Source organism: Bombina bombina, chromosome 12, assembly GCF_027579735.1.
Source record: "Bombina bombina isolate aBomBom1 chromosome 12, aBomBom1.pri, whole genome shotgun sequence".
Taxonomy (NCBI): domain Eukaryota; kingdom Metazoa; phylum Chordata; class Amphibia; order Anura; family Bombinatoridae; genus Bombina; species Bombina bombina.
The window spans coordinates 60,129,791-60,418,148 of record NC_069510.1 but is presented as its reverse complement, the minus strand read 5'-3'; the positions used below and the strand labels follow the sequence as shown (position 1 = coordinate 60,418,148).

The 288,358-nt window shown below is 39.9% G+C and overlaps 2 protein-coding genes across 5 annotated transcripts; one reads left to right on the top strand and one right to left on the bottom strand.

The window, feature by feature from the left end:
• The first annotated feature begins 51,769 nt into the window (after nucleotides 1-51,769).
• On the top strand, nucleotides 51,770-179,581 carry LOC128642632 (catechol O-methyltransferase A). 2 transcript variants are annotated; one of them, XM_053695415.1, is made up of 6 exons: nucleotides 51,770-51,904; nucleotides 76,303-76,594; nucleotides 77,626-77,819; nucleotides 94,498-94,755; nucleotides 129,692-129,823; nucleotides 179,110-179,581. In XM_053695415.1, exons 1-6 carry the CDS (start codon nucleotides 51,833-51,835, stop codon nucleotides 179,287-179,289), a joined length of 1,128 nt encoding a protein of 375 aa, XP_053551390.1. In that variant the 5' UTR covers nucleotides 51,770-51,832; the 3' UTR covers nucleotides 179,290-179,581. The 2 variants fall into 2 exon arrangements, with proteins under 2 accessions (XP_053551390.1, XP_053551391.1); XM_053695416.1 differs by lacking the exon at nucleotides 94,498-94,755.
• Nucleotides 179,582-208,400: 28,819 nt separating this feature from the next.
• ABT1 (activator of basal transcription 1) lies at nucleotides 208,401-232,763 on the bottom strand. 3 transcript variants are annotated; one of them, XM_053695324.1, is made up of 4 exons: nucleotides 232,697-232,763; nucleotides 224,470-224,787; nucleotides 211,128-211,303; nucleotides 208,401-209,348 (listed from the first exon to the last, which is right to left on the bottom strand). In XM_053695324.1, exons 2-4 carry the CDS (start codon nucleotides 224,777-224,779, stop codon nucleotides 208,956-208,958), a joined length of 879 nt encoding a protein of 292 aa, XP_053551299.1. In that variant the 5' UTR covers nucleotides 224,780-224,787; nucleotides 232,697-232,763; the 3' UTR covers nucleotides 208,401-208,955. The 3 variants fall into 3 exon arrangements, with proteins under 3 accessions (XP_053551299.1, XP_053551300.1, XP_053551298.1); XM_053695325.1 differs by having other exon boundaries at nucleotides 232,708-232,763; XM_053695323.1 differs by lacking the exon at nucleotides 232,697-232,763 and adding an exon at nucleotides 226,921-227,090.
• Between the last annotated feature and the right edge of the window lie 55,595 nt (nucleotides 232,764-288,358).

Genomic DNA, 288,358 nt, shown 5'->3' with positions numbered 1-288,358 from the left:
TGGGTTTAAATGAATTTGAAAAACTCCCACAAGAACGGATGTGATGCACTTCGCGAGAATTCTCATTGATTGGAAGAAAATTCACAAGTTGCTGAAAATTTACTCTGTAGAACCAGAGAGTCTCAATATTATTTTTATTTAAGCTGTTTCTCACTCAGTAGTGGTAAGCAATAAGAAAAAAAACAATTTAACTAGACAAATGGAATTTCCCGTGTGAACAACAAAAACAAACTGTGAGTATTGCAGCACTCAATGATTCCCAGTCCATAGTTTATAATTTATTTTTATTGCCAAATTGAAATTCAATACACAAAACGTGGTACATACAAATGACCATGGGGTGGCAGTAGATGATTTTAACAAAAGCAATACGATCACTATTTTTTTTTTCTTCCATGAACCAACAAAGCAAAATAAATGACGTTTTCTATAATTCATTATTCAATTAGTTTTCGACTGCTTCTTTTTCAGTGGATGCAGTTGCCAATGCTCCTCAAATGTCCGGATCCCTTTATATATTACCTAGTGCATACTTAAATGATAAAAATGCCTTTAATATATAGTTTAAACATTAGGAAGATGAGCACATTTCGGGTAATGTAAAAATAAAGCTGCTTACAAAACGTTTTCATACAATGTTATGTTATCCTAAATCTGTCAGCAATACCATACTTAGGACACAATGCTGCTATGTTTGACTATTTGGAGGTGTTATGGAGAATGAAAGGGCCCCAGTCTCTGAGCCAGGCAGGGCCAGATGAAATAAGAAGGTTACAGCCATTGAGAATGGGAAAGGACAAGGGAAAATGGCACAGCTTGTTGCTGGAGCTTAGTTTGGTTGTGAGGACCAGAATGAGATTTTGCCAGTTTGAAGCTGATTTATCAAGCTCCGTATGGCTCGCCGGAAATGGAAGTTATGAAGCAGCGGTCTAAAGACCGCTGGTACATAACTTGTCCGCCTGCTCTGAGGCCGTGGACAGAAATCAACCCGATCTAATACGATCGGGTTGATTGACACCTCCTGCTAGCGGCCGATTGCCTGCGAATCTACAGGGGGCGGCATTGCACCAGCAGTTCACACGAACTGCTGGTGCAATGATAAATGCCGACAGCGAACACGATACGCTACATCGTATAATGTCCGCACTATGATAAATATACCCCCTAGAGTGAGACCTGGCAAGGAGCAGAAAGTGGCAAATGCTGTACTAATGGAAGAGAAGTGAAAGCCCAAACCAAAATACTGTGTCAGTGTTATGCTCTACTAGCTGAGTGCAGTGAAAACTGTGGTAAGATATTATATATATATATATACTGTATATATACACTATATGGCCAAAAGAATATTTTAGAGCATATCTGTGGACATTTGCAGGGCCGGATTTATAATAAGGCAGAGTAGGCATGTGCCTACAGCAGCGCAGGGGAAGACATGCAGTCCTATCAGCCTGAACTATAACGGCTGCCGGCAGTAAAATAACAGCACTGCGCATGCACAGCATCCAACTTTGTTAAGGTTGCCACAAGTATTACGCATGTGCTGCATCCAGCCCATCTGGCACATGAACAATGCTTGTGGCAGCCCTCTTTTTTTAGGCCACTGCAAGCATTGCAGATGCGCAGGGGAAGCCATGCAGTGCTGTTTTTTCACTGCCAGCGGTCATCTTAGTTAAGGTCGCCAGTACATCGGTGATTGCACTTCAGATTTTGGTGCCTACATACACCTGGGCTGTAAATCTGGCCCTAGGAATTTGAGCCCAATTAACCAAACAAGCATTTGAGAAGTAAGGCACTGATGTTGGACAAGAAGGTCTAGCTCGTAACTGGACTTGCAATTCAGTACTCGGCCGGCCCCGTTTTGTAAGTTTGCATAGTCTACCTCTTAATTAATGGGGGGCTGATGTTCCTTCTAGACATTTCTACATTACAATAATAGCACTTTTAATAATAGTTACCTTTTTACAGTTACTCTCTACAGTTACACAGGTCACAGTTCATATTCCCAGCATACTGCCTGCCATGTTTCCTTTTGTCTACTAGTGGCACCACATCTACACAGCCCACTAGCAGTGAAAGACACTAAAAACTTGTGGTGTTATATTTTTTTGAAGGAGCTGCAAAATTCTGTACGGTTCAGCTCATTCCTTATCAAGTGACTCAGCTATACATTGTGCCTCAGTTCTATTGCTGAGCTATCATTACCCTTAGAGGTTAATTCTAATAGTGCCCATTTAGGTCTTGATTATGAGTGGGGAGCTTTATTGCATTTCTTCTCGCACATTAACATCGCTAAAAGTAAACTTTATGCATGTGTAGGGTTGTGCTCATATTACAAGTTAAAAGTAAAACGTATAATAGTACTTTACTAGTAGTAATAGCGCTAACCTGAAACTCGCAAAAAACAACTTTGAAAATCGCAAATGTGATTCCCCTGTAGACGATAGTAAACACAAAAAAAGTTATTGTTTAAAAAGATAGATAATCCCTTTATTTTTATTATTATTATTATCGGTTATTTGTAGAGCGCCAACAGATTCCGCAGCGCTATAAACAAAGGGGAGTATAAAACAATTAAGGGATAAAGTGGGTAGAGGGCCCTGCCAAGAGTTGCACTGTTGTAATCCACTCTTAAGAAGGTGATCTACAAACAGCTGGGCTTTTAGGCTTACATGCTAAGGGGGTTCAGGGGATAGCAATGGAGGAGTGGAACTGGTATAAAGTAAGGTTAGCATAGGTTGTATGCATCCTTGAACAGCAGAGTCTTTAGGGAGCGCTTGAAGCTTTCAAAACTAGGGGAGAGTCTTGTGGGGCGAGGCAGAGAGTTCCACAAGATGGGAGTCAGTCTGGAGAAGTCCTGTAAACGGGAGTGCGATGAGGTAACCAGAGAGGAGGAGAGTAGGAGGTCATGAGCAGAGCAAAGGGGAAGGGAGGGAGAGTATCTGGAGACAAGGTCTGAGATATAGAGGGGAGCAGTGCAGTTGAGGGCTTTGTATGTCAGAGTCAGAATTTTGTGTTTAATCCTAGAGGCAAGAGGAAGCCAGTGAAGGGATTGGCAGAGAGGAGCAGCAGATGAAGAGCGACGTGTAAGGAAGATGAGTCTGGCAGAGGCATTCAGTATGGATTGTAAGGGAGCTAGGCGGCAGGTGGGGAGACCAGAGAGGACAGAGTTGCAGTAATCAAGGCGGGAAAGAATGAGAGAGTGGATTAAAATCTTAGTTGTGTCTTGTGTAAGGAAGTGTCTAATTTTGGAGATGTTTTTAAGGTGGAAGCGGCAGGCTTTAGCCAAGGACTGAATTTACCATTCCCCAGTTTTGCATAACTAACTGTTCTAGCAATATACGTTTTACCTCTGTAATTACCTTGTATCTAAGCTTCTGCTAACTGCCTTCTTATCTCAGATCTTTTGACAGACTTGCATTTCAGGCAATTATTGATGACTCTTAAATAACTTAAAGTGCATTAGCAAAGTGTTATATATATGAAACACATAAACTAACGCCCTCTAGCTGTGAAAAACTGTCAAATGCATTCAAATTAGAGGTGGCCTTCAAGGGTTTAGAAACTAGCATATGAGCCTACCTAGTATTAACCTTCAACTAAAAATAACAAGAGAACAAAGCAAATTTGATGAGGTAAGTAAATTTACTTTTAAAAGTAAGTTTAAAATAACATGCCTTATCTGAAACATGAAAGTTTAATTTGGACTTTACTATCCCTTTAAATGGAGCGCGAAAAGTGGGGAAAAGAAACTAATACCCATACTCGTGTGCTAACCCGACCACGTTTACTCAAGTGCGCTAACCCAACATGAAATATGAATAGTTCACATTCCAATGTACTTCACATAGCAGAATATGTTCTATTTATTCATAAATAAATATTTCTATATATATTTATATATCTGATGATTTTTTTTTGGTAAAATATATATCTATATCTATATATATGTATATAACAAAGTGCAAAAAGGCACTCACAAATGGTGTGCTAATAGCAATATAAATATATATGCAAATTAATTTAAAAGTTCATAAAACTCGAGATCAAAGCCGTATTGGAGTCTTCAAAACATATTCAAAGTCATAAAAGCTGTATGAGTACCCTTGAGGGTTTCTACTAACTACTAAACTAATACCTCAATCCAATGAGGTAAGTCCTTCCCTTCCACCACCTTGTAATAATGCTCCAGTCCTTCCCTGGGAGACTTCCCTCCTCCAAATATGATACTGAGGGGAATAAAAATAAAACCCAAATAGTGCAATATTGTATGAACACTGTTTTAATCTTAAAAATACGCACAAAATAAAAGCTGCTCACATACTACAACCTCAATCACTCATGAGGTATCAAGTGCACATCGTGAATACAGTTAAGATATATATGTGGTGTCGATTCCATCAATATAGCCACAATACACATATTTTTCCTTCAGAAAATTAAATACAAATGTCCCCCAGTTGGAAGTACTGAATGTCAGCATCTCAAACTCATCCTTACGCGTTTCGAGGGTTAAACATATCAAAGTTCCTTCTTCATCAGAGGATTAACAAGAGCACGCTCTACTCTACTTAAAATGAGGCTGCAGCCTGCCTTCATGAAGACTCCTAGACCATTGGTCGTTAATCGATCATGTGATTCTACTAAGTATTGCAAGTAATTCCCATGGTGTATTACAAGTGCTACTGTCGGTACACAAATCATTTAAAGAGACAGGTACCACAATCAACTTATAAAGTTTGGCTACAATACGTTGAAATGATCCTGACTTTCATATACAAAAAGTGAGATTGCTATATTTCATTGAAATAGCAATTATACGTAACGCTAACTATGTTTTGTGGAACTACTCGCAGAGCCTATCAAATGAAATTACTGCTTTTGTTCTGAGTCACTAATTCATAAACGGCTATCCACATATTATATCATAGATCCTATGTTACTATTATCTCTATGTGACCAGGGATCTGCATATTTATGGTCCTAGAGATAAAATCTCCCAAATATTATACTATTATTAATATAATACTTATGTCCCTTTATAGGGAAGTTATATGGGCATGGGAATCTTCACTGAGGACTACTTGTTCTATTTCCAATTGTTCCCAATCTCTATGTAAACGTTTTCATTCCTATATTTCAAGCTAAATCTCATATCCAGTCAATCCCCTAGTATTAACATCGGGTCTGCTCCCCAAGGATTTATATGTACGGGTATATATAAAAAAAAAACACCCCCGTATATTAATAGATAGATTTACACATTTTTACACTTATATATATATATATATATATATACATACACCTATATACCCACATCTAAATATGTGTGCATGTATTATAGTCAAATAATTAAAGTCTGAACCCCAAAGAGACAAAAACAGAAGCTTAACCGAATCTGGCCCCCAGGGTCCCTTTTAATCTCTGGGTATGCACTCAAAAACAACTAATACTAATATAGAAGAGTAAAAATAACATGCACCTGTACCCAAACTCATGTACACATATGTATCTCAGTATGTCAATTGTCTAACAGAAAAGCCATCAGATCAATGTCCTTATTCAATCACATGGCATCATTGTATGCAGGGTATGGATCCAGAATGTTTTCCTCCTTCTCAGTCTCAACTCCCTTTAATTCCCATTGACAACTTCCTGGCAGAGGGCAGCAGATTTTCCACAAGAATTTAACTGTATTTTTCTCCATACATTATTCCTTCTATCCTGACAAGTGCTCCAGTGCCTGCTGCAGAGAAACACCCCCATAACAGGATATTACCACCTTCATGCTTTACTGTAGGTATGGTGTTATTTGGATGGTGAGCTGTATTGAATTTCCTTCAGACATATAATTTGGTGTTGAGGCAAAATAATTCAATTTTAGTCTCATCTGACCATAACACTTTTTTCCATGTGGCCTCAGAATCTCCTAGTTGTGTTATGGCAAAGCTCAGTCATGACTGCATGTGGCCTTTCTTGAGGAGTGGCTTTTTTCTTGCAACCCTCCCATACAAGCCACATTTGTGGAGAATTCATGATATCGTTGTCACATGCACACAATGACCACTCTTTGTCATAAATTCCTGCAACTACTTCAGAGTTGCTGTGGGCCTCTCTGGCCAGTCATGACTGCTTGTGGCCTTTCTTGAGTAGTGGCTTTTTTCTTGCAACCCTCCCATACAAGCCACATTTGTGGAGAATTCATGATATCGTTGTCACATGCACACAATGACCACTCTTTGTCATAAATTCCGGCAACTGCTTCAGAGCTGTGGGCCTCTTGGTAGCCTCTCTGGCCAGTTTCCTCCTGGCTCTTTCATCCAGTTTGGAGCAACGTCCTGATCCAGAGAGGGTCTGTGTTGTGTGTTGTACCATATTCCTTCCACTTATTAATAATATACTTTACTGTGCTTCTATGCATTGATAAAGCCTTTGATATTTTCTTGTATCCATTTCCTGACTTGTGCCTGTCCACATTATCCTGGAGATCTTTTGACAGTGCCTTGCCACCCATAGTTGATTGTTTGCTTCAGTTGCACTACCAGGGACTGAGATGCTCGAGGAAAGCTCTTTTCATGCTGAGTTAATCAATATGCCCACAGCTGATCACAGTTGAAGGTCAAATGGCTTTGTGTGTGCCGTTGAGGTGATTAGCTACACCTGATTAAATTTTTAGGAGGGGTGATCCTTTTTCCAACTCACTGATTCTGTTTTTTAATTGTCTTTATTTTTGCCAGATATTTTGGTGTTATATCTTTCATTTGGATGTTATATGTTGCACTGAGTAATTACAACTGGATAAACAAAAAATGTGTCTGTCTATTTAAGGCTGCAAAGCAACAAAATTTTATTATTTTCAATACTCGCTGTAGATAATCCCTTTATTACCCATTCCCCAGTTTTGCATATCCAACATGGTTATATTAATATACTTTTTACTTATGTGATTACCTTTTATCTAAGCCTCTGCAGACTGCCCCTTTAGTTCTTTTGACAGACTTGCATTTTAGCCAATCAGTGCTGACTCCTAGATAATAGAATAATAAATATTATTATACTTCCTAAATATTAATTATTAACATGGTACTAGAAATTAAAATCCTTTTAAGTCCCCTCATAGAAATATAACTTTAGAGTACATCTCTTGAAACATTATCAGTAGGCAAAATTTATATTTAATATGTGTATATATATTTATATGTATATAGTATAGGATTTAATATTGTGCCCAGGTCTAATATTTAATGTATAGAATACATACTAAATCTATATATTTATGCTTAGTCTTAAAACATACAAGCTCAGTTAAGCCAAATAGTCATATATATTGACCAAATAGTTCATTAAGGCTAGGAAATTATGAGTGTATTAAATAGACATTTTACAAAAAATATATATATCCCTGTAATTGAGAAACAGAATATTTTAAAAATAAAATGTCTCATTCCTATACATGTTGCCCCGGTGTTCAGTGCGAGAATTACAGCCAGAGATAATTAACCATGGGGGTTGAATTACAAAGTGGCATTTCCCAGTAGCCAATGAGAAGCTAAGGGCGTACCCAGAGAATTTCCATTGGGTGATTTAGAAATGAAGGTGGAATTTGTCACAGACAAAAAGACTATGCAAAGAAGGGAAGAGACACAAAAACACACTTTGGTTTGGGGCCTGACTTGGAATAACTCTCTGTTGGAAAGAGATAAATACCTCTGTGTTTGTGATACCCTGTTTGCAAAAATACCTTCACGTATGACTTTGGAAAATCTCTGGTTGGAAAAGCTGAAACTCTCAAATATTGGTTGCTGGTAAAGTATAGCTATTGTTAAAGGACCAGTCAACACAGTAGATTTGCATAATCAACAAATGCAAGATAAAAAGACAATGCAATAACACTTAGTCTGAACTTCAAATGAGTAGTAGATTTTTTTTCTGACAATTTTAAAAGTTGTCTTTTTCCACTCCCCCTGTACCATGTGACAGCCATCAGCCAATCACAAATACATGCACGTACCATGTGACAGCAATCAGCCATTCACAAATGCATACACGCTTATTCTTGCACATGCTCAGTAGGAGCTGGTGACTCAAAAAGTTTAAACATAAAAAGACTGTGCACATTTTGTTAATGGAAGTAAATTGGAAAGTTGTTTAAAATTGCATGCTCTATCCGAATAATGAAAGGGTAATTTTGATTGAGTGTCCCTTTAAATATATATATTTTTTTAAATAAGTTTTTATTGAGATTATTAGAAAACATTTCCAAAGAAACATGTTACAGGAATATTCAAGAAAGAAAAACATAAACTGAAACCTCATTTTGTAGGTTTTTAAATCCCTCTCATGTTGCCATAGGCATTACAGTCAGTCTCTATAGCAGTAGTTTAATTGAAGCTGTATTTAAAGGTGTAATTTATAGATATAATTTACATTTTAGAGACCTGTATAGTCCATAAATAAGTATATTAGTGCTAAGTAAATGTATTATTTAGAGGAAAGGATTTTGTATTTTAACGTTCATAGGTTAAACCGAAGGTACTGTGGTATATTATAACAATTGCATTTATTATTGTGGTTGAATCTCTGGTTGTTGTTAATTAAGCATTGTAAATTAGTAATCCATAGTTTGACATTGGACTAGTGTTGTTGGCTAATTACAAATTGTTCTTGTCAAATTCATGTGGGATATTTGTTAAGTAATTTATTTTGTGTTAAGGTTAATTTATAGAAACATTGTGTCCATATATGGGATAATAGACAATATCTATTGAATAGTAATTAATCTAGATATCTATATAGCCTGCTTTATATTTTAATATTGTGTTGACAAATTAATATATATATATATATATATTTCTCCAACATTGGTGTGTCCGGTCCACGGCGTCATCCTTACTTGTGGGATATCTCTTCCCCAACAGGAAATGGCAAAGAGTCCCAGCAAAGCTGGCCATATAGTCCCTCCTAGGCTCCGCCCACCCCAGTCATTCTCTTTGCCGTTGCACAGGCAACATCTCCACGGAGATGGTTAAGAGTTTTTTGGTGTTTAAATGTAGTTTTTATTCTTCTATCAAGTGTTTGTTATTTTAAAATAGTGCTGGTATGTACTATTTACTCTGAAACAGAAAAGGATGAAGATTTCTGTTTGTGAGAGGAAGATGATTTTAGCAGACAGTAACTAAAATCGATTGCTGTTTCCACATAGGACTGTTGAGATGAAGTAACTTCAGTTGGGGGAAACAGTTAGCAGACTTTTCTGCTTAAGGTATGACTAGCCATATTTCTAACAAGACCATGTAATGCTGGAAGGCTGTCATTTCCCCTCATGGGGACCAGTAAGCCATTTTCTTAGTCAAACAAACAGAATAAAGGGCTTAATATGGGCTAAAAAACTGGTAGACATTTTTATGGGCTAAATCGATTGCTTTATTTGGGCATTTTATTCATATTTATGCTGACAATTCGCATTTATAAACTTGGGGAACGTTTATTAAACGGCAGGCACTATGTTAGACACCTTTTCCAGTCAGGGGGCCTTCCTAGTTGTAGACTGAGCCTCATTTTCGCGCCATTACTGCGCAGTTGTTTTTTGAGAGCAGGGCATGCAGATGCATGTGTGAGGATCTGAAATTTGCTGGAAAAGCTTCTAGAAGGCGTCAATTGGTATTGTATTCCCCTCTGGGCTTGGTTGGGTCTCAGCAAAGGCTATAGCTGGGACTGTATAGGGGTTAAATTTGTAAACGGCTCCGGTTCCGTTATTTTAAGGGTTAAAGCTCTGAAATTTGGTGTGCAATACTCTTAATGCTTTAACACACTGTGGTGAAATTTTGGTAATTTTTGAACAATGCCTTCATACTTTTTCACATATTCAGTAATAAAGTGTGCACTGTTTAAAATTTAAAGAGACAGTAACGGTTTTGTTTTAAAACGTTTTTTGTGCTTTGTTGACAAGTTTAAGCCTGTTTAACATGTCTGTGCCTTCGGATAAGCTATGTTCTATATGTATGAAAGCCAATGTGTCTCCCCATTTAAATTTATGTGATAATTGTGCCATAGCGTCCAAACAAAGTAAGGACAGTACTGCCACAGATAATGAAATTGCCCAAGATGATTCCTCAGATGAGGGGAGTAAACATGATACTACATCATCTCCTACTGTGTCTACACCAGTTTTGCCCACACAGGAGGCCCCTAGTACATCTAGTGCGCCAATGCTTATTACCATGCAACAATTAACGGCTGTAATGGATAACTCCATAGCAAATATTTTATCCAAAATGCCTACTTATCAGAGAAAGCGCGATTGCTCTGTTTTAAACACTGAAGAGCAGGAGGGCGCTGATGATAATTGTTCTGTCATACCCTCACACCAATCTGAAGGGGCCATGAGGGAGGTTTTGTCAGATGGGGAAATTTCAGATTCAGGAAAAATTTCTCAACAAGCTGAACCTGATGTTGTGACATTTAAATTTAAATTAGAACATCTCCGCGCACTGCTTAAGGAGGTGTTATCTACTCTGGATGATTGTGACAACTTGGTCATTCCAGAGAAATTATGCAAGATGGACAAGTTCCTAGAGGTTCCGGTGCACCCCGACGCTTTTCCTATACCCAAGCGGGTGGCGGACATAGTAAATAAGGAGTGGGAAAAGCCCGGCATACCTTTTGTTCCCCCCCCCTATATTTAAGAAATTATTTCCTATGGTCGACCCCAGAAAGGACTTATGGCAGACAGTCCCTAAGGTCGAGGGGGCAGTTTCTACTCTAAACAAACGCACTACTATTCCTATCGAAGATAGTTGTGCTTTCAAAGATCCTATGGATACAAAATTGGAGGGTTTGCTTAAAAAGATTTTTGTACAGCAAGGTTACCTTCTACAACCCATTTCGTGCATTGTTCCTGTCACTACAGCAGCGTGGTTCTGGTTCGAGGAACTAGAAAACTCGCTTAGTAGAGAGACTCCATATGAGGAGGTTATGGACAGAGTTCACGCACTTAAGTTGGCTAACTCTTTTATTTTAGATGCCGCTTTGCAATTAGCTAGATTAGCGTCGAAAAATTCAGGGTTTGCTATCGTGGCACGCAGAGCGCTTTGGCTAAAGTCTTGGTCAGCGGATGTGTCATCCAAGACAAAATTGCTTAACATCCCTTTCAAAGGTAAAACTCTATTTGGGGGGGGCGGAGCCAACTACCGAACCGAGCAGACGCAGACCTTGTAAGCTCCTGCTCTAATAATATCCTAAACTCAACTAAATAGCCTTAAAATACTAATACAGCTAAGGGAGATATAAAGCTCTCTAACAGACATAATAGCCTATACTCTGAAGTAATTTCTGGTGCAATCAGCGTTGATCTGCGCTCCTATCAAACTGAGAAGATGGATTCCCTGATAATGGATGCTCTTACCACGCTAGGACACCGCATGGATTCTCAGTTTCAATCTCTCTCCCGGTGCCTATCGCTAAAATCAGAGCCAGTTCTTCATGTAACAGAGGGAACATCTACTACCTTACCTTCTCCGGTTGATAGCACATGTCGGCATGACAAGATGGCGGAGGTGACTAGACCTGACTCTCTTACTCCCCGGCAGTCTACTGTTTCCTGCGACCTTCTCACTGTTTGCCCTGCTTCTGCCTCGGAGCGGCCGGCCGAGGTGGGGGCGGTAGTAGACATAGCTAACTCTAGCTGTGCAGGGACTGCTCCCTCGGATAATCGGCTCCTAACACTTACTCACCCGTTGCCCACTAAAGAGGATCCACCTAGTGAGGAGACAGACCGGACCCTAGATGGGAGATCAGGCTCTTGCCTTTGGCCCCTGACGCAGCCTTACCGTATTTGCAACGACTCTGTATGCGCCCTGCCCCTTAGGCAGCCTCAACGCCAGAGCAAATTGGAGCATGTGGACCGACTTCCTCTCAGCGTATATGACACCTGCTGTTTGAGCTCTCTGTGCCGTGCCTGGGACCTCGCTCCTGGGGCACCTGTCAAAGTTGTAGTCACCTGCTACTCTCACCAGTCAGTAAAAAGGCACTTCGTCTCATATGACTCCCCTGGTCTGGATCAGCTATGGTGGAGAGGTATTGGCTAGTGGCACTCATAACTTGGAGCTTCTATCACTATAGATTATCTAGCTCCCAGAAAGCCTGTAGTTACCATGCATTATCTTGAATCACACTACCCTCTGGATGAAGCCCCAAAGTCTAAAGATAAAGTCTGCAGTTTATTTCATAACTTATGGTATATATGACTATCACCCACCCATAAAAATTAGAACTTATACACCTACATACTACTCAGCTCTCAGACAGTTATGTTGCTGCAATGCCCTATTTTAAATTGCACTGCTCTCTGGATGGAGTCCTGGATGTCTGAGGTCGCAGACTGCAGCTTATTTAATAAACTATGATGCTTGTTCAACATTATAATCACATACTACTGTTTTCTTATTATCTTTTTTAGGCACAAGAGTGATTATGTTTCCTTGGTTTCATATATATCTTCATGCTTAGCTGACCCACTGTTGATATTATGCATAGCCATTTTCAGCCTAAAGCTTGGTATTGCCTTTTCTTTGGGACATAAAGGTTTTCTCTTAATATTTAACACTCCCCCTCATATAACTAGCATTTTCCTTATATGGTTACTAGTAGGGTATACTTTAGAGACTAGTTAATATCATACTAGTCAGGGTCTTATAGAGACAGTCTCTACTACTTTTTCATAGTGATACTGTTCCTATATCTGCCTTCCATCCTCTGTATATTAAGGATACATATGAGGGCTACATTGCAAGCTCTAATACCTTTAGGCTCCTGGAAAATGCTATCCCCTATGTTGAATTTATTATTAATGCAAATTTTCTGTTACTGCTGGGCTCCTCTCCTCCCTTTCCCGCCGGTGCTTGCTGCCTGCGGGTCATACCCCTACCCCTTTTTCCCACATAGCCTATAGCTGGCATTTTCCCAGGAGAGGAGCTCCTTCAGCAGCCCCCTATATTCAGTAACAGATATACATGTCTTTATCCTAAACTTGTACTGTTATGGAGTTCTGAGTCCTTTAGAAGATAGCAGCCACTTATATATTTAGTTAAGTTTCTAGATACCCTAGCTGTCTCTTATCTAAGCATTTTGGTTTAAATGTTCACTTAATATTGTCACTTGTCTGTTTCATTTGTACTATCGCCTAATTATACATTTAGGTGCCCTATGTTTGGTAATATTGTTTATATATCTATACCTTATGCCCTCTACTTACCTATCTGTTCTATATGTGAAAGTTTGCTATTATGACTTAAACTACCTTATGACTTAAAGTTTGCTATTATGACTTAAAATTCTCAAGTGTGCTCCCACTCTATTTATAGTTCCCATCTTTTACTAACTAGAGATATATATGGGAGCCACATTGCAAGCCTTACTATAAGGGCAAAAGTATTCCACAATCTATCCTAAGTGTTGCTATACATCTTATGCCTATACTAATCCCTTTTAAGCTTGTACATGAGAGACCTATAGCTTTCTCAGGATATAACTTTCTCAGACACCTCCCATCTCCAATTGACCCCTCTCCTCCCTTTCCCGCCGGCGATTAGTACCTGCGGGTCATATCCATACTCCTTTTACCGGCATCGCCTATAGTTGGCACCTCCCCAGGAGAGGGGCTCATGTAGTAGTCCTTTACCTTTCGTATCTATAGAAACGTCCTCCCTGTTTTTATCTTCCCTGGCACTCCACCCTCACTTCCACATGCCCTATTTTTTTTTTAATTTACGAGAGGCGTTGTTTAGGAGTGCACTCACAAGCCCTAAGATCCAATTCCATTCCATTTTAAATAGCCCTGTAGTCTGTATTTTTATAACAACTTACCTAGCTCCGCCCCCCTTCCTCCCCTCTCCCCTCCATTATGAGCGGCTCTTGTCCGCTGTATTTCCCCCCCCCCCCCCCCATATACTCAGGCCTACGGGAGGCCTGATAAAAGCCAGTTCCCAATCTCTCACTATTTACAGCTTATAGAACACCTCTTATCTGGGAGTAGGGACCACTTGGTACTTGTATTAAAAAATCGAGGCTTCATTCCTATATGTTCCAGTCACACGTGTTTTGTTTACACTGTTTACATCTCATATTTAAGGTCATAAAGGTGGTGCCATAACTTATGTCAACTGTTATTCCTCTGTTTTCGTCCTAGATATTCTCCATGTCACTGACTCCTACTTTTATATAAATATTGAAATTTTATTGACTAGATACTACTATAACAAATACTATATTAGCACACCAATGTTTTAATTCTTGTATACTTTCCATGTGTGAAATGTATCAGTTATTTTTTTTTGTATTTGTTTCGTGCTGGGACATACTCTCATTTCTGTTATTTTCATTCAATGTCTCAATAAAAATTTTTATTTAAAAAAAAAAAAAAAACTCTATTTGGACCAGAATTGAAAGAGATTATTTCAGACATCACTGGGGGAAAGGGCCACGCCCTTCCACAAGATAGGCCTTTCAAGGCCAAGAATAAGTCTAATTTTCGTTCCTTTCGCAATTTCAGGAACGGACCGGCCTCTAATTCTGCATCCTCTAAGCAAGAGGGTAATGCCTCACAACCCAAACCAGCCTGGAAACCGATGCAAGGCTGGAACAAGGGTAAGCAGGCCAAGAAGCCTGCCGCTGCTAACAAAACAGCATGAAGGAGTAGCCCCCGATCCGGGACCGGATCTAGTGGGGGGCAGACTCTCTCTCTTTGCTCAGGCTTGGGCAAGATATGTTCAGGATCCCTGGGCACTAGAAATAGTTTCTCAGGGTTATCTCCTGGAATTCAGGGAACTACCCCCAAGGGGAAGGTTCCACATGTCTCACTTATCCTCAAACCAAATAAAGAGACAGGCGTTCTTACATTGTGTAGAAGACCTGTTAAAGATGGGAGTGATACACCCAGTTCCAATAAAGGAACAAGGAATGGGATTTTATTCCAATCTGTTCGTAGTTCCCAAAAAAGAGGGAACTTTCAGACCAATTTTGGATTTGAAGATCCTAAACAAATTTCTCAGGGTACCATCGTTCAAGATGGAAACCATTCGGACGATTCTACCCACTATCCAGGAAAGTCAATTTATGACTACCGTGGATCTAAAGGATGCGTACCTACATATTCCTATCCACAAAGAACATCATCAGTTCCTAAGGTTCGCTTTTCTGGACAAGCATTACCAGTTTGTGGCCCTCCCATTCGGGTTAGCCACTGCTCCAAGGATTTTCACAAAGGTACTAGGGTCCCTTCTAGCGGTTCTAAGACCGAGGGGCATTGCAGTAGTACCTTACTTGGACGACATTCTAATACAAGCGTCGTCCCTGTCAAAAGCAAAGGCTCATACAGACATCGTTCTGGCCTTTCTCAGATCACACGGATGGAAGGTGAACATAGAAAAAAGTTCTCTGTCTCCGTCAACAAGAGTTCCCTTCTTGGGAACAATAATAGATTCCTTAGAAATGAGGATTTTTCTGACAGAGGTCAGAAAGTCAAAACTTCTAAGCACTTGTCAAGTTCTTCATTCTGTTCCTCGTCCTTCCATAGCGCAGTGCATGGAAGTAGTAGGGTTGATGGTTGCAGCAATGGACATAGTTCCTTTTGCACGAATTCATCTAAGACCATTACAACTGTGCATGCTCAAACAGTGGAATGGGGACTATACAGACTTGTCTCCAATGATTCAAGTAGATCAGAAGACCAGAGATTCACTCCGTTGGTGGCTGACCCTGGACCATCTGTCCCAGGGAATGAGCTTCCGCAGACCAGAGTGGGTCATTGTCACGACCGACTCCAGTCTAGTGGGCTGGGGCGCGGTCTGGGAATCCCTGAAAGCTCAGGGTCTATGGTCTCGGGAAGAGTCTCTTCTCCCGATAAACATTCTGGAACTGAGAGCGATATTCAATGCTCTCAGGGCTTGGCCTCAACTAGCAAAGGCCAGATTCATAAGGTTCCAATCAGACAACATGACGACCGTTGCGTATATCAATCATCAGGGGGGAACAAGGAGTTCCCTGGCGATGAAAGAAGTGACCAAAATAATTCAATGGGCGGAGGATCACTCCTGCCACCTGTCTGCGATCCACATCCCAGGTGTGGAAAACTGGGAGGCGGATTTTCTGAGTCGTCAGACATTCCATCCGGGGGAGTGGGAACTCCATCCGGAGATCTTTGCCCAAATAACTCAATTATGGGGCATTCCAGACATGGATCTGATGGCGTCTCGTCAGAACTTCAAGGTTCCTTGCTACGGGTCCAGATCCAGGGATCCCAAGGCGACTCTAGTAGATGCACTAGTAGCACCTTGGACCTTCAACCTAGCTTATGTATTTCCACCGTTTCCTCTCATTCCCAGGCTGGTAGCCAGGATCAATCAGGAGAGGGCCTCTGTGATCTTGATAGCTCCTGCGTGGCCACGCAGGACTTGGTATGCAGACCTAGTGAATATGTCATCGGTTCCACCATGGAAGCTACCTTTGAGACAGGACCTTCTTGTTCAGGGTCCATTCGAACATCCAAATCTGGTCTCCCTCCAGCTGACGGCTTGGAGATTGAACGCTTGATTCTATCGAAGCGTGGGTTTTCAGATTCTGTGATAGATACTCTGGTTCAGGCCAGAAAACCGGTAACTAGAAAGATTTATCATAAAATATGGAAAAGATATATCTGTTGGTGTGAATCCAAAGGATTCCCATGGAATAAGATAAAAATTCCTAAGATTATCTCCTTTCTACAAGAAGGTTTGGAGAAAGGATTATCTGCAAGTTCTCTAAAGGGACAGATCTCTGCTTTATCTGTCTTACTACACAAAAGACTGGCAGCTGTGCCAGATGTTCAAGCATTTGTTCAGGCTCTGGTTAGGATCAAGCCTGTTTACAGACCTTTGACTCCTCCCTGGAGTCTAAATCTAGTTATTTCAGTTCTTCAAGGGGTTCCGTTTGAACCTTTACATTCCATAGATATTAAGTTACTATCTTGGAAAGTTTTGTTTTTGGTGGCAATTTCTTCTGCTAGAAGAGTTTCAGAGTTATCTGCTCTGCAGTGTTCTCCGCCCTATCTGGTGTTCCATGCAGATAAGGTGGTTTTGCGTACTAAGCCTGGTTTTCTTCCTAAGGTTGTTTCTAACAAAAATATTAACCAGGAGATAGTTGTACCTTCTTTATGTCCGAATCCAGTTTCAAAGAAGGAACGTTTGTTACACAATTTGGACGTAGTCCGTGCTCTAAAATTCTATTTAGAGGCTACAAAAGATTTCAGACAAACATCTTCCTTGTTTGTTGTTTATTCTGGTAAAAGGAGAGGTCAAAAAAGCGACTTCTACCTCTCTTTCCTTTTGGCTTAAAAGCATCATCCGATTGGCTTATGAGACTGCCGGACGGCAGCCTCCTGAAAGAATCACAGCTCACTCCACTAGGGCTGTGGCTTCCACATGGGCCTTCAAGAACGAGGCTTCTGTTGACCAGATATGTAAGGCAGCAACTTGGTCTTCACTGCACACTTTTGCCAAATTTTACAAATTTGATACTTTTGCTTCTTCGGAGGCTATTTTTGGGAGAAAGGTTTTGCAAGCTGTGGTGCCTTCCGTTTAGGTAACCTGATTTGCTCCCTCCCTTCATCCGTGTCCTAAAGCTTTGGTATTGGTTCCCACAAGTAAGGATGACGCCGTGGACCGGACACACCAATGTTGGAGAAAACAGAATTTATGCTTACCTGATAAATTACTTTCTCCAACGGTGTGTCCGGTCCACGGCCCGCCCTGGTTTTTTAATCAGGTCTGATTAATTATTTTCTCTAACTACAGTCACCACGGTACCATATGGTTTCTCCTATATATATTTCCTCCTGTCCGTCGGTCGAATGACTGGGGTGGGCGGAGCCTAGGAGGGACTATATGGCCAGCTTTGCTGGGACTCTTTGCCATTTCCTGTTGGGGAAGAGATATCCCACAAGTAAGGATGACGCCGTGGACCGGACACACCGTTGGAGAAAGTAATTTATCAGGTAAGCATAAATTCTGTTATATATATATATATATATATGTATATATATATGGTCATAGATGATATTCAGTTACTACATAAATATAGTCAATGTGTACAGTATATAAAGATTAACTGCTCAGAACCTAGAAAATAATTTAATTTGAGATTGGGCTGAGCGAAGCCCTAGTTAAGGGATTCTGCTTGACTCTTCCGCCATCAGATGAGCTTGGGACCCCCAGGTCTTTGTCCACTAAACAACTGGGTTTGAGAAGGAACTCAGAGGTGGGCCGGAGGATGCTCATGTGTAAAGGGAACAGGGACTTATAAGTCAACCGGAATGAAGGTAACCTCACTTTAACCTTTCCACACACACAAGAAACAAGTCTGTTATTACTGAGCAAGACATTATGGTTAATGGGTCTTGCAATATTGCCCAAACCTTCACTTCTTTAAAGGAAAAGGGAACGCTGACTACCCAAGGAGTTATTAAAGAAAGGGGGCTATAAGTCCAGACTGTGTTTAAAGCCTGTAGCGTTATCAGCTTATTAAGTTTGTATCCTCCTTAAAAATATTTGTTTGTAGAAAGTGTGGAACAGTAAAGAGAGCCAAAATAAGGGGCTCTAATCAGAGATGTCTGGATGGACAAATAATTAAAACCAAATAAAATGTCGCCCAAAATTAAACCAGGTGAAAGAAAGAATGTTCAAAGTATCAATTCCTCTGGGGACTCAATAATTGAGGAAAAGACGGAGGAGAATAATGAGGCTAACTTGATTGCTACTCAGGTTTCAGCTCTCATATTCCCCAAAATGGAGGAGATAAATATAAAACTTTCAAATATAATGGAGAAATTTAAGAATCAGAACAGCAGGATCTCCGAACTGGAACAAAGATTATCTGATTGTGAGGACAAACAAAACACTATGGAACCAAAACTTGATCTAATTCTGAAACAGAATTCTATTCTCTCGGCCAAACTAGAGGAATTGGAAGACAGGAGCAGGCAAAATAATCTGAGAATTACAGCCCTCTCTGAAGAAGTTAAATCAGAGGATCTGGTCCAATTTGCTGAAGTGACTTTACCAACATTACTAAAGCTGGAAGGAGAAAGATCCAAATATACTGTAGAGAGGGCCCACAGAACAGGAAGAGTTCAGTATGCCCTGGATCAGAGATCAAACAGAACAAGACCTACAATAGTAAAATACTTAAATTTCCAAGCCAAAACAGAGATTATAAGAGCCTATAGGAAATTACAACAGCTACCCTATAAGGATGGAAGACTGCTTCTGTTTCAAGATTTTTCTTATGAGACTGTAACTAAAAGGAGGCTTTTTTTTTCCAATGTATGCTCGCAATTGGCGAAAGAAAGAAGTTTCTTTTCACTCATATCCAGCCAAATTTAGGACCTTCACGCGGTGGTGAAGGCCCTAGTTAAGACTAAAGGGGGATGATGACGATGGAAGACATTTCACATCTAGGGCCCCATCCGATATGCAGCGTCGCCCACAAAAGCCGGCAACGCCTGGCTTTTGCGCGGGTTTGGTATCCACTATACAGCGCCGCATATAAATGCGGCACGTATATTTCACCCGTCGCTTGCAATTTTTACTCCCATAGGCTAACATGGGACCGCGTCGTAAATCGGTATCCAATATCCAGCGCAAGACCTTACGTGGTGAAAATGGAGAAATCTTACTCCATTTTCACCTCGCCATAAAATGCAGCCGTAGCAGGCCTTGCGCTGAGTATGGGAGCACCGTAACTCCCTAAAATGCCTGCAAAAAAAAAACTAACGCATGCGCAATGTCTATCTACCTGTCAACCGCAATCCCCCACCGCAATACTTAATAAAGTGTATTAACCCCTAAACCGCCATAGCCCACACCGCAATAAACCTATTCTATTATTAACCCCTAAACCGCCATAGCCCACACCGCAATAAACCTATTCTATTATTAACCCCTAAACCGCCATAGGCCACAAAGCCTATTAAATCTATTAACCCCTAATCTGCCAACGTCGCTGCCACTATAATAAAGTGATTAACCCCTAAATCTAAGTCTAACCCTAACACCCCCCTAACTTAATTATTACTATTATTAACTAAAGTATTCCTATTTAAAACTAAATACTATATTAATAATTACATTGTAGCTAATATTAATAATTACATTGTAGCTATTTTAGGATTTATTTTTATTTTACATGCAACTTTGTATTTATTTTAACTAGGTACAATAGCTATTAAATAGTTAATAACTATTTAATAGCTACCTAGGTAAAATAATTACAAAATTACCTGTAAAATAAATCCTAACCTAAGTTACAAATACACCTAACACTACAATATCATTAAATAAATTAAATTTATTAACTACAATTAGCTAAAATTAAATACAATTAACTAAAATAAACTAAATTACAGAAAATAATCCAATATAGAAAATAGTCCGGATGTCCTCTTCTGCCCGGATAGGATGAAGACTTCTGCCGGTCTGGATGTCCTCTTCTGCCCCATCGGATGAAGACTTATGGCCGGATCTGATGACCACTTGTGCCGGCTGGGTGAAGACGGCTCAAGGTAGGGTGATCTTCAATGGGGTAGTGTTAGTTTTTTTTAAGGGGGGATTGGGTGGGTTTTAGAGTAGGGGTGTGTGGGTGGTGGGTTGTAATGTTGGGGGGGTATTGTAATTTTTTTTTTTCAGGTAAAAGAGCTGATTACTTTGGGACAATGCCCCGCAAAAGGCCCTTTTAAGGGCTATTTGTAATTTAGTATAGGGTAGGGCATTTTATTATTTTGGGGGGCTTTTTTATTTTATTAGGGAGCTTAGATTAGTTGTAATTAGTTTAAACTTCTTGTAATTTTTTTTTAATTTTCTGTAATTTAGTGGGGGGGTTTTTTGTACTTTAGTTTATTTTAGTTAATTGTATTTAATTTTAGCTAATTGTAGTTAATTAATTTAATTTATTTAATGATAGTGTAGTGTTAGGTGTATTTGTAACTTAGGTTAGGATTTATTTTACAGGTAATTTTGTAATTATTTTAACTAGGTAGCTATTAAGTAGTTATTAACTATTTAATAGCTATTGTACCTAGTTAAAATAAATACAAAGTTGCCTGTAAAATAAAAATAATATTGTAGCTATCTTAGGGTTTATTTTATAGGTAAGTATTTAGTTTTAAATAGGAATACTTTAGTTAATAATAGTAATATTATTTAGATTTATTTAAATAATAATTAAGTTAGGGGGGTGTTAGGGTTAGACTTAGGTTTAGGGGTTAATCACTTTATTATAGTGGCAGCGACGTTGGCTGCGGCAGATTAGGGGTTAATAGATTTAATAGGCTATGTGGGCTATGGCGGTTTAGGGGTTTATAATAGAATAGGTTTATTGCGGTGTGGGCTATGGCGGTTTAGGGGTTAATACTAGAATAGGTTTATTGCGGTGTGGGCTATGGCGATTTAGGGGTTAATAATTTAGTTATTACTTGCTGTGTGGGCTATGGCGTTTTAGGGGTTAATACATTTATTATTAGGAGTGAGGGGGGGATTGCGGATATAGGGGTATACATGTCGGGCTTATTTTTGGAAGGCGTGGCAGTTTCTAAAGTGCCGTAAGTCACCAGCAACTCCAGAAATTTGTACTTACGCTTATTTCTGGACATTAGGGCTGCAACTAACGATTATTTTCATAATCGATTAATCGGCCGATTATTTTTTCGATTAATCGACTAATCGGCTAAAAAGAGAATTAATAATAGTTTTCTATGTTTTAAATAAAATCCACATAATGAGTGTTACAAATATAAACTTCAGACTAAAACTTTACATTAACACAACTGTTTCTTCAATTTTTAAGCAACAGAGCACAGTTTTATAATTAAACAAACAAAACCACAAACTGTTTGAAAAGAGGTAGAACTAGAAAGAGTTAGACTATCACTGTTAATAACATTCTGTTATTCACTCTTTCAGAAACTTTGCATTGAAATGCAAAAATCTCAACATGTCCACATGCTTCTGGCTAAGGCTGGTTCTCTGTTTGCAGCTATATTTCCTGCAGCAGAGAAAAGGCTGTTGAGGTGTATAAGTAGGGTTTTGCTAATGTCACCAAAGTGGGATATTTATCTTTGTTAGCTCTTCACCAATGCTAAGTGTTTTCTACCTTGGCAAGGGGCCTCTCAATAAAGTAACCCTTGACTTCATTCTAACATAAAAATATCTTGAATATCTATATGCAATTGTAAATAACCAGCTATAAGGTTAGGGGAAATATATAGTCTGCTCTAAAAATAACGAAGATATACTTATAAAGGTTGAATATGTTGTTAGACCCCAATCTATCTTTCTTTCATGTAATTAGCAAGAGTCCATGAGCTAGTGACGTATGGGATATACATTCCTACCAGGAGGGGCAAAGTTTCCCAAACCTCAAAATGCCTATAAATACACCCCTCACCACACCCACAAATCAGTTTTTACAAACTTTGCCTCCTATGGAGGTGGTGAAGTAAGTTTGTGCTAGATTCTACGTTGATATGTGCTCCGCAGCAAGTTGGAGCCCGGTTTTCCTCTCAGCGTGCAGTGAATGTCAGAGGGATGTGAGGAGAGTATTGCCTATTGAATGCAGTGATCTCCTTCTACGGGGTCTATTTCATAGGTTCTCTGTTATCGGTCGTAGAGATTCATCTCTTACCTCCCTTTTCAGATCGACGATATACTCTTATATATACCATTACCTCTGCTGATTTTCGTTTCAGTACTGGTTTGGCTTTCTACAACATGTAGATGAGTGTCCTGGGGTAAGTAAGTCTTATTTTCTGTGACACTCTAAGCTATGGTTGGGCACTTTTTTATAAAGTTCTAAATATATGTATTCAAACATTTATTTGCCTTGACTCAGGATGTTCAACATTCCTTATTTCAGACAGTCAGTTTCATATTTAGGATAATGCATATGAATAAATAAATTTTTTCTTACCTTAAAATTTGACTTTTTCCCTGTGGGCTGTTAGGCTCGCGGGGGCTGAAAATGCTTCATTTTATTGCGTCATTCTTGGCGCGGACTTTTTTGGCGCAAAATTTTTTTCTGTTTCCGGCGTCATACGTGTCGCCGGAAGTTGCGTCATTTTTGACGTTTCTTTTGCGCCAAAAGTGTCGGCGTTCCGGATGTGGTGTCATTTTTGGCGCCAAAAGCATTTAGGCGCCAAATAATGTGGGCGTCTTTTTTGGCGCTAAAAAAATATGGGCGTCATTATTGTCTCCACATTATTTAAGTCTCATTATTTATTGCTTCTGGTTGCTAGAAGCTTGTTCACTGGCATTTTTTCCCATTCCTGAAACTGTCATTTAAGGAATTTGATCAATTTTGCTTTATATGTTGTTTTTTCTATTACATATTGCAAGATGTCCCACGTTGAAACTGAGTCAGAAGATACTTCTGGAAAATCGCTGCCTGGTGCTGGAGCTACCAAAGCTAAGTGTATCTGCTGTAAACTTATGGTATCTGTTCCTCCAGCTGTTGTTTGTACTGATTGTCATGACAAACTTGTTAATGCAGATAATATTTCCTTTAGTACTGTTACATTACCTGTTGCTGTTCCGTCAACATCTAATACTCAGAGTGTTCCTGATAACATAAGAGATTTTGTTTCTTAATCCATTAAGAAGGCTATGTCTGTTATTCCTCCTTCTAGTAAACGTAAAAAGTCTTTTAAAACTTCTCATTTTTCAGATGAATTTTTAAATGAACATCATCATTCTGATTCTGATAATGGTTCTTCTGGTTCAGAGGATTCTGTCTCAGAGGTTGATGCTGATAAATCTTCATATTTATTTAAAATGGAATTTATTCGTTCTTTGCTTAAAGAAGTCCTAATTGCATTAGAAATTGAGGATTCTGGTCCTCTTGATACTAAATCTAAACGTTTAGATAAGGTTTTTAAATCTCCTGTAGTTATTCCAGAAGTTTTTCCTGTCCCTGGTGCTATTTCTGAAGTAATTTCCAGGGAATGGAATAATTTGGGTAATTCATTTACTCCTTCTAAACGTTTTAAGCAATTATATCCTGTGCCATCTGACAGATTGATGTGGGCTGTCTCTACTCTTGCTAAGCGTACTACTATTCCTACGGCAGATGGTACTTCCTTTAAGGATCCTTTAGATAGGAAAATTGAATCCTTTCTAAGAAAAGCTTACTTGTGTTCAGGTAATCTTCTTAGACCTGATATATCTTTAGCGGATGTTGCTGCAGCTTCAACTTTTTGGTTAGAAGCTTTAGCGCAACAAGTAACAGATCATAATTCTCATAGCATTATTATTCTTCTTCAACATGCTAATAATTTTATTTGTAATGCCATCTTTGATATCATTAGAGTTGATGTCAGGTATATGTCTCTAGCTATTTTAGCTAGAAGAGCTTTATGGCTTAAAACTTGGAATGCTGATATGTCTTCTAAGTCTACTCTGCTTTCCCTTTCTTTCCAGGGTAATAAATTATTTGGTTCTCAGTTGGATTCTATTATCTCAACTGTTACTGGAGGGAAAGGAACTTTTTTACCACAGGATAAAAAATCTAAAGGTAAATTTAGGTCTAATAATCGTTTTCGTTCCTTTCATCACAAGGAACAAAAGCCTGATCTTTCATCCTCAGGAGCGGTATCAGTTTGGAAACCATCTCCAGTCTGGAATAAATCCAAGCCTTTTAGAAAATCAAAGCCAGCTCCTAAGTCCACATGAAGGTGCGGCCCTCATTCCAGCTCAGCTGGTAGGGGGCAGATTACGTTTTTTCAAAGAAATTTGGATCAATTCCGTTCACAATCTTTGGATTCAGAACATTGTTTCAGAAGGGTACAGGATTGGCTTCAAGATAAGGCCTCCTGCAAAGAGATTTTTTCTTTCCCGTGTCCCAGTAAATCCAGCGAAGGCTCAAGCATTTCTGAAATGTGTTTCAGATCTAGAGTTGGCTGGAGTAATTATGCCAGTTCCAGTTCTGGAACAGGGGCTGGGGTTTTATTCAAATCTCTTCATTGTACCAAAGAAGGAGAATTCCTTCAGACCAGTTCTGGATCTAAAAATATTGAATCGTTATGTAAGGATACCAACATTCAAAATCGTAACTGTAAGGACTATCCTGCCTTTTGTTCAGCAAGGGCATTATATGTCTACAATAGATTTACAGGATGCATATCTGCATATTCCGATTCATCCAGATCACTATCAGTTTCTGAGATTCTCTTTCCTAGACAAGCATTACCAGTTTGTGGCTCTGCCGTTTGGCCTAGCAACAGCTCCAAGAATTTTTACAAAGGTTCTCGGTGCCCTTCTGTCTGTAATCAGAGAACAGGGTATTGTGGTATTTCCTTATTTGGACGATATCTTGGTACTTGCTCAGTCTTCACATTTAGCAGAATCTCATACGAATCGACTTGTGTTGTTTCTTCAAGATCATGGTTGGAGGATCAATTTACCAAATAGTTCATTGATTCCTCAGACAAGGTTAACCTTTTTTGGTTTCCAGATAGATTCAGTGTCCATGACTCTATCTTTGACAGACAAGAGACGTCTAAAATTGATATCAGCTTGTCGAAACCTTCAGTCACAATCATTCCCTTCGGTAGCCTTATGCATGGAAATTCTAGGTCTTATGACTACTGCATCGGACGCGATCCCCTTTGCTCGTTTTCACATGCGACCTCTTCAGCTCTGTATGCTGAACCAGTGGTGCAGGGATTACACAAAGATATCTCAATTAATATCTTTAAAACCGATTGTACGACACTCTCTGACGTGGTGGACAGATCACCATCGTTTAGTTCAGGGGGCTTCTTTTGTTCTTCCGACCTGGACTGTAATTTCAACAGATGCAAGTCTTACAGGTTGGGGAGCTGTGTGGGGGTCTCTGACAGCACAAGGGGTTTGGGAATCTCAGGAGGTGAGATTACCGATCAATATTTTGGAACTCCGTGCAATTTTCAGAGCTCTTCAGTCTTGGCCTCTTCTAAAGAGAGAATCCTTCATTTGTTTTCAGACAGACAATGTCACAACTGTGGCATACATCAATCATCAAGGAGGGACTCACAGTCCTCTGGCTATGAAAGAAGTATCTCGAATTCTGGTATGGGCAGAATCCAGCTCCTGTCTAGTTTCTGCAGTTCATATCCCAGGTATAGACAATTGGGAAGCGGATTATCTCAGTCGCCAAACGTTACATCCGGGCGAATGGTCTCTTCACCCAGAGGTATTTCTTCAGATTGTTCAAATGTGGGGACTTCCAGAAATAGATCTGATGGCCTCTCATCTAAACAAGAAACTTCCCAGGTATCTGTCCAGATCCAGGGATCCTCAAGCGGAAGCAGTGGAGGCATTGTCACTTCCTTGGAAGTATCATCCTGCCTATATCTTTCCGCCTCTAGTTCTTCTTCCAAGAGTAATCTCCAAGATTCTGAAGGAATGCTAGTTTGTTCTGCTGGTAGCTCCAGCATGGCCTCACAGGTTTTGGTATGCGGATCTTGTCTGGATGGCCTCTTGCGTTAAGACCAGACCTTCTGTCGCAAGGTCCTTTTTTCCATCAGGATCTCAAATCCTTAAATTTAAAGGTATGGAGATTGAACGCTTGATTCTTAGTCAAAGAGGTTTCTCTGACTCTGTGATTAATACTATGTTACAGGCTCATAAATCTGTATCTAGGGAGATATATTATAGAGTCTGGAAGACTTATATTTCTTGGTGTCTCTCATCATTTTTCCTGGCATTCTTTTAGAATTCCGAGAATTTTACAGTTTCTTCAGGATGGTTTGGATAAAGGTTTGTCTGCAAGTTCCTTGAAAGGACAAATCTCTGCTCTTTCTGTTCTTTTTCACAGAAAGATTGCTAATCTTCCTGATATTCATTGTTTTGTACAAGCTTTGGTTCGTATAAAACCTGTCATTAAGTCAATTTCTCCTCCTTGGAGTTTGAATTTGGTTCTGGGGGCTCTTCAAGCTCCTCCGTTTGAACCTATGCATTCATTGGACATTAAATTACTTTCTTGGAAAGTTGTGTTCCTTTTGGCCATCTCTTCTGCCAGAAGAGTTTCTGAATTATCTGCTCTTTCTTGTGAGTCTCCTTTTCTGATTTTTCACCAGGATAAGGCGGTGTTGCGAACTTCTTTTAAATTTTTACCTAAGGTTGTGAATTCCAACAACATTAGTAGAGAAATTGTGGTTCCTTCATTATGTCCTAATCCTAAGAATTCTAAGGAGAAATCATTGCATTCTTTGGATGTAGTTAGAGCTTTGAAATATTATGTTGAAGCTACTAAGAATTTCCGAAAGACTTCTAGTCTATTTGTTATCTTTTCCGGTTCTAGGAAAGGTCAGAAGGCCTCTGCCATTTCTTTGGCATCTTGGTTGAAATCTTTAATTCATCATGCTTATGTCGAGTCGGGTAAAACTCCGCCTCAAAGGATTACAGCTCATTCTACTAGGTCAGTTTCTACTTCCTGGGCGTTTAGGAATGAAGCTTCGGTTGATCAGATTTGCAAAGCAGCAACTTGGTCTTCTTTGCATACTTTTACTAAATTCTACCATTTTGATGTGTTTTCTTCTTCTGAAGCTGTCTTTGGTAAAAAAGTACTTCAGGCAGCTGTTTCAGTTTGAATCTTCTGCTTATATTTTCAGTTTTTTTCTTTATAAGATTTAAACTTTATTTTTGGGTGTGGATTTTTTTCAGCGGAATTGGCTGTCTTTATTTTATCCCTCCCTCTCTAGTGACTCTTGCGTGGAAGATCCACATCTTGGGTAGTCATTATCCCATACGTCACTAGCTCATGGACTCTTGCTAATTACATGAAAGAAAACATAATTTATGTAAGAACTTACCTGATAAATTCATTTCTTTCATATTAGCAAGAGTCCATGAGGCCCACCCTTTTTTGTGGTGGTTATGATTTTTTTGTATAAAGCACAATTATTCCAATTCCTTATATTTATGCTTCGCACTTTTTTCTTATCACCCCACTTCTTGGCTATTCGTTAAACTGATTTGTGGGTGTGGTGAGGGGTGTATTTATAGGCATTTTGAGGTTTGGGAAACTTTGCCCCTCCTGGTAGGAATGTATATCCCATACGTCACTAGCTCATGGACTCTTGCTAATATGAAAGAAATGAATTTATCAGGTAAGTTCTTACATAAATTATGTTTTTGGACTCCACATAGAAAAACTTGCCTCTAAACTTTATCCAAAACTAGGTGCCCTGTACAGAAACAAATCTTGCCTCAGGCCTACAGTAAAGGAAAAGATTGTACAGCAAATGCTGATACCTATCTTGGATTATGGGGACATAGTATATGCACCTGCTCCGCAAACTCACCTTAATAAACTAAATACATTATATAACTCGTTCTGCCGCTTTGTGCTGCAATGTAACTACAGGACCCACCATTGTGACATGCTAAAAGAACTAAACTGGCTGTCGCTGGAATCCAGACGCACCCTCCATCTTTCCTGCCTTGTCTTTAAGAGCCTTTCTGGGAAGCTCCCACCCTACCTTAGCAGAATGCTCTCCCCTGCTATTCCCACCTCCTATAACCTCCGATCCAGTACCAGCACATTATTTAGCTTGCCTCAATACAAAAAGAAAGCAGCTCGATCCTCCTTTTCCTACAGAGCGCCACAATTATGGAATGACCTCCCTCACACTTTAAAAACTTCCCCAAGCCTAAAATCCTTTAAGAGATCCCTCTATACATATCTCAAAACAGAATGCTCCTGTCATGGTTGATTAAATATTTCGTACCTGCTCTATGTTAAATGTTTGCATATATTGTGTATTATTATTGTTTTTGTATTTTATTGTACCCTATTGTATCAATGCAATGTTTTGTGGTCCCAGGACATACTTGAAAACGAGAGAAATCTCAATGTATCCTTCCTGGTAAAATATTTTATAAATAAATAAAATAAATAAATATTATCACAATTTATTAAAAATATAAAAAAAACAATAAAAAACAAAATCAAAAGCGCTAAGGACTGTATATCAATAACAGGACAAAGACTTACACATTTATTTATACAGTACATATAATCAGCAATAGCAAGCAATACGCTAATAATTGTGCAAACAGATAATAGTGCACATCAATTTAAATAACTCCCTTCAATCTAGGGGCAAGGTGTAAACAACAAGCTTGGCACTATATCATGAAAAGCATAGTTCCAAATCACCAGATTTAATATAAACAATCCAATGATGACTATTATATCTGGGTTGCACATAAGCCAGGGGTAGTTGTAAACGTATACTGTCCTGAAAAAGTGAAAAGTAGACGTCCTTTAGGCTAAGGACATAACCATAAAACACAATACCATATGACGGAGTTCATTGGAGTGAAGCAGCTGGTGTTGTGCACAGACCAACTAATTGCAAACCGATTAATTTATTATGAGATTCGTTGACAACTGTTTTCATAATCGATTATTATCGATTATGACGATTAGTTGTTGCAGCTCTACTGGACATCGCTAGTTTATCAGACTTACGGCACTTTAGGAAATGCCGGTGGGGTATATGTAATACCCTGATGTGCGAGGTGAAATTACGGGTGGCGCGGGTTCCCTCGTTTGCACCAAAAACCACGCCGTATATCGGATCGCGCCCCTAATGTTACAACCGGGTCTCTGAAATACACTGTCAATTTGGCGGACTTCCCTATTCTAAATGAAGAGCCGGTCTGCTGCTTTAACTTAAAAGTACATGATCTACTAGGAGACGCTAAACGTATCAGACCTGCACCTTTAAATTGTTCCTTTGCTCTGGCGCTTCCCTTGTTTGCATTTGGATCAGTTTTGCCTTCTGATCATGCTGACGGGGCTACATGTGATTTCCCGAGCTGGCAGGAATGTACAGGACTGGCTGCAGACTTGTGGGGACTTTCTTGCCTAACTGAAAGAATTGGAGTCGGATGAGTTTTCCAAGGAACGCAGAAACCGGTAGTGTGAATGATGCCCACACGGCTCACTAACAGTTACCTGTTTTAAAACTCTTTTGTTGTTGGGATGGTCACTACGTTCCCTGAGGGCAATGAGCCGGTTCTTTAATTCCCCTTTACACAGCCTAATATGCTCTAATGAAGGCGATTGAGCCTGAAGTATAGTTGTCCTTTACATGTTTTTACCTATACAATTTCATTTTAGATGTACAGCTACTAGTTACTGTGATACTTAAAGTTGTTCCTTCTATCACCTATAATAATAATAATACAATTCCACATGGAGTTCCCAGATATAGTATACATAAATGTTTGGTTATATATTTATATAGCTTATAAACTAGAGCGTCCTTACAATGAAGAGACGGTGTGGGTTTGAGATATATGGTTAATGGGGGACTTGGACCTTATAACCAATTAAGGATTTACTGGATTCTCTCTACAAACTGCTTTTAGGTTTGGAAAGAGTTAAGGTTACTGTACAGGGTAAATATGGCTTATACCTCTTAGATCCATGTCACAGTGCAGTATGAGTATTATGTTGTTCCTATATCACCTCTCATACGTACTGCTTCTAATCTGTACTTTATAATATGCCTACTGCTAGATATAATTTTAATGATGGCTCATTGGCCTGATGCATCAATATGTTTGGAATGGGTAATACCTAATGCTGATATTATTAGCTTAATAATTAATATACTGTAAATGTAATCTTGTTACCCTATGCCATTTTTCCCTCTACATAACCATCTGTTGACCCTATCCTCCCGCTGAGTCAAATATTAGCTGACCCTTCATACCCTTTAACTGCTGTTTACATACCCGGCTTATAGTATGTCTGGTAGCTGTGACCCATAGTGTTGTTGACATGTAACAGATTGTAAATGTCCCATAGGTTGAAGTCCAGATATCTGAGAACCTTATAGAACACTTAATTTAAGACCCTTCCACTATCATATAGTGTATAGCTCCATTTTGCTAAGCGACACATTTTTGTTCCCACACTATACGTTTTACTGATCTCACTGATATGATTGTACATATGCTGAATTGTTAGCAACTTATAGGAAACTGAGGTTTATTATTTGAGACCCATGAGTCTCAGGATACCTTCTGGTGTGATCAATAGTCTCTTTAACATTTTAGAAGGTTTATAATTTGGCATACTGTTTAATCGTTGTATTTTTGTATAGACAATTGTTTCCTAAGCATTTGACACTACCATGTAATCTTATTTAATGGTAATGTATCATTTGTATGCCTTTATTTCAACCTCAATAAAAAATAATTTAAAAAAAACACACAAAAAACACGATGTCAAAAAGTTCTTAAAAGAAATTAGATACTTTTTATGGCAAAATAAAAAAAATCTATGATTAGACTAGATAAACTGTACCTTCCCTTCTCGAAGGGAGAACTGGCCCTACCCAATATTAAGCTATATAACCGTGCAACGTTGTTGAGATTTCCCTTGGATTAATTAGCCCAAACAAACAACTTTACCAACTGTAGTATAGATTAAACAATCTGTGCACCTTTTGTTCTCCATGCATCAAGAAAGGAATTAGGATTGAGGATTAATTTACATCCTTTATTAAAAGATATTCTGGGAGCATGGAGAGCGAAGATAAACATGGGGGCAGTCATAGGGTTTCAAAACAGCTTCCAATAGTAGACAATCCTCGATTTCCCTCTGGCTCCCAGAGTAAGACATTTCAAATTTGGCAAAGGAAAAAAAATCAAGCATTGGTGGATCTCTTAACTGATAAGCCTTATACCTTTGAGGATCTTCAAAGAATTTATGAGCTTCCCCAAAAAGATTGGTTCTATTATAGGCAAGCAAAGCATTATTTAATGCAAATGATGAACATCACTCCAAATCTTATGCATAAATACCCCCTCTTCGACTGCCCTAAGATTAAAAAGGGTTTATTGACATTTCTATATACATTATTACAAGCTCCTTTGGAGGAGGAAATAATCAAAGAATATAACAACAGGTGGGAAAGAGTTATTTTTAACTCTAGAGAAGGATTGAAAGTTCAATAAAGTTTATTTTTTGATACACTTGCTCTATACATGTTCGAAATTATTCCAATTTTGGAGTAAAATTGAATTTTACGAGTTTTGAGCGTTATAGGGATTTAAACGACCGCCACAAAAGCGGCGTTATTTTACCTCCCTAAAGCGTTGGTATTACGATTTTTAAAAAGAAGGCTTGTGCGGGTGAAATGGTTGCATTGAGCTCCATACCGCACCGAAAACATGCGCTGCTTTGACATGCTCGTGCACGATTTCCTCATAGACATCAATGGGGAGAGCAGGGGGGAAAAAAAGCCTAACACCTGCGATTGTGGAATGAAAAGCTCTGTAACGCAGCCCCATTGATGTCTATGGGGAAATAAAAAGTTATGTAACATAAACCCCGAGTCTAAACACTCCTTATCTGCCACCCCCAACATCGCCGCCACCTACATAAAACTATTAACCCCTAATCTGCCGCTCCCGATGTCGCCGCCACTATACTAAAGTTATTAACCCCTAAACCTCTGGCCTCCCACATCACTACCACTAAATAAATCCATTAAGCCCTAAACCTAACCCTAACGTAACTCTAAGCCTAACACCCCTAACTTTAACATAATTAAAATACAGCTAAACTAAAGTTACAATTATTGACTAAATAATAACTATTTTAAACTAAATACAAACTTACCTGTGAAATAAAACCTAAGCTAGCTACAATATAACTATTAGTTATATTGTAGCTAGCTAAGGTTTTATTTTTATTTCACAGGTAAGTTTGTATTTATTTTAAATAGGTAGACTAGTTAGTATATAGTTATTAACTATTTACTAACTAACTAGTTAAAATAAATACAAACTTACCTGTGAAATAAAACCTAACCTGCCTTACACTAAAACCTAACAATACAAAAAAAAACTAAATTACATAAAAAAACAAACACTAAATTACAAAAAATAACAAATTATTAAAAATAAAAAAGAATTACACCTAATCTAATAGCCCTATTAAAATAAAAAAAGCCCCCCAAAATAAAAAAAAACCTAGCCTACAATAAACTACCAATGGCCCTTAAAAGGGCCTTTTGTGGGGCATTGCCCCAAAGATAACAGCTCTTTCACCTGTAAAAAAAATACAAACACCCCCCCAAGAGTAAAACCCACCACTCCCACAACCAACCCCCCCAAATAAAATAACTATCTAAAAAAACCTAAGCTAACCATTGCCCTGAAAAGGGCATTTCACTCTTTTACATGCCCAGACCCTAAACTAAAAATAAAACCCACCCAAAATAACCTTAAAAAAACCTAACACTAACCCCCGACGATCAACTTACAGTTCTTGAAGTCCCGCTTGAAGGATCCATCCAGCCAGCGAAGTCATCATCCATGCGGCAAGAAGTCTTCATCCAGGCGGCCTCTTCTATCTTCATCCAGCCGGTGAAGTCCTCATTCAGGCAGCAAAAAGTCTTCATCCAGACGGCATCTTCTATCTTCATCAATCCGGTGCGGAGCGGGTCCATCCTGAAGATATCCGGCACGGAGCATCCTCTTCATACGATCTCCGCCATACACTGGAACTTCAATGCAAGTGATGTCATCCAAGATGGCGCCCCTTGCATTCCTATTGGCTGAAAGATTTCAATCAGCCAATAGGATTAGAGCTGCAATAATCATATTGGTTGTTCCAATCAGCCAATAGGATTGAGCTCTCATCCTATTGGCTGTTCCAATCAGTTATAAAAAAAAATCATATTGGCTGTTCCAATCAGCCAATAGGATTTTTTTTTATAATAAATATCAACATGTACTAAATAAGTGATAACTCACTATAAACTTGTGTAAATATGTGTTGGTTTTTTTTCCATGTTCTAGAAAGAATGGTATTATTAATTATACTAATGCCATAAAGTTTGTAATAATGACAAACAAAATGAGTAAATAAATAACTGGTTTGTTGCTATGTTGTCGCCTTTTCAAAGTAATAGTTCCAGAATAAATATATGTTAGGGTTGTATGTAATATAGCTTTAAGTAAGTAGAAGATGGATCCTTATGGACGTTATAAAAGAGCCGTCTAGGCTCATTGACAGATATCTGATGAAGCCCTGGCCAACCCCTGAGTGGGAGGGGCGAAACGCGTCATTTGGCATTACACACATGGTGTTTGTTTGGTGAAGACCACACACTTTGAATCTCATCTATGCAATATCGCATCTCCAAATAGTTCAAGCTGCTGTACTGGAGGGTGACTTATATGTAACACACTCTGCACAGGATTGCAACTTTGTTTGGCGTGCCTTATACATTAACCGACTGTTAATTGGGATGCCTCGACAATTCCAAGAGATGCAACTAATGTGCTACACAGTGGTGAGATAAGATCACTCCAATACCGGTTGACCGGATCAAAGGAAAAAAGGTACTTTTGCAAGTGGCTTTAAAATTATCACGATATGATCCTCTGCATAAAAGTGTAATTCCTGGGGACTGATCCGTATGTGACTCATCTATACCTTGGTATTTGGAAGTGGATAGTTACTCCTCGTTCTAATTAAATCAGCCCCATCTATTTTGGAGCGTGCTTTGGCACTCAGTGTTCCTAAATTTGCTGAAACAACTTTTCAGTTCAATTTGCTGGGGAGCGTGAAACTAGCATTAAGAGCTTCCATTTTCGCATTTTTTGTAACTGAATCTGCTCATGTTTATTAATGTATATGATGTGATACTTTGCAAATGTATGGTCTTAAAAAATTGGTGGTTCTTGTTATTTTTGTTCTCACAATAAATACAAATATGTTTAAAATGTTGCATTGGTGCGGCCTTGCCATTCTTGGACATATGAACATATATCATTTGTCCTTTCTTTTTCTTGTGCATAATATAGAGGATAGATTTCCCTTATGCACACCGTTAACTGTAACCGAATAAAACTAACTGCCCCAAACTGAGAGTTAGCATGAGAGCGGGAGCATTAAATACCGCTCCACTTGTAATCTGGCCCTTTATAGGGTATCCGCTTTAGTATTCTTTGGTTCAGGATTATATGGACAGTTAAAGGGACATGAAACCCAAAAATGTTCTTTCATGATTCAGATAGAGAATGTAATTTTTAAACAACTTTCCAATTTACTTCTATTATTTAATTTGCTTCCTTCTCTTGTTATCCTTTGCTGAAAGGTTTAGTTAGGCAAGCTCAGGAGCAGCAGAGAACCTAGGCTCTAGCTGTTGATTGGTGACTGTATATATATATATATCGATTGTGATTGGCTCACATGTGTTCAGTTAGAAACCATTAGTGCATTGCTGCTCCTTCAACAAATAATAACAAGGGAATGAAACAAATTAGATAATAGAAGTAAATTAGAAAGTTGTTTAAAACCATTAGTGCATTGCTTCTCCTTCAACAAATAATAACAAGGGAATGAAACAAATTAGATAATAGAAGTAAATTAGAAAGTTGTTTAAAATTGTATTCTCTATCTGATTCATGAAAGAAAAATTTTGGGTTTCATGTCCCTTTAAGTTAAAATAAAATTGAAATGGATTGGATAGAGCATGATATTTTTAACAACTTTCCAATTTACTTCTATTAACAATTTTGCTTCGTTCTCTTGGTATCCTTTGTTACAGAGTAATCCTAGCTGAGTTCAGGAGCGTGCACGTGCCTTTAGCCATCTGGCAACAATGTTTACAACATAATAAATAGCAATGTTATACATAGTTACAAACACTTTTGCCATGGAGTGTAAAAGACACGTGCACACTCCTGAGCTTTTATCAGCCTACTTAGGTTAAAGGGATACTGAACCCAAATTATTTCTTTCATGATTCAGATAGAGCATGCAATTTTAAGCAACTTTCTAATTTACTCCTATTATTAATTTTTCTTGGCTCTCTTGCTATCTTTATTTGAAAAAGAAGGCATCTAAGCTAAGGAGCCAGACAATTTTTGGTTCAGATCCTGGACAGTACTTGTTTATTGGTGGGTGAATTTATCTATAAACAACCCAGGTTGTTCACCAAAAATGGGCTGGCATCTAAACTTGCATTCTTGCTTTTCAAATAAAGATACCAAGAGAATGAAGAAAATTTGATAATAGGATTAAATTAGAAAGTTGTGTAAAATTGCATGCTCTATCGGAATCATGAAATAAAATTTTTTGGTTTCATGTCCCTTTAAAATTGATTCCGGAAAGTTGAATTTTGCCTTTGCTATCCCTTTAAAATAAAATGAGAAAAGAAGACAGGACTGTGAACCTTGATTATTTTTGAGATTAACCCCTTAACGACTGAGGACGTGCAGGGTACGTCCTCAGAAAAAAGGCAGTTAATGCCTGAGAACGTACCCTGCACGTCCTCAGTGTGGAAAGCAGCTGGAAGCGATCCTGCTCGCTTCCAGCTGCTTTCCGGTTATTGCAGTGATGCCTCGATATGGAGGCATCCTGCAATAACGTTTGTAAGCCATCCGGTGCAGAGAGAGCCACTCTGTGGCCCTCTCTGCACCGGAGATCGGTGGCTACCGGCGTTGGTGGGTGGGAGCCGGACCGGGAGGCGGGTGGCGGCCATCGATGGCCATGTGGATCTGAAGGGGGGCGGGATCGTGGGCGGGGGTGGCTGGGGGCGCGCACGGGCGCGCGCGCGTGCACGGGAGGGTGGGGGCGGGCGCGTGCACGGGGAGGGAGCGGGTGGGAACCGCTACACTGCAGAAAATGGGGAAATAAAAAATATAATCAAAATAAAATATATACAATGAGCAAGGTGGTGGGGGTTTGTTTGTGGGGGGTGGGGGGTTGGGGGAAGCTACACTACAGAAAAAAACAAAAAACCCCAAAAAAAAGCACTTTTTATTGTAAACTGGGTACTGGCAGACAGCTGCCAGTACCCAAGATGGCCCCCAATAAGGCAGAGGGGAGGGTTAGAGAGCGGTTTTGGGGGGGATCAGGGAGGTTGGGGGCTAAGGGGGGGATCCTACACAGTAGCATATGTAAATATGCTAAAAAAAAAATTCATTTTTTTTTAAAAACTCTTTTATTTTAGTACTGGCAGACTTTCTGCCAGTACTTAAGATGGCGGGGACAATTGTGGGGTGGGGGAGGGAAGGGAGCTGTTTGGGAGGGATCAGGGGGTGGGATGTGTCAGATGGGAGGCTGATCTCTACACTAAAGCTAAAATTAACCCTGCAAGCTCACTACAAACTCCCTAATTAACCCTTTCACTGCTAGCCATAATACACGTGTGAGGCGCAACAGGATTTAGTGGCCTTCTAATTACCAGAAAGCAACGCCAAAGTCATATATGTCTGCTATTTCTGAACAAAGGGGATCCCAGACAAGCATTTACAACCATTTGTGCCATAATTGCACAAGCTGTTTGTAAATGATTTCAGTGAGAAACCTAAAATTGTGAAAAATTTTACGTTTTTTTTAATTTGATCGCATTTGGCGGTGAAATGGTGGCATGAAATATACCAAAATGTGCCTAGATCAATACTTGGGGTTGTCTACTACACTACACTAAAGCTAAAATTAACCCTACAAGCTCCCTAAAAGCTCCCTAATTAACCCCTTAACTGCTGGGCATGATACACTTGTGGTGCGCAGTGGCATTTAGCGGCCTTCTAATTACCAAAAAACAACGCCAAAGCCATATATGTGTGCTATTTCTGAACAAAGGGGATCCCAGAGAAGAATTTACAACCATTTATGCCATAATTGCACAAGCTGTTTGTAAATGATTTCAGTGAGAAACCTAAAGTTTGTGAAAAAATTCGTGAAAAAGTGAACAATTTTTTGTATTTGATCGCATTTGGCGGTGAAATGGTGGTATGAAATATACCAAAATTGGCCTAGATCAATACTTTGGGATGTCTACTAAAAAAAAATATATACATGTCAAGGGATATTCAGGGATTCCTGAAAGATATCAGTGTTCTAATGTAACTAGCGCTAATTTTGGAAAAAAATGGTTTGGAAATAGCAAAGTGCTACTTGTATTTATGGCCCTATAACTTGCAAAAAAAGCAAAGAACATGTAAACATTGGGTATTTCTAAACTCAGGACAAAATTTAGAAACTATTTAGCATGGGTGTTTTTTGGTGGTTTTAGATATGTAACAGATTTTGGGGGTCAAAGTTAGAAAAAGTGTGTTTTTTTCCATTTTTTCCTCATATTTTATAATTTTTTTTATAGTAAATTATAAGATATGATGAAAATAATGGTATCTTTAGAAAGTCCATTTAATGGCGAGAAAAACGGTATATAATATGTGTGGGTACAGTAAATGAGTAAGAAGAAAATTACAGCTAAACACAAACACTGCAAAAATGTAAAAATAGCCTTGGTCCCAAACGGACAGAAAATGGAAAAGTGCTCTGGTCACTAAGGGGTTAAAGGGACATGAAACCCAATTTTTTTTTCTTTCATGATTTAGACAGAGCATGCAATTTTAAACAACTTTCTAATTTACTTCTATTATCAAATTTGCTTCATTCTCTTGATATCCTTCGCTGGAAAGCATATCTAGATAGGCTCAGTAGTTGCTGATTGGTGGCTGCACATAGATGCCTCGTGTGATTGGCTCACCCATGTGCATTGCTATTTCTTCAACAAGGGATATCTAAGAATGAAGCAAATTAGATAATAGAAGTAAATTGAAACGTTGTTAAAAATTGTATTCTCTATCTGAACCATGAAAGAATTTTTTGGGGTTTAATGTCCCTTTAAATTCTTACAATCTGTAAATAACAGGATTGGAAAAACTGTTCCTTCCAAAAGTAAATCAGGTCTAGTTTCATGGATAGTAACGCTTTGTTTCCAATGTCATAGCTATGCTCCTCAGAGAAAAATGCTTGTCAAATAAAGTAACTGAAGATATTTAATGACAGGGTCACAATGAGAGACAATGACGGCAACTCCAACATCAAAGACATCTTTCTCTAATGTGAATTGTAAGGATGGTTTGGATAATGTAGAACAAGAATAGTACAGAAGAATCCTTTTAATTACATTAAAGAGACAGTAAAGTGATAATTAGACATTCATGATTTAGACAGAACATACAATTTTAAACTTCTTTTATTTAATTTGATTCCTTCTCTTGTTATCCTTTGCTGAAAGGTTTATCTAGGTAAGCTCAGGAGCAGCAAAGAACCTAGGTTCTAGCTGCTGATTGGTGGCTGCATATATATACCGATTGTCATTGGCTCTCCCATATGTTCAGTTAGAAACCAGTAGTGCATGGCTGCTCCTTCCACAAATGATACCAAGAGAATGATGCAAATTTGATAATAGATGTAAACTGGAAAGTTATTTAAAATTGTATGTTCTACCTAACTCATGAAAGAAAAATGTTGGGTTTCATGTCCCTTTAGTGCTGACATCTAGGCTGGGGCTGTTTTTTTTTTTTGTAAGCAAAATAGTTTTTTAGTACAATACCTGTTTATTTATTCCTATACGTATAGATGTCTATTTACATTAACATTATCAGATATATTTGAATAAAAATTAAAAAAAATTCTATGTAAAGAATATAGGAATATAAAATATGCGTAACACGGTTGAGGTGTTGTGCTTTAGGTTTAAAGGGACAGTCTAGGCCAAAATAAACTTTCATGATTCAGATAGAGCATGTAATTTTAAACAATTTTCCAATTTACTTTTATCACCAATGTTGCTTTGTTCTCTTGGTATTCTTAGTTGAAAGCTTAACCTAGGAGGTTCATATGCTAATTTCTTAGACCTTGAAGCCCACCTCTTTCAGAATGCATTTTAACAGTTTTTCATCACTAGAGGGTGTTAGTTCACATATTTCATATAGATAACACTGTGCTCGTGCACGTGAAGATATCTGGGAGCAGGCACTGATTGGCTAGACTGCAAATCTGTCAAAAGAACTGAAAAAAGGGGCAGTTTGCAGAGGCTTAGATACAAGATAATCCCAGAGGTTAAAAATATATTAATATAACTGTATTGGTTATGCAAAACTGGGGAATGGATAATAAAGGGATTATCTATCTTTTAAAACAATAACAATTCTGGTGTAGACTGTCCCTTTAATGTGGTGTTGGGTTAGTGTACATGAAGAATTTCTAATGCAAAGCACGTTTTTTAAATAGAACTTATAAAAGATAAAAAAATATTAATTATTAAAAATGATGATACACACTGTATACAATTCTAAATAATCCATATAATATATATATATACAGTATGTATAATACTTTTATTAAAGACAGGAGATTCTTATTTTGCTTTATTTCCTTTACTGAAAATCTCCATCAATAAAAAACTAGTAGAGAAAAGAAACAATGTAACAACCCCTAGCCAATAGGGACTCAGTGTCCAATATATAGTCAGTCTCTCCCACTTGTACTTCCTCACTCTTTACTGCTCACCAACAAGAAAGGCGATGTACTGTAACCCCTTAACGACCGTGACGTATTATGTATGTTGCCGGTTGTTAAAGGGACAGTCTAATCCAATATAAACTTTCATGATTCAGATAGAGCGTGTAATTTTAAACAATTTTCCAATTTACTTTTATCACCAATTTTGCTTTGTTCTCTTGTATTCTTAGTTGAAAGCTAAACCTAAGAGGTTCATATGCAAATTTCTTAGACCTTGAAGGCCGCCTCTATTCTAAAAGCATGTTGACAGTTTTTCACCACTAGAGGATGTTAGTTCATGTGTGTTATATAGATAACACTGTGCTCATGCAGTGGAGTTACCTAGGAGTCAGCACTGATTAGCTAAAATGCAAGTCTGTCAAAAGAAATGAAATAAGGGGGCAGTTTGCAGAGGCTTAGATACAATTTAATCAGAGAGGTAAAACGGGTATTAATATAACTGTGTTGGTTATGCAAAACTAGGGAATGGGTAATAAAGGGATTATCTATCTTTTTAAAATAATAAAAATTCTGGTGTAGACTGTCCCTTTAAGGGTTTCCTTTTTTATAATAGCACGGGTCTCGCCACAGGACCACGTTATTATACCCTCCCACCTCCCTTCTTGAGGGAGCGGTGAGACCGTGCTTTTAGTAACACAAACCCTATAGAAACACCAGCGACATAGGTCCTTAAGGGTTTAAACTTGTTTGTCTAATCAAAAATAGCGAATACCACTCATTCACAGTTAGTGGTTATTCTCTCCCACCTAATCTACTAATATTGTGCTTTAACCTATTACTTTTCTATTTATTTTCTTTCAAACTTATAATATTCCTATCTTGGGATTCTATCACTCCTTTTATTTATCGATTACATTTATAACACTACCTTTATCTTTTCTTTACCGCTTAGTCCTAAGTACCGGTTATCTGCTCAAACGAGTGACTCGTTTGTCCAGGGTGTGGCGCATTGTCTTTTCCCTGTGACTTGCTTACTAAGCCTGTTCTAACCCCCCTCCCTGGGGGTAATAATTAGGGAGAGAGAAAATCCTGCTCTGCCATCCCCTAATCCACCAATGACCCAATGTACCTGCAGATGCCACTACCTATTATCCTGATGACTACCTCTGATATACTAACTCTAATTATGACCCCCAGGCAGAACATTCAGAAAATTATGTGACAGAGGTATTTGTTGATACACCTGCCCAGGTAATTTTAGACCCCATGAGTCAACCAATGTTTGACCCTGACCACATTAGACATCCTCGGTCCTCTGAGTGGTCCCCCTCACCTCATATTGTCCTGTTCTTTCAGGGCTGGCTTAGAAAACCCCTGCCCAATGCCGCCCGTAATACGTTACGAGTAGAATCCCCTGGGCCTGTTCTACTTGATAAGGAGTCCACAACTCTAGAGTTTTACCCCACTATGGTCACATTTATGACCTGGAGCGGTTGTGATCCCAGGACGGGTATTGATTGCTCCCTCAAATCCGTTCAGGACAAACTCCTGGATCTTGATGGATCCCTTACGCAGACATTACAGCTGGCGGATCAGGCAGTTCTCTTGTCTCAGCCACTGGATCCTAAGCGGGTCAGTGAATGGGCCCAACAAGCCATATGCTTGTTGGGGAATACTAATGTGGTGCTATCCATAGAGTGGTGCAGAGCGTCCCTGTCTAGACTCGACCCCAAACTTGCTAAATTGGCCCATTTGGAAGGGGTTCATCAGCCTAGGGGCTTCTCTTTGGGGAATTTTTCATAAGGAAGTTCAGCCATTACGTATCCACTTTTACATCACTGGACAGAGCTCAGGCTAACGTCCATAGAGTTTTATACAAAAACTTTTTTTTTTTTGCCAGGGCTGGACGGTTCAGGGATCATACTTCCAGCTGTGCAACATATAGAGGCTCATCCTGCCAAACCACTCCTCATATCAGATAATTGTTCCCTCTCTGCAGCAGGGCATATCGAGCCAGAGGTGCACAGCGTCAACCAGCGTTCCCACGTCCTGAAAAAGGTGACCTCTTCGCATCCATAACCAATGCTCTCCTCCCTACTACTTCAGTTGGTTTCCAGACCCAGGAGCTCAGGCCACAGATGCGTTTATCTAAACCTGGCCCATGTCGGGAGCTTATGCTTTTCCACTGTTCTCCATGATTCACAGGGCCCTTCTTCATCTGTGCAGACTTCAGGTTCACCTAGTTCTAGTTACTCTGTTCTGGCCAGCCCAAACATAGTTTCCAGCCCTGTTAGAGTTGTCTCTTCAACCCCCACTTCTGATACTGACATTACCAACACTTCTTCAGGACACCAACAGCATTCCCTATCCCCTAGTGTTGAACAGCAGCCTTTAACTATTAGCAAGGATGATTTCAGGGGTACCTGGGATGTTTTAGGATTTTCGTCTACAGCTCGTGGACTCCTTTGGGACTCTTGGGCCCGCTTTGCTGGTATTTGGATGAATGTGTTAATCTATACTCAATCTCTCCTGTAGTGGTAGCTTATTTTCTTGCTCATTTATATGAGCACTGCAAAGCTTACCCAACTATAAAACTCTTTTGCTCTGCTCTTTCGGCTGTTTACTCACAGGTGTATGGTATTCAGATCAGTAAAGATCCACTCATATGCCAGCTACTTCAGGGTATCAGACTTCAAGTTCCTCCTTCGTCTAAATACCAGTCTCTCTGGGACGTCTCCCTTGTTTTGGCCCTCTTTAAATCTTAGCCTTCTATTGCCAGTTATCTGCTAAACTGGCTAATCTTCTCTATCTTCTCTCCTTTCAAAGGGTTTCTGATGTTCAAGGTCTTGATTTTGACGGCTTTGTTTTTTCCTCTTTAGGAATTCATTTTACAGTAGATTTTATTTTAGACCTATATCTCATGCAGCTTTGACTTTGTTAGACGTTTAGCTTTAAAACAGCAAAATAAGAGCCTCCTGTCTTCCAATAAAATATGGATTATGATAGCCTTGGTAACTCTATAGTCACAATTTTATTAGAGTATTTTGCCCTCCAATTTGAGCCCTCCCAACAAAAAGAAAAGTGTCCATTACGATTATGTACATACATTTATTGTTCTTTGTTTCAGCAGGAATTTTGTCTATGCTTTTCCTTCTATTATGCAGTTTCTTGTTTCTTTTTTCCAGTGTAAAACCTGTTACTGGGACCCAAGCCTTGCAGTATCCAGCTGTTGTTTCTGTCAGTATATCGAAGTTACTTGCTGAGGTTCGCTAAATTTGTTTTCCTTTGTTTCAAGATTCTTCGAACACGGTTAAAGTCCAGTCCTCTGTGTTCCTGCTTAAAGTGATTGTAAATTTTCAATTAATTACTGCCCAGTATCTAAAAATAATCTTAAAAACATGGTAATTTTAATTCATTAACACTTTGAAAGACACTTTATTTTTAAAATACTTACCTTTGCGTTATGGTAAACATACCGCCGTTCCTCCACCTGCATCTTCTACTTTCTTTAGCAGATCGATGACAAATCTGGCTTCCTCCTATCATTGCATGCCCCATCTGGCATCCAGCTTGTGGGGTACGCAACAATTGGAGGAAGCTGGATTGGTCATCGATCTGTTTAATACAGTTTGAGATCCGGACGGAGGAACGGTGGTATGTTTACCATCATTCAATGCTAAATATTTTAAAAATGAAGCGTCTTTCAAAATGTTTATGTATTAGTGTCAATGTTTTTAAGATTATTTTTAGATACTGAGCAGTAATTCATTAAAATTTACAATCACTCTAAGGATCGAGTAATGAAAGAGGAAGCACAAGTGGGAGAGACTATATATTGGACACTGAGTCCCTATTGGCTAGGGGTTGTTACATTGTTTCTTTCTGTACTAGTGTTTTACTGCTGGAGATTTTCAGTAAAGAGAAATACTTGCCTCATGTCTTTAAAAAAATTGTATAAGAAAGAAGGGGTGCGCCCGTTACAGTCAGCTATGTACCAAAATAAAAATATAAAAATAATTATACTATAAGTCCAAAAATATTTAAAATGCTTTAAATTAAATGTGATTTATTTAGTCAATACCATATAAAATCATTTATGAATATAATAACACTCTAGTAGATTATTGCAATATTAAAATCCACCGGTGATTTATTAAAACTCGATATAAAAACTACTAACATGAAAAAACTACTATGCTACATTACAAATAACAAATAATTGTATAGTTAAAAATTCGCTCCTAGTGTTAGTCTGTAGGAAACATTGTTGCTATCATGATGCAAAGTTGCAAAAAATGAGATATATCTCTTGTTTCCATGAATGCAAATAATTGATAATGCTCCTTTATTTCACAACTTGTGAGAAATAACGACATGGATTCAGTACATAAAATCCCGCTGGGTTTGTAATATATAAGCAGTCAGCTCTATTTAACATGGTTTGTGCTTATGATTGTGCCGTGTTGGGGAAGAAAACTGGTATGGTTAGAATGCTAATCGTACCAAGACTCACTGGAATCCGAAGAGATTTTCAAAATCTTCACTGCTCTTACCCTTACTTTGGATTCTCGCCAAACACACAGCGTCTTCCTCGATCAGCTAGAACGCTGGCTCTGTGAGCTCTGATCATGTGACTGTCGGCTGGCCAATAATGAAGGCGGTTTACCGGTGAAATTGGTGTTCCAATTAGTTCCGTGTCTTTGACTGTTAGATTTCAAATACTCGTCAGAGTGCTCTGATTGTATGGAAATCTTTAGTATACAATAATGTTCCGTATGAAGCATAGACTCCTCATCATCACATCAACGCGTTTCAGCTAATACTAGCCTTTTTCAAGATGAGTTTGTTGAGCCACTTCCTTTCTATTTATACCAGTTTCTCCACCTCTTAATCCGAATTCTTAAAGGGACATCCTTTATTTTATTAGCATGATACCATATTACCAGTTAGTTTCCTTTATAAATTTTTTTTTTTTTAATTTCCTTTTGCATTTTCTCTCATAGGTGACTTTCAAGCTTGGCATTTTAGAAATATTACAATACCAGTTGCTATTAATCAAATTGATAGCAATTTAATTACATTTTCCTATCTATAATGCAAACCAATAATAAACATAATCATACAATTAAAAACATAAATTAAAAATACAGAATGAAAATATTAAATTAGAACAGAGTAAAAATATTCTTCTTCTTCTTCTTATTATTATTATTATTATTATTATTATTATTATTATTATTATATATCATCCTCTATTAAATTGAACTGTGAACAACCTTGTACAACTTTATATGATACCAATAGATCCTTGCATTCTAGCTCAGTATTAGTTTTAGTTTTTATTCCTACTAAGGCCTCTATTTATGAAAGGTCTTGGGGACCTGATCCGACAGTGAGGATCAGGTCCGCAAGACCTCGCTGAATGCGGAGAGCAATACGCTCTCCGTATTCAGCATTGCACCAGCATCTCACAAGAGCTGCTGGTGCAACGCCGCCCCCTGCTGACTGGCGGCCAATCGGCCGCCAGCAGGGAAGTGTCAATCAACCCGATCGTATTCGAACGGGTGGAATTGCGGCGATGTCTGTCTGCCTGCTCAGAGCAGGCGGACAGGGTTATGGAGCAGCAGTCTTTAGACCGCTGCTTCATAACTGCTGTTTCTGGCGAGCCTGCAGGCTCGCCAGAAACACGGGCCATCAAGCTCCATTCGGAGCTTGATAGATAGGCCACTATGTGTTTTACTAAAGAAAAAACATATACATGAATATGTATATACAAGATAGGTTATAGTGAAATATATATATATATTCTCTGTGCTATTTAATAAATATTACAAGTAAATAGTGATATGTACTCTGCAAAATAAAGATATATCATGGAATATAATGATTCATAAATAAATAAGTTATAAATAAGTTATAAAGTTCCCTTTCTAAGGTGAATAGTGATATTCTGTGTTGGTGCTTATGTTAGTATAGAAATCAAAAGAACGGATGTGTTTTTTTAAAAGGGAATTTAAATCTAGATCTACGTTAAGGCCTAAGAGTTCCAATGTTCTAAAATTATAAATCAGTTCTGCCTCTGCTCTTAACAATTCTTTATTTACATCTCCTCCTCTCCAGTCCCTGTGAACCTTCTTGATCCCTCAGTATTTTAGACCTTTTGTGTTTTGATTGTGGTTCTCCTTAAAGTGTCTAGAGCAGAGCTTTCCAAACTTTTCATGTTGGTGACACACTTTTTAGACCTACATAATTTTGCGACACAGTAATTCAGTTGTACTAGCAAACAGGAGGTTAAACGAACTTGTTTTAAGAGATACGGACACATAAATTATAACAAAATATATTTAAAAGTAACAGTATGTATGTGCAAGAATTAAAAAAAAGTTTAATAACACCAATAGCTACTTACTATTTTAATGGGATGTATGAGGTTGATGGGATGAACACAGTTTCTGAATATTTTGTGGGATATTAGATAAAGACACTTGCATTTCATCGTCAAGCATTTTTAAGCTTCCACTTCCTATCTATATATCAATAGCAGGAGCAGCAATGGGAGCTAGCTGCAAAAATACCCCAACAATTTGAATTCTTGCTTCAGCTCAGCTGCCCTCAGAGATCTGCAAGTCCGAATGACTACTGCCCACGCTGCAAACACACTGCTATCCCACTCACTGACTACACATGCAGTCATGAGCCGATTGAGGAGACTGCATGTGCAGTCAGGAGCCAATGTGCCGCCAATGGGAATCGTTTCAGTCACTGAGCTGTGCCAATAGGTTAAGATGATCTTTGACTCACTAGGTATCAATCACATGTCAACCATGTGATATGCGTAGCAGGCCGACGGCAAGTCGGAAACCTAAAAAAAAAATTTTTTTTAAAATTTGTGCTGAAGCAGGGACACACCTACACACTGCCGCCCACACACTAATGTGTCACGACACACAGTTTGGAAAGCACTGGTCTAGAGAGTAAGTGCCCCTCGAAGCCATGTTTAATGTTTAATAGGTGTTGCCATATTCTATCTCTGCGGGGGCGTGAAGTTTCCCCCAAATACTGCCTGTTACATGGACATTGAATAAGATAGACAATATTTTTTTCAGTACACCTGATGATGTCTTTGATTTCATACATTTTTTTGTGTAGTGTTTGATTTAACTGATTTACTTTTTACATCAAACTTACAAGCTTTGCAATTGATGCACAGGAAAAAAACCTTGTACCTTTTTTTGTTTGAGGTCTTAATATCTTTTTTCATAATACCATAATACTGGGTGCTAAAATATTTTTTAGAATTCTGGCCTTTTTAAAAACAATCTTTGTTTACCCTCTAGTTGTTCACCAATAATTGGGTCTCTCTAATAAATGCCAGTGTCTGTTTACTATGGATCTAACTTTATCATGATGTATATTATAATCTGTTTTAAATGATACATCTAAACCCTTGACATCTAAACCCTTAATAAATTTGTGACTATAGAGTCACCAAGGCTATCATAATCCATATTTCGAATAATAATAATTATTCTTTAATATTTTATATGTAAGATTTAAAAAATGCACTTTGACATGAGCAATTATGCATTAGACCTAAAGAGCAAAAGTTGAATCGTATTAAGAATATTTTACATTTCTATGTTCTTCACATAAGAAAAAAAGTAATTTTTATGATGAAATATATATATTTCTCTATATATCTGATAATATTAATGTAAAATAGATATCTATACCCATATATCTATAGTAATAGATATATAGGTATACACATATATAATTATATATATATACAATATAACCTATTCCTGTAAGTGAAGAACATTGGCGTGTGAAATATGTACAGTATATATACAGTAAAACAGATAACTACACGTGTACACACATATATACATATGCATACATACACATATTTAGACATGTATATGTATGTATATATACATTATAGCCCTTTGCAGTTAAACGCATTGTCATAAACCATATATCTTTTTAACTCTGATAACTTTTTTTTTATATTCATGTAAATATTTAGCTTTCAGTCGCTCTAACTTGACAAGCGTAAAAGGTGATTGCTCTCTTGATCGCTTTTACGTTCAAATTGTAATATGCACGCAAAAAAGCCAAAAAAAGACAATATCGCTTGCGAGCTGTTGTTAGCACACCACTTTTAATCTAGCCAAAAGTGTATTGTGCAACCTTATAAGTAAATTTAGCCCTATGCCACTGGTCAGTGTTAGGAAATATATTATTGGTGTGTTTAATAGCTTTACATTTCATTGAGCTACATGTGTTAGGAATTTGCCCATAATTAATCCCTTAATGGCCAGCGTCATACCCTGTACAACGCTGCTGTCCTGGGCCTCTCTCTGCCGCGATCTCGCTAAAAATCGGTGGTGCTGATCTTTGGTGGTGTGGGAGGCTTAGGAGGGAGGCGGTGTGCGGATCATTGCTGGAGGGGGGCGGGTGGGACCGCTACGCTACAGAAAAATAATGTGTAAAGCAGCAGTGAGTGGGAATGAGGGAGGAGGTTAAAGCAGGCAGAAGAGACTCCTATAGTGGAAAAGGGAGTAGAGGGTGGGGAAGCGATCTGGGAGGGGGTAGGGTAATGAGGGGGGGGCAACTACACTACAGAATTTTTTTTTGTTTTTTTAAATAAAAAAATAAATAAAAATTATAGCAAACTGGGTACTGGCAGACAGCTACCAGTACCTAAGATGGCGGCTAATAGGTAGAGGGGGGAGGGTTATAGGGCTGTTTGTGCGGATCAGGGAGGTTGGGGGGTAAGGGGGGTCCTACACTGCAGAAAATGTACTTAAAGGGACATTAAACCCATTTTTTTATTTAATGATTGAGATAGAGCATGCAATTTTAAGCAACTTTCTAGTTTACTCCTATTATCAATTTTTTTATTCTCTTGCTATCTTTATTTAAAAAGCAGGAATGTAAATCTAATCTAAGAGCCGGCCCATTTTTGGTTGAGAACTTGGGTTACACTTGCTTATTGGTTTGCTAAATGTAGCCACCAATTAGTAAGCGCTTTCCATGGTGCTGAACCTAAAATGGGCTGGCTCCTAAGCTTTAAATTCCTGCTGGTTAAATAAAGATAGCAAGAGAACGAAGAACAATTGATAGTAGGAGTAAATTAGAAAGTTGCTTAAAATTGTATGCTCTATCTGAATTATAAAATAAACTATTTGGGCTTAGTAGCCCTTTAAGATCGGGGTGACCATGGTGGGGGGGAGGGAAGAGAGCTGTTTGAGAGGGTAACCAAATAAATATCTGCAGGAGCACCATTCTTAAGGGTAAAATGTAAATGCTTTATTGGTAAATGTACAGGGTGTCCTCACCCAGAGGGTAAAATACAGAAATATATCAAATGAATTAATAGGCTGACCGGTTTCGGCTACTGCCTTACTCCTAGCCTGCTACCCTCTGGGTGAGGACACCCTGTACATTTACCAATAAAGCATTTAAATTTTACCCTTAAGAATGGTGCTCCTACAGATATTTATTTGGTTATTTGATTTACTATTGGCCAGCAGTGAACACATGAAATAAGGGTTTAGCTGTGGAGGAAGGGCTCTTCATTTCGGATGACTGATCCTCAACAAATGGGATTATGAGAACTCTGCAAAGTATCAAAACATGTGAAGCGGGTTTTTCTTTAAAGACAAGAACCAGCATTCCAGGCACTCGTGCAAAGGTTGCACACCGGTAAGGGGTCTACTCTGCACTAGAGAGTGAATAAAGGAGGCGGAAGGAACGTCTGCAAGAATCCCAGCACTTAACCTTAAAGGGTCACTGAACCCAAAAAAAATTATTTCGTGATTCAGATAGAGCATGCAATTTTAAGCAACTTTCTAATTTACTCCTACTATCATTTTTTCTTCATTCTCTTGCTATCTTTATTGAAAAAGAAGGCATCTAAGCTAAGGAGCCAGCAAATTTTTTGTTCAGACCTATGGACAGCACTTGTTTATTGGTGCTGTCCAATCATCAAGGACAACCCAGGTTGTTCACCAAAAATGGGCCGGCATCTAAACTTACATTCTTACTTTTCAAATAAACATAACAATAGAATGAAGAAAATTTTATAATAGGAGTAAATTAGAAATTTGCTTAAAATTGCATGCTCTATCTGAATCAAGAAAGAAAAATTTTGGGTTCAGTGTCACTTTAAGTGGTGAATTATTTTGCAACTTTTCCTAATAGTACTACAGTATCCCTTTGTATATAGAAGTAAGGGAGGGTAGGGGACGCTCTCTGAACATATACTGGACATATTATCTGATATCAAGCTTCACAGGGGACCATTTGAACATAATATTGTGCATACACCCTACACATTCCCTGACTGTTTCCTGTTTGAGAGGGATCATGGGGTAGGAAGTGTCAGGTGGGAGGGTAATCTCTACACTAAAGCTAAAATTAATTTTACAAACGAACTGATTAACCCCTTCACTGCTGGGAATAATACAAGTGTGGTGTGCAGCTGCAATAAGTGGCCTTCTAATTACCAAAAAGCAATGGCAAAGCCATATATGTCTGCTATTTCTAAACAAAGGGGATCCCAGAGAAGCTTTTACAACCAGAATTGCACAAGCTGTCTGTAAATTTTTTTTAAGTATAATAGTATAAAAATATAAGTATAAAAATATAAAAAAGGCACTATTTCTGTTTAAATTTAGTGATGGCAAAAATGCTCTGGTCTTTTGGGAAAATGTTAGTCTGAAATGTCTGGTTAAAGTGACAGTAAAGTCAAAATTAAACTTTGATGGTTCAGATAGAGTATGTAATTTTAAACAACTTTACAATTTACTTCTGTTTTAAAATTTGCTTTGTTCTTTTGGTATCTTTTATTGAAAAGTAAAACTAGATAGGCTAATAAGAGCTCAGGAGTGCGCACATGTCTTTAGTACTCTACTGCAGCAGTGTTTTGCAAAACTATTTGTAGCTTTGTTACACGTTGCCATAGAATACTAGACACATGCACACTCCTGAGCCTACCTAGTTTTACTCTTCAATAAAAGATACCAAAAGAACAAAGCAAATTGGATAGAAAGTAAATTGGAAATGTGTTTAAAATGGCATGTTCTGTCTGAATCATGAAAGTTTAATTTTGACTTCACTGTCCCTTTAAAGGAATTGAAAACAATTGAAGTTTAGTGTCCATTTATGGAGAGGATTAAAACTAGTTTCTGTTCTTGAATTGCAACAAGAAAACAGCAGTGTCTGTAATTACTGCATGTTGTGTAACATATTATAATATCCCATATGGCCCTAATCTGTATGAGGCACACGTAAGAGAGCATCAGTAGCATATTACTGAGGGAGATGAATTCTGCTAAACGAGTTGCCTGATGCCTTCCTTGTGTTTGTTTGGAGCGGGGGTTTAGAGTATGAGTCAGTGAATGGCAGACAGATTTCTTCTTTCACGGCGCTGGCATAACATTCCCGCCCTATTTAATGGGGGAGGTGTATGGGGATTAGCTTCTTCCCTTCCTACTTACAAGGTCAGAGACATAGAAGTGGATTTCAGCAATTGAAAGAGGTTAGTGCTTGAGTGTTCATGAGTGCATACTGAAGTATTCATGTGAGTTTGCTGGAGTGTTCATGTGAGTGCGCCACAAAATGTGTAGTTGCGATGCGCACTTGTATTTTCCTGTGTGTTAGAAGAATGAGTGATCCATATGTGCAGCATTTAAATGTTACTGAAACATATCCCAAGACTGTTAGTTCCGTAATCTTCATTTTAAGTGAAGCAAAGAGCAGAGCACAGACTTCCCTAAATATAGAGATTTTAGTATGAAAATATTAAGTATATAGTGAGAGTTCACCCAGGTATTAAGGAATGCAGCACAGCTTATATAGAGAGAAACCGACCTCAGAGAATTAACGGGAACGGTCCATCTATATTATTGACTACGCAGGTAAATTCTTTAGGTTCAGCTGACTGGATATAGGAAAACTCTTCCAGTAGTGATAAAGTGTAGTTCCTCTCTCATCATATGTACAAAGGAAAGGAAGATTAGGGACCATTTAGTTACAGTATGTATAGAAGAATGTACAATAGATCAATATGAATGTGTGTAAATTGTGATGCTTCTGAAACATAATAACTCATGTAATTAAACGGACATACAAGGAAAAGAATAAAATAGAAAAAGTGACTACATCTAAAAATGTATTTCCAAATTACCATAGTCCAAGGGAGATGAGATGAATTTACTAATGAGGATTTTCTATTTCTAAAGGTGAATCACTTGAATGGTCAGGAAATGTACACCCCACCCTATAACACTATGAATATATATATATATATATATATATATATATATATGTATATATATATATATATATATATATATAATATTACAAAACATTAAGGAAAAGATTAAAATACAAAAAATATATTTCCAAATGACCATACTCCAAGTGTGGAGTTTAAATACCTAAATTGGCACAGTAAACTTTGTTTATATAAATTAGAGATATAAAAAACATTTACTATAAAGTTTCTATAATGTCCATTACATTTTTTTTAAAAGGTACCATATGGGCATGGAAAATTAAAAAAAAAAAACATAACTGCCAAAATGGGCACACACTCAAAATGGTTTTCAACCCCTGTGATACTCTGTTAACAATAATGCTGAACATAAATTAATCAATGCCTAAGCAATCTCAGTATGGGTAAAATTATTACACATTTATTAAAAAAAATATTTAAGAGCATAGACAGAAACTACATGGATAGCTTATACTTGTATCCAAAAGTACTGCTGGTGACAGGACAGCATAAATAGCTTGAGACCTGATGAACCATAAATATAATATGACATCTCTCTGCTGAACAATAACTACCACCCTCACTTCATAGTGATTGTGAAAGTTATTGAGAAATACAAGATAATACAGAGGGGTCAATTTATCAAGCTCCGTACGGAGCTTGATGCCCCGTGTTTCGGTTCGCCGGAAACAGAAGTTCCATAACCTGCGTGTCCATAACCTGTCCGCCTGCACTGAGGCAGCGGACAGAAATCAACCCGATCGAATACAATCGGGTTGATTGACAACACCCCCTGCTAGCGGCCAATCTGCAGGGGGCGGCATTACACCAGCAGTTCACAAGAACTGCTGGTGCAATGATAAATGCCGACAGCGTATGCTGTTGGCATTTATCAATGTGCAGCGGACATGATCCGCTATATCGGATAATGTCCACTCGCACTTACATAAATTGACCCCACAGACTGAAGAGAGGTAACATTAATAAATAAGATGAGACAGTCATGTATACAAAGTCCGTAGCATGTAAACTGTCGGTCAGTCAGCCTCTAACACCAATGCAGCTTAAAGGGTCACTAAATCCCAATTTTTTCTTTCATGATTCAGATAGAGAATGACATTTTAAGCAACTTTCTAATTTACTCCTATTATCAATTATTCTTTGTTCTCTTGCTATCTTTATTTTAAAAGCAGGAATGTAAATCTTAGCAGCCAGCCTATTTTAGGTTCAGCACCATGGATAGCGCTTGCTTATTGGAGGCTGACATAACTCAGGTTTTCAACCAAAAATGGCCCGGCTCCTATGCATCACATTCCTGCTTTTTAAATAAAGATAGCAAGAGAACGAAGAAAAATTCATAATAGGAGAAAATTAAAAAGTTGCTTAAAATTGCATGCTCTATCATGAAAGAAAAAAATTGGGTTTAGTGTCCCTTTAATATATTTGTATTGGTTCCTGAGGAAAGTAATATATATCACAAAAAATGTTTTATACACAGTTGACAATTGTAATTTTGTTATCAAAATTTTGCAATCCAAGGACACACCTCTTGAAAATTCTTTTAAATATGTTTATGTAATCTATTATGCTGTGGCCAGCTAGGGCTCTTGTACTTATAAAGCAAGAACTGTGGCATGTTCCAGTAATGTCAGCATGATATTTAGTGTTAAAGAGACAATAAACACCTCTTGTGCCCATCTCCATAAACTGCAAATTGCCTAAACCAGCGATCTGATTTACATGTTACAAAAGTTTGCTATTTGGCATTTAGGGGTGTGTGACCAGCACAATTTTTAGGCGAAGTTAGAATATCGAGACTGTGTTAACATAATCCCCCATAGTAGTCAATGGAGTGCGAAAAATGGGGGTGGAAACCTAACACCCATACTCTTGCACAAACCGAATCACATTTTCTCAAGTGTGCTTACCCAACATCAAATATTAATATTTCATATTCCATTTTTCTTTACACAGAAGAATATGTTCTATTTATTCATAATTACATATTTCTATTTACAGTTGTGCTCATAAGTTTACATACCCTGGCAGAATTTATGATTTCTTGGCCATTTTTCAGAGAATATGAATGATAACACAAAAACTTTTCTTTCACTCATGGTTAGTGTTTGGCTGAAGCCATTTATTATCAATCAACTGTGTTTACTCTTTTTAAATCATAATGACAACAGAAACTACCCAAATGACCCTGATCAAAAGTTTACATACCCTGGTGATTTTGGCCTGATAACATGCACACAAGTTGCAGAAAGGGGTTTAAATGGCTATTAAAGGTACCATCCTCACCTGTGATCTATTTGCTTGTAATTAGTGTGTGTGTGTGTGTGTGTGTATAAAAGGTCAATAAGTTTCTGGACTCCTGACAGACCCTTGCATCTTTCATCCAGTGCTGCACTGAGGTTTCTGGATTCTGAGTCATGGGGAAAGAAAAAGAATTGTCAAAGAATCTGTGGGAAAAAGGTAGTTGAACTGTATAAAACAGGAAAGGGAGATAAAAAGATAGCCAAGGAATTGAGAATGCAAATCAGCAGTGTTCAAACTCTAATCAAGAAGTGGAAAATGAGGGGTTCTGTTTGATAACATACTGCATTCATCTTGCCATCAATTCTGACCAAATGTCTTGTGCCTTTGTAGCTCACACATCCCCAAAACATCAGCGATCCACCTCCGTGTTTCACAGTAGGAATGGTGTACCTTTCATCATGGGCCTTGTTGACTCCTCTCCAAATGTAGCATTTATGGTTGTGGCCAAAAAGCTCAATTTTGGTCTCATCACTCCAAATGATTTTGTGCCAGAAGGTTTGAGGCTTGTCTCTGTGCTGTTTGGTGTATTGTAAGCGGGATACTTTGTGGCATTTGCGTAGTAATGGCTTTCTTCTTGCGACTCGACCATGCAGCCCATCTTTCTTCAAGTGCCTCCTTATTGTGCATCTTGAAACAGCCACACTACATGTCCTGTATTTCACCTGAAGTTATTTGTGGGTTTGTTCTTGCATCCCGAACAATTTTCCTGGCAGTTGTGGCTGAAATTTTAGTTGGTCTACCTGACTGTGGTTTGGTTTCAACAGAACCCCTCATTTTCCACTTCTTTATTAGAGTTTGAACACTGCTGATTTGCATTCTCAATTCCTTGGATATCTTTTTATATCCCTTTCCTGTTTTACACAGTTCAACTACCTTTTCCCGCAGATCCTTTGACAATTCTTTTTCTTTCCCCATGACTCAGAATCCAGAAACGTCAGTGCAGCACTGGATGAAAGATGCAAGGGTCTCTCAGGAGTCCAGAAACTCATTGACCTTTTATACACACACACTAATTACAAGAAAACAGATCACAGGTGAGGATGGTTACCTTTAATAGCCATTCAACCCCCTTTTGTGTCAACTTGTGTGCATGTTATCAGGCCAAAATCACCAGGGTATGTAAACTTTTGATCAGGGTCATTTGAGTAGTTTCTGTGGTCATTATGATTTAAAAAGAGTAAACACAGTTGATTGATAATAAATGGCTTCAGCCAAACACTAACCACGAGTGAAAGAAAAGTTTTTGTGTTATCATTCATATTCTCTGAAAAATGGCCAAGAAATCATAAATCCTGCCAGGGTATGAAAACTTATGAGCACAACTGCATATATGTTTGTTTGTTTTCGGTAACAAATATATATATATATATATATATATATATATAAAATATCTGTTTATAAATACTTAGAACATATTCCCCTATGTGAAGAACATTGGAATGTGAAATATTTACAGTACAAAGTTAATCACTTTATTAAATATGAATATTGCATAAATATGACTTTACATGTTTTCAGCTATTTGACTTCAAAGGGCTCCAATGTGCTTTTATATATGTCTATATATGTATATACATTTGTATTTATGTGTTTATACTGTATGTGTATATATGTCTGCAAATACATATATACACATATAAATACACATGTACTATCTATCCTTTTTTTTTTTAATCTTTCTATCTACATATTTAGACATGTATATGTATGTATCTCTATGTTAAAGCCCTTTGCAGTGCTTTTTTTTATGACACCTGAGACCTCATATCTTTGAGCCCTTATAACTTTTTAATGCAATATATTTTTTAAAAATCATTTTTATTATTATGAGTGTAACTGTAATTTGGATGTGTTTTGTGCAACTTTTTAGTCGCGCGTAACAGTTAACCAGAGCTCTGAAGTTGCGCTTTCCCATCGTATGTTAAATTCAATTGCGCTCGAGCAAACGTGTTTACATGTAGTACAAAAGGATAATCCAGCAATCCTCAGGAGGTGCGCTGCTGTATATTTGGTCAGTTCCGGTGGGCTTGAATCAGAGGCTGCGCTCTCCAAATGAACTCCCGATGGAATCCTGGATGTATAACAAGATAGAAAAAGAGAGGCGCCAGACCCATAAAACAGTATCGTTTTGGTAAGGGGGAAAAATGCAGATAGAAGACCCCCCTAAGAGTAAATACTCACAGATGAAGCGGCACTATCAGCGTGCCTTACACCGCAAGTCGGGACCGTTGAGAGTCGCCCGACAGACACCCCCAGGCAAATGACGTCACTGTAGAAACTCCAATAGGCTGCAGGCAGTATCGGTCTGTAGGATCTCATCAGCTGTAACTAGCGTGTACCAAGCGAACCTTGTTAGTGGTCAGTGTATAGATGAACATGCACTCAGACGACAGGAGCACGTAAGGTGAAAATAAAATCTTGGTTTATTACAAGTAAAAACAAAGCAACGCGTTTCTCGGCCACAGTGCCGTTTCATCAGGCTGTATCATATCAAACCATTGCTCTCTTTAAATACCTTACATGCACCTGTCTGTGGGCGGTCCTACAGCTATTACCTGTCTTCCTCTCCACATATTAACTCTTACCTGTCTAACTAATTCCTGACCTGTTGGTTTGCCAAACACAAACCTAGCTTGGTACTAGACAAATTTCCTTCACAAAAATATAAACTAAATAATATATAAGTATGAGTACAGTAAATTTTAAAATTAACAATATAATTGATTATTCAATATCACAATATAAAACTAAACATTCTCTAGATGCAAATGTTTCATAATAACAACTTGCTCCCACACGTATTGATTTGGTCAACAAGCATTTTTTACAGATAAACATATATGTTTATTATATACATATATACAAGCTCTATGAACTCTCACACTAATTTATGCAAAACGCATTTAATGCCAATGGGTATATACGTATATACACATATATAAAAACATGCTTAATCATCCCTCATAAATATATGTGTGAACAAATAATAATAAAATAACTTAAATTAATTAAAATAAATTATTGATAAAAAAATATATATAGAAATTAATAAAATCACCTGTGTTCTACACTGATAGACATATACATATATATATAAATACACATACTTAATAGGCCTTCACAGATGAATATATTCAAATAGAAAAATATTGTATTGGTTGAATACAATGAATAATAAAAATATATATATATATTAAGCGCGCAAGCACCTGTGATAAACCCCTTTATTGCTCTGGCGCAACAGTTAGCACGCCACTCGTAATCTTGCTTTCAGTTGTTGAAAAATAATAAGTACATACCTTACACTACTGGGAACTACTTGGTGATTGGTGGCTACACACATTGTTCTCACGTCATTGTCTCACCACATGTGTTCAGCTAGCTCCCAGTAGTGCATTGCTTTTGTGGAGTTGACTTTAACTATGCATTTAATTTCTTTTCAAGGGTTAAACACATGGTTATATGCAAACAAAAGTGCAATAATAAAATGCTATATCATATTAGAGCATTTTCATTTTGCGGTTTTATATCTGTTTAAGGGGGACCACCTGGTTTTGCTAGAAAACAGAAAACGTTAAAGGGATAGGAAAGTCAAAAATTAAACTTGCATGATTCAGAAAGAGCAGGTCATTTTAAGACACTTTTAAATTCACTTCTATTTTCAAATGTGCTGCGTTCTTTTGGTATCCTTTGTTGAAAAATAATATGCACATATCCTACACTAGTGTGAGCTAGCTGCTGATTGGTGCCACACATTTGTCTCTTGTGATTGGCTAACTAGATGTATTCAGCCAGCTGCTAGTAGTGAAATGCTGTTCCTTCAGCAAAGGATAACAAGAGAATGAAGCAAATTTGATAATAGAAGTAAATTGAAAAGTTGTTAAAAATAATATGCTCTATCCAAATCATGAAAGAAAATTCCCTTTAATGGGATGACAGAGTATGTAACGCAGCCACTTGTCTGTCTGTGGAAATATCAAACAGAAATAGGATTAGCGAAAAGATTTCAGAGAAGCTTAAAAAAAAAGCTTATTAAAGTTTAACAGATTGAAGTTTGATTTCTTGGAAGAACAAAGGAATTACACAGTAGTAATAGATTAAATGAAAAAAATCTTCAACCAGCAGCTTCTTGCATCCATTAAACAATCACAAAACACCGTAGATTTGCATAATCAGTAAATGCATAATAAATAGTCCATGCAAAAGCACTTAGGCCCTACAAGATATTCAAAAGGGATACATCCCCATGTGTAGAAAGCCGTCAAAATATTTCAAACGTCTGACATCATTGTTTAACCCCTTTAGCGACCAGACCATTTGACATTTTCTGACCGTTAAGGACCAGGGCTATTTTTTAATTTCTGTGGTGTTTGTGTTAAGCTGTAATTTTCCTCTTACTCATTTACTGTACCCACACATATTATATACAGTTTTTCTCGCCATTAAATGGACTTTCTAAACATACCATTATTTTCATCATATCTTATAATTTACTATAATTTTTTTTATAAAATATGATGAAAAAAACACACTTTTTCTAACTTTAACCCCCAAAATCTCTTACACATCTACAACCACCAAAAAACACCCATGCTAAATAGTTTTTAAATTTTGTCCTGAATTTAGAAATACTCAATGTTTACATGTTCTTTGCTTTTTTTGCAAGTTTTAGGGCAATAAATACAAGTACCACTTTGCTATTTCCAAACTATTTTTTTTTTCAAAATTAGCGATAGTTACATTGTAATACTGATATCTGTCAGGAATCCCTGAATAACCCTTCACATTTATATATATATATATATATATATATATATATATATATATATTTTTTTTTTTTTTTTTTGTAGACAACCCAAAGTATTGATCTAGGCCCATTTTGGTATATTTCATGTCACCATTTCACCACCAAATGTGATCAAATAAAAAAAATCATTAATTTTTTTTCACAAACTGAAATTATTTACAAACAACTTGTGCAATCATGGCACAAATGGTTGTAAATGCTTCTCTAGGATCACCCTTTGTTCAGAAATAGCAGACATATATGGCTTTGGAATTGCTTTTGGTAATTAGAAGGCTGCTAAATGCAGCTGCACACCACACTTGTATTTTGCCCAGCAGTGAAGGGGTTAATTAGGTAGCTTGTATGGGTAATTTTAGCTTTAGTGTAGAGATCAGCCTCCCACCTGACACATCCACCCACTTTCCTGACCCCTCTCAAACTGCTCTCTTCCCTCCCCCCTCTACCTATTAGCCGCCATCTTGGGCACTGGCAGCTGCCTGCAAGTAATTATACAACAAAAATAATCCACAGAAAACGACCTCTTCAAAAATAAAAACGAGGCTTTAATTTATCATATTAAAAGGTACAGGGGCACCAAGGAATATTTGGGAAAGGTGTAGAAACGGTCTTTTGCGTTTCGGCAAAATGTAGCTGTAATTATAGACCATACATTATTACAGGTGTCACATTTACTTATACTATACAGAAGTTACCCATTGGAGGATAAAAACACCCCCCGTCCACCCCCCTTACCTAATTAAAAGGAACAACATTAAACTATTCAATACTCAGTAGTGCAGAAAATATGAATTATGTTACCACTACGGAATATTTGAATACATATATACAACTATACAAAATTTGGCATATGCACATAAAGTGATGGCAAAGAAACCAGCGTAAAATAAATGAATATGAGATAGCCCTATACATATATATGATTACACATGAAACGTGAAAACAGCAATACTCAATCGCAATGTGTGTATATATATATATATATATGTGTATACACTGGACCTGGATAAGGAATGATGATAAAGACAATAAGGATATTAAATCCCTGGTATACATAGGTCTGAATCCAGTATATATACTAATATATATTATATATATTATTAAGGTTTAGGTATACAATTTAATTCTTTTAAAGTGCATAGGCATACAGAGGCATAGCAAAATATGAATACCCTAGAACATATTAATGCAGTGTAGAATACTAACTTGGCTCAATTCAACCTATTTAACTTATTTAAATATATACATAGAACATCAAACCAATAATAAAGCTAAAGTATAGAGATCAATAAATCATTCAAAATACATAAACAGTAAGAAGTTATACTTATTATTATCACTGTAATCATTCCCAGAAATTGATAATGTGATTTTCTTCATTGAAGCGATATGGTACAAGTATGCTCATTTTATTGATCCAATAGACCTCCTGCCTGGCTAAAATAGACCATTTATCTCCACCTATAAAAGGGCACCTTATGGTCTCTATTGCATTCCATTCAAAATTGCATACATTCCCATTATGTACTTCAATGAAGTGTCTTGCTAGTTCTGAGCAAAGAATCCCATTCCTGATATACCCTAGGTGTTCCCGTATCCTAGTACGAACATCATGGGTAGTCATACCCACGTACTGTAATTTATGATACAAACAACCTATAAGGTAAATCACGAACGTTGTTGAACAGTTTATACACCCTTGAGTGTTAAAGGACTGATTGGTCACATAAGAGGTGAATTACGTGCCCACCTTGATAACCTCACATGCCTTACAGTTTTTACCACATTTGTATGTCCCATCATGTCTAAGCCAAGAACTCTGGCTCACCGGTTTACGTAATTGGCTGGGTGAAACCATATTTCCCAAAGTTAAATTTTTTCTATATGTGAATCTGCAACCACTCTTAACTGTGTCTTTTTAGAAATCATCCCCATATAATATAGGTAGATATTTCTTGATGATGTTACAAATTTGGTAATATTGGTTTGAATATTTTGTGATAAAGGTGGGTCTATTCTCTTCACGCCTCCCATTTTTAACATATTTTTTACTACTCGATTTCAAAAGGCTACTCTATCTTTAGTTTGCGTCTTCAAGGGCTTGATGAATAGTTTTCTCATTATAGCCACATTTACGCAGCCTGTCTTGTAAAGACGCACACTCAGAGAGAAAAATGTCATCCCTTGAGCTAATCGTCTTGGTGTCAGGGTTTTTTCCCTGTTGTATTTGCCATGTGCTGCTGGCAGCCATTTTACTCACCTCTCTTCCTGACTATGGTGCATTGTGGGGGATGCTGCTCATTTCCTGCACTTCCTTTTATGGCCAGACTGGTGTGCATCATCCATGTGAAACAGGATGCAGTCTCAGAATTGTGATGTCATCACTTATTATTTAAAGGGCCTCTGTTCAGTATGCTTTGCCTTTGCGTTGTCTCAGACCTGTTTGTGAGAGTTCCTGTGTATTACCTGGCTGCCTGACGTCCTTCCTGGTTCCTGATCCCTGGCTTGTTCCTAACTCTGCTGTTTTCCTTGTTCCTGATTCCGGCTCGTCTGACTATTCGCTTTGTCTCCTGACTCGGCTTGTCTGACTACCAGCTCTGGATGGCTTGTTATTTGACTTGTGGACTTTTTATTATTTTTTGCTATTAATAAAGGTGTGATTATTTTTGCACTTCTCGTCTCAGTCTGATTCCTGGCACCCTGACATTTGGTCCTAAGGAATTGTCCCTTTGCTATACCTCGAAATACATGTTTCGGATGTTAGCTCGATGAGTGTAATAATGAATTACCTGCTATGGGTTTACGATATACTTGCATTTCAATTCTCCCAGACTTAAAGTCCATGGTCAGCTCCACATCCAAAAAATGTATTTTCTCCCTTTGCCATTCAAAGGTAAACTGAATTTCAGGAATACATGAGTTGAGGAATTCTACAAAGGAGATTTGAATGAAGTAATAAAAATGAGATCATCAATGAATCTCTTGTAACACAAAATTCTGTCCAAGAAGCAATTATCATGTCCAAAGAGGTATCTATATTCAAACCAGCCCATAAACAAATTAGCATATGAGGGGGCAAATTTTGCCCCCATAGCTGTACCCCTCTTTTGGACATAATAAGTTCCTTCAAACAGAAAATAGTTGTGCTCCAAAAGAAATGTAATTGCCTTAATGGTAAATTCCTTCGTCTGATCTGAATAATTGGTCATCATATCTAAAAAGAATTTGATGGCTTCAAGTCCCAATGAATGTGGAATAGAGGTATACAGAGTGACAACATCTATTGTAAACCAACTCATACCCTCCACCACCCGCAAAGGTTCCACTATATTCAGCATATGTGTAGTGTCCCTCAAAAAACTGGGGAGAGACATGACCAAAGGTTGCAAGATGCTTTCAATGCATTCTGACAGATGTTCAAATAAAGAACCAATTCCTGCAACTATTGGTCGTCCCTTGATATTATCTAAACCTTTGTGTACCTTTGGCAAGTGGTGGAAGATCGGAGTTACTGGATTGGCAATTTACAAAAAGTCAAACATATTCTTATCAATGACACCATACAAAAGCATCATCTAGCAGGGATCTAAGTTTATTCTGGAACAGTCTAGTTGGATTCCTACTAACTGTCTTATATGAAACTGGATCATTTAGTTGGCGTAGGGCCTCTGAAATATACATATGTCTATCCATAACTACAATGTTGCCACCCTTGTCTGATTGTTTAATCACTATGGACATATTATTCTGTAATGAGATGATAGCCTCTCTTTCATATTTAGGCAGGTTAGAGTGATTAGCTGTTGCAGAATCATTTAGACATTTCAGATCTTCCAAAACTTGTTTTATGGAAGCTTTCCAGAGCCTTTCCCCTTTATTGCACAGTATAAAATCTAGATTTAGTCTTAAGGCCCAGAGGGCAGGGGAAGACCGAGGGTAGCTATGTGATCTGTTCAGCCTCCAAAGATTGGAGAGTGGCCAAATCACACATATCACTAAATACAGATAGGGGCCCAGTATTAGTGGCACACTCCTCCACTCCCCCTGAAAAATTACAATCTGTGTTCTCATCACTGAAATATCTGCATAAGGTAAGATTCCGAACAAACTTGTTCAGATCTAGAATAGTTTGAAATATGTTAAACTTTCTGGTGGGACAAAACCCTAGTCCTAAGTTTAAAACTACATTCAGTGTCCAGGGCCTATGTATATCCAAAAACTCCCCTCGCCCACCGGTCGAGTAAATGACAAAACTTACCAGCCCGCAAGAAACTTTAGTCGCCCGTGCGTATCTGCATGTAGTGTGTATATATCTAATGTAAAAAGGCAATATAAATAGTGTTATTGTATAAATCCCACAAAGCATTGCCGACAGAGTTTCCAATTTGAATGCCCTGCAAGCTTTAGAAAATATTTTTCTATCACTAGGTAGAAAAAAACAGGGATATTATCTTTGTAATACTGTATGTACGTCTTGACTTTTTTCCCCCTAAGGAAAAAAAAGATATAATTGAGCTTTTTTTTTTTTTACTTCAGCATATGTGGGGGTTATGATTGACTAAGTATATTTAATGCTGCCACCCTTCACCCTATAGCGCTGTGAGCGGTACTGCATTTATCTGGACAATGAACAGTGACATAACAAGCATTTTAAAAATACTTTTTTTTCCCCCCAGCTGCCTTTCAACTACTAGCGCGACTGTCAGTGCCGCGCTAGCAGATTTGACTAGGTGCATGGAGATCGTATGTTCTCTACTAATTGGATTGGTTTTTGGAGCATTAATAGCATCCAGAAAAATTGTGCACTGCTCTATATTGTTATGGTAGGCAGCTTGATCGTGTACATTGTGCTGAAGTACTGCAGAGGACCCTGGAGTACGTCAGCATAATGTACGTGAGCAAGCTGCCTACCATAACTATATAGTCACTTTAACCCATACTTCATTCAAACACAGAGAAGAAACACTCACCGCTCTTCCCGCGCAGACAACTTTAGGGGTGGGAAGTAGCAACTGACAAGGAAAAGACCAAGAGCCATGGAGATAAGGGGAGGTCTTTGAATGCATTTAACAGAAATAACCTCCCCTTTCTACCCTCCTTTCCCGCGTGTGCGCATATGTGAAAGGCAATTTGACATTTTTTATTATTGCTTCTTATATCCCACTTAAAATGTCAGGTCGTCGCTCGGGCTGGTATGCCCGCAAGAAATTTAGGTTGCCATTGGCGACCGGACCGGTCTATTCATATGCCCTGAGTGTCAGTAAGTGAGTGTGATGAGATATTAATAACAATATTTTCCTTTACCTTCACTTCTTTGCTAATTCTCTGAGGGAGTATCTGTTGATTCCTATTGAGCTCCCTACATCCTCTGTCCCCTCCCCTCCTCCCTTTGTTTTCAGCACTGACCGAAAAACCTGAGCCGGGGAAGGACCCATATTGGGTATCCCTTGTACATTAACTATTCCTGAACTCATTCCTACATTCGGCCCTTCTTTGGAATGATTTTTATTTTTATTTGTGCTGACATTTTTAGGTATAGCTCCTAATTGTAAAGCCTGATTACCAACTTTAAACCCAGATTGTGATTTATTGGGTTGGTTGGGATTCATAGCCACTAGGGCAAGGTCATTTGCTACATGCAATGTATTAATAGCTAAGGTCTCATTTTCTGAGTTTGAACCTTCATCATTGGAAGTAGAGAAATTAGACAGGGAATCTTCATCAGTACTTACATTATCGTTCTCCTTAAAGGTAACCTTCTTCCTACCCCTATGTCTACTCCTCCTTCTCGTACGATTATTTCCATTAACCCCTATAGTGTTATCCTTATCATCTTCATCCCCCTGGTTTTGCCATATACGTCTGTGTCTTATGCCATAAAAATACATACCCAGTAATGTAATCCTTTTGATCACGTAAGAATTATAGATGTTTAACTTTAATAATATCTTTTCTCTTGCAAGGTGTATCCAGTCCACGGATTCATCCTTACTTGTGGGATATTCTCATTCCCTACAGGAAGTGGCAAAGATAGCACACAGCAAAGCTGTCCATATAGCTCCCCCTCTGGCACCGCCCCCCAGTCATTCTCTTTGCCGCTCTAACAAGTAGCATCTCCACGGGAGGGTAAAGTGAATGTGGTGTTAGATTTGTAGTTTTTATATCTTCAATCAAAAGTTTGTTATTTTTAAATAGTACCGGTTTGTGCTATTTACTCTCTGGCAGAAATATGATGAAGAATTCTGCTGAGAGGAAAATGATTTTAGCATGTTGTAACTAAAATCCATTGCTGTTCCCACACAGGACTGAGGAGTACCAGAAAACTTCAGTTGGGGGGAACAGTTTGCAGGCTTAACTGCTTTGAGGTATGTTTCAGTCATCTTTTTTCTAGTCAAGACAAGATAATGCTAGAAGACTGACAAGATTCCCCATGTGGGAAGGGTAAGCCATGTTCTGAAACTTAGTATAGAACTAGAGGGTTATTTAAGTGGGCTCAATAGACTGGTTATCACTTTAACAGGGCAATCAATTATTTTAAAAATACTCTTTATTGGCACTTTTAAACACTTTTGATGTGTTTATTGGGGTTTTATTCCACATGGCATTATTTTTAGTCACCTAAATTGGGTTCTGAAGGCCCCACAGCTGTGGAGTGGGAGGGGCCTAATTTCGTGCCTCAGTTGCGCAGTTTATTCTGACAAGATTTCCCTGCATGCTGCTTCACATGGGTCCAGAGACTGCTTGAGGACTTCAGGGGGTTTGATTTTCTCAAATTCAATCCTTAAGGGAAGGTAGGGCCACAGCAGGCTGCTGTGGCAAGGTGCTGTAGTTTATTAACTGGTTGTTTGCTTTAGCCGGCTCCGGTTTGGGCATTAAAGGGTTAATCAGGCTGAAACTTGCTGTGCAATCATATCGAAGCATTAGGCACATACTGTAAAAATTTCAAGAGATTTGGTTCATTTTTCACCATGGACACTGCCAATGCTAATACAGGGTCCATTCAAGCATCCAAATCTAGTTTCTCTGCAGCTGACTGCTTGGAGATTGAATGCTTAATTCTATCCAAGCGTGGGTTCTCTTAATCAGTCATAGATATTCTGATCCAAGCTAGAAAACCTGTCACCAGGAAAATTTACCATAAGATATGGCGAAAATATCTTTGTTGGTGTGAATCCAAGGGTTATTCGTGGAGTAAGATTAGGATTCCAAGGATATTGTCTTTTCTCCAAGAAGGATTGGAGAAAGGTTTATCAGCTAGTTCCTTAAAGGGGCAGATATCCGCTCTGTCTATCCTTTTACATAAGCGTCTGGCAGAAGTACCAGATGTTCAAGCGTTTACACAGGCGTTAGTCAGAATCAAGCCTGTCTATAAACCTGTGGCTCCTCCATGGAGTCTAAATTTAGTTCTTTCAGTTCTTCAAGGGGTTCCGTTTGAACCTTTACATTCCATAGATATTAAGTTATTATCTTGGAAAGTTTTGGTAGCTATATCTTCTGCTCGAAGAGTTTCAGAATTGTCTGCTTTGCAGTGTAATTCACCCTATCTGGTGTTCCATGCAGATAAGGTAGTTTTGCGTACCAAACCTGGTTTTCTTCCTAAAGTTCTTTCTAATAAGAACATTAACCAGGAAATCATTGTTCCTTCTCTGTGTCCTAATCCAGCTTCTAAGAAGGAACGGCTTTTACACAATCTTGATGTGGTTCGTGCTTTGAAATTCTATTTACAAGCAACTAAGGATTTCAGACAAACATCATCTTTGTTTGTTGTCTATTCTGGTAAGAGGAGAGGTCAAAAAGCGACGGCTACCTCTCTTTCCTTCTGGTTGAAAAGCATCATCCGATTGGCTTATGAGACTGCTGGGCAGCAGCCTCCTGAACGAATTTACAGCTCATTCCACCAGAGCTGTGGCTTCCACTTGGGCCTTCAAGAATGAGGCTTCTGTTGAACAGATTTGTAAGGCAGCGACTTGGTCTTCACTGCATACTTTTGCCAAATTTTACAAATTCGATACTTTTGCTTCTTCGGAGGCTATTTTTAGGAGAAAGGTTTTGCAAGCAGTGGTGCCTTCCGTTTAGGTTACCTGTCTTGTTCCCTCCCTTCATCCGTGTCCTAAAGCTTTGGTATTGGTATCCCACAAGTAAGGATGAATCCGTGGACTGAATACACCTTGCAAGAGAAAACAGAATTTATGCTTACTGATAAATTACTATATAAATATATACACACTGGACCAGGATAAAGAATGATGATAAAGACAATAAGGATATTAAATCCCTGGTATACATAGGTCTGAATCCAGTATATATATATATATATATATATATATATATATATATATATATATATATATATATATACAATTGATCTCTTTTAAAGTGCATAGGCATACAGAGGCATAGCAAAATATGAATACCCTAGAACATATTAATGCAGTGTAGAATACTAACTCAGCTCAATTCAACCTGTTTAACTTATTTAAATATATACATAGAACATCAAACCAATAATAAACCTAAAGTATAGAGATCAATAAATCATTCAAAATACATAAACAGTAAGAAGTTATACTTATTATTATTACTGTAATCATTCCCAGAAATTGATAATGTCATTTTCTGTTTTGAAGTGATATGGTACAAGTGTGCTCATTTTATTGATCCAATAGACCTCCTGCCTGGCTAAAATAGACCATTTATCTCCGCCTCTGAGAGGGCACCTTATGGTCTCTATCGCATTCCATTCAAAATTGCACACTTTCCCATTATGTACTTCAATGAAGTGTCTTGCTAGTTCTGAGCAAAGAATCCCGTTCCTGATATACCCTAGGTGTCCCTGTATCCTAGTACGAACATCATGGGTAGTCATACTCACGTACTGTAATTTTTGATACGCACAACCTATAAGGTAAATCACAAACGTTGTTGAACAGTTTATACACCCTCGAGTGTTAAAGGACTGATTGGTCACATAAGAGGTGAATTGCGTGCCCACCTTGATAACCTCACATGCCTTACAGTTTTTACCACATTTGTATGTCCCATCATGTCTAAGCCAAGAACTCTGGCTCACCGGTTTACGTAATTGGCTGGGTGAAACCATATTTCTCAAAGTTATATTTTTTCTATATGTAAATCTGCAACCACTCTTAGCTGTGTCTTTTTAGAAATCAAATATGGTCTATCGTATTCCATTCAAAATTGCACACATTCTCATTATGTACTTCAATGAAGTGTCTTGCTAGTTCTGAGCAAAGACCGTTTCTACACCTTTCCCGACTATGCCTTGGTGCCCATGTACCTTTTAATATAATAAATTAAATCCTTCCTTTTTATTTTTGAAGATGTGGTTTCCTGTGGATTATTTTTGTTGTATAATTACTGGAGGGAGAGGAGTCCTCAAATCTGTTATACCATCCATTTGCCAGCCGTGGGTACCTGTCCCCCCATAGCGTGAATATGTATGGAGTAGGCATGTTTATCATGGTATGCCGACCAGTACTTGGTTATTGACGTCACCCGAAAGCGATGACTACACGTGTTGAGGAGCACACCTCTGTGGAGGATCACATTGATCGTAGCAGGACCGGAAGATACCCGGAGCGCAAGGGATAGGGTTGGCTACTTGCCACGGTCCCCCGCCAGTTTAAGTCCTGTAGCCTTTCTTGGGGTGGTGAGTCAGACTCAGTGAAAACTGCATGCCAAGTATCTCTATACACGCTACCATCCAGTTGGGACAGTGTTTATTTACCCGGCACCTACGATTTACATTTGGAGAACTGTTCCCTTTTCTTGAGCTGCCTGCCAGTACCCAGTTTCCTATAGTTGTTGCTTATTTTTTTGTTTTTTATTAAAAAACTTTTTTTTTCCCGTAGTGTAGCTGCCCCCCTCCCAGATCACTTTTCTAACTTTTATCCCCCTCCTTCCCATGCATTAGATTACTTTCCGTAGCATAGCGGTCCCAACCGCTCTCCCCCTCTCACGCCCCCTCCTGCCCCTCTCACGCCTCCTCAAGCAATGGGCCCCCAACCCACTTCCCTCCTATCCCTCCCACACCACCAACGATCGGCACCATCGCTGGCCGATACAGAGAGGGCCATAAAATGTCCCTCTCTGCATGGGTTGCTTAGCAGAGGGTATTGCACGATGCTTTAATATCGAGGCATATCGAGCACTTGAAACCCCTGAGGATGTGCCAGGCACTTCCTTGGTCGTTAAAGACCGTTTTTTTTGTAGGACGCGCCTGGCACGTCCTCGGTCGTTAAGGGGGCAAAGGCAGCATCGCTGAGAGGAGTTTTACTATACATCAAAATGGTGGGGATGCTGGCAATATATTCCAAGCAGCATCACCACCTACATTGACAATGTAAAGTAAAGGATCCATTTTAAATGTATCACACAACAAAGTAGACGTACCTCAGCCTACAAGAATAAACCCTAATCCACCATAACCCCCCATAACAATTAACCACTAAACCACCACATCTGCACCACAATAACCTCCCTACTCTACTTAACCCTTAAACTGCCAATACCCTCACTGCATGCTACTCCCTAACTGCCACAAATCGCAAACTACTCCTACACTACTTAATCCCCTAACAGCTAACCCCTAAGACCCACTAAGTTACAAAAAAAAATAACAACAAAAACACTACCATTACAAAAAAAATTACCAAAAATAAATAACTACCAGTAAAAGCCATATCCTAAAATTAAAGTTGCCTTACAAAAAAGCCCTTCCCTAAAAAACCCTATACTAAAACTAAAACCTACTCTAAAAATTGCCCTGAAAAGTGAATTTGTTGGGCATTAAATTTAAGTAATCAAAGCTCTTTTGCACTAAAATAAAAAAACACATTAGTGATTTAGTTAGCTCTTTTGCAAAGCAGAAAAAAACTTATCCTAAAAAAATGCCCTGAAAACTTATAAGTGATTACGCTCTTTTGCAAAGTAAAAATAAAACAACCGGTACTAAAATAAACCTAAGTTAAAAAAAAAAACGATCCTAAAAGAAATGACCGGAAAAGGGCATAAGTGATTTAGCTTTTTCCATACTTACCAGATCCTAGTGCCAGTACTGTTCTCTTTTTTCTCATATGTAACTGTACTTTGTAATGTATTATTGATGTGTTATTTGATACTTTTTTTTGTTTCTTTAAACAGTTAACCAGAGCTCTAACCCGACGAGCGTTATTTTGATTTGCGTTCAAGCAATTGCGTTTGCTTTAACTTGTAATATGAGGGATTATCCCGACGTATGCAAACACCAACGATAAACCCCTTAACGCTCGCACACAAACGTTAGTGCTACACTTGTAATCTAGTCCTTAGTTAGACATCCTTTCTAAGTCAGTCTATGGTATTTTTCCCTAAGACTGACCCCAATATATGTCTGGAATTCTGTTAGTCATTTAAAGGAATATATATATTATGATGGGACTGTACATCACCACAATACTATTGCAATGTATTTTGCATCAAAAGGTGTAATTAGAAAAAGGTTATTTTTATCTTTTTAACTTTGAGATCAGCACCACATACACACTGTTATCAGAGCTTTCACAGGTATTGATAGGTGGGTATGCTCTATGCACAAGCTTCTTATATTAGAGACATAGCATTACATATATTGAAAATTTGAATACCTAATTATTGACCTGGTGTCTCTGTGTCTCTCTCTCTCTTTTTTTCTCTTTTTCTCTCTCTTTCTTTCTTTCTTTCTTTCTTTCTTTCTTTCTTTCTTTCTTTCTTTCTTTCTTTCTTTCTTTCTCTCTTTCTCTCTTTCTCTCTTTCTCTCTTTTTCTCTCTTTTTCTCTCTTTTTCTCTCTTTTTCTCTCTTTTTCTCTCTTTCTCTCTCTTTCTCTCTCTTTCTCTCTCTTTCTCTCTCTCTCCTTTAGTTGTGGAAGAGCATCATACTATGGTGGGCAGTTCTTGAGACATGGTAGAGGGGCATACTATAGTTAACAGTCCTTCAGTCATGGAAGAGGGGCATACAAGTCAGGGCCTGAGGCAGATGTTGGTGGTAGGAGACTCTATTATTAGGAAGGTTGATAGGGTAATTTGTAATCCAGACCCTTTAAATAGAACAGTTTGCTGTCTTCCAGGGGCTCGTGTTAGGCATATTGTGGAGCGTATTGATAGATTGTTAGAGGGATGTGGGTCTGATCCTGCAGTCATGGTACATATTGGTACTAATGAAGGAATCAGCGGGAGATGGAGAGTCCTAAAAAATGACTTCAGGGAGTTAGGTAGCAAGCTTAAAGCAAGGACCTCCAACGTAAAATATTTTCTGAGATATTACCTGCCGTGTGCTAATTCAGTAAGGCAGAAGGAGCTAAGGTCTGTCAATTCATGGTTAAAAACATGGTGTAAAAATGAGGGGTTTGACTTAGAGCACTGGACTGACTTTTCACTTGGGTACAATTTGTACAGTAAGGATGGATGGCATCTGAATGACATGGGTGCAGGTGTGTTGGGGGGAATGGATGGTAGCAGGCTTAGAGAATCTTTTAAACTAGGCAAAGGGGGGAGGGTCAGTTAGAACACAATAGAATAGAGAGATCAGTCTGTGAATCTGTAAGTCCTTTGATATCTCAAGGAAGAGATGACTTAAGAAATGTCACATTAGAAAGTATGGAGGAAAGCACACCAAGTATCAGTAGAAAGCACATGAAAATTAAATGTATGACAACAAATGCAAGAAGCATGACAGGTAAAATGGGGGAGCTGACGCTCTTAGTTGCAGAAGAGGACTATGATATTATCAGTATAACTGAAACTTGGTGGGATGATTCACATGACTGGGCAGTTAACTTAGAGGGGTATATTTTATTTAGGAGGGACAGAAATAATAAAAGGGATGGAGGAATCTGCATGTATATTAAACCTAACCTTAAACCTACAATAAGGGAAGATATTTCTGATACAGGCGACCCTGTGGGTGGAAATAAAGAGCGGGGGGGGGGGAATCCTAAAAAAATATTACTAGGAACATGCTACAAGCCCCCCAACATTAGTGACCTGGATGAAACTCAACTACTTATGCAAATAGGTAAGGCTGCTAATAACAGTGCTGTAATTATGGGAGATTTTAACTACCCTGATATAAACTGGGCCAATGAAACTAGTAATTCAGCTAAGGGGGATAGATTTATAAATGTTCTCAGGGATAACTTGTCACAATTAATAGAGGAGCCAACTAGGAGTAAAGCTATTTTGGATTTAGTGCTATCAAATAATACAGATATAATATCAAACATAGAAGTCAAAGAACATTTGGGTAACAGTGATCATAACATGGTCACATTTGAAATTTCTTTTCATAAGCAGTGTCTTAAAGGTTTAACCAAGACTTTTAATTTTAAGAAAGCAAAATTCAACGATTTAAGGAAATCATTAAATAACATAAATTGGGACAAAGTATTCTCTAATAAAAATACAGAGGATAAATGGATAACATTTAAAACTTTGTTAAATAAATATACATATCAACAAATACCATATGGTTATAAAAATAAAAAAATCCAAGCCAATGTGGCTGAATATAAATGTGTTAAGAGAAATTAGGAAAAAACGTAGGGCATTTAAATTATTCAAAGAAAATAGTACAGACTCAAAATTCCATATTTATAAGGAATGTAACAAAGCATGCAAAAAAAGCAATCAAATTAGCCAAAAATGAAAAATTAATTGCAAAGGATTCTAAATCTAACCCTAAAAGGTTCTTTAAGTACATAAATAGCAAAAAATCTAAGAAAGACAATATAGGTACATTAACCCCTTAATGACCACAATATACCCTGTATGTCACTGGTCGTTAAGGGTTTTTTCAGGACATAGCACAAGTCTAGCAAGAACACGCTATTAATGCACTCCCTCCAGAAGGCTTTGTGGAATAGAGCAGTCTCAACGCTGGTGGCAAGACCACGGTATAAAACAATCAAGTCCCAAAAAAAGGCCAGCGACATACAGGGTACGTCGCTGGTCCTTAAGGGGTTAAAATGCGGGGAGGGTAGCATGATTAACAGTGACAGGGAGAAGGCTGAGATACTAAGCCAGTTTTTTTTCTTCAGTATACACAAGAGAGGAACCATTGGATGATACTTTGGAACAAAATAGAACATGCCAGCCCATACCATTAATTGGGTTATGTATAGAGGATAGCAGGAACAAATTGGATAGTATTAAGGTAAATAAAACTCCAGGCCCAAATGGAATACACCCAAGGGTGTTAAGGGAATTTAGCACTGTTATAGACAAACCTCTACTCTTAATTTTTCAAGATTCATTATCCTCAGGCATGGTACCCAAAGATTGGCGTAAAGCTGATGTGGTGCCACTCTTCAAAAAGGGAAGTAGGGATGATCCAGGAAGCTATAGACCAGTTAGTCTGACATCAATAGTGGGGAAGATATTTGAAGGGATTATAAGGGATTATATTGATGAGCATATTCGTGTAAACAAGATTATGACTTCTAATCAGCATGGTTTTATGAGATTAGATATGATAATTAGATTCTATGAGGAAGTAAGTAAAATATAGATAAAGGGGAATCAGTTGATTTGATATACTTTGATTTTGCAAAGGCGTTTGATACAGTGCTACATGAGAGATTAATGCACAAAATTAAGGGACTGGGAATAGCTGAAAATGTTAGTTTATGGATAAATAACTGGATAAAAGATAGGGAGGAACGAGTAGTAGTAAATGGGTCATACTGAGTTTGGACAAAGGTAATCAGTGGAGTACCCCAGGGATCAGTGCTGGGCCCTATTCTTTTTAATATTTTTTATAAATGACTTGGAGCTAGGATTAAATAGCGACATCTCTATTTTTGCAGATGATACTAAGTTAAGTAAGGTCATTAGATCAGCGCAGGATGAACTTTCGTTACAAAGGGACCTGGAAAAATTAGAAGTATGGGCATGTAAATGGAAAATGAGATTTAATACGGGAAAATGCAAGGTTCTACATTTTGGAAGAAAAATAAGCAGGCAACGTATTATTTAAATGGGACAAGACTTAGCCAAACACAGGAGGAAAGGGATTTGGGGGTAGTAATAGATAACAAGTTAAAGATGGGTGCACAATGCAGGGCAGCGGCTACAAAGCCTAATAAGATACTAGCATGTATTAAAAGAGGCATTGACTCAAGGGAGGAAAGCATAATTCTGTCATTATATAAAGCCCTGGTAAGACCTCACCTTGAGTATGGAGTGCAGTTCTGGGGACCAATCACAAAAAAAGATATTGCAGAACTAGAAAAAGTTCAGAAAAGGGCCACAAAGCTAATAAGGGATTGGAGAATTTAACCTATGAGGAGAGCCTAGCCAAATCTGGTCTCTTTTCTTTAGAAAAAAGGCGCTTAAGAGGTGACATGATTACTTTATATAAATATATTCAAGGCCCATATACAGAGATGACAGAAGCTCTGTTTATTCCAAGAAAATTGTTTGTGACCAGAGGTCACAATTTAAGGTTGGAGGAAAGGAGATTTAATCTCCTGCAACGGAAACGTTTTTTCACTGTAAGAGCAATAAAATTGTGGAACTCATTACCAAAGGAGGTAGTGAATGCCAATACCCTAGATACATTTAAAAATTATTTGGATACATTTCTGTCTATAAACAAAATTCATGGATATGATTGCTAGTATTAAATGGGTCTTTTTTTTATTTTTTATTTTTTTAAACTTTATTTATACAGTGAGAATGGTATACACACATCCCATGACAATGATAAATCAGAAAGAAAAAGTAGTACTTTACAACCGACACAGGTCCTCAGCGGAGTTATTCCATCTAGTGGGTAGTTTACAATAGTCCTGCATTAGTATGGCAAGGAAGTCATGAGTCCCCACCTCCCACATTTTCCAATTTTCCTTTATAACATTAATAACAACAAAAAATAAAATACAATAAAATAACACTCAGTGAGAGTGGCATACACATAAACCCAGGACAGTAGCTAATCATTTTAGACACTCAGAAAAGGTGTTACTTTGTGTCCAATAGAAGACTTGAAAGGTGCTTACTGTCCAGTGAAAAGTTCATAATAGTCCCGCATTAGTATGACAAAGAAGTCATGAGCTGTGCCCTGCCTCTCACATTAAATAACAAGTTAAACACAATACAATAAAATAATATGCACCATAACGTATGGTACTACTCTTACCCAGAGTGCCTCCTAGACCGCCAGCCACCGACCAATTTATCTCGATAATGCAAGTGTGAAAGGGTAGTGGTAAGGAGTTGGACTTGTTAAGTATCTATGTTGGAGAAACACCATTTGCCCTTAAGGTTCTCTTTTAAATGGGTCACCTTTTAGTGGGATTATTTAAGCTTAACTGGAACTTTTTGTATATATTTTAGATTTGTATAGGTTGAACTCGATGGACTTCGGTCTTTTTTCAACCTCATCTACTATGTTACTATGTATGTTACTATCAACCCTGTTCCCTTAAATTACTTGTCTGTTGGAAATTCTCCAGCTTCTGTTTGTCATTCTCCTCCCTTAAACTCTCCCTGTTTGTAGGCTCTGTCGCTGGTTGCAATGATATCCTTGGTTCTTACATTCTGTGCGGTGCTGGGGTCTTTGCTGTTCCTGGTTATCAGGCGTATACGCACGGAGGGTGCTTGGGCTCTTTGGTGGCACGACAACTACCTTGAGCGGCTGCGAGACTTCTTGAGTGGCACAAGCCGTCCCAGGAGGATCCTGCAGTATGTACAGAAAGTAGCCAAGAGGGGGGATGCCGACAGTGTGCTGTGTGCGGTGGATACTTACTGCTCTCAGGTGGAGTGGGCCATGAACGTAGGGGACAAGAAAGGTATTGACTTTGTATTGGGTATCTACTTTCATTAATTTTTTTGCCTCCAAAGAAACTATAGTGCATGCAACAGGACCCCAAAAAGTAACCCTGTAACATGCTACACAGTGATTGCTCTTTTAGGAGGTAAGATAAACATACTCAAGAGTATGCCTAAATTGCCCAAGAGTGCAAAAAAACAGTAAGTCAAGATTGAAATGTTTATAAAACATTCTTTTTTTGCATGTAGTACCTAATTGCTAATAATATGCATGTATAAAATTTACTTTAATATCCCTTTAATGCCATATTGTCCGTGGCTGCCAATTCTGTGTCTCCTTTCTATCTCTTCCATGATTCCCAGCCTTTTTAAAGGGACAGTTTACTCAAAAATGTTCTACCCTTTAATTTGTTCCAATGACCCACTTTACCTACTGGAATGTATTCAATTGTTTACAAGTATTTCCTTTACCCTTATATTGGCATTTGAAATAGCTGATTTAACCTGTGGTATCCCCACCTATTCTGAAAGTTTCTGGCCTTAGGTCCAAGCTATAGATTAACTGTGTAAACACAACCAGCAGAAGAAGTTACACTCCCAGTGGGGTATAGAAGAGGTTAGGTAATAAAATGTTAATTTTCCATTGTTCTTTCCAAGTATTGGTCTTTGGTTTACGGACAGATATAAGATAAAGAAGCAGGTATATGTACACAATGTGATAATGTAATGAGATCTGATTATACCTACAGATATAAGATAAAGACACAGGTATATGTACACAATGTGATAAAGTAATAAGATCTGGTTATACCTACAAGCTCAACCCACTTTATTAGGTTGTGGCTTCAAAACACAAACTCAGCTATTTCATATACACAAATAAAACTAAAAGAAAATTATCATACTTTTGTATACTCTGCAGTTGGTAAAAAAAAGTAATTGGAAACACATTAAGGGAAAACAATTTTACAGTAAACTGTCCCTTTAAAGTGTTGCTTTTGTCTGCCATGTCTCATGTGTGCTTCTACCCATCTTGGTGCTGTTCAAATAGGTCAGATCTTGGATGCTACAGTGTTAGAAACTCGTCCTCACTGGGTCCTGGAACTGGGCACATACTGTGGTTATTCAGCTATGAGAATTGCTCGATTGTTACCCCCTGGAGCACGACTCGTTACCATAGAGATGAATCCAGACTATGCCACTGTTGCCAAAGAAATCATTCAGCATGCAGGGTTGGATGTAAAGGTGAGAAGAGTTGGGCACTAATATAGGAAAGTGCAATTACAATCTATGTTTTGAAACCAGTGCCTAGGTAGAATGCAAGCTACACTAACAAAGACTCCCTAATAAAGTTTAAATAAAGTTAGAAATTTGAGACGATAGGAGCGCCTAATAGGCTGAAGTATTACACAGGTTAAATAGTATTGGGTTCCAACAGAGTCACTAGATGTGAGTTAATAATGAACACGTGATCCAAGGAGACCCTATTGGTCTATATATATACAAATAGTATGAATATTTGATTGAATCACAAAATTCAACAATAAGATAATGATAAACAAGATATGTGTTAAAGAAGGCTATAAGACAAAATTATAGATTGACTGGAATAGATCTAGTTAAAAGACATCTATGGAAAGTACAAATGTGATGAATTACAAATAATATAAATAATATGACCCCACCTAGTAGGAGAGGTTAACTCTAAAAATAGGCTATTTATAGCCTCCTAAAAAATCTTAGGAGCAATCTAAAAACAGTAGTGTCTAAGGATTAAAAACGTTCATTGGGTAGGGCAAATTAGAGATAAATTAAATATTCTGATTGAATAAATGTATATGAAGAATAATTAGGAACAATAAGTGAGAAAAGGTATGAAAAATAAATAATAAATGAGAGAAGTATAATTAATATGTGCAAATAGTTACTATGTGCAATAAGTGAATAATGGCGAATCTACGATATAGTCAAAAAAATGTGTGATCGATTCTGGTGTAGTGAAAATTTATATTGGGATGATATGATGTGCCAACAAAATCTTGCAAATAACTCTTAAATAAGCTAATTGATAAGTTAATTGTTAAGGTAGTTATAAAATAACAGAGTATGTAGTAAAATAGTGAACAATTTATTACATTAAATTAAAACTAATGGAAATTAAATGCAATTAGATACAAATACAAAGTGCAAATTAATTATCTGTGCTGGCACAATACAAGTTATTAAAAATGAGAGATCTCTAGAGAGATTACTGAGCTTACCTCCTCTTGGAGTCTTAAGGAGATCTCATGGTTAGGTCGCATCGCATCTTTCAAAATGACGATCTTGCCTAAAATTCTGTACTATTTCCGCTGTATCCCTCTTAATGTCCCCAACACTTTAATAGATAAGCTCCAATCCATTGGACAACATTACATTTGGCATAAGTCTAGGCCCCGGATTGCAGCAAAAATACTCCAAAAAAGATATGAATATGGAGGAGTTGCAATGCCTAGCATACGGGGGTACTATGAGGCAGCTAGGCTCTCTCATATTACAGCATGGGCAGACAAAGGGGAAGTACAGGGCTGGAAAAACATAGAAACATTAGCCCTTCCTGGGGGCTTAAAGTAAGCAGACCTACCCTGGATCCCTAGCCACAGTGTCGACACCTTGAAATTAAAATATGCCATCATCAGAGATAATCTGAAGGTTTGGTATAGCCTCAGAAATCTACGAGACATTGCCCCACACCCGTCTCCCATTCATTCCATACCAGCCTTACTGGCGGCTCTCCCTGATACACACATACAACAGTGGAGTGCGTAGGACCTGAAAGTGGTCTCACGTCTATACCCCTCGGGTACCCTACTCACTCCTCATAACATGAGAACAATTATCCCAGAACCCCCCCCCCCTGTGGGCCTCGTTTGAATACTCGAGACTTTATGCCTTTATGACATCATGGGGATTCACCAAGGCTCTGAATAGACCCTTGACTAACTGGGAAAAGCTATGGCAGCTTCCTATTAAGACTCCTAAGCTCATATCATTCCATTATGATCTCCTACAGTTGTCCACAAATAGAGACAGATCTTGGCAGTTGAGAGCATGGGAAGGTGATCTATCTAGACCTATTTCAGATAAAGACCTAAGTACAGCTATGACACTAACTAAAAAGACGGTACATTGTGCAAACACGTTAGAGGCCTACATGAAATTATTCCTAAAATGGTACTATACTCCCTTGAGGTTGTCGCAGATGTTCCCCACAACGTCTCCTCTATGCTGGAGAGATTGTATGCAAAGAGGTTCAGATATACATATCTGGTGGGATTGCCCGAAACTTATTCCCCTCTGGAATCAGGTAAAAACCCTTTGCGCTAACCTTGGGCTTTCTATACCACTTGCTCCTACCATTGCCCTCCTACATATCTTCCCGAAGAATGTCCCAACTCACGTATCTAAACTGGTCATCTTTGTCCTAGCGGCCACGAAACTGGCGATTGCAAGGGCCTGGAAACAAACCCAACCCCCAGATATTACAGCAGTTACATCTATAATGCAGATATACGCCAAAATGGAACAAAGTTTCTATTCTAACATGGATAAGGAGGAGCTCTATTGGCGGATTTGGGAGCCTTGGTTTACCTATCAAGGAGATCACAGTTAAATTTTTAGCTGCATTAAAGTTTCTGATCCCTTCCATTATTATAATTAAACTCTCACACCAAATTAGGGATATGCTAATTGGCTGATGACACTTGCTTTCCTATATTCCCTACTAATAAACTGATTGTCCACCCTTCCCCTCTCTTATCATACTTCCTAATCTTTATTTCCCCTCTCTTCCCTCCCCTCTTCCCATAGAGGGCCGCCCCCGCCTGGAGATGCGCACTGAGAATACTAGTTGAAGTGTACAGACAGATATTCCTAAACTGACTTTATGAAGTTCCTAGAAAACTGAGTTAATTGATATTACTGAAGTATTAGTTTGCCCCTGTGTTTACAGTCTGTTCACACTATTTAAAATTGAGGTTTATAATCTTATTCATGATAATTAAAAATGAGGTTCATGCGGTTGATATTGTATGTCATGCTTGATTTATGTGATTTGCATTTCCATCAATAGCTATATTTACTGTATCATCACAACAATATAATGTTTGCATATATGTGCAACTTTTAGTCACCTGCGTTGTGACACCGGTTGTATTGCTTAATCCTCAATAAAAACATATTTTCAAAAAAAAAAAAAAAAATGAGAGATCTCTGACACTGCTAATAACAGTGTTTGAATCGATGTCCAATAAAATTCAATGTCCAAATTAAAAATTTATGTCCATTAAAAAAGGAAAAAAAGTTCTCAGGTAATTGCAGTAATATCCTGTTTTTTCTAGAGTGATCCTATATCCATATGCTTTGACACATTAAACTTGATATTTGGATGCTGAGTGTACCTAAAAATAAAAAGAACAAGCGATATACAAATTGTATATGTGGGGTGGGTTCTATCAGTATAAAACTCACCCTGCAGATGATCCTGGAATGATAAATAGCCTCACAAATCCTATTTGTTGTAACGTCTACGCATTTCAGCCCTTTACAGGGCCTTTCTCAAGAACCCACCCCACATATACAATTTGTATATCGCTTGTTCTTTTTATTTCTCCAACATTGGTGTGTCCTGTCCACGGCGTCATCCTTACTTGTGGGAATATCTCTTCCCCAACAGGAAATGGCAAAGAGTCCCAGCAAAGCTGGCCATATAGTCCCTCCTAGGCTCCGCCCACCCCAGTCATTCTCTTTGCCGTTGCACAGGCAACATCTCCACGGAGATGGTTAAGAGTTTTTTGGTGTTTAAATGTAGTTTTTTATTCTTCTATCAAGTGTTTGTTATTTTAAAATAGTGCTGGTATGTACTTTTTACTCTGAAACAGAAAAGGATGAAGATTTCTGTTTGTGAGAGGAAGATGATTTTAGCAGACAGTAACTAAAATCGATTGCTGTTTCCACATAGGACTGTTGAGATGAAGTAACTTCAGTTGGGGGAAACAGTTAGCAGACTTTTCTGCTTAAGGTATGACTAGCCATATTTCTAACAAGACCATGTAATGCTGGAAGGCTGTCATTTCCCCTAATGGGGACCGGTAAGCCATTTTCTTAGTCAAGCAAACAGAATAAAAGGCTTAATGTGGGCTATAAAACTGGTAGACACTTTTATGGGCTAAATCGTTTGCTTTATTTGGGCATTTTATACATGTTTATGCTGATAATTCACATTTATAAACTTGGGGAACGTTTTTTAACGGCAGGCACAATGTTAGACACCTTTTCCAGTCAGGGAGGGCCTTCCCAGTTGTAGGCTGAGCCTCATTTTCGCGCCATTACTGCGTAGTTGTTTTTGAGAGCAAGACATGCAGATGCATGTGTGAGGATCTGAAAGTAGCTGGAAAAGTTTCTAGAAGGCGTCACTTGGTATCGTATTCCCCTCTGGGCTTGGTTAGGTCACAGCAAAGGCTATAGCTGGGACTGTATAGGGGTTAAATTTGTAAACGGCTCCGGTTCCGTTATTTTAAGGGTTAAAGCTCTGAAAATTGGTGTGCAATACTCTTAATGCTTTAAGACACTGTGGTGAAATTTTGGTAATTTTTGAACAATTCCTTCATACTTTTTCACATATTCAGTAATAAAGTGTTTTCTGTTTAAAATTTAAAGAGACAGTAACGGTTTTGTTTTAAAAGTTTTTTGTGCTTTATTGACAAGTTTAAGCCTGTTTAACATGTCTGTGCCTTCGGGGAAACCATTCGAACGATTCTACCCACTATCCAGGAAGGTCAATTTATGACTACCGTGGATCTAAAGCATGCATACCTACATATTCCTATCCACAAAGAACATCATCAGTTCCTAAGGTTCGCCTTTCTGGACAAACATTACCAGTTTGTGGCCCTCCCATTCGGGTTAGCCACTGCTCCAAGGATTTTCACAAAGGTACTAGGGTCCCTTCTAGCGGTTCTAAGACCGAGGGGCATTGCAGTAGTACCTTACTTGGACGACATTCTAATACAAGCGTCGTCCCTGTCAAAAGCAAAGGCTCATACAGACATCGTTCTGGCCTTTCTCAGATCACACGGATGGAAGGTGAACATAGAAAAAAGTTCTCTGTCTCCGTCAACAAGAGTTCCCTTCTTGGGAACAATAATAGATTCCTTAGAAATTAGGATTTTTCTGACAGAGGTCAGAAAGTCAAAACTTCTAAGCATTTGTCAAGTTCTTCATTCTGTTCCACGTCCTTCCATAGCGCAGTGCATGGAAGTAGTAGGGTTGATGGTTGCAGCAATGGACATAGTTCCTTTTGCACGAATTCATCTAAGACCATTACAACTGTGCATGCTCAAACAGTGGAATGGGGACTATACAGACTTGTCTCCAGTGATTCAGGTAGATCAAAAGACCAGAGATTCACTCCGTTGGTGGCTGACCCTGGACCATCTATCCCAGGGAATGAGCTTCCGCAGACCAGAGTGGGTCATTGTCACGGCCGACGCCAGTCTAGTGGGCTGGGGCGCGTTCTGGGAATCTCTGAAAGCTCAGGGACTATGGTCTCGGGAAGAGTCTCTTCTCCCGATAAACATTCTGGAACTAAGAGCGATCTTCAATGCTCTCAGGGCTTGGCCTCAGCTAGCAAAGGCCAGATTCATAAGATTCCAATCAGACATGACGACCGTTGCGTATATCAATCATCAGGGGGGAACAAGGAGTTCCCTGGCGATGAAAGAAGTGACCAAAATAATTCAATGGGCGGCGGATCACTCCTGCCACCTATCTGCGATCCACATCCCAGGTGTGGAAAACTGGGAAGCGGATTATCTGAGTCGTCAGACATTCCATCCGGGGGAGTGGGAACTCCACCCGGAGGTCTTTGCCCAACTAACTCAATTATGGGGCATTCCGGACATGGATCTGATGGCGTCTCGTCAGAACTTCAAGGTTCCTTGCTACGGGTCCAGATCCAGGGATCCCAAGGCGACTCTAGTAGATGCACTAGTAGCACCTTGGACCTTCAACCTAGCTTATGTATTTCCACCGTTTCCTCTCATTCCCAGGCTGGTAGCCAGGATCAAACAGGAGAAGGCCTCAGTGATCTTGATAGCTCCTGCGTGGCCACGCAGGACTTGGTATGCAGACCTGGTGAATATGTCATCGGTTCCACCATGGAAGCTACCTTTGAGACAGGACCTTCTTGTTCAGGGTCCATTCGAACATCCAAATCTGGTCTCCCTCCAGCTGACGGCTTGGAGATTGAACGCTTGATTCTATCAAAGCGTGGGTTTTCAGATTCTGTGATAGATACTCTGGTTCAGGCCAGAAAACCGGTAACTAGAAAGATTTACCATAAAATATGGAAAAGATATATCTGTTGGTGTGAATCCAAAGGATTCCCATGGAATAAGATAAAAATTCCTAAGATTCTCTCCTTTCTACAAGAAGGTTTGGAGAAAGGATTATCTGCAAGTTCTCTAAAGGGACAGATCTCTGCTTTATCTGTCTTACTACACAAAAGACTGGCAGCTGTGCCAGATGTTCAAGCATTTGTTCAGGCTCTGGTTAGGATCAAGCCTGTTTACAGACCTTTGACTCCTCCCTGGAGTCTAAATCTAGTTCTTTCAGTTCAAGGGGTTCCGTTTGAACCTTTACATTCCATAGATATTAAGTTACTATCTTGGAAAGTTTTGTTTTTGGTTGCTATTTCTTCTGCTAGAAGAGTTTCAGAGTTATCTGCTCTGCAGTGTTCTCCGCCCTATCTGGTGTTCCATGCAGATAAGGTGGTTTTTGCGTACTAAGCCTGATTTTCTTCCAAAGGTTGTTTCTAACAAGAATATTAACCAGGAGATAGTTGTACCTTCTTTATGTCCGAATCCAGTTTCAAAGAAGGAACGTTTGTTACACAATTTGGACGTAGTCCGTGCTCTAAAATTCTATTTAGAGGCTACAAAAGATTTCAGACAAACATCTTCTTTGTTTGTTGTCTATTCTGGTAAAAGGAGAGGTCAAAAAGCGACTTCTACCTCTCTTTCCTTTTGGCTTAAAAGCATCATCCGATTGGCTTATGAGACTGCCGGACGGCAGCCTCCTGAAAGAATCACAGCTCACTCCACTAGGGCTGTGGCTTCCACATGGGCCTTCAAGAACGAGGCTTCTGTTGACCAGATATGTAAGGCAGCGACTTGGTCTTCACTGCACACTTTTGCCAAATTTTACAAATTTGATACTTTTGCTTCTTCGGAGGCTATTTTTGGGAGAAAGGTTTTGCAAGCCGTGGTGCCTTCCGTTTAGGTAACCTGATTTGCTCCCTCCCTTCATCCGTGTCCTAAAGCTTTGGTATTGGTTCCCACAAGTAAGGATGACGCCGTGGACCGGACACACCAATGTTGGAGAAAACAGAATTTATGCTTACCTGATAAATTACTTTCTCCAACGGTGTGTCCGGTCCACGGCCCGCCCTGGTTTTTAATCAGGTCTGATGAATTATTTTCTCTAACTACAGTCACCACGGTACCATATGGTTTCTCCTATATTTTTCCTCCTGTCCGTCGGTCGAATGACTGGGGTGGGCGGAGCCTAGGAGGGACTATATGGCTAGCTTTGCTGGGACTCTTTGCCATTTCCTGTTGGGGAAGAGATATTCCCACAAGTAAGGATGACGCCGTGGACCGGACACACCGTTGGAGAAAGTAATTTATCAGGTAAGCATAAATCCTGTTTTTTAGGTACACTCCGCATCCAAATATCAAGTTTAATGTGTCAAAGCATATGGATATAGGATCACTCTAGAAAAACGAGGATATTACTGCAATTACCTGAGAACTTTTTTAATGGAAATACATTTTTAATTTGGACATTGAATTTTATTGGACATCGATTCACACACTGTTATTAGCAATGTCAGAGATCTCTCATTTTTAGTAACTTGTATTGTGCCAGCACAGATAATTAATTTGCACTTTGTATTTGTATCTAATTGCATTTAATTTCCATTAGTTTTAATTTAATGTAATAAATTGTTCACTATTTTACTACATACTCTGTTATTTTATAACTACCTTAACAATTAACTTATCAATTAGCTTATTTAAGAGTTATTTGCAAGATTTTGTTGGCACATCATATCATCCCAATATAAATTTTCACTACACCAGAATCGATCACACATTTTTTTGACTATATCGTAGATTCGCCATTATTCACTTATTGCACATAGTAACTATTTGCACATATTAATTATACTTCTCTCATTTATTATTTATTTTTCATACCTTTTCTCACTTATTGTTTCTAATTATTCTTCATATACATTTATTCAATCAGAATATTTAATTTATCTCTAATTTGCCCTACCCAATGAACGTTTTTAATCCTTAGACACTACTGTTTTTAGATTGCTCCTAAGATTTTTTAGGAGGCTATAAATAGCCTATTTTTAGAGTTAACCTCTCCTACTAGGTGGGGTCATATTATTTATATTATTTGTAATTCATCACATTTGTATTTTCCATAGATGTCTTTTAACTAGATCTATTCCAGTCAATCTATAATTTTGTCTTATAGCCTTCTTTAACACATATGTTGTTTATCATTATCTTATTGTTGAATTTTGTGATTCAATCAAATATTCATACTATTTGTATATATATAGACCAATAGGGTCTCCTTGGATCACGTGTTCATTATTAACTCACATCTAGTGACTCTGTTGGAACCTAATACTATTTAACCTGTGTAATACTTCAGCCTATTTGGCGCTCCTATCGTCTCAAATTTGCACTAATATAGGAAAACCAGGGGAACCAGTGGGCAGGAAGAGCACTAACGTAATATAGATAAGTTATGTACGTCTTATATAACTCATAAACCAGAGAAAAACTCCCTTTGTGATATCTCAGTATCCCCCTGAAATAAATTGCTTTCAAAAGTTGGTCAGTTAAAGGAATACTGAACCCAATTTTTTTCTTTCACGATTCATATAGAGCAGGCAATTTTAAGCAACTTTCTAATTTACTCCTATTATCAATTTTTCTTCATTTTCTTGGTATCTTTATTTGAAAAAGCAGGAATGTTAGCTTACAAGCCGGCCCATCTTTGGTTCAGCACCTGGGTACCGCTTGCTGATTTGTTGCTAAATACAAGCGCTATCCAGGGTGCTGAACCAAAGATGGGCCGGCTCTTAAGTTTGCATTTCTGCTTTTTAAAATAAAGATACCAAGAAAATGAAGAAAAATTGACAATAGGAGTACATTAGAAAGTTGCTTAAAATTGCATGCTGTATCTGAATAATGAATAATAAAATAAATTGGGTTTAGTATCCCTTTAAGCCTATGCTGCTCAGTTAAAGGGACAGTCTACACCAAAATTGTTATTGTTTAACTACCCATTCACCAGCTTTGCACAACCAACATGGTTATATTAATATACTTTATAACATTTAAACCGCTACATTTCTGCCTGTTTATAAGTCACTACAGACAACCTCTTATCATATGTTTTTGTATTTGCTTTTTCACAACAGGAGACTGCTAGTTCAGGTGGACCATATATATAACATTGTGCTCACGCCCATTGAGTTATGCCTGATACTGCACTAATTGGCTAAAATGCAAGTCAATAGATAATAAATAAATAGCCATGTGATAAAGGGGGCTGTGAACAGAGGCTTAGATACAAGGTAATCACAGAGGTAAAAATTGTATTAATATATCTGTGTTGGTTATGCAAGACTGGGGAATGGTAATAAAGGGATTATCTATCATTTTAAAAAAATAAACCTTTAGGAGTAGACTATCCCTTTTAGTATAGGCGTTTGTATAGCAAATACTAATACAGCATATATAAAATGCCTCATTAAAATAGCTAAGTTAGGGTCATGCAACAGACGTATTTCAAACAAATTTAAAGGGACATCCAGATGAGGATATAGCTGATGAGCAAATGAAAACCAGGTGTATTTTCCACCAATCACTGGTCGTATCCTCTTCTGGAGAACAAAGGGGCTGTTCCAGGAGTGCAACTTTACCTGTTTACATAGGGAAAAAAATCTAAATGTCTAATAATGAAATGAAATAAATATGAACATGAAATTATAAAACACTAGTGAATTAGAGCATTGTACTATTACACTAGAATGTCCTTTTAAATAACGTCCATATAATGATCTACATTTTTAGTGTAAAGCTTCAATAATACATAAAACTTCTCTCTATACAACACCTATCTCATTATATATCACCAATCAGGATCAAAAAGTTACAAGCCAAATTAGTTACTCGTCCTTTGAAATTCCTTACTACTGGGAATCTTGTCATATATGGAAAAATAACATTATAGTAAACAAGTTACTAGTCCAGTCAGTACACTATATATCTATTTATCTATCTATCTTTGTGTGTGTGTGTGTGTGTGTATATATATATATATATATTTCTCCAACATTGGTGTGTCCGGTCCACGGCGTCATCCTTACTTGTCGGAATATCTCTTCCCCAACAGGAAATGGCAAAGAGTCCCAGCAAATATGGCCATATAGTCCCTCCTAGGCTCCGCCCACCCCAGTCATTCTCTCTGCCGTTGCACAGGCAACATCTCCACGGAGATGGTTAAGAGTTTTTTGGTTTGTTATTTTAAAATAGTGCTGGTATGTACTATTTACTCTGAAACAGAAAAGGATGAAGATTTCTGTTTGTGAGAGGAAGATGATTTTAGCAGACAGTAACTAAAATCGATTGCTGTTTCCACATAGGACTGTTGAGATGAAGTAACTTCAGTTGGGGGAAACAGTTAGCAGACTTTTCTGCTTAAGGTATGACTAGCCATATTTCTAACAAGACCATGTAATGCTGGAAGGCTGTCATTTCCCCTCATGGGGACCGGTAAGCCATTTTCTTAGTCAAACAAACAGAATAAAGGGCTTAATATGGGCTATAAAACTGGTAGACACTTTTATGGGCTAAATCGATTGCTTTATTTGGGCATTTTATTCATGTTTATGCTGATAATTCACATTTATAATCTTGGGGAACGTTTATTAACGGCAGGCACTATGTTAGACACCTTTTCCAGTCAGGGGGCCTTCCCAGTTGTAGGCTGAGCCTCATTTTCGCGCCATTACTGCGCAGTTGTTTTTTGAGAGCAGGACATGCAGATGCATGTGTGAGGATCTGAAAGTAGCTGGAAAAGTTTCTAGAAGACAGTAACGGTTTTGTTTTAAAACGTTTTTTGTGCTTTATTGACAAGTTTAAGCCTGTTTAACATGTCTGTGCCTTCGGATAAGCTATGTTCTATATGTATGAAAGCCAATGTGTCTCCCCATTTAAATTTGTGTGATAATTGTGCCATAGCGTCCAAACAAAGTAAGGACAGTACTGCCACAGATAATGAAATTGCCCAAGATGATTCCTCAGATGAGGGGAGTAAACATGATACTACATCATCCCCTACTGTGTCTACACCAGTTTTGCCCACGCAGGAGGCCCCTAGTACATCTAGCGCGCCAATGCTTATTACCATGCAACAATTGACGGCTGTAATGGATAACTCCATAGCACTGAAGAGCAGGAGGGCGCTGATGATAATTGTTCTGTCATACCCTCACACCAATCTGAAGTGGCCATGAGGGAGGTTTTGTCAGATGGGAAAATTTCAGATTCAGGAAAAATTTCTCAACAAGCTGAACCTGATGTTGTGACATTTAAATTTAAATTAGAACATCTCCGCGCACTGCTTAAGGAGGTGTTATCTACTCTGGATGATTGTGACAACTTGGTCATTCCAGAGAAATTATGCAAGATGGACAAGTTCCTAGAGGTTCCGGTGCACCCCGACGCTTTTCCTATACCCAAGCGGGTGGCGGACATAGTGAATAAGGAGTGGGAAAAGCCCGGCATACCTTTTGTTCCCCCCCCTATATTTAAGAAATTATTTCCTATGGTCGACCCCAGAAAGGACTTATGGCAGACAGTCCCTAAGGTCGAGGGGGCAGTTTCTACTCTAAACAAACGCACTACTATTCCTATCGAGGATAGTTGTGCTTTCAAAGATCCTATGGATAAAAAATTGGAGGGTTTGCTTAAGAAGATTTTTGTACAGCAAGGTTACCTTCTACAACCCATTTCGTGCATTGTCCCTGTCACTACAGCAGCGTGGTTCTGGTTCGAAGGAACTAGAAAAGTCGCTCAGTAGAGAGACTCCATATGAGGAGGTTATGGACAGAGTTCACGCACTTAAGTTGGCTAACTCTTTTATTTTAGATGCCGCTTTGCAATTAGCTAGATTAGCGGCGAAAAATTCAGGGTTTGCAATCGTGGCGCGCAGAGCGCTTTGGCTAAAGTCTTGGTCAGCGGATGTGTCATCCAAGACAAAATTGCTTAATATCCCTTTCAAAGGTAAAACTCTATTTGGACCAGAATTGAAAGAGATTATCTCAGACATCACTGGGGGAAAGGGCCACGCCCTTCCACAAGATAGGCCTTTCAAGGCCAAGAATAAGTCTAATTTTCGTTCCTTTCGCAATTTCAGGAACGGACCAGCCTCTAATTCTGCATCCTCTAAGCAAGAGGGTAATGCCTCACAACCCAAACCAGCCTGGAAACCGATGCAAGGCTGGAACAAGGGTAAGCAGGCCAAGAAGCCTGCTGCTGCTAACAAAACAGCATGAAGGAGTAGCCCCCGATCCGGGACCGGATCTAGTAGGGGGCAGACTCTCTCTCTTTGCTCATGCTTGGGCAAGAGATGTTCAGGATCCCTGGGCGCTAGAAATAGTTTCTCAGGGTTATCTTCTGGAATTCAGGGAACTACCCCCAAGGGGAAGGTTCCACATGTCTCACTTATCCTTAAACCAAATAAAGAGACAGGCGTTCTTACATTGTGTAGAAGACCTGTTAAAGATGGGAGTGATACACCCAGTTCCAATAAAGGAACAAGGAATGGGATTTTATTCCAATCTGTTCGTAGTTCCCAAAAAAGTGGGAACTTTCAGACCAATTTTGGATTTGAAGATCCTAAACAAATTTCTCAGGGTACCATCGTTCAAGATGGAAACCATTCGAACGATTCTACCCACTATCCAGGAAGGTCAATTTATGACTACCGTGGATCTAAAGGATGCGTACCTACATATTCCTATCCACAAAGAACATCATCAGTTCCTAAGGTTCGCCTTTCTGGACAAACATTACCAGTTTGTGGCCCTCCCATACGGGTTAGCCACTGCTCCAAGGATTTTCACAAAGGTACTAGGGTCCCTTCTAGCGGTTCTAAGACCGAGGGGCATTGCGGTAGTACCTTACTTGGACGACATTCTAATACAAGCGTCGTCCCTGTCAAAAGCAAAGGCTCATACAGACATCGTTCTGGCCTTTCTCAGATCACACGGATGGAAGGTGAACATAGAAAAAAGTTCTCTGTCTCCGTCAACAAGAGTTCCCTTCTTGGGAACAATAATAGATTCCTTAGAAATGAGGATTTTTCTGACAGAGGTCAGAAAGTCAAAACGTCTAAGCACTTGTCAAGTTCTTCATTCTGTTCCACGTCCTTCCATAGCGCAGTGCATGGAAGTAGTAGGGTTGATGGTTGCAGCAATGGACATAGTTCCTTTTGCACAAATTCATCTAAGACCATTACAACTGTGCATGCTTAAACAGTGGAATGGGGATTATACAGACTTGTCTCCAATGATTCAAGTAGATCAGAAGACCAGATATTCACTCCGTTGGTGGCTGACCCTGGACCATCTATCCCAGGGAATGAGCTTCCACAGACCAGAGTGGGTCATTGTCACGACCGACGCCAGTCTAGTGGGCTGGGGAGCGGTCTGGGAGTCCCTGAAAGCTCAGGGACTATGGTCTCGGGAAGAGTCTCTTCTCCCGATAAACATTCTGGAACTAAGAGCGATCTTCAATGCTCTCAGGGCTTGGCCTCAGCTAGCAAAGGCCAGATTCATAAGATTCCAATCAGACAACATGACGACCGTTGCGTATATCAATCATCAGGGGGGAACAAGGAGTTCCCTGGCGATGAAAGAAGTGACCAAAATAATTCAATGGGCGGAGGATCACTCCTGCCACCTATCTGCGATCCACATCCCAGGTGTGGAAAACTGGGAAGCGGATTATCTGAGTCGTCAGACATTCCATCCGGGGGAGTGGGAACTTGGTATGCAGACCTGGTGAATATGTCATCGGTTCCACCATGGAAGCTGCCTTTGAGACAGGACCTTCTTGTTCAGGGTCCATTCGAACATCCAAATCTGGTCTCCCTCCAGCTGACAGCTTGGAGATTGAACGCTTGATTCTATCGAAGCTTGGGTTTTCAGATTCTGTGATAGATACTCTGGTTCAGGCCAGAAAACCGGTAACTAGAAAGATTTACCATAAAATATGGAAAAGATATATCTGTTGGTGTGAATCCAAAGGATTCCCATGGAATAAGATAAAAATTCCTAAGATTCTCTCCTTTCTACAAGAAGGTTTGGAGAAAGGATTATCTGCAAGTTCTCTAAAGGGACAGATCTCTGCTTTATCTGTCTTACTGCACAAAAGACTGGCAGCTGTGCCAGATGTTCAAGCATTTGTTCAGGCTCTGGTTAGGATCAAGCCTGTTTACAGACCTTTGACTCCTCCCTGGAGTCTAAATCTAGTTCTTTCAGTTCTTCAAGGGGTTCCGTTTGAACCTTTACATTCCATAGATATTAAGTTACTATCTTGGAAAGTTTTGTTTTTGGTTGCTATTTCTTCTGCTAGAAGAGTTTCAGAGTTATCTGCTCTGCAATGTTCTCCGCCCTATCTGGTGTTCCATGCAGATAAGGTGGTTTTGCGTACTAAGCCTGGTTTTCTTCCAAAGGTTGTTTCTAACAAGAATATTAACCAGGAGATAGTTGTACCTTCTTTATGTCCGAATCCAGTTTCAAAGAAGGAACGTTTGTTACACAATTTGGACGTAGTCCGTGCTCTAAAATTCTATTTAGAGGCTACAAAAGATTTCAGACAAACATCTTCTTTGTTTGTTGTCTATTCTGGTAAAAGGAGAGGTCAAAAAGCGACTTCTACCTCTCTTTCCTTTTGGCTTAAAAGCATCATCCGATTGGCTTATGAGACTGCCGGACGGCAGCCTCCTGAAAGAATCACAGCTCATTCCACTAGGGCTGTGGCTTCCACATGGGCCTTCAAGAACGAGGCTTCTGTTGACCAGATATGTAAGGCAGCGACTTGGTCTTCACTGCACACTTTTGCCAAATTTTACAAATTTGATACTTTTGCTTCTTCTGAGGCTATTTTTGGGAGAAAGGTTTTGCAAGCCGTGGTGCCTTCCCTTTAGGTAACCTGATTTGCTCCCTCCCTTCATCCGTGTCCTAAAGCTTTGGTATTGGTTCCCACAAGTAAGGATGACGCCGTGGACCGGACACACCAATGTTGGAGAAAACAGAATTTATGCTTACCTGATAAATTACTTTCTCCAACGGTGTGTCCGGTCCACGGCCCGCCCTGGTTTTTTTAATCGGGTCTGATGAATTATTTTCTCTAACTACAGTCACCACGGTACCATATGGTTTCTCCTATATTTTTCCTCCTGTCCGTCGGTCGAATGACTGGGGTGGGCGGAGCCTAGGAGGGACTATATGGCCAGCTTTGCTGGGACTCTTTGCCATTTCCTGTTGGGGAAGAGATATTCCCACAAGTAAGGATGACGCCGTGGACCGGACACACCGTTGGAGAAAGTAATTTATCAGGTAAGCATAAATTCTGTTTTATATATATATAGATAGATAGATAGATAGATATACCAAAGATATTCTATACCACGTTAAAATTATCATAACAATACCACTCCATTGAATAGTATTGATAGTAATGTATGCAATTATCTATATGTTCTCATTAGTCAACTATAAACCTTTGATAACCCAAGCCAAATTGAAGAATTAAAGGGACATAAACCAATTGTTTTCTTTCATGATTCAGATAGAGCATGCAATTTTAAGCAACTTTCTAATTTACTCCTATTATCAAATTTTCTCAGTTTTCTTGGTATCTTTTTTTGAAAAAGCATGAATGTAAGCTTACGAGCCGGCCCATCTTTAGTTCAGCACCTGGGTAGTGCTTGCTGATTGGTGGCTAAATGCAGCCACCAATCAGCAAGCGCTATCCAGCTTGCTTTTTCAAATAAAGAAACCAAGAGAAGGAAGAAAAATTGATAATAGGAGTAAATTAGAAAGTTACTTTAAATTGCATGATCTATCTGAATCATGATATATAACATGTGGGTTCTGTATCCCTTAAAATAAAAAAATATTAGGTTTCATGTCCCTTTAATTATATATATATATATATATATCTTGTGGAATTTACATGTATATAAAGATGAAACGTGAACAGCAATTTCAGTAGACTATCTGATACACTTACCTTTCATATTTCATTATGTTTTGACTGCTTGTAATGGAACAATTCTAAATGTTTTTAGCTAATTTTTATGTGATAATTTTGATGGTATTTAAATTATTAGAATATAATTCTGTATTTATGACTCTTAGTATTCACCCAAGACAGAACTTACTGTGCAAATAAAAAACTGCAGCACAGTACATGGAAGAAAATAAGGAACAAGTGTGCCAGAAACAGGATTGGTTTATTCAGAAGGAAGGGAACATGGTAAATATTTATTCTAGAGTGAGGCTAGACACAGAGAGAAGTAGGTCAGGAAAGAATGGCGGCAACAGATAAATTGTACTGGAGGGAAGGAGAACAGGTGGCCTGACATAGCTGATAGCAACAATAAGGACCAAGCCAGGAACCAATAGAAAGTGCAGGTGTAATGTGTTGTTTTATTATTATGCAATGTCAATATTTTGTTTCTACAACTCCTCTGTCCCACTTAACCTTCCCAACCATAGCTAATTCCTTTCTCCAGTGACTACCCCATTCCCACCTCCCCCACTCATTCTAGCACTCAAAGGGATCAGTCCTCAGGGGAGGGAACCATTCAGCGGAAATGGCGCCTGCAGGAAGCTCTTATCTACACCACTTTGCACTGCCTTCAGCTGCCTCTGCAACTCTTCTCTCGCACATCTCAAACCCCCCTTTCTCCTTTAACTCAAGCTCAGGAGACAACAGCACAAGGGCAAAAGACAAATGGGGACCAGACCTGTAAGGTGAGCAACTTTCACTCCCACTGCTCCAACCTAATATCACTAGAGATCCCTCACAATTTGCCCTCAACTTCCCATCATTCTCTGGGAAACCTCTGATTGACTTCCTGCCTCACTAATATCACAGCTCAGGAAAACCCAAATTATTCTACCCCAATTGGCCAGGGGCCATAGGGTTTGCATAAGAGATTGGAGGTTTTAGGATTTGGATAAGTGGTTACTGATGGGTTAAGATAAGTGGTTTGTGAATGGAGGATTTGGATAGGCTGCCAGACACAGTAGGGTTTGGATTACTGATAAGTAGCAGAACCTATTAGTGTTTTGATAAATGTTGGAGTTTCTTGAAGTATGAATAAGTGGGGTTTGAAGAAATGGCAGGATGCATTTGGCTTTGGTAATGTGCTCAGACACTGTAAGTTTTGTATAAGTGGTTAGAGGGTGTAAGGTTTGGATTAGTGACTATTCATTTGAAGTTTTAGATAAGCTACAAGGCAATTTGGATTAGTGATAAGAAAAATTCAGGTTTTGATCAGATACTGTAGAGTTTTGATAAGTGGCTGAAGCGCCATAGGGTTTGGATAAGTGATGGCGTTGTAGTGATTGCTTGCTATAGGGTTTGAAAAAGTGATTGAGCACCATATGGTTTGAATAAGTGACTGGGCGCCATTGGATAATTGATCAGGTGTTGTAGGGTTTGGCTGAAGTGCCATAGGGTTTGGATAAGTGATGGTGTTGTAGCGTATGGAGAAATGATTGATTGCTATAGGGTTTGCATAAATGATTGAGCACCATATGGTTCGGATAAGTGACTGGCGCCATTGGATAAGTGATCAGGTGTTGTAGGATTTGAATGAAAGGTTAGAGGGCATAGGCTTTGGGTAAGTAGTCAGATACTGTAGTTTGGATAAGTTAAAGGGACGGTCTAATTAGATTTGAGATAGACTGAATGATTGTTGATTTACGTGTTATAGGGTGTAAGGTTTAGTGCTAGAAACTGAAAAGTAAAGGTAAAAATCTGTAGTCAAAATCTTGCTAAACTTGCATTGTGTTTTTGTGATTAAAATGATGGTTTATATGTATCTTAGCCTTTCAGTTCTTATTTGCCTGGCTATGTTTATCCCCTTTAATGTGTTCCCAATTATTCATTTTACCTTCTGGAGTGTATTAAATTGTTCATAATTTACTCTGTTACAATTATCATGTAAAATAGTTGCTTTTGCATGTAGAAGTCTCCACCTATACAAAAAATACAAATACCGTAGTAATGGCTATAGGAAAGGCATATAAGCATGAGGCAGAAGGAATAAAAAACCCAGTAAGGGGGGGCAGACCATTTAAAAAGGTGTTCCTGTAGCTGCTTTGAATACAATGAACTCTTAGATACTTGCTTAATAGATTGTCCCTTTAATAAAGATACGTTACAGGCAAGGAAAAAGCTTTTAAACAAATCTGCTTAATTCATTAAGCCTATTTTCCAGGGTTATAAGGCACATGATTTAAAAAAGTAATGTTGAACATAATTACATAGCAGTGTTATGCTATTCTCTATACCTTAAAACAGTTAGCTTAAAGGACCAGTCAAGACAGTAGATTTACATAATCAACAAATGCAAGATAACAAGACAATGCAATAGTACTTAGTCTGAACTTCAAATGAGTAGTAGATGTTTTTTTCTGACAATTTTAAAAGTTATGTCTTTTTCCACTCCCCCTATACCATGTGACTGCCACCAGCCATTCACAAATGCATACACGTACCATGTGACATCCATCAGCCATTCACAAATGCATACACACTTATTCTTGCACATGCTCAGTAGGAGCTGGTGACTCAAAAAGTTTAAATATAAAAAGACTGTGCACATTTTGTTATTGGAAGTAAATTGGAAAGTTGTTTAAAATGGCATGCTCTATCTGAATAATGAAAGTTTAATTTGGATTGAGTGTCCCTTTAATATCTACAAGTCATGTTAAGCCTAATTAAATACAGATTAAATTAAATTTAACTGAATAAGCTGAGAAGTCTGTGATGGACACAGGCTGCTTTCTTCTGTACTTAATCCCTACATAGATAAAATTGTTGTCACATATCTGTTACCATTGAGGGCTGCAGATGGTTCCTAATTTTTGTTTCTCTGTAAGTCACCATAGAAGTAGATATATTGCTGACTAACAAATATATGTACTCTGGAGTCTGAAGTGACAGATTACATGCTTGCCAGCTGTCATGATTTTCCCGGGACAGTAAAGTTTTTTTTTTTGTTTTTTTTTTGTCCTTCTGTCATATGGTATAATCATCATGGGAGCTTGTCCCTCATAGTGGAAATCTGTCCTTAGATGAATGCTGAGGGGCCGATTTATCAAGCTCAGTATGGAGCTTGATGCCCCTTGTTTCCAGGCTCGCCGGATACAGAAGTTATGAACAGGTCCGCCTGCTCTGAGGCTGCGGACAGAAATCAACCCAATCAAATACGATTGGGTTGATTGACACCCCCTGCTAGCAGCCGATTGGCCGCGGCATTGCACCAATATCGATGTGCAGTTGACATGATATGCTACATCGTATCATGTCCGCTCGCACTATGATAAATATTCCCCTTGGTATGTATGTCCAACTGTAAAAAAACATAAATCAGATTTTTTTTTGCTTTAATCCATACGTTTGTTTTTTAGGGTTGTTACCTGTCAGGGATTGACTCATACAGCCTAGGTTTGTACCCAGTTTTAAAGCATCGTCAGGACCAGACATGCAATTGTCGGGATTTTTATGAATATGATGTAAGCATTCATCATATTTTAAATCAAAGTGAGTTTATTCACCATTGTATTATGTAGTGGAGTACTTTATAGGCTACCCAGGTTCTAGCACAAACTATCACCTAGATTATGAGTTTTGCGTTAGGCTTAAAAAGCAGCATTGGCCGGTCCTAACGCTGCTTTTTAACGCCCGCTGGTATTACGAGTCTTGAAGTTACAGGCTCACCGCTTACTTTTTTGGCCAGACTTGGAAATACCGCAAGTCCACTTACGTAAATTGTGTATCCTCTTTTTTTCAATGGGACTTGCATAGCGCCGGTATTACGAGTCTGCCAAAAAGTGAGCGGTAAACCCTCTCCTGTCAAGACTGGTACCGCATTTTAAAGTCAGTAGTTAATAGTTTTACACTACAACGCCGTAGCATAAAACTCTTAACTAAAGTGCTAAAAAGTAATCTAACACCCATAAACTACCTATTAACCCCTAAACCGAGGCCCTCCCGCATCGCAAAAACTAAAATAAAATTATTAACCCCTAATCTGCCGAACCGGACATCTCTGCCACTATAATAAATATATTAACCCCTAAAACGCTGCACTCCCGCCTCGCAAACATTAGTTAAATATTATTAACCCCTAATCTGCCGTCCCTAACATCGCCGACACCTACCTACATTTATTAACCCCTAATCTGCCGCCCCCAACGTCGCCGCCACTATACTAAAGTTATTAACCCCTAAATCTAAGTCTAACCCTAACACCCTTTAACTTAAATATAATTAAAAGAAATCTAAATAAAAATTACTATCATTAACTACATTATTCCTATTTAAAACTAAATACTTACCTATAAAATAAACCCTAAGCTAGCTACAATATAACTAATAGTTACATTGTAGCTAGCTTAGGGTTTAATTTTATTTTACAGGCAAGTTTGTATTTATTTTAACTAGGTACAATAGTTATTAAATAGTTATTAACTATTTAATAACTACCTAGCTAAAATAAAGACACATTTACCTGTAAAATAAAACCTAACCTAAGTTACACTAACACCTAACACTACACTATAATTAAATTCATTCCTTAAATTAAATACAGTACAATTAAAGAAAATTAGCTAAAGTACAAAAAAACACAAACGCTAAATTACAGAAAATAATAAACAAATTACAATATTTTTAAACTAATTACACCTAATCTAATCCCCCTAACAAAATAAAAAGCCCCCCCAAAATAAAAAAAAGCCCTACCCTACACTAAATTACAAATAGCCCTTTAAAGGGCCTATTGCGGGGCATTGCCCCGCACTAACATTAAAACCCACCACCCACCCAATACTCCCTTAAAAAAAACTAACACTAACCCCTTGAAGATCACCTTACCGGGAGAAGTCTTCATCCAACCGGGCCGAAGTCCTCAACGAAGCCGGGAGAAGTCTTCATCCAAGTCACCTTACCGGGAGAAGTCTTCATCCTTTAAGGTATATCCCCACCCACCTATGGTTCCTCCTTATTTAAGGCAGCTCTCGCAATTTTACCTTGCCTGAAAATTGAAGTATTCTCCTATTGTGAAGGAGCTTGTTGCTGAAATTCCTTACAGGTCTATCTGCAATGTTCCAGCTATTCTGTTGCCATTCCAGCAATCACTTTCGGCATCTTACTCGTTGTTATGAGTATCAACTAACTCAGCTTAAGCTTCTCTGGAGATCGTGCATTACCGGAACTACTTTCTCTGCGTCCCGGAACCACGCCGCACTTACACACGCCAGCCTCAGCCACCGCACGGAACAGGACGCCTCTCTCCACTCTGCTGTCTGGTATCGTATACATAAACTTTACCGAAATCATAGCCATAACGTTCTTTGACTAAGTAACTGTGATTCAATGTTATTCCGGGACTGAACACTTTATTTACAAGCGGACATTTAAATCTGGTGTTGTGCAATATTACTTATCAAACTTGGGAAATACTGCAAATCTGGTTTGTCTTGCATTTCCTATTGGTTCCCTACTGAATACCTCCTTGCAATAAGGGAGAGACCTGGATGCCTGAACTTGTAAATATTTTAGTGTGAGTGCATGAAGATCAGAAGTTATATATATCATAGAAGCTTTGTTATTATATGAGACCGAGGAGCATCTCGGATATTAACCTATCTGAGACTAAATCTCATACACACTTTCACTTATAACCTTATTCTGAACTTAACATTCATTTAGTTCTACATAAGTGTTATTATCATTATCTATAAACAAGTCTCACCTTGTCTAATCAGGTAACACCTTCCTTGCTGCCTGGCTGGTACAAAAAGGAGAAACAAAATCTATATACATACTTAAAAAACCTAGTAAAATATTCCTAATTTACAACTAAGACATCATTTTCAGGCCCAAAATAAAGGTTTATTTTATATTAAAAAATGGACCCTAACGAAATAAAAAACAAATTTACTAATGTTTATCAAAAATTGGAATACTTGGCCAGGGCATTGGCCGAAGTACAAGCAGAAAATACTGCCATAAAAGCCTTAATTAAAGACTGCATGTCTCCAAAAAGTGCAGAGTGTCCAGAACCACATATACAATATTCTCAACCTTTTTCTGGCAAACGCAATGAGTTCAGGGATTTCAAAAATGCATGTAACCTTCTTTTCTTTTGCATGATGTACCGAGTCCACGGATTCATCCTTACTTGTGGGATATTATCCTTCCTAACAGGAAGTGGCAAAGAGAGCACCACAGCAGAGCTGTCTATATAGCTCCCCCCTAACTCTTTGCCGGCTCTAAGCAGGAAGGTTAAAGTGAAAGAGGTGATAAGCTGTTAGTTTTATTTTGTCTTCAATCAAGAGTTTGTTGTTTTTAAATGGTACCGGTGTTGTACTATTTACTCTCAGGCAGGACATAGATGAAGATTTCTGCCTGGAGGATGATGATCTTAGCATTTGTAACTAATGTCCACTACTGTTCCCACAGAAGCTGAGGAGTACAGGAAAACTTCAGTGTGAGGAACGATTTCTTGCTATACAGCAATGAGGTATGTTCAGTCATTTTTTTTCTGCAGAAACTGTGTTAACTCAGAAAGGCTGACAGTATCCCCATTAGGGGAAGGGTAAGCAGTAATCCTAGTAGTATCAAGAGAGGCATTACTAGCTTGCATAAAGGGTTACTTTTTTGGGGCACTTAGTTTGTATATGAGAGATTGGGCAAACGTTTGTGTGTTCTGGGGGTAACGTTTTTATTTGGACATTGTTTGAGGGTCATTTGGCTGGCTTTTTTTGGGTTTTTATAACCCACATGGCTTGCAAACAAGGTTTGTTGGATTTTGTGTAGGCCCCAGCAACATCGAGTGCGGTGGGCGGGACCTATTTTCGCGCCTCAGTTGCGCATTTAGTTATACAGTCAAGCAGCTTCTCCAGAGGTCCTGATACTCTTCTGGGGCCATAATCCTCATATTATTATTCCCTAAGGGTTTTTTTTACCGGTTTTAGACATTTATCAATCCGTTTTTTTCATTTGGAGGTTTATTGCTTATTTACTTGTGGTGCAATCCTCCTAAAGCTTACTGGGTACACAGTTAAAATTTCGAAAAATTTGAAGCAATTTTAACCTGTTTTGCAGTTTGTGTATGCCTTTTTTTTCTCTTAAAGGCACAGTACTGTTTTTGCAAATTGTGTTTTTTTCATTAAATAAAGTGTTTTCCAAGCTTGCTTGACCTCATTACTAGCCTGTTAAACATGTCTGACATTGAGGAAACTCATTGCTCAATTTGTTTAGAAGCCATTGTGGAACCCCCTCTTAGAATGTGTCCCACCTGTACTGATATGTCTATAAATTGCAAACAGCATATTTTGACTTATAAATGTTTGGCATTAGATGATTCTCAGACAGAAGGAAATCAGGTTTTGCCATCTAGTTCTCCCCAAGTGTCACAACCAGTAACGCCCGCACAAGTGACGCCAAGTACTTCTAGTGCGTCTAATTCTTTCACCTTGCAAGATATGGCTTCAGTTATGAATACTACCCTCACAGAGGTTTTATCTAAGCTGCCAGGGTTGCAAGGGATGCGCAGTAGCTCTGGGTCAAGATCAACTGCTGAGCCTTCTGACGCTTTAGTAGCCGTATCCGATATTCCCTCACAATGTTCTGAGGTAGGGATGAAGGATTTGCTATCTGAGGGAGAGATTTCTGATACAGGAAAGATGTTCCTTCAGACAGATTCAGATATGACGGCATTTAAATTTAAGCTAGAACACCTCCGCTTATTGCTCAGGGAGGTTTTAGCGACTCTGGATGATTGTGACCCTATTGTAGTTCCAGAGAAATTGTGTAAAATGGACAAATAGTTAGAGGTTCCTGTTTACACTGATGTTTTTCCGGTCCCTAAGAGGATTTCGGCATTGTTACTAAGGAGTGGGATAGACCAGGTATTCCGTTCGCTCCGCCTCCTGTTTTTAAGAAAATGTTCCCTATATCCGACACCATAAAGGACTCATGGCAAAGGTGGAGGGAGCTATTTCTACTCTGGCTAAGCGTACAACTATACCTATTGAAGACAGTTGTGCTTTCATTGATCCTATGGATAAAACATTAGAGGGTCTCCTAAAGAAAATTTTTGTTCATCAAGGTTTTCTTCTTCAACCTATAGCGTGCATTGTTCCGGTAACCACTGCAGCTGCCTTTTGGTTTCAGGCTCTAGAAGAGACTCTTCAGATGGAGACCCCACTAGATGATATTCTGGACAGAATTAAGGCTCTTAAGTTGGCTAATTCTTTTATTACAGATGCCGCTTTTCATCTTGCTAAATTAGCGGCAAAGAATTCAGGTTTTGGCATTTTAGCGTGTAGATCGTTATGGCTTAAGTCCTGGTCGGCTGATGTGTCATCTAAATCTAAGCTTTTGACCATCCCTTTCAAAGGTAAGACCTTATTCGGGCCTGCACTGAAAGAGATCATTTCAGACATTACTGGAGGGAAGGGTCATGCCCTCCCTCAGGATAAGTCAAATAAGACAAGGACCAAACAAATAAATTTCATTCCTTTCGAAACTTCAAGAGTGGTCCCTCTTCCTCCGCTGCAAAGCAAGAGGGGAATTTTGCTCAATCCAAGCCAACCTGGAGACCTAACCAGGCTTGGAACAAGGGTAAGCAGGCCAAAAGGCCTGCTGCTGCCACTAAGTCAGCATGAAGGGGTAACCCCCGATCCGGGACTGGATCTAGTAGGGGGCAGACTCTCTCTCTTTGCTCAGGCCTGGGCAAGAGACGTTCAGGATGCCTGGGCAGTAGAAATTGTAACCCAGGGATACCTTCTAGATTTCAAGGATTCTCCTCCTAGGGGGAGGTTCCATCTTTCTCAGTTGTCTGTAAACCCGACAAAAGGAGAGGAGTTCTTACGCTGTGTAGAAGACCTTTTTACCATGGGAGTGATCTGCCCAGTCCCAAAAGCAGAGCAGGGACAGGGGTTCTACTCCGATCTGTTTGTGGTTCCCAAGAAAGAGGGAACTTTCAGACCAATTCTAGATCTCAAGATTCTAAACCAATTCCTAAGAGTCCCATCTTTCAAGATGGAGACCATTCGGACTATCTTACCATTGATCCAGGAGGGTCAATATATGACCACCGTGGACTTAAAGGATGCGTATCTACACATTCCTATCCACAAAGATCATCACCAGTTCCTCAGGTTCGCCTTCCTGGACAAGCATTATCAGTTTGTGGCTCTTCCCTTCGGGTTGGCCATGGCGCCACGAATCTTCACAAAGGTGCTAGGGTCCCTTCTGGCGGTTCTAGGACCACGGGGCATAGCGGTGGCGCCTTATCTAGACGACATTCTAATTCAAGCGTCGACTTTCCAACTAGCCAAGTCCCACACAGACTTAGTGTTGGCTTTTCTAAGATCTCACGGGTGGAAGGTGAACGTAAAAAAGAGTTCTCTTTCCCCCCTCACAAGGGTTTCCTTTCTAGGGACTCTGATAGACTCGGTGGACATGAAAATATTTCTGACGGAGGTCAGGAAATCAAAGATTTTGTCCACCTGCCGAGTTCTTCATTCCATTCATCGGCCGTCAGTGGCTCAGTGTATGGAGGTAATCGGTCTAATGGTAGCGGCAATGGACATAGTTCCATTTGCTCGCTTGCATCTCAGACCACTGCAACTATGCATGCTCAATCAGTGGAATGGGGATTATGCGGATTTATCTCCTCAGATAAATCTGGATCAAGAGACCAGAGAGTCTTCTTTGGTGGTTGTCTCAGGATCATCTGTCCCAGGGAATGTTTTTCCACAGGCCAGATTGGGTTATAGTGACGACAGACGCCAGCCTTCTGGGCTGGGGTGCAGTCTGGAATTCCCTGAAAGCACAGGGTTTGTGGACTCGGGAGGAAGCTCTCCTTCCGATAAATATTCTGGAATTAAGAGCGATATTCAATGCTCTCCAGGCATGGCCTCAGCTGTCTTCGGCCAGATTCATCAGGTTCCAGTCGGACAACATCACGACTGTGGCTTATATCAGACATCAGGGCGGAACAAGGAGTTCCTTGGCGATGACAGAAGTCTCAAGGATAATCCGATGGGCAGAGGATCACTCTTGCCATCTGTCAGCAATCTATATCCCAGGAGTAGAGAACTGGGAGGCAGATTTTCTAAGTCGTCAGACTTTTCATCCGGGGGAGTGGGAACTCCATTCCAGAGGTGTTTGCTCAACTGGTTCGGCTATGGGACACACCAGAATTGGATCTGATGGCGTCTCGTCAGAACGCCAAACTTCCTTGTTACGGATCCAGGTCAAGGGATCCTCAAGCAGTACTGATAGATGCTCTAGCAGTACCCTGGTCGTTCAACCTGGCTTATGTGTTTCCACCATTTCCTCTCCTTCCTCGTTTGATTGCCAGAATCAAACAGTAGAGTGATCTTGATAGCTCCTGCGTGGTTACGCAGGACTTGGTATGCAGAACTGATGGACATTTCATCTCTACCACCATGGACTCTGCCACTGAGACGGGACCTTCTCATTCAAGGTCCATTCCAGCATCAAAATCTAATTTCTCTGCAACTGACTGCTTGGAGATTGAAAGCTTGATTCTATCAAAGCGGGGTTTCTCTGAGTCGGTCATAAATACCTTGATTCAGGAAAATCTATCATAAGATTTGGCGTAAATATCTTTTGTGGTGCAAATCCAAAGGCTACTCCTGGAGTAAAATCAGGACTCCTAGGATTTTGTCTTTTCTCCAAGAGGGATTGGAGAAAAGATTGTCAGCTAGTTCCCTAAAAGGACAGATATCTGCTCTGTCTATTCTGTTGCACAAGCGTCTGGCAGATGTTCCAGACGTTCTGGCTTTTTGTCAGGCTTTAGCTAGAATTAAGCCTGTGTTTAAACCTGTTGCTCCGCCATGGAGTCTAAATTTAGTTCTGAAAGTTCTTCAGGGGGTTCCATTTGAACCCATGCATTCCATAGATATTAAACTTTTATCTTGGAAAGTTTTGCTCCTAGTTGCTATCTCTTCAGCTCGAAGAGTTTCTGAACTATCTGCATTACAATGTGATTCGCCTTATCTTGTTTTCCATGCTGATAAGTAGGGATGCACCGAAATTTCGGCCGCAGAAAGTTTCGGCCGAAAATGGCATTTTTGGCTATTTCGGTTTTCGGTTTTTTTGCCTGTTAGTTTCGGTAAAATTATTGTGTAGCCTATTTCAAATTTGATGCTAGCCTAGAGCTGCTGTTTAAGTTTATTACTTCACTTACTGTTCTGCATACAATGAGTTTTCTAGGATTATACTTTATTTGGATAATTGGTAAAAAAAAACTGTTAAATATGATTGTTACATAGTACTAAATGAAGAATAAAACAGTATATTGATATTTCTAATTGTTTTAAGTAGGGATGCACCAAAATTTTGGTCGAAAATGGCATTTTTTGCCTGTTTTTTTTTTTCTTGGTAAAATTATTGTGTAGCATATTATTGATTTAAGATATTTTTGTCCAATTTTAGTGTGTTACTTTCAATAAAAGTGTGGGCTTTTTTTATTGGCTCTAATTATGCAAAAAAAAAACAAAAAAAAAAAATAATTTGAAAAAATACATTATCAGTTTCGGTTTTCGGCCAAGTGCATCACGGATTTTCGGATTCGGTTTCGGTCCAGAATTTCCATTTCGGTGCATCACTACTGATAAGGTGGTTTTGCGTACCAAGCCTGGGTTCCTACCTAAGGTTGTTACCAACAAGAATATCAATCAAGAAATTGTTGTTCCTTCTCTGTGTCCTAATCCTTCTTCTAAGAAGGAAGGTCTGTTGCACAACTTGGATGTGGTTCGTGCTTTAAAGTTTTATTTGCAGGCGACCAAAGATTTTCATCAAACATCTTCTTTGTTTGTTGTCTATTCTGGAAAGCGTAGGGGTCAAAAGGCTACGGCGACTTCTCTTTCCTTTTGGCTGAAAAGCATAATCCGTTTCGCTTATGAGACTGCTGGACAGCAGCCTCCTGAAAGGATTACAGCTCATTCTACTAGAGCAGTAGCTTCCACATGGGCTTTTAAAAATGATGCTTCTGTTGATCAGATTTGTAAGGCTGCAACTTGGTCTTCGCTCCATACTTTTTACAAATTTTACAAATTTGATACTTTTGCTTCTTCGGAGGCTATTTTTGGGAGAAAGGTTTTGCAAGCAGTGGTGCCTTCCATTTAGGTTCCTGTCTTGTCCCTCCCTTCACCCGTGTCCTAAAGCTTTGGTATTGGTATCCCACAGGTAAGGATGAATCCGTGGACTCGGTACATCATGCAAAAGAAAACAAAATTGATGCTTACCTGATAAATTTCTTTCTTTTACGATGTACCAAGTCCACGGCCCGCCCTGTCTATTCAAGACAGGTGGTATTTTTTATTACAAACTACAGTCACCTCTGCACCTTATAGTTTCTCCTTTTTCTTCCTTTGCCTTCGGTCGAATGACTTAAGGGTGGAGTTAGGGGGGGGGAGCTATATAGACAGCTCTGCTGTGGTGCTCTCTTTGCCACTTCCTGTTAGGAAGGATAATATCCCACAAGTAAGGATGAATCCGTGGACTTGGTACATTGCAAAAGAAAGAAATTTATCAGGTAAGCATACATTTTGTTTTCTCATTAAGATCCCGCACGTATCATTCTGAAAGGATCAAGGTATGTACAACAATTTCCTTCCTACAACAACCCCATTTTGGATTCATTTTGGATTCATTGCAGGACTTTTTTCTAGCCATGACAAATCTTTATGAAGATTCCAACACGCAAAAAAATGCAGAAACTAAGCTACGTTCCCTTAAACAGGGTAAACGTTCCGTCGAGGAATACACAACTGAATTCCAGATGTGGGCAGAAGACTCACAATGGAATGAGATTAGTCTCAAAAACCAATTTCATCTGGGACTTTCAGAAACGTTAAAAGACGAACTGTCACGGCTAGAGGTTCCTGATACTCTTACCTCCCTGATCAAACTTAGTACTGCATTAGATAGAAGACTCCGGGAAAGGAGGGCAGAAAGAGCAAGCTATGACACCATAGCTAAGCGAACCACCATCTATACATCAAGTCAAGAGAAAGCCTCTACTAACGTCGCACCTATATAGGTACAATTAAAGGTCCCCTCACACCTAAGGAAAAAACTAGAAGACGAATGGAGAATCTATGCCTCTACTGTGGTCACAAGGATTGAGCTGGCATTCTATTGGCTGTTCCAATCAGCCAATAGAATGCCAGCTCAAACCTATTGGCTGATAGCATCAGCCAATAGGATTTTTTCTACCTTAATTCTGATTAGCTGATAGAATTCTATCAGCCAATCGGAATTGAAGGGACGCCATCTTGGATGACGTCATTTAAAGGAACCTTCATTCAGTGTTAGCCGTCGGATGAAGAGGATGCCGGATGAAGAGGATGCCCCGCGTCAGATGTCTTGAAGATGGACCCGCTCCGCATTGGATGGATGAAGATAGAAGATGTCGTCTGGATGAAGACTTCTGCCCATCTGGAGGACCACTTCGCCTGGCTTGGATGAAGACTTCTCCCGGCTTCGTTGAGGACTTTGGCCCGGTTGGATGAAGACTTCTCCCGGTAAGGTGATCTTCAAGGGGTTAGTGTTAGGTTTTTTTAAGGGGGTATTGGGTGGGTTTTAGAGTAGGGTTGGTTATGTGGGTGGTGGGTTTTAATGTTGGGGGGGATTTTTAATTTTTTTTACAGGTAAAAGAACTGATTTCTTTGGGGCAATGCCCTGCAAAAGGCCATTTTAAGGGCTATTTGTAATTTAGTGTAGGGTAGGGCTTTTCTCTTGTTAAGTGTGTTCAGTCCACGGGTCATCCATTACTTATGGGATATATTCTCCTTCCCAACAGGAAGTTGCAAGAGGATCACCCAAGCAGAGCTGCTATATAGCTCCTCCCCTCACATGTCATATCCAGTCATTCTCTTGCAAGTCTCAACAAAGGAGGTTGTGAGAGGAGATAGGAGTTTTTTACTTAATATTCTTCAATCAAAAGTTTATTATTTTAAAATAGCACCGGAGTGTGCTGTTTGTTTCTCTCAGGCAGTATTTAGAAGAAGAATCTGCCTGCGTTTTCTATGATCTTAGCAGACGTAACTAAGATCCACTGGCTGTTCTCGCACATTCTGAGGAGTGGGGTAACTTCAGAGAAGGGAATAGCATGCGGGGTCCCCCGCAAATGAGGTATGTGCAGTAAAATATTTTATAGGAATGGAATTGACTAAGAAAACACTGCTGTTACCCATATGACGTAAGTACAGCCTTTAATGCAGTAGTAGCGACTGGTATCAGGCTGATAAATGTAGGCGCAGTTGAGTTATTTTCTAGGGACTAGAATTTGACTTTAAATACTGTTAGTACTGAAATAAATGTATGAGCCTTAACTGCAGTAGAAGCGACTGGTAGCAGGCTTAGTGATAACTTTGCATAACACTGGAAAGTTGTTTTTTAAAACGTTTACTGGCATGTTATTCGTTTTGTGAGGTACTTTGGTGATAAATCTTTTTGGGCATGATTTTTTTCCACATGGCTAACGTATATTTCTGCATAGAAACCGTTATATCAGGTCTCCCACTGTTGTAATATGAGTGGGAGGGACCTTTTTTAGCGCCTTGTTGCGCAGTTAAAATTCTAGCACAGTCTTCCTGCTTCTTCCTCCTTGATCCAGGACGTCTCCAGAGAGCTCAGGGGTCTTCAAAATTCATTTTTGAGGGAGGTAATCAGTCACAGCAGACCTGTGACAGTGTGTTTGACTGTGATAAAGGCGTTAAATCTTAAATTGATTATCCGTTTTGGGTATTGAGGGGTTAATCATCCTTTTGCTAATGGGTGCAATCCTCTGCTAATTTCATACATTTACTGTTAAAAATTGGTTGCTATAACTGTATTAGTTCATTGTTATTTCAACTGTGACAGTTTTTTTGTGTTTTTAAAAGCGCTGCAGCGTTTTTTTATATTACTTGTAAACTTATTGAAAGAAATTTCCAAGCTTGATAGCTTCATTGCTAGTCTGTTTAAACATGTCTGACACAGATGAATCTGCTTGCTCATTATGTTTAAAGGCCAATGTGGAGCCCAATAGAAATATGTGTACCAATTGTATTGATGTTACTTTAAATAAAAGTCTGTCTTTACCGGTAAAGAATTTATCACCAGACAACGAGGGGGAAGTTATGTCGCCTAACTCTCCTCACGTGTCAGTACCTTCGCCTCCCGCTCAGGAGGTGCGTGAGATTGTGGCGCCAAGTACATCAAGGCACTTACAAATCACTTTACAAGATATGGCTAATGTTATGAAAGAAGTATTATCTAATTTGCCTGAGTTAAGAGGCAAGCGCGATAGCTCTGGGTTAAGGACAGAGCGCGCTGATGATATGAGGGCCATGTCTGACACTGCGTCACAATTTGCAGGACATGAGGACGGAGAGCTTCATTCTGTGGGTGACGGATCTGACCCAGGGAGACCGGATTCAGAAATATCAAATTTTAAATTTAAGCTTGAGAACCTCCGTGTATTGCTAGGGGAGGTATTAGCGGCTCTGAATGATTGCGACACGGTTGCAATCCCAGAGAAATTATGTAGGCTGGATAAATACTATGCGGTACCGGTGTGTACTGACGTTTTTCCTATACCTAAAAGGCTTACAGAGATTATTAGCAAGGAGTGGGATAAACCCGGTGTGCCTTTTTCCCCTCCTCCGATATTTAGAAAGATGTTCCCAATAGACGCCACCACACAAGACTTATGGCAGACGGTCCCTAAGGTGGAGGGAGCAGTTTCTACTTTAGCCAAGCGTACCACTATTCCGGTGGAGGATAGTTGTGCTTTCTCAGATCCAATGGATAAAAAATTAGAAGGTTACCTTAAGAAAATGTTTGTTCAACAAGGTTTTATATTACAGCCCCTTGCATGCATTGCGCCCGTCACTGCTGCAGCGGCATTCTGGTTTGAGTCTCTGAAAGAGGCTATTCGCACAGCACCATTGGATGAGACTATGAACAAGCTCAAAGCCCTTAAGCTAGCTAATGCATTTGTTTCGGATGCCGTTGTGCATTTAACCAAACTAACGGCTAAGAACTCCGGATTCGCCATCCAGGCGCGCAGAGCGCTATGGCTTAAATCCTGGTCAGCAGATGTAACTTCTAAATCTAAATTGCTTAATATTCCTTTCAAGGGCAAACCTTATTCGGGCCCGTCTTGAAGGAGATTATTGCTGACATTACTGGAGGTAAGGGTCACACCCTTCCTCAGGACAGGGCCAAATCAAAGGCCAAACAGTCTAGTTTTCGTGCCTTTCGTAATTTCAAGGCAGGAGCAGCATCAACTTCCTCCGCTCCAAAACAGGAAGGAACTGCTGCTCGTTACAGACAGGGTTGGAAAAGCAACCAGTCCTGGAACAAGGGCAAGCAGGCCAGAAAGCCTACTTCTGCCCCTAAGACAGCATGAAAGAAGGGCCCCCTATCCGGAAACGGATCTAGTGGGGGGCAGACTTTCTCTCTTCGCCCAGGCCTGGGCAAGAGATGTCCAGGATCCTTGGACGTTGGAGATCATATCTCAGGGATACCTTCTGGACTTCAAATCTTCTCCTCCACAGGGGAGATTTCTTCTGTCAAGGTTATCAACAAACCTAGTAAAGAAAGAGGCATTTCTACAATGTGTACAAGACCTCTTAGTAATGGGAGTGATCCACCCAGTTCCGCGGACGGAACAGGGGCAAGGTTTTTACTCAAATCTGTTTGTGGTTCCCAAAAAAGAGGGAACCTTCAGGCCAATTTTGGACCTAAAAATCTTAAACAAATTCCTAAGGGTTCCATCGTTCAAAATGGAAACTATTCGAACCATCCTACCCATGATCCAAGAGGGTCAGTATATGACCACAGTGGACTTAAAGGATGCCTACCTTCACATACCGATTCACAAGAATCATTATCTGTACCTAAGGTTTGCCTTTCTAGACAGGCATTACCAGTTTGTAGCTCTTCCCTTCGGGTTAGCTACGGCCCCGAGAATTTTTACAAAGGTTCTGGGCTCGCTTCTGGCGGTACTAAGACCGCGAGGCATAGCGGTGGCTCCGTACCTAGACGACATTCTGATACAAGCGTCAAGTTTTCAAAATGCAAAGTCTCATACAGAGATAGTTCTAGCATTTCTGAGGTCGCATGGGTGGAAAGTGAACATGGAAAAGAGTTCTCTGTTACCACTCACAAGGGTTCCCTTTCTAGGGACTCTTATAGATTCTGTAGAGATGAAGATTTACCTGATGGAGTCCAGGTTATCAAAAATCCTAAATGCTTGCCGTGTCCTTCATTCCATTCCAAGCCCATCAGTAGCTCAGTGCATGGAAGTAATAGGCTTAATGGTCGCGGCAATGGACATAGTGCCATTTGCGCGCCTGCATCTCAGACCGCTGCAATTATGCATGCTGAGTCAGTGGAGTGGGGATTACTCAGATCTGTCCCCTTTACTAAATCTGGACCAGGAGGCCAGAGATTCTCTTCTCTGGTGGTTGTCTCGGATTCATCTGTCCAAGGGAATGACTTTTCACAGACCAGATTGGACGATTGTAACAACAGATGCCAGCCTACTAGGCTGGGGCGCAGTCTGGAACTCCCTGAAGGCTCAGGGATCGTGGACTCAGGAGGAGAAACTCCTCCCAATAAACATTCTGGAATTAAGAGCAATATTCAATGCTCTTCTAGCTTGGCCTCAGTTAGCAACACTGAGGTTCGTCAGATTTCAGTCGGACAACATCACGACTGTGGCTTACATCAATCATCAAGGGGGAACCAGGAGTTCCCTAGCGATGTTAGAAGTCTCAAAGATAATTCGCTGGGCAGAGTCTCACTCTTGCCACCTGTCAGCGATCTACATCCCAGGCGTGGAGAACTGGGAGGCGGACTTTCTAAGTCGCCAGACCTTTCACCCGGGGGAGTGGGAACTTCACCCGGAGGTATTTGCTCAACTGATTCTTCGTTGGGGCGAACCGGAACTGGATCTCATGGCATCTCGCCAGAACGCCAAGCTTCCTTGTTACGGATCCAGGTCCAGGGACCCGGGAGCGGTGCTGATAGATGCACTAGCAGCCCCTTGGGTTTTCAACATGGCTTATGTGTTTCCACCGTTTCCGTTGCTGCCTCGACCGATTGCCAGGATCAAACAGGAGAGAGCATTGGTGATTCTGATAGCGCCTGCGTGGCCACGCAGGACCTGGTATGCAGACCTAGTGGACATGTTGTCCTGTCCACCATGGTCTTTGCCTCTGAGGCAGGACCTTCTAATTCAGGGTCCTTTCAACCATCCAAGCCTAATTTCTCTGAGGCTGACTGCATGGAGATTGAACGCTTGATTCTATCAAAGCGTGGTTTCTCGGAGTCGGTTATTGATACATTAATACAGGCTCGGAAACCGGTTACCAGAAAAATTTACCATAAGATATGGCGTAAATATTTATATTGGTGTGAATCCAAGAGTTACTCATGGAGTAAGGTTAGGATTCCTAGGATATTGTCTTTTCTACAAGAGGGTTTAGAAAAGGGTTTATCCTCTAGTTCGTTGAAGGGGCAGATTTCTGCTCTGTCTATTCTTTTACACAAACGTCTGGCAGAGAACCCAGACGTCCAGGCTTTTTGTCAGGCTTTGGCTAGGATTAAGCCTGTGTTTAAAACTGTTGCTCCTCCGTGGAGCTTAAACTTGGTTCTTAAAGTTCTTCAGGGTGTTCCGTTTGAACCCCTTCATTCCATTGATATTAAGCTTTTATCTTGGAAAGTTCTGTTTTTGATGGCTATTTCCTCGGCTCGGAGAGTCTCTGAGTTATCTGCCTTACATTGTGATTCTCCTTATCTGATTTTTCATTCAGACAAGGTAGTTCTGCGTACTAAACCTGGGTTTTTACCTAAGGTTGTTTCTAATAGGAATATCAATCAGGAGACATCATTATGTCCTAATCCTTCTTCAAAGATGGAGCGTCTTTTGCATAATTTGGACATAGTCTGTGCCCTGAAGTTCTACTTACAGGTAACTAAAGATTTTCGGCAAACTTCTTCTCTGTTTGTCGTTTATTCTGGACAGAGGAGAGGTCAAAAGGCTTCGGCCACCTCTCTCTCTTTTTGGCTTCGTAGCATAATACGTTTAGCCTATGAGACTGCTGGACAGCAGCCCCCTGAAAGAATTACAGCTCATTCCACTAGAGCTGTGGCTTCCACCTGGGCCTTTAAGAATGAGGCCTCTGTTGAACAGATTTGCAAGGCTGCAACTTGGTCTTCACTTCATACCTTTTCAAAATTTTACAAATTTGACACTTTTGCTTCTTCGGAGGCTGTTTTTGGGAGAAAGGTTCTACAGGCAGTGGTTCCTTCCGTTTAAAGTTCCTGCCTTGTCCCTCCCATCATCCGTGTACTTTAGCTTTGGTATTGGTATCCCATAAGTAATGGATGACCCGTGGACTGAACACACTTAACAAGAGAAAACATAATTTATGCTTACCTGATAAATTTATTTCTCTTGTAGTGTGTTCAGTCCACGGCCCGCCCTGTCTTTTTTTGAGGCAGTTCTAAATTTTAATTAAAACTCCAGTCACCACTGCACCCTAGAGTTTCTCCTTTCTCGTCTTGTTTCGGTCGAATGACTGGATATGACATGTGAGGGGAGGAGCTATATAGCAGCTCTGCTTGGGTTATCCTCTTGCAACTTCCTGTTGGGAAGGAGAATATATCCCATAAGTAATGGATGACCCGTGGACTGAACACACTACAAGAGAAATAAATTTATCAGGTAAGCATAAATTATGTTTTTTATTTTGGGGGGGGCTTTTTATTTTCTTAGGGGGATTTGATTAGGTGTAATTAGTTTAAAAATCTTGTGATTTGTTTATTATTTTCTGTAATTTAGTGGGGGGTTTTTTGTACTTTAGCTAATTTTATTTAATTGTATTTAATTTAGGGAATTAATTTAATTATAGTATAGTGTTAGGTGTTAGTGTAACTTAGGTTAGGTTTTATTTTACAGGTAAATTTGTCTTTATTTTAGCTAGGTCGTTATTAAATAGTTAATAACTATTTAGTAACTATTCTACCTAGATAAAATAAATACAAACTTGCCTGTAAAATAAAAATAAAACCTAAGCTAGCTTAGGGTTTATTTTATAGGTAAGTATTTAGTTTTAAATAGGAATAATTTAGTTATTGATAGGAATTTTATTTAGATTTATTTAAATTATATTTAAGTTAGGGGGGGTTAGGGTTAGACTTAGGTTTTGGGGTTAATAAATTTAGAATAGTGGCGGCGACGTTGGGGCGGCAGATTAGGGGTTAATAAATATAATGTAGGTGTCGGCGATGTTTAGAGCAGCAGATTAGGGGTTAATAAATATAATGTAGGTGACGGCGGTGTCTGGAGCGGCAGATTCGGTGTTAATAATATGTAGGTGGCGGCGATGTCGGGGCGGCAGATTAGGGGTTAATAAGTGTAAGATTAGGGGTGTTTAGACTCGGAGTTCATGTTAGGGTGTTAGGTGTAAACATAAATTTTATTTCCCCATAGGAATCAATGGGGCTGCGTTTTACGCTGCTTTTTTGCAGGTGTTAGACTTTTTTTCAGCCGACTCTCCCCGTTGATTCCTATGATTACACCAGCTCACTGCTAACTTAAGCAGCGCTGGTATTGGAGTGCGGTAATGAGCAAAATTTTGCTCAACGCTCACTTCTTGTCTGGTTTGTAAAAACCCGTAATACCAGCGCTGCCTGTAAGTGAGCGGTGAGCATAAACTGCTCGTTAGCACCGTACAGCCTCTAACGCAAAACTCGTAATCTAGGTGTATATATCTCTGAACGACAGGATTTAGGGGGTAGACTCTAGGGCCCCTATTTATCATAGGTCTTGCGGACCTGATCCGACAGTGCGGATCAGGTCCGCAAGACCTCGCTAAATGCGGAGAGCAATACGCTCTCCGCATTTAACATTGCACCAGCAGCTCACAAGAGCTGCTGGTGCAACGCCGCCTCCTGCTGACTCGCGGCCAATTGGCCGCCAGCAGGGAGGTGTCAATCAACCCGATCGTACTCGATCAGGTTGATTTCCGGCGATTATTATTATTAGGGTTATGGAGCAGCAGTCTTTAAACCGCTGCTTCATAACTTGTGTTTCTGGTGAGTCTGAAGACTCACCAGAAGCACGGCCCTTCAAGCTCCTTACGGAGGTTGATAAATATGGGCCTAGGCCTTAAACAGAACACAATGTGTTCTCAGCACAGCCTCCACACAGTAATCTTGGGGAGAACCAGAATGAAAAGTGGTGAGTAAAGGTGAATAGGGATTTTGCTTCTTTTTATTTTTTTCTATTGAAGAGAAAACAAAATAGTGTGTCTCAGTTTGACTGTCTTCTCATGACATCTCTAGTGCAGTTTAGGGTTACCACCTCGGCCATGTTTTCCTGGACACCTATGAGTAACATATGCTGCAGGGTGTGCAGGGAGGAACACGGATAGTGCTCTAGCACAGCACATGAATAATGCCCCTGGACAGCAGTATCCATGTACTATCCTGCACATCCTGCAGCATGTGTAACTCATAAGTGTCCAGGAAAACATGGCCGAGGTGGCAACCCTAGTACAGTTATTTCTATTGAATGCTTGCAAAAAAAATATATCATAGCTGGGGGGACACACAAAAATAATTAATAGCTACAATTGTAAATTGGATGTTGGGGGACGATGATGACAAAATAGCATAGAATACAATTACTAATATGTAGAGGAATGCTATATACAGTAAAAAAGAGAGTATTTAATGAGGGTAAATAAACAAAACAAGGCATGCCCATAAAAATGACAGAAATCTATTAGAATGAAAGAACTGCAGCTTGGCTTGTTCATTGTGGAAGTGAGCACACAGTAAAAAAAATAAAAATTATTTCCTATGGCATGGAGTCCACAACGTCATTCCAATTACTAGTGGGATATTCAACTCCTTCCCTTACCTTTAATCCCCAGTCATTCTCTTTGCCTCTGTCAATGGAGGATATGCAAAGTTGGTGTCTGAAGATATTATTCCTTTTATGGGGACTCTTCCCTGCAAGCAAGGATTGGGGTCTAGCTGTGTCCATGTCAATCTCTTTAGTAGGAGTAGTGGTGACTTTTAAGCAGTTAAAAGGCAGCAAGGTAGCCTTTGCTTTACTTTTAACATTTGCTACCCCTTTGCAGAAAGCCAGAGTTAGTTACTCTGTTCTTTCTTTTACTACAGGTCCATGACAGGGAGCGAAGTGCCTGTCACACCTACGTAGCAGCATCTGTCCTGCACCTGGATCTCAGGTAAGTGCCTTTTCCTTCTAGGTATCTAAGGACAGCAGCATTTAAGATGTTAATCCTCACTCTGATCCAAATTAGGACATATATCCTTTTTAATTAAGGATACGTAGGACAGATTATGGCAATGGGATATAAATATCTTTATAGTTAAGGATACCTTATTTGGACACTTATGGGCTAAATGGAGATGTTATTTGGCTGAAGGGACTTATAACTTTATTAAGATGGACATGGAGTGTTTCATTATCGGAATGCAGGACACTTTGTTAATGTATTCTGACATGTTTTTGAGAAACAGTTTGAGAGGCTTTATTTTTATAAACGTTAATTCCATGAGCAGTTTCTTTTCCATCTAAAGGGGAGGAGAGTCAGCGGCTTCATTCATTATTTGTGGGAATTAAGAACCTGGCCACCAGGAGGAGGCAAAGACACCCCAGCCAAATGTTTAAATACCTCCCCCACTCCCCTCATTCCCCAGTCATTCTTTGCCTTTCGTCACAGGAGGTGGCAGAGAGGTGCCGAAAAATCGGAGGTCTCTTATTAGGTGTTCTACCCTTCGCTATGAGACAGGAGTTTAAGAAGCCCTTCAAGCTTCTTGGTTGAGGGCCTGGGTGAACGTTAGAGTCCGGAGATGCAGAGGGAGCTTCCCTTTGCGACACCATCCCGACTCATATTAACAGCTCCTACAGCAGTTGACGAGTTTCGCAGATTATGTTCTTCTCTCAAGTCCATGTCAGGAGCGCAGCTATCACCTGTCACACTTGACGGGCCATGTTCCTGTTCCACGGCGTAGATTCTGGTAAGACCGTTTCATATTTTATATCATGATAATGCAGAAGACAGGGCCACAGTGTGGCATCTTTATCTTTATAGAATCAAGGGTTAATATTTCTTTAAGTGGATTATTGAACAGGGGGGGTATGTACATGATATGTATATTGTTTGATTGCTGTGTTATGTGCCAGGACTAGGCTCTGAAATTTTTTGTGGAATTGACGGGTTCTCTTCCGGAAATTTTTGTGCGGTCTTTTTTTGGCGCGTTTTCTCCTCAGCAGGGGCAGTCGTGCGGAGCCATCCTTGTGACCGGGTTGGGTAACCCTTCACTTCCGATGATCTGCAACGGAGGAGATGAAACGGCTTCTGCAGTGCGGGTCATAGGAGGTGGTGAGTGCCCCGGCCATTGGTGGTTATAAGGTTGCCTGTCTTATCTTTTTTCTAAAAGCTATGGAGGATTCTGACGCATTAGAGGGTACTTGACTAAGTCTTATACCTGTGTTTATTGTGAGGTTTTGGTAGACCAGCCTGCGCAACTGTGTTCCACATGCCTTGAGAAGGTTACGACTTCCAAACATAAGAGAATTTCTAGCACTACTGAGCCATCCACCTCTGAGGGATCACCGTCCCGTGAGGTGCGTTCCCTAATGGTATCCCCTATCCCACATGCAGCGCCCCAGGGTCCAACTGTTACTCCTTCGGGGGAGATTGCTTGGCAGCCTGATTTTGCGGATCAGCTTGAAACGGCAGTCGCTAAGGTGATCCATGCTTTGCCGAGTTCTGGTAAGCGCAAGCGTAGAGCTTTTAATAGCAGCCTGTCCCAGGATTTGTCTGTGTCGGACGCCCCGGAGGGGTAGTACGATGACGAGGCCCTTTCCAAAGCATCGGAAGGGGCCCTTTCAGGGTCGGAGTCTGTGTCATCTAAACCTCCGGTAGAGGAGGAGCCCGGTTTTAGGTTTAAGATGGAGAACTTGCGTTTCTTACTAAAACAAGTACTGGCTACTTTGGAGGTTCCGGAAACGAAGCTTCCAGAAGAGCCCTCCATTCCCAAATTAGATAAGTTCTGCGAGGACAGGGTGGTTCCCCAGACTTTCCCAGTGTCCGTCAAGATGGTGAACATTATAAAGAACGAGTGGGAGCGGTTAGGTTCTTCCTTTTCCCCTCTTATCATTTTAAAAAGCTTTTCCCCATCCCGGAGGCCCAGCTGGAGTTGTAGGGGACTATTCCCAAGGTGGATGGGGCCATCTCCATGCTCGCTAAGCGCACAACCATTCCTTTAGAGGATAGTTCTTCGTTCAAGGAGCCTATGGATAAAAGATTGGAAAACATGTTACGAAAGATGTTTTAACACACAGGGTTTGTTTTTTAACCTGCAGCGGCGGTTGCTGGGGCCGCGTCATATTGGTGCGACGCCTTATTTGATATGATTGAGGGCGAACCCTTTTTCGAGGAGGTGTAGGAGAAGATTAATACCCTAAAGGTGGCCAATTCCTTAATTTGTGATGCTAATATGCAAATTATCCGCCTGAATGCTAAGGTATCAGGTTTTTCGGTTCTAGCACACAGGGCTCTGTGGCTAAATTTGTGGTCGGCGGACATGACCTCTAAGATGAGGCTACTGTCCTTGCCTTTTAAGGGCAAAATCCTGTTCGGTCCAGGTCTGGACTCTATCATATCCACTGTTACAGGAGGCAAGGGTGCCTTCCTTCCCCAGGATAAGAGGGCAAAACTAAAGGGTTCTAATTTTCGTCCCTTTCGTGGGGATAAGGCGCAACGCCAACAACCCTTAGCGAAAGCGGGCCGACCAAAGGGTGCCTGGAAGCCTGCCCAAGCCTGGAACAAGTCTAAGCAGAACAAGAAGCCAGCCGAGACTAAGTCCGCATGAAGGGGCGGCCCCCGACTGGTCTGTGGACCGAGTGGGGGGAAGATTGTCTCTATTCTTGGATGACTGGTTGCAGGATGTCCAGGACCCCTGGGTTCTGGAGGTAGTCGCCCAGGGTTACAGGATAGGGTTCAAGTTCTCTCCGCCCAGGGGCAGATTCCTTCTGTCAAACCTGTCTTTAAGGCCGGAAAAAAGGGAGGCTTTTCTGGGTTGTGTGCGGGATCTCTCCGCTCTAGGGATTATCGTACCAGTACCCCATGCAACTAGGATATTACTCTAATTTGTTCGTGGCTCCAAAGTATGAGGGCACGTTACGACTGATTCTGGACCTCAAATGTTTAAACAAGTTCCTGTCTGTTCCATCATTCAAAATGGAAACGATCAGATCCATTCTGTCCCTAGTTAAAAAGGGGCAGCTAATGACCTCTATAGACTCGAAGGATGCCTACTTTCATGTTCCGATTCACAGGACCATTACAGGTTCCTCAGCTTTGCTTTTCTGCATCAGCATTTCCAGTTTGTGCCTCTCCCCTTCGGTCTGGCGACAACCCTGAGAATCTTTACTAAGGTCCTGGGGGCCCTTCTAGCAGTAGCCAGATCCCAGGGCATCACGGTGGTGCCCTACCTGGACGACATCCTGGTTCAGGCGCAGTCATTCCATCTGGCAGAGGCCCACACCAGGGTCCTGGTGCAGTTACTTCAATCTCACGGTTAGAAGGTCAACCTCGAGAAGAGTTCTCTGGTTCCCAGTACCAGGGTGGAGTTCTTGGGCACAAAGACTCTGTGTCCATGAAGATCTTTCTCACGGACAAGCGACGCACAAAGATGGTGTCTACCTCTCTTGCCCTTCAGTCTACAGTGAGACCATCTGTAGCTCAGTGCATGTAAATGATTGAGCTCATGGTCTCAAGCATGGACATCATTCCATTCACCAGATTTCATCTCGGACCTCTTCAATTGTGCATGTTGAGACAGTGGAACGGCGATCATTCCGATCTGTCATAGCTGATATACATGGATTCGCGGACTCAGATTTCCCTCTCCTGGTGGATCCACCTGGATCACCTGTCCATGGGGACATCCTTCCTGAGACCGTCCTGGGAGATTGTGACCACGGACGCGAGTCTGGTGGGATGGGGAGCTGTTTGGGGTGCCAGGATGGCACAGGGGAAGTGGTCTCGTTTCGAGTCTCTTCTTCCAATAAATATTCTGGAGCTTCGAGCAATCTACAATGCTCTGAGGGCGTGTCCTTGTCTGGAGGACTTCGGCTTTATCAGGTTCCAGAAGGACAATATTACCTCGGTGGCTTACATCAACCACCAGGGGGGCACAAGGAGCTCCCTGGCAATGAGGGAGGTGTCTCGGATCCTGGAGTGGGCGGAGGCCCACAATTGTTCACTCTTTGCGATCCACATCCCGGGTGTGGACAACTGGGAGGCAGATTTTCTCAGCAGGCAGACTTTTCATCCGGGGAAATGAGCCATTCACCCCAAAGTGTTTGCGGAGATCTGTCTCAGATGGGGGACGCCGGAGATCGATCTCATGGCGTCAAGGTTGAATTGCAAACTTCCCCGATACTGATCGAGGTCGAGGGACCCCCAGGCGGAGCTGATAGATGCATTAGCGATGCCTTGGGGGTTCGGTCTAGTATACTTATTTCCTCCGTTACCACTTCTTCCTCGTGTAGTGGCTCGTATAAAACGGGAGAGAGTGTCTTCCATTCTGATTGCTCCCTCGTGGCCAAGGAGGACGTGGTTTGCGGATCTGATGGGGATGTCATCCTCTCCGCCGTGGAGGTTACCCTGTCGAAGGGATCTGCTGGAGCAGGGTCCTTTTCAAAATCAAAATCTAGATTCTCTGAGGCTGAGATTGAACGCTTAGTCTTGGCAAAAAGGTTTTTTTCTGAGAATGTGATTGACACTCTAGTTCAGGCAAGAAAGCCATTCACTCGACGCATTTATCATAAGGTGTGGAGGACTTGCTTGTCCTGGTGTAAGAGTTATGGCTACCCTTGACAGAAGGTGAGGGTATCCAGGATTTTGTCCCTTCTCCAAGAGGGTTTGGAGAAGGGTCTCCCCGCTAGTTCCCTAAAAGGACAAAATTCGGCTTTATCTGTTCTGTTGCATAGGAGACTCGCGGATCTCCCTGACATTCAATCTTTTGTTCAGGCTCTGTCTTGAATCAGGCCTGATTTTAGGCAGGCTGCTCCACCTTGGAGCTTTAAACTTGGTTCTTAAGGTCTTACAGAGGGTTCCGTTTGAGCCTATGTATTCTCTTGACATAAAGGATCTATCTTGGAAGGTTTTCTTTCTGTTGGCCATTGCATCGGCACGCAGGGTCTCTGAGCTGGCGGCCTTGCAATATGAGCCCCCTTATCTGATGTTTCATGCGGATAAGGCTGTTCTTCACACAGGCTTGGGGTTTCTCTCCAAGGTGGTGTCTAACCATAACATCAATCAGGAGATAGTTGTTCCTTCTTTATGTCCTAACCCTTCTTCTCCTAAGGAGAGGTTTACTTCATAATCTAGATGTGGTTCGTGCTTTGAAATTCTATCTTCAGGCCACGAAGGATTTCAGACAATCTAAATCTCTTTTTGTTGTATATTCAGGGAAGTGCATGGGTTAGAGGGCTTCTTATTTGTCTTTTTGGCTGAGGAGCTTGATCCGCTTGGCCTATGAGACAACAGGACATAAGCCTCCTTAGAGGATTACGGCTCATTCCTCTAGAGCGGTAGCTTCATCCTGGGCCTTCAGAAATGAGGCTTCTATGGAGCAGATTTGCAAGCCGGCTACCTGGTCCTCCTTGCATACCTTCACTAAGTTTTACAGATTTTACGTTTTTGCTTCTGCTGAAGCTGTTGTTGGGAGACAGGTTCTACAGGCGTGGTGCCCTCAGATTAAGGGTCCGCCTTTTACCCTCCCGGTTTCATTCAGTGTCCTCTAAAAGCTTTGGTATATGTTCCCACAAGTAATGAATGAAGCTGTGGACTTTCCTCCCCTTTAGATGGAAAACCTAAATTATGCTTACCTGATAATTTTATTTCCATCGTGGGGAGGAGAGTCCACGGCCCCCGCCCGTATCTCTGATGGGCGGACCTAAATTTAGTATTTTCTTCTGGCACCATTTATACCCTGATATTTCTCCTACTGTTCCTTGTTCCCTCGGCAGAATGACTGAGGGATGCGGGGGTGGGGGAGGTATTTAAGCCTTTGGCTGGGGTGTCTTTGCCTCCTCCTGGTGGCCAAGTTCTTAATTCCCACAAGTAATGAATGAAGCTGTGGACTCTCCTCCCCACGATGGAAATAAAATGATCAGATAAGCATAATTAGTTTTTTTGCGCTCTTTCAAGTGGCGCAGTTAGTTTTTCACCTTGCTCACGTGACGCCCGCACTTCGGGTATATCGGAGCGGAGCTTAGTAAGTTTTTCATTGCGCTGAGGTGTATTGCATTGCAGGGCTCTGTCGGATGCTAAGTTTTGTTATTCTTTTCATCAATGGATCGGTTTCTGAGCTAAGAGGAGAAGATCCTTGCAGAAAGACTTTGTTTTTCTGACTAGTGGGGTGTCAATTCCTCTCCGGTAGGAGCTTCAGGCAATCTGAAGGGTTGCTTAGAAGGTTTCTTTGTTGCTCTAAAAATTTATAAAATTCTAATAAATTTTGACAGATTTTATTATTTTTCAGTATTATTAACTGTTGAATTCTGTAAAACGGATTCAGAGTTAAATCAATTAATATCTGTTGATAAATGCTTATTATGTCTAAAGGTTAAAATTGTTTTGCCAATGGAATTTTGTTCCTCATGTTTATCCAAAACGTTAAAATTTAAAGACAAATTACTCCCTTCTGAGCCAAATGTCTCTCAGGATAATGCTGTGCGTGACATGCCTCAGCTTTCTTCCTCAAACTTCCCAAGCCTTGATGGTTTACCATGCTGTGCCTTCTGTGTCCTTTCAACCTCTTGGGGGATGTTTATTTACCTGGGGATTTTGCTGCTCAGATTACTTTTGCAGTAACAGCTGCTTTATCAGCTTTCCTTTCATTGGGTAAGTGTAAGAGAAAATCTAAACATTTGTCCGCTAGTAAGGCTTCTGACCCCTCTAAATCTGCACTGGTCAACCTTTCTCAATTGTCTGATGAGGAAAATACTTCAGTAGCTTCTGAAGGGGAAACTTCAGACTCTAACTCTTTGGCGGTGAAATATTCTGAATCTGAAGAGGTAAATTTTAGGTTTAAGTTTGAACATCTTTGGTTTCTTCTGAAGGAGGTTCTAGCTACTTTGGACGACTCTGAACTCTTCGGTTGCTGCAAACCCTAAGACGTCTTCTAAACTGGATAGTTTATGATTTTCCTTCTTCTGATGATGTTTTTCCTGTTCCTATGAACATTTCTGAAGTAATAGCTCAGGAATGGGACAAGCCAGGGGTCCCTTTTTCCCCTTCCCCTGTTTTTAAAAAGATGTTTCCTGTTGCTGACTCTATTCGAGACTCATGGCGCACCATACCTAAGGTAGAGGGAGCTATTTCTACTCTAGCTAAGAGAACTACTATTCCTATAGAGGATAGTTGTTCTTTTAAGAATCCTATGGATAAAAAGCTGGAGGCTAATTAAAAAAGATGTATGTCCATCAGGGTCTACAGTGGCAACCTGTGGCAAGTATTGCCATGGTTGCGGGAGCAGCATCTTATTGGTGCGATGCCCTGTCTGATCTGATTTCAGAAGAGACTACAGTAGAGGAGATCCAAGATAGGATCAAGGCTCTTAAACTGGCCAATACCTTTATCTGTGATGCCAACATGCAGATAATTAGACTGGGAGCTAAGATGTCTAGCTTCACTGTTTTAGCTCACAGAGCTCTGGTTAAAATCTTGGTCAGCTGATGTTTCTTCAAAGGCCAAGCTTTTGGCTTTGCCTTATAAGGGTAAAACTTTGTTTGGACATGGTCTGGCGGAGATCATTTCAGAGATTATGGGATAGACTTAAGTGTCGTCAGACTTCTAATTTCCGTTTCTTTCTGAACTTTAAGGTACAGAAGTCCTCCTCTTCCAAACCAGACCAATCCAGGTCCACTTGGAAGTACAGCCAGCCCTGGAATAAGAAAAAACAAAACAAAAAGCTATCCGCTAACTCTAAATCAGCATGAAAGGTCTGCCCCCGATCCAATTTTGGATTAGGTGAGGGGCAGACTTTCTCTTTTTCCACAGGCTTGGATACACAATGTCCAAGATCCATGGGCTGTGGACATAGTATCCCAGGGTTACAAAATAGGATTCAAGTCTCGCCCTCCAAGGGGCAAGTTTCTCCTGTCAAGACTATCCTCAAACCAGGTAAAGAGGGAGGCCTTCTTAAGTTGCGTAAAAGACCTATCCTCCCTGGGAGTTATCTTACCAGTCCCTCTAGAGGAACAGGGTCTAGGATTCTATTCAAATCTATTTGTGGTTCCCAAAAAGATAGTATCTTTTTGCCCCATCTTAGCTCTCAAGTGCCTCGACAAATTCCTCAGGGTTCCGTCTTTTCGTTCCATTCTTTCAATTGTCCAGAAAGGTCAGTTCATGTCGACCATAAACCTGAAGGACATGTACTTACACGTTCCCATTCACAGGGATCATTACCAGTTTCTAAGGTTTGCCTTTCTGGACAAGGTTTGCCTTTCTTGCCACAGCTCCCAGAGTATTCTCAAAGGTTCTGAGAGCTCTATTGGCAGTGATCAGATCCCAGAGCATTGCAGTGGGGCCTTATCTAGATGACATCTTGGTTCAGGCATCATCTTTTCAGCTAGCAAAATCTCATACAGATATGTCGTTGTCTTTTCTATGTTCCCACGGATGGAAAGTGACTCTGGAAAAGAGTTCTCTAGTTCCAACTACAAGAGTGACTTTCCTAGGGACAATCATAGATTCGCTGTCTATGAAGATTTTCCTGACGGACGTCAGAAAATCCAATCTTCTGGCTTCTTTGCCTTTCCCTCCAGTCTGCCTTTCGTCCATCAGTGGCTCAATGCATGGAGGTGATTGGTCTGATGGTAGCTTCCATAGACATCATTCTTTTTGCTCAGTTCCATCTGCGACCACTGCAGCTTTGCATGCTCCGCCAATGGAACGGAGCCCATTCAGATTTATCGCAGAACAAGAGATTGGCTGGGGAGCTGTTTTGGTTTCTCTGAAGGCTCAGGGCCTGTAGTCTCGGTAAGAGTCCTCTCTTCCCATAAACATCTTGGAGTTGACAGCAATCTTCAATGCCTTGACAGCTTGGCCTCAATTATCTTCAGTCCGGTTTATCAGATTTCAGTTGGACAACATCACCTCAGTGGCTTACATCAACCACCAGGGAGGAACTCAGAGCTCCTTGGCCATGAAGGAGGTGACTAGAATTCTGCAGTGGGCGGAAGCTCTCCATTGTCTTCTATCTGCCATCCACATTCCAGGAGTATCAAGCAGGAGAGAGGGTCTGTGATTCTAATAGCTCCTGCCTGGCCTCGCAGGATCTGGTTTGCAGATCTGGTGAAGATGTCATCTTTTCCACCTTTGAGGTTACCTCTGAGGAAGGACCTTCTAATTCAGGGTCCATTCCTCCATCCAAATCTAGATTCGCCGAAGCTGACTGCTTGGTGGTTGAACGTCTAGTTCTGTCTAGACGTGTTTTTTTGGAAGCGGTCATTGATACTATGCTTCAGGATCGTAAACCTGTTACTAGCAGGATTTACCATAAGGTATTGCGTAAATACCTTTTTTGGTGCGAAGCTAAGGGTTTCTCCTGGAGTCGGGTGAGGATTTCCCGAATTTTATAATTTTTCTCAGGATGGTCTGGAGAAAGGTTTGTCAGTCAGTACTTTGAAGGGTCAGATTTCTGCACAAACGTTTTGCACAAACGTCTGGCAGATTTACCAGATGTTCAAGCTTTTGTTCAGGCCCTGGTCAGAATCAGGCCTGTGTTTAAACCTGTTGCTGCTCCTTGGAGCATTAACCTAGTTGTTAAAGTTTTGCAGCAGGCTCCATTTGAGCCGATGCATGTTGAAGTTTTGTTTCTCCTTGCTATTTATTCCGCTCGCAGAGTTTCTGAGCTTTCAGCTCTGCAGTGGGATTCTCCGTACCTTATTTGTCATGCAGATAAGGCGGTCCTTTATAAGGTGGTGTCAGATCTAAACATTTATCAGGAAATTGTTGTTCCTTCTTTTTGTCTTAATACTTCTTCTCATAAGGAACATCTTTTGCATAATTTGGATGTTGTGCGTGCACTAAAGATTTTCAGCAATCTTCTGTCCTTTTTGTTGTTTTCTCTGGATGCGTAAAGGTCAGAAGGCCACTTCTACTACTCTTTCCCTCTGGTTAAAAAGTATGATTCGTTTTGCTTATGAGACTGCTGGACAGCAGCCTCCTGAAAGAATTACGGCTTATTCCACTAGGGCTGTCTCCTCTTCTTGGGCTTTCAAAAATGAAGCTTCTGTGGCACAGATTTGCAAAGCGGCAACATGGTCCTCTTTGCATAATTTTTCCAAATTCTACAAATTTGATACTTTTGCTTCGGCTGAGGCCTCTTTTGGGAGAAAGGTTCTTCAAGCAGTGGTGCCTTCTGTTTATGTCCTCCTACCTTGTTCTCCCTCCCTGTTCATTCAGTGTCCTCTAGCTTGGGCATTGGTTCCCACTAGTAATTGGAATGACATTGTGGACTCTCCATGCCATAGGAAAGAAAACAAAATGTATGCTTACCTGATACATTTCCTTCTTTCCGGGCATGGAGAGTCCACAACCCCGGCCTGTCTTTTAATTATAATTCTGCATTTTTTTAGTAAACCTCAGGCATCTTTTTCACCCTTGTGTTTCTTCTTTTTCCATTTTCGTTCGGCTGAATGACTGGCCAGGAGTTGAATATCCCACTAGTAATTAGAATGAAGTTGTGGACTCTCCATGCCCGGAAAGAAAGAAATTTATCAGGTAAGCATACATTTTGTTATTATTCTGCAACTGGAGCAAATGGCAATAAATTAAGAACTATAAGCCACAGATTATGTTGGCAAAACAAATGCATGACTAAATACCACATATATAGAATGAGGGGAGAAAAAAACTAGGAAGTGATTTGGAAAACTACAGAACAGAGGATGATGGGAGATACAGATGAAAACTACCTAAATTCAGTTATGTAGTTTTCGTCAGTATCACCCACAATCCTCTGGTGTGTTTGCAAAGCGCTTCCTAGTTATCATCTCCCATCATCCTCTGTTCTGTAATGGCAGATAATAACTAGGGATAATGGGAGATGAAAACTAGGAAGTAGTTTGCAAATACTATAGAGTATTAATTATAAGTAGCACTCATTTTGGGCTTTTTTGATCTAAGTAAGTAATGCTCGTTTTTGGGCCGTCTCACACTAAATAAGCAGCACTATTTTTGTCCATCTAGCGGTCTCCGTTTCTAGTCACAACTAGTAAAATATCAATAGATCAGTTTTTTTTTACCACCTCCTCAATATTTATGCGGTGCCCTAAATTTGGGTATGGGAAATCTACCACCTTAGTTGTTCAACCCTTATTAAATGACCAGTAAATACTATAGATTTGCATAATAAACAAATGAATGATAAAAAGACAATGCAATAGCACTTAGTCTGAACATCAAATGAGTAGTAGATTTTTTTCTGACAATTTTCAGTTATGTTTATTTCCACTCCTGTATCATGTGACAGCCATCAGCCAATCACAAATGCATATACGTACCATGTGACAGCCATCAGCCAATCACAAATGCATATACGTATATTCTGGGCATTCTTGCACATGCTCAGTAGGAACATTTTTTTAATAGAAATAAATTGAAAAGTTGTTTAAAATCAAGCAAGTTTAATTTTGACTTGAGTGCCTCTTTATGGACATGCACTGTATCCTGTATGGCAGCTGTGTCCTGGACTGTAGTAGAGAGGGTCTCACGTGTAGGGTTGCCAGGTGTCAGAATTTAACCAGACACTCCAGTATTTTAGCTGGCTATCCAGTAAAATCTTCACAAATGATGTTGGGAACTAGGGGATTAGCTGTGTAGTAAGACAAAGAATTGCTTGTGACAAATGTCAGTTTACAGCAGTGCCCAAGCTTATTTACATGTGGCCTTTAATTGCCACGCAAGAGGCTTCACAGCATACATAACAATCAGGATTTGATCACATTTATGGGGCGTATCTGCCTTTCATCTTTTAAACCAATCTACAAAAACAACACCAGGAGAATTCACAAGGTAATTGAGAATATAATTAGGATATAGAAGTATAACGTTTAATTAACATATGTAGATGTTAAAGGGACACTAAACCCAATTTTTTTTCTTTAATGATTAAGATTGCGCATGCAATTTTAAGCAACTTTCTAATTTACTCCTTTTATCAATTTTTCTTTCTTTGCTTGCTATCTTTATTTAGAAAGCAAGGATGTAAGCTTAAGAGACGGCCCTTTTTTGGTTGAGAACCTGGGTTATGCTTGCTTATTGGTTTGCTAAATATAGCCACAAATAAGCAAACGCTAACCAGGGTGCTGAACCTAAAATAGGCTGGCTCCTAAGCTTTAAATTTCTGCTTTTTAAATAAAGATAGCAAGTGAACTAAGAAAAAATGATAGTAGGAGTAAATTATAAAGTTGCTTAAAATTGCTGCTCTATCGGAAACATTAAAAAAAATTGGATTTAGTGTCCCTTTAACATTATGAAGGAACCAAATAGTATCAGATTTTTCTACATTTCAATGGCCTTTTAATATTTATATCTAGGTAAAATTGTCTTGTTATAAATTTCTCCATTTTTTGTTTATAACTATAAATGTAAACCAAACTTTAATCTTCTATACATACAGGGTGTTATTATTTAATTTTGTTTGGGAAAAAACGTGTACCCTAATATAGAAACATTTTGGAATTAGTTATTTCAGCATGTCTGCTCAACACTTGTGAATGACATATAGGGGCATATTTATTAATGTGCGAGCGGACATGAATCCGATATTGCGGATCATGTCCGCCGCACATCGATAAATGCTGACAGCATACGCTCTCGGCATTTATCATTGCACCAGCAGTTCTTGTGAATTGCTGGTGCAACGCTGCCCCCTGCAGATTCGTGCCCAATCGGCTGCCATCAGGGGATGTCAATCAACCCGATCATTTTGGATCAGGTTGTTTTTTGGCGATGTCTGTCCGCCGCCTCAGAACAGGCCGACAGGTTATGGAGCAGCGGTCTTTAGACCACTGCTTCATAACTCAGGCTCGCCAGAAACACAGGGCTTCAAGATCCATATGGAGCTTGATAAATATGCCCTATAGTGTTATGAAATTATAGGGACAGTATAGTCATGGCTCAGATTGAGCTTGTCCATCATGTAGAATTAAATGTAATGCTCCTTTAAGAAACATAAAACCGGATAAGTGATAAAAATGAAATGCAGCAAAATTACTTCGTCTTGCAAACGAATTTCACATTACTTCTATCCTCGAATTTGTTTTATTCTCTTGGTATCCTTTACCTTGGTAGGCTCAGGAGCAGCCATGTACTACTAGGATCTAGCTGGTGATTGGTGCCTACCCTCATATATGCTTCTTGTCATTGGCTCGCTGTGTTCAGATAGCTCCCAGTACTGCATTGCTGCTTCTACAATGTTTGACAATGTTTGATATCTTGCTTTTTAGTGAATCTGTTCTGTTCTCTCATTGATTTACACAGACTCATTCTGTTCTTCTTTCTAACCCAGGTAGAGCTATTAGTTGGATCCACTTCTGAGCTTATTCCTCAGCTGAAGACAATGTTAGATGTTACATCATTTGACCTGGTTTTCATTGACCACTGGAAAGCTAGTTATCTCCCTGATACCAAACTACTAGAGGTGAGTGAGAAATCCCAGCCCATGATCCTTAGCATTGAACATTCTGCAAGTACCTAGTTGAGTACTTAAAGGGATAGGAAAGTCAAAATTACACTTGCGTGATTCAGATAGAGTATGCAATTTTAAGACACTTTTAAAATAACTTATGTGACGACCAGGGTTAACCAACCCTGCGCCAGTCACTTGTTTGGCACAGAAAGGGTTAACAGACCCTTTCCACTTTCACTAATCTGTCACAGTCCAGGCAAGCCTCTGACTTATTTCAGTGGGTGCAAGGGTTAACAACACTCCTAGACTTAGAAAAATGCCCAAAATTCTCCTTTACTGCCACCCAAACCAAACTAAATAAGCTGCCACCACTTAAGATTTTATGGGAAACCCCAAATCCAATTTAGCAAAAAAATAATCTTAAATCACAGTCTTAATACTTACCAGTCTCTTTCAGTAACATGGTTAATATTAGACAAAGGCAGAAACCTAATAATTGAATATGTATTATGTAAAAAATTAGCACAATGCATTATTAATAAAAAAGATGTTAACAAATAGAATTATACACAAGCAGTTTTAAAATAAAAAGGAGAAATAACAGAAACCTTATACTTTACTAGCTTTGGGTATCTGTGCCAGGAAGGTTGGCAGGAAAAGATGATCCCTCATTCTGTTGGTATGCAAGCTCCCATGTAAGAATGAACCCTTGAATTGTTAAACACCAAATTCTAATTTCTTTCATGTAATTAGCAAGAGTCCATGAGCTAGTGACGTATGGGATATACATTCCTACCAGGAGGGGCAAAGTTTCCCAAACCTCAAAATGCCTATAAATACACCCCTCACCACACCCACAATTCAGTTTTACAAACTTTGCCTCCGATGGAGGTGGTGAAGTAAGTTTGTGCTAGATTCTACGTTGATATGCGCTCCGCAGCAAGTTGGAGCCCGGTTTTCCTCTCAGCGTGCAGTGAATGTCAGAGGGATGTGAGGAGTATTGCCTATTTGAATGCAGTGATCTCCTTCTAAGGGGTCTATTTCATAGGTTCTCTGTTATCGGTCGTAGAGATTCATCTCTTACCTCCCTTTTCAGATCGACGATATACTCTTATATATACCATTACCTCTGCTGATTCTCGTTTCAGTACTGGTTTGGCTATCTACTATATGTAGATGAGTGTCCTGGGGTAAGTAAGTCTTATTTTCTGTGACACTCCTAGCTATGGTTGGGCACTTTGTTTATAAAGTTCTAAATATATGTATTCAAACATTTATTTGCCTTGACTCAGAATGTTCAACTTTCCTTATTTTCAGACAGTCAGTTTCATATTTGGGATAATGCATTTTAACATTTTTCTTACCTTAAAATTTGACTTTTTCCCTGTGGGCTGTTAGGCTCGCGGGGGCTGAAAATGCTTCATTTTATTGCGTCATTCTTGGCGCGGACTTTTTTGGCGCAAAAATTCTATTTCCGTTTCCGGCGTCATACGTGTCGCCGGAAGTTGCGTCATTTTTTGACGTTATTTTGCGCCAAAAATGTCGGCGTTCCGGATGTGGCGTCATTTTTGGCGCCAAAAAGCATTTAGGCGCCAAATAATGTGGGCGTCTTATTTGGCGCGAAATAATTATTGTCTCCACATTATTTAAGTCTCATTTTTTATTGCTTCTGGTTGCTAGAAGCTTGTTCTTTGGCATTTTTTCCCATTCCTGAAACTGTCATTTAAGGAATTTGATCAATTTTGCTTTATATATATGTTGTTTTTTTCTCTTACATATTGCAAGATGTCTCACGTTGCATCTGAGTCAGAAGATACTACAGGAAAATCGCTGTCAAGTGCTGAATCTACCAAAGCTAAGTGTATCTGCTGTAAACTTTTGGTAGCTATTTCTCCAGCTGTTGTTTGTATTGATTGTCATGACAAACTTGTTAAAGCAGATAATATTTCCTTTAGTAAAGTACCATTGCCTGTTGCAGTTCCTTCAACATCTAAGGTGCAGAATGTTCCTGATAATATAAGAGATTTTGTTTCTGAATCCATAAAGAAGGCTATGTCTGTTATTTCTCCTTCTAGTAAACGTAAAAAATCTTTTAAAACTTCTCTCCCTACAGATGAATTTTTAACTGAACATCATCATTCTGATTCTGATGATTCCTCTGGTTCAGAGGATTCTGTCTCAGAGGTTGATGCTGATAAATCTTCATATTTATTTAAAATGGAATTTATTCGTTCTTTACTTAAAGAAGTCCTAATTGCTTTAGAAATAGAGGATTCTGGTCCTCTTGATACTAAATCTAAACGTTTAAATAAGGTTTTTAAATCTCCTGTAGTTATTCCAGAAGTTTTTCCTGTCCCTGATGCTATTTCTGCAGTAATTTCCAAAGAATGGGATAATTTGGGTAATTCATTTACTCCTTCTAAACGTTTTAAGCAATTATATCCTGTGCCGTCTGACAGACTAGAATTTTGGGACAAGATCCCTAAAGTTGATGGGGCTATTTCTACCCTTGCTAAACGTACTACTATTCCTACGTCAGATGGTACTTCGTTTAAGGATCCTCTAGATAGGAAAATTGAGTCCTTTCTAAGAAAAGCTTATCTGTGTTCAGGTAATCTTCTTAGACCTGCTATATCTTTGGCTGATGTTGCTGCAGCTTCAACTTTTTGGTTGGAAACTTTAGCGCAACAAGTAACACATCGTGATTCTCATGATATTATTATTCTTCTTCAACATGCTAATAATTTTATCTGTGATGCCATTTTTGATATTATCAGAGTTGATGTCAGGTTTATGTCTCTAGCTATTTTAGCTAGAAGAGCTTTATGGCTTAAAACTTGGAATGCTGATATGGCTTCTAAATCAACTTTACTTTCCATTTCTTTCCAGGGTAACAAATTATTTGGTTCTCAGTTGGATTCCATTATTTCAACTGTTACTGGTGGGAAAGGAACTTTTTTACCACAGGATAAAAAATCTAAAGGTAAAAACAGGGCTAATAATCGTTTTCGTTCCTTTCGTTTCAACAAAGAACAAAAGCCTGATCCTTCATCCTCAGGAGCAGTTTCAGTTTGGAGACCATCTCCAGTTTGGAATAAATCCAAGCCAGCTAGAAAGGCAAAGCCTGCTTCTAAGTCCACATGAAGGTGCGGCCCTCATTCCAGCTCAGCTGGTAGGGGGCAGGTTACGTTTTTTCAAGGAAATTTGGATCAATTCTGTTCACAATCTTTGGATTCAGAGCATTGTTTCAGAAGGGTACAGAATTGGTTTCAAGTTGAGACCTCCTGCAAAGAGATTTTTTCTTTCCCGTGTCCCAGTAAATCCAGTAAAAGCTCAAGCATTTCTGAAATGTGTTTCAGATCTAGAGTTGACTGGAGTAATTATGCCAGTTCCAGTTCCGGAACAGGGGATGGGGTTTTATTCAAATCTCTTCATTGTACCAAAGAAGGAGAATTCTTTCAGACCAGTTCTGGATCTAAAAATATTGAATCGTTATGTAAGGATACCAACGTTCAAGATGGTAACTGTAAGGACTATCTTACCTTTTGTTCAGCAAGGGAATTTTATGTCCACAATAGATTTACAGGATGCATATCTGCATATTCCGATTCATCCAGATCATTATCAGTTTCTGAGATTCTCGTTTCTGGACAAGCATTACCAGTTTGTGGCTCTGCCGTTTGGCCTAGCTACAGCTCCAAGAATTTTTACAAAGGTTCTCGGTGCCCTGCTGTCTGTAATCAGAGAACAGGGTATTGTGGTATTTCCTTATTTGGACGATATCTTGGTACTTGCTCAGTCTTTACATTTAGCAGAATCTCATACGAATCGACTTGTGTTGTTTCTTCAAGATCATGGTTGGAGGATCAATTTACCAAAAAGTTCTTTGATTCCTCAGACAAGGGTAACCTTTCTGGGTTTCCAGATGGATTCAGTGTCCATGACTCTGTCTTTAACAGACAAGAGACGTCTAAAGTTGATTACAGCTTGTCGAAACCTTCAGTCACAATCATTCCCTTCGGTAGCCTTATGCATGGAAATTCTAGGTCTTATGACTGCTGCATCGGACGCGATCCCCTTTGCTCGTTTTCACATGCGACCTCTTCAGCTCTGTATGCTGAAGCAATGGTGCAAGGATTACACGAAGATATCTCAATTAATATCTTTAAAACCGATTGTTCGACACTCTCTAACATGGTGGACAGATCACCATCGTTTAATTCAGGGGGCTTCTTTTGTGCTTCCGACCTGGACTGTAATTTCAACAGATGCAAGTCTCACAGGTTGGGGAGCTGTGTGGGGATCTCTGACGGCACAAGGAGTTTGGGAATCTCAGGAGGTGAGATTACCGATCAATATTTTGGAACTCCGTGCAATTTTCAGAGCTCTTCAGTTTTGGCCTCTTCTGAAGAGAGAATCGTTCATTTGTTTTCAGACAGACAATGTCACAACTGTGGCATACATCAATCATCAAGGAGGGACTCACAGTCCTCTGGCTATGAAAGAAGTATCTCGAATTTTGGTTTGGGCGGAATCCAGCTCCTGTCTAATCTCTGCGGTTCATATCCCAGGTGTAGACAATTGGGAAGCGGATTATCTCAGTCGCCAAACGTTGCATCCGGGCGAATGGTCTCTTCACCCAGAGGTATTTCTTCAGATTGTTCAAATGTGGGAACTTCCAGAAATAGATCTGATGGCGTCCCATCTAAACAAGAAACTTCCCAGGTATCTGTCCAGATCCCGGGATCCTCAGGCGGAGGCAGTGGATGCATTATCACTTCCTTGGAAGTATCATCCTGCCTATATCTTTCCGCCTCTAGTTCTTCTTCCAAGAGTAATCTCCAAGATTCTGAAGGAATGCTCGTTTGTTCTGCTGGTAGCTCCGGCATGGCCTCACAGGTTTTGGTATGCGGATCTTGTCCGGATGGCCTCTTGCCAACCGTGGACTCTTCCGTTAAGACCAGACCTTCTGTCACAAGGTCCTTTTTTCCATCAGGATCTGAATTCCTTAAATTTAAAGGTATGGAGATTGAACGCTTGATTCTTGGTCAAAGAGGTTTCTCTGACTCTGTGATTAATACTATGTTACAGGCTCGTAAATCTGTATCTCGAGAGATATATTATAGAGTCTGGAAGACTTATATTTCTTGGTGTCTTTCTCATCATTTTTCCTGGCATTCTTTTAGAATACCGAGAATTTTACAGTTCCTTCAGGATGGTTTAGATAAAGGTTTGTCCGCAAGTTCTTTGAAAGGACAAATCTCTGCTCTTTCTGTTCTTTTTCACAGAAAGATTGCTATTCTTCCTGATATTCATTGTTTTGTACAAGCTTTGGTTCGTATAAAACCTGTCATTAAGTCAATTTCTCCTCCTTGGAGTTTGAATTTGGTTCTGGGAGCTCTTCAAGCTCCTCCGTTTGAACCTATGCATTCATTGGACATTAAATTACTTTCTTGGAAAGTTTTGTTCCTTTTGGCCATCTCTTCTGCCAGAAGAGTTTCTGAATTATCTGCTCTTTCTTGTGAGTCTCCTTTTCTGATTTTTCATCAGGATAAGGCGGTGTTGCGAACTTCTTTTGAATTTTTACCTAAAGTTGTGAATTCCAACAACATTAGTAGAGAAATTGTGGTTCCTTCATTATGTCCTAATCCTAAGAATTCTAAGGAGAAATCGTTGCATTCTTTGGATGTTGTTAGACTAGAAGTCTTACGAAAAGATTTCGTAGCTTCAACATAATATTTCAAAGCTCTATTTGTTATCTTTTCCGGTTCTAGAAAAGGCCAGAAAGCTTCTGCCATTTCTTTGGCATCTTGGTTGAAATCTTTAATTCATCTTGCCTATGTTGAGTCGGGTAAAACTCCGCCTCAGAGAATTACAGCTCATTCTACTAGGTCAGTTTCTACTTCCTGGGCGTTTAGGAATGAAGCTTCGGTTGACCAGATCTGCAAAGCAGCGACTTGGTCCTCTTTGCATACTTTTACTAAATTCTACCATTTTGATGTATTTTCTTCTTCTGAAGCAGTTTTTGGTAGAAAAGTACTTCAGGCAGCGGTTTCAGTTTGAATCTTCTGCTTATGTTTTTCGTTAAACTTTATTTTGGGTGTGGATTATTTTCAGCAGGAATTGGCTGTCTTTATTTTATCCCTCCCTCTCTAGTGACTCTTGTGTGGAAAGATCCACTTCTTGGGTAGTCATTATCCCATACGTCACTAGCTCATGGACTCTTGCTAATTACATGAAAGAAAACATAATTTATGTAAGAACTTACCTGATAAATTCATTTCTTTCATATTAGCAAGAGTCCATGAGGCCCGCCCTTTTTTTGTGGTGGTTATGATTTTGTATAAAGCACAATTATTCCAATTCCTTATTTTATATGCTTTCGCACTTTTTTATCACCCCACTTCTTGGCTATTCGTTAAACTGAATTGTGGGTGTGGTGAGGGGTGTATTTATAGGCATTTTGAGGTTTGGGAAACTTTGCCCCTCCTGGTAGGAATGTATATCCCATACGTCACTAGCTCATGGACTCTTGCTAATATGAAAGAAATGAATTTATCAGGTAAGTTCTTACATAAATTATGTTATATGCTTCCAAGAGATCAAGTTGCTTGACCCAACCTTCTTTGTTAGAGGGGCTAGGGAAATATCCACCCCTCTCTTTTATGACCCCATGTTAGTTCTTTGAAAGAGACCCTGTGTTTCATCAATTTCTTTGCTGACCGTTTGGGCAATATAGTTTGAGACCTTGCCTGAAATGATAGAACACCTTTTCTATTTCTAGGGAGAGGCACTGCTTTGTGTCTCTTGAGCTGACATGTTGGGGCAATAAAGTTCTCTTGTGCCTCTTCAAGCTTATTTATTAGGGCTTCTGGCTGATCAAAGGAAAAACTCATTAACACAAACACAGCAACACAGTTCTAATGGCAAAAAAACAAATGATTTCTAGCACACAGGCTTAAAGAAAATTAACCCCTTATCGTCTAAATCATGAGGTATTCATGACAACTTTAATTTTCAAATGTACTTTGTTCTCTTGGTATCCGTTGATGAAAAAGAATATGCACATATCCTACACTAGAGGGAGCTAGCTACTAATTGTTGCCTGCACACATCTGTCTCTTGTGATTGGCTATTTAGATGTGTTCAGCTAGCTGGCAGTAGTGCAATGCTGTTCTTTCAGCAAAGGATAACAAAAGAATGAAGCAAATGTGATGATAGAAGTAAATTTGAAAGTTGTTTAAAATTGTATGTTTTATCCGAATCATAAATTACATTTTTGGGATTTCCTGTCACTTTAAAAGGATAGGAAAGTCAAAGTTAAACTTGCATGATTCAAATAGAGCATGTTATTTTAGGAAACTTTTAAATTCACTTCTATTTCAAATGTGCTTTGTTCTCTTGTTATCACTTGTTAAAAAAGAATATACACATATCCTACAGTAGTGGGAGCTAGCTGTCGACTGGTGCATGCACACATTTGTCTCTTGTGATTGGCTAACTAGATGTGTTCTGCTTACTGTCAGTAGTGCAGTCAACCAGCATTAACTTTATGTTTAGTGTTACCAAGCTGTTTTTGTAGGCAATTGTCAATGGCCCCTTCAAATTTGCCTCCCTAGATCTGTCCCTATAGGTATAATCTCTTGGTTAAAGGGACAGTCTACACCAGAATATTTATTGTTTTAAAAGATAGATAATCCCATTTATTAACCATTACCTAATATTGCACAACCAACACAGTTATATTAAAACACGTTTTACATTTTAGCCAATCAGTGCTGGCACCTAGGAACTCCAAATATGGGAGCATAGTGTTATCTATATGAAACACATGAACTAACACCCTCTAGTGGTGAAAACCTGTCAAAATGCCCTGAGAAAAAGAGGCAGCCTTGAAGGGCTTAGAAATTAGCATTTGAATCTCCTAGGTTTAGCTTTCAACTAAAAATACCAAGAGAACAAAGCAAAATTGGTGATACAGTAGATGTAAATTTGAAAATTGTTTAAAATTACATACCCTATCTGAATAATGAAAGTTTTGTTTTGGACTAGACTGTTCCTTTAATTTCCTTTTTTTTTGGTGAGTCCACGGGTTCATCTAATTACTGTTGGGAATATCACTCCTGGACAGCAGGAGGAGGCAAAGAGCACCACATTCAAACTGTTAAGGGAGTGCCCTTACCCACAACCCCCAGTCATTCTCTTTGCCTTTCGTGCATGGAGGAAGTTAAGTTTAGTTGTCTGTAAGAAGAATTGAAAATATAGCTACAAGTAAGTTTTGGGGGTATAGCTGTATTCTATGTTAGTTCCTTGCAGTCGGGCAGTGGTGGCCCTACTATAGAAAGCCAGAGTTGAATACTGAATACTCTGTTCTTTCTTATTTTAAAAGGTCTTTGTGGGGAGCTGTGTCCTCTTATGCCTTGTGACTGTCTACATGCCGGACAGCAGATGGCAGGTAAGTGCTTTCTCTTCCAGGTGGGGAGACTGTGCACTTAAGAATTGCCCTGCTTTATTATTTGGGACATAGATAATCCTGTGTTAAGGGTTACATTGGGGCATGTGGCAGGCACTGTAGTAGCATGTGTGAAAAGGAGAGAGATTGGTTCCCCTTTGTTGGTAATGAAGGGGTTAACCAGCTTCATGAGGCTAGAATTTTTATTTGGCGTGTAAAGATGTGTGTTAATCCTATTCTTCATTTTTTCCCTTGGAAATTTTGTAAAAGACGCAAAAGGAATTAGTACATGCTTATTTCCGACTTTATTTAGTCTTGCGCTTATGAACGTTATGCAACTTGCTGACCGAGTGGTTTATATTGAGTGCTTAGGACTAGCACTTCTGATAGAGTCAAACTCCACAAGATGTCCGTTCTATAGTTTTGGAAGGTTTATATATTGCAGTGCAAAACGTTTGAGCTCGCTTTTTTCTTTTCTCTTATTAAGTGTATCCAGTCCACGGATCATCCATTACTTGTGGGATATTCTCCTTCCCAACAGGAAGTTGCTAGAGGATCACCCACAGCAGAGCTGCCATATCCAGTCATTCTCTTGCAACTCTCAACAAAGATGAAGGTAGTAAGAGGAGAGTGGTGTATTATAGTTAGTTTTTTAACTTCAATCAAAAGTTTATTATTTTTAAATGGTACCGGAGTGTACTATTTTATCTCAGGCAGCATTTAGAAGAAGAATCTGCCTGCGTTTTCTATGATCTTAGCAGAAGTAACTAAGATCCACTGCCGTTCTCACATATGTCTGAGGAGTGAGGTAACTTCAGAGGGGGAATGGCGTGCAGGTTATCCTGCAATAAGGTATGTGTAGTTTTACGTTTTTCTAGGGATGGAATTGCTAGAAAATGCTGCTGATACCGGATTAATGTAAGTTAAGCCTAAATACAGTGATTTAATAGCGACTGGTATCAGGCTTATTACCATAGATACATACTCTTATAAAAGTGCAATATAAAACGTTTGCTGGTATGTTTAATCGTTTTTATATATGCTTGGTGATAAAACTTATTGGGGCCTAGTTTTTTTCCACATGGCTGGCTTGATTTTTGCCTAGAAACAGTTTCCTGAGGCTTTCCACTGTTGTACTATGAGTGGGAGGGGCCTATTTTGGCGCTTTGTTGCACACTTAAAATTACAGACAGAGACTTTCCGCTTCCCTCAGCAGTTCCATGCATGATACAGGACATCTCTGAAGGGCTCAAAAGGCTTCAAAAGTCATTTTTGAGGAAGGTAACAGCCACAATAGAGTTTTTTTCTTTTGTTAATCCGTTTTTGGTATTAAGGGGTTAATCATCCATTTGCAAGTGGGTGCAATGCTCTGCTAACTTGTTACATACACTGTAAAAATTTCGTTAGTGTAACTGCCTTTTTTCACTATTATTTCAAATTTTGACAAAATTTGTTTTTCTTAAAGGCGCAGTAACGTGTTTTTATATTGCTTGTTAACCTGGTTTAAAGTGTTTTCCAAGCTTGCTACTCTCATTGCTAGTTTGTACAAACATGTCTGACATAGAGGAAACTACTTGTTCATTATGTTTAAAAGCCATGGTGGAGCCCCATAGGAGAATGTGTACTAAATGTATTGATTTCACCTTAAACAGTAAAGATCAGCCTTTATCTGTAAAAGAAGTGTCACCAGAGGGTTCTGTCGAGGGGGAAGTTATGCCGACTAACTCTCCCCACGTGTCGGACCCTTTGCCTCGCGCTCAAGGGACTCACGCTAATATGGCGCCAAGTACATCAGGGACGCCCATAGCGATTACTTTGCAGGACATGGCTGCGATCATGGATAATACCCTGTCAGCGGTATTAGCCAGATTGCCTGAATTTAGAGGCAAGCGCGATAGCTCTGGGGTTAGACAAAATACAGAGCGCGTAGATGCTGTAAGGGCCATGTCTGATACTGCGTCACAATATGCAGAAGCTGAGGACCGAGAGCTTCAGTCTGTGGGTGACGTTTCTGACTCGGGGAAACCTGATTCAGATATTTCTAATTTTAAATTTAAGCTTGAGAACCTCCGTTTATTGCTTGGGGAGGTGTTAGCTGCTCTGAATGACTGTGACACAATTGCAGTGCCAGAGAAATTGTGTAAACTGGATAAATACTATGCAGTGCCGGTGTGTACTGATGTTTTTCCAATACCTAAAAGGTTTACAGAAATTATAAATAAGGAGTGGGATAGACCCGGTGTGCCGTTTCCCCCCCCCCCCCTCCTATATTTAGAAAAATGTTTCCAATAGACGCCACTACACAGGACTTATGGCAGACGGTCCCTAAGGTGGAGGGAGCAGTTTCTACTTTAGCAAAGCGTACCACTATCCCGGTTGAAAAAATTAGAGGGTTACCTTAAGAAAATGTTTATTCAACAAGGTTTTATTTTACAGCCCCTTGCATGCATTGCGCCTGTCACTGCTGCGGCGGCGTTCTGGTTTGAGGCCCTGGAAGAGGCCATCCATACAGCTCTATTGACTGAAATCATTGACAAGCTTAGAACACTTAAGCTAGCTAACTCATTTGTTTCTGATGCCATTGTTTATTTGACTAAACTAACGGCTAAGAATTCTGGATTCGCCATCCAGGCGCGTAGGGCGCTATGGCTTAAATCCTGGTCAGCTGACGTGACTTCAAAGTCTAAATTACTCAACATTCCTTTCAAGGGGCAGACCTTATTCGGGCCTGGTTTGACAGAAATTATTGCTGACATCACTGGAGGTAAGGGTCATACCCTTCCTCAGGACAGGGCCAAATCAAGGGCCAAACAGTCTAATTTTCGTGCCTTTCGAAATTTCAAGGCAGGTGCAGCATCAACTTCCTCTGCTTCAAAACAAGAAGGAACTTTTGCTCAGTCCAAGCAGGCCTGGAAACCTAACCAGTCCTGGAACAAGGGCAAGCAGGCCAGAAAGCCTGCTGCTGCCTCCAAGACAGCATGAAGGAACGGCCCCCTATCCGGCAACGGATCTAGTGGGGGGCAGACTTTCTCTCTTCACCCAGGCGTGGGCAAGAGATGTTCAGGATCCCTGGGCGTTGGAGATCATATCTCAGGGATATCTTCTGGACTTCAAAGCTTCTCCCCCACAAGGGAGATTTCACCTTTCAAGATTATCTGCAAACCAGATAAAGAAAGAGGCATTCTTACGCTGCGTGCAAGACCTCCTAGTAATGGGAGTAATCCATCCAGTCCCGCAGACGGAACAAGGACAGGGTTTTTATTCAAATCTGTTTGTGGTTCCCAAAAAAGAGGGAACCTTCAGACCAATTTTGGATCTAAAGATCTTAAACAAATTCCTCAGAGTTCCATCTTTCAAAATGGAAACTATTCGGGCCATCCTACCCATGATCCAAGAGGGTCAGTACATGACCACAGTGGACTTAAAGGATGCCTACCTTCACATTCCGATTCACAAGAATCATCATCGGTTCCTAAGGTTTGCCTTTCTAGACAGGCATTACCAATTTGTAGCTCTTCCCTTCGGCTTGGCTACAGCCCCGAGAATTTTTACAAAGGTTCTGGGCTCACTTCTGGCGGTTCTAAGACCGCGAGGCATAGCGGTGGCTCCTTATCTAGACGACATCCTGATACAGGCGTCAAGCTTTCAAATTGCCAAGTCTCATACAGAGATAGTTCTGGCATTTCTGAGGTTGCATGGGTGGAAAGTGAACGAGGAAAAGAGTTCTCTATCTCCTCTCACAAGAGTTTCCTTCCTAGGGACTCTTATAGATTCTGTAGAAATTAAAATTTACCTGACGGAGTCCAGGTTATCAAAACTTCTAAATGCTTGCCGTGTTCTTCATTCCATTCCGCGCCCTACGGTGGCTCAGTGCATGGAAGTAATCGGCTTAATGGTAGCGGCGATGGACATAGTGCCATTTGCGCGCCTGCATCTCAGACCGCTGCAATTATGCATGCTCAGTCAGTGGAATGGGGATTACACAAATTTGTCCCCTCCACTACATCTGGATCAGGAAACCAGAGATTCTCTTCTCTGGTGGTTATCTCGGGTCCACCTGTCCAAGGGTATGACCTTTTGCAGGCCAGATTGGACAATTTTGACAACAGATGCCAGCCTTCTAGGTTGGGGTGCAGTCTGGAACTCCCTGAAGGCTCAGGGATCATGGACTCAGGAGGAGAAACTCCTCCCAATAAATATTCTGGAATTAAGAGCAATATACAATGCTCTTCTAGTTTGGCCTCAGTTAGCAACACTGAGGTTCATCAGATTTCAGTCGGACAACATCACGACTGTGGCTTACATCAACCATCAAGGGGGAACCAGGAGTTCCCTAGCGATGTTAGAAGTCTCCAAGATAATTCGCTGGGCAGAGACTCACTCTTCCCACCTATCAGCGATCCATATCTCGGGCGTAGAGAACTGGGAGGCGGATTTTCTAAGTCGCCAGACTTTTCATCCGGGGGAGTGGGAGCTCCATCCGGAGGTGTTTGCTCAATTGGTTCATCGTTGGGGCAAACCAGAACTGGATCTCATGGCGTCTCGCCAGAACGCCAAGCTTCCTTGTTACGGATCCAGGTCCAGGGACCCAGAAGCGAAGCTGATAGATGCTCTAGCAGCTCCCTGGTTCTTCAACCTGGCTTATGTGTTTCCACCGTTTCCTCTGCTCCCTCGACTGATTGCCAAAATCAAACAGGAGAGAGCATCAGTGATTCTGATAGCGCCTGCGTGGCCACGCAGGACCTGGTATGCAGACCTGGTGGACATGTCATCCCTTCCACCATGGACTCTGCCTCTGAGACAAGACCTTCTAATACAAGGTCCTTTCGAATCTAATTTCTCTGAGACTGACTGCATGGAGATTGAACGCTTGATTCTATCAAAGTGTGGCTTCTCCGAGTCAGTCATTGATACCTTAATACAGGCACGAAAGCCTGTCACCAGGAAAATCTACCACAAGATATGGCGTAAATATCTTCCTTGGTGTGAATCCAATAATTACTCATGGAGTAAGGTTAGGATTCCTAGGATATTGTCCTTTCTCCAAGAGGGTTTGGACAAAGGATTATCAGCTAGTTCTTTAAAGGGACAGATTTCTGCTCTGTCTATTCTTTTACACAAGCGTCTGGCAGAAGTTCCAGACGTTCAGGCATTTTGTCAGGCTTTAGTTAGAATTAAGCCTGTGTCTAAACCTGTTGCTCCTCCATGGAGTTTAAACTTGGTTCTTAACGTTCTTCAAGGGGGTTCCGTTTGAACCCCTTCATTCTATTGATATCAGACTTTTATCATGGAAAGTTCTGTTTCTGATGGCTATTTCCTCGGCTCGAAGAGTCTCTGAGTTATCTGCCTTACAATGTGATTCTCCTTATCTGATCTTTCATTCCGATAAAGTAGTTCTGCGTACAAAACCTGGGTTTTTTACCTAAGGTGGTTTCTAACAAGAATATCAATCAAGAGATTGTTGTTCCATCATTGTGTCCTAATCCTTCTTCAAAGAAGGAACGTCTTTTGCATAATCTAGACGTAGTCCGTACCTTGAAGTTTTACTTACAAGCTACTAAAGATTTTCGTCAAACATCTAACCTGTTTGTTGTTTACTCTTGACAGAGGAGAGGTCAAAAGGCTTCGGCAACCTCTCTTTCTTTTTGGCTTCGGAGCATAATCCGTTTATCCTATGAGACTGCTGGACAGCAGCCCCCTGAAAGGATTACAGCTCATTCTACTAGAGCTGTGGCTTCCACCTGGGCCTTTAAAAATGAGGCTTCTGTTGAACAGATTTGCAAGGCTGCGACTTGGTCTTCGCTTCACACATTTTCAAAATTTTACAAATTTGATACTTTTGCTTCTTCGGAGGCTGGTTTTGGGAGAAATGATTTACAGGCAGTGGTTCCTTCCATTTAAGTTCCTGCCTTGTCCCTCCCATCATCCGTGTACTTTAGCTTTGGTATTGGTATCCCACAAGTAATTGATGATCCGTGGACTGGATACACTTAACAAGAGAAAACATAATTTATGCTTACCTGATAAATGTATTTCTCTTGTAGTGTATCCAGTGTACGGCCCGCCCTGTCCTTTTAAGGCAGGTCTAAATTTTAATTAAACTACAGTCACCACTGCACCCTATAGTTTCTCCTTTCTCTGCTTGTTTCGGTCGAATGACTGGATATGGCAGTTAGGGGAGGTGCTATATAGCAGCTCTGCTGTGGGTGATCCTCTTGCAACTTCCTGTTGGGATGGAGAATATCCCACAAGTAATGGATGATCCGTGGACTGGATACACTACAAGAGAAATACATTTATCAGGTAAGCATAAATTATGTTTTTTCCCCTTGTTTTCAGTTTACGCCGGTCAATGGCTCTGCCTTCTTCCTTGTTAATGAAGAAGGAGCGGCGCCATTTTCACTTTGCAGCATTGTGATCAGGTGACCCACTCTCCTCTCCGACTGAGAATCGGAGCGGCAGGTCTAAAAGCAGAGTTTGTCTCCGTTTTTTAAAAATTTAATGTATAAATGTATTGCGGTCAGATTCAGATTAAGCAATGTATTGTGGTCAGATTCTCTCTCCAGGTTTGGAGAGATTGTATCTCTTTGGGGGCCTTTTTACTCAGTTTTTGTAGTGCAAGAAGTACAACATATGCCACTAAAGTCCCATTGTTTTGAAATGTGTTCACATGAAGCAGAACAATATTTCTTCTATAAGATACGACGAGTCCACGGATTCATCCTTTACTTGTGGGATATTATCCTCCTGCTAACAGGAAGGGGCAAAGAGCACCACAGCAGAGCTGTCTATATAGCTCCTCCCTTGACTCCACCCCCCAGTCATTCTCTTTGCCTACTCTAAGTACTAGGAAGGGTAAAGTGAAAAGTGATAAAATGTTAGTTTTCTTCTATAAAGGTAAGACGAGTCCACGGATCCATCCTTTACTTGTGGGATATTATCCTTCCCTACAGGAAGTGGCAAAGAGCACCACAGCAGAGCTGTCTATATAGCTCCTCCCTAAGCTCCACACCACAGTCATTCTCTTTGCCTCCTCTAAGTACTAGGAAGGGTAAAGTGAAAGAGGTGATAAAATTTTAGTTTTTAATTCTTCAATCAAGAGTTTGTTATTTTTAAATGGTACCGGTTTTTACTATTTACTCTCAGGCAGCAGATGGATGAAGACTGCTGCCTGGAGGATGATGATCTTAGCATTTGTAACTAAGGTCCATTGCTGTTCCCACAGAGGCTGAGGAGTACAGGAAACTTCAGTGTGAGGAACGGTTTCATGCTATGCAGCAATGAGGTATGTTCAGTCATATTTTTCTGGAGAGACTGTGTATTTCAGAAAGGCTGACATTATACCCAGGAGGGTAAGGGTAAGCAGTAATCCTAGAGCTAAAAAGAAGGGCATTACGTAGCTTGCTTATGGGGCCAATTACATATATGGTTGACACTGAATGTAAAATGTTTGTGAGCAAACGTTTTTTGGATGGGAGTGCTTTAACGTTTTTTGTGGGAAATAAACGTTTTGGGCAACTTTATTGAGACACACATGGCTTATTTTAGGGTCTTGGAACCCACATGGCTAGTTATAACCGCTCTGGTGTGGTTTTTCTCCAACATAGGTGTGTCCGGTCCACGGCGTCATCCTTACTTGTGGGATATTCTCTTCCCCAACAGGAAATGGCAAAGAGCCCAGCAAAGCTGGTCACATGATCCCTCCTAGGCTCCGCCTACCCCAGTCATTCTCTTTGCCGTTGCACAGGCAACATCTCCACGGAGATGGCTAAGAGTTTTTTGGTGTTTAAATGTAGTTTTATTCTTCAATCAAGAGTTTGTTATTTTAAAATAGTGCTGGTATGTACTATTTACTCTGAAACAGAAAAGAGATGAAGATTTCTGTTTGTAAGAGGAAAATGATTTTAGCAACCGTTACTAAAATCGATGGCTGTTTCCACACAGGTCTGTTGAGATGAATTAACTTCAGTTGGGGGAAACAGTGGGCAGACTTTTGCTGCTTGAGGTATGACACATTTCTAACAAGACTTGGTAATGCTGGAAGCTGTCATTTTCCCTATGGGAACCGGTAAGCCATTTTCTTAGTTTAGTATAAGAATAAAGGGCTTCACAAGGGCTTTAAAGACTGGTAGACATTTTCTGGGCTAAAACGATTACTTTATAAGTATATTTAGTGGATTATAACTATAAATAGTTCTTTTAATCTTGGGGATGTATTAAAAAAACGGCAGGCACTGTATTGGACACCTTTTTCACTGGGGGCCTTTTCTAGTCATAGGCAGAGCCTCATTTTCGCGCCACTAATGCGCAGTTGTTTTTGGAAAGCAAGGCATGCAGATGCATGTGTGAGGAGCTAAGAACCACTGAAAAAGCTTATTGAAGGCGTCATTTGGTATCGTATTCCCCTCTGGGCTTGGTTGGGTCTCAGCAAAGCAGATACCAGGGACTGTATAGGGGTTAAATGTAAAAACGGCTCCGGTTCCGTTATTTTAAGAGTTAAAGCTTTCAAATTTGGTGTGCAATACTTTTAAGGCTTTAAGACACTGTGGTGAAATTTTGGTGAATTTTGAACAATTCCTTCATACTTTTTCACATATTCAGTAATAAAGTGTGTTCAGTTTAAAATTTAAAGTGACAGTAACGGTTTTATTTTAAAACGTTTTTTGTGCTTTGTTATCAAGTTTATGCCTGTTAACATGTCTGAACCATCAGATAGACGATGTTCTGTTTGGAAGCCAAGGTTCCTCCCCATTTAAATATATGTGATGAATGTGACATAGTGTCCAAACAAAGTAGGGACAATGATGCCACTGATAATGATGTTGCCCAATATGATTCCTCAAGCGAGGGGAGTAAGCATGGTACTGCATCTTCCCCTTCTGTGTCTACACCAGTCTTGCCCACACAAGAGGCCCCTAGTACATCTAGTGCGCCAATCCTTCTTACTATGCAACAATTAACGGCTGTAATGGATAATTCTATTAAAAACATTTTGTCCAAAATGCCCACTTATCAGAGAAAGCGCGATTGCTCTGTTTTAGATACTGAAGAGCATGAGGACGCTGATGATAATGGTTCTGACATACCCTCACACCAATCTGAAGGGGCCAGGAGGGAGGTTTTGTCTGAGGGAGAAATTTCAGATTCAGGAAAAATTTCTCAACAAGCTGAACCTGATGTTATTACTTTTAAATTTAAATTAGAACATCTCTGCGCTCTGCTTAAGGAGGTGTTATCTACTCTGGATGATTGTGACAATTTGGTCATTCCAGAGAAGTTATGTAAGATGGACAAGTTCCTAGAGGTACCGGTGCCCCCCGATGCTTTTCCTATACCCAAGCGGGTGGCGGACATTGTAAATAAGGAATGGGAAAGGCCCGGCATACCTTTTGTTCCTCCCCCTATATTTAAAAAATTATTTCCTATGGTCGACCCCAGAAAGGACTTATGGCAGACAGTCCCCAAGGTCGAGGGGGCGGTTTCTACTCTAAACAAACGCACTACTATCCCTATAGAAGATAGTTGTGCTTTCAAAGATCCTATGGATAAAAAATTAGAGGGTTTGCTTAAAAAGATGTTTGTTCAGCAAGGTTACCTTCTACAACCAATTTCATGCATTGTTCCTGTCACTACAGCAGCGTGTTTCTGGTTCGAAGAACTAGAAAAGTCGCTCAATAAAGACTCTTCGTATGAGGAGGTTATGGACAGAGTTCAAGCACTTAAATTGGCTAACTCTTTTATCTTAGACGCCACTTTGCAATTAGCTAGATTAGCTGCGAAAAATTCAGGTTTTGCTATTGTGGCGCGCAGAGCGCTTTGGCTAAAGTCTTGGTCAGCGGATGTGTCCTCCAAGAACAAATTGCTTAACATCCCTTTCAAAGGTAAAACGCTGTTTGGCCCTGACTTGAAAGAGATTATTTCAGACATCACTGGGGGAAAGGGCCACGCCCTTCCTCAGGATAGATCTTTTAAGGCTAAAAATAAGCCAAATTTTCGTCCCTTTCGCAGAAACGGACCAGCCTCAAATTCTACACCCTCTAAGCAAGAGGGTAATAGTTCTCAAACCAAACCAGCCTGGAGACCGATGCAAGGCTGGAACAAGGGTAAGCAGGCCAAGAAACCTGCCACTGCTACTAAAACAGCATGAAGTGTTGGCCCCCGATCCGGGACCGGATCTGGTGGGGGGCAGACTCTCTCTCTTTGCTCAGGCTTGGGCAAGAGATGTTCAGGATCCTTGGGCGCTAGAAATAGTTTCTCAAGGTTATCTCCTGGAATTCAAGGAACTACCCCCAAGGGGGAGGTTCCACAGGTCTCAATTGTCTTCAAACCAAATAAAAAGACAGGCATTCTTACATTGTGTAGAAGACCTGTTAAGAATGGGAGTGATTCATCCTGTTCCATTAGGAGAACAAGGGATGGGGTTTTACTCCAATCTGTTCATAGTTCCCAAAAAAGAAGGAACATTCAGACCAATTTTAGATCTCAAGATTCTAAACAAATTTCTCAGGGTTCCATTGTTCAAGATGGAAACCATTCGAACAATTCTTCCTACCATCCAGGAAGGTCAATTCATGACCACGGTGGATTTAAAGGATGTGTATCTACATATTCCTATCCACAAGGAACATCATCGGTTCCTAAGGTTCGCCTTTCTGGACAAGCATTACCAGTTTGTGGCACTTCCATTCGGATTAGCCACTGCTCCAAGGATTTTCACAAAGGTACTAGGGTCCCTTCTAGCGGTGCTAAGACCAAGGGGCATTGCAGTAGTACCTTACTTGGACGACATACTGATTCAAGCGTCGTCTCTGTCAAAAGCAAAGGCTCATACGGACATTGTCCTAGCCTTTCTCAGATCTCACGGGTGGAAAGTGAACATAGAAAAAAGTTCTCTGTCCCCGTCAACAAGAGTTCCCTTCTTGGGAACAATAATAGACTCCTTAGAAATGAAGATTTTTCTGACAGAGGCCAGAAAATCAAAACTTCTAAGCTCTTGTCAAGTACTTCATTCTGTTCTTCTTCCTTCCATAGCGCAGTGCATGGAAGTAATAGGTTTGATGGTTGCGGCAATGGACATAGTTCCTTTTGCACGAATTCATCTAAGACCATTACAACTGTGCATGCTCAGACAGTGGAATGGGGATTATACAGACTTGTCTCCGACGATCCAAGTAGATCAAAGAACCAGAGATTCACTCCGTTGGTGGCTGGACCTGGACAACCTGTCACAGGGAATGAGCTTCCGCAGACCAGAGTGGGTCATTGTCACGACCGACGCCAGTCTGGTGGGCTGGGGCGCGGTCTGGGAACCCCTGAAAGCTCAGGGTCTATGGTCTCGGGAAGAATCTCTTCTCCCGATAAACATTCTGGAACTGCGAGCGATATTCAATGCTCTCAAAGCTTGGCCTCAACTAGCAAAGGCCAAATTCATAAGGTTTCAATCAGACAACATGACGACTGTTGCATATATCAACCATCAGGGGGGAACAAGGAGTTCCCTGGCGATGGAGGAAGTGACCAAAATAATTCAATGGGCGGAGAATCACTCCTGCCACTTGTCTGCAATCCACATCCCAGGAGTGGAAAATTGGGAAGCGGATTTTCTGAGTCGTCAGACTTTCCATCCGGGGGAGTGGGAACTCCATCCGGAAATCTTTGCCCAAATAACTCAATTATGGGGCATTCCAGACATGGACCTGATGGCGTCTCGTCAGAACTTCAAGGTTCCTTGCTACGGGTCCAGATCCAGGGATCCCAGGGCGACTCTAGTAGATGCACTGATAGCGCCTTGGACCTTCAACCTAGCTTATGTATTCCCACCGTTCCCTCTCATTCCCAGGCTGGTAGCCAGGATCAATCAGGAGAGGGCTTCGGTGATCTTGATAGCTCCTGCGTGGCCACGCAGAACTTGGTATGCAGACCTGGTGAATATGTCATCGGCTCCACCATGGAAGCTACCTTTGAGACAGGACCTTCTTGTTCAAGGTCCATTCGAACATCCGAATCTGGCTTCACTCCAACTGACTGCTTGGAGATTGAACGCTTGATTTTATCAAAGCGTGGGTTTTCAGATTCTGTCATTGATACTCTTGTTCAGGCTAGAAAGCCTGTAACTAGGAAAATTTACCATAAAATATGGAAAAAATATATTTGTTGGTGTGAATCTAAAGGTTTCCCATGGAACAAGATAAAAATTCCTAAGATTCTATCCTTTCTACAGGAGGGTTTGGAGAAAGGATTATCTGCAAGTTCTTTGAAGGGACAGATTTCTGCTTTATCTGTTTTACTTCACAAAAAACTGGCGGCTGTGCCAGATGTTCAAGCTTTTGTTCAGGCTCTGGTTAGAATCAAGCCTGTTTACAAACCTTTGACTCCTCCTTGGAGTCTCAATTTAGTTCTTTCAGTTCTTCAAGGGGTTCCGTTTGAACCCTTACATTCCGTAGATATTAAGTTACTATCTTGGAAAGTTTTGTTTTTGGTTGCAATTTCTTCTGCTAGAAGAGTTTCAGAGTTATCTGCTCTGCAGTGTTCTCCTCCTTATCTGGTGTTCCATGCAGATAAGGTGGTTTTGCGTACTAAACCTGGTTTTCTTCCGAAAGTTGTTTCTAACAAAAACATTAACCAGGAGATAGTTGTGCCTTCTTTGTGTCCGAATCCAGTTTCAAAGAAGGAACGTTTGTTACACAATTTGGATGTAGTTCGTGCTCTAAAATTCTATTTAGAGGCTACAAAGGATTTCAGACAAACATCTTCTTTGTTTGTTGTTTATTCTGGTAAAAGGAGAGGTCAAAAAGCAACTTCTACCTCTCTCTCTTTTTGGCTTAAAAGCATCATCCGATTGGCTTATGAGACTGCCGGACGGCAGCCTCCTGAAAGAATCACAGCTCACTCCACTAGGGCTGTGGCTTCCACATGGGCCTTCAAGAACGAGGCTTCTGTTGATCAGATATGTAAGGCAGCGACTTGGTCTTCACTGCACACTTTTACCAAATTTTACAAATTTGATACTTTTGCTTCTTCTGAGGCTATTTTTGGGAGAAAGGTTTTGCAAGCCGTGGTGCCTTCCATCTAGGTGACCTGATTTGCTCCCTCCCATCATCCGTTTCCTAAAGCTTTGGTATTGGTTCCCACAAGTAAGGATGACGCCGTGGACCGGACACACCTATGTTGGAGAAAACAGAATTTATGCTTACCTGATAAATTACTTTCTCCAACGGTGTGTCCGGTCCACGGCCCGCCCTGGTTTTTTTAATCAGGTCTGATGAATTATTTTCTCTAACTACAGTCACCACGGTATCATATGATTTCTCCTATGCATATTCCTCCTTTACGTCGGTCGAATGACTGGGGTAGGCGGAGCCTAGGAGGGATCATGTGACCAGCTTTGCTGGGCTCTTTGCCATTTCCTGTTGGGGAAGAGAATATCCCACAAGTAAGGATGACGCCGTGGACCGGACACACCGTTGGAGAAAGTAATTTATCAGGTAAGCATAAATTCTGTTTTTAAGGCTCAGGGAACATCGAATGAGATGGGCGGGGCCTATTTTCGCGCTTCAGATGCGCAGTTAGTTTGTCAGCAAGCAGCAAGCTCTAACTCCTGAGGGCCCTGGTGTGTGTTTTGGGCCAAATTGAAGCTTTTACCCCACACTTTCGATCCCTGAGGGCAGGTAGGGCCACAGCAGGGCTGTGGCAAGGTGCTGAGGGGTCTTTTTCCGGATCTGGGCCTATTTTTGATCCGGTTTGGACATTAAGTGGTTAATTGTTAAAAAAAAATTTGGTGCAATCTTAACTACCTATAGTGGGTCTACATACAAAATTTTGAAAAAATCGGTGCATGTTTAGGCTGTTTTGCAGAACGTGTATACTTTTTTTCTCTTAAAGGCACAGTACCGTTTTTTAAGATTATTATTTTTTTCACTAAATAAAGTGTTTTCCTGCTTGTTTGTAGTCATTACTAGCCTGTTCAACATGTTTGACATTGAGGAAAGTCAATGTTCAATATGTTTAGAAGCCATTGTGGAACCTCCAATTAGAATGTGTCCCTCATATGTTCAATATATTGTAAAGAACATATTTTAGCTAATAAAAGTATGTCGCAGGATGATTCTTAGTCAGAAGACAATCAGGTTTTGCCATCTAATTCTCCCCAAGTGTCACAACCGTTAACGCCCGCATCAAGCGACGCCAAGTACTTCTAATGCGTCTAATTCTTTCACCCTGCAAGATATGGCCGCAGTTATGAATACTACCCTCACAGAGGTTTTATCTAAGCTGCCTGGGTTGCAGGGGAAGCGCAGTAGGTCTGGTGTGAGAACAGAGCCCTCTGACGCTTTATTAGCCATATCTGATGTACCCTCACAATGTTCTGAAGTGAGGGATTTGCTGGCTGAGGGAGAAATTTCTGATTCAGGAAATATGTTCCCTCAGACGGATTCAGATATGACGGCTTTTAAATTTAAACTAGAACACCTCTGCTTATTGCTCAGGGAGGTTTTAGCGACTCTGGATGATTGTGACCCTATTGTAGTTCCAGAGAAATTGTGTAAAATGGACAGATTCCTAGAGGTTCCTGCCTACACTGATGTTTTTCCGGTCCCTAAGAGGATTTCGGAAATTGTTTCTAAGGATTGGGATAGACCAGGTATTCCGTTCGCTCCCCCTTCTATTTTTAAGAAAATGTTTCCCATATCTGATGCCGTGCGGGACTCGTGGCAGACAATCCCTAAGGTGGAGGGAGCTATTTTTACCCTGGCTAAGCGTACAACTATACCTATCGAGGACAGTTATGCTTTCAAAGATCCTATGCATAAAAAAATTAGAAGGTCTTCTGAAGAAAATATTTGTTCACCAAGGTTTTCTTCTCCAACTTATAGCGTTCATTGTTCCTGTAACTACTGCAGCGTCCTTTTGGTTCGAGGCTGTGGAAGAGGCTCTTTAGGTTGAGACCCCATTACATGATATTCTGGATAGAATTAGGGCTCTCAAGCTAGCTAATTCTTTCATTACAGGTGCCGCTTTTCAATTGGCTAAATTAGCGGCGAAGAATTCAGGTTTTACCATTTAAGTGCGTAGAGCATTATGGCTTAAGTCCTGGTCTGCTGATGTGTCATCAAAATTTAAGCTTTTAGCCATCCCTTTCAAGGGTAAGACCCTATTCGGGCCTGAACTGAAAGATCATTTCAGACATCACTGTAGGGAAAGGCCATGCCCTTCCTCAGGATAAAACGAATAAGATGAGTACCAAACAAAATAATTTTCGTTCCTTTCGAAACTTCAAAGATGGTCCCTCTACCTGTTCCCCTGCCGCAAAGCAAGAGGGGAATATTGCTCAATCCAAGTCAGTCTGGAGACCTAACCAGACTTGCAACAAGGGTAAACAGGCCAAGAAGCCCGCTGCTACCACCATGACAGCATGAAGGGGAAGCCCCCGATCCGGGACCGGATCTAGTAGGGCAGACTTTCTCTCTTCGCTCAGGCTTGGGCAAGAGACGTTCAGGACTCCTGGGCTTTAGAAATAGTAACCCAGGGGTATCTTCTAGATTTCAAAGATTCTCCCCCAAGGGGGAGATTTCATCTTTCTCAATTGTCTGTAAACCAGACAAAAAGATAGGCATTCTTACGCTGTGTAGAAGACCTATATACCATGGGAGTGATCTGCCCAGTTCGGAAAACAGAACAGGGGCAAAGGTTTTACTCCAATCTGTTTGTGGTTCCCAAAAAAGAGGAAACCTTCAGACCAATTTTAGATCTCAATATCCTAAACAAATTCCTCAGAGTCCCATCCTTCAAGATGGAGACCATTCGGACTATTTTACCAATGATCCAGGAGGGTCAATATATGACCACCGTGGACCTAAAGTATGCGTATCTACAAATCCCTATCCACAAAGATCATCACCAGTTCCTCAGGTTCGCCTTTCTGGACAAGCATTACTAGTTTGTGGCTCTTCCCTTCGGGTTGGCCACAGCTCCCAGAATTTTCACAAAGGTGCTAGGGTCCCTTCTGGCGGTTCTAAGGCCGCGGGGCATAGCAGTGGCGCCTTATCTGGATGATATCTTAATTCAGGCGTCAACTTACCAACTAGCCAAATCTCACACGGACATCGTGTTGGCTTCTCTAAGATCTCACGGGTGGAAGGTGAACGTACAAAAGAGTTCACTTATCCCTCTCACAAGAGTTCCTTTCCTGGGAACTCTGATAGATTCGGTGGACATGAAAATTTTTCTGACAGAGGTCAGGACATCAAAGATTTTATCCATCTGCCAAGCCTCGCCCGTCAGTGGCTCAGTGTATGAAGGTAATCGGCTTAATGGTAGCGGCAATGGACATAGTTCCGTTTGCTCGCTTGCATCTCAGACCACTGCAACTTTGCATGCTCAAACAGTGGAATGGGGATTATGCAGATTTATCTCCTCAGATAAATCTGGACCAAGAGACCAGAGACTCTCTTCTTTGGTGGTTGTCACAGGATCATCTGTCCAAGGGAATGTGTTTCCGCAGGCCAGCGTGGGTCATAGTGACGACAGACGCCAGCCTATTGGGCTGGGGTGCAGTCTGGAATTCCATGAAAGCACAGGGATTGTGGACTCAGGAGGAGGCTCTCCTCCCGAAAAATATTCTAGAACTGAGAGCGATATTCAACACGCTTCAGGCGTGGCCTCAGCTGGCGTCGGCCAGATTCATAAGATTCCAGTCGGACAATATCACAATTGTAGCATATATCAATCATCAGGGGGGGAACAAAGAGTTCTCTAGCGATGATAGAGGTTACCAAAATAATTCAATGGGCAGAGACTCACTCTTGCCATCTATCAGCAATCTATATCCCAGGAGTGGAGAAATGGGAAGCGGATTTTCTAAGTCGTCAGACTTTTCATCCGGGGGAGTGGGAACTCCATCCGGTGCTGTTTGCACAATTGATTCATCAATGGGGCACACCAGAATTGGATCTGATGGCGTCTCGTCAGAACGCCAAACTTCCTCGTTACGGATCCAGGTCAAGAGATCCTCAGGCAGTACTGATAGATGCTCTAGCAGTACCCTGGTCATTCAACCTGGCTTATGTGTTTCCACCATTTCCTCTCCTTCCTCGTTTGATTGCCAGAATCAAACAGGAGAGAGCTTCAGTGATTTTGATAGCACCTGCGTGGCCACGCAGGACTTGGTATGCAGACCTGGTGGACATGTCATCTCTTCCACCATGGACTCTGCCATTGAGACAGGACCTTCTCATTCAAGGTCCGTTCCAGTATCCAAATCTAGTTTCTCTGTGGCTGACTGCTTGGAGATTGAACGCTTTATCTTATCCAAGCGGGGTTTCTCAGAGTCGGTCATAGATACCTTGATTCAGGCTCGAAAGCCTGTCACCAGGAAAATTTATCATAAGATATGGCGTAAATATCTTTATTGGTGCGAATCCAAAGGCTACTCATGGAGTAAGATCAGGATTCCTAGGATTTTGTCCTTTCTCCAAGAAGGATTGGAGAAGGAGCTATCAGCTAGTTCCTTAAAGGGACAGATATCTGCTTTATCAATTCTACTGCACAAACGTCTGGCAGATGTTCCAGACGTTCTGTCGTTCTGTCAGGCTTTAGTTAGAATCAAGCCTGTGTTTAAACCTGTTGCTCCGCCGTGGAGTTTGAATTTAGTTCTTAAGGTTCTTCAAGGGGTTCTGTTTGAACCTATGCATTCCATAGATATTAAGCTTCTATCTTGGAAAGTTCTGTTTTTAGTTGCTATCTCTTCGGCTCGAAGAGTTTCTGAACTATCTGCATTGCAATGCGACTCGCCTTATCTTGTTTTCCATGCTGATAAGGTGGTTTTGTGTACCAAACCTAGATTCCTTCCTTAGGTTGTTACTAATAAGAATATTAATCAGGAAATTGTTGTTCCTTCTCTGTGTCCTAATCCTTCCTCTAAGAAGGAGCGTCTATTGCACAACTTGGATGTGGTTCGTGCTTTAAAGTTTTACTTGCAAGCGACCAAATATTTTCATCAAACATCTTCTTTGTTTGTTGTCTATTCTGGAAAACATAGAAGTCAAAAAGCTACGGCTACCTCTCTTGCCTTTTGGCTGAAAAGCATCATCCGTTTGGCATACAAGACTGCTGGACAGCAGCCTCCTGAAAGAATTACAGCTCACTCTACTAGAGCGGTGGCTTCCACATTGGCTATTAAAAATGATGCTTCTGTTGAACAGATTTGTAAGGCTGAGACTTGGTCTTCGCTTCATACCTTTTCCAAATTTTCCAAATTTGATACCTTTGCTTCTTCGGAGGCTATTTTTGGGAGAAAAGTTCTTCAAGCAGTGGTGCCTCTGTTTAACCATCTGTCTTGTCCCTCCCGTTCATCCGTGTCCTGTAGCTTTGGTATTGTATCCCACAAGTAAAGGATGAATCTGTGGACTCGTCTTAACTTTATAGAAGAAAACTAAATTTCTTTCATGGTGGCAAGAGTCCATGAGCTAGTGACGTATGGGATATACATTCCTACTAGGAGCGGCAAAGTTTCCCAAACCTCAAAATGCCTATAAATACGCCCCCCACCAAACCCAGAATTCAGTTTTACAAACTTTGCTTCCCATGGAGGTGGTGAAGTATGTTTGTGCTAGATTTCTACGTTGATATGCGCTTTACAGCAGGCTGAAGCCCGGTTTTCCTCTCAGTGTGCATTGAATGTCAGAGGGATGTGAAGGGAGTATTGCCTATTGAATACCATGGTCTTCCTCTAGGGGATCTATTTCATAGGTTCTCTGTTATCGGTCGTAGAGATTTCTTCTCCTACCTCCCTTTTCAGATCGACGATATACTCTTATATACCATTACCTCTACTGATTCTCTTTCAGTACTGGTTTGGCTATCTACTTTATGTAGATGAGTGTCTTTGGGTAAGTAAGTCTTATCTTTTATTTATGACACTCTCAGCTATGGTTTGGCACTTTATATGTAAAGTTCTAAATATATGTTTTATACTTATATTTGCCATGATTCAGGTCAATCAGTTTATTTTCCTTCTTTCAGACTGTCAGTTTCATTTTTTGGGAAAATGCATATGAATTAAAATATTTTTCTTACCTAAAATTTTCAATTGACTTTTTTTCTCTAAATTGCAGGTTGTTAGGCTCGCGGGTGCAAAAAATGCTAGAATTTATTGCGTCATTTGTGACGCGAGACTTTTTTGGCGCGAGATTGACGTTTGTCTGACTTCAATTACGGCGTCGTAGTTGACGCCGGAAGTTTTCACATAGTTGCGCCATTTTTGACTCTCGTGTTTGTTGCAGATGTTTTTGACGCAAAAAAATATGTGGGCGTCATTCTTGGCGCCAGATTTTTAACATTTTAACAAGTCTCATTTTTTAGTTGCTTCTGGTTTCTAGAGGCCTGTTCTGTTTGCATTTTTTCCCATTCCTGAAACTGTCATTTAAGGAATTTGATAATTTTGCTTTATATGTTGTTTTTTCTATTACATATGACAAGATATCCCAAAACAAAAACAAAAAACTGTTCCTGTATCTGAAAATACTGTTGGATTCCTGATGACTGATATCAGTCCTACCAAAGCTAAGTTCATTTATTTTAATGTTATGAATTTTTATCTTTAGCTATGGTTTGTAATAAGTTATCATGATAAACTTTTACATGCAGAGTCCATTAGTATTTATGCATTATCTATTGCTATTCTTTTTACATCTAATGTACAAGATATACTTAAAAATTTATAAGAATATTTTTCTGATTCTATTCTAAAGGCTTTGTCTGCCATCCCGCCTTCTAATAAAATTTATAGGTCTTTTTTAAACTTCTCGTTTAGTTGATGAAGTTTCAAATGACAAACAACATACTGAATTATCCTTCTCTGATGATGTTTTTTCTCATTCAGAATATTTTTCATCAGATATTGACACTAACAAATCTACTTTTTTTAAATAGAGTACATTCATTCTTTGTTGAAAAGGTGTTGATTATTTTGGATATTGAGGTGACTAGTTCTTTTGATTTTAAGACTAGCTAACATTTAAATTCTGCTCATTAACCTTCTGTGGTTTCTTCAGAGGTTTTTTTCCAGTTCCTAATACTAGGGAATGGAATAGGCCGGGAATTTATTTTATTCCTTCTTTAAGGTTTTTAAATTGTATCCTTTGCCGGCAGTTAGTTTAAAGTTTTGAGGAAAGATCCCCAAAGTTAATGGGGCTATCTCTACTCTTGCTAAACATACTACTATTCCTATAGAAAATAGTATTTATTTTTTTCCTTCAGATGGGAAACTTGTATCTTATTTAAGGAAAATTATTTATTTTCAAGTACTTTTCTTAGACCTGCAATTTATTTGGCTGATGTTGCAACTGCTTCAACTTTCTGGTTGGATACTTTAGTGCAACAAGTATCGGATTATGATTTGTTTAGCATTGTTAAGTTGATCAACATGCTAATAATTTAATTTGTGTCGTCATTTTTTTATATTTTTGCAAATGAGGTTTAATCTATGTCTTTAGCTATTTTAGCTAGAAGAACTTTGTGACTTAAATCTTGGAATGTTAATTTGATCTATAAATTCCATATTTCTTTTTTTCCAAGGTAATCAATTATTTGGTTCACAATTGGATTCAATTCTTCAACTGTTACTCTGGGGAAGGGTGTTTTTTTGCTTCAAGATTGAGTTCTAAGAGTAAATCTTAAGCTTATATTAATTTTTGTTCTTACTAAGGAACGGAATCCTAATTCTTCCCCAAGTAACATGTTTATAATTGGAAGTTTTCTTCATTCAATTTAAGCCATTTAAAAGATCAAAGTCAGCTCCCTCAATTTGCATGTAAGTGCGGTTCTTATTCCAACTTAGCTGGTAAGGGGCAGGTTAAGACTTTTTTAAAATTTGTTTGGTTCAATTCGGTCCAAACTTCTTTGATTGGGGTACAGAATAGGATTCAGAGTAAAACCGCCTGTGAGAAGTCTTTTTTTCTCTAACATATTCCAGCTATTCCAGTAAAGGCTCACACTTTCCTGAAGTGTGTTTCAGACCTGTATGTATTGGGTACTTGTGAAGCGCGGCTGGTCACCCGTTGGGGCTCAAGGCGCTGCTCAGACCTGGAGTGTTCTGGGGTATTTATACCAGTTCCATTTTAGGAACAGGGTTTGGGGGTTTTGTTCAAAACTATTCATTGTCCCAAAGATAGAAAATCTTTTTGAATTGTCATATAAGAGTACCATCTTTTAGAATGGTGTTTATATGGTCTATTCTGCCTTTTGGTCAGCAAGGGCATTATTTGTTTACAATAGATACAATAGATGCATATCTTCATTTTCTGATTTCATTCAGATTATTTTCATTTTTTGAGATTCTCTTTTTTTGACAAGCATTACCAATTTGTTGCTTTTCTTTCTGGTCTAGCGACAGCTCTAAGAATCTTTTCAAGGTTCTCAGTGTTTTCTTATTTGGACGGTCTTGTGGTACAGGCTCAGTCTTTTCGTTCTGCGGAATCTCATACGATTCAACATTTTGTTGTTTCTTCAAAGACATGGTTGGAGGATCTTTTTATCAAAGCTCCTTGATTCCTCAGACAAGGGTCACCTTTTTTAGGTTTCCAGATAGATTTTGTCAATGTCTTTGTCTCTAACAGACAAGTGACAATTTTATTGGGTTCCGTTTGTCGGAACCTTCAGTCTCTCTATTATTTCCTTCATTTGCTATATGCATGGAAGTTTTAGGTCTCATGGCTGCAGCATTGGATTCGATTCCCTTTGCTCATTTTCATATGAAACCTTTCCATTTTTTATGCTGAATTAATGGTGCAGGGATTCTAGGATATCACTTTTTATATCTTTGAATCCCAATGTTCATCTATCTTTGACTTGGAGGTTAGATCACCATCATATAGTTCTACGGGTCTCTTCGGTTCATCCAACCTGGACCATGATCACTACAGATGCAAGTCTTTTAGGTTGGGAGGCTGTCTGGGGATCTCTGTCAGCACAAGGGGTTTGGAAATCTCAGGAGGCGAGATTGCCATTCAATATTTTGGAACTCCGTGCATTTCTCAGAGTTCTTCAGTTTTGGCTTCTTTTTGAAGAGAGAGATGTTTATTTTTTTTCAGACAGACAATGTCAAAACTGTGGCGTATGTCAATCATCAGGGTGGGACTCTCAGTCCTTAGGCTGTGAAAGAAGTATCTTGGATACTTGATTGGGCTAAATCCAGCTCCTGTCTAATTTCTGCGGCCCATTTCCCAGGTATAGACAATTGGGAAGCGGATTATCTCTTTCAATCAAGCTTTACATCCGGGAGAATGGTCTCTTTACCCAGATGTGTTTTTTCAAATTGTTCAGATGTGAGGGCTTCCAGAAATAGATCTGATGGCATCTCATCTAAACAAGGAACTTCCCAGGTGCCTATTCAGGTCCGGGGATCCTCAGGCGGAAGCAGTGTATGCATTGACACTTCCTTGGAGTTATCAACCTGCCTATATTTTTCCGCCTCTGGTTCTTCTTTTAAGAGTGATTTTCAAAATCATCAGGGAGCAATCTTTTGTGCTGCTGGTGGCTCCAGCATGGCCACACAGGTTTTGGTATATGGTTCTTGTTTGGATGTCCAGTTGCCAATCTTGGTCACTTCCATTAAGGCCAGACCTTATATCTTAACATTCGTCTTTTCCGTCAGGAACTCAAATGATTAATTTGATGGTATGGACATTTAACGCTTAGTACTTAGTCATAGAGGTTTCTCTGACTCGGTGATTAATACTATGTTGCAGGCTCGTAAATCTGTGTCTAGAAAGATTTATTATCGAGTTTGGAAGACTTGCATCTCATGATGCTCTTCTCATAAATTCTCTTGGCATTCTTTTAGAATTCCTAGGATTTTATAGTTTCTTCAGGATGGTTTGGATAAGGGTTTTTGTCTGCAAGTTCCTTGAAAGGACAAATCTCTGCTCTTTCTGTGCTATTTTCACAGAAAAATTTGCTAATCTTTCTGATATTCATTGTTTTGTTCAGGCTTTGGTTCGTATCAAGCCTGTCATTAAGCCAATTTCTCCTCCTTGGAGTCTTATTTTGTTTCTGAGGGCTTTTCAGCTCTTCCGTTTGAGCATATGCATTCTTTGGACATTAAATTACTTTCATGGAAAGTGTTGTTCCTTTTGGCCATCTCTTCTGCTAGAACAGTTTTTTTAATTATCTGCTCTTTCTTGTGAGTCTCCTTTTTCTGATTTTTCATCAGGATAAGGTGGTTTGCTGTCTTCATTTAAATTTTTACCTAAAGTTGTGAATTCTAACAATATTAGTAGAGGAATTATTGTCCCTTCCTTGTGTCCTAATCCTAAGAATTCTTTGGAAAGATCCTTACATTCTTTGGATGTGGTAAGAGTTTTGAAATATTATGTTGAAGCTACTAAGATTTCAGAAAGACTTCTAGTATATTTGTTATATTTTCTGGTTTTAGGAAAGGTCAGAAGGCTTCTGCCATTTCTTTGGCATCTTGGTTAAAGTTTTTGATTCATCATGCTTATTTGGAGTCGGGTTAATCCCCGCCTCAGAGGATTACGGCTCATTCTACTAGGTCAGTTTCTACTTCCTGGGCTTTTAAGAATGAAGCTTCTGTTGATCAGATTTGCAAAGCAACGACTTGGTCTTCTTTGCATACTTTTACTGAATTCTACCATTCTGATGTTTTCTCTTCTTCAGAAGCAGTTTTTGGTAGAATAGTACTTCAGGCAGCTGTTTCAGTTTGATTCTTCTGCTTATAATTTCAGTTTTTTTCATTATAAAGATTGAAACTTTTGATTTGGGTTGTGGATTAATTTTTCAGCGGAATTGGCTGTCTTTATTTTATCCCTCCCTCTCTAGTGACTTTTGTGTGGAAGTTTCACATCTTGGGTATTTGCTATCCCATACGTCACTAGCTCATGGACTCTTGCCAATTACATGAAAGAAAACATAATTTATGTAAGAACTTACCTGATAAATTAATTTCTTTTATATTGGCAAGAGTCCATGAGGCCCACCCTTTTCTTGTGGTGGTTATGATTTTTTTGTGTAAAGCACAATTATTCCAATTCCTCGTTGATGCTTTCGCTCCTTTCTTATCACCCCACTTCTTGGCTATTCGTTAAACTGAATTGTGGGTGTGGTGGGGGCATATTTATAGGCATTTTGAGGTTTAGGAAACTTTGCCCCTCCTGGTAGGAATGTATATCCCATACGTCACTAGCTCATGGACTCTTGCCAATATGAAAGAAATGAATTTATCAGGTAAGTTCTTACATAAATTATGTTTTATGCTTACCTGATAAATTGATTTCTTCTATGCTAAGACGAGTCCACGGCCCGCCCTGTCATTTTAAGACAGATTATAATTTTTTGATTTAAACTCAGTCACCTCTGCACCTTGTAGTTTCTCCTTTTTCTTCCTGTACCTTCGGTCGAATGACTGGGGGGTGGAGCTTATGGAGGAGCTATATAGACAGCTCTGCTGTGGTGCTCTTTGCCACTTCCTGTAGGGAAGGATAATATCCCACAAGTAAAGGATGAATCCGTGGACTCGTCTTACCATAGAAGAAATCAATTTATCAGGTAAGCATAAATTTAGTTTTTATTTTCTTCAAGCAAGAGTTTTTTATTTTAAATGGTACCGGTGTGTACTATTTTCTCTCAGGCAGCAGATGGATAAAGACTTCTGCCTGGAGGCTGATGATCTTATCAGTTGTCATTAAGATCCAGAGCAGTTCCCACAGATTGGCTGAGGGGTACTTAAGAAACTTCAGAGTGAGGTACGTTTTTCATGCTATAAGCAGTGAGGTATGTTCAGTCATTTTTTTTCTGGAGAGACTGTGGTATTTCAGAATTGGCTGACAGTATCCCCATGAGGGAAAGGGTAAGCAGTAATCCTAAAAGATATAGAGTGGTATTACTAAGCTTGCATATAGGGGCTAAGAAAAAATGGTTGACACTGAGTTTGAATGCTTGTGGGCAAACGTTTATTTAACTGGGAGTTCTGATAACGTTTTTGGATGGAACGTTTTTATGCTTAAATGAGAGGGTACACTTGGCTTCTTTTTGGGTTTGGGAACCCACATGGCTAGTTTGAGACCGCTCTGATGTGGTTCATGTGGGCTGAGAGACATCGAGTGAGATGGGCGGGGCCTATTTTCGCGCCTCAGTTGCACAGTTGTATTTGACAGGCAAGCAGCAAGCTCCAACTCCGGTGGGCTCTTGTGAGAATATTGGGCCAAATCGAAGCTTTAACCCTATTTTCCAGATCCCTGAGGGCAGGTAGGCGCCACAGCAGGGCTGTGGCGAGGTGCAGGGGGAGTTTTTTCCGGATTTAAATGTTTAATTATTATCCGTTTTTTCCAGTATGGGTTAAAGGGACAGTCTAGGCCAAAATAAACTTTCATGATTCAGATAGAGCATGTAATTTTAAACAGTTTTCCAATTTACTTTTATCACCAATTTTGCTTTGTTCTCTTGGTATTCTTAGTTGAAAGCTTAACCTAGGAGGTTCATATGCTAATTTCTTAGACCTTGAAGCCCACCTCTTTCAGATTGCATTTTTAACAGTTTTTCACCACTAGAGGGTGTTAGTTCACATATTCCATATAGATAACACTGTGCTCGTGCACGTGAAGTAATCTGGGAGCAGGCACTGATTGGCTAGACTGCAAGTCTGTCAAAAGAACTGAAAAAAGGGGCAGTTTGCAGAGGCTTAGATACAAGATAATCACAGAGGTTAAAAGTATATTATTATAACTGTGTTGGTTATGCAGAACTGGGAAATGGGTAATAAAGGGATTATCTATCTTTTAAAACAATAACAATTCTGGTGTAGACTGTCCCTTTAAGTGTTCCTTTCCTTGTGGGGCAAACTTAGCTGCATAGTTTGAATGCTTATATCACAAATTTGAAACAATTTGATTGTTTTAAAGCAGTTTTGCAAAACGTGTTTGCTTTTTTTTCTCTTAAAGGCGCAGTACCGTTTTTTAAGATTGTTATTTTTTCACTAAATAAAGTGTTTTCAAGCCTGTTTGTGGACATTACTAGCCTGTTTAACATGTCTGACATTGAGAAAAGTCAATGTTCAATGTGTTTGGAAGTCATTGTGGAACCCCCACTTAAAATGTGTCCTTCATGCGCTGAAAGGGCAATAAATTGCAAAGAACATATTTTAGCTGATAAAAGTATGTCGCAGGATGATTCTCAGTCAGAAGAGAATCAGGTTATGCCATCTAATTCTCCCCAAGTGTCACAACCATTAACGCCCGCCCAAGCGACGCCAAGTATTTCTAGTGCATCTAATTCTTTCACCCTGCAAGATATGGCCGCAGTTATGTCTACTACCCTCACTGAGGTTTTATCTAAACTGCCTGGGTTGCAGGGGAAGCGCAGTAGGTCCGGTGTGAGAGTAAATGCTGAGCCCTCTGACGCTTTATTAGCCATATCCGATGTACCCTTACAATGTTCTGAGTTGGGGGTGAGGCAATTGCTGTCTGAGGGAGAGCTTTCTGATTCAGGAAAGATGTTCTCTCAGACAGACTCAGATATGACGGCTTTTAAATTTAAGCTAGAACACCTCCGCTTGTTGCTCAGTGAGGTTTTAGCGACTCTGGATGATTGTGACCCTATTGTAATTCCACCAGAGTAGAGGTTCCTGCTTACACTAATGTTTTTCCGGTCCCTAAGAGGATTTCGGACATTGTTACTAAGGAGTGGGATAGACCAGGTATTCTGTTCTCTCCCCCTCCTACTTTTAAGAAAATGTTTCCCATATCAGATACCTTTCGCGATTCGTGGCAGACGGTCCCTAAGGTGGAGAGAGCTATTTCTACCCTGGCTAAGCGTACAACTATACCTATTGAGGACAGTTGTGCTTTCAAAGATCCTATGGATAAAAAATTAGAGGGTCTTCTAAAGGAAATATTTATTCATCAGGGTTTTCTTCTGCAACCTATAGCGTGCATTGTTCCTGTAACTATTGCAGCTGCTTTTTGGTTCGAGGTTTCAGAGGAGGCTCTTAAGGTTGAGACCCCATTAGATGATATTCTGGATAGAATTAGGGCTCTCAAGCTAGCTAATTCTTTCATTACAGATGCCGCTTTTCAACTGGCTAAATTAGCGGCAAAGAATTCAGGTTTTTCCATTTTAGCGCATAGAACGTTATGGCTTAAGTCCTGGTCTGCTGACGTCTCATCTAAATCTAAACTTTTAGCCATTCCTTTCAAGGGTAAGACCCTATTCAGGCCTGAACTGAAGGAGATCATTTCAGACATCACTGGAGGAAAAGGCCATGCCCTTCCTCAGGATAAAACAAATAAGATGAGTACCAAACAAAATAATTTTCGTTCCTTTCGAAACTTCAAAGGTGGTCCCTCTACCTCCTCCCCTGCTGCAAAGCAGGAGGGGAATTTTGCTCAATCCAAGTCAGTCTGGAGACCTAACCAGACTTGGAATAAGGTTAAACAGGCCAAGAAGCCAGCTGCTGCCACCAAGACAGCATGAAGGGGCAGCCCCCGATCTGGGACCGGATCTAGTAGGGGGCAGACTTTCTCTCTTTGCTCAGTCTTGGGCAAGAGACGTTCAGGACTCCTGGGCTTTAGAAATCGTGACCCAGGGGTATCTTCTAGACTTCAAAGATTCTCCTCCAAGGGGGGGATTCCATATTTCTTGATTGTCTGTAAACCAGACAAAAAGATAGGCGTTCTTACGCTGTGTAGAAGACCTATATACCATGGGAGTAATCTGCCCAGTTCCAAAAGCAGAACAGGGGCAGGGGTTTTTCTCCAATCTGTTTGTGGTTCCCAAAAAAGAGGGAACCTTCAGACCACTTTTAGATCTCAAGATCCTAAACAAATTCCTCAGAGTCCCATCCTTCAAGATGGAGACCATTCGGACTATTTTTCCAATGATCCAGGAGGGTCAATATATGACCACTGTGGATTTAAAGGATGCATATCTTCACATCCCTATCCACAAAGATCATCACCAGTTCCTCAGGTTCGCCTTTCTGGACAAGCATTACCAGTTTCTGGCTCTTTGCTTCGGGTTGACCACAGCTCCCAGAATTTTCACAAAAGTGCTAGGGTCCCTTCTGGCGGTTCTAAGGCCGCGGGGCATAGCAGTGGCGCCCTATCTGGACGATATCCTGATTCAGGCGTCAACTTACCAACTAGCCAAATCTCACTCGGACATCGTGTTGGCTTTTCTAAGATCTCAAGGGTGGAAGGTGAACATAAAGAAGAGTTCACTTGTCCCTCTCACAAGAGTTCCATTTCTGGGAACTCTGATAGACTTGGTAGACATGAAGATTTTTCTGACGGAGGTCAGAAAATGAAAGATCTTAACCACCTGCCGAGCACTTCATTCCATTCCTCGGCCGTCAGTGGCTCAGTACATGGAGGTAATTGGACTAATGGTAGCGGCAATGGACATAGTTCCGTTTGCTCGCTTGCATCTCAGACAACTGCAACTATGCATGCTCAGACAGTGGAATGGGGACTATGCAAATTTATCTCCTCAGATAAATCTGGATCAAGACACCAGAGACTCTCTTCTTTGGTGGTTGTCACAGGATCATCTGTCCCAGGGAATGTGTTTCCGCAGGCCAGCATGGGTCATAGTGACGACGGACGCCAGCCTATTAGGCTGGGTGCAGTCTGGAATTCCCTGAAAGCACAGGGTGTGTGGACTCAGCAGGAGGCTCTCCTCCCGATAAACATTCTAGAACTGAGAGCGATATTCAACGCGCTTCAGGCATGGCCTCAGCTGGCTTCGGCCAGATTCATAAGATTCCAGTCGGACAATATCACGACTGTAGCATATATCAATCATCAGGGGGGAACAAAGAGTTCTCTAGCGATAGAGGTTTCCAAAATAATTTGATGGGCAGAGACTCCATCTATCAGCAATCTATATCCCAGGAGTGGAGAACTGGGAAGCAGACGTTTCATCCGGAGGAGTGGGAACTCCATCTGGAGGTGTTTGCACAATTGATTCATCAATGGGTCACACCAGAATTGGATCTGATGGCATCTCATCAGAATGCCAAACTTCCTTGTTACGGGTCCAGATCAAGGGATCCTCAAGCAGTACTGATAGATGCTCTAGCAGTACCTTGGTCGTTCAACCTGGCTTATGTGTTTCCACCATTTCCTCTCCTTCCTTGTCTGATTGCCAGAATCAAACAGGAGAGAGCTTCGGTGATTTTGATAGCACCTGCGTGGCCACGCAGGACTTGGTATGCAAACCTGGTGGACATGTCATCTCTACCACTGTGGACTCTGCCACTGAGACAGGACCTTCTCATTCAAGGTCCGTTCCAGCATCCCAATCTAGTTTCTCTGCGGCTGACTGCTTGGAGATTGAACGCTTGATTTTATCCAAGCGGGGATTCTCTGAGTCGGTCATAGATACCTTGATTCAGGCTCTAAAGCCTGTCACTAGGAAAATTTATCATAAGATATGGAGTAAATATTTTTATTGGTGCGAATCCAAAGGCTACTCATGGAGTAAGATCAGGATTCCTAGGATTTTGTCCTTTCTCCAAGAAGGATTGGAGAAGGGGCTATCAGCTAGTTCCCTAAAAGGACAGATATCTGCTTTATCAATTTTACTGCACAAGCGTCTGGCAGATGTTCCAGACGTTCAGTCGTTCTGTCAGGCTTTAGTTAGAATCAAGCCTGTGTTTAAACCTGTTGCTCCGCCGTGGAGTTTGATTTTAGTTCTTAAGGTTCTTCAAGGGGTTCTGTTTGAACCTATGCATTCCATAGATATTAAGCTTCTATCTTGGAAAGTTCTGTTTTTAGTTGCTATCTCTTCGGCTCGAAGAGTTTCTGAACTATCTGCATTGCAATGCGACTCGCCTTATCTTGTTTTCCATGCTGATAAGGTGATTTTGCGTACCAAACCTGAATTCCTTCCTAAGGTTGTTACTAATAAGAATATTAATCAGGAAATTGTTGTTCCTTCCCTGTGTCCTAATCCTTCCTCTAAGAAGGAGCGTCTGTTGCACAACTTGGACGTGGTTCGTGCTTTGAAGTTTTACTTGCAAGCGACCAAAGATTTCCGTCAAACATCTTCTCTGTTTGTTGTCTATTCTGGAAAACATAGATGTCAAAAAGGCTACGGCTACCTCTCTTTCTTTTTGGCTGAAAAGCATCATCCGTTTGGCATACGAGACTGTTGGACAGCAGCCTCCTGAAAGAATTACAGCTCACTCCACTAGAGCGGTGGCTTCCACATGAGCTTTTAAAAATGATGCTTCTGTTGAACAGATTTGTAAGGCTGCGACTTGGTCTTCGTTTCATACTTTTTCCAAATTTTCCAAATTTGATACTTTTGCTTCTTCGGAGGCTATTTTTGGGAGAAAAGTTCTTCAAGCAGTGGTGCCTTCTGTTTAGGCATCTGTCTTGTCCCTCCCGTTCATCCGTGTCCTGTAGCTTTGGTATTGTATCCCACAAGTAAAGAATGAATCCGCGGACTTGTCGTATCTTATAGAAGAAAAGTAAATTTATGCTTACCTGATAAATTGATTTCTTCTATGATACGACGAGTCCACGGCCTGCCCTGTCAATTTAAGACAGATTATATTTTTTTGATTTAAAACTTCAGTCACCTCTGCACCTTTTAGTTTCTCCTTTTTCTTCCTGTACCTTTGGTCGAATGACTGGGGGGTGGAGTCAAGGGCGGAGCTATATAGACAGCTCTGCTGTGGTGCTCTTTGCCACTTCCTGTTAGCAGAAGGATAATATCCCACAAGTAAAGGATGAATCCGTGGACTCGTCGTATCATAGAAGAAATCAATTTATCAGGTAAGCATAAATTTACTTTCTCTTGTAAAGTGTATCCAGTCCACGGATCATCCATTACTTGTGGGATATTCTCATTCCCAACAGGAAGTTGCAAGAGGACACCCACAGCAGAGCTGCTATATAGCTCCTCCCCTAACTGCCATACCCAGTCATTCTCTTGCAACTCAACACACATGGAGGTAGTAAGAGAGTGGTGAAAAATAGTTAGTTTTCTTTCTTCAATCAAAAGTTTGTTATTTTTAAATGGTACCGAAGTTGTACTATTTTATCTCAGGCAGTATTTGAAGAAGAATCTGCCTGCGTTTTCTCTGATCTTAGCAGCTTGTAACTAAGATCCACTGCTGTTCTCACATATGACTGAGGAGTGAGGTAACTTCAGAGGGAGAATGGCGTGCAGGTTATCCTGCTATAAGGTATGTGCAGTTATAAGTTTTTCTAGGGATGGAATTGCTAGAAAATGCTGCTGATACCGGATTAATGTAAGTTAAGCCTAAATACAGTGATTTAATAGCGACTAGTATCAGGCTTACTATCAGAGATATATACTCTTATAAATTTGCAATATAAAACGTTTGCTGGCATGTTTAATCGTTTTTATATATGCTTTGGTGATAGAACTTTATTGGGGCCTAGTTTTTTTCCACATGGCTGGCTTAAATTTTGACTAGAAACAGTTTCCTGAGGCTTTCCACTGTTGTAGTATGAGTGGGAGGGGCCTATTTTAGCGCTTTTTTTGCGCAGTTAAAATTACAAACTGAGACATCCAGCTTCCCTCAGCAGTCCCCTGAATACTATGGGACATCTCTAAAGGGCTAAAAAGGCTTCCAAAATCGTTTATGGGGAAGGTAAGACCACAGCACAGCTGTGGCAGTTTGTTGTGACTGTTAAAAAACGTCTATTTTGTTTTTTTGATCTGTTTTTTGCATTAAGGGGTTAATCATCCATTTGCAAGTGGGTGCAATGCTCTGTGAACTTATTACGTACATTGTAAAAATTTCGTTTGTTTTACTGCCTTTTTTCACTGTTTTTCAAATTTTGACAAAATTTGTTTCTCTTAAAGGCACAGTAACGTTTTTTATTTGCTTGTTAACTTGATTTAAAGTGTTTTCCAGGCTTGCTAGTCTCATTGCTAATCTGTACAAACATGTCTGACATAGAGGAAACTACTTGTTCATTATGTTTAAAAGCCATGGTGGAACTCCATCTTAGAATGTGTACCAAATGTACTGATTTCACTTTAAGCAATAAAGATAATTTTTTTTATTTAAAAAATTTATCACCAGAGGATTCTGACGAGGGGGAAGTTATGCCGACTAACTCTCCCCACGTGTCAGACCCTTTGACTCCCGCTTAAGGGACTCACGCTCAAATGGCGCCAACTACATCAAGGGCGCCCATAGCGTTTACTTTACAAGACATGGCGGCAGTCATGGATAATACACTGTCAGCGGTATTAGCTCTGGGGTTAGACCTAATACAGAGCATACAGACGCTTTAAGAACCATGTCTGATACTGCCTCACAATATGCAGAAGCTGAGGAAGGGGAGCTTCAGTCTGTGCGTGATATTTCTGACTCAGGGAAGATGATTCAACCTGATTCTGATATTTCTACATTTAAAATTTAAGCTTGAGAACCTCTGCGTGTTGCTTAGGGAGGTTTTAGCTGCTCTGAATGACTGTGATACAATTGCAGTGCCAGAGAAATTGTGTAGACTGGATAAATACTATGCAGTGCCGGTGTGTACTGATGTTTTTCCAATACCTAAAAAGGTTTACAGAAATTATTAATAAGGAATGGGATAGACCAGGTGTGACGTTCTCTTCCCCTCCTATTTTTAGAAAAATGTTTCCAATAGACGCCACCACACGGGACTTATGGCAGCCAGTTCCTAAGGTGGAGGGAGCAGTTTCTACTCTAGCAAAGCGTACTACTATCCCTGTCGAGGACAGTTGTGCTTTTTTAGATCCAATGGATAAGAAATTAGAAGGTTACCTTAAGAAAATGTTTATTCAATAAGGTTTTATCCTACAGCCCCTTGCATGCATTGCTCCTGTCACTGCTGCTGCGGCGTTCTGGTTTGAGCCTCTGGAAGAGGCTTTACAGGTAGCGACTCCATTGGATGAACATACTTGACAAGCTTAGAGCACTTAAGCTAGCCAATTCATTTGTTTCTGATGCCATTGTTCATTTGACTAAACTAACGGCTAAGAATTCTGGTTTTGCTATACAGGCGCGCAGGGCGCTATGGCTTAAATCATAGTCAGCTGACGTGACTTCAAAATATAAGCTACTTAACATTCCCTTCAAGGGGCAGACCCTATTCGGGCCTGGTTTGAAGGAGATTATTGCTGATATCACTGGAGGAAAAGGTTATGCCCTTCCTCAGGACAGGTCCAAATCAAGGGCCAAACAGTCTAATTTCGTGCCTTTCAAAACTTCAAGGCAGGTGCGGCATCAACTTCCTCTAATGCAAAACAAGAGGGAACTTTTGCTCAGTCCAAGACGGTCTGGAGACCAAACCAGACCTGGAACAAATCAGGCCAACAAGCCTGCTGCTGCCTCTAAGACAGCATGAAGAAACGGCCCCCTATCCGGTAACAGATCTTGTAGGGGGCAGACTTTCACTCTTCGCCCAGGTGTGGGCAAGAGATGCCCAGAATCCCTGGACGTTGGAAATTATACCCCAGAGATATCTTCTGGACTTCAAAGCTTCCCCCCAAAAAAAGGGGAGATTTCACCTTTCACAATTATCTGCAAACCAGATAAAGAGAGAGACATTCTTACACTGTGTTCGAGACCTCCTAGTTATGGGAGTGATCCATCCAGTTCCAAAGGAGGAACAGGGACAGAGTTTTTACTCAAATCTGTTTGTGGTTCCCAAAAAAGAGGGAACCTTCAGAACAATTTTGGATCTAAAGATCTTAAAGGGACATTAAACCCAAATTTTTTCTTTCATGATTTAGAAAGAGAATGCAATTTTAAACATCTTTCTAATTTACTTCTATTATCTAATTTATTTTATTCCCTTGATATTCTTTGCTGAAAAGCATATCTAGATATGCTCAGTAGCTGCTGATTGGTTGCTGCACATAGATGCCTCATATGATTGGCTCTCCCATGTGCATTGCTCTTTCTTCAGTAAAGGATATCTAACAAATTAAGCAAATTAGATAATAGAAGTAAATTGGAAAGTTGTTTAAAATTGTATTCTCTATCTGAATCATGAAAGAAAAAATGTGGGTTTAGTGCCCCTTTAAACAAATTCCTCAGAATTCCATCATTCAAGATGGAAACTATTCGTACCATCCTACCTATGATCCAGGAGGGTCAATATATGACTACAGTGGATTTGAAGGATGCTTATCTGAACGCTTGATTTTATCAAAGCATGGCTTCTCAGAGTCAGTCATTGATATCTTAATACAGGCACGAAAGCCTGTCACTAGGAAAATTTAACATAAGATATGGCGTAAATATCTTTATTGGTGTGAATCCAAGGGTTACTCATGGAGTAAGGTCAGGATTCCCAGGATATTATCTTTTCTCCAAAATGGTCTGGAGAAAGGATTGTCAGCTACTTCCTTAAAAGGACAGATTTCTACTCTGTCTATTATTTTGCACAAGCGTCTGGCAGATGTTCCAGACGTTCAGGCATTTTGTCAGGCTTTGGTTAGAATCAAGCCTGTGTTTAAACCTGTTGCTCCGCCATGGAGCTTAAATCTGGTTCTTAAAACCATCTAAATCTAATTTCTCTGAGATGGACTGCCTGGAGATTGAACGCTTGATTTTATCAAAGCATGGCTTCTCCGAGTCAGTCATTGATATCTTAATACAAGCACGAAAGCCTGTCAATAGGAAAATTTAACATAAGATATGGCGTAAATATCTCAGGCATGGTACCCCAGGATTGGCGTAAAGCTGATGTGGTGCCACTCTTCAAAAAGGGAAGCAGGGATGATCCAGGAAGCTATAGACCAGTTAGTCTGACATCAATAGTGGGGAAGATATTTGAAGGGATTATAAGGGATTATATTGATGAGCATATTTGTGTAAACAAGATTATGAGTTCTAATCAGCATGGCTTTAGGAGAAATAGATCATGTCAAACTAATCTAATTAGATTCTACGAGGAAGTAAGTAAAAATATAGATAAAGGGGAATCAGTTGATGTGATATACTTAGATTTTGCAAAGGCATTTGATACAGTGCCACATGAAAGATTAATGCACAAAATTAAGGGACTGGGAATAGCTGTAAATGTTAGCTCATGGATAAATAACTGGATAAAAGATAGGGAGCAACGAGTAGTAGTAAATGGATCATACTCAGATTGGACAAAGGTAATCAGTGGCGTCCCCCAGGGATCAGTACTGGGCCCTGTTCTTTTTAATATTTTTATAAATGACTTGGAGCAAGGATTAAATAGCGACATCTCTATTTTTGCAGATGATACTAAGTTAAGTAAGGTCATTAGGTCAGAGCAGGACGAACTCTCTTTACAAAGGGATTTGCTAAAATTAGAACTATGGGCAAGTGAATGGAAAATGAGATTTAATACGGAAAAATGCAAGGTTCTAAATTTTGGAAGTAAAAATAAGCAGGCTACGTATTTTTTAAATGGGACAAGACTTAGCCAAACACAGGAGGAAAGGGATTTGGGAGTAGTAATAGATAACAAGCTAAAGATGGGTGCACAATGCAGGGCAGCGGCTTCAAAGGCTAATAAGATACTAGCATGTATTAAAAGAGGCATTGATTCAAGGGAGGAAAGCATAATTCTGTCATTATATAAAGTCCTGGTAAGACCTCACCTTGAGTTTGGAGTGCAGTTCTGGGGACCGATTGCTAAAAAAGATATTGCTGAACTAGAAAAAGTTCAGAGAAGGGCCACAAAGCTAATAAGGGGATTGGAGAAATTAACCTATGAGGAGAGGCTAGCCAAACTGGGTCTGTTTTCTTTAGAAAAAAGGCGCTTGAGAGGTGACATGATTACTTTATATAAATATATTCAAGGCCAATATACAGAGATGGCAGAAGCTCTGTTTATTCCAAGAAAATTGTTTCTGACAAGAGGTGATAATTTAAGGTTGGAGGAAAGGAGAACGGAAACGTTTTTTCACTGTAAGAGCAATAAAACTGTGGAACTCATTACCAAAGGAGGTAGTGAATGCCAATACCATAGATACATTTAAAAATAGTCTGGATAAATTTCTGTATATAAACAAAATTCATGGATATGATTGCTAGTATTAAATGGGTCACATTTTAATGGGGTTATTTAAGCTTAACTGGAGATTTTTGTAAGTATTTTAGATTTGTATAGGTTGAACTCGATGGACTTCAGTCTTTTTTCAACCTTATCTACTATGTTACTATGTATGTTAAGGTTCTTCAAGGAGTTCCGTTTGAACCTTTTCATTCCATAGATATCAAATTTTTATCTTGGAAAGTTCTTTTTTGGTAGCTATTTCCTCGGCTCGTAGAGTCTCCGAGTTATCTGCTTTACAATATGATTCTCCTTATCTGATCTTCCATTCGGATAAGGTAGTCCTGCGTACTAAACCTGGGTTTTTATCTAAGGTGGTATCTAACAAGAATATCAATCAAGAGATTGTTGTTCCATCCTTGTGTCCTAATCCTTCTTCAGAGAAGGAACGTCTATTACATAATCTAGATGTGGTTCGTGCTTTAAAGTTTTACTTACAAGCTACTAAAAATATCATCAAACATTTGCTTTGTTTGTTGTCTACTCTGGATAGAGGAGAGGTCAAAAGGCTTCGGCAACCTCTCTTTCTTTTTGGCTAAAAAGCATAATCCGCTTAGCCTATGAGACTGCTGGACAGCAGCCTCCTGAAAGGATTACAGCTCGTTCTACTAGAGCTGTGGCTTCCACTTGGGCCTTTAAAAATTAGGCTTCTGTTGAATAGATTTGCAAGGCGACGAGGTCTTCGCTTCATACTTTTTCGAATTTCTACAAATTTGACACTTTTGCTTCTTCGGAAGTGATTTTTGGGAGAAAGGTTTTACAGGCAGTGGTACCTTTCGTTTAAGTACCTGCCTTGTCCCTCCCTTCATCCGTGTACTTTAGCTTTGGTATTGGTATCCCACAAGTAATGGATGATCCGTGGACTGGATACACCTTACAAGAGAAAACACAATTTATGCTTACCTGATAAATTTATTTCTCTTGTGGTGTATCCAGTCCACGGCCTGCCCTGTCATTTTAAGGCAGGTCATTTTTTCATTTAAACTACAGTCACCACTGCACCCTATGGTTTCTCCTTTCTCTGCGTGTTTTCGGTCGAATGACTGGATATGGCAGTTAGGGGAGGAGCTATATAGCAGCTCTGCTGTGGGTGTCCTCTTGCAACTTCCTGTTGGGAATGAGAATATCCCACAAGTAATGGATGATCTGTGGACTGGATACACCACAAGAGAAATACATTTATCAGGTAAGCATAAATTGTGTTTTTTAATTACGCAATTATATCTTCTATGGTTAGAGGGTATTGCTAGAAGATTGGAACAGGGACCTGTTCCTTTTTTATTATGTGTATACTACTTGCAGACGATTCCTCATTACACCTTTCTATTGCTGGAGGGTATTGGGGATTTTTCATATCTTGTCCAGTATAAGAGTGGAACAGGGGTCTGTTCCTAGATGTACATATATTTGATTTATCCTGTTTTTCTGGCATGTCCATTTAATTTTAAAGTGACAGTATTCATTTTACAATAATTTATTTCATAATAATATATTTTGTGCTAGCCTCATGTCTCTCAGGATGATGCTGTTCAGGCAATGCCTCAGCTTTTTCCTTTAACGTCCCAAGCCTCAATGGAGTCACATGCAGTGCCCTGTGGTTCCTCTCAATCTCCTGGAGGAATTATTTGCTTACAGAAATTGCTGCACATGTATCTTCTGTGGTATCTGCGGCGTTATATGCTTTTCGGCAAAAGGAAAATTAGACATTCAGATAGTAAGGTTCTGTTTCGCCTACTGCTACACAGATTGACATTCCTCATAAGCCTGATGAGGAGGATGCATCGGTAGCTCTGAGGGTGAAATCTCAGATTCGGACAGTATAATTCCTTCATCTGATGCTTAAGTAGTATTCTTCAGATTTAAGCTTGAATACCTTTGTGTATGGTTAAAGGAGGTTTTGGCTACTTTGGAGCGACTTCGATACATTTATCGTTGTCAACCCTACAGAATCTAGTAAACTTTATATATACTAGGATTCCTCTGTGGAAGTTTTTCCTGTTCCTGACCGTGTTGGGAACTGGTGAAGTAGCTCAGTTGGTAAATGAACTGACAGGTCACAGGTTCAAATCCCGATAGGGCCAGCTCAGCCCTTCATCCTTCCTAAGTCGATAACATGAGTACCTTTGTAAAAGATTTTTCACAGGAATTGGAGAAGTCAGGGATTCCTTTTTCCGTGTGTCCTGTCTTTCAAAAGATGTTCCTGTTGTCTCCATTACATTTCATGGCGCACAGTTCCTAAAGTAGTAGGGACCATTCCTACTATGGTTCAGAGAAATTCGATCCATATAGAGGATAGCTGCTCTTTTAAGGATCAACAGACTAAACTGGAGGCTTATATGGAGCCTCTTTGTCAGGTGCAGCATCTTAATGGTTTGATGCCTTGTCAGATTCCTTTTTGATAAAGACTCCTTTGGAGGAGATCCAGAACAGAATTAATGCTCTTTAGCTATACAATTCTTTTATTTCTGGTGCTACCATGCAAATTTTTTAGCCAGGAAACAATATATCTGGCTTCGCTGTGCTAGCCCATGGGGTGTTGTGGCTATATTCTTGGTCAGTAGATTTTTCCTCTGAGTCCAAGTTTCTAGTGCTTCCTTACAAGGGTAAGACCTTGTTTGGTCCTGATCTAACAGGTCTTTTCTACCTTAATAGTCCTAAAGGAGTTTGCCCCCAATCCGGGATTGGGGGGGTTGAATCTCTCTGTTTGTCTTTAGACTTGGATACAAGATGTTTCAGATAGGCTGCGGACATAGTATCTCATGGTTACTACATAGAATTCATCCTTTTTCCTGCCAGAGGCAGGTTACACCTCTTAATTTTATCTGCAGGTCAGATAACAGTGAGTTGGTTTTTTTTTTAAGTGCGTTTGGGACCTCTCTTCCCTGGGAGAGATAGTTCCAGTTCCTGTTCGGTAACAGGGTCTCGGATTCTATTGGTTACTGTTCGTGACAATATCACGACTGTAGCATGTTTTTCGTCCTATGGTAGACCTAAAGTGTCTCAACAACTTTTCTCAGGTACTGTCTTTCAAAATGGAAACCAGTGGTTCCATTCTTCCTTGGTTCTAGAGGGTCAGTTCATGGTGACCATAGACCTGGAGGACGCGTATTTCTATTTCCTGAGTTTTGTCTTTCTGTCAAACCCTTTCAGTCTGTGGCGCTTCCCTTTGGCCTTGCCACGGCCCACAGAGGGGGCTATTTTGCCAGTGATCAGCTTGCAGGGAATTGCTGTGATGCTTTTCCTGGACGACATAATGGTTCAGGCACTATCCTTTCAACAAGCTAGATCTAATTTCCACGGATGGGAAGTGAATCTGAATGTGAGTTCCCTTGTTCCAGCTACAGGGGTAATTTTTCTTAGGGACCATATTAGTTTCCCTATCTCTGAAAATATTTTTTTCAGAGATCAGAAAATCTTGGATTATTTCCTCTTGTCTCCGCCTACTGTTTGGCTCTTCAGTGGCTCAATGTATGGAGGTATTTGGTCTGATGGTTGGCCTTCATCCCTTGCTTGATTCCATCTGAGAGTCTGCTGTTATGCATGCTCAGATAGTGGAACAGGGATCATGTGGTTTTGTCTCTGAGGATAGGTCTAGATCTGTCATTATGAGTTTATTTCCTTTGGTGGCTTTTCAGGAGCATCTGCCTTGGGACACATGCTTCCGGAGACCTCCCTGAGTCATAATGTCCACAGACGCCGGCCGGTTGGGTCGGTGACTATGGACTTGGAAGCAGTTTGCTATTCCATAACCATTTTGGAGTTAAGCGCGATTTATGATGCTCTGATGAGGAACTCCTTAGCCATGATTGGCGTGGATTGTTCTGTGGGCAGACGCTCACATTTGTTGTTTATCCACTATTTGCATTTCAGGAGTGGATACCGGGATACCCTTTTTGGACAATAAAATGAATCTTACTTTGCACACAGTGACGCTTTTCATAAAGCTATTGAGCCTGCAAAGAAGACCGCTGTCTGAGCTTAACTGGATAATAAGATTTCTATTTATACCTTAAAGAGACCATCACGCTCCCACAGAGCCTACACATCTAAGACACTTAGCACAGCTAAGATTTTACTTGCTGCATTCGAGACCTACCTATGCTAGCACACAATCTAATTGCTAGCATATAGTTCCTTCCCAACATTGCACTTTATCCTACGCTCTTGAGTAACTTATACTCATTTTGTTATATTGTATACAATAACCGGTTATTGAGTTTAGATGTTTTATTTCAATGTATTTCTTGACTATTTATTTGTATCAATTATGACTTTGCATTTAATCTCGACACTCATTTATTGTTGTATTATCCCCTATCAGTAAAAATATAAAAATATTTTTCATTTTAATCTGCCACTTATTTCAATAGCTTCAGATTCCTGTCAGAGATTTGATTTAGCGCTCTCCTATACTGTTTATTGACTCAGGCACCTCCGCACCTTATGTTACTCCTTTTTGTCTCCATTTCCTTTCCGTCAAATGACTGGGGGTTGTGGGTAAGGGAGTGATACTTAACAGTTTGACTGTGGTGCTCTTTGCCTCATCCTGCTGGCCAGGACTGATATTTCCAACAGTATTTAGATGAACCTGTGGACTCACCATATCTGGAAAAAATTAATTTATCAGGTAAGCATAAATTTTAGTTTTTTCCTTGAAACCACCCCTGTCTTTTGTTATTTTTCCTTTACTACTAGATCCAATCTCTGGTTATTGTACAAGTTACCAAACGTAGAACACGTGAAACTACAATATTGCATAATATTTCTTATCTTTACTCTTCTTGTAGGAGTGTGGTTTACTACGAACTGGTTCAGTTCTTCTGGCTGATAACGTGACCTGCCCAGGAGCCCCCGAGTTCCTGCATTATGTACGGAACAGCACCCAATATCAGAGCCAATATTTCCCATCCCAACTGGAATACCTGCAAGTGGAGGATGGAATGGAAAAGTCTGTTTTCTTGGGATAACACAGAGGTCCTGAGATATCACTTTAAGGGGTCTGGTCACTGCTGCATCCCCTCATATTGTCCTACAGACTGAAAACTAGCTTAGTATGTTTGGTCCAGACAGGTACCATACCAGAGGACACAGTGTCCCTTCAACTGCAGATGACATCTGCATGTGCTCTTGTAAGCACACGTAATAAGATATAGCTTCTCCAGCTTCCAAACACCAGACTCCTCATGTTTTTATTGTATGACTGTATAGCAAGTAAAGTATAAGATTGTTTGTAATACATGATGTGGTTTGATTTGTCAAGCAGTGCTTGTGTTGTGCTTTTATTCTCCAGCGGTGTAGGGAGTTATTACATACATTGTTGTGACTTGTATGTCTGACTGACAAGCCCTGCTGTAGTGCAATTGGTTCGGCAAGAGCATGGGGGTGGTTACACAAGCAATTGCTTTTGCAATCTTAAATTCCGGTAACCAATGCAGCTGAGAAGGCCCCGTAGGCAAATGAACAGGTTTACTTTGTGAGGAACTTGTTCGTACTCAGAATGATAAATGGGACCCTTTGTCTGTTTTTTTTATAATGATGAAGGAATTACATTATGGTCATGTGTTATAACTGTGAAATGTATTATCCTTTCATTAAGTAAAGCCAGGTTTACTTATAAATTAGATGAAATTGTTATTGATTAAAAAGATAGATAACGCCTTTACTACCCATTCCCCAGCTTTGCACAACCAACATTGTTATATCTTGGGACGTGAAGTCATAGGAGGCAGGGGAGGCACTACCTCCCCCTGCCATATTGGGCCAAAGTTTAATTAAATTAATTTTAATAATAAAAAAAAATCACTTTTTTTTCACCCATGTAACGCTATAGAGAGGCATCATACAGGACTGAATCTCTCCATAGCAAAACATGGATACATTTCTTCAATAGCAGCAGGGCCACCCACTGGTTGTAAAACTACCTTAAAACTACCTGAAGCAAAATTATGACCAATAGGAGGTATCCCTTATGCTGCTTCTTAGCGAGGGAGCAATCTATCAGTTGGAAATTGAATAGAGGAGCATAGGAGTATGTTTTTTGTAAGTTCCTCTGCTTCCCTCGGCACTCCGGCAGGTTCAAGCCAAGACAGCTTGAAGGCGTTAGGAGACTGATTTGAATATACACTCAAATATAAATTGAGTGTAAACCATGGGCTGCAAAGTTTCAGTGTGGACTTCATTGTGTGTATGGGGGGCTGCAGAATCTGCCATCATGGTCTTTCTTTAATATTTTAACACTTTGGCTGCCAGTGATGAATCTGCATTCTGCAGTGCAATATACACACACTAACATTACACACAGAGAGACACTAACAGACACACTGTTTGGCTGCCAGTGATGGATCTGCATTCTGTAGTGCAATACACACACACTAACATTACACACAGAAAGACACTAACAGACGCACAGTTTGGCTGCCAGTGATGGATCTGCATTCTGCAGTGCAATACACTCACCCTAACATTACACACAGAGAGACACTAACAGACGAACAGTTTGGCTGCCAGTGATGGATCTGCATTCTGCAGTGCAATACACACGCACTAACATTACACACAGAGAGACACTAACAAACGCACTGTTTGGCTGCCAGTGATGGATCTGCATTCTGCAGTGCAATACACACACACTAACATTACACACAGAGAGACACTAACAGACACACAGTTTGGCTGCCAGTGATGGATCTGAATCTGCACTGCAGAATGCAGATCCATCACTGGCAGCCAAAGTGTTGAAAAAAACATGCAATCATGGTCTTTCTTTATTTTTTTAACATCATACCAGTTAGGACATTGAGAATTACCTTAGACAGGGTCGGAACTACCAGGGAGGTTTTAACACATTTTTTAAAAAAAAAATTGTTTTTGATCTGTGGGATGTCAGTATATTGTGACTTGCAGGGAGCTATGGACAGACAGAAGTATCATGCTGCACTGTCTCCCTGCGCACTCTGCTAGATATCTGCTGGCTTCTGTTAGTAGAGCTTGACAGCAGTACTGGGACCTGCCCCTAACCTCAGGCAGCTCTGTGTTACTGGAGCTCATGTGTCCTGCAGAAGCACTGCTGTTAACAGACAAATGTGGAATACCTTACCTTCTGCTGCACTTTCTGGTAAGTGCACTAACTTATTTTCAGAGTGGAAGTTCCTGGCATCCTTCTTCCTGCAGGGCTGGTGCAGCACATGTTGATGTCTGTGCAGAAAAGTGTCACTCTGTCCCCCAATTAACACAGCTAACAATGCTGATTTCGCTTCTGAGGTTAAGACCTAATTTCCCTTCCCCCTTCTGCTCCTTATTAGATCTAACCTCTTGGCTACCAAATAAAACAGAAATGACAGCCAAATCGAAGTACTTCAAATTGTTTAAAAAGCATAGTCAGCTAAATGTATTACTATTTATAATATATATCTGATTCCCATAGTGTCTCTCTCTGTGTAATGTTTGTGTGTGTGTGTGTGTCTGCGTAGTGTCTATGTTTCTGTGTGTGTATGTGTTAATCTGTGTTTGTATATGTGTGTGTTAATGTGTGTTTGTTTCTGTGTGTATATGTCTGTTAGTGTCTCTCTGTGTGTATGTGTCTGTATTAATGTATGTTTGTGTGTGTTAGTGTCTCTCTTTTATCTGTATATGTCAGTGTGTGTCTTAGTCTTTGTGTGTGTATCTGTGTTAGCGCCTCTGTCTATGTACTAGTGTCTATTAGTGTTTGTGTTTGTTAGTGTAGCAATGACTTTCTGAAAATTGCAAGCTTTTAAACTTCTACTGACTTTTCTCTGCCTCTGTTTCTAGCTCCAGATATTTTATATTTTCTCTCTTGGGTTTCTCCTTACTTTCTCTTATCAGACATCTCTCTCACCATCCTTTTAATAGACCTCTGATTTATGGTTCCCTGTACAAAAAAGGGTATCAAAAACATAAAGTACAGATTAGTATGTGTGTGTAATTGGTTCTGATACTTGCTAGTGCCTCCCCATGTATTGACCTCACCGCACGTCCCTATCATTATACTTTATAACATTAAAACCTCTAAATGTCTGCCTGTTTCTAAGCCACTACAGACAGCATCTTATCACATGCTTTATTAGCTGTTCACAACAAGAGTCTGTTAATCCATGTACATTAACATTGTGCTTTCTCCCATGGAGTTGTACATGACACCGCACTAATTGGCTAAAATGCAACTCAATAGATAAAGTCATGTGATCAGGGGGCTGTCAAAAGAGGCTTAGCTACAAGGTAATCACATAGGTAAAAAGTATATTAATCTAACAATGTTGGTTATGCAAGACTGGGGAATAGAGAATAAAGGGATTATCTATCTTTTTAAACAACAATTTTGGAGTTGACTGTCCCTTTAAAAGGACAATAAACCCAAATTTTTTCTTTCACGATTCAGATAGAGAATACCATTTTAAACAACTTTCTAATTTACTTCTTTTATCTAATTTGCTTCATTCTCTTGATATTATTTCCTGAAAAGCATATCTAGATAGGCTCAGTAGCTTCTGATAGGTGGCTGCACATAGATGCCTCATGTGATTGGCTCACCAATGTGCATTGATATTTCTTTAACAAACAACATCAAAAGATTGCAGCAAATTAGGTAATAGAAGTAAATTGGAAAGTTGTTTAAAATTGTATTCTCTATCTGAATCATGACAGAATTTTGTTGGGTTTAATGGCCCTTTAAGCTTTCATGATTCAGATAGGGAATACAATTGTATACACCTTTCCCATTTACTTTTATCATTAAATTTGCTTTGTTCTCTTGGTATTATTTGTTGTGTTGAAAGCTAAACCTAAGTAGACTCGTATAATAATTTCTAAGCCCTTAAATGCAGCCTCTTATCAGTACATTTTGACAGTTTTTCACAGCTAGACAGTGCTGGTTAATGTGTCGTATAGATAACAGTGGGCTCACTCCTGTGGAGTTACCTAGGAGTCAGCACTGATTGGCTAAAATGCAAGCCTGTCAAAAGAACTGAAATAAGGGGCAGTCTGCAGATGCTTAGATACAAGGTAATCACCAGGGATAGACACAGACAAAGGCTGTGGCGGACATTTTCCAAAGTGCAGACCTTAGTGAAGGACACCAAGGTACATTTGAAATTAAAAACATTATTTTATAGTGCTGGGTGTTATTATACTGATGTAGATACCACTGATCCTATAACCAGCCCTCCTCTGGCTATACCAATGAGCCAGTGTCACTACTGTGTCATTATATAGTGCTGGGTGTTATTATACTGATGTAGATACCACTGATCCTATAACCAGCCCTCCTCTGGCTATACCAATGAGCCAGTGTCACTACGGTGTCATTATATAGTGCTGGGTGTTATTATACTGATGTAGATACCACTGATCCTATAACCAGCCTTGTCTGGCTATACCCATGTGCCAGTGTCACTACTGTGTCATTATATAGTGCTGGGTGTTATTATACTGATGCAGATACCACTGATTCTATAACCAGCCCCCCCTCTGGCTATACCAATGAGCCAGTGTCACTACTGTGTCATTATATAGTGCTGGGTGTTTTTATACTGATGCAGATACCACTGATCCTATAACCAGCCCTCCTCTGGCTACACCCATGAGCCAGTGTCACTACGGTGTCATTATATAGTGCTGGGTGTTTTTATACTGATGCAGATACCACTGATCCTATAACCAGCCCTCCTCTGGCTACACCCATGAGCCAGTGTCACTACGGTGTCATTATATAGCGCTGGGTGTTATTATACTGATGTAGATACCACTGATCCTATAACCAGCCCCTCCTCTGGCTATACCCATGTGCCAGTGTCACTACGGTGTCATTATATAGCGCTTGGTGTTATTATACTGATGCAGATACCACTGATCCTATAACCAGCCCTCCTCTGGCTATACCCATGTGCTAGTGTCACTACTGTGTCATTATATAGTGCTGGGTGTTATTATACTGATGCAGATACCACTGATCCTATAACCAGCCCTCCTATGGCTATACCCATGTGCCAGTGTCACTACTGTGTCATTATATAGCGCTGGGTGTTATTATACTGATGTAGATACCACTGATCCTATAACCAGCCCTCCTATGGCTATACCCATGTGCCAGTGTCACTACTGTGTCATTATATAGCGCTGGGTGTTATTATACTGATGTAGATACCACTGATCCTATAACCAGCCCTCCTATGGCTATACCCATGTGCCAGTGTCACTACTGTGTCATTATATAGCGCTGGGTGTTATTATACTGATGTAGATACCACTGATCCTATAACCAGCCCTCCTCTGGCTATACCCATGTGCCAGTGTCACTACTGTGTCATTATATAGCGCTGGGTGTTATTATACTGATGTAGATACCACTGATCCTATAACCAGCCCTCCTCTGGCTATACCCATGAGCCAGTGTCACTACGGTGTCATTATATAGCGCTGGGTGTTATTATACTGATGCAGATACCACTGATCCTATAACCAGCCCTCCTCTGGCTATACCCATGAGCCAGTGTCACTACGGTGTCATTATATAGCGCTGGGTGTTATTATACTGATGTAGATACCACTGATCCTATAACCAGCCCTCCTCTGGCTATACCCATGAGCCAGTGTCACTACGGTGTCATTATATAGCGCTGGGTGTTATTATACTGATGTAGATACCACTGATCCTATAACCAGCCCTCCTCTGGCTATACCCATGAGCCAGTGTCACTACGGTGTCATTATATAGCGCTGGGTGTTATTATACTGATGTAGATACCACTGATCCTATAACCAGCCCTCCTATGGCTATACCCATGTGCCAGTGTCACTACTGTGTCATTATATAGCGCTGGGTGTTATTATACTGATGCTGATACCACTGGTCCTATAACCAGCCCTCCTCTGGCTATACCCATCTGCCAGTGTCACTACTGTTGCTGGGTGTTATTATACTGATGCAGATACCACTGATCCTATAACCAGCTCTCCTCTGGCTATACCCATGTGCCAATATCACTACTGTGTCATTATATAGTGCTGGGTGTTATTATACTGATGTAGATACCACTGATCCTATAACCAGCCCTCCTCTGGCTATACCCATGTGCTAGTGTCACTACTGTGTCATTATATAGTGCTGGGTGTTATTATACTGATGTAGATACCACTGATCCTATAACCAGCCCTCCTCTGGCTATACCCATGTGCCAATGTAACTACTGTGTCATTATATAGTGCTGGGTGTTATTATACTGATGCAGATACCACTGATCCTATAACCAGCCCTCCTCTGGCTATACCCATGAGCCAGTGTCACTACTGTGTCATTATATAGTGCTGGGTGTTATTATACTGATGTAGATACCACTGATCCTATAACCAGCCCTCCTCTGGCTATACCCATGTGCCAGTGTCACTACTGTGTCATTATATAGCGCTGGGTGTTATTATACTGATGCTGATACGACTGGTCCTATAACCAGCCCTCCTCTGGCTATACCCATGTGCCAGTGTCACTACTGTTGCTGGGTGTTATTATACTGATGTAGATACTACTGATCCTATAACCAGCCCTCCTCTGGCTATACCCATGTGCCAGTGTCACTACTGTGTCATTATATAGCACTGGGTGTTATTATACTGATGCAGATAACACTGATCCTATAACCAGCCCTCCTCTGGCTATACCCATGTGCCAGTGTCACTACTGTGTCATTTTATAGTGCTGGGTGTTATTATACTGATGCAGATACCACTGACCCTATAACCAGCCCTCCTCTGGTTATACCCATGTGCCAGTGTCAATACTGTGTCATTTTATAGTGCTGGGTGTTATTATACTGATGCAGATACCACTGATCCTATAACCAGCCCTTGTCTGGCTATACCCATGTGCCAGTGTCACTACTGTGTCTTTGTATAGTGCTGGGTGTTATTATACTGATGCAGATACCACTGACCCTATAACCAGCCCTTGTCTGGCTATACCCATGTGCCAGTGTCACTACTGTGTCATTATATAGCGCTGGGTGTTATACTGATGCAGATACCACTGACCCTATAACCAGCCCTTGTCTTGCTATATGCAGATACACATCCAGTATTTTACTCAGGCTTTATTTATTCCATAACTTATCATCCAATATCGCTAGCAGTCTCTTGACAAGCCACTAACTTTATTCACACTACATACTTTTTTTATTCCTATTATTTATTCAGAAAGAAAAGATATACTAAGGTTGTGGCGGACACTGAAAGGGCTAGTCACGGACACCGGTGTCCGTGTACGGACACCTTGCCTATCCCTGGTAATCACAGAGGTAAAAAGTATATTAATATAACTGTTTTGGTTATGCAAATCTAGGGAATGGGTAATACAGGGATTCTGGGTTTTTTTTCTTAAACAATAAAGATTCTGGAGTAGACTGTCCCTTTAAACAGACAATATTATTAAAATAAATTTATCAAACATTTGAAAAAGCAGCTTTTAAGGCATGTTGATTTTTTTTATTAGCCTGAAAAATGTGAAATAAAGCTGATTAAATTTACAGCAGTATCAGTGTACTTCCTATTGATTCAAGTGGTTGTAGGTACAGCTCCCACATCTATGTTAATGGGGAGGGACACCCTACAAGCCTAACAAAGAAAGGTATATTCATGGAGCTTGATTTATTTATATTCTTTGGTCAAATGTCCTCTTTAATACGATGTGGGTGATTTTAGCGTTGGGTAAATAAACGGTTTAAAAGGGACAGTAAACACCTTGACATTTCAATATAAAAGGGCTAAATTTACAAGCTAAATTAAAGGGATATGTAACCCAAATTTTTTCTTTTATGATTCAGATAGAGCAGACAATTTTAAGCGACTTTCTAATTTATTCCTATTATCAATTTTTCTTCGTTCTTTTGGTATCTTTATTTTTGGTTCAGAACCCTGAGTATCGCTTGCTGATTGGTGGCTTCATTTCACAGTTATTTTGGACTGTGCTTGAGCGCTACACTTTACTCACAATACAAGCGCAACAAGCTTGCTTATAGCACTACCTGCTCCACCATTTAAAAGTACATAGCGCGCTAAAAGTTTTGGCCGTGTTAAGATGCTATTCTTTGCGTGATGCTGCACAAAAGATACCGCACCCTGCACTATCAAACCCAAAATATGTTGTGCTGCATAATAAAACAACTTTGCAGTATACTTCCACATCATTTATTTTGCCCCCTTTTTTTGTAATTTGGTTCTCAGACCTGGCAAAGTACCCTGCAGACTCCTCAATGCTAACCTTGCTACATATATGCCCCTAAATGTCATAAGAACAAAACTGCACAGCCTCACACTAAATGAATGTGGCTATACTTAACATGTTAAAGGGTCATCATAATAAATAAAAAAATACACTAATTTTAAATAAAATTTTGTGTTTAATCAGCGCTGTTGATTGGGTCAGCAGCAGTTTCCGCTTGGGACCAGAGGTTATCTGAGGCTCATGAGTGGTACTTTAACTGCGTTTAATCCCTTTGCGGGGGTTAAAAGGACATAAAACCCCAAATGTTTCTTTCGTAATTCAGATAGAACATACAATTTTAAACAACTTTCCAATTTACTTCTTTTGTCAAATTGTCTTTGTTTCTTGTTGAAAAGCAGGGATGTAAAGCTTAAGAGTGTTAGCAAGAGCACTAGAGGGCAGCACTATTTCCTGCTATGTAGGGCTTCAGGCATGTGCACGCTACCTAGCTAGGTATATCTTCAACAAAGAATAGCAAAACAAATCTGATCATAGAAGTAAAATGGAATTTTTTTTAAATTGTATTCTCTATCTAAATAATGAAAGAAATAAAATTGGTTTTGTGTCCCTTTAAATGCATAGTAACTTTCCATTTTACTTTTTATCAAATTTGCTTTATTCTCTTGGTATCCTTTGTTAAAGAAACAGGTGAGCCAATGACAAGAGGCATATATGTGCAGCCACCGATTGCCAGCTAGCTCCCAGTAGTGCATTGATGTTCCTGAGCCTACCAGGTATGCTTTTCAACTAAGGATACCAAGAGAATGAAGCAAATTAAATAAAAGTAAATTGGAAAAGTTGTTAAAAATTGTATTCGCTATTTGAATCATGAACATTTCATTTTGACTTTACTGTCCCTTTAAGATTTAGTATCCCTTGAAATGGAAATTGCTCACTCATGCGTATTGGCTTCCAATATTTCAAGGTAAAAGCCAGTGCTCTCCAGAACTTCCTGTAAACACAGAGTTTCAATCCCTGTTTAATTTACGCAAACCACTTACAGCCTTAAAGGGACATTACTTTTCTTTCATGTAATTAGCAAGAGTCCATGAGCTAGTGACGTATGGGATATACATTCCTACCAGGAGGGGCAAAGTTTCCCAAACCTCAAAATGCCTATAAATACACCCCTCACCACACCCACAAATCAGTTTTTACAAACTTTGCCTCCTATGGAGGTGGTGAAGTAAGTTTGTGCTAGATTCTACGTTGATATGTGCTCCGCAGCAGGTTGGAGCCCGGTTTTCCTCTCAGCGTGCAGTGAATGTCAGAGGGATGTGAAGAGAGTATTGCCTATTTGAATTCAATGATCTCCTTCTACGGGGTCTATTTCATAGGTTCTCTGTTATCGGTCGTAGAGATTCATCTCTTTCCTCCCTTTTCAGATCGACGATATACTCTTATATATACCATTACCTCTACTGATTCTCGTTTCAGTACTGGTTTGGCTTTCTACAAACATGTAGATGAGTGTCCTGGGGTAAGTAAGTCTTATTTTCTGTGACACTCTAAGCTATGGTTGGGCACTTTTATATAAAGTTCTAAATATTTGTGTTTAAACATTTATTTGCCTTGATTCAGGATGTTCAATATTCCTTATTTCAGACAGACAGTTTCATTATTTGGGATAATGCATTTGAATAATCAATTTTTTCTTACCTTAAAATTTGACTTTTTTTCCCTGTGGGCTGTTAGGCTCGCGGGGGCTGAAAATGCTTCATTTTATTGCGTCATTTTGGCGCAGACTTTTTTGGCGCAAAAAATTCTTTGTTATTTCCGGTGTCGTTCTTGTCACCGGAAGTTGCGTAATTTTTTGACGTTTTTTGCGCCAAAAGTGTCAGCGTTACCGGATGTGGCGTCATTTTTGGCGCTAAAAGCATTTAGGCGCCAAATAATGTGGGCGTCTTTTTTGGCGCTAAAAAATATGGGCGTCATTATTGTCTCCACATTATTTAAGTCTCATTGTTTCCACCATTGTTTCTGGTTGCTAGAAGCTTGTTCACTGGCATTTTTTCCCATTCCTGAAACTGTCATTTAAGGAATTTGATCAATTTTGCTTTATATGTTGTTTTTTCTATTACATATTGCAAGATGTCTCAGATTGACCCTGAATCAGAAGATACTTCTGGAAAATCGCTGCCTGATGTTGGATCTACCAAAGTTAAGTGTATTTGCTGTAAGCTTGTGGTATCTGTTCCTCCAGCTGTTGTTTGTAATGTTTGTCATGACAAACTTGTTAATGCAGATAATATTTCCTTCAGTAATGTTACATTACCTGTTGTTGTTCCATCAACATCTAATACTCAGAGTGTTCCTGTTAACATAAGAGATTTTGTTTCTAAATCCATTAAGAAGGCTATGTCTGTTATTCCTCCTTCTAGTAAGCGTAAAAGGTCTTTTAAAACTTCTCATTTTTCAGATGAATTTTTAAATGAACATCATCATTCTGATTCTGATAATGTTTCCTCTGGTTCAGAGGATTCAGTTTCAGAGGTTGATGCTCATAAATCTTCATATTTATTCAAAATGGAATTTATTTGTTCTTTACTTAAAGAAGTCTTAATTGCATTAGAGATAGAGGACTCTGGTCCTCTTGATACTAAATCTAAATGTTTAAATAAGATTTTTAAATCTCCTGTAGTTATTCCAGAAGTTTTTCCTGTCCCTGATGCTATTTCTGAAGTAATTTCCAGGGAATGGAATAATTTGGGTAATTCTTTCACTCCTTCTAAACGTTTTAAGCAATTATATCCTGTGCCATCTGACAGATTAGAGTTTTGGGACAAAATCCCTAAGGTTGATGGGGCTATCTCGACTCTTGCTAAACGTACTACTATTCCTCAGTCATAGAGGTTTCTCTGACTCTGTGATTAATACTATGTTACAGGCTCGTAAAACTGTATCTAGGAAGATATATTATCGAGTCTGGAAGATTTACATTTCTTGGTGTTTTTCTCATCATTTTTCTTGGCATTCTTTTAGAATTCCTAGAATTTTACAGTTTCTTCAGGATGGTTTGGATAAAGGTTTGTCTGCAAGTTCCTTGAAAGGACAAATCTCTGCTCTTTCTATTCTTTTTCACAGAAGGATTGCTATTCTTCCTGATATTCATTATTTTGTACAAGCTTTGGTTCGTATAAAACCTGTTAAGTCAATTTCTCCTCCTTGGAGTTTGAATTTGCTTCTGGGGGCTCTTCAAGCTCCTCCGTTTGAACCTATGCATTCTCTGGACATTAAATTACTTTCTTGGAAAGTTTTGTTTCTTTTGGCCATCTCTTCTGCTAGAAGAGTTTCTGAATTATCTGCTCTTTCTTGTGAGTCTCCTTTTCTGATTTTTCATCAGGATAAGGCGGTGTTGCGAACTTCTTTTAAATTTTTACCTAAGGTTGTGAATTCTAACAACATAAGTAGAGAAATTGTGGTTCCTTCATTGTGTCCTAATCCTAAGAATTCTAGGAAAAGTTGTTGCATTCTTTGGATGTAGTTAGAGCTTTGAAATATTATGTTGAAGCTACTAAGGATTTCCGAAAGACTTCTAGTCTATTTGTTATCTTTTCCGGTTCTAGGAAAGGTCAGAAGGCTTCTGCCATTTCTTTGGCATCTTGTTTAAAATCTTTGATTCATCATGCTTATGTCGAGTCGGGTAAAACTCCGCCTCAAAGGATTACAGCTCATTCTACTAGGTCAGTTTCTACTTCCTGGGCGTTTAGGAATGAAGCTTCAGTTGATCAGATTTGCAAAGCAGCCACTTGGTCTTCTTTGCATACTTTTACTAAATTCTACCATTTTGATGTGTTTTCTTCTTCTGAAGCAGTTTTTGGTAGAAAAGTACTTCAGGCAGCTGTTTCAGTTTGATTCTTCTGCTTATAATTTCAGTTTTTTTCATTATAAGATTTAAACTTTATTTTGGGTGTGGATTTTTTTCAGCGGAATTGTCTGTCTTTATTTTATCCCTCCCTCTCTAGTGACTCTTGCGTGGAAGATCCACATCTTGGGTAGTCATTATCCCATACGTCACTAGCTCATGGACTCTTGCTAATTACATGAAAGAAAACATAATTTATGTAAGAACTTACCTGATAAATTCATTTCTTTCATATTAGCAAGAGTCCATGAGGCCCACCCTTTTTTTGTGGTGGTTATGATTTTTTTTGTATAAAGCACAATTATTCCAATTCCTTATTTTTTATGCTTTCGCACTTTTTTCTTATCACCCCACTTCTTGGCTATGCGTTAAACTGATTTGTGGGTGTGGTGAGGGGTGTATTTATAGGCATTTTGAGGTTTGGGAAACTTTGCCCCTCCTGGTAGGAATGTATATCCCATACGTCACTAGCTCATGGACTCTTGCTAATATGAAAGAAATGAATTTATCAGGTAAGTTCTTACATAAATTATGTTTTTGTTCTATAAAATGTACAAATTGTCAATAAAGACATTATGAAACACATGCAAGTATTAGCAACATCTTGCTAGTAAAATGTGTTTTGTTTTACAGAAAGGAAATAATTAAAAGGGACAGTAAACACCAAAAATATTTTTGTTTAAAAATATAGATAATCCCTTTATTACTCATTCCCCAGTTTTGCATAACCAACACTGTTATAGAAATACACTTTTTACCTCTGTATTTACCTTGCATCTAAGCCTCTGCAAACTGCCCCCTTGTCTCAGATCTTTTGACAGACTTGCATTTTAGCCAATTAGTGCTGACTCATAAATAGCTCCACAGGAGTGGGCACAATGTTATCTATATGGCTCACAAGAACAAACATGTTAGCTATTCACAACCAGACTATGAGCTAAGAGGTGGACTATAAGCCTAACAAGGTTTAACCTTTAACAAAACAAAAAAAAGCAAATTTGATGATAAAAGTAAATTGGAAAGTTGATTAAAATGTCCTGCATCTGAATCATGAAAGTTTAATTTGGACTTTATTGTCCCTTTAAGCTCTGATTGAGCGTCACTGATCAAGCAACACCTGTTATTCGTGTACGGTAGTTAAAGTGATATTAAAGGGACAGTCAACCATAGAATTGTTATTGTTTTAAAAGATAGATAATCCCTTTATTACTCATTCCCCAGTTTTGCATAACCAACACAGTTATATTAATATACTTTTTACCTCTGTGATTACCTTGTATCTAGGAACCTTCTTCCAGCCCCCTGATCACATGACTGTGACTGTTTATTATCTATTGTCTTAAATTTAGCATTGTTTTGTGCTAGATCTTAAATAACTTTCTGTGCCTGAACACAGTGTTATCTATATAGCCCACGTGTACTTTCTGTCTCTTTGTGTTGAAAAGAGATTTAAAAAGCCTGTGATAAGAGGCAGCCCTCAAAGGCTTAGAAATTAGCATATGAGCCTACCTATGTTTAGTTTAAACTAAGAATACCAAGAGAAAAAAGCAAATTTGATGATAAAAGTAAATTGGAAAGTCAATTAAAATTAAAAGTCCTATCTGAATAATGAGAGTTTAATTTATACTTGACTGTCCCTTTAAACAGTGCTCCTATAGTAAAAACAAATATGTTCATTAAATCAAAGAAACCGATTGTGCAAGAGAGAGCAAACAGCTTACTAGATCTCGTGTAAAATGAGCACATAGGGAGATAAGGGAACAGTTTTGAATTTAAAGAGCATTGAGATTTGTACATAAAATGTTTAGTTATGCATAATGAAACAAATGTCATTATTTATTTTGCCCCCTTTATATATATATATATATATATATATATATATATATATATATAATGTTACCTCTGATTACCTTGTATCTAAGCTTCCGCAGACTGCCTCCTTATCTCAGATCTTTTGACAGACATGCATTTCAGGCAATTAGTGCTGGCAGTCAAATAACTTCACGTGTGTGAGCACAGTGTTGTCTATATGAAACACATGAACTAACGCCCTCTAGCTGTGAAAACTGTCAAATGCATTCAGATAAGAGGCGTAGGGTTTAGAAATTAGCATATGATCCTACTTAGATTTCTCCAACATAGGTGTGTCCGGTCCACGGCGTCATCCTTACTTGTGGGATATTCTCTTCCCCAACAGGAAATGGCAAAGAGCCCAGCAAAGCTGGTCACATGATCCCTCCTAGGCTCCGCCTACCCCAGTCATTCTCTTTGCCGTTGTACAGGCAACATCTCCACGGAGATGGCTTAGAGTTTTTTAGTGTTTAACTGTAGTTTTTATTATTCAATCAAGAGTTTGTTATTTTAAAATAGTGCTGGTATGTACTATTTACTCTGAAACAGAAAAGAGATGAAGATTTCTGTTTGTATGAGGAAAATGATTTTAGCAACCGTTACTAAAATCCATGGCTGTTCCACACAGGACTGTTGAGAGGAATTAACTTCAGTTGGGGGAACAGTGAGCAGTCTTTTGCTGCTTGAGGTATGACACATTCTAACAAGACGATGTAATGCTGGAAGCTGTCATTTTCCCTATGGGATCCGGTAAGCCATTTTTATTCAGACAGTAAATAAGGGCTTCACAAGGGTTTATTAAGACTGTAGACATTTTCTGGGCTAAATCGATCATATTTACACATATTTAGCCTTGAGGAATCATTTAATCTGGGTATTTTTTGTAAAATAATATCGGCAGGCACTGTTTTAGACACTTTATTCTATAGGGGCTTTCCCTAATCATAGTCAGAGCCTCATTTTCGCGCCGGTATGGCGCACTTGTTTTTGAGAACAGCATGGCATGCAGCTGCATGTGTGTGGAGCTCTGATACATAGAAAAGTCTTTCTGAAGGCATCATTTGGTATCGTATTCCCCTTTGGGCTTGGTTGGGTCTCAGCAAAGCAGATTCCAGGGACTGTAAAGGGGTTAAATATAAAAATGGCTCCGGTTCCGTTATTTTAAGGGTTAAAGCTTCCAAATTTGGTGTGCAATACTTTTAAGGCTTTAAGACACTGTGGTGAAATTTTGGTGAAATTTTGGTGAATTTTGAACAATTCCTTCATACTTTTTCGCAATTGCAGTAATAAAGTGTGTTCAATTTAAAATTTAAAGTGACAGTAACGGTTTTATTTTAAAACGTTTTTTGTGCTTTGTTATCAAGTTTATGCCTGTTTAACATGTCTGAACTACCAGATAGATTGTGTTCTGACTGTGGGGAAGCCAAGGTTCCTTCTCATTTAAATAGATGTGATTTATGTCATAAAAAATTTAGTAAAAATGATGCCCAAGATGATTCCTCAAGTGAGGGGAGTAAGCATGGTACTGCATCATCCCCTCCTTCGTCTACACCAGTCTTGCCCATACAGGAGGCCCCTAGTACATCTAGCGCGCCAATACTCCTTACTATGCAACAATTAACGGCTGTAATGGATAATTCTATCAAAACATTTTAGCCAATATGCCCACTTATCAGCGAACGCGCGACTGAAGAGCATGAGGACGCTGATGATATTGTTTCTGAAGGGCCCCTACACCAGTCTGAGGGGGCCAGGGAGGTTTTGTCTGAGGGAGAAATTTCAGATTCAGGAAAAATTTCTCAACAAGCTGAACCTGATGTGATTACTTTTAAATTTAAGTTGGAACATCTCCGCGCTCTGCTTAAGGAGGTGTTATCCAATTTGGATGATTGTGATTATCTGGTCATTCCAGAAACACTATGTAAAATGGACAAGTTCCTAGAGGCCCCGGGGCCCCCCGAAGCTTTTCCTATATCCAAGCGGGTGGCGTACATTGTTAATAAAGAATGGGACAGGCCCGGTATACCTTTCGTACCTCCCCCCATATTTAAAAAATTGTTTCCTATAGTCGACCCCAGAAAGGACTTATGGCAGACAGTCCCCAAGGTCGAGGGGGCGGTTTCTACTCTAAACAAGCGCGCCACTATACCCATAGAAGATAGTTGTGCTTTCCAAGATCCTATGGATAAAAAATTAGAAGGTTTGCTAAAAAAGATGTTTGTTCAGCAAGGTTACCTTCTACAACCAATTGCATGCATTGTCCCTGTCACTACAGCCGCGTGTTTCTGGTTCGATGAGCTAGAAAAGGCGATTATTAGTAATTCTTCTTCTTATGAGGAGATTATGGACAGAATTCGTGCTCTTAAATTGGCTAATTCTTTCACCCTAGACGCCACCTTGCAATTGGCTAGGTTAGCGGCGAAAAATTCTGGGTTTGCTATTGTGGCGCGCAGAGCGCTTTGGTTAAAATCTTGGTCAGCGGATGCGTCTTCCAAGCACAAATTGCTTGACATTCCTTTCAAGGGGAAAACACTGTTTGGCCCTGACTTGAAAGAGATTATCTCTGATATCACTGGGGGCAAGGGCCACGCCCTTCCTCAGGATAGGTCTTTCAAGGCCAAAAATAAACCTAATTTTCGTCCCTTTCGCAGAAACGGACCAGCCCCAAGTGCTACGTCCTCTAAGCAGGAGGGTAATACTTCTCAAGCCAATCCAGCCTGGAGACCTATGCAAGGCTGGAACAAAGGAAAGCAGGCCAAGAAACCTGCCACTGCTCCCAAGACAGCATGAGATGCGGGCCCCCGATCCGGGACCGGATTTGGTGGGGGGCAGACTCTCTCTCTTCACTCAGGCTTGGGCAAGAGATGTTCTGGATCCTTGGGCGCTAGAAATAGTCTCCCAAGGTTATCTTCTGGAAGTGATTCATCCTGTTCCATTAAGAGAACGAGGGATGGGGTTCTACTCCAATCTGTTCGTAGTTCCCAAAAAAGAGGGAACGTTCAGACCAATCTTAGATCTCAAGATCCTAAACAAGTTTCTCAAGGTTCCATCGTCCAAAATGGAAACCATTCGAACAATCCTTCCATCCAGGAAGGTCAATTCTTGACCACGGTGGATTTAAAGGATGCGTATCTACATATTCCTGTCCACAAGGAACATCATCGGTTCCTAAGGTTCGCATTCCTGGACAAGCATTACCAGTCCGTGGCGCTTCCTTTCGGATTAGCCACTGCTCCAAGGATTTTCTCAAAGGTACTAGGGTCCCTTCTGGCGGTGCTAAGACCAAGGGGCATTGCTGTAGTACCTTACTTGGACGACATTCTGATTCAAGCGTCGTCCCTTCCTCAAGCAAAGGCTCACACGGACATAGTCCTGGCCTTTCTCAGATCTCACGGATGGAAAGTGAACGTGGAAAAGAGTTCTCTATCTCCGTCGACAAGAGTTCCCTTCTTGGGAACAATAATAGACTCCTTAGAAATGAGGATTTTTCTGACAGAGACCAGAAAAACAAAACTTCTAAACTCTTGTCGGATACTTCATTCCGTTCCTCTTCCTTCCATAGCGCAGTGCATGGAAGTGATAGGTTTGATGGTAGCGGCAATGGACATAGTTCCTTTTGCGCGCATTCATCTAAGACCATTACAACTGTGTATGCTCAGTCAGTGGAATGGGGACTATACAGACTTGTCTCCGAAGATACAAGTAAATCAGAGGACCAGAGGCTCACTCCGTTGGTGGCTGTCCCTGGACAACCTGTCACAAGGGGTGACCTCCCGCAGACCAGAGTGGGTCATTGTCACGACCGACGCCAGTCTGATGGGCTGGGGTGCGGTCTGGGGATCCCTGAAAGCTCAGGGTCTTTGGTCTCGGGAAGAATCTCTTCTACCGATAAATATTCTGGAACTGAGAGCGATATTCAATGCTCTCAAGGCTTGGCCTCAGCTAGCGAGGGCCAAGTTCATACGGTTTCAATCAGACAACATGACGACTGTTGCGTACATCAACCATCAGGGGGGAACAAGGAGTTCCCTGGCGATGGAAGAAGTGACCAGAATCATTCAATGGGCGGAGACTCGCTCCTGCCACCTGTCTGCAATCCACATCCCAGGAGTGGAAAATTGGGAAGCGGATTTTCTGAGTCGTCAGACATTGCATCCGGGGGAGTGGGAACTCCATCCGGAATTCTTTGCCCAAATCACTCAACTGTGGGGCATTCCAGACATGGATCTGATGGCCTCTCGTCAGAACTTCAAGGTTCCTTGCTACGGGTCCAGATCCAGGGATCCCAAGGCGACTCTAGTAGATGCACTAGTAGCACCTTGGACCTTCAAACTAGCCTATGTATTCCCGCCGTTTCCTCTCATCCCCAGGCTGGTAGCCAGGATCAATCAGGAGAGGGCGTCGGTGATCTTGATAGCTCCTGCGTGGCCACGCAGGACTTGGTATGCAGATCTGGTGAATATGTCATCGGCTCCACCATGGAAGCTACCTTTGAGATGAGACCTTCTTGTTCAAGGTCCGTTCGAACATCCGAATCTGGTCCCACTCCAGCTGACTGCTTGGAGATTGAACGCTTGATCTTATCAAAGCGAGGGTTCTCAGATTCTGTTATTGATACTCTTGTTCAGGCCAGAAAGCCTGTAACTAGAAAAATTTACCACAAAATTTGGAAAAAATATATCGGTTGGTGTGAATCTAAAGGATTCCCTTGGGACAAGGTTAAGATTCCTAAGAGTCTATCCTTCCTTCGAGAAGGATTGGAAAAAGGATTATCTGCAAGTTCCTTGATGGGACAGATTTCTGCCTTGTCTGTGTTACTTCACAAAAAGCTGGCAGCTGTGCCAGATGTTCAAGCCTTTGTTCAGGCTCTGGTTAGAATCAAGCCTGTTTACAAACCTTTGACTCCTCCTTGGAGTCTCAACTTGGTTCTTTCAGTTCTTCAGGGGGTTCCGTTTGAACCCTTACATTCCGTTGATATTAAGTTATTATCTTGGAAAGTTTTGTTTTTGGTTGCAATTTCTTCTGCTAGAAGAGTTTCAGAATTATCTGCTCTGCAGTGTTCTCCTCCTTATCTGGTGTTCCATGCAGATAAGGTGGTTTTACGTACTAACCTGGTTTTCTTCCAAAAGTTGTTTCTAACAAAAACATTAACCAGGAGATAGTCGTGCCTTCTCTGTGTCCGAAACCAGTTTCGAAGAAGGAACGTTTGTTGCACAATTTGGATGTTGTTCGCGCTCTAAAATTCTATTTAGATGCTACAAAGGATTTTAGACAAACATCTTCCTTGTTTGTTGTTTATTCTGGTAAAAGGAGAGGTCAAAAAGCAACTTCTACCTCTCTCTCTTTTTGGATTAAAAGCATCATCAGATTGGCTTACGAGACTGCCGGACGGCAGCCTCCTGAAAGGATCACAGCTCCTTCCACTAGGGCTGTGGCTTCCACATGGGCCTTCAAGAACGAGGCTTCTGTTGATCAGATATGTAGGGCAGCGACTTGGTCTTCACTGCACACTTTTACCAAATTTTACAAGTTTGATACTTTTGCTTCTTCTGAGGCTATTTTTGGGAGAAAGGTTTTGCAAGCCGTGGTGCCTTCCATTTAGGTGACCTGATTTGCTCCCTCCCTTCATCCGTGTCCTAAAGCTTTGGTATTGGTTCCCACAAGTAAGGATGACGCCGTGGACCGGACACACCTATGTTGGAGAAAACAGAATTTATGTTTACCTGATAAATTACTTTCTCCAACGGTGTGTCCGGTCCACAGCCCGCCCTGGTTTTTTAATCAGGTCTGATAATTTATTTTCTTTAACTACAGTCACCACGGTATCATATGGTTTCTCCTATGCAAATATTCCTCCTTAACGTCGGTCGAATGACTGGGGTAGGCGGAGCCTAGGAGGGATCATGTGACCAGCTTTGCTGGGCTCTTTGCCATTTCCTGTTGGGGAAGAGAATATCCCACAAGTAAGGATGACGCCGTGGACCGGACACACCGTTGGAGAAAGTAATTTATCAGGTAAACATAAATTCTGTTTTAGCTTTCAACTAAGAATACCAAGAGAACAAAGCAAATTTGATTATAAAAGTAAATTAGAAAGTTGTTTAAAATGACATCCCCTATCTGAATCATGAAAATTTAATATGGAGTTTACTATCCCTTTAAAGGGACACTGTACCCAAAAATGTTATTTCGTGATTCAGATTGAGCATGCAATTTTAAGCAAATTTCGAATTTACTCCTATTATCACATTTGCTTCATTCTCTTGGTATCTTTATTTGAAATGCAAGAATGTAAGTTTAGATGCCGGCCCATTGTTGGTGAACAACCTGGGTTGTCCTTGCTGATTGGTGGATAAATTCATCCACCAATAAAAAAGTTCTGTCCAGAGTACTGAAACCAAAAAAAAAAGCTTAGATGCCTTCTTTTTCAAATAATGATAGCAAGAGAACGAAGAAAAATTGATAATAGGAGTAAATTAGAAAGTTGCTTAAAATTGCATGCTCTTTCTGAATTACAAAAGAAAAATTTTGGGTTCAGTGTCCCTTTAAGGCTATAACCAGGCATGTGTATTTTGTTAGCAAATGAATTCAGAAAATGGCCGCCACCACCAGCAGCATACGGCTATGTTCCGTGGCAGATTTCTTCTTGTCAAAGTGCAACACACAAAGATCACAATTATGTGTCAATAAATTGGGCATGTGAATAAAAGGTAATTAGTTCAACTATTTTAGGCACCTTCCAAAGTAAACTAAATAAAAACTAATAATCAAAAAGGATTATTATATGGGGTGTAACTAAGGGATAAAGGATCTTGGGTTAAATCAGAGTTGGCACCCCCCCTTCTTAAAAAAAAAGATTTTTGGCATACGCACCCAAATCTAACAGAGCTTAAAAAAAACCCATAGAAACAATACAGAGAGCAGGGAATAGCTGTGGATACCTCACTGGTGCGCACAAAGTACTGCAATAAGGAGCCTCTATACCTCTACATTCCTGGTAATAAGCCCTAATTAGGATAATGAGATAGGGGTGTAAGTATTTAGGTCATGCAGGAGGGGCTGAAAGGATTAGGATTTCTACTTACTGTCATAAGTATGAAGGACATCAAGCTTCACTCAACCCTAGGAAAATGCACAGCGCCAAAGATAAAACATACAGGCTCCTCTCTAAACAAGATCTCAAAGTGAAATTGACAAATGTAAGGAGTGCATAACATAAAAACTTGTACATTGTGCAGAAAATGTGTATAATTGTATGCGCACACAAATGAGAACAGTCTGTGTGTGTTATAAATACACACATTTGTCCCATAAAAATATATTGAGTCCTTATTCCCAATGTATTAGTATAGGAATATGTCCTTCCGTGCGAGTTAAAAATATATATAAAAAAAATATTTAGATGTGAAAAATGGATGTGTCCTTCCGTGTGGAAAAAGGTTGCCGGAACCATGAAGATAAAAAGTTATCCAAAAGTGAAAAATATATACCGGAAAAATGTGAAATGTATTAGGTGTACACCAAAAATACATATGTGAATAAAATATATCCAATTTCCTTGATGTGATGTGCGATGTCTTCAAAAAATGTGAATTATCTTCAAAGAGGTGTAGGTCGGTCTTCCTATAATAAATAAAGATACATAGTGCAATATTGCTAAAAAAAATAAAAATATGTGAACAAAGGTATTAAAGGGACATTAAACCCAATTTCTCTTGTTAAGTGTATCCAGTCCACGGATCATTCATTACTTGTGGGATATTCTCCTTCCCAACAGAAAGTTGCAAGAGGATCACCCACAGCAGAGCTGCTATATAGCTCCTCCCCTCACTGCCATACCCAGTCATTCTCTTGCAACTCTCAACAAAGATGGACGTAGTAAGAGGAGAGTGGTGTATTATAGTTAGTTTTTTAACTTCAATCAAAAGTTTGTTATTTTTAAATGGTACCGGAGTGTACGGTTTATCTCAGGCAGTATTTAGAAGAAGAATCTGCCTGCATTTTCTATGATCTTAGCAGAAGTAACTAAGATCCATGGCTGTTCTCACATATTCTGAGGAGTGAGGTAACTTCAGAGAGGGAATGGCGTGCAGGTTTTCCTGCAATAAGGTATGTGCAGTTAATATATTTCTAGGGATGGAATTTGCTAGAAAAATGCTGCTGATACCGGATTAATGTAAGTTAAGCCTTAAATGCAGTGATAGCGACTGGTATCAGGCTTATTAACAGAGATACATACTCTTATAAAAGTGTAATATAAAACGTTTGCTGGCATGTTAATCGTTTTTATATATGTTTGGTGACAAAACTTATTGGGGCCTAGTTTTTTTTCCACATGGCTGGTTTGATTTTTGCCTAGAAACAGGCTTTCCACTGTTGCAATATGAGTGGGAAGGGCCTATTTTAGTGCTTTTCTGTGCAGATAAAAATACTGACAGAGACATTCAGCTTCCCTCTGCATGATACAGGACATCTCTGAAGGGCTCAAAAGGCTTCAAAGTCGTGTTTGAGGAGGGTAAAATTCACAGTAGACTGTGGCAGTTGTGACTGTGTTTAAAAAACGTTTTTGTCATTTATTATTCTGTTTTTGTTATTAAGGGGTTAATCATCAATTTGCAAGTGGGTGCAATGCTCTGCGGACTTGTTACATACACTGTAAAAATTTTGTTAGTGTAACTGCCTTTTTTCACTGTTAATTCAAATTTTGTCAAAATTTGTTTCTCTTAAAGGCACAGTAACGTTTTTTATATTGCTTGTTAACTTGCTTTAAAGTGTTTTCCAAGCTTGCTAGTCTCATTGCTAGTCTGTACAAACATGTCTGAAACAGAGGATACTTGTTCATTATGTTTAAAAGCCAAGGTGGAGCCCCATAGGAGAATGTGTACTAATGTATTTATTTCACCTTAAACAGTAAAGATCAGTCTTTATCTATAAAAGAATTGTGACCAGAGGGGTCTGTCGAGGGGGAAGTTATGCCGACTAACTCTCCCCACGTGTCGGACCCTTCGCCTCCCGCTCAAGGGACGCACGCTAATATGGCGCCAAGTACATCAGGGACGCCCATAGCGATTACTTTGCAGGACATGGCTGCAATCATGAATAATACCCTGTCAGAGGTATTATCCAGATTGCCTGAATTGAGAGGCAAGCGCGATAGCTCTGGGGTTAGACGAGATACAGAGCACGTAGATGCTGTAAGAGCCATGTCTGATACTGCGTCACAATATGCAGAACCTGAGGACGGAGAGCTTCAGTCTGTGGGTGACGTCTCTGAATCGGGGAGACCTGATTCAGAGATTTCTAATTTTAAATTCAAGCTTGAGAACCTCCGTGTATTGCTTGGGGAGGTATTAGCTGCTCTGAATGACTGTGACACAATTGCAGTGCCAGAGAAATTGTGTAGGCTGGATAAATACTATGCAGTGCCGGTGAGTACTGATGTTTTTCCAATACCTAAAAGGCTTACAGAAATTATTAGTAAGGAGTGGGATAGGCCCGGTGTGCCCTTTTCCCCACCTCCAATATTTAGAAAAATGTTTCCAATAGATGCCACTACACCGGACTTATGGCAGACTGTCCCTAAGGTGGAGGGAGCAGTTTCTACTTTAGCAAAGCGTACCACTATCCCGGTTGAGGACAGTTGTGCTTTTTCAGATCCAATGGATAAAAAATTAGAAGGTTACCTTAATAAAATGTTTATTCAACAAGGTTTTATTTTACAGCCCCTTGCATGCATTGCGCCTGTCACTGCTGCGGCGGCATTCTGGTTTGAGGCCCTGGAAGAGGCCATCCATACAGCTCCATTGACTGAAATTGTTGACAAGCTTAGAACTCTTAAGCTAGCTAACTCATTTGTTTCTGATGCCATTGTTCATTTGACTAAACTAACGGCTAAGAATTCCAGATTCGCCATCCAGGCGCGTAGGGCGCTATGGCTCAAATCCTGGTCAGCTGATGTGACTTCAAAGTCTAAATTACTCAACATTCCTTTCAAGGGGCAGACCTTATTCGGGCCTGGTTTGAAAGAAATTATTGCTGACATTACTGGAGGTAAGGGTCATACCCTTCCTCAGGACAGGGCCAAATCAAAGGCCAAACAGTCTAATTTCCGTGCCTTTCGAAATTTTAAGGCAGGTGCAGCATCAACTTCCTCTGCTTCAAAACAAGAGGGAACTTTTGCTCAATCCAAGCAGGCCTGGAAACCTAACCAGTCCTGGAACAAGGGCAAGCAGGCCAGAAAGCCTGCTGCTGCCTCTAAGACAGCATGAAGGAGCGGCCCCTATCCGACAACGGCTCTAGTAGGGGGCAGACTCTCTCTCTTCGCCCAGGCGTGGGCAAGAGATGTTCAGGATCCCTGGGCGTTGGAGATCATATCTCAGGGATATCTTCTGGACTTCAAAGCTTCTCCTCCACAAGGGAGATTTCACCTTTCAAGATTATCTGCAAACAGATAAAGAAAGAGGCATTCCTAAGCTGCGTACAAGATCTCCTTGTAATGGGAGTGATCCATCCATTTCCGCGGACGGAACAAGGATAGGGGTTTTATTCAAATCTGTTTGTGGTTCCCAAAAAAGAAGGAACCTTCAGACCAATTTTGGATTTAAAGATCCTAAACAAATTCCTCAGAGTTCCGTCATTCAAGATGGAAACTATTCAAACCATTTTACCCATGATCCAAGAGGGTCAGTACATGACCACAGTGGACTTAAAGGATGCCTACCTTCACATTCCGATTCACAAGAATCATCATCAGTTCCTGAGGTTTGCCTTTCTAGACAGGCATTACCAATTTGTAGCTCTTCCATTCGGGTTGGCTACAGCCCCAAGAATTTTTACAAAGGTTCTGGGCTCACTTCTGGCGGTCCTAAGACCACGAGGCATAGCGGTGGCTCCTTACCTGGACGATATCCTGATACAGGCGTCAAGCTTTCAAATTGCCAAATCTCATACAGAGACAGTTCTGGCATTCCTGAGGTCACATGGGTGGAAAGTGAACGAAGAAAAAAGTTCTCTATCTCCTCTCACGAGGGTTTCCTTCCTAGGGACTCTAATAGATTCTGTAGAAATGAAAATTTACCTGACGGAGTCCAGGTTATCAAAACTTCTAAATGCTTGCCGTGTTCTTCACTCCATTCCGCGCCCCACGGTGGCTCAGTGCATGGAAGTAATCGGCTTAATGGTAGCGGCGATGGACATAGTGCCATTCGCGCGCCTGCATCTCAGACCGCTGCAATTATGCATGCTCAGTCAGTGGAATGGGGATTACACAGATTTGTCCCCTCTACTAAATCTGGATCAGGAAACCAGAGATTCTCTTCTCTGGTGGTTATCTCGGGCCCATCTGTCCAAGGGTATGACCTTTTGCAGACCAGATTGGACAATTGTAACAACAGATGCCAGCCTTCTAGGTTGGGGTGCAGTCTGGAACTCCCTGAAGGCTCAGGGTTCATGGACTCAGGAGGAGAAACTCCTCCCAATAAATATTCTGGAGTTAAGAGCAATATTCAATGCTCTTCTGGCTTAGCCTCAGCTAGCAACACTGAGGTTCATCAGATTTCAGTCGGACAACATCACAACTGTGGCTTACATCAACCATCAAGGGGGAACCAGGAGTTCCCTAGCGATGTCAGAAGTCTCCAAGATAATTCGCTGGGCAAAGACTCACTCTTGCCACCTGTCAGCGATCCATATCCCAGGTGTAGAGAACTGGGAGGCGGATTTTCTAAGTAGTCAGACTTTTCATCCGGGGGAATGGGAACTCCATCCAGAGGTGTTTGCTCAATTGGTTCTCCGTTGGGGCAAACCAGAATTGGATCTCATGGCGTCTCGCCAGAACGCCAAGCTTCCTTGTTACGGATCTAGGTCCAGAGACCCAGAAGCGGCACTGATAGATGCTCTAGCAGCGCCTTGGTTCTTCAACCTGGCTTATGTGTTTCCACCGTTTCCTCTGCTCCCTCGTCCGATTGCCAAAATCAAACAGGAAAGAGCATCAGTGATATTGATAGCGCCTGCATGGCCACGCAGGACCTGGTATGCAGACCTAGTGGACATGTCATCCTTTCCACCATGGACTCTGCCTCTGAGACAAGACCTTCTAATACAAGGTCCTTTCAATCATCCGAATCTACTTTCTCTGAGACTTACTGCATGGAGATTGAACGCTTGATCCTATCAAAGCGTGGCTTTTCCGAGTCAGTAATTGATACCTTAATACAGGCACGAAAGCCTGTCACCAGGAAAATTTACCACAAGATATGGCGTAAATATCTTCATTGGTGTGAATCCAAGAATTACTCATGGAGTAGGGTTAGGATTCCTAGGATATTGTCCTTCCTCCAAGAGGGTTTGGACAAAGGATTATCAGCTAGTTCTTTAAAGGGACAGATTTCTGCTCTGTCTATTCTTTTACACAAGCGTCTGGCAGAAGTTCCAGACGTTCAGGCATTTTGTCAGGCTTTAGTTAGAATTAAGCCTGTGTTTAAACCTGTTGCTCCTCCATGGAGCTTAAACTTGGTTCTTAAAGTTCTTCAAGGGGTTCCGTTTGAACCCCTTCATTCTATTGATATCAAACTTCTTTCATGGAAAGTTCTTTTTCTGATGGCTATTTCCTCGGCTCGAAGAGTCTTGGAGTTATCTGCCTTACATTGTGATTCTCCTTATCTGATCTTTCATTCAGATAAAGTTGTTCTGCGTACAAAACCTGGGTTTTTACCTAAGGTGGTTTCTAACAAGAATATCAATCAAGAGATTGTTGTTCCATCATTATGTCCTAATCCTTCTTCAAAGAAGGAACGTCTTTTGCATAATCTAAACGTAGTCCGTGCCTTGAAGTTTTACTTACAGGCTACTAAAGATTTTCGCCAAACATCTAACCTGTTTGTTGTTTACTCTGGACAGAGGAGAGGTCAGAAGGCCTCGGCAACCTCTCTTTCTTTTTGGCTTCGGAGTATAATCCGTTTAGCCTATGAGACTGCTGGACAGCAGCCTCCTGAAAGGATTACAGCTCATTCTACTAGAGCTGTGGCTTCCACCTTGGCCTTTAAAAATGAGGCCTCTGTTGAACAGATTTGCAAGGCTGCAACTTGGTCTTCCCTTCATACTTTTTCCAAATTTTCCAAATTTGATACTTTTGCTTCTTCGGAGGCTGTTTTTGGGAGAAAGGTTCTACAGGCAGTGGTTCCTTCCGTTTAAGTTCCTGCCTTGTCCCTCCCATCATCCGTGTACTTAAGCTTTGGTATTGGTATCCCACAAGTAATGGATGATCCGTGGACTGGATACACTTAACAAGAGAAAACATAATTTATGCTTACCTGATAAATTTATTTCTCTTGTAGTGTATCCAGTCCACGGCCCGCCCTGTCCTTTTCAGGCAGGTCTAAATTTTTATTAAACTACAGTCACCACTGCACCCTATGGTTTCTCCTTTCTCGGCTTGTTTCTGTCGAATGACTGGATATGGCAGTGAGTGGAGGAGCTATATAGCAGCTCTGCTGTGGGTGATCCTCTTGCAACTTCCTGTTGGGAAGGAGAATATCCCACAAGTAATGGATGATCCGTGGACTGGATACACTACAAGAGAAATAAATTTATCAGGTAAGCATAAATTATGTTTTTTTTCTTTCATGGTTTAGAAAGGGCATGCAATTTTAAACAACTTTCTAATTTACTTCTATTACCTAATTTGCTTCATTCTCTTGATATTCTTTGCTGAAAAGCCTATCTAGATAGGCTTAGAAGCTGCTGATGGGTGGCTTACCCATATGCATTGCTATTTCTTAAACAAAGGATAACTAAAGAACAAAGGAAATTAGATAATAGAAGTAAATTGGAATGTTGTTCAAAATTGTATTCTCTATCTGAATAATGAAAGAAAACAATGTGGGTTTAATGTCCCTTTAAGCTTACAGATTAGCTAAACGCTTCAACCTTATCCAACGGCTCAGGTTCTTTTGATCTTCAGGCTTCAGCCTGAAGATCAAAAGAACCTGAGCCGTTGGATAAGGTTGAAGCGTCTACGCGTTTCGGCCTTTAACAAGGCCTCTCTCAAGACTTAACCCTAGCACTGCCAGCTCTACCTTTGTTCTATACCACTGGTTTACAAACCTGTCCTCAGTTCTCCCTAACAGGCCACATTTTGAGGATATTCGAACTGGAGCACAGGTTAAATACTCAGCTGATTAGTAAACGTGGTTATTTTAACTGCTCTCATCCAAGGTAATCCAGAAACTTGGCCTGTTGGGGAGGCTTGAAAACCAGTGGTCTATACTGAAAGGACTTGTCAAACAGTAACTGATTGACTTTCAAGCTATAACCAATTAACATGCAGAATTTCATAATGCTAACGAATAACAAAACTACCCTCCGTTTCCGGGATTCAGATAGTGCTAACACCAGATGTATTAGAACAGAAGTGCAACTCAAAATATCTTTATTTGTACAGATATTTCTGTTCCAATATATCCAGTGTCAGAACTAACTAAATACCAGAAAAATGGAGGCAATTATGTTATTTATTTGCATAAAGATTTGTACGCATCTACTGCTGATCACACGTTCTAAACATACCATAAAGATTTGTACGCATCTACTGCTGATCACACGTTCTAAACATACCATAAAGATTTGTAAGCATCTACTGCTGATTACACGTTCTAAACATACCATAAAGATTTGTACGCATCTACTGCTGATCACACGTTCTAAACATACCATAAAGATTTGTACGCATCTACTGCTGATCACATGTTCTAAACATACCATAAAGATTTGTACGCATCTACTGCTGATCACATGTTCTAAACATACCATAAAGATTTGTACGCATCTACTGCTGATCACACGTTCTAAACATACCATAAAGATTTGTACGCATCTACTGCTGATCACACGTTCTAAACATACCATAAAGATTTGTACGCATCTACTGCTGATCACACGTTCTAAACATACCATAAAGATTTGTACGCATCTACTGCTGATTACACATTATACAAACACCATAAAGATTTGTACGCATCTACTGCTGATTACACATTATACAAACACCATAAAGATTTGTACGCATCTACTGCTGATTACACATTATACAAACACCATTAAGATTGGTACAATACCATTTATTTAAATTACTTCCTATAAGAAGTTCCACTGTTTTCCTGATCTCTTCCATGAGTCTGATGTTAAAGGGACACTCAAGTCAAAGTAAACTTTTAGGATTCAGATAGAGCAGCAGTTTTAAGACATTTTCCAATTTACTTCCATTATCAAATTTTACAGTCTTTTTATATGCACACTTTCTGGGGAACAAGATCCTACTGAGCATGTGTACAAGCTCACTGGGTATACATATATAAGTCTGTGATTGGCTGGCTGTCACATGATACAGGGGGTAGAAAAATGAAAGAAAAAATAAAATTTGTCAGAAAAAACAAAAATATATATATTTCTTGATTATTTGAAATTCAGAGTAGGTGTGAAATCATTGTCATTTTATTATGCACTTGTAAATTATGCAATTCTACTGAGTGGTCCTTTAAGATTGTATGTTCAAGCTAAGTAGACCATGTCCAATGACCAACATTTCTGCACCAACCCTGTAGCACACATCTAATGGAGTGCTAAAAAAGTTCACATAACTATTTGTATCAGCCTCAGTCTCCACCCTTTGATTGTGACGGGTTAAATATTTTATGCAGCAATGATCGGCTGGTCTGGGATTTTTCCTGTGCTTGCTTAACTTGCTGCAACCGTTTCTCTACTCGCCGACCATCGCTTGGTCCACCTCCAGCCTTTAAGCTCTGAATCTCTTCCTCGGTCTTGCGCTGGGTGAAGTGCCACTGTTTATTGGGACCACCCTCCTTATCTGGTTCTGCTGCCCTCTTACGGTCTGCTTTGGAGAACTGTTTGCTACGCTCCACGTTCTGAAGGTAAAAGTTTGTCTCTCTCTTTGCCTGGGAGACCTCTGCTCTCATGCGCTGCTTACGAACTTGTCTCTCTATCGCCAGCTGCTCACTCAAATGAGACCATCTGAAACGATGTAGGTACTGAAGACAAACATTGGACAGAATTATTAAAACTAATAAAAGGGATAACAAACATGTGCATTCATTTATTTTGGGCCGATCAGAATGCCAAAGATGGCAGCCACAAGCCTCATTCGTCAATTTTCAAAGCCAGATGTGTTCTTGTGAAAGTAACAGACGCCAAGATCTGTGCAAATCCAGATCTTGGTGTATTTCACAGGAATAAATCTGGCTCCAAATATTGACGAATGTGACTTGCGGTTGTCATTTTTGGCATTTGGATCGGCTCAAAATAGACAAATACACGTCTAGACAATAATTAAATGGACATTCTCATGCAAAAAAAATGTCATAATATTTTATTTTGCAGTAATGTCCCCTGCTGTGTTTAACCCCCTACTAAAGGCATTAAACACATAGCTAAAGCACAACCTGAGCTGGATATGGCCAGTGAACCAATTAGGAGCAGCAAATGCATGTAGCAGCCAATAACTGGATGTGTCTTGCTCAGGAGCAGCAATGTGTAGCTAGGTGTTTAAAGCCTTTTCCAAGGTTAAACACATGGTCAGCAAGGGACACATGCAAAAAAACAAACATACTATAACAAACTACAGAATTTTATTTGCATAACAGTCATCTTATATAAATATTTTAGAAGCCTTAAAGGGACATTTTTATACTGCAGATTATAAAATGTATGAGAATTGTTTATTTGTGTATATGAATTAGCCGATCTTGTGTTTTGAAGCCACAACCTAATAAAATGGGTTGAGCTTGTAGGTATAATGAGTTCTCATTACTTTATCACATTGTGTACATATAAATGCTTCTTATCTTATATCTATAAACCAATCACCAATACTTGGAGAGAACAATGAAAAATTAACATTTTATTGCCTTATCTCTTCTATACCCCATTGGGAGTGTATTTTTTTTCTACTGGCTGTGTTAACACAGCTTGGCCTTGAGGCCAAAAACTTTCAGGATGGGTGGGGATACCACAGGCTAAATAAACTATTTCAAATGCCAATATAAGGGTAATGGAAATACTTGTAAACAATTTAATAAACTCAAGCTAGTAAAGTGGATCATTGGAACAAATTAAAGAGAAGAACCTTTTTGAGTAAACTGTCCCTTTAAGGGCCACATATTAATTTATAGATATTGAACACAAATATTATATTTTCAAAAAATGTCCAGTGTCGTAGGGCACCCTCTTATCTGTTGTTCTCTCCCTTATTTAAAAGGACAGCCTACTTGTTTTTTTTATTGTTTAAAAAATAGATAATGTCTTTACTACCCATTCCCCAGCTTTGCACAAAAAAACATTGTTATATTAATTTACTTTATAACCTTTAAACCTCTAAATGTCTGCCTGTTTCTAAGCCCCTGCAGGCCGCCTCTTATCTTGGTGCATTTTATTAGCCTTTCACAGCCAGACAGTGCAAGTTCATGTGTGCCATATAGATAAAATTGTGATCACTCCCGTGGAGCTATACATGAACCAGCAATAATTGGCTAAAATGCCAATTTGTAAGTAGCACTGAGATAAGGGGGCAGTCTGCAGAGGCTTAGATACAAGGTAATCACATATGTAAACAGTATATTAATATAACAGTGTTGGTTATGTAAAACTGGAAAATGGGTAATAAAAGAGATTATCTATGCCCCACCAACCAGAAATCCCAAAAGCACATATTTTTGTTCCACTTTTTCCTAGTACCACAAAATCACAAGTGGTCCATAAGCCACTAGTTGAAGGTACAAAATGAACTATCCTATAAGAAGGCCACAACTCACCTTCATACTCCAGAGATCATCGTGGAAACGGTTCTTTTTGCGTGTGCCCATGGGTGTGTTATTCAGACTGGCAGCTATCAATTTGGCCACACGTTTGTCTCGAAATTCAACCCAGCCTTCTGTGAAGTCACGCGCATTACTGCCAGCTTTCTTCTTCTTTTTACGCACAAATCGCTCTAAGAGAACAGGCAACAAAACAAGGGTGAGGAAAATACATACTGAAACTTAACTGCCTAAAAAAGCTTAGTATAAAACACTGAGTGAACGGGAGTGTATTCTGCAGCCAGAACTTGGAGACATTAAAGTGATGGGAAACTCTCCCCTTTATAAAAACAGATCCAAAATGTTAGTGGTATTTTAGATTGAGTTTAATTAATCAGTTGTAATAAAGTTGCGCTATAACTTACTTTTAATATAGATATGAAATTCAAATTCCCCGCGCCACCCACTTCAAAAGTAAAATTTTCTGTGAGATAAAGGTCTGAATTGTTGTCCAGTCGGCACTCTAGCTACAACAAAAGTGTCATATGGGGAGAGCACTGATTGGACAGCAGTTCAAACCTTTAGCTCACAGAAAAACTGACTTTTAAAGTGGGCGGCGGAGCACAGGGTATTTTAATTTCATATCTATATTAAAAGCAAGTTATTGCGCATCTTCATTACAACTGAGGAATCAAACTCCATCTCAAATATCACTAACATTCCCAATCTGATTTTATAAACGATTTTACAATCACTTTAAAGTCATTTTATTCATAAATATATCAGCAATTGACATTGTAATGTAAAACTGGGTTTTCATTAAACTTGTTTACAATGACTCGTTATACAAGCTGCAGAGTATTAAATGCATTGGAAATTCATCCTTTATGTTTATTTTTGTATATAAAATGGGAGTTTTTGTTTGCTGACAATACAAAACATAAATAAGCTAAGCTTCTAGAAAGAGAAGGCTGTACAGCAAAGTTTCATTTACATAGCTTATCTATAGTGAATAAAACAGTATTTTTATTTTAAAGTATAGGTATTGGTTTCAACAGGCAAAAACTGCTATTTGAAATAACAAAATAAAAGGTAAATATTACATTTGAAAACAATGTATTACACTCCAGAAGGATTATATGGGGCACATTAAAGAGGAAAGAAACACAGCAATTGCCCCCTTTAAAAACAACACTGCAAAGCATCTGCATTCAAAATAAAGGTTTTTAAAACAATTTAAAAGTTAGATTTTGAAAATCAACAGCAGTGCAGGGATAAACCTCTTATAAATCTAGGTGCAATTCACGTTCCTGGGCTCCTTTACTGTAGCCAGTTAGGGACAGGAGTAAATTAGCATGTGCTCTCTTCTAACCAATCATTGGGTAGCATGTTGCAGGGTTATATAAATGACACAGAGGCACTCCAGCCTCTAGAAGGCAGGTGTTGAACAAACACAGCTTTCAAAATGATTTTAAACCTAAGCTTGACAAATTGTTTATTGCACTGTTGCTTTATTTCCCTTAAAGGGTTAGCAAAGTCCAAATTAAACTTTCATGATTTAGATAGGGCATGTAACTTTCTATGTTACTTTTATCATCAAATTTGCTTTGTTCTCTTGTTATTCTTAGTTGAAAGCTAAACCTAGGTAGTCTCATATGCTAATGTCTAATCCCTTGAAGGCCGCCTCTTATCTGAATGCATTTGACTGTTTTTCACAGCTAGATGGCGTAAGTTCATGTGTTTCATATAGATAACATTGTGCTCACGCACGTGAAGTTATTTAAGAGTCAGCGCTAATTGCCTGAAATGCAAGTCTGTTAAAAGATCTGAGATAAGGAGGCAGTCAGCAGAAGCTTAGATACAAGGTAATCACAGAGGTAAAAAAATATATATTTCTAGAACAATGCTGGTTATGCAAAACTGGGGAATGGTAAATAAAGGGATTATCTTTTTAAACAATAGCACTGTTGGTGTTTACTATCCCTTTAATAATAATAATAATAATAATAAATTATTATTATTATTAGGTATGGACTTCCGCTATTTTGGGTGCCAGATTTATACTTGTGAAAGATTAAAGAGACATTAAACCCAAATTTTATCTTTCATGATTCAGATAAAGCATACAAAATAACTTTACAATTTATTTCTATTATCTAATTTGTTAAGTTCTCTTTATATCCTTTGGTGAAAAGTATACTCAGGTAGACTCAGAAGCTGCTGATTGGTGGCTGCACATATATGCATCTTGCCATAGGCTTTCAGCTTATGAATAAAGAATAATTATTCTAATGAATAATAAATAAAAAAAAACAGCAGGTAAAATGGATAACTGGGAACAGATTAAAGAGATATGAAACCCAATTTTTTTTCTTTCATGATTCAGATAGAAAGTTGATTAAAATGGCATGCTCTACTTTACTCCTATTATAATTGTTTCTTCATTCTCTTGGTATCTTTATGTGGAACACAGGAATGTAAGCTTAGGAGCTGGACCATTTTTTGGTAAGCACCCTGGATAACACTTGCTGATTGATAGCTACATTTAGCCACCAATCAGCAAGTGCTACCCAGGTGCTGAACCAAGAATGGGCCGGCTCCTAAGCTTATACATTCCTGCTTTTCAAATAAAGATACCAAGAGAGCGAATACAAATTGATAATAGGCACCGGCCAGCGATGGTGCCGATGGTTGGTGGGTGGGAGCCATTGCAGGGAGGCGGCCATCGCTGGAGGAAACTCGTCAAAGGGGGGTGGGTGGAAACGCTACACTATAGGACAATTTGTTAAGGGAAGGAGGGAGAGAGAGGAGGTGGTAGAATTTTATCTAAGGGATCTGGGAGGGGGTGGGAGGTAGGTTATTGAGGGGGGGCAGCTACACTACAGAAAAATTGGATTTTTATTTTTACAAAAAAGGCTAATTATATGGCAAAATGGGTACTGGCGGACAGCTGCCAGTACCCTAGATGGTGGACAATAAGGTAGAGGGGGAGGGTTAGAGAGCTGTTTGGGGGGAGGGAGATCAGGGAAGTCGGGGGCTAAGGGGGGATCCTACACAGCAGAATATATCTTTAAAAAAAAAAGCCTTTAATTTTAGTACTGGCAGACTTTCTGCCAGAACTTAAGATGGTGGGGACAATTGTGGGGTGGGGGAGGGAAGAGAGCTGTTTGGGAGGGATCAGGGAGTGGGATGTGTCAGGTGGGAGGCTGATCTCTACACTAAAGCTAAAATTAACCCTACAAGCTCCCTAATTAACCCCTTCACTGCTGCGCATAATACACGGGTGGTGCGCAGCGGCATTTAGCGACCTTCTAATTACCAAAAAAAAAACTAAAGTTTGTGAATTTGTGCATTTGGCGGTGAAATGGTGGCATGGAAGATATCAGTGTTCCAATGTAACTATTGCTAATTTTGAACAAAAAAGGTTTGGAAATAGCAAAGTGCTACTTGTATTTATTGCCCTATAACTTGCAAAAAAAGCAAAGAACATGTAAACATTGGGTATTTCTAAACTCAGGACACAATTTAGAAACTATTTAGCATGGGTGTTTTTTGGGTGGTTGTAGATGTGATTTGGGGGGGGGTCAAAGTTTGAAAAAATGTGTTTTTCTTCTGTTATGTGTGATCAGTCCACGGGTCATCATTACTTCTGGGATATAACTCCTCCCCAACAGGAAATGCAAGAGGATTCACCCAGCAGAGCTGCATATAGCTCCTCCCCTCTACGTCAGTCCCAGTCATTCTCTTGCACCCAACGACTAGATAGGATGTGTGAGAGGACTATGGTGATTATACTTAGTTTTTATGACTTCAATCAAAAGTTTGTTATTTTAAAATAGCACCGGAGCGTGTTATTACTTCTCTGGCAGAGTTTGAGGAAGAATCTGACAGAGATTTTTTACTATGATTTTAACCGGAGTCGTTAAGATCATATTGCTGTTCTCGACCATCTGAGGGAGGTAAAGGCTTCAGATCAGGGGACAGCGGGCAGATGAATCTGCATTGAGGTATGTGGCAGTTTTTATTTTCTGAATGGAATTGATGAGAAAAGCCTGCCATACCGTTCAAATGACATGTATGTATACACTTCAGTATTCTGGGGATGGTATTTCACCGGAACTACTGTGTTAAAGGTCACTAATCCTTTTAATAACTATTCTCATGTTAAACGTTTTTTCTGGAATGTAGAATCGTTTACATTGCTGAGGTACTGTGTGAATAAATGTTTGGGCATTATTTTCCACTTGGCAGTTTTTTGCTTTAATTGTGACAGTTTCGTTTCTCTTCACTGCTGTGTGGGAGAGGGAGGGGCCGTTTTTGGCGCTCTTTGCTACGCATCAAAAAATTCCAGTCAGCTACTTTTATATTTCCTGCATGATCCGGTTCATCTCTGACAGATCTCAGGGGTCTTCAAACTTCTTTGAAGGGAGGTAAATTCTCTCAGCAGAGCTGTGAGAATTCTTATAGTGACTGTGTATAAAAAACGTTGTTTTGTTTTCTTATGTACAAATTTAATTAGTGTTGTTTTTTACTAATGGGAACAAACCTTTGCTAAAAGTTGTGTTGTTTTAAAATTTGATGCAATAACTGTTTTTCAGTTCATTATTTCAACTGTCATTTAATCGTTAGTACCTCTTTGAGGCACAGTACGTTTTTTGCTAAAAAAGATTATAACCAAGTTGTAAGTTTTTTGCTAGTGTGTTAAACATGTCTGACTCAGAGGAAGATATCTGTGTCATTTGTTCCAATGCCAAGGTGGAGCCCAATAGAAATTTATGTACTAACTGTATTGATGCTACTTTAAATAAAAGTCAATCTGTACAATGTGAACAAATTTCACCAAACAGCGAGGGGAGAGTTATGCCGACTAACTCGCCTCACGCGACAGTACCTGCATCTCCCGCCCGGGAGGTGCGTGATATTTTGGCGCCTAGTACATCTGGGCGGCCATTACAGATAACATTACAAGATATGGCTACTGTTATGACTGAAGTTTTGTCTAAATTACCTGAACTAAGAGGCAAGCGTGATCACTCTGGGGTGAGAACAGAGTGCGCTGACAATGCTAGGGCCATGTCTGATACTGCGTCACAGCTCGCAGAGCATGAGGACGGAGAGCTTCATTCTGTGGGTGACGGTTCTGATCCAAACAGATTGGACTCAGATATTTCAAATTTTAAATTTAAATTGGAGAACCTCCGTGTACTACTAGGGGAGGTCTTAGCAGCTCTCAACGATTGTAACACTGTTGCAATACCAGAGAAACTGTGTAGGTTGGATAAATACTTTGCGGTACCGGCGAGTACTGACGTTTTTCCTATACCTAAGAGACTAACTGAAATTGTTACTAAAGAGTGGGATAGACCCGGTGTGCCGTTCTCACCCCCTCCAATATTTAGAAAGATGTTTCCAATAGACGCCACCACTCGGGACTTATGGCAAACGGTCCCCAAGGTGGAGGGAGCAGTTTCTACTTTAGCTAAGCGTACCACTATCCCGGTGGAGGATAGCTGTGCTTTCTCAGATCCAATGGATAAAAAATTAGAGGGTTACCTTAAGAAAATGTTTGTTCAACAAGGTTTTATATTACAACCCCTTGCATGTATCGCGCCGATTACGGCTGCGGCAGCATTTTGGATTGAGTCGCTTGAAGAGAACCTTAGTTCCTCTACGCTAGACGACATTACGGACAGGCTTAGAGTCCTTAAACTAGCTAATTCTTTCATTTCGGAGGCCGTAGTACATTTAACCAAACTTACGGCTAAGAACTCAGGATTCGCCATACAGGCACGCAGGGCACTGTGGCTAAAATCCTGGTCAGCTGATGTTACTTCTAAGTCCAAATTACTTAATATACCTTTCAAGGGGCAGTCCTTATTCGGGCCCGGTTTGAAAGAAATTATCGCTGACATTACGGGAGGTAAGGGCCACGCCCTACCTCAAGACAAGGCCAAAACTAAGGCTAGACAGTCTAATTTTCGTCCCTTTCGGAATTTCAAAACAGGAGCAGCATCAACCTCCACTGCACCAAAACAGGAAGGAGCTGTTGCTCGTTACAGGCAAGGCTGGAAGCCTAACCAGTCCTGGAACAAAAGCAAGCAGGCCAGGAAACCTGCTGCTGCCCCAAAGACAGCATGAACCGAGAGCCCCCGATCCGGGACCGGATCTAGTAGGGGGCAGACTCTCTCTCTTCGCCCAGGCCTGGGCAAGAGATGTTCAGGATCCCTGGGCACTAGAGATCATATCTCAGGGATACCTTCTAGACTTCAAATTATCTCCCCCAAGAGGGAGATTTCATCTGTCAAGGTTGTCAACAAACCAGATAAAGAAAGAAGCGTTTCTACGCTGCGTACAAGATCTGTTAACAATGGGAGTGATCCATCCGGTTCCGTGGTCGGAACAAGGACAAGGGTTCTACTCAAACCTGTTTGTGGTTCCCAAAAAAGAGGGAACTTTCAGGCCAATCTTAGATTTAAAGACTCTAAACAAATTCCTAAGAGTTCCATCGTTCAAAATGGAAACTATTCGGACAATCTTACCCATGATCCAAGAGGGTCAGTACATGACCACAGTGGATTTAAAGGATGCTTACCTTCACATACCGATCCACAAAGATCATCACCGGTATCTAAGGTTTGCCTTCTTAGACAGGCACTACCAGTTTGTAGCTCTTCCATTCGGATTGGCTACGGCTCCAAGAATCTTCACAAAGGTTCTGGGTGCCCTTCTAGCGGTACTAAGACCGCGAGGGATTTCGGTAGCTCCGTACCTAGACGACATTCTAATACAAGCTTCAAGCTTTCAAACTGCCAAGTCTCATACAGAGTTAGTTCTGGCATTTCTAAGGTCGCATGGATGGAAAGTGAGCGAAAAGAAGAGTTCTCTCTTTCCTCTCACAAGAGTTCCATTCTTGGGGACTCTTATAGATTCTGTAGAAATGAAGATTTACCTGACAGAAGACAGGTTAACAAAACTTCAAAATGCATGCCGCGTCCTTCATTCCATTCAACACCCGTCAGTAGCTCAATGCATGGAGGTGATCGGCTTAATGGTAGCGGCAATGGACATAGTACCTTTTGCACGCCTACACCTCAGACCGCTGCAATTATGCATGCTAAGTCAGTGGAATGGGGATTACTCAGATTTGTCCCCTACTCTGAATCTGAATCAAGAGACCAGAAATTCTCTTCTATGGTGGCTTCATCGGCCACACCTGTCCAGGGGAATGCCATTCAGCAGGCCAGACTGGACAATTGTAACAACAGACGCCAGCCTACTAGGTTGGGGCGCTGTCTGGAATTCTCTGAAGGCTCAGGGACTATGGAATCAGGAGGAGAGTCTCCTTCCAATAAACATTCTGGAATTGAGAGCAGTTCTCAATGCTCTTCTGGCTTGGCCCCAGTTAATAACTCGGGGGTTCATCAGGTTTCAGTCGGACAACATCACGACTGTAGCTTACATCAACCATCAGGGAGGGACAAGAAGCTCCCTAGCAATGATGGAAGTATCAAAGATAATTCGCTGGGCAGAGTCTCACTCTTGCCACCTGTCAGCAATCCACATCCCGGGAGTGGAGAACTGGGAGGCGGATTTCTTGAGTCGCCAGACTCTTCATCCGGGGGAGTGGGAACTTCATCCGGAGGTCTTTGCCCAAATACTTCGACGTTGGGGCAAACCAGAGATAGATCTCATGGCGTCTCGCCAGAACGCCAAACTTCCTCGCTACGGGTCCAGATCCAGGGATCCGGGAGCAGTTCTGATAGATGCTTTGACAGCACCTTGGAACTTCAGGATGGCTTATGTGTTTCCACCCTTCCCGCTGCTTCCTCGATTGATTGCCAAAATCAAACAGGAGAGAGCATCAGTAATTCTAATAGCACCTGCTTGGCCACGCAGGACTTGGTATGCAGATCTAGTGGACATGTCATCCTGTCCGCCTTGGTCTCTACCTCTAAGACAGGACCTTCTGATACAGGGTCCATTCAAACATCAAAATCTAACTTCTCTGAAGCTGACTGCTTGGAAATTGAACGCTTGATTTTATCAAAACGTGGTTTTTCTGAGTCGGTTATTGATACCCTGATTCAGGCTAGGAAGCCTGTTACCAGAAGGATTTACCATAAAATATGGCGGAAATACCTATACTGGTGCGAATCCAAAGGTTACTCCTGGAGTAAGGTTAGGATCGCTAGGATATTGTCTTTTCTACAAGAAGGTTTAGAAAAGGGTTTATCAGCTAGTTCATTAAAGGGACAGATTTCAGCTCTGTCCATCTTGTTACACAGACGTCTGTCAGAAAATCCAGACGTCCAGTCCTTTTGTCAGGCTTTAGCTAGGATCAAGCCTGTGTTTAAAGCTGTTGCTCCACCATGGAGTTTAAACTTAGTTCTTAACGTTTTACAGGGTGTTCCGTTTGAACCCCTTCATTCCATTGATATAAAAATGTTATCTTGGAAAGTTCTGTTTTTAATGGCTATTTCCTCGGCTCGAAGAGTCTCTGAGTTATCAGCCTTACATTGTGATTCCCCTTATCTGATTTTTCACTCAGACAAGGTAGTTCTGCGTACTAAACCTGGGTTCTTACCTAAGGTAGTCACTAACAGGAACATCAATCAAGAGATTGTTGTCCCATCCTTGTGTCCAAATCCTTCTTCAAAGAAGGAACGTCTTTTACACAATCTAGATGTAGTTCGTGCCCTCAAGTTCTACTTGCAGGCAACTAAAGATTTTCGCCAAACTTCTTCCTTGTTTGTCGTTTACTCTGGACAGAGGAGAGGTCAAAAAGCTTCTGCTACCTCTCTCTCTTTTTGGCTTCGTAGCATAATACGTTTAGCCTATGAGACTGCTGGACAGCAGCCTCCTGAAAGAATTACAGCTCACTCCACTAGAGCTGTGGCTTCCACTTGGGCCTTTAAGAATGAGGCCTCTGTTGAACAGATTTGCAAGGCTGCAACTTGGTCTTCGCTTCATACTTTTTCCAAATTTTACAAATTTGACACTTTTGCTTCTTCGGAGGCTATTTTTGGGAGAAAGGTTCTTCAGGCAGTGGTTCCTTCTGTATAATGAGCCTGCCTATCCCTCCCGTCATCCGTGTACTTTTGCTTTGGTATTGGTATCCCAGAAGTAATGATGACCCGTGGACTGATCACACATAACAGAAGAAAACATAATTTATGCTTACCTGATAAATTCCTTTCTTCTGTTGTGTGATCAGTCCACGGCCCGCCCTGTTTTAAGGCAGGTAAATATCTTTTAAATTATACTCCAGTCACCACTTCACCCTTGGTTACTCCTTTCTCGTTGTTTCTTGGTCGAATGACTGGGACTGACGTAGAGGGGAGGAGCTATATGCAGCTCTGCTGGGTGAATCCTCTTGCATTTCCTGTTGGGGAGGAGTTATATCCCAGAAGTAATGATGACCCGTGGACTGATCACACAACAGAAGAAAGGAATTTATCAGGTAAGCATAAATTATGTTTTTTCCATCATATTTTATAAAATGTTTTTTAGTAAATTATAAGATATGATGAAAATAATGGTATCTTTAGAAAGTCCATTTAATGGCGAGAAAAACTGTATATAATATGTATGGGTACAGTAAATGAGTAAGAGGAAAATTACAGCTAAACACAAACACCACAGAAATGTAAAAATAGCCCTGGTCCCAAACGGTCAGAAAATTGAAAAGTTCTCTGGTCACCAAGGGGTTAAAATGATCAAAAGTAATAAAAAAATATATACTTTTGGTCTTAGCTGAATCAGAGGATGGTAATAAACACATTTTGAGATTCGCTTCTACAGTTAGAAAACTACATTTTTGGGGGGGGGGAATTTGATAACCTATTTAGATTTCTTTTTAACCTTGTTTTGGTAATTTTACAATTATTTCTCAATTCTTCATCCAATGAATTCTCTCTTTTTTGGCACAATCAGGATGCTTGTCCCATCTGGTACGTGCAGGCACAATCACTTTTTTTCCGCAACAGCTCACGGAAGTTTACAATGACACCTCGCAAGATAACAGTAAAATTCCACCGATGATGCTGATAAAGACCAGAGTATACAACCTAAAATGTTTCTCTCACACAGTTACATTAAAGGGACACTAAAGTCAATATTAAAGGGATAGTCTACTTGAAAATATTTATTGTTTAAACAGATAGATAATCCCTTCATTACCCATTCCCCAGTTTAGCATAACCAACACTGCTATTAAGAAGAATACCAAGACAACAAAGCAAATTTGATGATAAAAGTAAATTGGAAAATTGTTTAAAACTGCATACCCTAATCTGAATCATGAGTTTAATTTTGACTTTACTGTCCCTTTAAAGGGACAGTCAAGACCAAAATTGTTACTGTTAAAAAAAAATAAAAAAAAAAAATAGATAATGCCTTTACTACCCATTCACCAGCTTTGCACAACTAACATTGTTATATTAATATAATTTATAACATTTAAACCTCTAAATTTTTTGCCTGTTTCTAAGCCACTACAGACAGCCTCTTATCACATGCTTTTGTATTTGCTTTTCACAACAAGATACTGCTAGTTCATGTGGGCCATATAGATAACATTGTGCTCTCTCCCGTGGGTTGTGGCTGACAGCACTAATTGGCTAAAATGCAAGTCAATAGATAAATAGTCATGTGATCAGGGGGCTGACAACACTAATTGGCTAAAATAGATAAATAAAATAGTCATGTGATCAGGGGGCTGACAAAAGAGGCTTAGATACAAGGTAATCACAGAGGTAAACAGTTTATTAATATAACCATGTTGGCTGTGCAAGACTGGGAAACGGTTAATAAAGGGATTTTATATCTTTTTAAACAATAAAAGTTTTGGAGTTGACTGCCCCTTTAAGCTTTTATGATTCTGATAGAGCAGCAATTTTAAACAACTTTACAATTTACTTTCATTTTTAATTTGTTCTCAGTTTTTCTATGCACAGTGAGCTTTCTACTGAGCATGTGCAAGAGTTCACATTGTATATGAATATTAGTCTGTAATTGGCTGGTGGCTGTCACATGATACAGTGGGGAGGCAAATGGAAGCAATCTTTGAAAAGTCTCAGAAACAAAATCTCCTGATCATTTTAAATTCTAAGTAAGTGTTATTGAATGGTCTTTATTTTGCATGTGTAGATTATGCAATTCTACTGTGTTAAATGGTCCTTTAACCCTTTGAGTGCTAAGCACTTTCCCACATGGGTGCTAAGCTGATTTAATTTTTTTTATTTTTTTATATATTTTTTTTTTATATATCCCCAAGACTTACACTGTTGGAAAGGGTAGGCGATTACCTTTCCAACGGTGGGTCTTGGGGGTCTGTAGCTGCTTAGATGCCTGAGATACAGGCTTCTAAGCAGCATGCCCCCTGCTCCTATACTTAACATTATTCTTTTTAAATAAAGTTGCATGGTGACTTCATCACATTATTGCGCGTGACGCACCGCGCATAACGTGAAGCCCCGGCGATGCCTGTCACTATACAGGCCTGATCGCCGGGGGTAGGAGCGGATGGAAGCCCCCAGATCTCCCTCAAGGTGGGAGAGTGTTAGCGACGGCTCTGAGTCGTCGTTAGCACGAGAGTAAGAAACTCTGTGATGACTCACTGAAGGGGTTAAAGGAACATACACAAATAGAAAAGTCCAGCACTCCTGCAAAAAGGTGCACAGTACAATATAAGGCAATGTCCAAACAGCAGCACTAATATAGCTTCAACATGGCTTTAATTTAATTAAAGGGATAGTAAACTCAAAAAATGTTTTAATTTTTTTTAAAACGTCATTAAGTATTATAAATATTTACAATAAGTACCTCATTATGCATACCTTATAAAGATGGTCTACCTAGGTAGAATCATCATGGTGGCCCACATGTGCATTTAATATTTTCTGAGTAACGCATGCACATTTTAGTTCCCCTCAGTTTATTCTCTGTGGCACGTCATCAAAAAGCAGGGCGGACATCTGGATTGTGATGTAGACATTTGGTGGGCGTGGCGCACCAGAGCGCTCTCAGCACTGAAGATTCACTGCTGGCTGAAGGTGATTGTTCTAACTTTTAGCAAAATAAGAAGTCCAATGTTTTGGAACGTAAATTATCACAGCCTCCCCCAGCCCCACCGTCAGCCGTCAAACACCACGGAGATTCACGGACCTAGCCGGCTCCCCTCAGCATTACTCTCAGCCATCAAACCAACAAAAGTGACTCCGGAATTCATATAGAAAAAACTTTCTTATAACAAAAAAGCCATAAGAAAGACTTTTTTTTTTTTTTTAAATGAAGCCCGGAGTCACTTTTGTGGGTTTGATGGCTGAGAGTAATGCTGAGGGGAGCCGGCTAGCTCCGCGAATATCTGTGGTGTTTGACGGCTGACGGTGGGGCTGGGGGAAGCTGGGCTAGCATGGAGGCTGTGATAATTTATGTTCCAAAACATTGGACTTCTTATTTTGATAGAAGTTAGAACAATCACCTTCAGTCAGCCTGGCTATGAATATTAAAATGTAACGGGCAGAACCGCGTCCCTATTGGATGGGGCACGGAAATAATTTTACATAAACCCTGACTATTTTTATGGGAGGTCGTTAATGCTCATTTTACACAAATTAAAAAGTTAAATTAAACATATTTAGAAGCTTTGTTTCAGTAAAAAAGTAGGTTGATTTTATAACATATTTATATAATTATGACTTATTTTCTTAATATTTTACAAAGATTTCTAACCCTTTAAGACAAAATGGATACAATGTGAAGCTATATTGGTGCTGCTTTTTGGACATTGCCTTTAAAGGGACAGTCTAGTCAAAATTAAAGTTTCATTTTTCAGATAGGACTTGTAATTTTAATCAACTTTCCAATTTACTTTTATCATCAAATTTGCTTTGTTCTCTTGGTATTCTTAGTTGAAACGAAACCTAGGTAGGCTAATTTCTAAGCCCTTGAGGGCTGCCTCTTATCACATGCTTTTTTTTAAATTGCTTTTCACAACAAGAGACTGTTAGTTCATGTGGGCCATATAGATAACGCTGTGTCCACCCTTAGGGAGTTATTTAAGATTTAGCACAACACAGTACTAAATGCAAGTCAATAAATAATAAATAAAAAGTCATGTGATCAGGGGGATGTCAGAAGATGCTTAGATACAAGGTAATCACAGAGATAAAAAGTATATTAATATAACTGTGTTGGTTATGCAGAAATGGGGAATGGGTAATAAAGGCATTATGTATATTTTAAAACAATAACAATTCTATTGTAGACTGTCCCTTTAAGAATACATAAGAATTTTTGTTGAGCAATATGTCCCTTAAAACGTTTATGGTGCCAGGCAGGACAAGGTTCCATCTCTTACCCTCAGCCTGCAGAAAGATGCGTCCCACCTCCCCATGCATACTCAGCATGTTACGGACATGACGTGGTCGGAACCGAGGTGGAATATGACCCAAGTATATGATTCCAGGGATAACCTTCTTTATTTTTTTATCTGGAGCTCCATTCATCTCCTCTGTTTCCTCCTCATGGTCCACATCACTTTTCTCTAGAGAATTCTCTGCAGGAACGTCACCTTCCTCCATCTTGTTCACCTCATCCTGCTCATTATCGTTCTGTTCACTCACTGCATCATCCTCCAAATCACTTGATATGTCATTTACTTCTTTCATTTTCTTTCCTGATTTAAATTATGAAAGAGTATAGGTTAAAAACACATTATTATTATTATTGTCCTAAACAAAACAGTGTGACACCAAATATACTACAATTGTAATATCTTTGCATTAACAATATGCATTATGGCTGGAAATTACCCCTAGTATATGCCTATAGATTATACTTTTTTAGGTCTTACAAGGACATAAAACACTTTTTGAATTCCTGATACAAAGTTTAAAGAACCACTAAATAAAGTAAATGTATTACATGGCAAATAAACAATAACAAGACAATGTAATAGCGCTTACTTTGAATTTGAAATGAGCAGTAGAATATTTTCTATCAAATTTTGAAGTGAATCCAATCCCCCCGTATCATGTGACAACCATCAGCCAATCACAAAATGTGTGTGTGTGTCAATAGGAAGAGGTTTGAGAAATAAGTAGAAGCCCTGAGCCTAGTATTTGTATATAAATATTTCATTGCAAATGCTGCCTACAATCTGAACAGGGAATGTCTAGGGTCCCCACCCCAGATAGTCCACTGCCCAAATTAATTGAACTTAAGGAGTAGAAAAGGGTGATAAAAGGCGCACTAACAGTTAAATAAATACCGCAATAGGTGCAGATATATAAGTGTAGTCTAAGCCACAGGCGAGGGGGTCAGTAAAAATATAGCACAATCAATAAATATTGGGCCTAGTCAAAAAAACAACTTGGTAGTGTGAAATCCAAGAATTAGTAACAGAGCAACAACATCTGTAATATAGGCAAAATAATAAAATATTGTGCCAATATCCTTTTTACAAATTAAATCAACAAATGTGCTTTCAAAGTTCATATATTTATCGCAGGGCAAAAATAAAAAGTTATTTGTAAATAGATATATTTTCAAATAGATGTAGTATCTATTAACCCTTTCATGACCGGGTTAAAAAGTCTACATCAGAACAGCGTTCCAAATCCCGATGTAGACAAATTGAAATCACGCGATCGTGAAAAAGATTGCGAGATTTCAATTATGGGATCGGGTCTGGGGGGCGTCCCTAAGACGCTAGGAACGCCCTCCAGACCGCGATCAAATCCTGCAAGCCTAGTAGGCTTCAGGACAGCCGTTTGCGATGACATTGTATTCCGTCATAACGGTTTTAAAGCCCAGTGCCGTTGTGACGGAATACAACGGCATTAAAAGGTTAAATATATGATGACAAGTAGTAGCTCCAGCAATAATCACGGCTAAATGGTAGAACTGCCCACTTACTGAAACTGCCCTCAATCAAATGAGGTAAGTGTTGTGCATTGATAGAATAAGAGGTCCTGGATTCATCAGTCTGTCTAAATACTTTGGTGTTGCTTGGGTCCTGTGGTTAGGAATACACGTATATCTGCACCTATTGTTGTATTTATTTAACTGTTAGTGCACCTTTTATCACCCTTTGCTACTCTATGTATGTATGTATGTATGTATGTATATAGATAGATAGATAGATAGATAGATAGATAGATACACCAGCTAATGGGGATATTAATTGCTAAAGACAAGACACCACATATATACAGTAAATTGTGGCAATCCTAGTGCAGGAGGTTTATATCAATTAAATAGAAATTCAAGAAAACACACACAGTAACCCTTATCCTGCATCCCCCTATTAAGCAAACCAAATACAATAATAGGACACCTCCCCTCTTGAAACATATGACAGTGAACGCAAACCTCATCGTGAATATTAATACTTCTTTATTAGGGCTAAACAAAATAAATGAACAGAGCCTAAAACAGGGATCCCTGAGTGCTAATTCAAAATATATCTCAATGTATCTATCCTGGAAAAATATTTTATAAATAAATATAAATGAACTGAAATGGACGCTCTATACTAGAGGCCAGCAGTGCTAAAATGTCTGAATGTATCAAACTGATTGTGCAAAATAGCACAAGATAACAAAAAAATGCTGAGTGTGTCCAAAAAGTTTCAATCCAAGCTCCCACAATCCACAGGAGATCCTAATAGCAATACAGGGGAATATAACATCCACCCTCCTCTCAGTGAATGCAATCTCCCAGTGTAGTAACCGTGCTTCAAACTAGCCTTGACCCTCCTAGAGATCAAGCTCACCGGACCACCAGCCAGGAATACTAGGGGACTCACCAGCTCCTACTTGGTAACAATTGTATAGACAGACGATCATCCGTTTGTAATCACCAGGTCACAGCTGCACTGTGTATCTGCTTCCTCCAGTGACGTCACTAGCTGGGTAACGCTGCTAAAGCCAAGACTGGTGTCCCGTAGTAAACTTGTGGATACTTGCCAATGCCATCCATATTCACTGTATCGGTATATAATGAAGAGATACGGATCTTGTTGCACACTGAGGGAGAAATGACTCTGTGATAAACTGACACGCTGATGCTGGCTCATAGCGTGTCCATACAGCTCTTACTGCTACACGTTTCACCCCACAGGGCGTCATCAGGCATAACAAGTCAACTTATTTTATTTAGCGCTAATAAAGATGTATTAATATTCATGATGAGATGTGTGTGTTCACTGTCATATGTTTCAAAAATGTCCTATTATTGTATGTGGTTTGCTTAAAGGGACAGTCTACACCAGAATTGTAATTGTTTAAAAAGATAGATAATCCCTTTATTACCCATTCCTTAGTTTTGCATAACCAACACAGTTATATAAATACACTTTTTACCTCTGTGATTACCTTGTTTCTAAGCCTCTGCAAACTCCCCCCTTATTACAGTTCTTTTGACAGACATCCATTTTAGCCAATCAGAGCTGGCTCACCTGAACTCCACGTGCATGAGCACAGTATTATCTATATGATACATATGAACTAACACCCTCTATTGGTGAAAAACTGTCAAAATGCCCTGAGAGAAGAGGCGGCCTTCAAGGGCTTAGAAATTAGCATATGAATCTCCTAGATTTAGATTTCAACTAAGAATACCAAGAGAAAAAAGCAAAATTGGTGATAAAAGTAAATTGGAAAATTGTTTAAAATGACATTCTCTATCTTAAAGAGACAGTCTACACCAGAATTGTTATTGTTTTAAAAGATAGATAATCCTTTTTTAACCCATTCCCCAGTTTTGCATAACCAACACAGGTATATTTATATATTTTTTACCTCTGTGATTATCTTGTATCTAAGCTTCTGCAAACTGCCCCTTTATTTCAGTTCTTTTGACAGACTTGCAGTTTAGCCAATCAGTGATAGCTCCCAGGTAACTTCACGTGCATGAGCACAGTGTTATCTATATGAAAAACATGAACTAACACCCTCTAGTGGTGAAAAACCTGTTAAAATAAATTCTTAAGAGGCGGCCTTCAAGGTCTAATAAATTAGCATATGAACCTCCTAGGTTAAGCTTTCAACTAAGAATACCAAGAGAACAAAGCAAAATTGGTGATAAAAGTAAATTGGAAAATTGTTTAATATTACATGCCCTATCTGAATCATGAAAGTTTGTTTTGGACTAGACTGTCCCTTTAATCATGAACATTTATTTTGGACTAGACTGTCCCTTTAATAGGGGGATGCAGGATAAGGTTTACTGTGTGTTTTCTCTTGAATATATATAATAGCATTGTGCTGGTTAAGAATCACTTGCTAGTTTTTCTTCATTTTATTGTCCTTGATTCTCCGTGCACTAGGAGTGGTGATTTTTATTTAAAACACCACTTTCTATTGGGTATGTGTTTTTTTACTATTTGTGTAGTTGCCTCCTGTTCCTGTAATTGTATGTCCTTTTTTTGTGACATAATACACTATGCCTCCCGTTCTTCATTTGTTTTAGATTAATAATATTTGTGACACTGACAAACTATGTTTGTGGCTAACTAGCTGCATGTTACAAACCTAAGGGGTATTCAGAGCTTGAAAAATTCTGGGAAGAAGAATGCCATGGCTTAGATTCATGTTAAAGGGACAGTAAACCCAAAAATGTTCTCTTTCATGATTCAGATAGAGAATACAATTTTTAAAAATTTTCCAATTTACTTCTATTATCAAATTTGTTTCGTTCTCATGTTATTCTTTGTTGAAGAGATACCTAGGTAGGCAGCGTGCGCATACCTGAAGCATTACATGACATGAAATAGTTCTACCATCTAGTGATCTTGCTAATGTATAACATTGTTGCAAAACTGCTGCAGACGCAAGCACATTCCTGAGCTGACATTTCTGCTTTTCAACAAAGGATAACAAGAAAACGAAGACAATTTGATAGAAGTAAATAAGAAAGTTGTTTAAAATTGTATGTTCTATCTGAATCATAAAAGAAAAAAAAAATGGGTTTATGTCCCTTTAACCCCTTAATGACCACAGCACTTTTCCATTTTCTGTCCATTTGGGACCAAGGCTATTTTTACATTTTTGCTGTGTTTGTGTTTAGCTGTAATTTTCCTCTTACTCGTTTACTGTACCCGCACATATTATATATCTTTTTTCTCGCCATTAAATGGGCTTTCTAAAGCTACCATTATTTGTATCATATCTTATAATTTACTATAAAAATTTTTTTTATAAAATATGAGGAAAAAATTGGAAAAAAAAACACACTTTTTCTAACTTTGACCCCCAAAATCTGATACACATCTACAACCACCAAAAAACACCCATGCTAAATAGTTTCTAAATTTTGTCCTGAGTTTAGAAATATCCAATATTTACATGTTCTTTGCTTTTTTTTTTTGCAAGTTATAGGGCAATAAGTACAAGTAGCACTTTGCTATTTCCAAACCACTTTTTTTCAAAATTAGCGCTAGTTACATTAGAACACTGATATCTGTCAGGAATCCCTGAATATTCCTTGACATGTATATATTTTTTTTTTAGAAGACATCCCAAAGTATTGATCTAGGCCTATTTTGGTATATTTCATGCCACCATTTCACCGCCAAATGCGATCAAATAAAAACAATTGTTCACTTTTTCCCAAACTTTAGGTTTCTCACTGAAATGATTTACAAACAACTTATGCAATTATGGCATAAATGGTTGTAAATACTTCTCTGGGATCCCCTTTGTTCATAAATAGCAGACATATATGGCTTTGCTTTTTGGTAATTAGAAGGCCGCTAAATGCCACTGCGCACCACACTTGTAATATGCCCAGCAGTGAAGGGGTTAATTAGGGAGCATGTAGGGAGCTTCTAGGGTTAATTTTAGCTTTAGTGTAGTAGACAACCCCAAGTATTGATCTAGGCCCATTTTGATATATTTCATGCCACCATTTCACAGCCAAATGCGATCAAATAAAAATAAAAAAACGTTAAATTTTTCACAATTTTAGGTTTCTCACTGAAACTATTTACAAACAGCTTGTGCAATTATGGCACAAATGGTTGTAAATGCTTCTCTGGGATCCCCTTTGTTCAGAAATAGCAGACATATATGGCTTTGCGTTGTTTTTTGGTAATTACAAGGCCGCTAAATTCTGCTGCGCACCACACGTGTATTATGTCTAGCAGTGAAGGGGTTAATTAGGTAGCTTGTAGGGAGCTTGCAGGGTTAATTTTAGCTTTAGTGTAGAGATCAGCCTCCCACCTGACACATCACACCCCCTGATCCCTCCCAAACAGCTTCCTTCCCCCCCACAATTGTCCCCGCCATCTTAAGTACTGGCAGAAAGTCTGCCAGTACTAAAATAAAAGGTATCTGATTTTTGTAACATATTTACATATGCTGCTGTGTAGGATCCCCCCCCTTAGCCCCCGACCTCCCTGATCCCCCTAAACAGCTCTCTAACCCTCCCCCTCTGCCTTATTGGGGGCCATCTTGGGTACTGGCAGCTGTACAAAAATCCAATTTATTTCTATTATTAAAATTTGCTTTCTAGTGCTATTACAAATGGATAACAATCTTGCAAAACTGCTGTCATATAGTGCTCCACACATGTGCACGCTCCTGAACTTACATCCCTGCTTTTCAACAAAAGATACCAAGAGAATGAATACATTTTAATAATAGAACTACATTAGAAAGTTGTTTAAAATTGCATGTTCGATCTGAATCATGAAAGTACAATGGTGGGTTTCATGTCCCTTTAATGTTTTCCAAATAACTTGTTATACCTAATTCAGAGTATTAAAACGTATGGGAAGTTTTTCATATACATTTTTGTATTTAAATTAGTTGTTTTTGCTAAGCACGTGCAACTGGACCATCACAAATACAGAAGGTGGTGGCAGCTTACGGCATTTGGCTTTTTTTCTGACCCAGATTTCTTCTAGAGAAAGTGCAATACATTAAAGGAATAGAAATGGTTGCTAAATTGCATGAAAATAAAATAAACGATTTGTTACATTAATATTTACAGTTTTAAATCCACTTATATTTAAAACAAAGCTTCTAAATATATATATTTTGTACTTTTCTTTTTCAATAAACCGCTCAGACGACCGCCCATAAAAGAAGGCTGAACTAGTGGATAAAGCATAATTTACCATAGTCCAATCGTCCTGCAGCATTGTGCTTGTACTTTGAATATTCATAATGTACTATCTCGCTGAAGATCGCATGCGCAGTACACTGTAAGGGCAAGTGCATGTGCACTTGATCCTATATGACAAGGGTACTTTAACTCATCAAAATTGACATTTTATTGTTTTCTTCAAAAACTTACCTTTTAATCCTGAATGCCGCTCCAGCGATTCCCCCGGCCGTCGGAAGCCTCTGCAGACATCAGAAATGACGAATCAGGCTTCCTCCAATCACAGTTTCCCCCCCCAGGGGAATCTTGGCCTGATGCAACTCTGTGACTGGAGGAAGCCCGATTCGTCATTTTGGACTCGCGAAGACGGCTTGCGACGGGCGGAGGAAGTGCTGGAGCGGCTGCCAGGATTAAAAGGTAAGTTTTTGAAGAAAACGAGTGAAATGTCAATTTTGATTAATTAAAGTGCTCCTGTTTTTAATAGGTTTATTAAAAAACGGGCACTAATTCATCAAAATGGACCTTCACTTTAACCGGACAACTATTTGAATGCGCATGCGAACCACCATGATGTTTCTACCTAGATAGAACATTATTATAGGGCCTGCATAATGAAGTCAATTGTGGGTTTGGCGAAATCAGCATGTTGGAGAACAAATTGCAGGAAAATTACTAGAAACATTTAATAGGTACCAAACTAATTGCAAATATCTTGTATATAAAAAGAGGTTTTAAAACAAGTTAAAATCATTTTTGAGTTGACTATCCCTTTAAGATCTGGATTTTCCAGCCACCTCCTTCCTCACACAGATCATCACAAATGATCCAAATGCAGATGCCTATTTATTGCTCATCAAAACCACCAACTTTGTTTCTCTAGGACATGCCCATTTAAAATAGGCTGAGTCTGCAAATACAGAAGAGCTGTTCATATTTTATCTGTCTAAACACACATCCTAATTATAGGTACAGAATTGCCAATTATGGCTAGGGGGTTCAATAAGCACAACCAGTTTTAATATTTCAGTTGCAAAGATCTCTCTCCTACCCCCAACCAGGAGGGGGTCGCCAAACACTTTTTGTTGCCATCATAACCACATAATAGCCTTAAAAGTAAAAATAAAAAAGTACGAGTTATACAAGTACATTGAACTGGTGTACGTGTCTTAAACATTAGAATCAATATAGAACGTTTGCGTTCTGGGTATTTTTGTATATATGCTTATACTTTTATATATTGAATTATGTAAAATGTATCAATAACTGTGCGCTTTGAAAGTTCAAATAACAAGTTGGCTATTGATACATTGTACATAACAATATCCAAAACATAAGCATATACACAGAAAATGCCCAGAACACTCAAGTACCACATCGATTCTAATGTTTAAGACACACATACAGACTCTAGGCGTTTTTATTACATAAATCTCGCGTACAATAACATATAACCCGAACATGCGACTGATACGTACAATTTAATTACCTGTTCTTCACATACAACGTGCACTGTAAAGCGCGATGTAGTGACGTCACCAAGCCGGCGCACAGATTAATAAAAAAAAGGGGCGCGGTTTCAAGTAAGGCACGAGTGGCGGTAAAGTGAGAGAAATTCGTGTGCTAGATAAGAAGATCACTTCGAACAGTTATTGAATTTAAGATACTAATAAAATATTTATATGAGGGGAATAATACTCGTGTTAGTACACCAAACACATATGTGGGGTTTAATTTAAATAGATAACTAATGTTTTTTTTCTGAGATGGGGCTGGTACACTATATAATATATACATATATTTCCGCTTTCTGAGAGAATATATTTTTTTAAAAGTGACATTTTCACGACAAGGAAGTTCGTTTCTTATTCGTGAAATTCTGTTTCTTATTCATGGAAGTTGGTTTCTTATTAATTTTTTTTGTCAGACTGCTTTAAATTGACTTTAAAATAAAAATATTGTTTTTTATTTATATAATAATATGATTCATATAATGTAGTTACACAGAGGTGGAATCCCTTTATACAACAATTGAATATACAAACTAGAACAACGGGCATACGTTGGCACCAATACAAATATTACTATTTTAAATAAGTGACAGATATTTTCAAAGGGTTAATAACCATTGGGCCACTGATTTCACTATAAATATATACAGGGTATTTATTCATAGTGAAATCAGTGGCCCAATGGTTATTAACCCTTTGAAAATATCTGTTACTTATTAAAAAAAATGAGAATTATGTCACCTATGCCAGGGTTGGCATCAATTTCTGTGCCAAAAACACAATTGGGCCAGGCTAAAAACAATTGCATGACATGGAGGGGGATCTACACTGTATATATCCATAGTGAAATCAGTGGCCCAATGGTTATTAACCCTTTGAAAATATCTGTTACTTATTCAAAAATGAGAAATATGTCACCTATGCCAGGGTTGGCATCAATGTATGTGCCAAAAACACCATTGTACCAGGCTAAAAACAATTGCATGGCATGGAGGGAGATCTACCCTGTATATATTCATAGTGAAATCAGTTGCCCAATGGTTATTAACCCTTTGGAAATATCTGTTACTTATTCAAAAATGAGAATTATGTCACCTAAGCCAGGGTTGGCATCAATTTCTGTGCCACAAACACCATTGGGCCAGGCTAAAAACAATTGCATGGCATGGAGGGGGATCTACCCTGTATATATTCATAGTTAAATCAGTGGCCCAATGGTTATTAACCCTTTCAAGATATCTGTTACTTATTCAAAAATTCGAATTATGTCACCTATGCCAGTGTTGGCATCAATTTCTGTGCCCAAAACACCATTGGGCCAGGCTAAAAATAATTGCATGTCATGGAGGGAGATCTAACCTGTATATATTTATAGTGAAATCAGTGGCCCAATGGTTATTAACCCTTTGAAAATATCTGTTACTTATTCAACAATGAGAATTATGTCACCTATGCCAGTGTTGGCAACAATTTCTGTGCCCAAAACACCATTGGGCCAGGCTAAAAATAATTGCATGTCATGGAGGGGGATCTACCCTGTATATATGCATAGTGAAATCAGTGGACCAATAGTTATTAACCCTTTGAAAATATCTGTTACTTATTCAAAATATTAATACTTGTATTGGTGCCAACGTATGCCCTTTTTTCAAGTTTGTATATTCAATTGTTGAATAAAGGGATTCCACCTCTGTGTAACTACATTATATGAATCATATTATTATATAAATAAAACCTATATTTTTATTTTAAAGTCAATTTAAAGCAGTCTGACAAAAAAAGTAAATAAGAACCAACTTCCATGAATAAGAAACAGAATTTCACGAATAAGAAACATCTTGAATAAGAAACCAACTTCCTTGTCGTCATATTTTCTGCAGGTCATTTAGAAATTAAATGCAACTTTAAATTAGACAGTTTCAGTAAAGCACCAACTGGAAAATATAGCAATTTTTAATCACACGTGCAGTCAAACACACTATCTCAGTCTCACACATGCACACACACTCTGGGGCTGGGCAGAATTTTATTTGCTTATTAAAAATTTGTATTAACAAAAGATCCAAAAATATAATCAAAGGAGAAATATTTTGGAGCATGTTCATAAAAATATTAACATCTTTTTTTGTAACCCTTCCATTAACCCCTTTGTTACTGGGAATTTCAGAAAAGAACTGACTCAAAATACTGTAAATGTTTTAGCATTTTTGCTATCACTTAATTTAAACAGAAATAGAGCCTTGTTTTTTTTTTATTTACCTGTCAAAACTATATATTCTTTTTAAATAGACAACCTAAGGTATTGCTCTACGCACATTTTGGTATATTTCACCGCCAAATGCGATCATATAAAAAAAAAATCATTACATTTTTCACAAACTTTCGGTTTGTCACTTAAAGGGACAGTCAAGTCCAAAATAAACTTTCATGATTCAAAAAGGGCATATAATTTTAAACAATTTTCCAATTTACTTTTTTTTTTTTATTATTATTATAAAACCCTTTTGAAAGTTAGCTTCAATACAGAATAGTAAATAACATGAGGCAACAGAAATTAAGCATTGAATGTATTACAATAACAAGAGTGTCGCATCCGTCAGAATAATGATACTGCAATGAGTTTCTCCCTTAATTGTCTATGATTGCCCATTTGGTGTTCATTTACTCCACTTGTTAATGTCTAATGAGGGGAGATGATAAAGTCCAGCGACTTAAAGGTATCGGAGCAAGAGAGAGAGAAGAAATAAATAAAAAGAATAACGTGTGACTAACATTTTGTTGCATCTCTTCAATAGTAGCTAACTTTATAATTTAAAAACATTGTTAATTTTATACATTTCAAATATAAATGAGCGTAACAATTAGCAACTAAACCATTCTTTTTGGATGGGGGGGAGGGAAGGGGGAAGTTTGGTTGGGTGGTGCACAGTGTTTTAATAGACGCTACTCTCATGTGTCCCTTGTGGCTGGGGGGGGGGGGGGTGTATCAAGGATTCCCAGTAAAATGGAATCTACTGTAAGAAGGCTAAGTATCCATTTTTATAGAATGAATATTCTTCCACAGAGAGGAATTCTGAGGTATTAAGGATCCATTCCTGTAGTGTGGGAATGTGTGCTGTTTTCCATTTACGTGCAATTAGTGTCTTTGCTCTGTTAAGGCTGAATTGTAACAATTTCCATTTAATTTTACACATTTTACCCTGTTTACAGTTGAGGAGAGCAGTAATTGGAGTTAAGGTGAATGTGGTTCCCATTAAACCCTTGAGGAAAGCCTCCAATTCTCTCCAGAAAGGGGATAGGAAGTTGCATTGCTACTAAATATGTGTCAACGTACCAAGAGACCCACAGCCCCTCCAGAAAGTAGCAACGGCCCTGGGATAGATGCATTTCATTTTCTCAGGTGTAAGGTACCAATGAAACAGGACTTTAGGGTTTAATTCTAACACCCTAGGGGAGGATGAGGATGAAGCAGCATCTAGAATTTTTTTTGCCGTCGATAATGAACCTCGGGGTGACCGACCAGGCAAGTACACATTTTCGAATTGAGTTAATTCTCTAAGCAAGTCATGCCTGTGAGGTGACATTCCCACCAGGTGTGTGAGCTGTGTATATTTGAGCCAAGGACTGAAAAAAACTCCGGCTATATCCGCCATCTGCAATCGTGTCTTTAATGTTCCCTTGGAGATCAGCCTAACAAAAGGTATTGTGTGATCTATTTATTTGGGATACATTTTTTCTTCAATTATACCTTGCGTGAATTCCGCATTATAAAAAATTGGGGTCATGGGGGATATAGGGGAAGAAATTCCCCTAATTTTAGCTCGTATTGTGTCCCATGTTTTAAAAGTATGGGCACATAGTGGAGACGTTCTAGCAATAAGGCATCTGGTGAGGTGTTTAATTCAGCTAAGGGGGGGTATTTCATTTGAATTTAGGATGAAGGAGTCAATAGATGCCCATGCTTTAGCGTTTGTCCGATCATGCCATTCTATCACTCTTTGTAGTACCACAGCTCTATAATATTGAAGTATGGCTGGATAAATGAATTTTTCAGTGATTGTAGTTGGTTGATGTAAGTAGTTGGTAGATGGATTGGTACTGCCTGCAGAACATAGAGTGTCTGTGGGAGGGTGGTAATTTTTACTGCTTGTATGCGGCCCCACCAGGACAGCGGCCTACCTTGCCATGTGTCAAAATCTTTTTTAAGTTTATGTATAATAGGAATATAGCTATATTTAAATAATTTACTGCTGGCAGGCATGAGATAAGTTCCCAAGTATTTGATTTTATCGTGACTCATTTTATAGGGACAAATGCATCTTAGAGCTTCATAGTTCTCTCTTTTCATATTGATATTGAAGACTTCTGATGTTTGTGGATTTAAGAGAAAGTAAGAGTGGGCACTGAATCTTTCAAGCTTCTCTAAGAGATATGGAAGTGATGTCTTTGGTGTAGTGAGAAGGATTAAGACATTGTCAGCATACAATGTTATTTTATATGAGTTGGTGCCTAGTTGGATTCCTGTTATATTAGAGTTGTTTCTGACATGCAATGCCAAGACCTCCATTGAAATTGCAAAGAGTAGTAGCGACAGGGGGCAACCCTGCCTCGTTCCTTTTCTAATCTCAAAGCTGTCTGATAATAGACCATTTGCTTTAACTCTTGCAGATTTCCAATCCATCCGGTCAAAAGCTTTTTCAGGGTCATTTGAAATTTAGATTGAGGGTGTTTTTGACCGGTTGGCTTGTTCTATTAGTTGTATAACCCTGATAGTATTATCGTGTGCCTCCCTCTTTGGGATAAATCCAGATTGGTCCACATGTATATTTTGGGGGAGAATTGAATTTAAACATGTTGCTAGTACCTTGGCGTATAATTTTATATTGGTGTTGAGAAGTGAGATGGGCCTGTAATTTTCCACTTTTGTTGGATCTCTGTCCGCCTTTGGCAAAACTGTTATATGGGCCTCTAAGATATTTTTAGACCATGGTTCATTATTATCTATAGCACAAAACATTGACGTGAGGTGTGGGGCCAAAAGTTGTTTATATTGTTTATAGTATAAATTGGTAAACCCACCCGGTTCCGGACTCTTACATAGAGGGAGGGATTTAATTGTCAGAAGTATTTCTTGAGCAGTGATTGGGTCATCTAGTGTCTTAGCTAATTCTGCAGGGAGGGTTGGTAAATTGTCTTTTAAAATGTATTATTCGTGTGCCGAAGGTGTTGCTGCTAAGGGTGGATTTGGTAGATTGTATAATTTGTTGTAAAAAAGTTTAAATTGGTCCGCAATTTGGTGACTACTTAGTAAATTCTGCCCTGAGGGGTCCGTCAATCTATGTATGTAGGAGTTAAAGGGACACTGAACCCAACTTTTTTCTTTTGTAATTCAGAAAGAGCATGCAATTTTAAGCAACTTTCTAATTTACTCCTATTATCAATTTTTCTTCGTTCTCTTGCTATCATTATTTGAAAAAGAAGGCATCTAAGCTTTTTTTTGGTTTCAGTACTCTGGACAGCACTTTTTTATTGGTGGATGAATTTATCCACCAATCAGCAAGGACAACCCAGGTTGTTCACCAAAAATGGGCTGGCATCTAAACTTACATTCTTGCTTTTCAAATAAAGATACCAAGAGAATGAAGAAAATTTGATAATAGGAGTAAATTAGAAAGTTGCTTAAAATGTCATGCTCAATCTGAATCACGAAAGAAAATGTTTGGGTACAGTGTCCCTTTAAGCTTCTGTTCTTTGAGGGCTCTTGCTAGTTTGGGTCCTATTTTATTTGAATTCGCTATGTACATTTTCCCCAAGGTATAGCGCCCTTTTTTGTGCTACTTTATATAATAATTTATTTAAAGGGCCACTAAACCCAAAATCTTTCTTTCATGATTCAGATAGAACATACAAATTTAAACAACATTACAATTTACTTATATTATTTATTTTGCTTCATTTTTTAGATATCCTTATTTAAAGAAAAAGCAATGCACATGGGTGAGCCAATCACATGAGGCTTCTATGTGCAACAACCAATCAGCAGCTACTGAGCATATCTAGATATGCTTTTAAGCAAAGAATATCAAGAGAATAAAACAAATTAGATAATAGAAGTAAATTAGAAAGATGTTTAAAATTGCATTCTCTTTCTAAATCATGAAAGAAAAAATGTGGGTTTCATGTCCCTTTAAGTCATTTCTTGCCTGTCTCAATTTATGAGCGAGGGCACCGTCCTGTGAGGCCGCTTTATGTTGTAATTCTATACTGTTAATATTCTGTAAAATGGACATATATGTTTCCTGGTATTGTTTAGTGAGACAAGCTTTATGCTTTATTAATTCACCCCGTATAACTGATTTGTGTGCCTCCCATAAAGTATGCGTGGAAATGTCTGGTGTGTTGTTTAGTTCAAAATACTCCTTTATTATTTCTGAAAGCCGAGTAGAGAATATGGGATTTTTTAATAAGGATTCATCCAGTCTCCACATAAAAGGGGACAGGGGTGCATCTGTCCAGTTCAAAGAGACAGTTACCATGGCATGATCGGACCAGCTAATTTGCTCTAAATCCGAATCTCTATTTGAGCTATACAGTATGTAAATTGGTCAGTAAATATATAATCTATGCATGAATAGTTTTGATGTGGGTTTGAAAATAATGTATAATTCCTCTGCCCCGGATGTTGTGCTCGCCATGCATCGATCAGAGTAAGTTTGTGTATATGGGTTCTGATGTCTAGTAAAGTTTTAGAGGGCACACTATCTCGTCCTGATGAACAATCTATGTCTGGTTCAAGTGCAACGTTCAGGTCTCCTGCCACAATTAAGGAACCTTTCTGAATTTGAAGTAATTTATGTGTAACTGTCTGTTATTCGGAGCATATATGTTGTCTAATGTTATTGGTTGGTTATGGAGGAGACCAGTTAGGATGAGCCACCTGCCATTGGGGTCTGCCTCGATTTCAAATAATTGGAAGGGTAATGTCCTATTAAATAGGATTCCCACTCCGCCAGGTTTCTTGGTGTGTGAAGCAAAATATCCAATAGGAAAGTCTTTATTCGAAAATTTGGGTGGGTTATCTTTTGGGAAGTAAGTCTCCTGCACAAAGACAATCTCCGCTTTAGATTTTTTGAACCAAGAGAGGGCCACTGATCTTTTTGTTGGTGAATTTAAACCTTTAGCGTTTTGGGTTACAATTTTAACTGTGCAAGCCCCCATTTAGAAAGAGTATTGTGTGGCTGATTGTGGTATGTTGAGTTGATAATTGACCAATGTACCTGTGTGTGTGGGCTCTCGTGCCTCTGTGAGAGTGGTATAGTTTGGTGTGAGTATGGCTTACCTGAAGATAAACAGTAGAAGATCCTATATAGTCCCAACCAGACCAGGGAAGGAAGGAGAACATAGGGAGTATTGATAAGGGTAGCTAGTAGTAGGGGTTTCTAGAAGGGTAAGAGGTAAATGGGAATACATCCACATAACATATAAACAAAAACAATGAGCAAAATTAACATAGATGGTCCTAAGTGTAAGGAGGGGTAAAAGTGACAGCTATAACTTGTGGTAGCAGGTCGGCAAAATTACAATGAACTGAGAGGAATGTAGGCTTGAAACATATACACTTACTAAAAAAGCCCTACAATGGGCACAATTCTACAACTGCACATTTTGCTATTATTAGGATTCTAACATCTGTTACTTATTGCATTAATTATAAAAGAAAGTAAGAAAAAACATTACTACAATAAGTGATGCCAGGTTTGTGGAGGAAGAAATAAAGGGGTAGTCCATAAGGTTTATGTTACTGTACATAATTTATATCACCTAGATTACGAGTTTTGTGCTGAACAGGATGCAAAACTAATGGCAAAAAGTTGTGTTATTTTACCCTCCATGGCGCTGCCATTACGAGTTACTGAAAAGCCTCCTTGTGTGTGCGATATAGTGGCTTAAGCTCCATACCGCACAAAATCCAAGGGCTGCTTTGACGTGCTTGTGCACGCTTTCCCCCATTGACATCAATTAGGAGAGAGTGTTAGGTTTTTTTCTAACACCTGCAATCGCGGAATGAAAAATTTCCGTAACGCAACCCCATTGATGTCTATGGGGAAAAAAAAGTTATGTTTAAGCCTAACACCCTTACATAAACCCCAAGTCTAAACATTCCTAATCCGCCGCCCTGACATCGCCGACACCTAAATAAAGTTATTAACCCCCAATCTGCCGCTCCCGACATCACCACCACTAATAAAAGCTGTTAACCCCTATTTGGCCGCTCCCCGATAGCCGACACTATAATAAAATTATTAATCCCTAAACCTCCACCCTCCAACATCTCCGCAACTAAATAAACCTATTAACCCCTAAACCTTTAGTTTTGTGAAACTTTTTTGTGGTGCAAAACTCATAACTACTGGTCTCAGATGGTGGTACTGATCGTATTGGTATAGGCTGTAACGCAAGCTTTTTAGCCTCACCGCACAACCTGTAATACCGGCGCTATGAAAATCCCCCGCAAAAACGTCATTTTTTTTTGAGTGCGGAATGGACGTTGTGTTACAGGCTAAAATGCTTGTGGTATAGCTATACCGACACAACTCGCAATAGCTGCGTTACTGCCATTACGCGGAAATTGCCATTTTTTCAGTGTTAAAAGCCGTAACGCAAAACTCGTAATCTATGTGAATGTAAATAATATTTAGAAAAGAGTAGTCCCTTTTCAGGTGCTCGCTTCTTGACTCTCGATCAGTGGATCTGAGTTCTTCATTGAAGGTTTGTTTTTCCTTCTGTAGGAAACTTGCGTCCATTCCTGCCTTTGCGGTTTTGGGGTTAGCTTTTCCTGAGAAGTATCCTGTAATGCAGGAAGAGTAGGCTTCTGGATATTCAGCTGAGAGCAAAAAGAGTCCAAATCTTCTGGGGATCTATAGTTGAATTGTTCTTGACCACCTTGAGGCAAAAGGGGAACCCCCGTCTGTAGGGTATTCCGATTTCCCTGAGGTACAATGTAAGAAATCTGGCTTCCCGTCTTTTGGCTAACTTCAATTGGCTAAGGTCTGCATAGAATTGAAGAGAGCAGCCATTGTATGAGATAGGGGATTTCTTCCTTGCAGCTGTGAGAATATTCTCTTTATCTCTGAAACTAGTAAACTTAATGATGATGTCTCTCAGCGGGGCTGAGTCTTTCGGGGGTGGTCTCAGGGCCCTATGATAACAGTCAAGTGGGTATTCAACTGTGTCCTCATTGTCCATGAGTTTGTTAAGCAGGTTTTGCAGATAGGAAAGCAAGTCAAGTGTTTTAACATTTTCAGTGACACCTCTGATTCTGATATTTTGGCGTCTCCCCCTATTGTCCAGGTCCTCTACTTGGTCCTGAAATTGGCTAATTAGGGAGGAATGGTGGGAGGTTTGATTTGATTGCAGGTCTAGGAGTTTATCTGTCTGTTCTGCATCTTCTTCTAATTGTACAATCCTGGATCCAATTTCACTAATTTCTTTTCTCACCTCAGAGAGGCTGGATTTTATCATAGAGCTGACTTGAGTTATAAAATTGTTAAAGTCTCTTTGGATGGTAAAGCCTGTAGATCTGCTTTTGTTAGCATTCTGTCGGCTTCACTTTCCATTTCAAAATCTGTTAAAGTCATGGGGGCTTTAATAGAAGTATCTGAAGATTCTGTTGCTGCAGATTCCACTACTTTAAAAAAAGAATGCACTCTAGGTGCCGTTGTTCCATTACCCTTGCAGGATTTTTCAACTCTAGATACTCTTCTGATAGTCATAGTAATACTGTTCTGTATGCAGTTGTCTACAGCAGTGATTTGCAACCTTTTTTTTGCCGTGGCACACTTTTTTACATTAAAAAATCCTGCGGCACACCACCATCGCAAAATTTTACAAAATGACACATTGTAGCCTAATACAGGATATATATATATATATATATATATATATATATACATACTGTATATACACACACACACACACTGTACTGTGCTGTCATGCCTCCTACAAACTATACATGACATATTGACATTCTTTTACAAACAATCATAATGATTGACTGTGAATGTCAATGTCATGGTTGTAAATGATGCCTGATGAGCCTGTCACATACCTCCCAATATTTCAAAATTTGAAAGAGGGACACCCCCGCACTGTTGTCAGTCTGCCGTGGCACACCTGAGGATCTCTCACGGCACACTGGTTGAAAAACACTGGTCTACAGTGTACAATGTGCAGTTGTCAGAAACCTGCAGCAGAATGTTAAATTGTATAATAAGGGCCTTATGGTTGCAGGTGTTAAAGAGAGCCCCTTCTTAGATGTTGCCTGAGCTTTTCACCCCATAGATATTGAAGGCTTATTTACATAGCCTGCTGCTATTCTTATGCATACAGTTAAATTATATTCATTGCACCTCACTGAGGAATATCTGATGGTAGGTCATGTAATATGTTTGCATTCCCTGAGGCATAGGCTGCCTATTCTAGATGCTGGTATTATATTATCTGTAGATCCAGCGCGTATTTCCCCAATTCACATGTGTATATGCTGGTGAAGTATGGTGATGAAGTACTTATGGCCCACTCACAGCCTGTTGTTGTGACGCATTTGAATTTGCTGCTTGATTTCTCTCAGCGGCCTTCGTGTTCATGTATTAATCTTTCTTGTAATATGCACTGTTATTTGCCCACTATTCCAACGACATAGGTGCAAATCCCAGCCGTCCTATTAAGCCTCACGGCAGCATGGCAGAGGCGCAGTTTGCGGCAGTTTGGTGGGCCTGTGGATATTATTACTTGCCGGCCACAGTATTGGGTCGCCTCTGTGTGCTACCAGAGGATACCTCAATGTTTAAAGTGCAGATACTGGGATTTTGGTATCTCGGCTCACATTCCGGTGCTAGAAAATAAGTTTTAATACCTACCGCAAATCAGAGCTCTAAGTGCTAGCGACCATCTTGGGCGCTGGCTAGCTCCACCCCTTCCAATTTACTTTTATCACCAATTTTGCTTTGTTCTTTTGGTATTCTTAGTTGAAAGTTAAACATAGGTAGGCTCATATGCTAATTTCTTAGACCTTGAAGGCCGCCTCTTATCTAAATGCATTTTGACAGTTTTTCACCACTAGAATGCTGGTGTTGACTGTCCCTTTAAATTATTTATATACTGTTTGCGCAATCATGACACAAATGAGTAGAAGCTTCTTTGGGATCCTCTTTGTTCAGAAATATCAAACATACACAGGTTTGCCATTGCTATTTGGTAATTAGAAGGCCGCTAATTGCAGCTGCACACCACACTTCTATTATTCCTGACAGTGAAAGGGTTAATCAGGTAGCTTGTAAGGTTAATTTTAGCTTTAGTGTAGAGATTACCATCCTACCTGATCCCTCCCAAACAACTCTCTTTTCTCCCTTACCCCCCACTGGTCACCACCATCAGACAGTATGCAGTTTTTTTATTTATTTTTATCATTTTTGCTGCAGTGAACTGATCCTCTAATAACCCTCCCACTCAGGGGCGTATTTAGGTTTTGTGCTGCCCTAGGCACTCAAAATTCTGCAGCCCACCGCCCACCGCACACCAGGTTTAAGGCCTTTTTTTAGACATAATATTTTTGGGGCAGGGTGTAAAAAATAAAAAAAATAATGTCTTTTTAAGTAGAAGTTTACCAGGGCTTGCATTCACTCTTGTCAAACACACACACACACACACACATATATATATATATATATATATATATATATATATATATATATATATATATATATTAGGGATGCACCAAAATGAAAATTCTGGACCGAAACCGATACCGAAAATTCAGGATGCCCCTGGCCCGAAAACTGAAACAAAACCGAAATTGTTTTTTCTTTTTTAACTACAGTGTGTGTGTTTAGCTGAGAGAGCTTGTAGGCAGGAAAGCTCCAACAAATGGGCATGGTCACTTGTACCGTAGGGCGTGATCTGAAACTGGTGGAGCTCTACAAGGGAGAGCGTGGTTATAGCCAGACAACAATACGAGGTGGACATGTGTTTTGCTTTTGGGTGTAGTTATCCATGCGATGAGCGTGGCTGCACCTGATCGTCTCTCATCGTATCTCCGCCTAGTTCCTGGTTCTGATCTCACACTGACCCGTCAGATTATATGTCCGGAGCCCCAAATAGAGTCTGCCTATAACCAGGACCACCAGACTTAGCTACGACCTTACGTGCAAGGTGGTTATAGAAAGTTACTGTGCTTTTTTGTGTACACTGTCTGGTGGGTGCTAATTTGTACCAACTGTTTGCGAGCTTGGGGCTTATGCATATATAGTGTGCACGCATATTTGCCTCAGGCGAATAGAATGTCTACGCACAAGAGGCTGATGTATGACCACTGTATATAAGGCTTATACATATTCACTGTGTGTGCCTTAGGGCTGTGTCTGATAATATCAAGTGTTTATAAACATGTTACTTATCCTCCTTTGAATTCTGTATTCAGAACTTTAGTTTCCTTCTAAAAAAAAAAGGACACTGCTGGTTTCAAATATCATCATGTCATGGTACTTATGTGTGTGCTCTGTGTACCATGCCAGTGCTGCGCTGCTCATACAACATATTTTCAGTTGTGTTTTAAGTCACATAGTTGTATAGATTCAGCAATAAATACTTATTCTTTGCATGTATGACAGATAGACAAACAGTAAATGTACAAGTATCTAGTGACTAATCCGTTTAAGTATTTTAATGCCTAATGAAGATGTATTGAAGGGAGAAAGGCATATGCTGTTTCACAGTGATCACGTTGTAGTGCACACTGCACTGTGTAGACTGTGTGAGTCTCAATCACGCGGTGGAGCCAGGAAGAATACCGCATTCCCTCTCAGTCCAGGCCAGGCTGCGCAAGTGAGCTCCGCCTCCACTGTCACCACGTCATGCGCACCCACATACAATCCCATAGGATAGCAATAGCCGGGCCAGCCATTTAAGTAATTAGTAATTGGTTGATTTAGACGCCCTGAGTTCAGTAGAGTGGCCCTAGGGACTCAAAATTCTGCTGCCCCTTAAAAATCTGCTGCCCTAGGCACCGGCCTTGTTGGCCTATGCCTTAATACACCCCTGCTCCCACTAATTGCAGCCATCTTTAGAACAGGTAGCTGTCTGCCAGTACCTATAAATACTTATATATTATTTATTTAATTTTTTTTAAAAAAAATTCTATAGTGAGGTGGCCCCCCCTCCGGTAATCGTTAGCTAGAGCCCCCAACCTTTTTTTCTGTAGTGTAGCTCCCCATCCCTTCCTCTCCCTTCATTTTTTGGACTGCAGCCTTCCAGCCACACTTACTACTTCTTGAGGATGGAAGGAGCCACTGTTGCCTTACATTTGTTATAGGGGATCACAGGCGCCACTCCAGGCTGCAGGTATCCAGATATCCTGAACCAACGCTGTGAGCTTTTTGACAATGGGAGCCCGCTTCTGTGTTGTTCAACAGAGGGGGGAATGGGGCAGAGGTTACAGTGTGGGCATTCTGTAGCGTCCCTGTTACTTAGCAAGCAAAGAACGTTTTTGTAGTCACTTTCCTTCTGCTTGCTTCTGGGTACTGATGTACATATGTTTTACAGCAACAGTGTCTGGATGGAATGTTACAACCCCTGAGCTGGTGCAGTGAGTTCACTGAGACGGGAGCCCTGGGAGGTGGCCATAGTTCCATGTTATGCAACAGAGGGGGCTGGGGGAGAAGTCACAGCATGGGCATCTCTTGCACCCACTTTTACATTATTGTTGCTGTTTCCCTTACTGCTGGTACTCTGCCGGTACTGATACACACCTGATTCACAACGGTTTAACATTAAAACCCCTTCATAAATTGGCCAGAAATTTAGATCTGGAGAGAAGAATATGAACAGATACTGATCTAAAAATCCAGTATAAAACCTTTTAAAAACTTCCTTAGAAGCTCCCAGTTTAGTACTGTTGATAAATGTTAGACTGGGACACCCAGTGAAAGGGGCTGGGAAATCAGGATTGAGCGGACACTCCACCTCCCACCTTCCCTGCATATGAAAAGACCCATCAGACAAACAGGAGCGAGCTTGAATCTGTATACATCAGTTTACATCTAAAACCTTGGGGCTTGGCATGTGCAGCTCAGTCACTTTATTTCCTCCCTCAATTTATGGAAGTTTACTATGAAATCTCACAAGATCACTGTAAAATTACAGACAGTAAAAAAAGAGTAGCAGAAGGATAACTGCTTTTTTATTTTACATATATTATTATTATTCTTTATTTATAAAGCGCCAACAGATTCCGCAGCGCTGCCCATGGGTACAAGGATAAAAGTACAACGGAGAAACAATACAATAAAAGACAAAATGTTACAGACAAAAACAGGCGGAATTGAGGGCCCTATTCCTGTGGGAACTTACAATCTAGATGGGTAGGAGGATGGGAACAGGAGATGGGGACTGCAAAGGTGAGAATGATATTAGTGAGGAGATAGATGAGGGCAGCTGTTAGGTAAGTGAAGTTAATTTGTTAATGAGTCGGTTGATAAGCTTCACTGAACAAAAAGGTTTTAGAGAATGTTTAAAGGAGGAGAGGTTAGGGGAAAGTCTGTTGTTTTCTAGTCACAGTTTACAGATACGCTGCCTTACCCTACCTGAAGGCAATACAAGCAGTTTCAAAAAACACCCTCAAATGGTGAAAGTTACCAGAGCAGATAGACTGAACCTGATGAAAGCACAATACATTTTGAGACCTTGGTACTGAGCCTCAAATACTGGTGCTGCAAGATTTGGGCTAGGATCAGTTGGTTATATTAGCATCCTTATTATTATTATTATTATTATTATTATTATTATCAGATATTTGTAGACGGCCAACAGTTTCCGCAGAGCTAGGCTTAATCTCTCAACTGTCAGAAGATAATAATGTATTACAGGACTCTGGGAGAAGCGAGGTTTAAATTATTAGTTTCTATTAGTTTATTAGTTTCTATTAGGAATCGTCAAAAGTAAAATAATTGACAAATACTAAGACCATTAAAGCTTCTTAGCATAGGGGTACAGCTGTCCAGTGAAGCAGCATCTATCTTCTTTTCTCTTCCCTTATTCTTTTATCTCTAGTTTTGGTCAATTCATCGTGTGATTTTTGTATGTCTGACACCTATGACATTTTTTTCGGAAAGAAATTGTACTATTATGGTTATATCAATCTTATATTATCCAAACAGGAATAGCTTACTATTCTTTGTTTTAGTTGAGATAAGTTTGTATGATTATTTACATTTTCTATTTTGTAATAATATAAAACTCTTAATAAAAATATCTCAACATAAATCATTAGTTACATAAAATTCTGAAACATATAAAGGTAAATGTTTAGCACAATTATAACTATTAAAAACACAAACACATTTATTTATTGTTTGGTTTAAAAAACAAAGCAGAAGCTAGGGCCACCCTTAGTATTTGCAGGACTCTGGGCAAGACAAATTTATGGGGCCCTCAGCCCAGCTCCCTTTCTCCTCCCTATGTATTCCCCCTAACCCCTGTATGGTCCACACTATTTCAACATTCAGTGTGTCCTATAAAAAGAATAACACTATATATTACACCTCCTGGTACCATAAACACTTCTTTATAAACTTAAAGGGACATTGAACCCAAATTTCTCCTGTTAAGTGTGATCAGTCCACGGGTCATCATTACTTCTGGGATATTAACTCCTCCCCAACAGGAAGTGCAAGAGGATCACCCAGCAGAGCTGCTATATAGCTCCTCCCCTCTACGTCACACCCAGTCATTCTCTTGCACCCAACTAATAGATAGGATGTGTGAGAGGACTGTGGTGATTATACTTAGTTTTTATAACTTAAATCAAAAGTTTGTTATTTTAAAACAGCACCGGAGTGTGTTGTTCCTTCTCAGGGAGAATTTGAAGAAGAATCTACCTGAGTTTCTGTATGATTTTAACCGGAGTAGTTAAGATCATGTTGCTGTTCTCGGCCATCTGAGGAGTGAGGTAAACTTCAGATCAGGGGACAGCGGGCAGGTTCACCTGCAAAGAGGTATGTAGCAGCATATTATTTTCTGAGAATGGAATTGACTAGAAAATACTGCAAATACCTATATAAAGTAAGTTCAGCCTTAAATGCAGTAGTAGCAACTGGTATCAGGCTGTCATGTATGTATATTTTCACTTCAGTATTCTGGGGAATGGCATTTCACTGAAATAATACTGTTTACATAAAGCTTTAGCCTATTTTGCAGTAAAAACGGCTTGCAGCAGGCTTTTTATGACAAATACATTTATTGATGTTAAACGTTTTTTGCTGGCATGTGAAATCGTTTATATTTCTGAGGTACTGGGTGAAAACTTATTTGGGCATTAGTTTTATCCACTTGGCGGGCATTTTGTTTGATTTATGACAGTTTACTGATCTCCCTCACTGTTGTGTGTGAGGGGGAGGGGCTGAATTTGGCGCTTTTACTACGCATCAAAAATTCAGTCACAAGTCTGTTCCTCTTCCCTGCATGATCCGGTTCGTCTCTACAGAGCTCAGGGGTCTTCAAAAGTTATTTTGAGGGAGGTAATCACTCACAGCAGACCTGTGAGATAGTGCTTGACTGTGATAAAAAACGTTACAATTCTGTACTTTTTTTCTGCTATTAAAGGGCTAGTTATCCATTACTAATGGGAGCAATCCTTTGCTAAAATTGTATTTTTACTGAGAAAAAAGCTTGTTTTCATAAAATATCTGTTTTATTGTACTCAACTGTCATATCTTTCTGTGCTTCTTAAAGGCACAGTGCGTTTTTTTCATACTGTTTATAAAAGTGAATTGAAAAGTATTTCCAAGTTTGCTGGTTATTTGCTAGTGTGTTGAACATGTCTGACTCAGAGGAATATCTCTGTGCTATATGTGCTAAAGCCAAAGTGGAGCCCAATAGAAATTTATGTACTAATTGTATTGATGCTACTTTAAATAAAAGTCAATCTGTACAAATTGAACAGCATTCACCAGACAATGAGAGGAAAGTTATGCCGACTAACTCCCCTCACGTGTCAGTACCTGCATCTCCCGCCCGGGGGATGCGTGATATTGTAACGCCGGGTACTTCAGGGTGGCCATTACAAATCACATTGCAGGACATGGCTAATGTTATGACTGAGGTTTTGTCTAAATTACCAGAACTTAGAGGTAAGCGGGACCACTCTGGGGTGAGAACAGAGTGCGCTGATAATACTAGGGCCATGTCAGATACTGGGTCACAGTATGCGGAACATGAGGACGGAGAGCTTCAATCTGCAGGTGACGGTTCTGATCCCATTAGAGTGGATTCAGACATTTCTAATTTTAAGTTTAAGCTTGAAAACCTCCGCGTACTGTTAGGGGAGGTATTAGCAGCTCTGAATGATTGTAACACCGTTGCAATTCCAGAGAAATTATGTAGGCTGGATAGATACTATGCGGTACCGGCGAGTACTGACGTATTTCCTATACCTAAGAGGCTTACAGAGATAATTACTAAGGAGTGGGATAGGCCCGGTGTGCCCTTTTCCCCCCCTCCTGTATTTAGAAAAATGTTTCCAATAGACGCCACCACACGGGACTTATGGCAGACGATCCCTAAGGTGGAGGGAGCGGTTTCGACGCTGGCTAAGCGTACCACTATCCCGGTGGAGGATAGCTGTGCTTTTTCTGATCCAATGGATAAAAAATTAGAAGGTTACCTTAAGAAAATGTTTGTTCAACAAGGTTTTATATTGCAACCTCTTGCATGTATTGCGTCTGTCACGGCCGCATCAGCCTTTTGGTCCGAGTCCCTGGAAGAGACTCTTGACTCAATAACTATAGAGGAAATTTCAAACAAGCTTAAAACACTTAAGCTAGCTAATTCATTTGTTTCAGATGCCGTTGTACATTTAACTAAACTTACGGCTAAGAATTCCGGATTCGCCATTCAGGCACGCAGAGCACTGTGGCTAAAATCCTGGTCAGCTGATGTTACTTCTAAATCTAAGTTACTCAACATACCTTTCAAAGGGCAGACCTTATTCGGGCCCGGTTTGAAGGAAATTATCGCTGACATTACGGGAGGTAAAGGCCACGCCCTGCCTCAAGACAGAGCCAAGCCGAAGGCTAGACAGTCTAATTTTCGTTCCTTTCGTAATTTCAAGTCAGGAGCAGCATCAACTTCCTCTGCACCAAAACAGGAAGGAGCTGTTGCTCGCTACAGACAAGGCTGGAGACCTAACCAGTCCTGGAACAAGGGCAAGCAGGCCAGAAAACCTGCTGCTGCCCCTAAGACAGCATGAATTGAGGGCCCCCGATCCGGGAACAGATCTAGTGGGGGGCAGACTTTCTCTCTTCGCCCAGGCTTGGGCAAGAGATGTCCAGGATCCCTGGGCGTTAGAGATCATATCTCAGGGATATCTTCTGGACTTCAAATCCTCTCCCCCAAAAGGGAGATTCCATCTGTCAAGGTTGTCAACAAACCAAATAAAGAAAGAGGCGTTTCTACGCTGTGTACAAGATCTTTTACTAATGGGAGTGATCCATCCGGTTCCGCGGTCGGAACACGGACAGGGGTTTTACTCAAATCTGTTTGTGGTTCCCAAGAAAGAAGGAACTTTCAGACCAATCTTGGATTTAAAGATCCTAAACAAATTCCTAAGAGTTCCATCGTTCAAAATGGAAACTATTCGGACAATCCTACCCATGATCCAAAAGGGTCAGTACATGACCACGGTGGATTTAAAGGATGCCTACCTTCACATACCGATTCACAGAGATCATTTCCGGTATCTAAGGTTTGCCTTCCTAGACAGGCATTACCAGTTTGTAGCTCTTCCATTCGGGTTGGCTACGGCTCCAAGAATCTTCACAAAGGTTCTGGGGGCTCTTCTGGCGGTGCTAAGACCGCGAGGAATCTCGGTAGCTCCATACCTAGACGACATTCTGATTCAAGCTTCAAGCTTTCAAACTGCCAAGTCTCATACAGAGTTTGTACTGGCATTTCTAAGATCGCATGGGTGGAAGGTAAACGAAAAGAAGAGTTCTCTCGTTCCACTCACAACAGTTCCCTTCTTGGGGACTCTTATAGATTCTGTAGAAATGAAGATTTACCTGACAGAAGACAGGTTAACAAGACTTCAAAACGCCTGCCGTGTCCTTCATTCCATTCAACACCCGTCAGTGGCTCAATGTATGGAGGTGATCGGCTTAATGGTAGCGGCAATGGACATAGTCCCCTTTGCACGCCTACACCTCAGACCGCTGCAATTGTGCATGCTAAGTCAGTGGAATGGGGATTACTCAGATTTGTCCCCCACTCTGAATCTGGATCAAGAGACCAGAAATTCTCTTCTGTGGTGGCTTTCTCGGCCACATCTGTCCAAGGGGATGCCATTCAGCAGGCCAAATTGGACAATTGTAACAACAGACGCCAGCCTGTTAGGTTGGGGCGCTGTCTGGAATTCCCTGAAGGCTCAGGGATCATGGACTCAGGAGGAGAGTCTCCTGCCAATAAACATTCTGGAATTGAGAGCAGTTCTCAATGCCCTTCTGGCTTGGCCCCAGTTAACAACTCGGGGGTTCATCAGATTTCAGTCGGACAACATCACGACTGTAGCTTACATCAACCATCAAGGAGGAACAAGAAGCTCCCTAGCGATGATGGAAGTATCAAAGATAATTCGTTGGGCAGAGTCTCACTCTTGCCATCTCTCAGCGATCCACATTCCGGGAGTGGAGAACTGGGAGGCGGATTTCCTAAGTCGTCAGACTTTTCATCCGGGGGAGTGGGAACTTCATCCGGAGGTCTTTGCCCAAATACTTCGACGTTGGGGCAAACCAGAGATAGATCTCATGGCGTCTCGACAGAACGCCAAGCTTCCTCGTTACGGGTCCAGATCCAGGGATCCGGGAGCGGCCCTAGTAGATGCTTTGACAGCACCTTGGACCTTCGGGAGAGCTTATGTGTTTCCACCCCTTCCGATGCTTCCTCGATTGATCGCCAGAATCAAACAGGAGAGAGCATCAGTAATTCTAATAGCGCCTGCGTGGCCTCGCAGGACCTGGTATGCAGATCTAGTGGACATGTCATCCTGTCCACCTTGGTCTCTGCCTCTGAGACAGGACCTTCTGATTCAGGGTCCTTTCAAACATCAAAATCTAATTTCTCTGAAGCTGACTGCCTGGAGATTGAACGCTTGATTTTATCAAAGCGTGGATTCTCTGAGTCAGTAATTGATACCCTGATACAGGCTAGGAAGCCTGTTACCAGAAAGATTTATCATAAAATATGGCGTAAATACCTATATTGGTGTGAATCCAAAGGTTACTCTTGGAGTAAGGTTAGGATTCCTAGGATATTGTCTTTTCTACAAGAGGGTTTAGAAAAGGGCTTATCCGCTAGTTCTTTAAAGGGACAGATCTCAGCTCTGTCCATTTTGTTACACAAACGTCTGTCAGAAGTTCCAGACGTTCAGGCCTTTTGTCAGGCTTTGGCCAGGATTAAGCCTGTGTTTAAAAATGTTGCTCCACCATGGAGTTTAAACCTTGTTCTTAACGTTTTACAGGGCGTTCCGTTTGAACCCCTTCATTCCGTTGATATAAAATTGTTATCTTGGAAAGTTCTATTTTTAATGGCTATTTCCTCGGCTCGAAGAGTCTCTGAGTTATCAGCTTTACATTGTGATTCTCCTTATCTGATTTTTCACTCGGATAAGGTAGTTCTGCGTACTAAACCTGGGTTCTTACCTAAGGTAGTCACTAACAGGAATATCAATCAGGAGATTGTTGTTCCATCCTTGTGTCCTAATCCTTCCTCGAAGAAGGAACGACTTCTGCACAATCTAGATGTAGTTCGTGCCCTAAAATTTTATTTACAGGCAACTAAAGATTTTCGACAAACATCTTCCCTGTTTGTCGTTTACTCTGGTCAGAGGAGAGGTCAAAAAGCTTCGGCTACCTCTCTCTCTTTTTGGCTTCGTAGCATAATACGTTTAGCCTATGAGACTGCTGGACAGCAGCCTCCTGAAAGAATTACAGCTCATTCCACTAGAGCTGTGGCTTCCACTTGGGCCTTTAAGAATGAGGCCTCTGTTGAACAGATTTGCAAGGCTGCAACTTGGTCTTCACTTCATACTTTTCCAAATTTTACAAATTTGACACTTTTGCTTCTTCGGAGGCTATTTTTGGGAGAAAGGTTCTTCAGGCAGTGGTTCCTTCTGTATAAAGATCCTGCCTATCCCTCCCGTCATCCGTGTACTTTTGCTTTGGTATTGGTATCCCAGAAGTAATGATGACCCGTGGACTGATCACACTTAACAGGAGAAAACATAATTTATGCTTACCTGATAAATTCCTTTCTCCTGTAGTGTGATCAGTCCACGGCCCGCCCTGTTTTTTATGGCAGGTCTAAATTTTTAAATTATACTCCAGTCACCACTGCACCCTTTAGCTTCTCCTTTCTCGTTGGTTCTTGGTCGAATGACTGGGTGTGACGTAGAGGGGAGGAGCTATATAGCAGCTCTGCTGGGTGATCCTCTTGCACTTCCTGTTGGGGAGGAGTTAATATCCCAGAAGTAATGATGACCCGTGGACTGATCACACTACAGGAGAAAGGAATTTATCAGGTAAGCATAAATTATGTTTTTTTCTTTCGTGATTCAGATAGACAATGCAATTTTAAGCAACTTTCTAATTTACTCCTATTATCAAATTTTCTTCCTTCTCTTGGTATCTTTATTTGAAATACAAGAATGTAAGTTTAGATGCCGGCCCATTTTTGGTGAATAACCTGGGTTAGTCTTGCTGACTGGTGGATAAATTCATCCACCAATAACAAAGTGCTGTCCAGAGTACTGAGACAAAAAAGAAGCTTAGGGGCGCGATCCAATTAAGATCGTAGTTTGCGGCGCAAGCGAGGGAACCCCCGCCGCCCGTAGTTTCAGCTCGCAACTCGAGCTATCCTATATACGGCGCCGTCAGATGCTAAAGTGCCATAAGTCGGATAAACCAGCGAAGTCCACAAATCTGCGTAAGTACAAATTTCTGGAGTCGCCAGTGACTTACGGCACTTTAGAAACTGCCGGCGCCTACAAAACCTGACTAAGTTATAAAATAACCCACACTGTCTAACACGCCTCCCAAACATAGCCCGACATGTCTAACCCTCTATCCGCTATCCCCCCTCACTATCCTAACAATAAAAAATGTATTAACCCCTAAACCGCCGCTCCCGGACCCCGCCGCCACCTACTTTAAAAGTATAAACCCCCTACACCATCGCCAACTACTTTACATACCCCCTAATGTGAGCCCCTTACACCGCCGCCATCTATATTACCTACCCCCTAATGTGAGCTCCTACCCCGCCGCCAGCTATATTAAAATTATTAACCCCCCTACACCGCCGCCAGCTATATTAATTACATTAACCCCTAATTTAATCCCCCTATACCGCCGCCAGCTATATTAATTACATTAACCCCTAATTTAATCCCCCTACCCCGCCGCCAGCTATATTAATTACATTAACCCCTAATTTAATCCCCCTACCCCGCCGCCAGCTATATTAATTACATTAACCCCTAATTTAATCCCCTTACCCCGCCGCCAGCTATATTAATTACATTAACCCCTAATTTAATCCCCCTACCCTTCCGCCAGCTATATTAATTACATTAACCCCTAATTTAATCCCCCTATACCGCCGCCAGCTATATTAAATTAATTAACCCCTAATCTAATCCCCCTATACCGCTGCCAGCTATATTAAATACATTAACCCTTAATCTAATCCCCCTACACCGCCGCCAGCTATATTAACTATATTAACCCTAATTATATTAGGGTTAATATAGTTAATATAGTTATTATATTATATATATTAACTATATTAACCCTAATTATATTAGGGTTAATATAGTTAATATCCTTATTATATTATATATATTTTAATTACAATAACCCTATCTAACTCTTACATCCCTAACTAAATTCTTATTAAAATAAATCTAATTAATATTAATATTATTAATTAAAATATTCCTATTTAAATCTAAATACTTACCTATAAAATAAACCCTAAGATAGCTACAATGCAATTAATAATTACATTGTAGCTATTTTAGGGTTTATATTTATTTTACAGGTAACTTGGTATTTATTTTAACTAGGTACAATAGCTATTAAATAGTTAAAATATTTAATAGCTACCTAGTTAAAATAATTACCAATTTACCTGTAAAATAAATCCTAATCTAAGTTACAAATACACCTACACTATCAATAAATTAAATAAACTACAAATATCTAAACTAAAATATAATAAAATAAACTAAACTAAATTACAAAAAAAACCCCACTAAATTACAAAAAATAAAAAAGATTACAAGATTTTTAAGCTAATTACACCTATTCTAAGCCCCCTAATAAAATAATAAAGCCCCCCAAAATAAAAAAAAAATCCCTACCCTATTCTAAATTAAAAAACAGCTCTATTAACATCTCTATTACCTTACCAGCCCTTAAAAGGGCCTTTTGCGGGGCATGCCCCAAAGAAATCAGCTCTTTTGCCTGTAAAAAAAAACACAATACCACCCCCAACATTACAACCCACCACCCACATTCCCCTACTCTAACCCAAACTCCCCTTAAATAAACCTCACACTACCCCCCTGAAGATCTCCCTACCTTGTCTTCACCCAGCTGGGCAGAACTCTTCATCCGATCCGGGCGATGCCAATCAGATTCAAGTTAAATCCTATTGGCTGAACCAATCAGCCAATCGGATTGAATTAATGTAGGTGGCGGCGGGGTCCGGGAGCGGCGGTTTAGGGGTTAAATACTTTATTAGGGATTGCGGCGGGGGATCGCGGTTGACAGGTAGATAGACATTGCGCATGCGTTAGGTGTTAGGTTTTATTTAGCAGATCGCGGTTGAGAGGTAGATAGACATTGCGCATGCGTTAGGTGTTAGGTTTTATTTGGCAGGTAGTTTAGGGAGTTACGGGGCTCCAATAGACAGCGTAAGGCTTACTACGGCTGCATTTTGTGGCGAGGTGAAAATGGAGTAAGATTTCTCCATTTTCGCCACGTAAGTCCTTACGCTGTATATTGGATACCAAACTGCGCGGGTTTGGTATACCTGCCTATGGGCCAAAAAACTACGGCTGAAGGCAGAAATATACAAGCGTAACTTCTAGGTTACGCCGTATATAGGATACCAAACCTGCGCAAATTTTGGCGTCGCGGGCTTCTGCGGGCGACGCTGTATATCGGATCGGGCCCCAGATGCCTTCTTTTTCAAATAAAGATAGCAAGTGAACAAAGAAAAATTGATAATAGGAGTAAATTAGAAAGTTGCTTAAAATTGCATGCTCTATCTGAATCACGAAAGAAAAAATTTGGGTTCAGTGTCCCTTTAACACAGGCTTTACATTGCATCTTCTCATCCCCTCACCCCTGATGAAAATGTGGAGCCCCCCAAAGCTTGAAGCCTTGGTAATGCAATTTTCAAATACAATTAGTGTATCTAACAATTGGCTCAGGTATTTCTTTACATTATATACTTAGTATCGCACTACATATGTGCTGTAGAACACAATCACACTTGTGAAATTTGGAGAAACCCCCTTTCTGTGGCTGCCCTAGGTAAAGCTCTTTTTTTTTTTCTCTACAGCCAGTTAGATTTCATACCATCCATTTACACTGAAATTTCACAGATTGCACTCCAAACAAGAGGTCAGTGAACTCAAAATTATATTTCTTTATATTGATGAGACACTAACTTTCATGATTCAGATAGAGCATTCAATTAAAAAAAAAAAACTTTACAATTCAATTATTTTATGAAAGTGTGCACAACCTTTTATATGCACACATTCTGGGGCACCAGCTACTGAACATGTGCAAGAATTCACAGTATATATGTATGCATTTTGTGATTGTCTGATGGCTTTCATGTGATACAGGGGAAGGAAAATGGATGTAACTTTGAAATTAGAAATAATCTACTGCTTATTTGAAATGTTATAGCATTGTATTTTTAATGATCAATTTGTTAATCATGCCGTTCTGTTGTATTTAATGGTCTTGTACTTAAAGTGAATGTAAAATCAGCTGTTCCCACATAAAATGTTATGTAAAAATAGGTCTACTTTAATTCATCATTATTTTAATAACTATTTTATTAGCTTGTATTTTAATTTTATATACCTTCGCTCAAACTACAATTCCTCCGCCCGCCATCTTTGATTTTTGATTGACAGAGCATGCTAAATATACTCAACCAATCCCTTTTCGCAACGTTACTCGTTCCAAAAGCGCATGTGTTAGATCGCTATTCTTCCACTGAGTTCGGACGCGCGTTCACACTTCGTGCATGCGGTTTTAATTATAGACATACAAGGAATTAAGATGTGACCTCAAAACAAAGAACATTTACATTCACTTAATTTAATCAAAATTGAATTAGTTATGAAAATGAAACAACTTTGCACATTCAGTATGTGTTTTACTTGCTTTGCTGATTTGATGCTGGCGTAAAAAAAATGTCTTGGATCCACACTCAGTAGAGAGAACATACAATTATCCAGAATGTGGTTCTCTCTTATTTTTTTTATATTTTTTTTACAATTTATTCACTAAATATCTGAATTCCTGTCACTAGTGTTGCACTGCCTAAAAAAATGTTATGCTAAAAATAAAGACCGACACATTCAGTCAGAAAGGAAAAATTTCTGTCTGTCAGTATGTTCTATTAACCCCTTAACGACTAAGGACGTGCCACTAAGGTTTCATGTGCTGGAAGCGATCATGATTTAGGCATCACTGCAATACCCTTTTTTAACCACCGATGCAGAGAGAGACACTTTGTGGCCCTCTCTGCATCAGCTAGCAATGGTGCCGATCGTTGGTGGGGGGGAGCCATACCAGGGAAGCGGGTCGGCGGCCCATCCCTGAAGGATATCCTGTACTGGGTGGATGGGAGAGGCAGGAGCGTGCACGGGAGGCGGGAGGTAGCATGCGCGCGCAGGGGGTATCCGCTACACTATGGAACAAAATTGTGAAAGGGAAGGAGGGAGAGGGGGGATACATATTGGGAAAGTGATCTGGGAGGGGGGGGGTAGGGTATTGAGGGGGGACAGCTGACAGTGACAAGATATTTCAGGGCTTTTTTTAATAAAGAAAAATCTCAAAAAGGCTCATAATCTAACAAACTGGGTACTGGCAGATGGCTGCCAGTACCCAAGATGGCGGCAGAGGGGGAGGGTTAGAGAGCTGTTGAGGGGATTAGGGAGGTTGGGGGCTAAGGAGGAATCCTACACTCTAGAATATATATATATATAAAAAAAAAAGTATTTTATTTTAGTACTGGCAGACTTTCTGCCAGTACTTAAGTTGGCGGTAACAATTGTGGGGCGGGGGAGGGAAGAGAGCTGTTTGAGAGGGGTCAGGGAGGGATCAGGGGGTGGGATGTGTCAGGTGGGAGGCTGATCTCTACACTAAATCTAAAATTAACCCTACAAGCTACCTAATTAACCCCTTCAATTAACCCCTTCATACAAGTGTGGTGCGCAGTGGCATTTAGCGGCCTTCTAATTACCAAAAAGCAATGCCAAAGCCATATATGTCTGCTATTTATGAACAAAGGGGATCATCGCATTTGGCGGTGAAATGGTGGCATGAAATATACCAAAATGGGCTTAGATCAATACTTTGGTTTGTCCACTACACTAAAGCTAAAATTAACCCTAAAAGCTCACTATAAGCTACCTAATATACCCTTCACTGCTGGGCCTAATACAAGTGTGGTGCGCAATGGCATTTAGCGACCTTCTAATTACCAAATAGTAAATAATTTCAGTGAGAAACCTAAAGTTTGTGAAAAAGTTAAAAAATAATTTTATTTCATCACATTTGGCGGTGAAAGGGTGGCATGAAATATACTAAAATGGGCCTAGATTAATACTTTGGGTTGTCTACTACACTACAATAAAGCTACAATTAACCTTAAAAGCTCACTACAAGCTACATAACAAAACCCCTTTACAGCAGGGCATAATACAAGTGTGGTGCGCAACGGCATTTAGCGACCTTCTAATTACCAAAAAGTAAATAATTTCAGTGAGAAACCTAAAGTTTGTGAAAAAGTTAACATTTTTTTTATTTGATCGCATTTGGCGGTGAAATGGTGGCATGAAATATACTAAAATGGGCCTAGATCAATACTTTGGGTTGTCTACTAAAAAAAATATATATACATGTAAAGGGTTGTTCAGGGATTCCTAACAGATATCAGTGTCCCAATGTAACTATCGCTTATTTTTTTAAAAAAAAATGGTTTGGAAATAGCAAAGTGCTACTTGTACTTATTGCCCTATAACTTGCAAAAAAAGCAAAGAACACGTAAACATTGGGTATTTCTAAACTCAGGACAAAAATTAGAAACTATTTAGCATGGGTGTTTTTTGGTGGTTGTAGATGTGTAACAGATTTTGGGGGTCAAAGTTAGAAAAAGTGTTTTTTCCATTTTTTCATCATATTTTATAATTGTTCATCATATTTTATAGTAAATTATAAGATATGATGAAAATAATGGTACCTTTAGAAAGTCAATTTAATGGCGAGAAAAACGGTATATAATATGTGTGGGCACAGTAAATGAGTAAGAGGAAAATTACAGCTAAACACAAACACTGCAGAAATGTAAAAATAGCCCTGCTCCCAAAAAAAATTGAAAAATGGTCTGGTCACTAAGGGGTTTAAAGTAATGAAAAATAATTTAACTGCTGTATCACGATCATGTTACAATGAATTAGAACTTGACATTAAGTAGCTGAGCATACATTTTTATAATTGTAGAAAACACCCTGACAATTATTTAAATCAAAGGTATGTTTATGTAAACTCAACAGTATGTTTTGCCATGACACTCACCATACCAACCATCTAGAAGCATATTTTGACTGAAATACATTGTCTGTTCACAAAATCTATATTGAGCTGCCTTTTTATAGTACATATATTTTGATGTATCAATACAGGCAAGTGTATAGGAAAACAGTACTTACCTTCTTTATTCTTAGGATTCAGGAGTGCAGATGATGGTTTAAGTACACAGATCAGGGACAATCAAAGTCAGGAGCTGGAAGGTCATTTAATAATTGGGCAGCAGTATGGAGGGAAGATTCAGAAGAATAATCAGGTACAAAATGTCAATAACCAGAGGTCAGTAAGGATCAAGCAGCACAGCAGTGGGTAAAACATAAAATCTAATCCATAAGTCTGTGTAATGTCAAAACCAGAAGGAGGGGTCAGAACTTCAGGACCGTCATAAAAGAATAACCTGGTCTCACAAACAATATATAAATCCTTTCTATGAATGTGTCATTTGTATATTAACTTTATAATTTGCACCATCTATGACAATAGCCTTAAGATTTATGTCATGTTTGGCACTTTCACTAGAACAAGCGACATCTTCAATGCACATTGTATCTTGTGTCAAGCCAGAGCTCATGTTCTTTTCAGCCCTTATCTGGGGACTGAATTAGCTGACATCTGCCCCATTTCTGGCACAATTTCATGCATCTGGACTGTAAGACAAATAGATGGGGCAGACATCTGACGACCATAACCATTAAGTCATAGTCAGGCGGCTTCTCGCCTTTTGTTAGAGCACACCTGAAGTTGATCCTGGAACCTCCAGTCCCTGGCCATTTGCCTATCTTCCTGAACCACTAGGTCTATGGATGGATGGCTGCATCTTACTGTCTGCTCTGGCTTGCTTTCTAGCTCCACCCGCCTACCAGCTGCAGACAGTTACTTAATTAGCAGACATTATAAGCAGCTTCATTTCTTTGGCTGTGTATTGGATTTTTCCTGGGTGTGATTACTTCTACTGAGCATTCCTTCTGTGTACTAACCTCTTGTCTGGACCTCTACTTCTCTTCTGGATTGCGATTTGGAATGCTGTTTTGATTCCTTGACCCTTGATTCATCTCCGACTACTCTCCTGTCTTGTGATTTTAGCTGTTCATAGTCCATCTGGCTTTTGATCATACTGCCTGAACTGACCATTCCTTCTTGACTGTGATTTGGTACTTTCTCTGCCAGTTTGTTGCCAACTCTGCCTGAACAACTTCGCTTGGCCTATTTATACTGGTCACGTTCTGGGTTAAACCCTTTGTGCTAGGACGCTGTCTTCTCATATTCGCTTCCTAACCAGAGGGTCCCTTCCTGAATTAATATTATCCCTCTAGGCCGTGAAACATTGCCAGTGTTCCAGCCTGAAGAAAAACCCTGCTCTTAACATTAGATAAAGTCCAGGAGGTACAGGGAGATTTTTGGACTGATATATGCCCTTCCTTAAGTGTGAGCTCAGGGCGCAGGAGTGGTAATGGTGAAAAGGATGAGTGTGATGAAACACACATAGTAATCATGTATCTTGGAAATGAGATACAGGTTCCCAGGACCATAGCTCTTAAAGCTGTTGCAAATGACCCCTGAAAATAAAATAATCTAATATCTTCTCAAACTCAAATTCAATAGCACCCTCAACTGTAACAGGAGGTGGAGGTGGAAATACCAGATTTACCTAGTAAATAGAAAGAAGATCCTGCCACACAGTCACTGGATTCACCAGCTGAGTAATATTAAAAGGACCAACGATAAAATAACTTGCTTGGAAGAACAGGCTAACTGCAGGTTGGCAGTGGAGAGCAAAACCTTGTCATCACATGCAGAGCTTAATTTGTCTGCAAAAAATGTTTGTTGTTGCTGGGCCTGAATTCACATCTTCTGTATAAGTTTAAAATTCTAAGTGATGTCTGGAACAGAAGAAGTGGCAAGTAAATCTGGAAGAACATTTGTAAACAAACCTAAAGTAGCAAAGAAGGGGGGCATCTTGATAGATTATTTGCCCTGAATTGTTTAGGCAAATTCAGCTGTAGGGAGCATAGACAAACAGTTATCCTGAAGATGCTAACAAAAACATCTTAGATACTGTTTGATAGTCTGGTTTGTCAGAATATCTGTGAATGTTATTAAATAATATATATATATATATATATATACATTATTTATTTAATATATATATATATATATATATATATATATATATATATATATATATATATATATATGGTTGTATACGCCAAACAATTCATTTTATTTGTAAAACTCCAGACGTCACTGTAACAGATCAACCCCTTCTCTCATTCATCAATGAAACATTTAATCTAATTAGTTCAGGCAGTCATTTCTTAGATCAGTGGGCCACTTCAAAGTAAATATTAGTATTTTGAAACCCTCTGAGGTATATGCCCATATATGGGCTTCCTGCCCAAGAGGGGTAAGGAACTAACAGGCCCCCTGTGGGGAATAGACGGTCCGTCTGTGGGAATGGTTGAATGTACAAACATGTTCAGAGGATCCAGCTGTCGTCATCTAAGTGCTAAATTGTCCCTGCTGAGTTACAATACACATCCTCATTTCCAGACAAACTAGAAATGCAATTCAGATTGTAAAGGATTAAATAACAATTGTAATAATCCCACTTTAAAATATGTAACATATTTATATATTTTTTTCTGTCTTTCAGACATCTAAAGGACAAATTGGGATACATATGCTGAGTTAATAAATAGCAATGCAGTCAATTTAAAATGTCCAATTTTAGTAACCTATTACTTTATATTTTTCAAGCACCTAATAAGTACACATATAATTGGTATTTTAAATAATATCCTATGTGTTTTATACTCTCAAAGAGAGATATGCAGATATGAAATATTAATCTGTATGGGATAGTAATCCAATGTAGATATAATTATATGAAAATGACATATGTTTGCTGATCTCAAGGTATCTATGCCATATTAAGATGATTCTGGGGAAAACAAATGATCGACAATGTAATTGCTTATTGGTATGATCGCTAGATTGGAGTAATCAGAAAAATGACATATTATCCCATCTATAATAAAAATTGTAAGTGATTAATGCAAAAAGTTTATAGTATGTTAAATAATCACTATATAGGCAGATATTTGGATTGTAGCAGTGATTTATGGTGAGACTGTATTTTCTGGTTGTCTGCTGCCCCCTAGGATATTGGAACTGGTATGACAGCCAAATAAATTGTCTATTAGAACACATGCAGAGCCAGTCAGGGAGGCGTCTCCCAGGTGACCAATGAGAGGGACAAGCTCCGGTGGCCAATCCAAAAAGACAGCTCCGTTAAGGGCCTATCGAATTCAGATCATCAATGATTAGAATAAGGAGAGGGAGGATTATATCACATGTTATAACCTCAATGCAAGGAGAGAGAAAGACAGTCTTTTATGTCTGCTGAAACTTGTGATTGAATAACTGGCTGCCATACTTGGGACACAATCACTTTAAGCAAAAAGCTGAGACTAACTTCTTGATCTATGCAATAACCTTTCTTCATATGAGGTGATCTGAATATACTTGAAAAGATTGGAATACTAAATTGGCTCATGTGGTATTGTATGGCTGTTCAATATTTTAATATTTAAATCAAAAGTATTTGGTAACTATAACTAAACTGCAGTTAGTAATTTTAAAAGGGCACTTTGTTATTTAGCTTGCATTCATAGTCCTGTATAGTTTTAAACTTGTCTTTTGTATGCTAAGTAATTTATCTTTGCAAATATATATATATATATATATTTGAATTTGTCTTAATTGTAGATAATTAAGAATTTATTTCAGCTTAAAATAATTGGCATATAAACTGGCTGTTTACATTAAGAATATATATAACTTCTGGTGTTTTAATTAGAGTTGTATAGAATCAATTGTGGGCTACATAGCTTAAGTACATTTGTCTGGAAGTTAACAAACCATACCTTGGCATCTCATTGTGATATTTTAATGCAACTCTGATTTGGGAGATTATTGTGAATAAGGTAACCTTTATGATCTTTGTATAGTTTGATTCATAACCTGGTTCCTATAATTATAATTCAATGTGTCTATAAATTTTAACTAATATAAAGAATTTAGGAATTTATATTAATTTTGTTTTGTATATGCATTTTATTGGGGGTTTATTTTAAAGAATAATTATTAAATATATTGTATTATAACCCGGCCATATACTGACAGGTTTGTACGCTTTGTCTGCCCATTTGTGGATGGTATTCTGATGTCAATAAACCTGTGATGTGAAGGTTAGAAGTGCTTTACAATAATGAGAAGTAAACTGTGAGCCAAGTCCAACAGCATATCCTGAGGCAGACCATGCAGCCAAAACAATTATGCTAAAAATAGAGTGGCAATACCACTTGAAAGAGGGGAGGCCAATCAGATGAATAAAATGGGCCATTTTAGTTATGCAATCTTCTATCACCAGAATAGTATTATAATATGCATAGGGATGCAGATCTATGATAAAATCCATTAAGACACATATCCAGTGTTTCCCAGGAACAGGTAACAGGTGAAGAGTACCAGCAAGAGCCAGGTTGTATGCTTAGCTCTAGCACATATGCCTTAGGAAGTGACAAACTAGGGAACGTCCTTAGGTAGTCGAGGCCACCAAAAGATCTGGAAATTACCTCCTGAGTCTAATTGATTTTTCCATTGCAAGCAGACAAGGAATCATGATGAAACTGCAACACCTCTAGGGGAAGGAACACGACTTTTTCCCTTAGAAGAAGTCAGCGGCAAGGAAAATGCCAGAGGAGTAAGACTGTGGGACTTAATCTTGTCAAACAAGGCCTTGTGTAATGACAAACTATTTCCATTCTGAAGATTAGTATCAGGCAAATCAATGGAAGCTGGCATAACTTCTGGATTCTAGACAAGGTATCAAAATATTTATTTTTTTATTCCAAAAATATGTTATAATAGACTGCATCTGGTAAATAATAAAGCCAAACATGCTTGTCTAGGGCAGAGGTTTTGGCAGACTGGTGTTCCAAGTTACTATTGTAAAACTGGTAATTGGATAAACATCATCATCCAGAAGATGTCTCTGCTTCTCTAAAGAAAATTAATCACTATCAGTTAATGTCACCCACATTATAATTCTCATCAGAAGGGGTCAACCATGTGGAGAAGAAGAAAGGCAGGTACATCTAATCCCTGTGTTCTGTACAGATGGGACAGGATGGCTCCAATAGCAGAACTGGAGGTATTGATTTTGAGAAAGAATGTCTTCTGAACATCAGGTTAAATTAGAAATGGTGCCCAAGTGAATGGATTATTGAGCTTGTGAATGACCATCTGTGCTTTGGGTGACCAATAGAAAGTAACATGACTTTCAGGCGAGTAAATAGGGTTAGAGATGCCAAACAAAAATCTTAATGAAACATCTATAACAATTAGTAAATCTGGTGACACTGGTCCACTTTCTCATTGGATGGAATGGGCAAGTCAAAGATAGCTGTCACCTTCTTTGTATCCTTGGTAATATTGCAGAGACAATATATATCCCAAAAAAATAAATGGAAGTAACTGAAAATTGACAGTATCTCAGAGATTATAGGTAAATTATGTATGTTCTTTATTATGCTGTAGAGCACTCTATTATCCACACAGGGCCACCATCCTTCTTTTCTACAAAAAAATATTCTAACTCCACCTGGTGAAATGGATGGATGAATATTCTTTTATTTGAGGTTGTTTTTTATTAAAGTTTTGAGGATAACAATACAATAAAGAAGGTTGTACACACAGAGACCAATTGTAGTTAACAATCGTAAAATGGAAAACAAATGTAAATTGTTACAGCAATGAAACAAGAGCATAATACAGGTACTCACCGTGAACAAAAAAAGTAAAATGCCTTGTTTAAGGCAAATATATTCCACCTTGTTTGAAAGTGCTTAATGAGTAATTAGGAGAAAAAAGGAGGAAAAGAATTGAAAGGGAGCGAAATATATGGATACTCTACTCGATCAGGACACCAACCTAAAACATTCTCTAAATGCATCTGTCTATCAAACCGTCATGGCTAATTTAAAGTCGAAGACTTCCCTTAGATCCCAAATTGCACAATGTTAATCTATCTGCAACATAGTTCAGTAAACATATACCTCAATGTTCTTTGGATAGCTGACAATATCAATAACACCTCTCCAGTGTGTGTGACCAGCTTCTTCCAATTTCTAACTATCAGCATTTGGTAGTCACCAGTATATAGATGAGAAGAGAGGGCTCTTAGAATGATTTTGAGGTCTAAATGCAATAGTGCAGGCTCTGGGCCCAGATTACCTGGTAAACTCAATAAAGAGTATAGTTTGAAAGATTTAGACCAGAGACGCAGCACTCCAGGGCAGATCCACCAAACATGATAAGGGGTCCCAGTTTCATTAACCCCCTCTAGCAGACAGCGGAGTGGGCAGTGAACATTTTATACAGTTTAGAAGGGACTAGATGCCATTTGCTAAGTAGTGTATAGTAAAGCTCAAAATTGTGACAAAATGTACTGCTAATTTAATAGAAAGGATAGCTGCTCAACATTGTTTGGCTGAAAAATAGATGGAAGAGGTCAAAATGGTGTTTTTGAGGGAGGGTAGTAGACTGATCATAGCATCAAAGAGAGCAAGGAGTCCCCACTATAGAAGTCCCTAACTAAAGACATTTCTGTAGTGTTCCATGATTTGACATAGAACTCCAGAAGACCATGGGGTCAATTTATCAAAGTGCGAGCGAACATGATACGATGTAGTGTATCATGTACGTCCGCACATCGATAAATGCCGACAGCATACGCTGTCGGCATTTATCATTACACAAGCAGTTCTTGTGAACTGCTTGTGCAATGCCGCCCCCTGCAGATTTGCGGCCGCTAGCAGGGGGTGTCAATCAGCCTGATCGTATAGGAACGGGCGGATTGAAGACTGCAGCCTCAGAGGCAGCGGACCAGTTATGGAGCAGCGGTCTTTAGAGTAGAACTTTCCTGTAGTATGTCAGTCTGATACCGGCTAATAGGCGGGATCAGACTGATATACTACAGGTAAGTTCTACTCTGTGAAAAGCATTACTGGGCTAAAAAGAAGCTGCACCCAGGTGGTAAATCACCATAGAACAGGCTAACAGTGGTATTGAGATGGTTGTTCGTTCCTGTGAGTGTGCTTCTCTCTGTATGTATTTAGTCTCCCTAGCAGAATTATAAAGACAGAGTAATATTGGGGTCAACAACTTAGAAGAAAGGAGTTATAAAAGAGTGCTGTAAACCCACGTGTGCCTTATGGACTTTCAAAGAAGAAATAGCAAATTACACCTCCTCTATTGTGTTTGGTAGTCTTGTAGACTTTTCTGTATCTAGAGTGGGAAGGTCCAGAGACTCCAAGAACCATTTGATAATCAACTTATTTTCCCATTTGTCAGATTGCAAACACTCGCCCTAGATCCCTATGGTAAAATTGAGGTTTTAATATCTATGTTTCAATATCCTATATATGCCCCACAATTCACAAAAAAGAAAATCGTGGAATATGAACTGTGAGGTTTACAGTAGAAGGTGTAATCCTGTTCTGCAGAAAAGAGGCACCTCCAAATATTGTAGAGGTTATGTAAATTTAAAGGGTTATATAAGGCCTTAGATTGGGAGACTGAGCCTCTATCAGAAGTTCTATTCAATGCAAGTTTCTTAGCTACAGAATGATCCCACACAAGTTACCATCACCCCCAATAAGTTGATAACCCCTTCTTGCCCAGTCTACACGGAAGAGGAGGGACTGGAGGAAAGCAATTTAGTTGGAATTAGGAACATAATCAGAAACAAGAGTGCACAGGCTATCATTTAATTTGCATTACACGAGGTACCTATTCTTAGGGTCTCTTTCAGTATAGTGGATGTCATGGGCAACAGCCCTATGGACCTGATATGCCAGTCCACTTTTCTTTTTGTAGTAAGAGGTTAACTCACACACCTGGAAGAGTTCTCGATTTGTATTAAATAAGTAGAGCCCTCTTTCCCATGGGTCTCTTGGATACAGGCTATATGCACTATATAGAGAAATATACTCCTTTATGTAATTCTGAAAAAGTTGAGACAGTATGGATAATGCAAAAAACAAACAGAAAGAGTCATTTGAAAACTCAATTCACCCTGTACTGTATTGAAAACACATTATTAGGACTAATAGCGATGTGACAAGTTGAAATGACAAGGTGATGTGAAACAGCTAAGGCAATCCAAGAGCCTCCAAAAAAGGCCTAGTCCTTCAAGAGCAAGGATGGGTTGAGGCTCGCCAATCTGTCAACAGATGCATCAGCAAATAATCCAACACTTTGAGAAAAACATTCCCTAAAGGCAAATCGGTAAGATTTTTCAACATTTCATCATCTACAGTGCACAATATAATTAAAAGATTCAAGGAATCCGGTCAAATTTCGGTGCATAAATGGCAAGGCCGAAAACCACTTTTGAATGCACTGTCTCGGAATTAGGGTTGTATATAGATTTAAAAAAAAAAAAACTAATCAAGTTACTTTCAACTTGTAAAAGTTTACTTCTGGAGGTGTTTGCGCATGACTGAAAACACTATATAGAGTACAACTTGTAATCTGGCCCTCATTATGGAATAGTGTTTAATTAATATGACTATTCAATCATGAAAGGGTGCATAATATATTTGGGGAGTTGTTTTAATTAAGATAAATATTTATTCTGGAAAGGATGTATAATTAATATGTATATTTAGTTAGGGGTGTATACTTAATATGAATTTTCAGACCAGGAGGGGGTTATTATTAATATAAATATTATAAGGGGTGTAACATTACTGTGAATTTTTATTAAGGGCCAGATTGTGGAGTGCTAAATATCGCTTGTATGCATGCAATAATGTGCGCTGGTATTATAAGTTAATCACCACAATGCAAACGCAAGCTCACGTTCGCATTGCTAGGAAGCATTGCACTCGAGAGTGCACTTACATAGGCTCCTATGGAAGCCTTGTTCTGATGCCGTCAGAGACAGCATCAGAACCTCGCTCAGCGATGGGCAGCATCTACACATATTAACACATAACTATATATGTATATATTCATAAATATATATTTACATTGCGTTCTATGGGAACACACAGTTCCCATAGACTGCAATGTAAAGGCACTTTTCAGTGCGTTTTTTTTTCCTAACACCCCACTCCCACCAAAGCCCCAGGACTGCCTAGTGCAGTTTTTTGTTTTTCTTTTATAACATTTTTAGAAAATTAACCAGAGATCTGATGTCTGGTTAATTTTATAAGCGCTAATTGCTACAGCGAGGACTTTAATTATTGCGCTCCCGCAAACGTGCAAAATTGCCCGTTAGTGGTATTGCAATAATTTAGCGCTCCACTTGTAATCTACCTCTAAGAGGGGTATATAATAAACAATTTTTATTCTAGGATTGTGTTTAACTAAAATGAATATGGAGTCTGATATGTACAGTTAATATAATTATTCAATCCAACAGGGGTTTATTATTAATATAAATATTCACAAAGGAGGAATGTTTAATAAGAATATTTAGCCAAATAGGGTGTATAATTTATATATTCACTTTGGGAGGGGGTTATAATTAATATGAATATGCGATCAGGGAGGGAGTCAAATTACGGTAATATGAATATGCGGTCAGGGAGGGAGTCAAATTAATATGAATATGTGGTCAGGGAGGGAGTCAAATTAATATGAATATGCGGTCAGGGAGGTAGTCAAATTAATATGAATATGCGGTCAGGGAGGGAGTCAAATTAATATGAATATGCGGTCAGGGTGGGGGTTATAATTAATATAAATATTCACTTTGGGAGGGGGTTATAATTAATATGAATATGCGGTCAAGGAGGGAGTCAAATTAAAATGAATATGCGGTCAGGGTGGGGGTTTTAATTAATATGAATATGCAGACCATGGAGAGTGTTAAGGGATTTGAGAATGTTAATCGTGTGCAGACAGCTGCCATTCATCCAGGGATTACTGGAGGAGAGCTGAACTGCTCACACAAAGCCATCCCCAGTCTGCTCTTGGCAGCTCAGCCTCCATCCATTATACATTATTACTTGTGGTACTGCTGGCACAGTTACCTGCTGCATGGCAGGACATTGACCCTCACATCATTTCCCAGTACCTATTAATCTGCTTTCATTTTACTTTAGCTATACTGACCTCATGTACATATTTCTCTGCTCTCTGGAAATCTTAACTTCATGCTCACAGCTATTACCTTCTTTCATGATTATTATTTTTTTTAAAAAAACGCGATTGCGATTTAATTGCAATTTTATTAAAAATGACTGTAACACCTTCATTTAGCATTAAACAATGTATTTAACACTACAGAATCTTAATGTACATGTTTATCAATGTCCAATACACTATTTGAGCATAAAAATACAAAACAAAAAATAGTTACAATAAAATTTGCTGCCTGTGATGTGATAAAATAGTAGCTACTAGCCAGTTATTAGGTCTTATGACACACAAGTTCACACAACATTGTCATGTTTTATTGGACAGTCATTCTAACAGTGTGGACACAGTGGTATGATTAATATATGAAGCAGTGTAAGCATGGAGAAACCTGAAAATTGCTCTTTACAGCAGTATGACTTGTAAAGTTCTGTATATATAAATAAATATAAGTGCAGTTAGCAGTAAAGTAAGTACAATGAATGCACACACTGCTGCATGTGTTATTCATTTTAGGAGTTACTGTCCAGGGAAACATGAGGGATGTTGCATTGACAAGGTCAATCCTGACATCTTGCAGCCTGTCATATACAATCACACACTAGTCACAGCTATTCTGTAGTAGTAGATCTATATAAAAGACCACTAAGAAGTAGAACACATCAACACAGTTATATACAGGAGGTAGTAGTACATAACAAGTTAACTCAACACATACAAACAAAGCTAATTTAAATTAAATTAGCTGGCCAGTTCTTATCATATTGCTCATGTTTTCTTGGGCAGTCAGTCTACCTGTGGTAAGAGTAACATATGAAGCAGTGTGTGCAGCATGTAGAAAGAAACCTGAAAAGTGCTGACTGAGGACTATCCAGCTCCAGCTGCATGATTTGTGTTTCTAAGTAAAGGTAGTAAAATGCAGCACACTGCTGCATGTGTTAGTCATTTAGCTGAGTGACTGTCCATGAAAACATGGGGAATGTGGCATTGACAAAGTCAATCCTGACATCCTGTAGCCTGTCATATTACATTAATTGTTACAGCTATAGCTGTAGTACAGAACACAGTAAAAAGTAGAACACCAGTTATAGTTAGAGTAACTACTACAATACATAATACAAACAATTGAACTCAACACACACACAGCTAATTGAAATGAAAATAGCTGTCCAGTTCTTACCACATTGTCCTTTGTTTTCTTGGGCACTGGGCAGTCAGTCTAGCTGTGGTATGAGAAACATATGAAACAGTGTATGCATTGCATGCATGGAGAAACCTGAAAACTGCTAAATGTGCAGCAGCGTGCAGTGTTCTGTTTCTAAATTCTAAGTACAGTAAAGCTATTACAATGCACACTGATGCATGTGTTAGTGACTGTCCACTGTCCAGGAAAACATGGGGGATGTGGCATTGACAAGGGCAATCCTTACATCCTGCAGCCTGTCATTACATACATTTTTACAGCTCTAGCTGTAGTACAGAACACTTAGAACATTGGTATTTAGAGTACAACTACAATACATAATACATTACAAATAAGTAAGCTCAGTCAACACACACAACAGCAAATTGAAATTAAATAAGCTAGACAAACAGTTATTACCACAACACATTGTCCATTTTTTCTTGGCCTGTCAGTCTATCTGTGGTATGAGTAACATATAAAGTGTACAACTACATGGATGGAGAAACTTGCAAAGTGCGTACTGTACAGCACTGATTTGCTGATTTGTGACTTTCTAATTGCACAATAAGGTAGTACTTAGTACAACGCACACTGCTTCATGTGTTAGTCATTTAGCTGAGTGACTACTATCCAGAAAAACATGAGGGATGTGACATTAACAAGGTAAATCCTGCAACCTGTTTTTAACATCCATGCATCAACTAATAGCAGCAGCACTGCAGCATAGTATAGTAAGAGTACAAACATTATTCAAGATTAAAACAGAGAATACAATAGAAAAACATTGGAATTTGGAAGCTGGCCTGCCCTGGTTATGGCATTGGCCATCGATACAGTTAGAATACAGTCAATGCACAAAGTGCATGTGCATTTTCAGACAGAAGAGAAATGTGAATAACTAAGGCCTAGATTTGGAGTTTGGCGGTAAAAGGGCTGTTAACGCTCCGCAGGCTTTTTTCTGGCCGCACCATAAAGTTAACTCTGGTATCGAGAGTTCAAACAAATGCTGCGTTAGGCTCCAAAAAAGGAGCGTAGAGCATTTTTACCGCAAATGCAACTCTCGATACCAGAGTTGCTTACGGACGCGGCCAGCCTCAAAAACGTGCTCGTGCACGATTCTCCCATAGGAAACAATGGGACTGTTTGAGCTGAAAAAAAACCTAGCACCTGCAAAAAAGCAGCGTTCAGCTCCTAACGCAGCCCCATTGTTTCCTATGGGGAAACACTTCCTACGTCTGCACCTAACACTCTAACATGTACCCCGAGTCTAAACACCCCTAACCTTACACTTATTAACCCCTAATCTGCCGCCCCCGCTATCGCTGACCCCTGCATATTTTTTTTAACCCCTAATCTGCCGCTCCGTAAACCGCCGCAACCTACGTTATCCCTATGTACCCCTAATCTGCTGCCCTAACATCGCCGACCCCTATATTATATTTATTAACCCCTAATCTGCCCCCCTCAACGTCGCCGACACCTGCCTACACTTATTAACCCCTAATCTGCCGAGCGGACCTGAGCGCTACTATAATAAAGTTATTAACCCCTAATCCGCCTCACTAACCCTATCATAAATAGTATTAACCCCTAATCTGCCCTCCCTAACATCGCCGACACCTAACTTCAATTATTAACCCCTAATCTGACGACCGGAGCTCACCGCTATTCTAATAAATGTATTAACCCCTAAAGCTAAGTCTAACCCTAACACTAACACCCCCCTAACTTAAATATAATTTACATCTAACGAAATAAATTAACTCTTATTAAATAAATGATTCCTATTTAAAGCTAAATACTTACCTGTAAAATAAATCCTAATATAGCTACAATATAAATTATAATTATATTATAGCTATTTTAGGATTAATATTTATTTTACAGGTAACTTTGTAATTATTTTAACCAGGTACAATAGCTATTAAATAGTTAAGAACTATTTAATAGTTACCTAGTTAAAATAATAACAAATTTACCTGTAAAATAAATCCTAACCTAAGATATAATTAAACCTAACACTACCCTATCAATAAAATAATTAAATAAACTACCTACAATTACCTACAATTAACCTAACACTACACTATCAATAAATTAATTAAACACAATTCCTACAAATAAATACAATTAAATAAACTAGCTAAAGTACAAAAAATAAAAAAGAACTAAGTTACAAAAAATAAAAAAATATTTACAAACATAAGAAAAATATTACAACAATTTTAAACTAATTACACCTACTCTAAGCCCCCTAATAAAATAACAAAGACCCCCAAAATAAAAAATTCCCTACCCTATTCTAAATTAAAAAAGTTACAAGCTCTTTTACCTTACCAGCCCTGAACAGGGCCCTTTGCGGGGCATGCCCCAAGAATTTCAGCTCTTTTGCCTGTAAAAGAATAAATACAATACCCCCCCCCCAACATTACAACCCACCACCCACATACCCCTAATCTAACCCAAACCCCCCTTAAATAAACCTAACACTAAGCCCCTGAAGATCTTCCTACCTTGTCTTCACCATCCAGGTATCACTGATCCGTCCTGGCTCCAACATCTTCATCCAACCCAAGCGGGGGTTGGCGATCCATCATCCGGTGCTGAAGAGGTCCAGAAGAGGCTCCAAAGTCTTCCTCCTATCCGGCAAGAAGAGGACATCCGGACCGGCAAACATCTTCTCCAAGCGGCATCTTCGATCTTCTTCCATCCGGTGCGGAGCGGGTCCATCTTGAAGCAGGCGACGCGGATCCATCCTCTTCTTCCGTTGTCTCCCGACTAATGACGGTTCCTTTAAGGGACGTCATCCAAGATGGCGTCCCTCGAATTCCGATTGGCTGATAGGATTCTATCAGCCAATCGGAATTAAGGTAGGAATTTTCTGATTGGCTGATGGAATCAGCCAATCAGAATCAAGTTCAATCCGATTGGCTGATCGGAACAGCCAATAGAATGCGAGCTCAATCTGATTGGCTGATTGGATCAGCCAATCGGATTGAACTTGATTCTGATTGGCTGATTCCATCAGCCAATCAGAAAATTCCTACCTTAATTCCGATTGGCTGATAGAATCCTATCAGCCAATCGGAATTCGAGGGACGCCATCTTGGATGACGTCCCTTAAAGGAACCGTCATTAGTCGGGAGACAACGGAAGAAGAGGATGGATCCGCGTCGCCTGCTTCAAGATGGACCCGCTCCGCACCGGATGGAAGAAGATCGAAGATGCCGCTTGGAGAAGATGTTTGCCGGTCCGGATGTCCTCTTCTTGCCGGATAGGAGGAAGACTTTGGAGCCTCTTCTGGACCTCTTCAGCACCGGATGATGGATCGCCAACCCCCGCTTGGGTTGGATGAAGATGTTGGAGCCAGGACGGATCGGTGATACCTGGATGGTGAAGACAAGGTAGGAAGATCTTCAGGGGCTTAGTGTTAGGTTTATTTAAGGGGGGTTTGGGTTAGATTAGGGGTATGTGGGTGGTGGGTTGTAATGTTGGGGGGGGTATTGTATTTATTCTTTTACAGGCAAAAGAGCTGAAATTCTTGGGGCATGCCCCGCAAAGGGCCCTGTTCAGGGCTGGTAAGGTAAAAGAGCTTGTAACTTTTTTAATTTAGAATAGGGTAGGGAATTTTTTATTTTGGGGGTCTTTGTTATTTTATTAGGGGGCTTAGAGTAGTTGTAATTAGTTTAAAATTGTTGTAATATTTTTCTTATGTTTGTAAATATTTTTTTATTTTTTGTAACTTAGTTCTTTTTTATTTTTTGTACTTTAGCTAGTTTATTTAATTGTATTTATTTGTAGGAATTGTGTTTAATTAATTTATTGATAGTGTAGTGTTAGGTTAATTGTAGGTAATTGTAGGTAGTTTATTTAATTATTTTATTGATAGGGTAGTGTTAGGTTTAATTATATCTTAGGTTAGGATTTATTTTACAGGTAAATTTGTTATTATTTTAACTAGGTAACTATTAAATAGTTCTTAACTATTTAATAGCTATTGTACCTGGTTAAAATAATTACAAAGTTACCTGTAAAATAAATATTAATCCTAAAATAGCTATAATATAATTATAATTTATATTGTAGCTATATTAGGATTTATTTTACAGGTAAGTATTTAGCTTTAAATAGGAATCATTTATTTAATAAGAGTTAATTTATTTCGTTAGATGTAAATTATATTTAAGTTAGAGGGGTGTTAGTGTTAGGGTTAGACTTAGCTTTAGGGGTTAATACATTTATTAGAATAGCGGTGAGCTCCGGTCGTCAGATTAGGGGTTAATAATTGAAGTTAGGTGTCGGCGATGTTAGGGAGGGCAGATTAGGGGGTTAATACTATTTATGATAGGGTTAGTGAGGCGGGTTAGGGGTTAATAACTTTATTATAGTAGCGCTCAGGTCCGCTCGGCAGATTAGGGGTTAATAAGTGTAGGCAGGTGTCGGCGACGTTGAGGGGGGCAGATTAGGGGTTAATAAATATAATATAGGGGTCGGCGGTGTTAGGGGTAGCAGATTAGGGGTACATAGGGATAACGTAGGTGGCGGCGCTTTGCGGTCGGAAGATTAGGGGTTAATTATTTTAAGTAGCTGGCGGCGACGTTGTGGGGGGCAGGTTAGGGGTTAATAAATGTAATACAGGGGTCGGCGGGGTTAGGGGCAGCAGATTAGGGGTACATTTTCAGGCGGCTGGAGTTTTGTCGTTAGAGCTCTAACGCTCACTTCAGAAACGACTCTAAATACCGGCGTTAGAAAGATCCCATTGAAAACATAGGATACGCAAATGGCGTAGGGGGAAAAGTCGCGGCTGAAAAGTGAGCGTTAGACCCTTTAATCACTGACTCCAAATACCAGCGGGCGGCCAAAACCAGCGTTAGGAGCCTCTAACGCTGGTTTTGACGGCTACCGCCGAACTCCAAATCTAGGCCTATGTATTTGAGCTCACAACATCATAATGTTTTTTTGTCATAGTGAGTGACACGTTAAGTACAATTATAACATAGAGCTTGTAAAAGCAGGGCACATGAAGGAATTGTAATGATTTTTTGTAATAGTAAATAATTTAGTAATATATGTAATAACAAGAGAATAACATAAATAAAATATATTATAACATTTAAAAAGTGCATGGTTTTTAGACTTTAGATAGGTTAGGTGGTTTTTGGATACAAAAAACAACATCTGACTAGGACAGTACAGCTACAGTATTACTGTAGTACCATTTTTTATTTCAAGCATTACTAGTGTTTTTAGTGGGTTAGGTTTTTGGCTAAAAAAAAACAAGATATGTACCATTTCTGGCTTCAAGCATGAACGTTGACAGGTCACCACATTTCCTCCTGTGCTAAACACCCTCTCTGATGGTGAACTAGTTGCAGGAACACAAATATATTTCTCTTGTAAGGTGTATCCAGTCCACGGATCATCCATTACTTGTGGGATATTCTTCCCAACAGGAAGCTGCAAGAGGATCACCCACAGCAGAGCTGTCTATATAGCTCCTCCCCTAACTGCCACCTCCCAGTCATTCTCTTGCAGCTCTCGACAAGATAGGAAGTAGCTAGAGAGATGTGGTGCATTAATGTAGTTTATCTTCAATCAAAAGTTTGTCAAATGGTACCGGAGTTGTACTATTTTAGCCTCAGGCAGAAAGTTGAAGAAGAGTCTGCCTGTGGTCTTTGATGATCTTAGCAAGTTGTAACTAAGATCCATTGCTGTTCTCACACATAACTGGAGATGAGGTAACTTCAGCTGATGGAATAGCGTGCAGGGTCTCCTGCTATGAGGTATGTGCAGTTTTAAATTTTTCTAGAGAAATGATATGCTAGAAAATGCTGACAATACCGGATTTATTTAAGGTAAGCCTGATTACAGTGATTTAATAACGACTGGTATCATGCTTGCTGTAAAGGGTAATATTTTTATTATTTACTCACATTACTGAATAGATATAACGTTCGCTTGAAGGTGTATGAACGTTTATTACATATTGGTGATAAAACTTTTTCTGGGGCCCAGTTTTTTCCACATGGCTGACTAGATTTTGCCTAGGGATAGTTTTTTAAGGCCCTCTCACTGTGAGTACAGGCTGGGAAGGGCCTATTTTCGGCCTAAATTGTGCATTCGTTTTTGCAGTTTGAGACATCCAGCTTCCCTGAAGGAGTCCCCTGAACATTTAGGACCTCTCTAAAGGGTTTTTGTGCCTTCCAAAGTCGTTGTATGGGCAGGTAGGGCCACAGTAGAGCTGTGGCAGTTTTGTGTGACTGTTTAAAAACGTTTATATCGTTTTTTTGATCAGGTTTTGAAACTAAGGGGTTAATCCTCCATTTGCAAGTGGGTGCAATGCTCTTTTAGCCTATTATACACACTGTAAAAATTTCGTAAGATTTACTGCTTTTTTCACTGTTTTGCAGTTTCTGTGATTGTTTTTTTTTCTCTTAAAGGCACAGTACCATTTTTATTTTCTGCTTGTTCACAGTTATTAAAGTGTTTTCCAAGCTTGCTGGTCTCATTACTAGTCTGTTTAAACATGTCTGACATAGAGGAAACTCATTGTTCATTATGTTTAGAAGCCATTGTGGAACCCCCTCTTAGAATATGCACTGATTTTACTATAGATTACAAAGACCATATTCTGGCTTTAAAAAATGTATCACCAGAAGAAATTGACAAGGGGGAAGTTATGCCGACTAACTCTCCCCACGTGTCAGAACCTATAAATCCCGCTCAGGGGACGCCTAGTACATCTAGCGCGCCCATTGCGTATACCTTGCAAGACATGGCGGCAGTTATGAATCATACCCTTACAGAGGTATTATCTAAACTGCCAGGATTGCAAGGAAAGCGAGACAGCTCTGGGACTAGAATAAATACAGAGCTCTCTGACGCTTTAGTAGCTATGTCTGATACACCCTCACATTATACTGAAGCTGAAGCAGGGGAGCTTCAATCTGTGGGTGATTTTTCTGATTTAGGGAAGATACTTCAGTCTGATTCTGATATGTCTACATTTAAATTTAAGCTTGAACACCTCCGCGTATTGCTCAGGGAGGTTTTAGCAACTCTGGACGACTGTGACACTATTGTAGTCCCAGAGAAATTATGTAGTTTGGATTAATACTATGCAGTACCTACTTACACTGATGTTTTTCCAATCCCTAAAAGGTTTTCTGAAATTATTACTAAGGAATGGGATAGACCAGGTGTACCGTTCTCTCCCCCTCCTGTTTTTAAAAAGATGTTTCCTATAGACGCCACTACACGGGACTTATGGCAGACGGTCCCTAAGGTGGAGGGAGCAGTTTCTACTCTAAGCGTACCACTATCCCTGTCGAGGACAGTTGTGCTTTTCTAGATCCAATGGATAAAAAATTAGAGGGTTACCTTAAGAAAATTTTTATTCAACAAGGTTTTATTCTCCAGCCTCTTGCATGCATTGCCCCAGTCACTGCTGCTGCGGCTTTCTGGTTTGAGTTCCTAGAGGAGGCTCTACAGGTTGAAACCCCGTTGGAAGATATTATTGACAAGCTTAGGGCCCTTAAGCTAGCCAAATCATTTGTTTCTGATGCCGTTGTTCATTTAACCAAGCTAACGGCTAAAAATTCAGGTTTTGCTATTCAGGCGCGCAGGGCGCTATGGCCTAAATCCTGGTCAGCTGACGTGACTGCAAAGTCTAAACTTTTCAACATTCCCTTCAAAGGACAGACCCTATTCGGGCCTGGACTGAAGGAGATCATTTCTAACATCACTGGAGGAAAAGGTCACGCCCTTCCTCAAGACAGGTCCAACAAATTAAGGACCAAACTGTCTAGTTTTCGGCCCTTTCGAAACTTCAAGAGTGGCGCAGCTTCAACTTCCTCTAACACAAAACAAGAGGGAACTTTTGCCCAGTCTAAGCCGGTCTGGAGACCTAACCAGGCTTGGAACAAGGGGAAACAGGCCAAAAAGCCTGCTGCTGCCTCTAAGACAGCATGAAGGAGCAGCCCCCGATCCGGAAACGGATCTAGTAGGGGGCAGACTCTCTCTCTTCGCCCAGGCTTGGGCAAGAGATGTCCAGGATCCCTGGGCATTGGAAATTGTGTCCAAGGGTTATCTTCTGGAATTCAAAACCTCTCCCCCAAAAGGGAGATTTCATCTCTCACTTTTATCTGCAAACCAGATAAAAAGAGAGGCATTCTTACATTGTGTTCAAGACCTTCTAATTATGGGAGTGATCCACCCAGTTCCGCAGGAGGAACAGGGTCAGGGCTTCTATTCAAATCTATTTGTAGTTCTCAAGAAAGAGGGAACATTCAGACCAATCTTAGATCTCAAAATCTTAAACAAATTTCTCAGAGTTCCATCCTTCAAGATGGAGACTATTCGAACCATCCTTCCTATGATCCAGGAGGGTCACTATATGACTACCGTAGACCTAAAGGATGCTTATCTTCACATCCCGATACACAAAGATCATCATCGTTTTCTCAGGTTTGCCTTTCTAGACAGGCACTACCAGTTTGTGGCTCTTCCCTTCGGGTTGGCCACGGCACCAAGAATCTTTACAAAGGTTCTAGGGTCCCTTCTAGCGGTCCTAAGGCCGCGGGGTATAGCAGTAGCACCTTACTTAGAAGACATTCTGATACAGGCGTCAACTTTTCAACTTGCCAGGTCCCACATGGACATTGTTCTGGCATTTCTGAGGTCCCATGGGTGGAAGGTGAACGAAGAAAAGAGCTCTCTATCACCTCTAACAAAAGTTTCATTCCTAGGGAATGAAAATTTACCTAACGAAGGCCAGATTGTCAAAACTTCTAGACTCTTGCTGTGTTCTTTATTCCACTTCTCGTCCTTCAGTGGCTCAGTGTATGGAAGTAATCGGCTTAATGGTAGCGGCAATGGACATAGTACCGTTTGCCCGCCTACATCTCAGACCGCTGCAACTTTGCATGCTCAGTCAGTGGAATGGGGATTACACAGATTTGTCCCCTCTACTAAATCTGGATCAAGAAACCAGGGATTCTCTTCTCTGGTGGCTATCTCAGGTCCATCTGTCCAAGGGGATGAGCTTCCGCAGGCCAGACTGGACTATAGTAACGACAGATGCCAGCCTTCTGGGCTGGGGAGCAGTCTGGAACTCCCTGAAGGCTCAGGGCTCGTGGACTCAGGAGGAGACACTCCTTCCGATAAATATTTTGGAACTAAGAGCGATATTTAATGCTCTTCAGGCTTGGCCTCAGCTTGCTGCGGTCAGGTTCATCAGATTTCAGTCGGACAATATCACGACTGTAGCCTACATCAACCATCAAGGGGGAACAAGGAGTTCCCTTGCAATGTTGGAGGTTTCAAAAATAATTCTATGGGCAGAGGTTCACTCTTGCCATCTATCAGCTATCCATATCCCAGGAGTAGAGAACTGGGAGGTGGATTTTCTAAGTCGGCAGACTTTTCATCCGGGGGAGTGGGAACTCCATCCGGAAGTGTTTGCACAGTTGATTCAATGTTGGGGCAAACCAGAATTGGATCTCATTGCGTCTCGTCAGAACGCCAAGCTTCCACCGTTTCCTCTGCTCCCTCGTCTGATTGCCAAGATCAAGCAGGAGAGAGCTTCAGTTATTTTGATAGCACCTGCGTGGCCACGCAGGACTTGGTATGCAGATCTGGTGGACATGTCATCCCTTCTACCATGGACTCTACCGCTGAGACAGGACCTTCTACTTCAGGGTCCTTTCAACCATCCAAATCTAATTTCTCTGCGTCTGACTGCTTGGAGATTGAACGCTTGATTTTATCAAAACGCGGTTTCTCCGAGTCAGTCATTGATACCTTAATTCAGGCTCGAAAGCCTGTCACCAGGAAAATCTATCATAAGATATTGTGTAAATATCTTCATTGGTGTGAATCCAAGGGTTACTCATGGAGTAAAGTCAGGATTCCCAGGATATTATCTTTTCTCCAAGAGGGATTGGAGAAGGGATTGTGAGCTAGTTCCTTAAAGGGACAGATTTCTGCTCTGTCTATTCTTTTGCACAAGCGTCTGGCGGATGTTCTAGACGTTCAGGCATTTTGTCAGGCTTCAGTTAGAATCAAGCCTGTGTTTAAACCTGTTGCTCCGCCATGGAGTTTAAATTTAGTTCTTAAGGTTCTTCAAGGCGTTCCGTTTGAACCTCTGCATTCCATAGATATCAAGCTTTTATCTTGGAAAGTTCTGTTTTTGGTAGCTATTTCTTCGGCTCGAAGAGTTTCAGAGTTATCTGCCTTACAGTGTGATTCCCCTTATCTGATCTTCCATGCAGATAAGGTAGTTTTGCGTACCAAACCTGGGTTTCTTCCTAAGGTGGTATCTAATAAGAATATCAATCAGGAGATTGTTGTTCCGTCACTGTGTCCTAATCCTTCTTCAAAGAAGGAACGTCTATTACATAATCTTGACGTGGTTTGTGCTTTAAAGTTTTATTTACAAGCTACTAAGGATTTTTGTCAAACATCTGCATTGTTTGTTGTTTACTCTGGACAGAGAAGAGGCCAAAAGGCTTCAGCAACTTTTCTTTCCTTTTGGTTAAGAAGTATAATCCGCTTATCTTATGAGACTGCTGGCCAGCAGCCTCCTGTAAGAATTACAGCTCATTCCACTAGAGCAGTGGCTTCCACATGGTCTTTTAAAAATGAGGCTTCTGTTGAACAGATTTGCAAGACGGCGACTTGGTCTTGGTCTCCATACTTTTTCTAAATTCTACAAATTTGATACTTTTGCTTCTTCGGATGCTATTTTTGGGAGAAAGGTCTTACAGGCAGTGGTGCCTTCCGTTTAAGCACCTGCCTTGTCCCTCCCTTCATCCGTGTCCTAAAGCTTTGGTATTGGTATCCCACAAGTAATGGATGATCCGTGGACTGGATACACCTTACAAGAGAAAACAAAATTTATGCTTACCTGATAAATTTATTTCTCTTGTGGTGTATCCAGTCCACGGCCCGCCCTGTCTTTTTAAGGCAGGTGTTTTTTACATTTTTAAACTACAGTCACCACTGCACCCTATAGTTTCTCCTTTCTCTTGCTTGTCTTCGGTCGAATGACTGGGAGGTGGCAGTTAGGGGAGGAGCTATATAGACAGCTCTGCTGTGGGTGATCCTCTTGCAGCTTCCTGTTGGGAAAGAGAATATCCCACAAGTAATGGATGATCCGTGGACTGGATACACCACAAGATAAATAAATTTATCAGGTAAGCATAAATTCCGTTTTTTGTGCTAGCTTGCTAAATTTTGGAAAGTTAATCTGATGTAGTTTCCAACATTGCAGAGGATTTTTCTCACTATCAATGGAGGGAGAAAACAGGTATCTGTTAAGCTCTGATGCTATGGCTTCTTCAAGTTGCAGAGATGGCGCAGCGGACTCAGTCTTGAAAAAACTTCCTAAAGACTTTCTTGATTTCTTTGCAGGAGGAGGACCATCTGCTGCAGGTGCTTGCACTGTTTCTTCTTCTACATCTATAACTTTGCATGGTGGACTGCTGATTGCTTGACTAGCCTTCTGCACAACTTGCTGCTCGTGCTCAGACACAATGGCCATATCAGACATCACCCTGGCCTTGATGCTTGTAATTTTATCCGCATTTATGTAGGTTGTCTTGAATCGTGGATCAAGGAATGATGCCATATCTAGCAGATCTTGAGTATCTTCATCTTCATAATTTCTATTCATATATTCAAGAATTTTGGATTTCAGTGTCTTGGTAAGGTCAGAATCATCTTACTCCAGAGCCAGTATCTTTGTGTTTAATAGATGCAGAACTGGTTTAACATATGATACACTGACGTAGTTTTCTCCAGAAAGGGCATCAGTAAAATCTTGAACTTGCCCCAGTGCCTTACTCACAGATTCAAGAACATCAGTGTCCTGCCATTGTGGAACCAGATGTCTGGGTTTTCTGTCTGCAGAGAGAACCTGAGTCAATGCTCTCTGTTGCTCTAAAACATCTTTTGCCTTGAGCTCCACCTTGTTGGGCACTCTGTTATAAGTGAATGCTTTGGCAGTTGAAGTTCTTCCTGGGCTTGAGTTAATGCCACCTTCTTTTTCCAGCTGTGTGATAAATGGCAAACAATTTTCTTGCATAAGCCTGTGGCTCTAGAAATGCGAGGCCCATCTTTCACTGCATTTTCAATTGCAAGATCCAACCTGTGCCCAAAACACTGTAGTGTTCTCCATTTATTCAGAGCAACAGCCTTGACGATGTTTGTGCCATTGTCTGTGGTGATTGATACTTGTTGATCCTCACAGAGTCCCCATGAGGCCAAAGCTTCTCTCAAACCTTGTGCTACATTCTCTCCAGTGTGGTCAGAAGGAAAGTATGATGTTTGCAAACATAGACTTTTGATCTCAAAATCATCATTGATGAAGTGCACGGTTAAACTCATATATGGCTCCATTATTCGGCTTGACCACATATCTGTTGTTGTTGCATAGTATTTCAATTGATTTATCTCAGATTCAACTATAGGTTTGCCTTTTGCATACCTTTCTGGGATTGCAACTACTGAGAAGTAATTGCGAGATGGCATTTGGTATCTCTTGTCAAGTGTGTGTATCATTCTTTTGAAGCCTTCTTTACTAACTGTGTATGCAGGCACCATGTCTTTGCATATATAATATGCGATAGCGTTGGTTATTTCTCTATGCCTTTTTGAGGTCTTCCCATATGGTGCTGTGTTTGCAAATGCCTTTATGATTGATTGCTGCTGCTCAACTTTAGATTTACAGCTTATTTGTGTTGTCTTTTATCTACCAGGGTTTTTTTTTTGCCATGCATAGTTCAAAGATTTCATTATGTGTTTTTAAGGTGCTGGAACAGGTTTGATGTGTTACTTCGTTTTGCTGCAACATTCGTTCCACAAGTTTTGCAGATTACTTGGTTCTGTTTCTCATCCTCTTTTCTGAATCCAAAATATTCTCAAACAACTGATGTTGAATTTTCTTCTATAAGTTACGACGAGTCCACAGATTCATTTATTACTTGTGGGATATTATCTCCTGCTAACAGGAAGTGGCAAAGAGCACCACAGCAGAGCTGTCTATATAGCTCCTCCCTTAGCTCCACCCCCAGTCATTCTCTTTGCCTACTCTAAGTACTAGGAAGGGTAAAGTGAAAGAGGTGATAAAATATTAGTTTTTAATTTCTTCAAGCAAGAGTTTTTTGTTTTAAATGGTACCGGTGTGTACTATTTACTCTCAGACAGCAGATGGATGAAGACTTCTGCCTGGAGGATGATGATCTTAGCATTTGTGACTAAGATCCAGTGCTGTTCCCACAGAGGCTGAGGGGTACAAGAGACTTCAGTGTGAGGAACGTTTTCATGCTACATAGCAGTGAGGTATGTTCAGTCATTTTTTCTGGAGAGACTGTGTGTTTCAGAAAGGCTGACAGTATCCCCATGAGGGTAAGGGTAAGCAGTAATCCTAAGAGCTATAGAAAGGCATTACTTAGCTTGCATAAGGGGCTAATTACAAAAATGGTTGACACTGTGTTTGAATGTTTGTAGACAAACGTTTTATGAACTGGGAGTGCTGTTAACGTTTTGTGGGCAATAACGTTTTTTGGGCAACTTTATTGAAGGTACACTTGGCTTATTTTTTGGGTCTCAGAACCCACATGGCTAGTTTAAAACCGCTCTGGTGCGGTTCTTTGAGGCTGTAGAGACATCGAGTGAGATGGGCGGGGCCTATTTTTGCGCCTCAGATGCGCAGTTGTTTTCACTCAGCAAGCTCCAACTCCTGAGGGCCCTTGTGAATGTTTTGGGCCAAATCGAAGCATTAACCCCATATTTACTATCCCTGAGGGCAGGTAGGCGCCACAGCAGGGCTGTGGCAAGGTGCTGGGGTGTTTTTTCCGGATTTAGGCCTAATTTCAATCTGGTTTGCACATTAAAGGGTTAAACGTTAATTTTCCTTGTGGGGCAAACTTAACTACACATATTAAGTCTGCTTGCAAAATTTTGAAAAATTTGGTGCATTTTAGTTGAAATAGTTTTTTATTGTTGAACATACTTGACAAAACAGAGTGGCTTTGAACATTACACATTAATCATCTTACAAATCAGCTTCATAACTCAGGTTGAACAATGTGCAACTGCTATTCAGTATGTTCCAGTACCTAAATGGAGGTTTCTTATGAGGGAGGTGAACATAATGTCCAAAGAAGGAGAAAATTTGAGCAATATTGTCCTTTCGTGTCCCCTCTCTCCTTTTAGTTCCCATAAGTTTCATCTTTAACCTCACTTTTCCCGTAGCAAAAAATTGCAACATTACATTTCAAACACATTAACTCCAGTGCTTAACGAAAATAACTTAGTATGAAAGAAATAATAAAAAAATAATAAAAAAATAAATAAAATATTTTTAACAGTAAAAATAGTAATAAAAATAACAATAACAATAACTTGCCTGCCTCTTTATCTCTTTTTACTGCTGTTGATCCAGGGAAGGAGCCCGCGGTCTCATTATCGAACATGGGTTTGTACGTACAGTCTTTGTCTCTTATCCCCCATGTCCACTTGTATGGTTATCTACTTATTATCGTGATTGGGTGTCTGGTCACTATATTTGTGGTCCTATAAACCCTTCAATATCCAGTAGTTCCATACTTTTAAAAATCTTTCATGGGTATCTTGTGTGAAGGATGCTAGTTCTGACATCCTATGGGTATATTTAATCTTTTCCATTACCTCCCCCCAGGTGGGTGCTCCTGTCTTCCAGTATTTAGCCATGCATATCCTGGTAGCTGTACAGAGGGTGCGAATGAAAGTGTTTATAGGTGCATTAAAAGGGTGGATGTGTCCATTTAGTAATGCTTGTGATGCCGTCAATATAATATTTTCAGATAACACATCACTCAATAGAGTAGATAGGTTGGTCCATATCTGTTTTATGTGTGGACAGTCCCACCACATATGAATATATGTACCTGTCTCCTCGCATCCCCTGTAACAGTTTTTACTACCCTTTGAAGTGTAGTGTGAGGTGATTATCGGAGTGAGGTACCACCGAAAAGTGGATTTAATGCAATTTTCTTTGAAGTCTGCGCTGATTAACCCCTTCCCGGCTGCCTGGAAAATAGTTTCCCATTCCTCCCTTGTATGTGTTATATTTATGTCTTTTTCCCACTTCTCCATTGCTTGGGTTTTAGAAGTAGCCTTAGCCTTCTGTATAGCTATATAGATGTTGGAGATGAGTTTTTTATTCCTGACCGTGGAACCAGAACATTTCTCTAGTATCGTCAAATTTTGTCTAGGGTTTCGGGGTGCAGCTTTTGTTATGGCCGATGCTAGTTGTAGATATAAAAACCAGTGTAGTTTTTCAGGTTCTAATTTCTCCTGTATTTGTAGATATGAATCCATCCTCCCCTTGTGTAGGAAATCCGCCACCCTATACAACCCCTTATTTTCCCATTTCCCTATTTGTGAATGAAAGTCTGGGTTAATAATTGTTCTGATCGGTCTCATCAATGAGTCCCCTGGAAGCAACTGAAGAGATGTCGTTAGTGAATACCACATAGACACCATCTCTTCCGTCAGTCTCGAGGTCTGTGTATTTTTTGGTGACTGCCCCGGTCGTTCCCAAAGAATGTCATCCGGGTGTTTGCTTCCTGACAAAAGGGTCTCCACTCTCACCCACACCAAATCATTTGGTGTCTTACCGAATAGAGTCGTCTGCGCTAACCTCGCCGCTTGATAGTAGTTCAACAAGTTTGGAACTCCCCCCCTCCAATTTGTTTGTGTAGTAATAGTGTACGGGAAGGGATCCTAGCCTTTTTGTTGCCCCTTAGAAAACTTATCAGATCCGTCTGTAGTTTATTAAGTTCTAATGGGGGGATTCTGATTGGCAGAGCGCGGAAAAAGTACAGTATCCGAGGCAGAATGTTCATTTTAATAGCCGATAGACGACCATACCAAGAAAAGCCGCCTGTCCTCCAGGAGCTTATATCTTTCCTAATTGTCTTATATAGTGGGGTGTAATTAAGTTTATATAGTTCTGCTACGTCACTTGATATTCTGATTCCAAGATATTTGATCGACTCTTTAGCCCATGAGAAAGTAAAATTGGCCTCAATTACTTTTTTAGTATGATTTGGAAGGGCAATAGGTAGTGCCTCGCATTTATCTAGGTTTATCTTATAGCCTGATATGGTCGAGTAATTTTGTAGTATTTGATATAAGTATGGTAGGGACTTCATCGGTTTAGTCAGGGTCAGGAGGACATCATCCGCAAATAGAGAAATTTTGAATTCATGTCCTCCTATCCCGACACCATGAACCTCT

Bases quoted from the DNA above. Each gene is read 5' to 3' on its own strand.
- LOC128642632 (XM_053695415.1), top strand. From the start codon at position 51,833: ATGGGGATTAGCTTCTTCCCTTCCTACTTACAAGGTCAGAGACATAGA. The intron at 77,820-94,497 runs GTGAGAAGAGTT...TCCCAACCATAG, and splicing joins ATGCAGGGTTGGATGTAAAG to CTAATTCCTTTCTCCAGTGA. The intron at 129,824-179,109 runs GTGAGTGAGAAA...CTCTTCTTGTAG, and splicing joins CTGATACCAAACTACTAGAG to GAGTGTGGTTTACTACGAAC.
- ABT1 (XM_053695323.1), bottom strand. From the start codon at position 226,960: ATGATCGTCTGTCTATACAATTGTTACCAAGTAGGAGCTG. The intron at 224,788-226,920 runs GTGAGTCCCCTA...AATTTAAATCAG, and splicing joins TTGTTACCAAGTAGGAGCTG to GAAAGAAAATGAAAGAAGTA. The intron at 211,304-224,469 runs GTAAGAGATGGA...CTGTTCTCTTAG, and splicing joins CATCTTTCTGCAGGCTGAGG to AGCGATTTGTGCGTAAAAAG.